The sequence below is a fragment of the Oryzias latipes genome, chromosome 9 (genome assembly GCF_053564925.1).
Source record: "Oryzias latipes strain Hd-rR chromosome 9, Olatipes_Hd-rR_3.1".
NCBI classification, from domain to species: domain Eukaryota; kingdom Metazoa; phylum Chordata; class Actinopteri; order Beloniformes; family Adrianichthyidae; genus Oryzias; species Oryzias latipes.
Genome location: NC_136245.1, coordinates 20642713 through 20890658, shown reverse-complemented (window position 1 = coordinate 20890658; position 247946 = coordinate 20642713). Strand labels below are relative to the sequence as shown.

General features: G+C 38.8%; 14 protein-coding genes and 1 long non-coding RNA gene across 23 annotated transcripts; 9 read left to right on the top strand and 6 right to left on the bottom strand.

Moving 5' to 3' along the window:
- Nucleotides 1-6815: 6815 nt before the first annotated feature.
- Nucleotides 6816-9035, top strand: LOC111947897 (uncharacterized). The gene is made up of 4 exons (XR_002873856.2): nt 6816-7041; nt 7477-7528; nt 7681-7755; nt 7931-9035. It is a non-coding gene; the product is annotated as an uncharacterized LOC111947897 (long non-coding RNA).
- A 1699-nt stretch (nt 9036-10734) lies between these two features.
- LOC111947898 (G2/M phase-specific E3 ubiquitin-protein ligase) lies at nt 10735-18091 on the bottom strand. Of its 2 annotated transcripts, none has more exons than XR_013657973.1 (11): nt 16569-18091; nt 16080-16131; nt 15853-15927; nt 14097-14837; nt 13796-13910; nt 13611-13700; nt 13227-13516; nt 12941-13096; nt 12520-12720; nt 12239-12428; nt 10735-11775 (listed from the first exon to the last, which is right to left on the bottom strand). XR_013657973.1 is itself a non-coding variant. In XM_023958523.2 (11 exons), the coding sequence occupies exons 4-11, from the start codon at nt 14203-14205 to the stop codon at nt 11468-11470; spliced, it is 1527 nt and encodes a 508-aa protein (XP_023814291.1). In that variant the 5' UTR covers nt 14206-14837; nt 15853-15927; nt 16080-16131; nt 16569-18091; the 3' UTR covers nt 10735-11467. The 2 variants fall into 2 exon arrangements, 1 of the variants encoding a protein (XP_023814291.1); XM_023958523.2 differs by having other exon boundaries at nt 12873-13096.
- A 9582-nt stretch (nt 18092-27673) lies between these two features.
- On the top strand, nt 27674-54588 carry sv2ca (synaptic vesicle glycoprotein 2Ca). The gene is made up of 13 exons (XM_004072433.5): nt 27674-27904; nt 32339-33093; nt 42242-42422; nt 43902-44053; nt 48793-48926; nt 49362-49451; nt 49841-49951; nt 50058-50146; nt 50484-50648; nt 50760-50893; nt 51318-51524; nt 51679-51838; nt 51937-54588. Exons 2-13 carry the CDS (start codon nt 32496-32498, stop codon nt 52118-52120), a joined length of 2205 nt encoding a protein of 734 aa, XP_004072481.1. The 5' UTR covers nt 27674-27904; nt 32339-32495; the 3' UTR covers nt 52121-54588.
- Nucleotides 54589-56016: 1428 nt separating this feature from the next.
- iqgap2 (IQ motif containing GTPase activating protein 2) lies at nt 56017-90171 on the top strand. The gene is made up of 38 exons (XM_011479251.4): nt 56017-56378; nt 60212-60311; nt 67605-67761; nt 68114-68191; nt 68808-68884; nt 70726-70793; nt 71200-71313; nt 71420-71598; nt 72857-72944; nt 73092-73255; nt 73948-74035; nt 74678-74841; nt 75010-75170; nt 75288-75412; nt 75494-75657; nt 78664-78754; nt 79375-79542; nt 80943-81085; nt 81237-81407; nt 81602-81685; nt 81780-81851; nt 81932-82001; nt 82265-82473; nt 82585-82737; nt 82831-82994; nt 83114-83338; nt 83459-83599; nt 84227-84311; nt 84404-84636; nt 86387-86519; nt 87343-87445; nt 87529-87670; nt 88243-88330; nt 88449-88661; nt 88751-88911; nt 89048-89191; nt 89390-89498; nt 89682-90171. Exons 1-38 carry the CDS (start codon nt 56333-56335, stop codon nt 89793-89795), a joined length of 4989 nt encoding a protein of 1662 aa, XP_011477553.1. The 5' UTR covers nt 56017-56332; the 3' UTR covers nt 89796-90171.
- f2rl2 (coagulation factor II (thrombin) receptor-like 2) lies at nt 75198-77789 on the bottom strand. Its single transcript, XM_011479250.4, has 2 exons — nt 77516-77789; nt 75198-77211 (listed from the first exon to the last, which is right to left on the bottom strand). The coding sequence occupies exons 1-2, from the start codon at nt 77577-77579 to the stop codon at nt 76160-76162; spliced, it is 1116 nt and encodes a 371-aa protein (XP_011477552.1). The 5' UTR covers nt 77580-77789; the 3' UTR covers nt 75198-76159.
- Nucleotides 90172-90237: 66 nt separating the features above from the next.
- On the top strand, nt 90238-93322 carry f2r (coagulation factor II (thrombin) receptor). The gene is made up of 2 exons (XM_004072633.5): nt 90238-90457; nt 91126-93322. Exons 1-2 carry the CDS (start codon nt 90367-90369, stop codon nt 92325-92327), a joined length of 1293 nt encoding a protein of 430 aa, XP_004072681.2. The 5' UTR covers nt 90238-90366; the 3' UTR covers nt 92328-93322.
- Nucleotides 92771-94152, bottom strand: LOC101158029 (uncharacterized). Its single transcript, XM_004072435.5, has 6 exons — nt 93892-94152; nt 93656-93801; nt 93508-93569; nt 93317-93427; nt 93141-93242; nt 92771-92929 (listed from the first exon to the last, which is right to left on the bottom strand). The coding sequence occupies exons 1-6, from the start codon at nt 94060-94062 to the stop codon at nt 92895-92897; spliced, it is 627 nt and encodes a 208-aa protein (XP_004072483.1). The 5' UTR covers nt 94063-94152; the 3' UTR covers nt 92771-92894.
- A 292-nt stretch (nt 94153-94444) lies between these two features.
- LOC101164899 (uncharacterized) lies at nt 94445-98497 on the bottom strand. Its single transcript, XM_023958525.2, has 6 exons — nt 98197-98497; nt 97196-97338; nt 95237-95304; nt 95031-95159; nt 94838-94933; nt 94445-94750 (listed from the first exon to the last, which is right to left on the bottom strand). The coding sequence occupies exons 1-6, from the start codon at nt 98305-98307 to the stop codon at nt 94677-94679; spliced, it is 621 nt and encodes a 206-aa protein (XP_023814293.1). The 5' UTR covers nt 98308-98497; the 3' UTR covers nt 94445-94676.
- Nucleotides 98498-100097: 1600 nt separating this feature from the next.
- LOC105354744 (uncharacterized) lies at nt 100098-101564 on the bottom strand. Its single transcript, XM_023958526.2, has 6 exons — nt 101375-101564; nt 101094-101236; nt 100943-101007; nt 100688-100822; nt 100482-100580; nt 100098-100391 (listed from the first exon to the last, which is right to left on the bottom strand). The coding sequence occupies exons 1-6, from the start codon at nt 101477-101479 to the stop codon at nt 100342-100344; spliced, it is 597 nt and encodes a 198-aa protein (XP_023814294.1). The 5' UTR covers nt 101480-101564; the 3' UTR covers nt 100098-100341.
- A 1294-nt stretch (nt 101565-102858) lies between these two features.
- Nucleotides 102859-153141, bottom strand: LOC101158283 (single-stranded DNA-binding protein 2). 3 transcript variants are annotated; one of them, XM_004072436.5, is made up of 17 exons: nt 152840-153141; nt 132592-132664; nt 127649-127710; nt 127413-127497; nt 110306-110395; nt 107975-108034; nt 107803-107866; nt 107205-107275; nt 107033-107100; nt 106641-106689; nt 106512-106547; nt 106377-106431; nt 106219-106289; nt 105435-105513; nt 105322-105350; nt 105145-105243; nt 102859-104842 (listed from the first exon to the last, which is right to left on the bottom strand). In XM_004072436.5, exons 1-17 carry the CDS (start codon nt 152893-152895, stop codon nt 104813-104815), a joined length of 1077 nt encoding a protein of 358 aa, XP_004072484.1. In that variant the 5' UTR covers nt 152896-153141; the 3' UTR covers nt 102859-104812. The 3 variants fall into 3 exon arrangements, with proteins under 3 accessions (XP_004072484.1, XP_011477555.1, XP_078808391.1); XM_011479253.4 differs by lacking the exon at nt 152840-153141 and adding an exon at nt 140710-140849; XM_078952265.1 differs by lacking the exon at nt 107975-108034.
- Nucleotides 153142-164828: 11687 nt separating this feature from the next.
- Nucleotides 164829-168952, top strand: LOC105354745 (arrestin domain-containing protein 3). Its single transcript, XM_078952266.1, has 6 exons — nt 164829-165222; nt 165302-165375; nt 165497-165644; nt 166797-166899; nt 166969-167234; nt 167497-168952. The coding sequence occupies exons 1-6, from the start codon at nt 164956-164958 to the stop codon at nt 167593-167595; spliced, it is 957 nt and encodes a 318-aa protein (XP_078808392.1). The 5' UTR covers nt 164829-164955; the 3' UTR covers nt 167596-168952.
- A 14108-nt stretch (nt 168953-183060) lies between these two features.
- On the top strand, nt 183061-189482 carry LOC101158533 (arrestin domain-containing protein 3). 4 transcript variants are annotated; one of them, XM_020705992.3, is made up of 8 exons: nt 183061-183219; nt 183574-183863; nt 184556-184594; nt 186405-186465; nt 186686-186836; nt 187066-187162; nt 187232-187488; nt 188285-189482. In XM_020705992.3, the coding sequence occupies exons 1-8, from the start codon at nt 183143-183145 to the stop codon at nt 188489-188491; spliced, it is 1179 nt and encodes a 392-aa protein (XP_020561651.1). In that variant the 5' UTR covers nt 183061-183142; the 3' UTR covers nt 188492-189482. The 4 variants fall into 4 exon arrangements, with proteins under 4 accessions (XP_020561651.1, XP_020561652.1, XP_020561653.1 ...); XM_020705993.3 differs by having other exon boundaries at nt 183064-183219; nt 183554-183863; XM_020705994.3 differs by having other exon boundaries at nt 183079-183219; nt 183596-183863.
- Nucleotides 189483-189839: 357 nt separating this feature from the next.
- On the top strand, nt 189840-196639 carry LOC110015622 (uncharacterized). 2 transcript variants are annotated; one of them, XM_078952264.1, is made up of 7 exons: nt 189840-189976; nt 191372-191470; nt 191553-191613; nt 191731-191872; nt 191969-192062; nt 192868-193124; nt 194486-196639. In XM_078952264.1, exons 4-7 carry the CDS (start codon nt 191735-191737, stop codon nt 195575-195577), a joined length of 1581 nt encoding a protein of 526 aa, XP_078808390.1. In that variant the 5' UTR covers nt 189840-189976; nt 191372-191470; nt 191553-191613; nt 191731-191734; the 3' UTR covers nt 195578-196639. The 2 variants fall into 2 exon arrangements, with proteins under 2 accessions (XP_078808390.1, XP_020561654.1); XM_020705995.3 differs by lacking the exon at nt 189840-189976 and having other exon boundaries at nt 190994-191470.
- A 26853-nt stretch (nt 196640-223492) lies between these two features.
- Nucleotides 223493-230814, top strand: LOC101165151 (arrestin domain-containing protein 3). Of its 2 annotated transcripts, none has more exons than XM_004072635.5 (7): nt 223493-224046; nt 225963-226004; nt 226523-226583; nt 226930-227080; nt 227425-227521; nt 227601-227857; nt 229337-230814. In XM_004072635.5, exons 1-7 carry the CDS (start codon nt 223785-223787, stop codon nt 229808-229810), a joined length of 1344 nt encoding a protein of 447 aa, XP_004072683.2. In that variant the 5' UTR covers nt 223493-223784; the 3' UTR covers nt 229811-230814. The 2 variants fall into 2 exon arrangements, with proteins under 2 accessions (XP_004072683.2, XP_011477558.1); XM_011479256.3 differs by having other exon boundaries at nt 223747-224046; nt 225944-226004.
- A 367-nt stretch (nt 230815-231181) lies between these two features.
- Nucleotides 231182-234767, top strand: LOC105354746 (arrestin domain-containing protein 3-like). Its single transcript, XM_078952263.1, has 6 exons — nt 231182-232277; nt 232355-232415; nt 232497-232668; nt 232761-232848; nt 232937-233190; nt 233458-234767. Exons 1-6 carry the CDS (start codon nt 232019-232021, stop codon nt 233596-233598), a joined length of 975 nt encoding a protein of 324 aa, XP_078808389.1. The 5' UTR covers nt 231182-232018; the 3' UTR covers nt 233599-234767.
- The last annotated feature ends 13179 nt before the right edge of the window (nt 234768-247946 follow it).

Here is a 247946-nt window from a genome sequence, read left to right as displayed (position 1 = left end):
CACTCCAAACTCCACTATGACCAAAGAGCTAAAGACACCAGAAACCAAATTGTTGACCTGCACCAGGCTGGGAAGACTGAATCTGCAATAGGTAAGCAGCTTGGTGTGAAGAAATCAACTCTGGGAGCAATTATTAGGAAATAGAAGACATACAAGACCACTGATAATCTCCCTTCATCTGCGGCTCTCCGCAAGATCTCACCCTGTGGGGTCAAAATGATCACAAGAACAGTGAGCAAAAATCCCAGAACCACATGGGGGGACCTAGTGAATGACCTGCCGAGAGCTGGAACCATAGTAATAAAGGCTACCATCAGCAACACACTACGCTGCCAGGGACTCAAATCCTGCAGCACCAGACATGTCCCCCTGCTAAAGCCAGTACATGTGTACAGCCCGTCTAAAGTTGGCTACAGAGCATTTGAATGATCCAGAAGAGGATTGGGAGAATTAAACCAAAATTACCAAAAACCTTTTGGTAAGAACTCTATTTGTCGAGTTTGGAGGAGAAAGAATGCTGAGTTGCATCTAAAGAACACCATAACTACTTTAAAGCATGGGGGTGGTGCTTTGGGGTTGTTTTTCAGCAAAGGGACCAGGACGACTGATCAGTGTAAAGAAAAGAATGAATGGGACCATGTATGGTCAGATTTTGAGGGAAAGCCACTTTCCATCAGCAAGGTCATTGAAGATAAGACATGGCTGGATCTTTCAGAATGACAACAACTCCAAACACACTACCCGGGTAATGAAGGAATCGGTTTGATAGAAGCATTTCAAGGTCCTGCAGTAGCCTAGCCAGTGTCCAGATCTCTCCCCATAGAAAATATTTGGAGGGAGTTGAGAGTCTGTGTTGCACAGCGACAGCCCCAAAACATCACTGCTCTAGAGGAGATCTGCATGGAGGAATGGGCCAAACTACCAGCAAAAGTTTGTGAAAACCTTCTGAAGACGTTTGACTGCTGTCATTGCCAACAAAAAATATATAACAAAGTATTAAGTTGAACTTTAGTTATTGACCAAACACTTATTTTCCACTTTAATTTATAAATAAAGTCTTTAAAAAATAAGACAATGTGATTTTTCTGGATTTTTTCTAATTTCTTAATCTAATTTATACCTATAATTAAATATACAGCCCTCTCTCAGCTTTTTAAGTGGGAGAACTTGCACAATTGGTGGTTGACCAAGTACTTTTTTATCCCACTGCATACAATAAAAAAAACAACTTGTGCAGAAAGTATTGAGGCTGCACGGTGGCGCAGTGGTTAGCGCTTTTCCCTCACAGCAAGGACCCCAGTTCAAGTTCTGGCTTGGGGACCTGAACCAGAACATCAATGGGGGACCTATCTGTGTGGAGTTTGCATGTGTGGGTTTTCTCCGGGGTCTCCGGCTTCCTCCCACCGTCCAAAAGCTTGCTTCATAGGCTATTTAGTAAATCTAAATTGCCCCTAGGTGTGAATGTGAGAGTGCGTGTGTGTGTGATTGTGGACATTCTACCCTGCGACAGACTGGCGACCTGTCCAGGGTGCCCCTGCCTTCGACCACAAGTGGCCGGGATAAGCTCCGGCAGCCCTGTAACTTCAAAACGGAAAAAGATGAATGAAAGATGAACTTGTGCAGAAAGCTAGGTAAGGTAAATTTATAGAAAGCTTTTTCAATGGAAATATGTTTGTCAGGAGAGAATAAAAAGGAAGTATTTTTGCCATGAAAGTTGTTGAATGACAGGGAGCAGTAACTTCTCCAGAATCCTCATTTGTACTTAAGAGAGTGTGAGTCTCATTTTACAAAATGATGCTCCCAATTCTTTATTCTGGTTGTTTTCTTGGCTACATATTATTCAAAGTATTTTGCTGTAATTTAGCCATAGTGTACGTCTTGTACGTCTTCTGTGTTGTTTTAATTAAAACAAAGCATGACATTTGCTTTGAATCTTCTGAGAAAATAGCTGCATTAAAAAAGAATTGCTGCAAAGATTGAAGTCTGAAATGGACATGCATTTGGTTTGGATTCACAAAGCGAATGTTTTCCTGAAGCTGCATTCAAAACAGTCAAATTGATTTTTAAACTTCTCCCTGTAGGCCAACATTTGTATCTCAAACGTTTCTATAGTGCCCTTTTATGATTGTGTAACATCAACCTTTCTCTCAGTTTTCCTACAGCACCTGAGTCTGGGTGAAATGGGATTCCACTCACATTTTTCCACTCACATCCAATTCATTCTGCTTCAGGACAATAATCTTCATTGAGTTTGCTCCCTCTGGTATTTTAATTCAGCCTTGGTAGAGTATGCAGGACGTTGGGACATTACACAGAGGAAAGTTGAAAGAGTGGAAAAGTTCTCTGCTCGTCTTAAGTTTTTTTCACATTCAGAATCTATGTAGACAGTACTCATTTGATTTCTTTTTAACAAATGCCTGTAGGTTTATTGGTTCTTTTGATTGTAGAGCTCCTATGTCGCGTCTTGCCTGTAAAAACAGTATAAGGTTGGTGTCAAATGGTACATGCCTGTGATTGATTTTCATTCAGACTTGCTTTGAGACTGCTATAACTCGTGAAGACAACAACTAATGTGCTATCATCAATCCTAATGCTATCAAGCCATGTTCTCACATATGAGACAATAATGACTCCTCACAAAACAGGCCATACCAGAACTCCTCCTAGAGTCACAGTCATTGCTACCTGCTGTTTTGTAGATTAGCTTTCATTACAGTTGATGTAGTAGGTCTTCCCCCTTGGGTCACATCAATCCATCACATCCTGCTGTCACTTTTTGTTTTACATCCTATAGGATTGAGCTCTGAACTCTCAAGATTCTGTCAGAAATTGTGCCCCCAATTTGCACCCTGTTAACACAGTATGTTCTTGTGTATCTATGCAGCCTGGTGGAAGCTTAGGCCAGCAAGAGATGCTCAGCTAGAAGAGTACTGGAGGTTGGTTTTTAGAGCCAAAACCAGTTTGCCTGACCTCCAGTCTCCACAATTTACACATAAATAGTACTTTATATTGTAAAATACCAAGTAATCGTGTGTAGCTTCTCCTCTCCATTGAGGTGTTTAGAATATCCACGAAACAATTTTAAAAGTAATAACTGTTACATGACTTGAAGTTAAATTAGGGAAATAAAAAATATGGGGCAGAACACTATCATAGACTGTGCACTGTTACATGTACAGTTCTGAATAAGTTCACAATACAGTGGAGAATAAACACAAGTTGAATAATTGCTGTGCAAATATCACAAAAATGAGGTGGGATAAACCACTTAAAAAAAATTCAAATTGCAAAGAAGCGGATCCAATTGTTAAAAATTTCTAGCCAGACATTTTTTTCTTCAAATGGAGGGGTGTTGGGTATCATTTAGAACTTGCTGTTCAAATATTGCATACATGTGTTTTGTTGGGGAGTTGCTTCTATCAGCAAAAGACATATTCATGTATTCTTCATCAGCAGTTGCCATGGAGCTAAGGATGTGAAAGTACTGAGTGGCCTGTTATATTTTGGAAGACGTATCTCACTGGCAGTGGGTTTTTAGGTCAACCTTCAACATTTCCTTTAAGGTGTGGACAGTGTTTACCAAATGGGAGCCATTATTCCAGGACAACTTCTAAGACCCCCCCCCCCCCCCCCCCCCACACACACACACACACACACTTTGGAGTTTCTTTTTAATGATCAAAGTTTCAAAGCTGCAGCCAGTCTTTAGTTTTGTAGAGGAAATTCCAACCCATTTAAAGTACACATCTATCAAAACCAAATACCCTTCTCCACCACTAGGGATGAGTTCTGAGAAAAACATCATTACTTGCAGCAAAAGAAGGGTTTCCATCAGGACCCATCCACACACTGTTGTTGTAGGTTGGGACACATTATAACCAAAGCTTATTTCAGTACGAGTGGAGAGAGAACACAGATTATTAAGAAATCAGTCTGAACAAAAATCTGCATGCAGCAACTTTGGAAGCGTGACATCCTTCTGAGAGAACAGGAATTAGTGTGAACTACAAACGTACTCACAACAATGTTTCTGGGAATCAAGTTGGTGTCCAAAGCTGGTATTAACTTTACTGTGATGTAAGATTGATTTACAATGTGATTTGAGGAAGTGTCCATGTTTCCACAGAGCACTAAAATCAAGAACAACGCCAAAGGTGTAACAGGAGTCTTTGTAAGTGGTCTAATCAGTAAATTGGGTGACTTTTCCTGGTTGCATCCAGTGTCAGGGTCACCAGAGGCAGAACTATCAGCAAAGTAAACAAAATCTCAACCTGATTTCATTTAGCAATCTGCACTCCCTGTTCAGACAGTTCTTTGAGTACAGATTACTAACTGAAGGGTTTGTAGAAGTTCAGGTTTAAAATACCTGCAATAGGAACACATGCCTGGAAAGGATAGACATTGGTTCTTAGGAGCATTAACAATAGCAGGAATATAATCAGACGAGAACGTTTTACCTTCGGTAGTCAAAACACGGCCAAAGACTGTGATATTTTTTGTTTTGCAAACTGTAGTTTAGAGATAGAAATGTTGTGTCCGCCCCAGCCATCCCCAACTCCATCAGCATGAAGCCCATGTGCTGCACTATTTAAACATGTAGTTGTAGAGTTAGAGAAGCTAATTCGTCTCTAAGGGTTCTGGTACATCGCCTGGGAGAGGATTCCTCCTTCATGTGGACACCCCTGAGGTTTCTAATTTTTTTGCGGAATCTCCTTACAGAGAAGGAGGGTCTAAGGGCAGGAATTCCCAGTTTAGTTTAGCCATTACCTAATAAATTCTATGACTTCATGTTCACTATGATTTCATGTTCATTATACAATTACTGATGCACACGCACACACACACACACACATTTGCACATCACTACATTAATGGATTCATTGTTTTCCTGATTTAAATGTAATAACTTTCCAGCTATTCATCTACAAGATTTCAGTTATGGAAGCCCAAGAACAAGAATCTCTGTGTTATGTTGAAAAGGCCACAGTGTCCTGCTTTTTTTCATGGGAGAACGTTTTACCCTCTAAGTGCTCCACATTTCTTCAGCTGTAGTAAATGGAGTCTTTTGGCCTTAGGTTGCTTTGCTTCCAAATAGAGGCGACCAGCATCAAAAGCAGAGAGAGTCCCCCGCCTCAGGTCACTGCTTCAGAACCATTCAAAAGAACCAAAAAGATTGGGTTTTTTTTTTCCACTTTCGGTCTGTGTGTGCAGTGGCCATGCTTTTGTGGGCCTTCGAACACCGTGTATGCATTTGCTTCTCAGTGCCCCGTGTGGTGAATATGGTTTTGTGAGAAATACGAAAAAGTGAGGCTGCTGCATTTGCTGCATCTTCTTGATACATGGTCTTTTAGAAGGAGGACATTGATTTTTAGTTCCTCTGAAAATGTTACTATAGTATGAGACGAAGCAGGTATAATTCACAACAGGGCTTAGAGATTTTCTGTAGCGGTTAGTGCAGCCCGTCTCCCTTTGTTGTGCTGTAGGCAAGCTTTAATGATGTGAATACTTGTGAGGCTAAATGTCCCTGTGTTTGCATCAGTCAGTCCTCTCCTTTCTTCTTCTGCTTCACTTTCTCCAAGAAGCACTTGTGGATTTCTAAGGCAGGATCTGACGACAAGGATCTAGGGACCGGCACACAGGCAGTAACTGTCTCACACTCCATCTAAAGACACTACTTATCTCTTCAGAGGAAGTTGGTTATGCAATTACTGTAAAAAGGTTGTGTAAGCTTTGTGAAACGATTGTCAAAAAGTATTGCTCTCTCTGTGCTCCTTTTAGTTTTATTATCATTCTGCCTGAGTACTAGGTGCTTTATTTACAGCAGAAGGTATTTAAAATGTCAAATAAAAACAGTCTGGCATCTACGAGAAAAAAACATCCAAACAAAAAGTTTGAGCCTTGCAGAAAATAGCTACCAAAAAGACATGGAATTATTGAAGGGAGGAGTGTATGGGGCGCCGAATGTAAAAATTAACCTCATGAAAATTTTGTGTCACTTTTACCACATTTAGACATTTCTTTCCATTTATGCTGCATTTATATCACATTTTGTCTATATTTATCACCAATAAAAAAACAATCTGTGACATGAGGATATGTACTTTTAGAGGTTAAAATTAAATCTAAATATTAATAATAAATAATAAATATTAATGTATATGTAAATAATAAATGTAAATGTTAAATCGAAACACATACCTAAATCCCAAACGTAAATATAAATGCTAAGTGTATATGTTATATCTAAATGTAAACCTAAATGTTAAATGTAAATGTTAAATATAAATATAAATATAAATGTAAATGTTAAAAATAAATGTTAAATATATATCTAAATGTAAATGTGAAATGTAAATGTTATATCTAAATATAAATATTAAATCAAAGACTAAATAGAAGTATAAATGTTAAATGTGATTATTAAATGTAAACCTAAATATTAAATGCAAATGAAAATCTAAATATTAAATGCTAAATTTAAATGTATATCTAAATGTTAAATCTAAATGGTAAATCTAAATCTAAGTCTAAATCTAAATATTAAATGTAAATGTTAACTCTAAATGTAAATGTTAAATACAAATTTTGTATCTAAATATAAATGTTAAATCTAAATCTAAATATAAATATAAATGTTAAATGTAAATGTTAAATGTAAATGCTAATATTAAAAGTAAATGTAGATCCAAATGTTAAATGTTAAATGTAAATGTAAATGTTAAATATAAATGTAAATGTTAAATGCAAATGTAAATCTAAATGTTCCGCCTAAATGTTAAATATAAATGTAAATGTTAAATGTAAATGTAAATCTAAATGTTCCGCCTAAATGTTAAATATAAATGTTGACTTTAAATGTTTGGGAAATATGCTAATGAGGCCACGCCCCTCACCGAATAGAGCGGTCCTTGTTCAGACGAAAGTTGAACCTTAATCATGGCAAACTCTTTGAGACCTGAGGATATTGAAAGGGCCGTTGTTTCAGGAGTGCGAGCTGCATTGCAAGGTGTCCTGGCACCTACACCTGCTGCTGCAAATCTGGTAAGTGGAAAAGTTAAATAAAATAAGATAAAATAGTTCTATAATACTATTATGTGGAAACGGATTTTTAGCTAGCTAAACAGCTAGTCTTTCCAAGCTAGTCTTAATTTTTTTTTAGCTAACAAATGGCTAACGTTATCAAGGCATCTTTTGACATTACAGTGTAATAATATAATGCTATTTTGTAATTTCCTTGACACATAATGATGAAAGATATCTCTGAGTAGGCCTGCTATGCATGTCTGTGGTATTTTTATGCCACTTTACATCACTGCAACTCTAAATGAAAAAAAGAACATTGGCGGGGGGGGGGGGGGGTCTTTTTATTTATTGCTTGTCTTCTTTCTCATTACAGATCTTTCTTATTTGCTAAAATCTGCTACAATCACTTATTTTCAATGTAAACTTTCTCTGTTACATGCTCCTACTCTACAGGTTAACACATCATCACCATCCACAAGTTCTGCCGCTTAGTTCACACAGACCGGTAAGAACATCATCAGTTGTTTTCTTCCATTGAGTACAGTGATTACATTTTTTACAACTGTTGTTTTTTATTTTTATAGTTTAGTGTTTAACTGATTTTTAAAATGTAACAAAACATCCATATGATTGTTCTTCTACCACCGCCCACCTCAGGTCAACACTCTGCCGCCACCCATAGCATCCACAAGTTCAACCACATCTGCAGGGGCTGGCACATCCCAGAGATTGGTAAGAACTGAATGACTTATTTGCTTTTAATGAGTAGAATTACCATCAACTTTGTTGTGAAAGTGTACCTTTTAAGATGTTTTTTTTATTTGTTCGCTGAATAGATTATATTTTGTTATATGTAGAAGTAATTCAATTTGTCTGTTTTTGTCCCTTTTTTCACCTATGGTGTTAGGTTGGAACAACCCTAATTTCCAAAGAGGACATTGAAAGATTAATATTCTTGGGGACAACACTCTCAGAAACGGCATCAATCTTGGAAATATCAAGACCAACGTTGTACAAGCTTATGAGAGAGTATGGCATAAAACACCAAAAATTCAGTGACATTTCCGATCAGGAACTGGATGAAGTAATTCGTGCAATAAAATCAAATCACCCTCATGTTGGAGAGGTTATGCTCAATGGACATTTGCGTGCCAGGAACATCATAGTTCAAAGACATCGTCTCAGAGACTCAGTGCAAAGGGTTGATTTTGCTGGAGCACAGTCTAGGAGAACATCAGCAGTGCAAAGAAGAACATACTCTGTCCCCTTTCCAAACTATATATGGCACATTGACGGCAACCATAAGCTCATAAGATGGAAATTAGTCATTCATACCGCAATTGATGGGTACAGCAGATTTTTGACTTTTCTGCATTGTTCTAACAACAATCGTGCTTCAACTGTCCTGGATCTATTTAGGAAAGGTGTGAACAAGTTTGGATGGCCTATGCACATAAGAACTGATCATGGAGGGGAAAATGTTTTGATTTGGGAGGACATGAGAGTGCACAAAGGAGTAAGTTCTGTGTTGACAGGGAGCTCTGTTCATAATCAACGTGTTGAGCGATTTAATCGTGATTTGAACTGTAACTGCCGAAACGTGTATGCGCCCATTTTCTATGAGCTAGAATCCCTGAACATGCTGGATGTAGACAACCCGACTGATTTATTTTGCCTCCATTATGTATACATTCCCAGAATCAACTGCACACTTGAGGAATTTCAGGCAGCATTCAACAGTCATTCCATCTCCTCTGAGGGAAACAAAACCCCTGTTCAGCTTTTCACCCAAAACACTTGTTTTCCAATGCCGAATTCTGCAACTTCTGCTTCGGTAACTGAGAGAAGCCCAGAATCATGACAAAGCTCAGATTACCTCTTCACACCACTTACTGATCAAGACTTGCAAGAACTGTCTGCAAACGTGAACCCACTAGAAAATGATGGAAACCAAGGAAAAACACTGTATCAGAAAGTGCAAGAATTTATAAATAATAAACTAGCTACTGGGTAGCACTGTTGAATGTTTTTGACATCAATGCAAGTTCACTGATATTGTGATTAAAAAAATATCACCAAATATTTGGTCTTTTATTTCCCTGCAGAGTTTTCAAAAATTCCTTATACAGACGTATCATTTTTTAACAACACACAGTGGTTGACAAAATTGTTGGTATCCTTAGTTAAAGAACGAAGGTCCACAATGCTCGCTGAAATTACTTGAAACGTTCAAAAGTAACAATAAATTAAAATTTATTGAAAATTAAATAATCCAAATCAGCCATTACTTTTGAGTTGTTGATTAACAGAATTATTTAAAAAAAAAAGAAAACTAATGAATTAGGGCTGGACAAAAATGATGGCACCCACAACCTTTTGAGGCAATCACTGCAATGAAACGGTTTCTGTATTTGTCAATGAGCCTTCTGCACCTGTCCACAGGTATTTTGTTCCACTCCTCATGAGCAAACTACTCCAGTTGTCTCAGGTTTGACGGGTGTCTTCTCCAAATGGCAGGTTTCAGCTCCTTCCACTGATGTTCAATGGGATTCAGATCTGGGCTCATAGAAGGCCACTTCAGAACAGTCCAACGCTTTTCTCTCAGCCATTCTTGAGGTTTTTGGCTGTGTGTTTTGGATCGATGTCCTGTTGGAAGACCCATGACCTGAGACTGAGACCAAGCTTTCTGACACTAGGCAGCACATTTCTACCCAGAATGCCTTGATAATCTGGAGATTTCATTTGACCTTCACAACTTCCAGACACCCTGTGCCAGATGCAGCAAAGCAGCCCCAAAACAGAACTGAGCCTCCTCCATGTTTCACAGTAGGGACAGTGTTCTTTTGGTTGTATGCTTCATTTTTTTAGTCTACCAACATGGAGCTGATGTGCCTTACTAGAAAGCTCCAGTTTGGTCTCATCTGTCCAAAGGACATTTTCCCAGAAGCTTTGTGGCTTGTCAACATGCATTTTTGCAAATTCCAGTCTTGCTTTTTCATGATTTCCTTTCAACAGTGGTGTCCTCCTTGGTCGTCTCCCATGAAGTCCACTCTGGCTCAAACAACGACGAATGGTGTGATCTGACACTGATGTACCTTGATCTAGGAGTTCACATTAAAGGTGAACTCTAGGAGTTCACTTTTAATGTCTTTGGAGGTTGTTCTGGGCTCTTTGGATACAGTCCAACTATCCGTCTCCTCAATTTGTCATCAGTTTTCCTCTTTCGGCCACGTCCAGGGAGGTTGGCTACTGTCTTACGGGTCTTCAACTTCTGAATAATATGTGCCACTGTCGTCACAGGAACTTCAAGCTGCTTAGAGATGGTTTTATAGCCTTTACCTTTACGATGTTTGTCTATAATTTTGTTTCTAATGTCCTGGGACAATTCTCTCCTTGGCTTTCTGTTGTCCATGTTCAGTGTGGTACACACTTTTTCACCAAACATTAGTTTGTTTTTTTAAATAAATCTGTTTATCAACAACTCAAAAGTAATGGGTGATTTTGATTATTTAAATTTCAATCCAATATAATTTATTCCTACTTTTGAACTTTTCAAGTCATTCCAGTGAGCATTGTGGAATTTCTTTCTTTAACTGAGGGGTACCAACTATTTTGTCCACCACTGCAGTTCATTGTAAGAGCAAGTCAGGGCACTAGAGGAAATACTGAAAAGAAGGACTTGGTCTACTCTAAAAGCAATGACACAACATCTAGTTTAATTGTTTGTTTAATGTTTCATCATTTGAGTTTGTAATTGAAACCTTTTCCATAAAGAATGAACATCCAATAGGCTTTACATGTGAGACAACGTATGCAAACACTTTCAACACACAACCATGTTGCTCTGCTAAACAAACATCTATTGACATTTCAAAAAATAACCTATTATTTGAAATGGATCAACATGAAATAATGGGTGTACTCTCTCTGGTGTTCAGAAAATGCATACTTTTCTACAGACAATACCAATTCCTTCCCATAGAAAATAAATAAATATAAGTTTCCCGAACAAAGAGATCCAAATCTATATTTTACCATTTTTCCTCTTTTGTAACTTTTCATATTTAACTGTTGTCTTGAGTGGCTTTACATGGAAACAGAAAAAAGAAAACCGTTCAACATTTCCTGTTTTTGTTTAATTAAATACAATTTGCTCATCAAACAGCAGAAACAGATCCTCAACAAAGACACAAGTAGCACATTTTCCTGCTTTTATGAATTAACTAAAATTATTAATAACATTTAAACATAGCAAAACTCCATACAAAGGCAAATTTTTTATATTTATTAATACAGAAGTAAAAAAAAACAGAAAAACATCACTGAGGTGTTTTGGATTAATACAAATAACGTATCCATTCTTCTACATTTCTTCTCTTCTCCACTTTATTTTCCCTTCTTACTCACCTGGACCCTTTTCCCTGGAATATATTTTCATGTTTATTTAAACTGCACTAAAATTTGCTCCATTCATAAGCGCTACTAGGAAGTTATATTCAAACTCATCATTGTCAGCTAGATTTTTGGAATTTACAAAGATTTCAAGCTCATTTGAGCACGTATGAGCGACTGGAAGGTACTTGTTTTCATTATGAACAAAGCTTAACTTTGGACTTGGTTGAAATCCAACTGCTGGAACTCTGCTACTTCCAGTCACAAAGGCGAGAATATGTCCAGGATTTAAAGTTCTGAGAAAGGTCTTCTCTGCTTCTGTCAGGGTTCTGCCATGAAGACATTCCTCAACTTCTCTTTCTGTCATTGTAAGATATTATTAGAAAAAAAAAATTAGAAAAAACAATATTCAGATTCACTTGTTCTTCATTGCAATAAACTGTTCTTTTAATACTGCAAAACTGGTTGTCTAAAATTTCTACAAAGTTTACATTTTCAATATGACGGGTAAATGTGCTAATGAATTTTTATATTTTAAACTCCACATTTTCCCTTACCTGAAATTTTTTAGACAAATTATTCACTTTATTTGGAACCATATAAAAAATGTTTTTTATTGAATTGAATATAATTCCATACCTTCGTAATTTTGTATACTAAAAAGAAAAATTAAAATTTCCACAATGATAATTAAATATGCCAGCAGTAGCTAAAATGTAATGCTTACTGAAAATCAGCATTTAAAAGAAAAAAAAATGTATAAGACTTTAGGTCTTAGTGCAAATTAGAGCAAATTATGGCTTGTCTGCTTTATTTATTTTACCTTGAACACTATTGAGGAAATCTCTGAACTTAACCACCATCAGCTCTTCTTTTGGTCGTTTGTTGCTTCCCAGAACGGAGTAGCTGGGCTTCAGAAGGGTAGCAACCACATCTGCTGTAAGATCACTGCGAACCTTGGGCATCTCTAAAAGAACCCGAAGGGGAAGGTTCTCTTTCAGAAGTGGTAAGAGCTGTAAAAACATAACATCTAGTTATTTTTATACATTTCTGATCAACTTTTACCTACAAACCAGACACTAATGAACGTCAGCCTAGACTTACCTCATAACATTCCAACCCCTCAGCTAACTGATCGTAGCAGCTCTTTCGTTGTAGTAGAACATGGAAAATTATAGCATTTTTAACAAATGCATCCTTGTTGTCCATGGTAACAGGGTTTGGAAGACCTTCAATCTGGTACCTCCATGACTCACAGGATTCTATTGCTCGTTGCAGATCATCATCAGTTGTTGCTTGATCAATCTTAAAATGTCAGAAGGAGAAAATATGTGTTTATGAAATGTCATCAATTTGTATTTTAATTGCCAACACCTTCCCTGACAATTTACATAGAAAAATAGTTAGAAAATGAATGATAAAATTATTACAGAGTTTAACCACTTTCATAAACATACTGTCTTGAGGCTGTCTCTAAGTTCCAAATCGGCAACATCCTCTGGAGAAACGCGGATGTCGAACATACGCCCAGTCAGCAGGTAGTCCAAGACAACAGACGAAAGGAGAGCAGGACATTCTCCACCTTGGACAATGATGGTAGACATCATCTGACCAATAGTGCGGTAGACTCGATTTTGGACATGCGAAACACTTAGTCTTGGAATGAAGCCATTGGGGGACTCTGCAGATCAAATAAAATATGTTCATGTCAGCTTTAAACAAACTTAATTTTATTAAACAAAAATTATCTATGCAGTCTGTTATTAACTTAAATTTCTCATTTAACTAATGAAAAATAAAAAAGAATTCACCCTCAAATGCCCCACTTTCTTGGAAAATTGCTTTAACAAGCAAGCGAAAGAATTCTCGACGGGGACCTCCAAGATCTTCTGCATCTTCTGTGCTGTTTTTATCACTGGCAAATGTTACATACAGCATATCGGTGCTTTCAACAAATCTTGGTCGCCTGAATTGTCGGATCGCAGATGTCCACACATTTCTTCGGCTGACAATGATTGACCTAAATCCTTCTGTAACAACCATTTCACTGTGAGCTTTTACAATTCCAGTTATTTCTTCTGTTGTCAACGTTTTAATAGACCTTGAAAAGATAAAACAGCAGATGTCATCGTTACAAAGATCAGGAAAATGAAAATATTGTCAATAATTAAATGTAATACTGAAATAATTAAAACCTCGACTCTTGTGGAACCTGGACAGTTTCTTCTTCCAAACTGCGTCTGATGGCTTCCTCGACTGCCTCCTCTTCTTCGAAATCAAGTGGTCTTGAAAAGAGATTCAAAAAGAAGAAGAAAAAGCTAAATTGGACGAAAAAAATGTAAATGAACTGGTTTTCTAACAAATCCAGTATAAAACATACATGAAATCAGAGAAACGAGTGCCTCCTTGTTCGGTCTCATGTTCTCGATTTGTGGCATCTGCCTCCATTGGTTCATATGGACCGTCAACATTAGATTGCTCCAATGTCTCAAGATCTAAATGGAACAGATTGAGCAGAAGACACATTATGAAATGATAGTTGGAAAAAAAAAGGAAGCAAACGACACTCTGGAAATGACCAATACGTTGATCAAAATCAATCAGGTAGTGTGGGATTGCTGATGTAACATGGGGGTTGGATGGAAACACAGGTTGATAATCTTAACCTTGAAACTACCCACCTCTACTCTGAAAAGTTGGACTTTCAAAGTCACTGTCATCCGTGTCAAAAACTCTGTGCTGAATGATAAGATGTGGAAATTTTGTGTAAGAAAGCAATTTTAAAAGCATATAAATTGTAATTTAGACATAACAAGCATGACTAAATGTTCAAAGTTAATTTGTGATTGCAAAAACAATTTACAACAATAAAAAGTGTCACATGTAAAGATGATGCTGTGCTTAGTTATGTTCATATCTAAATAATTTTAACAAAAATCGCATGCAAATAATATTACATGAAAAAGGTTTACCAGTACTTTCACTATCAAGCTCACCTGTTTTGGCATTTCCATTTCAGCCATAATGTAAAGACAGGTATTTGAGCAAACAGAAGAAACTTCTTTCCCCCCCCAGGGAAAGTTGAGTGTGACATTGGGCTTCATTAATTTTTTGCACCCTTTTATTGTGCTCAAGTACTGAAAAGGGAAAACATCATGCTCGGAGATGCCAAATGATCCTCTGAAGATAGCAGAAATTTCTTCTCTGAGCTGATCTTCAGACCACTCGGTGGTAAAGGAAATTTTTCCAATTAGACCAGCTTGAGCCAAGCGACTTCAGTTTTCTCCTCTAGGTATGACGAAAACTGATTCCCTTGGAGAAAATGGCAAACATACAACGTCTTTTGTAAACGTTTTCACGTTTTTTCTTTGCTGATATCCTGATCGACCTCTTCTTGATTGAAAATATGATGGAAAAGGAACCTGTTAAGAAGAGAGGACACAAGATTTATTCTTAAAAATTACCAAAACTAGATCAAAGTTAATGGAAAATGGCGTATACTTATATAGCGCTTTCTACCCTCTTTCGAAGGCCTAAAGCACTTTACAGTCACAGTTCCATTCACCCATGCACACACCCATGCACACACACATTCACGCACTGGTGGTGGCTCCACTGCCGAACACTGGCGCCAACCTCCCACCAGAGGCAAGGTGGGGTTCAGCGTCTTGCCCGAGGACACTTCGACAAATGGGCGAGAATCTAACCTTTAATCTTATGATCATGGGTCGACCGTCCTACCGCTGCCCCACAGCTGCCCAAATGGGTCCGCAGCAGTCATTACTAAGGTATAAACCAGTGGTGGGCAAACTTAGGCACGGTGGCCATATGCATCCCTAAAAACAATTAATCAAGCCTGCCAAATTGTAATTACTTATACTAATTATCCTTACTGTTTTATTTGCCCTGGTATCTACCCATATTAATTCATTGATCTTTTTGTAGGAGCAGAACGTTATTGGGCATTCATGTGGTGTTGGAAGATGTTGTTTTCAGACATTTGCGCATGTTTTCCAAGTCTTTTTTTTTTATCATCATAATTTCTCTAATTTTGCCTTTTTCTCTGACGGACATCCACCCTTGGGTGCAATTTGCACAAACATGAGAACAAAAGCCAAAGCTTTGAAATAAAACCTGTTTTAAAGATATAAAGTTTTAATCAAGGTTAAAGCATGTTTTCGTCCATATTCTAAGTTATTTCTTTCTATTATGATACAGATTCCCAAAACACTCCACACCATCTATGGCCCACGAGTTGAAAAGTTTGCCCATCTCTGATATAAACTTACAGAACTCATATAAACAGGAATATATATTCGGTAACAAAAAATAATCTATTCAGCGAACAAATAAAAAAACATCTTAAAAGGTACACTTTCACAACAAAGTTGATGGTAATTCTACTCATTAAAAGCAAATAAGTCATTCAGTTCTTACCAATCTCTGGGATGTGCCAGCCCCTGCAGATGTGGTTGAACTTGTGGATGCTATGGGTGGCGGCAGAGTGTTGACCTGAGGTGGGCGGTGGTAGAAGAACAATCATATGGATGTTTTGTTACATTTTAAAAATCAGTTAAACACTAAACTATAAAAATAAAAAACAACAGTTGTAAAAAATGTAATCACTGTACTCAATGGAAGAAAACAACTGATGATGTTCTTACCGGTCTGTGTGAACTAAGCGGCAGAACTTGTGGATGGTGATGATGTGTTAACCTGTAGAGTAGGAGCATGTAACAGAGAAAGTTTACATTGAAAATAAGTGATTGTAGCAGATTTTAGCAAATAAGAAAGATCTGTAATGAGAAAGAAGACCAGCAATAAATAAAAAGACCCCCCCCCCCCCCCCCGCCAATGTTCTTTTTTTCATTTAGAGTTGCAGTGATGTAAAGTGGCATAAAAATACCACAGACATGCATAGCAGGCCTACTCAGAGATATCTTTCATCATTATGTGTCAAGGAAATTACAAAATAGCATTATATTATTACACTGTAATGTCAAAAGATGCCTTGATAACGTTAGCCATTTGTTAGCTAAAAAAAAATTAAGACTAGCTTGGAAAGACTAGCTGTTTAGCTAGCTAAAAATCCGTTTCCACATAATAGTATTATAGAACTATTTTATCTTATTTTATTTAACTTTTCCACTTACCAGATTTGCAGCAGCAGGTGTAGGTGCCAGGACACCTTGCAATGCAGCTCGCACTCCTGAAACAACGGCCCTTTCAATATCCTCAGGTCTCAAAGAGTTTGCCATGATTAAGGTTCAACTTTCGTCTGAACAAGGACCGCTCTATTCGGTGAGGGGCGTGGCCTCATTAGCATATTTCCCAAACATTTAAAGTCAACATTTATATTTAACATTTAGGCGGAACATTTAGATTTACATTTACATTTAACATTTACATTTATATTTAACATTTAGGCGGAACATTTAGATTTACATTTACATTTAACATTTACATTTATATTTAACATTTACATTTACATTTAACATTTAACATTTGGATCTACATTTACTTTTAATATTAGCATTTACATTTAACATTTACATTTAACATTTATATTTATATTTAGATTTAGATTTAACATTTATATTTAGATACAAAATTTGTATTTAACATTTACATTTAGAGTTAACATTTACATTTAATATTTAGATTTAGACTTAGATTTAGATTTACCATTTAGATTTAACATTTAGATATACATTTAAATTTAGCATTTAACATTTAGATTTTCATTTGCATTTAATATTTAGGTTTACATTTAATAATCACATTTAACATTTATACTTCTATTTAGTCTTTGATTTAATATTTATATTTAGATATAACATTTACATTTCACATTTACATTTAAATGTAACATTTAGATATATATTTAACATTTATTTTTAACATTTACATTTATATTTATATTTATATTTAACATTTACATTTAACATTTAGGTTTACATTTAGATATAACATATACACTTAGCATTTATATTTACGTTTGGGATTTAGGTATGTGTTTCGATTTAACATTTACATTTATTATTTACATATACATTAATATTTATTATTTATTATTAATATTTAGATTTAATTTTAACCTCTAAAAGTACATATCCTCATGTCACAGATTGTTTTTTTATTGGTGATAAATATAGACAAAATGTGATATAAATGCAGCATAAATGGAAAGAAATGTCTAAATGTGGTAAAAGTGACACAAAATTTTCATGAGGTTAATTTTTACATTCGGCGCCCCATAGGAGTGCAGCCCTTCAAATTAAACTGTGCAAAAGCAAAAGAAAGATTTTATTTAACCAACTAATGCAAGAAATAGGCAATATGATATAACTCAAACAAGAAAACACAAGAAATTAACAATCAATTTGCAGCTTGCTAAAAAGATAAATTGCAACTTCAAAGACGGATCTTTTTTTTTTTTTTTTTACTTGTCCTGTCCAACAGCTAGGCAGGCAGATGAGAGCTGAGGGCCTCTTGTGTTGGACATATTTTACTTTAACAAGAGGGGTTATTAATCTTCAGACAAACCAAAGGTGTGACTGAACAAACCCCTTTTGTAATTGAGGCCAAACTTTATTCATTTCAACCATGATTGAAAATCTTTGGTGTTGGACCGGACGGAAAAGGAAAGAAGGGAAGAAGAGGGAGGGATGTCAGAGGGGGGGGGGGGTGATAGTGAGAGGGGGGGGGGGGGGGGTAAGACCATGAAGCAGCATAGAGCAGACAGGTTTACTGGTTGTTTATCATTACGGTACAGTTCAAATGTAGTACAAAAAGGGCGGGGCCTGTTCACACACACTCAAATATTATCAACACACCTGCTAGCTGCAAAAAATGTTCACATGTCAACATGTACACAAAACAGATAGTGTTCACGAACGCATACCTATGCCTTTAAACCAACTAGTGTGAAATCTTTCATTCATTCAATCATGCAAACTATTAGTGCAAGGGTGAGCTAACACCTGTGCTCAGGTGAGTGTTTATGTTCTTCTAAAATGGATGGTGGAATGTGAAAAGAAGGAGGAGGAGCGCCCAGCCACCACCACACCCAGACCCCCGCCGCAGCAGCAGCGGCAGCCGGAATTCCCCCAACGCCACACGGGAACAGGCAGGGAACAACCGCCCCCCGGGCGACCAAGACCGCCACCCAGGCCAGGGCCAGCAGGACCGCCGCGAGGCCCCCAGAGCCAGAGAGCAGGGAGGCGCGGAGGTAAAGAGAGCGCCGCCCCAGCCCAGCCAGGAAAGCAGCCCCCCCGCCGCGCCGGAAGAGCCCAACGCAGGGCCCCACCGGAGAAGGACGCCCACAGCCCCAGACGAGCACCCCACCACCACCCAGGAGTTCCGGGCATCCCCCCGCCCCAACCCCAGGTACGAGCCAGGACCCCCCAAGGGAGACCCGCTCCTCACTCCAGGCAGCCACCCACCCGGCCCACGGTTGGTCCAGGGAGGAGCAAGGCAGGGGCCCGCCGCCCCCGCCCAGGAGGGGGGAACCCCGGGGAAAAAAGGGTGGCCCACAAGGGGTGTTATAAATATGGCCCGATGTTATAAATATGGCCCTGCAAAGGCAGTCATGAGAGGGAAAATCATTTCTTATTCAACGCACAAAAAACGCAAAGAGAAAGCAGATTTATTAGAATTAGAAAATAAAATCAAAACCCTGGAGACTGCTTATGCTGCTTCTGCACAGGAACGCATTCTGGGAGATCTGAAAAATTTAAAGCTGCAGTTAAATGACATCATTAATAAACAAACACAATTTCAAATACAAAGGCTACGACTTGAAAGATTTGAAAACTCTAATAAATCTGGCAAATTTCTGGCTAATCAGCTTAAAATTAACAGAGAAAAATCATCAATCACCTCTATTATGGACCAAACAGGAAATGTCACCCATGACCCGGTCAAAATTAATAACGCATTTGAAAACTTTTATAAAAACCTGTACACACCGCAGATCAATCCGTCAGAGCAAAGTATTGACTCATTTCTTAATAATGTAAACCTACCCAGGCTAAATGAGGATCAAATCACAAACTTAGATTCTCCGCTCTCGCCGTCTGAACTTCATGAAGCTCTGTTACTTATGCCCAATGGTAAAGCACCAGGGCCTGACGGCTTTCCTGCTGAGTTTTATAAAGAATTCTGGGAACAACTGGCACCAACATTTTATAAAACTGTCACATCTATTAATGAGAGCCAATCAATGCCACCTAACATGAACTCAGCCAACATAATTCTTCTTCTAAAACCAGACAAAGATCCCACTAGTCCTTCAAGCTATCGCCCTATTTCTCTAATCAATGCAGATGTAAAAATTATCTGCAAAGCACTAGCACAGAGAATAGAAAAAATCACTCCTCACATAATTCACTTCGACCAGACTGGATTCATCAAAGGCAGACACTCGGATGATAATGTCCGTAGACTAGTTAATATAATAGACTTTGCCACCATTAAAAACCAGGAAATGACGGTACTATCGCTGGATGCTGAAAAAGCCTTTGACAGAGTTAATTGGAAGTTCCTTATTGCTGCCCTCCATAAGTTTGGTTTTGGAGAAGCATTCATCAATTGGATCAAAATATTATATCACAACCCCAATGCATCAGTTAGAACTAATAAACAGACTTCAAACAGGTTTTTTCTTGGAAGAGGAACCAGACAGGGCTGCCCACTCTCTCCTTCTCTTTTTGCTATATTCATTGAGCCTTTAGCTGCAGCAATAAGACAGAATGAGAGCATTATAGGAATAAAAACCAAACACAGCCATCATAAAATTAGTCTTTATGCGGATGACATATTACTGTTTTTAAGGAATTTACATTCTGTAAATGAAACAGCAATGATCATAAATGAATTCTCCTCCATATCAGACTATTCCATTAATTGGAATAAGTCTGTTTTATTACCACTCAACAGGAATATGGAACAAAGACTCACAATTCCAGTTAAAACAGGAAATATCAAATATCTGGGTATCTACTTTTCCCCCAAACTATCAGAACTGGTGCAGCTAAACCACACCCCATTACTGAAAAGCATACAGGACGATCTAACACGCTGGACCAACCTGCCTTTGTCCCTTATGGGCAAGGTAGCCACGGTTAAAATGAAAATCTTACCCAAGGTTAATTATCTCTTCTCAATGATTCCCACACAACCGCCATTAAAATGGTTCAAAACATTAGACTCATCCATATCAAGCTTTCTATGGAACAACAAACCTGCAAGAATTAGTCTAAAAACTTTAAAATCTGCAAAAAACTGTGGAGGATTAGAATTATCTAACTTCCACAAATACTTTCTTGCAAATAGATTACAATACATCTTAAAATGGTTAAAAAATAATCCAGAAACCAACTCATGGTTAGACTTGGAACAGGCGTTATGTGGAAAGATCAACCTGTCACAGCTACCATTTATTAGCCAAACAGTTAAAAAACAGGATTGTTTCAAAAGCATTAATATAAATGCCACCTTAACAGCCTGGTGGGAATTTCTCAAAATATCAAAATCATCAATTCAACCGTGCAAAATGACACCCATCTGGAACAACCCGGACATCCTTATTAACAAAAAAATGATTCACTTCCCAGCTTGGCAAGCAGGGGGCATAAAACAACTAGAGCACGTAATTATTGATAGAAGATTCATAACCCCCCAGGAACTTCAAGACAAACATGGAATAAATAACTTCTTGGAATATCAGCAACTTAAATCAAGTATTACTAAAAAGTATAAAATTAAAGACGACGATTTAAAGCTACCAGATGTAGTTACCACTCTGATTAATTTTTCAATGAATAGAACTCTCTCCAAAATATACAAACTTTTATGTAATTTAGATAACAATATTGCCCTTCCAACAAAAAAATGGGATGCAGATTTGAGCATCAGCACAGATGAAAGCTTCTGGTCAGAACTTTGTCTAAACACCTTTAAACTGACAAAAAGTCCAAATCTGCAGCTAATCCATCTCAAAACTCTTCACAGAATTTACTACACTGGACAGAGGATGTTCAAGATGGGTCTCAGTAACTCAGACATTTGCGAGCACTGTGATAATAATCTACCCGACAGCTACATGCACGCACTGTGGTTCTGCACTCCTGTCCAGGCTCTCTGGCAGCAGGTATGTGCCGATTTATCAGTCTGGCTTAAGGTTTCAATCACTGCCTCACCGTCACTTTGTGTGCTTGGTGACATGAGTGCCATCGATATAGAAGAAGGATTAGCATCTATCATTTTCATAACTCTTTGTATTGCCAAAAAAACTATTTTAATAAATTGGAAAAACAAGAAAAATATAAACATAAGTCAACACAGAAATCTGCTGTTTGATCATATCAGCTTGGAAAAAATGTCAGCCCAAAGCTCAAGTAACTTTGAAAGAATTCAGTCTCTCTGGTCTCCTGTGGTTGACTCCATGACTTAGGGGGTGGAGGGCTTGGTCGTCGCTGCTCCTTGCCCTTCTGCCGTGGTTTGGGGTGGGGGTCGGGGCTTCCGGTGCCTGGCGGGGGCGGTGGGGGGCTCCGTTGGTCGGGGGGTCGGGTCCGGTGCCTGGGTGGGGCGGGCTGGGGCGCTGCGTGGTCCTCTGGGCTTGGGTGTGGGGGTGCGTGGTGGGGGGGTGGGGTGGTGGTCTGGCTTGGCTTGGGGGGGTGGTCCCTTTGCCTGTGCTGGGGGGGGTTGGCGGGGGGCCCTGCTCGGGTGGGGGGGGCCCAGCGGCGCCGGATGGGCTGCCCATCTGCACCTGGGGCTGGGATCGGCCCTTCCCTGGCTCTGGGACGGGACGGGACAACACTCTCGGGGCCCCCGGTCGCTCTGGGTGTCACCCGCTTCGGCTGCGGGGTCTGGGGTGGGGTGGGGTGGGGGGCTTGTCGGCCCTGTCCTGTGGGGGGGCGTTCTGGGGGGGAGGGGGGGGCCATTATTAGTACGGGTCGGGGGGGCTAGCGGGTCGGGGTCTCCGCTGAGGCAATCAGTGGTTGCCTCGGCCGGTTGGCCTCCTCGGTCCCGTCGAGGCCTGACCAGAGCTCTTCTAGGGCCGACGTCTGGGGGTGGGGGCCTGGGCTTGCTCCGGGGGGGGGCGACGCTTTCTGGCTCCTCTCTCTCTGTGTGGGGTGGGTGGTGCCGGGCCTGGGGTGTCGGCGCCTCCGGGGGTGGGCCCCTGGGCTGGGTGGCCCTGGCCCCTTTGCTGGGGGTGGGCTGGGGGACGGCTGTTTGACCACCGGGGGACAGTCTACCAGCTGTCCCTAACTTACCCCCTTCCTTATATAACCTCATATTAGGGTGAGGGGGTGGGGGGTCTAGCCTGCGATGCGCCTTGGGGGGGGGCTACTTGGGAGTGGCCCCCCTCCTATGGTTGCCGTATGGAGTGGGCCCCCCCTCTTTCGGTTTTATTTGCACCTTAGACATGTAGGGTCCTTGGTAGGGGGGGTGCTTGGACATCACTGCAAGCAAGCAGCAGAGGTCCTCCTGGCACCCTACCCGCCAATTTTAACCGCACCTTAGACATTTAGGGCCCCTTGGTGTGGAGGGTGAGGGGACATCACTGTGAGTAATCAGGAGATGTCCCCTTAGTGCCCTACTCGCCAATTTTAACTGCACCCCCCTTAGTACACACACCCCTCCCCCTTCAATATATACATTCAAACATAAACACACACACATGCACACAAACACCCTCTCAAACACCCATACACGCACACACATTTTACAAGGAATGTGGGACCTGGGTCCATCTGTCCCCTACCCCTTCCCTGGTGGGGGGTGCGGGCCCCTTGGCGATGGCGGCCGTGTCCCTTGGGTGCCGGCTCCCTGGGCCCGGCGGTGCCCTCTCCGCGCGGTGGGGGGGTTCATATTACACCTGAGCCGGGGGTGTTCGTGTCCCTGGGGGGTGGGTCCTGGTCCTTGCCCCTGGGCGCTGGGCCCCGCCAAACTTCCAACATGGCCGAGCCTGGTCGGGCCATATTTATAACATCCCTTGTGGGCCGCCCTTTTTTCCCCGGGGTTCCCCCCTCCTGGGCGGGGGCGGCGGGCCCCTGCCTTGCTCCTACCTGGACCAACCGTGGGCCGGGTGGGTGGCTGCCTGGAGTGCGGAGCGGGTCTCCCTTGGGGGGTCCTGGCTCGTACCTGGGGTCGGGGCGGGGGGATGCCCGGAACTCCTGGGTGGTGGTGGGGTGCTCGTCTGGGGCTGTGGGCGTCCCTCTCCGGTGGGGCCCTGCGTTGGGCTCTTCCGGCGCGGCGGGGGGCTGCTTTCCTGGCTGGGCTGGGGCGGCGCTCTCTTTCCCTCTGCGCCTCCCTGCTCTCTGGCTCTGGGGGCCTCGCGGCGGTCCTGCTGGCCCTGGCCTGGGTGGCGGTCTTGGTCGCCCGGGGGGCGGTTGTTCCCTGCCTGTTCCCGTGTGGCGTTGGGGGAATTCCGGCTGCCGCTGCTGCTGCGGCGGGGGTATGGGTGTGGGGGTGGCTGGGCGCTCCTCCTCCTTCTTTTCACATTCCACCATCCATTTTAGAAGAACATAAACACTCACCTGAGCACAGGTGTTAGCTCACCTTTGCACTAATAGTTTGCATGATTGAATGAATGAAAGATTTCACACTAGTTGGTTTAAAGGCATAGGTATGCGTTCGTGAACACTATCTGTTTTGTGTGCATGTTGACATGTGGACATTTTTGCGGCTAGCAGGTGTGTTGATAATATTTGAGTGTGTGTGAACAGGCCCCGCCCTTTTTGTACTACATTTGAACCGTACCGTAACGATAAACAACCAGTAAACCTGTCTGCTCTATGCTGCTTCATGGTCTTACCCCCCTTCCCCTCCTATTATCACCCTCCTACCCCCCCCTCTCTCTAACGTCCCTCTCTCTTCTTCCCCTCTTTCCTTTTCCGTCCGGTCCAACACCAAAGATTTTCAAACATGATTGAAATTAATAAAGTTTGGCCTCAATTACAAAAGGGGTTTATTCAGACATACCTTTGGTTTGTCTGAAGATGAATAACCCCTCTTGTTAAAATAAAATATGTCCAACACAAGAGGCCCTCAGCTTTCATCTGTTTGCCTAGCTGTTGGACAGCTAGGCAAACAAAAAAAAAAAAAATAATAATAAATAAATAAATAAATAAATATGGCCCGACCAGGCTCGGCCATGTTGGAAGTTTGGCGGGGCCCAGCGCTCAGGGGCAAGGACCAGGACCCACCCCCCAGGGACACGAACACCCCCGGCTCAGGTGTAATATGAACCCCCCCACCGTGCGGAGAGAGCACCGCCGGGCCCAGGGAGCCGGCACCCAAGGGACACGGCCGCCATCGCCAAGGGGCCCGCACCCCCCACCAGGGAAGGGGTAGGGGACAGATGGACCCAGGTCCAAAGACGGATCTTTGAGTCTGCTGAGTGCATGATTTGCAACATGTCTTGATCCATGTAAAGCTAGAGATGGACATGATTGGGTGTTATTTGGTCATCCAGTGGAGGTTTTCTTCTTCTGCTCAAAGACAGAGCTTTATTTTTCTGGGTATCTGGAAGCTAATACAATTGAGCTTGTGATTTCCTCTGCTAAAACACGGAAAGAAGCTGGTAAGGTGATGCCATCATTTCTGTAATGCTCTTCATTTTAACACAGAAGAACCAGGCAGATAACACTACATGGAGATTTGAAATAGTTAATGGCATTTTTTCATATGGAAAGGGTCTGCGCTCTCTGCTTTACTAGATTTGCTGTTTTTGTACCAGCTGTCTCTGCTTTGCATGTTGCTTTGAAGTGCATGCTGTTGATTAGAGCCCTGTTTGTTCTGTCGGATGTGCAACGCTCAGACCGTCTCACAGTTTGCTCAGACTGTCCTCCTCTGATGTGTTTTTGCTTTCCCAGTGATAGATGTTGTGTGTTAAAGTGTTAAAATAGATCAATAAAAAGGGCTGCCGTCTAAGGCTACAATAAAATCATGTTTCCCTTTCAGGATCACTTTTGTTACACTGTTCTTTTTTTCTAAAGCTTGACTGATAATCCCTCACTCACTCATTTTACATACCCCCCCCCCCCTTCCCCCCTTATTACCATTGCGCAGCTCTCCAGTCCATTCTACAAATGTATTGGGACAATGAGCCACAGTCCTTTTTAAAGAAAAAAAAAATCAATTCTCATGTTTTAAATGTTGAGGTAAAGTAAATATACAACATTTTTGTTCCTTGATAGTGGAGCTCACACAGACTTTAAGCAAACCATACCAAACCAGATTTTAAATAAAGCCAAGCATTAGGACATCTCTTTCTCAGAAAATAAAGTCCTGGAGTCAACGAGTCTACAACAGTCAGAAGGCATTAAACCAGAGGTCTGCAACCTTTAACCCTAAAAGAACCATTTGGGCTAGTTTGCTGTTGACCCAGCGAGAGATGCAAAGTCCTATCTCAAAATAAAAAAAAAATAAAAAAAACTTAATTTATGTTTTGGTGGCTAATAAGCCCTTAATTTATAAAGTGTGGTGTTTAATGTTTGCAATAATTAAATTATAACAGTGTTATATTTTCTATATTTAACAATTTCACTTTTTTAGTTTTGAAAGCAACATATACATGTTCCCTTCAAAATAAAATACATCCTGTGTCAAGTTAGACCCTCCCGGTGCAACAGATTTACTTGCTATTATATTATTATGCAATTTTATACTTTAAGAGCATTGCCTCTGAACAGCAGCTAAACACTGATGTGCAGCAGAATTTTAGAATAAGAGCTTTGAACCTATTATAAAAATAATCAGCTATATGACAATAGATTAAACCATTTACCACCACTTTCCTTTGTTATTCTGACATATGCATTTTGGGGGAGTGGTAAAGCTTCTTGATTTGGCCCAATGTCAGTATTATGAAAAAAAAGACAGCTAAATTTAATTATTGTAGGATAAATGGTAAATGGCGTATACTTATATAGCGCCTTTCTTCCTACAAGGACAAAGCGCTTTACAGTCACAGACCCATTCACCCAGTCACACGCACATTCACTCACACATTCACACACTGGTGGCGGCTCCGCTGCCAAACACAGGCGCCCGCCTACCCCCAGAGGCAAGGTGGGGTTCAGTGTCTTGCCCAAGGACACTTCGACTCATGGGCGTGCAAGGCGGGAATCGAACCTGCAATCTTACGATCATGGGTCGACCGCCCTACCGCTGCACCACGGCCGCCCCTCAAAACAAAAGCATTTGGGTCGGATGTTGTAAGGGCATGCCCACAGTGCAGAGTAAAGTCTGCTTTTTATGTGCCAAACAAATACTGGGTAGATAACCTCATCTTGCAAATTTAAATGACAAAACCAATACAAACCTAATATTTATTCAGATTGTTCGCATTTTTCTTCAAATTTAAAGAGTGACATTGGAGGAATAAAAGGGCCACATGTGGCTTTGGAGCCATAGGTTGCAAACTCCTAGTAGGTTGCATAGCTCTGCATTGGCTCATCACAATCAACTACTGTATAAGTAAGAATTTTAATACAGAGGAATCATAAAGTGTTTAACATATACATATAAAAGTATTTCAGGCTTAAATTTGAGGACCCCCCCCCCCCCCCCTTTATAGAAAATGGCAGCCTGCTTTGAATTCTTTGGCTGAATTCTAATTAAAAAAAGACACATTTTCTTAACTATCTATTGCTTTACACAGCCGTTTGTCATTTTTTGTCAATAAAGTGTATTTCAACATTTTTTTTTTGTTTCATTTTTATCATTTTTACAAGGGAATGTTCTGTATGCTCAGTTGTTGAAACACAACCCTCAGTTTTCGCGCACTCAGCATGGAGAAAAACAAAGTTGGTCAGTCAGCACCATGGACAGAGCTCTTAAAAAGATATAAAGTGAACAGCGTGAATTCACGAAACATGTACAATTCATAGAACCCAAACAAAAATTTTACAGGAAACTGAGGGTAAAAGAGGCAAATACTTGCTGTTGTTTTTTTTTTTTTTTAGAAATGGTCATTTTGGCCAAACATTTTGACACATTTCCATAAGAGTAACAAAAAAGTGCTTTATGCAAACAGACGGGAATCCGTGACTTTTCCTGGCTGCTTAAACGAGCCCCGTCTCCACTGTTCAGCATTCAGCCGTCAATGCTTCACGTCAGTCACCTCTAACGAGATTGTTCCGTCGGACGGATCTGCCCGCATCACTCGGTCGGTGAAATACAATTATCGATTCCACTGCCCCTCTCTGGCTCGCGCGCAGCCGTCTCCTGCGTGCACCCTCTTGTCTCTTAAAGGGCTGCAACCGGAGAGGACGACGTCGAGAAAAAGAAAAAGGAAAGAAAGAGAAGAAGAAGAAGAAGAAGAAGAAGGAAAAACCGAGTCGTGCTCTGCCAGTTGCCTCTGGTGTTGATCTACATCCTAAAGCCCGGATATATTGTCTCTATTTTGCGCTGAAGAAAGGGTTTTCTGGTGTCATGGCTAAGTTTCAGCTGTCAGCCCTCAATGCCTCAAATTATGGTAAGTAATTACTTTCTATTTATAGATTTTTTTTCAAATGTTCTGAGTTAGAAACAATAATTTCTCAAACTAATTCCAAGTTTCAGGGAATTGACCAAAAGTAATTATTATGGTTGCCTTTTTAGACACTTAAGTGATGCGTTTTTACATGTTTATGACAAAGTAAGCAGAAAATACTTGTCAATTTTCTTAAAGTGGCTTCTGTGTTGGTTTCACTTTTATGCAGGTCACAATGTGTATTTTTTTTTTTTTAATCATAAATGAGTCATTTCCTGGAATTCCCCTCCTTGGTATGAGTTTTGTTGGCTGTAGAGCGCTCGTGCTCTGTTGAAATCCAGCCACCTGCCCTAGGGCGGTTAAAGCACTCTGCGCTGCAGCCAAAAAGAGGACAGGAAGCGGGAGCAGGCAACTGACTCATCCACGAATTGCACCTCAAGAAGCAGTGAGCGATTGACAGGCGCACAGCCGGTGAACTGGAAATCTGTAGCGAAGTGCTTTGTTTGCTGTCCAAAGGCTGCTGTAGTAATGCAGCTGGGTTAACAGGGAAGGAAGCACTCAGGGAAAACTTAAGGTAAAGCTATTAAGTTGAAACATTTTCTTTCATCTTTACTGACATTTCAAATCATTTTTATTCCAAGCTGCAAAAGTGACATTATTATCCAATTGCTTGCTGGATTATCTCAAGTTTCAGCTCATTGTGAGCCCTAACTGATGAGCCCAACATTAAAAGAAAATCCTTCCGAGAGACTCCTTTTTCGGCATTTACCTGCCTGCTTTAATTAATCTTATTTCAGTTAAACTGTTGCAAAGAAATATGGGAATAATAAAACCTTAACGTTTTTATTTTAAAAATCAGATTTATTTTTTTTGCTGTCACAAGTGTTTTTCCTTTTGGTCATCTCTTATTTTTCTTTAATTAACTACTTAATAAATAAATTGCTATTAGCCCACTCTGCGGTTATTTGGTTTGGATTTTCTTACCTCAGCAAAACCTGACAGAGAATTCAACAAGATTAATTTCTTCATTTTGGATCATGGCTCTATATGGATAGCCCTACCACAGTACACAGTACTATATGTGTATGATGTAACACATTTAACCCTGTCACATTGTATGTTGGAAAATTGCAACATAATCCAGTTCTTTAATTAATTTAGTGTCACCTTGAAAGGGAAAAAAAACACAATAATATTTTTTATACAATTGGAAATTAAGTCAGACATGTAGGATCTCATTTTACGTTTTTGTTCAAGTGATACTATTAATCTGCAAGGTGACACAATCCAACACAATCTAAATGCTTGCATCATGTAACTTTTTTTTTAACCGTTATTACATTTTATTTGTCTTTAACCACCATCCTCCCTATTTCTCCTCCTTCAGTCAGCAGCCTCGGCGATTGATGAAATCTTCTAATGTAAGATGTCCTAGGCTGCCTTCCAGATGAGGTCACAGGTTCTCTGTTTTGATGGGATTACTTTCCGCTCTGCCCACTTAGCGAATGGACCTGCTTTTTTTCTTATGCATATAAGGGAACCATCATGTCACAATGCTCACGTGTCTTTGCAAAGATAGGGCATCTACAAGTCAAATCTGACCAATGTTTAAGATGCATTTAATTTGAAATGTCATTTATTAATCATACAATGTATCGAAGCCCTACACTGGTTTGAAATACTTTTTTCCCCCAAGTTACAAAACTATGATTGATGAAAGCCATGACTCTAATCCTCCCATTCTTGCACGTATGATGCACTTGTACTAGTTGAAAACAACAACAACCTCACAGTCTTTGAATTTAATATGCATTTAAAGAAAATTTCTCAAATCCCAATTGATATTTTTAATCATTCTTTTTAAAAAATAATTGTACTTTAGTACTTTCAAAGCCCAAGTGCATGTTTTATTCATTAAGGAAGACAGAGAGCATTACCTTAAGATTTACATTAGGTCAAGCTTACATGACTCATTATGGCTTTGCACACTCTTGCTTCTGATTGGAGAAAGTACTTCTGGGACGAAGGAAAAAGGTTTTCCTCTTTCTGCTCGTTCTTGTGACTTTGTTAGCTCTTCATCAGTGGATTCAAATTAATTAAATTCTTTAAGTCTGTTGGTATTATTTCTTCAAGGGTTGTGTAAATATAGCAAATGTCATTGGATAAATGAGTTATAAATGTCAGTAAATAAATAAAGTAAATAAAGAACAAAAGGTTTGGCAAAAAGTACAATTAAAGTAATGTTTATGTACTAAAGTAAAATTTAGAATGGTGTTTGTAAAGATTAAATTAAAAGAGAAAACCAGCTGGAAAGACTGGTTTGTTTGGCAGTGTGGGGTTATTGAATTTTATTGTGATTGCTCCCAGTGCTCTGGCTGTCTTTGATGTCGGGCTCTCATCAGCTCAGGTCAGGTGGGGTTGGGTCACCTGAGAGCTGACAGCGTACCTCGCCATACACTCCATTGATTCTCTGACAGGCAGGCTCCAAAGTCACCAGATCACTTTTTGCCAGTGTGTACATGTCTATTTTAAGCAAAGCTGTGATCATGACTTCATCATTAAAGATTATGGGATTCAAGTTTTAATAGTCCCCTAATGGAAAAAAAATGCCTTGCTGAAACAGCTACAGAGATACATAGTACTGTAAAAAGGGCCAAAAATAACATATATATATATATATTTAAAAGGCAAATAGAGTTATGAAACATGGTTTGGTTTAGAATTGTGGTAAATGTGTGAAATTATTTAAAGAAGTCATGCTCTTATATTTGGATTCACAAAAGATGGTGTTACAAAGATATTAAGTCGGAAATCAATGTGCAAAGAATAATTTCGTGACACTTTTGTAAATTACTTTTAAAAACAAAAAAGATGTAGTCTGTGGTCATTGCAGGCAGTAAAAGTTAAACTTTTACAAAGAGGAGTGCTCTTACAACCCTAAAAGTTATGCAATGAGCCAAAAGAAATGAGGAGATTCACCTTGAATCAGCAGTGTCATTTTCCCCTGGAAAATTGCATTATGGGAACTGGGGCCGGCCCTGTGATTTGTGTCCTTCCGACAGGACTTCAGTGTTCATTAGAGGCTGAAGCAAGCAACTCTTGGATGTACGGGGACTGCACATGCTGGACAGTACTGACCATCTCCAGTCTGGTCATTCACTGGTGTGTTCTGTCTTCAACAGTAATTTCTCATGGGAATGCCACATTTCTTTTACTTGGACAATTGGTTTTGAAGAAATGAGGATTTTACATAGAGGCAGTGAGACATCAGTTTACTCCATGTGCAGTTTTTCTCTGTGTGAGGAAGACCTCACACAGAGAAAAACAATTTGAGAAAAAGTATTTGTCTATTAATTGATTATATGTTTTTTCCCTGTGATATTTTAAGAGTCTGCTAAAGATTTTAGCAAAACTCTCAAAAATCAGTAAAAAATAAAAACAAAACAATTGTGACTGTGACTAAAAGAATCGTAACTGAAAGCACAATGCTGTCACATTGCTCTTTTGATTTTCTTTTAAAATTACTTCATTGCTGTTTCTTCAGGTCAAAACAAAGATCATTGTTGGGGAGAAAGCAGTTTTGATGTAATCGTGTGCACAAATCTTTTGTTGGATAGGGTTTAGATTTGCAAAAGCTTCTTTGCAGCTATCTAATATCCGTAACACTTAGGTAAAGACACTATGCCATGCAAAACCAGTAACATCAGAGACAAGCTTGGGTCTTTATCTGTTCATGATCCCTCCACTTAAAGTTAAGCCTGACAGGCCCATTCCAGTCTTGTCATTTCTCTCAATTGAATTAAGTATTGTTTGGAAGAAAATGTTCAGAACATTTTTATAGAATCTTATTCCCTGCCAAACAATTTTTTTTCCTGATGATATTAATATTCTTAAGGCATTTCAACATTTATAATGGAAGTCTTTGATGGTAATCCAAATATGTAAAAGGCTAGGGAGAAATGTGACTTACTAAGAAAGTGGGTAAATAGTTGAGCTCAACACACAGAGGTACTCATCCCTGTTTAATTCCTCACAGAGACTGAAGGATTGTGGGTATTTAAACTACTTAGACAGGCTTGCACAATGTAGTCGTGAAGTCAAATATCCACCTTTCTCACAGAGACTGTTTATGGTTCACTGGCTCACAAGCTGAAACATTAATACTTGCAGTTGTTACCTGGTTTCTACACAAAAAATACTTTGCAATGATGAACGGGCAAAAGTGTGGTGTCACCACTGCAGAGCAGATCTTTGTCCCTTGATACTTGTGCTTTCCCCAGAGTAACTAACCAACATAAGGGTCTTGTTCAAGCAGTCCTCAGACATGTACATGTATGACAGAAGTAATCATATCTGACAAAAACTGAATTCCTCTTTTTCTCTGTTGTCTCTTTCCTTTTTATTTCTTTTCTACCACTTGGAATTCGACTGCTGCAGCCATTATGAGTTATCCGGTGTGGTGACTCCAGAACAAAGTTTCTCGTAATATCAACGGCCTCCGATCAAACTATTTCTACTGAGCTCCAAATATTTGCCTTGATCCTCTACCAATTAACTTGGTGAGTCACTCCAAAGACCTGCCTTGAGAACAAGAATGGAGGACACTTACAACCACAGGACTTCCCTGGTTAAAGGAGCCAAAGGCGTGGTCAAGGAGGCCAAGCGGCACGCCCAAAAAAAAGTCGGCAAAGTCGTGGACCGTGCCACAGATGAGTACTCATCTCATCAAAACTACAAACGTTTCCAGGATGATGAAGATGACGATGAGGATATCTACCGGAGTTCACAAGCGCAAGATGGGCAAAGCTACAACGAAAACGAGGGCGGTTCTAGTGATGCTACTGAGGGTCACGATGACGAGGATGAGATCTATGAGGGTGAATACCAGGGTATTCCATCAGCAGGAGACACGAAGCAAAAGAAGAGCCAGGTGGCACTGGGGCAACCAGTGTCAGACGCCACAAGGGATCGTAGTGATCTGGAGCAGGAGCGACAGGCAGATGAGGAGGAGCTGGCCCAGCAGTATGAGCTGATCATCCAGGAGTGTGGGCATGGGAGGTTCCAGTGGCAGCTGTTCCTGGTGCTCGGGTTGGCACTCATGTCAGACGGTGTCGAAGTGTTTGTGGTGGGATTTGTGCTACCCAGCGCTGAGACAGACATGTGTGTGCCCAACTCTAGCTCAGGATGGCTAGGTAAGACTCATGTTGTTTTGCATTTATGTTGAATACAAACAGACTCACATTCCATTATAAAACCTGTGTTGAGCACAATAACAATGTTTTCTGCAAATCTCTGCTTGATTGTAAAAGATGCTGAAATTTAACTCAAGAATTTGGTGTCTAAATGATACATGTGAAAACCAAAAGCTGGTGCACATCATATTTAAGTCCAAACATGATTAAGACATTCTTCTGTTGCCATGTCAGTGCACCCTAAAGCAATGTCTGGTTGAGTGAAAGGATTCTGTGTTTTTTTTCCAGTGGTCTTTGTTTTGGTCATGCTTTGAGTTGTTCCCCTATCAGTCACTCCATGTTCATGCTGACCATCCACAGCTTTTAGAATTTCTGTCCATTACCCTCAGTGTATTTAAGTATCTGGTTTTCAGTTTACCTTACCAGGTCATCTGCTCTGTTCTGCTTTGTCAGTCTTTTTTGTTGCTCCCAGGGTTTTGTTATGTTTCAGTTTTTGTAATAAATGTTTAAGTTTCTGTCATCAAGCCCGGTCTCCTGCATTATGGGTGGTTCACCACCAGTTTTTGACATTAAGTTTACAAACACTTTCACTGAATGGCCTTTTTCAAAAGTGCATTTTCACGGAGGCAAGTTTTACATATTATTTTGTCAAATAGTTGTGCATAGAAAAACCTAAGAAGCAAAAACAAGCAAACAAAAATTTCTCTACTAAATATTTAGACAATAATTTTTTCAGTTTGGTAAAATACATATAGTTCTGCATTTCAGACCTTGCACAAGATGTTTTTTTCAAATGTTTCTACTCATACATATACATACATTGTCAATACATTGTCATTTATTTTGAGAGCACTTATTTCTTTCAACCCCCCAAAAGAAATACCATTTTTTTGCATTCTTTTGTGAAACCGGGGATTACAACTTTTAACAAAGGCCTTAAGACAAGGGACAAGGGACCTGTTCATTATCCATATTCTGGACTTGATTTAAAAGAGCATAGAGGTTCTCGATGTCTCTAAGACCTGAAAAAATCCTACATTTCACAAATGTGTCCCTTGGCTCAATGCAGATCTTCAAATGTGGCTCTTGATATAAACAGCAACAATAAAAAACCAACAAAAAAAGAAAACCCATTAATTTCCGGTAAGTGTATTGCACCTAAAACTATAGACATTGTTGTAAACCTGACTTTTAAAATTGCTATTATTATCACACATTTTCTAGCAAAGTTTGTTAGTGCATTAGACAATGAATTATGGGTGTATTTTTTGCAGAAAACACAAACTTAAATATGAAATTCAAAAATATTAACATTTTTATGAACTTGTTGATTCGGGATTTTATTTTTTATTCTATTTTTTTTTAGTAAAATAATGTTAATCTGCTTTAGGCTTTGTATGTTGCAATAGACATTCGGTCTGCTGGTCTCAGTGCAAAGACTGAAAGTGGGAGGGGGGGGGGTTATGCCCTGTGATCTCTCTGTGTCAAAGTGAAGTTCTAGCAGACTTAATGGCTGCAGATTTGTTATCGATCACCAAAGAGCTGTGTACAGAAACAGACACAATATGACGGTACAGGCGTAAGGACATTTAACACTCTTTGGATAGTAACTGCCAGGAAGGTGACAAGGCATCAACTTAACAGCAAAGCTTGATGCAAATATGCTGTGATTGGGCCTCTTTAGAAAAGAGTTTGTTTACATTGAGTTAAAAATATCTGGATTTGATGAATGAACCCTGTCACTTGTTAAGAGTGCTTTTTAAAATGGGATATACAATTGAGGAGTCAAAGTGCAAATGTAACACCCCCCATTTTTTTCTCCAGCCTTTTTGTCTCATTCTGCTGCTGCTCTTTAGAATTGGCTGTCACACGGCTGAGACAACAGTTTTTAAAGGGGATGAAATGTAACCGAAATGAAGCCAGCTCTCCTCTTTTAATGAAGTGCCCCGAATATTTGAACTGTTAAACATTCTCTAATTTTGTTTAGCAGTTTTGATCTGTTACTTTGATCTAAACAAATCGGACATTCATAGCTCAAACAGCGTCTCATCCTTGTGCTATAGTTTTCTTTAAAAAGCCATTAGCCTATATATCCATTTTAAATATCTATTTTTTGCATTTAAACAGAACATGTGGACCCTAACTGATATATTGTACTTTAAATACTTACATTCTGGAAGCAGTGTTTCCATGTACCAGTATTTGTCTCTTTTTGAAAAAGCTTTTCTTTTTCTCTGTTGGAATCAAGGTTGTGTTTCATCTTGCTTGTAATTCCCGTTTTCTTTCCCTACCTGCCCCACCTCAATGTGCTTCTCCATCTTCTCTCACTCTGCCTCATTCTCTTCATACATCTCCCACCGATTGCCCGGCTCAACTTTGTTGGGCTGAACCCTATTGTTGGTCCGTGTGTCGGCGTACATGTCTGACTGTAGCCTAAATAGCATGTTATGTCTTGGTGCTGCTGCTGTTGCACTGCTCCCTTTTGCCCTGCTCTGTCATTCTGCTCACCTGGAAGGTGGTGCCAAAACCATGATCAGCACCTGCCTGGTATCTAAGTCAGAGCAGGCCTCAACCAGACGGCAGAGAGCAGAATGGCAGGCTGAGCAGGGCATGGAGGTGCTGTGCTGGTTGGTCTTTCTCCTTTTTCCTCTTTTGTCCTCAGAGAGCAGTCTCATCCGGCTGGGTTTGTTATATCGGTTTGGGGTTGGGGCTCTGTAGACTTAATTGGTGGGCTTTATTTCTTCATTTTGTGTTAGTTAGATTTAGTTAGGCAGCCCTAGCAGGGAGCTGCTGACTCATTCGGTCGACGTGGCTGGGTCAGCTGTTTCCCGACTTATTTTATGTTTGGCCAAATTTCCAATCCCTTTATTTTTGTCTGTTTTCAACCAGCACAGTGATTATTTTATTTTCCCTTACAGGACACAGAACTTATTTTCCTATTTCCTATACCTCATGTTTTATCGGCTCTTTGTGGTTGTTCCCTTGAGGGAAGTGTGCCCGTAGGGGCCATTACATAGCAACTGACCTCTTATTACCAGTTTGTCAATTGTAATTCTTAAGTAATGCTGTTTATAGTTATACATACACAAACCCAGATGTTAGTGTTGGTGTTCCTGTGCCGTCAACAGAAATAGCTTTCATATATATGTGGTTTGAAGTGTTAACCATCGTTGTTCTGGTCTCATCACCTAAAGCTTTGCTGCAACTAGATTGTGCAGCTGAGTTGATAGTGCTTTGTTTGGCCTAACAGTACATTTTGTTCCATTTCATTCAGTAACCTATCCTCCCAAACAATAGACCATGGGTTACTGTTAGCATTGGAGCTTTAAAAGAAAAGATAACCATTTGTATTTTGAGTTATTTCTTATGTCTTCTCAGTTTCAAATGTATTACAAAGTATTTTTTAACAGCATTTAGCCAACATTTATACATAAATTAATTAATTAACACTTATTTTCTGCCTTATTTTGTATGCTCTTTGTTCGAAATAAAAGATCGCTAATAGAAATGCAAAGACAAAAATAAATAAAAATCCTTACAAAACTAAAAAAGAACATGCTTGTATGTCTGTAGGAAATACGTGTTTAATATTGGAAGGAACAAATGTTACAATTAAAAACAACTTTTTTTTTAATTTACAACTTATATTTGGGGAGTTCATCTAGCCATTAGCTCACTGCTTGTTTTATTAAACATGAAATGTTATAACAGACCCTCTCCAATGAAAATACTGCTTTGGGTGTTTTTAACATGTTTTTGTTGCATTTTTCTCATGACTAAGCTTAAAATTGCATTTCTGAGTACTTCTTTATACAAATTACTGTGCATCAAGGGCAGACAAAAATGCTTTTGGAATAAGCTTGTAGTTATGTAAAATCCAAAACCAACAGGCCTCAATTGTCCTGCTCTGATCCATTCCAATGCATCCACTTGTAGAGCCATGTGTGTTTTCATTTTCCTCGTCTGAGCTGACATCTGGCTCAAAACTGTACGGCTGGATAACTTTGATAATGTTAGCTTGGGGTTGTAAGGTAGTGAGAGACATTGTAAACAAGTGTTGCCTGGCTTACAGAGCGCCAATTTTCCGCCCACAAATCAGAGGTCAGTTTGTAATGAACTCCTGCTGCTCTGCAGAAACTATGTCCCAGAAAACAAGAGTTTTTTTTAAATTTTGGTTCAAAACAGCAAAATCATGATCAGAAGATTGCTTAGAATGCTTTACAATAGTTCAAAAAATGACCGGAGTGGGACTGAAACAAGCAAAAATATGAAGTAGCTGACCAATAATTTCAACTGAACTGGCAACTTACTGTAGCTCCTTTAACCACAAACAGCCATACATTAAGTTCCTGACTGAGGGACCCTGTAACATGAAAACTTAATAATCTAGATAAGTTTAAATTTTAAGAGTACATTCATCTTGACATTTTGATCTTGCTCATATCTACTACTTTCCACTCTAATAAAGAGGGAGTAACAGGTCAAAAAGGATCTTACTCTATAGATAAGACCAAAAAAAAAAAGGGAGGGGGTGTGGATGTAATTTATAAAGACGTGTAGAAAAAAAGCAGATGATTGCAAACAGGAACGGTGTAGCTAAGCCTTTAAACACAAAGTGAATCACACTATAATAACTCATTTGCTGTTGATAGGTTTTATGAAGCTCCTTCCACTTTCCCCATCCTGCCCTCCTTGCTTCCCTTGAAAAGTTCTCGCCCTCTGTGCCATACCTCTTCATTTTTTAAATTTGAAACTTGCTTCACTGCCTTCTGATCCTTTGTTCTTTCTCTTCTCTTGGCCTTTGTGTTCTAACTTCACCCTCTGTCTCCTTTCAAGCAGCATCCTTTTAGTACTTTTCCCTGCTTGTCATACTTAATTTCCTATCATCCCTCTCTTAACCCCGCTCTTTTGGAGCCAGCTTGCCGGTTGTGCAGGATTGCATGGTCCAGGGGCAACTAAGCATTGCTGTAGTAATGTTACTCTGGAGATTAAACCACTTGATTAATGCAAGCGTTTTTAAATTCTGTCTATTTCTGTGGAGAAAAAAAAAACACAAATGAAAATCAATTTGTAAAGATTTCGATCAATCGTGTGATTGGTAGCCATATCTGCTGAAGAAAAAAAACCCTCTAACTTGCTGTAGTCATTTAAGCTGAAGAGATCAATATTTAAACTAAATACTACATTCATGAAGCCTTAATTGTGCAGACAAACAAACAACTTTAAATCCAGTTCTCATAATTCTGTCTTGACTACTTTAAACAGCTTTTCTGTGGAAAGCAATAAAAGGAAAAATGATCAAACTGACACAATATCATGAAAATATGCTTACTGTTTATTACACAAGATCTGCTTTTAATTGTTCAGGAAGGAAACTACTGCAACTAAAAAGAAAATTTGTATTAAAAGGGGGAAAAGTTGGAGAGAAAAGCAAAAAAAAATTAAAAGCAAAAAAGAGTCTAAAGTTGAGGAGAAAAAAATTGAGGAATTTTGACAGATCGACTAAAGGGCAACAGAAATTAGCTATAAATTTATAATTTAAAAGGCTAACAGAAAGAAAGGCGAGACAGAAATCCAGAAGCCTGGTTACTGGGTGCATCAGACATACTTTTGCACGATAGTATTATTACTACAAAACAGGGTGGGTGTTGTATGCAGTGCTACAGTTTGGACTACTGAGAGAGAGAAAGCATTAAAGCATGAAATCAGAGGAGGTCGTGATGCAGCTCAGCGCTTCCACGTCTCTCGGGGTGCTCCTCTGCATGTGACAAGGCTGAATCCTGCACCAGCGCCTTCCCTTCCCTTTTTCTCCTCACTGCCCGTCTCTTACCCTATCCAGCAATTACTGCACACTCCTCTCTCATTAACCGGCTCCCTCTTGACACTCTCGCTGCTGCTCTAACTTAGATTTTTAATTTGCTTGCATTTGTACTTAAAACTGCATTTTTTTTTTTTTTTTTAAAAAGTACCAGGAGAGATTGAGTACGTTTGTGAACTTAAAATCTCTTTAATGTACATTTAGTCGTCACAAAATGGATGATTGCAGCCCAAGAAAGCAGCTCTGTATAATTTTTTGAATCTCTTAAGTGAGCCTTGTAGTTTTGAGAAATCATGTTTTTAAGTTTTGACACCCCAATACAGCATCATGAAGGATGGAGTTTGCCTCTGTCATGCTTTAGTGGGGCTTATAGTCTGAGAGTCTTAAGGCCAATTTCAGGTGGGAATTTTTGGCTTCATAGAAAGTTTTAAGCAGTTGGGTTTCATACTCAAGATTAAGACATCAAATTCTGTCCAGAGATTTTCAGTTTTGCTGATCTCCTTTTGGAAAAAATCACAAACTTGGATCACTTTTTTTTGTTAGATAATGAAGTCTGTGGGTTTTGACAAATCTATGAAAATTAAAAGTAAAATTATAATCTGTTAAGGTTTGCATTTAGGTTAACAAAAAATAATACTTTTGCAGGAATTATACCTTAATTTGACTTAGAAAAAAAATCCATTAGCTCAAAAATGGTCTAGTTCCTTTAAAATTGGAGCAGAATTATTCTATAATTTGATATTCAATTGTTAATTAACTTTATAAAGATATACAAAATGACTGTGTATCTTTTCCGTAAAGTCATCATGTGAGGTATTGCACTCCCTACAATATTCTGATTTTTAAAGGGCATTTGGGGACATGAATTTTTGCACGTACAGTTTGTTCTTTTACCAGCATCTAAATATAGAAAGAAAGGCATGTTCAGGTTCAAACATGCTAAAGTTTATAGTGCTATGTAAAAATTGAGCATATAAACACCTCTCGTACAATAAAAAGAATAGGTAAAGAGGTGTATTTATCACATTTAATGATAACTCTTAATCAGATGACAGTTTGCTGAACAAATGGCTCCACCTTAAAAATTACTGAAAACATTGTGAAATGTGGTATTTTTCCCTAAAAAATGAAATAAGTTTTTTTGCTTGAAAACATTGCAGTGTGTAAAGTAATAATCACAATGGTGTATTATTAAGAAAACATTTGAATACATAATTACAGTAATATTTACATGGAGACAACAGTTGCAAAAACCTTATTTAACATTTAAAACAGTCAATGTCTCTGAGAGAAAGTTGCAAATCTGTAAAATATTTTTTAAGAAGACATTCTGTGGAAGAGAAACGTGAAAGTGCAGAAGCAGATTTAGTACTTCTTAACTTATACTGTATTTTAAAACATATGCTAATAGGATTGACTCATATGTCATGCAAAAATGAAACATATACACTTTGTCATGGTGTAATGTAGAAAGCATTCTGTCCATAAGAAGGTTTCAAAAATCCATTGTGATTTAAAGTTGTTTGATAATCATTTGGATTATTTGTTTTTGTGCTCCAATAAGTATGAAATAAAAATGCATTTTTCTTTGCTTGTAGACACACCTTGCCCTAAAGTTTATAATTTTCGTATTCATCGTATTTTCTAAAAAGAAAAAAAAAACTAAAAAGTTTTAGTTTTTTTAGGCTTTCTACTTTTCTTTAAATCAGATCTTTATTGACTCTAATGAACGGACATTGTTCTGTTAATGGACCTTATCGTTTTTAGCTTATCATTTAGTATACATCTATGCCAAAGAACTATTTGCTATACATTTGAAAAACAACAACAAAATGAAAAAAAAAAAACCCTGAACAAACAAAAAAGTGGCCGTGTAATCTTTTTCCTAGCAAAGTAAGGATGTTAGCTTGCAGTAGTGAGCTACTTCAAGCATCTGAAGGGGCTATATTTGCTCATTAGTCCTTTAAGTATCGCTTTTTATATATAATCAATTCTCCATTTATCAATTATGCAAACCCAAGGAACTCATTAAATTCACTATGTCCTCAAACAATACTGCAATAGACTTCCTATTACATTTTTTTAAGACTCTCAGCTTCAGGATCTACAAAAACCTTAAACCCTGCTAAAAAAAAAAAAAAAAAAAAGTGAAGACCACAACAAGTGTATCAAACAGAAACCAAACCCAGAAACGGACAGGTTTGGCACCCAGAAGAAAAAAAGAAGAGGGGAATAAAGGCCGGCAAACACACCAGCTCTAACAAGTGTCTGACGAGACTCAGCTGGAAACAATCAGGGCTGATTGGGGGAAAAGAGAAGTAAAATAAACCAGGAATCCCACACAGGGGGAACACTTGTTTGTCAATCAGAACCAGTAAACTGAACTGTCTAAAAAAGGATGGAGACAGTCAACATAAAAAGTCTCAGGGGATGAGACAAAAAGATTGCAGCAATAACTGACCATGACAAGGAAACTGCTACATTTTTAAACTTTTGAATAGCTCCTTTCAACATTACATTACTTCCATGAAGGGGCATTTGTAAAAGTTCACAGAATAATTCAGCAACTATTTTCCAGTCACTTTACTTCTTGAATGGATGATTAGCGCCTTTGTGAAAAACTCCAACATTGAAAAGTGGATGCTCCTCTGTTTGAGGCTGGGATTTCCTGTTGGGTTTTTCCAGATCGTCTGGAGGACCGCAGCATATAAACAGGAGCTAAATTTAGTAATAAACTGAAACAGCCAAACAATCCCTAATGTAACCAAAAAGTAAAATAAAAAAGGAACACGACTTAAAAAAAGGGTGAAGTTATGGGACATGATAATGACATACTGAATACTGAAAGTTGATTAAAAAGCCTTTTTCTGTGTAAGAATATAGATCTTTACAAACTGAAAGAGTTTACTAGTAAGAAAAAACACAGAACAATCTTTTTCATATAATTGGCAATAAATACAAGCAAGAAGTGGCTAAAAGTTTTTTTGTTGAGTGTTTAGTTTTCTTTATCTTTGCTACATTTAAACACATAGTATATTTTATAATGCGTACGTTTTGTGGTCTTTCAGCTGGACTTTTTTATTTTGCTTTAATTACTCATATCAACTTTAAAGTTTTTTCATATTTGATGAATATGTCAAGTCTGAAATATGCCATTCAGGAATTTGGGAAAATAAAAAGCATGATTTAAGTTAGCAAAGTCATTCTTAACAGCAGTTTTCACAGAACTTACTGGTAACTTGACCAAATAAAAAAGAAAATGCAAAAGACTGAAGAATTTTGTTTCATGGCAAACAAGTATTAAGCCAATGTTTTTTCTTTTTCCTTCAGGTAGCATTGTTTACCTAGGAATGATGATTGGAGCGTTCTTCTGGGGAGGGATGTCCGACAAACTGGGACGCAGGCAGTGCCTCCTTGTTTGCATGTCCACCAATGGCTTTTTTGCCTTCCTGTCATCTTTCGTCCAGGGATACGGCTTATTCCTCTTCTGCCGCCTCATTGCAGGTTTTGGGTAAGTAGATGAATAGATTTTTTTTCGATCGATGAGTCTAACATGGTATCAGAGTGGATCATTTTGCAGTGATAAAGTGACGCTGTTTAATAAGATGTTACAAATCATGAAAAGCATTGAAAAGAGCCACATTTTGAATCTATCGCTTTATCCTTAGAAACAATATAATATCATTTATCCTGATATTGATGCTAACTCACTGAAGACACAGTTTCAGCTTGGATATTATGAGACAAATTCAGGCAAGGCTCTGATTATTTATCGAATTTACCATAAAAAATGTCTTTCAACTAAAGTCAGAAAGGTTTTTCTTTAAAGAATTACACTGCCATTTCCTAATTCTTCAACTTGACATTTGACTAAGTTTCATTTGATCATACCATTTGACTATAAACAGTTTGATTTTGTAAAAGAAATGCATCAAAAATCTGAATGAACATGTGTAAACTATGAGTGGAAACATTTGGATTCTGCCATCTCTTGCAGAAATTTTCTGTCTTCCCTGTAAAATTCACAACACAGATGGTTTACATTTAATTCCTTTTAGATTCAAGTTACAATTAAATTTCTCTAAAAATGAAGAGCATAAATTAACTAGTATATTCTGAGACAATCTTCAAAAATGTAATCTAGGTCTGCCTCTCAAATCAGCTTTAATTCATCTGACACACAAAATTAAGGAATGTGAGCTATTTTTTTCCATCAGTAAAAACTGCCACAACAAACAGGCAAATGTGTGCAACAGACCTTTGTAAATTGAATTTTTGATACTCTAAGAAGAGGATTTCTTGACCAAAAGATCAACTTCTCAAAAAAGAAAAAAAAAGACTAATTTACAGTACTGGTAGTTGATTGAAAATCTTAACTTTGGTCTTGAGTCCCTCAAGCTATGTTATAAGGAGAGGTTTGCCTTAAAAAAAGCTAAAAAAAGGTCCCTTAAGCTATGTTTTAGCTAAACATCGACATGTACTTAATTTACTGTAACTTGTTAAAAAAGAACAACGGCTATAAAACCTAAGACTTATAATGAAGACATTTAGTTGATCATGCTTGTTTGCTCTGAATATTTTGTGAAAACAAGAGTGATGTGAAACAGTATAGGCTTGTCTTAAGGCTTGGATTCGTGGCATAGACAGTGATTTATTACTTCATCCTTGGCAGTGTAACTTCTCCTCTGAGAGCTAATTCAGTAATTGCACCTATATCATTCTAGGCTGAGTCACTCAGAGTTATTAAAAAACCCATCCAGTTGAGTGTTGTGGTTGCATCATTGAATCACAAGAAAAAAGCCTTAAAGAGGATGATTTGCCATTTTTAAATATTACAATTTTATCCAAGTTTGTTTTAACAATGGTCCATTTTTGCAGTTGATTTTTGACTAAAACTGTATAATAGGCTTCAAACTTCCATTTTCCAATTCAAAAAGCTGTTTTTTTTCCTCACATTTATACCACTTTCTCTTGTTTTTGGTTCTTGCAGGATCGGAGGTGCTGTACCCATAGTTTTTTCTTTCTTTGCTGAGGTGTTGTCCCGGGAAAAAAGAGGAGAGCACCTCAGCTGGCTGTGCATGTTCTGGATGATAGGGGAGATCTATGCATCGGCAATGGCCTGGGCCATTATCCCGCACTATGGTGAGTTCAAGGTCATTGATCCTGAATAGAAGTGTTAAACATGAGAGCAAATTTACGTTCCCTTATTATAATGTTCAAAAAAATGTAAAAGTCTTATTTGAGTTTGTTTTTTCTATTATTGTTTGAGTTTAACAAATTCTGCTTATCTTGGGGAAAGGCATTTTTGACAAAACATTTTTGACGATTGAGTTCAAACGTAATCAATCATTGCTAAGTGCTAAGAAGTTAAAGGCATTAAAAAAACAGTAAATCTCTCTGATGTTGAAGTTTTAGTGGTCATGAGAATGAATCCCTTAGCACTGAGTGACTGCAAGCAGAAACAGATCAATGTATGCAAAGGCACTAAAAAGCACAAAGAGATTAGAAAAAAAAGGTGTGATTTATTGCAAAGTTCTTGTAAAATTGTATTTAACAGAATTTACTCTACTGTAAATTCTCCCTTTTTTTCCTTTGGGATTTGTCATGACAGAAAATGGAAATTATACTTTAGATGTTATTCAATCATCATTCACCATAATTTTTAAATACATGAATCCAGAATTTTAGAATCGTGTTGCATTTTTTTCACTAATATTAGCCAATCTTGGGTATGACATTCATTCATGGGTATGATATTCTTTCTTACTTTCTACTTTGACACTCATTTTCCTCTTAAAAAACATGTGATCAACTTCCAATTAAGCTTTTCAAGACAGCTGAAAATTTGAACAGTGTTTATGTTCAATCTGAACCTCACACCTTTAGTTTTTCAGAAGAAATGCCTCTGATATTTAGACTGAAAGCCATGAAATTCAATTGCAAAGCTTTGTTACTGTCTGTTTGTCTGTCTGTTACTGCATGTCATGTCTTGAGCAGACTTTCACACAAAAAGTCTCAGATGGTGCTTGATGGGTGTCGTTTTTCTTACCTTCCTATATTTTTCATTTCCTCTCTGATGTTCAAATTACTCTTCCTCTCTTCTGTTCACTTGCTCCTCCTGTTTTGTGTCCTCTGCATTTGTCTGTCTAATCCTGCCCCTTCATTTTATAGCGTCCCCTCTCTGTCTCTGCAGAATGTTCTTCTTCATCAAGCATAATTAGGTTTTTCTCCTTGCTGTGATAGGACAAAGCTACAGAGGTGATTTATGGCCCGACTGTGCTTTAGCCAACCTGTGACGTCAGTGAGGAGGAGAGACTGTGCGTCTGTGGTTTACTGCGTCTGTGTGCATGTAATGAGCAGGACGCATGGACAATGTTGCAGATCAGCAGATACATATAGATTTGGTTTTTTAAAGAAAAATTGAAGACCGCGTCATCGGACACTGGGAAAGGTCACTTAAGTTTACATGAGCAAACAGAAAGAAGCTTTTTTAAGACTTTAAGGAGATGCTATTTTGTAATCTTCAGTGATCCCTTAAATAAAAAATAGAAAGTATGTTTATGAAGTATTCTCCAAACTCTGTAAATCTATAAATGCATTAGTCTTCTTCAGGAGAAAAGGTCACAGATTGTCAAACCCCATCCCAAGACTGGTAGCTAGATGATCAGCAGTTTTTTTTATTAGCAATTTTCCTTATAATATTTTACTTTAGCAAATCCCAGATACATATCAAATTGGTCAGGTTGAGCCTTTGCTAGTTTTAAGTTGTGTATTTAGGGTAATTCTTATTTTGTTTTGTATCAGACATTACTTCACCCCTCTTTTACATATCATGTTTATGTTATCATAGTATCTACATTATACATTTTATTTAGTAATATTTACTCCAAAAGAACCACATTCTTTGAAACTACATTTTCAAGAAAAATGAACTGCTAGGTGTTAGTAATGACTTTGGCCTTAAGTTTTGAGCTGCCTCAATGCAAAGGTAAAAAAAGGTTAAGGAAAAATTGGTGCCAATTAATCTTGGAATGATTTGGAGAGGATTTACCAAAAAATATAGAATAGTTAAATGTGGAAAACATTTTAAAGCAAGGCTTCGAACCACTACTCCCCATGTTCAGGATGTAACAAAAAGCAGGATGTTATCTTGTCTCTCTCTTGCCAGCACGGAGGTGCTAAGGCATGCTTTTATTTATAGAAGAATAGATTTTTGTCATGCCTTGCTCCCTGGTCTTCCCAGAAAGAGCCTATCAAGCCATAAGTCGCTGAGGTCCTCTGGTACAAGGCTTCTTTTTTCTATTCTTAAGTTAAAACCAAAACGTGAAGCAAATTTTCAGTCAGCCATTATAGTCCTTGTCTGTGGAACAGTCTCCCAGAGGGCCTTACAGACTGTTATTAATCTGTCTTTTAATTTGAAATTTAGGAATACATATATTTGATATTCATCATCTTATCGTAAATGAAATCTTTCGTAGTTTTGGTAACCAAAACCACCCAATCCTTGTAATCAGCAATGAGAAAAATAAAGATTGCTGGGTAAAGGTCAGGCAGCCCCCCTCAAAGATCAGGGTCAACCAGATTCCCAACTCTTACTGAAAGTCCCTCAACCCTGCGTTTATCCATCTGAGTCAGCCAGCCTTCTCAGTCCGGGATATCAGTTATGCATCATCCCCATAACTGAGATTTCAGTTGTCTGAGGGAAACTCAAACCCTCAGGGACAGGAAGTCATGCTACATTTCTGCAGAGAAGTCAGTCACTGCTGCACAACTTTAACCATTTCAATCTTTGTGCCCATTTTTTATCCCCTCCTCACTGTGGAGACGCATTTAAGTTCTAAACTAGACCAAATGATTCCCTAACATGACAAAAACTATCATCTTGAATATAACTTGTACTCTATGAAGATCAAGTTCTAACCATCAAAAAACAAATATGTTGGTTTTATTTGCTATGTTATCTATATGTAATTTAAAGATTTTTTTTTAACAAGTGATATTTAAATGATTTATTATTGCAGTGTTATATATTTTTTTATTTTTATGTCCCCCACAATTAGATATGTTTTCCTCATCATGGCCTCTCTTGGGATACAGTCATGCTACACACAACAGATGCCAACATCCTTGGATATTAAAATCCTGCTTTTAACAGCTTTCAAAGCAGGATTTTAATATACTGCAAGATTAATTCTAAGCAGTCTTTTTCTGGTAAAACTATTAGCATTAACTCCTCACCCTGTGGCTTCCCTCCTACGCCTGGTGATGGATAATGGGGCTACACTCCTTTTGGAGCAGTCTCTGCATGAGGCGGGATCTCGGAAGTCACAACAGAGACCCCAGCCGTTCTTTTTAATTCTTTTGCATCTTGTATAAAAACTTGTCTGAGAATCAGAGCAATCAAGACGGAAGTTATCATGAAGAGGAGACTTTATTGAAGTCCATCAAGATGCTTTAGAAACTTTTGGTTGTTCAAAGATGTGAGTACAATGAAGCACATATGACCATATTTGAATGAAAAAAAACAAATTTTTTGCCAAATATGTTTAAGTTTACTATATGTCTGGGATACAAACCTTTTTTTCTCTTGGATTTTTGCTTTCTTAAAGAAACTGTAGATGCCTTTTGCTACAGAACATGTTCACATTTTTTAAAAACCACTTGCCTTGGAAAAATATGTATTCATGATGTCTAAATATGTGTGAATATTTACATAATTCCTAGTGTTTTAGGATTTAGGAGTGTAACATGGCAGTGTAATTTGTCTGGATTCATAATACTAATTTCTGTACTGTTCCCTGTTTCATACACCAGCATATATTCCATGTGTGAGGTGTTGTGCTTCTCTTTTGGGCCTTTCTGCAAGTGTGTGTCTGTGTGCACGCAACAGTGATTAATGAGCCTGAAAGAGTGCCTGTGGGCTGCGATCAAGTGCAACAAGATTTCACATAACAGAAAACACTCAATTCAATCCCTACACTTTCAATTAACCCGTCCCTCTGCACCTCTTTCCCAGCAGAGTCACCGTTCCATGGAGCTTATGCATTACTACACTAAGGCTGTCAAGTGCTCCCATTTAAATGCCATCTATTCTTTTCATTCTATCTGTGTTTTCGGGGCCAGAGTTACACTTAACATTTAAATTCAACCTTTCAATTCGATCAGTCTAATCGCCCCTGGTAAACATACAGAGTAGTAATCTTTTCACAACATCTGATGTTATTAAGTCCTGGCTTCTTCAGGGAATAGTTTTGAGAGCTATTAACTAACTACAATTGCTTTTTTTATTCTCTTAAAACTGGAAATTCACCAGAGTAGCCATATTCTGACGTTAAACAGTTTTAGCATCTAAATCACTTAGAAAGCTAAATGGTAGCTGAACCAGTAACATGTACAAGGTCTTTTTACACAAAAATAGGAATTATTTCCCCAAATATGCTGTAATTCCGTAATAAAATTATCTTATAACTTGAAGCTTTGCCTATGAAGTTAATTTTTTTTGCTAATATGGTTAATGTGCTTTAAAAAAAAGAGCCTTATCTCTAATGTTTTATAAACACATAAAACAAAAACAAAAAAACTTTGAAAAAATACAGAAAAGAAACTAAAAGCAAGTAAAACAAATAAAAATTAAGCATTAGATAATTTATGAAAAAAACTTACAACGGAGTGAAATTATAAAGAACTTTATTTTTATGCTTGTTCCAATTTATTTGATTTGATTTCATGAAGCATTTCGGTGAAATACCTTATTTTCCTAAACTTTTAGATATCCAGTCCATATTTTGCCATAATTTTGTTGGTTGATGAATGTTCTTTCCTTCATGTGTTAACCACATTCAGCTTTTCTTTAGATGGTGACATTTTGCTCTTGTTTACAGGTTGGAGCTTCAGCATGGGTTCAGCGTATCAGTTTCACAGCTGGAGGGTGTTTGTGGTTGTGTGTGCCTTGCCTTGCGTTGGAGCCGTGGTCGCCCTTACCTTCATGCCAGAAAGTCCCAGATTCTACCTGGAGGTAAGCAGATCTCCTGAAGACATGTTTGGGTAAAAGCTGTCACGGTTTCTCCTCCTGAGTCGGAGCGTGTCATGGTGCCTTGCCTTTGACCACAGCTGTCAGGGCCCATCATCTTTACGTTCAGCACCTGTCAGACAAACCAAGAGCACTTTGACATTTTCCAGCAGATGACATCAGGTCTAAACAGTATGAGTCATGCAAAATAAAAATAAAAACCTGTTTGGAAAACAGAAGCATAAAGATCTGTGACAGTAGGTTGGCTGCTACCGGGAAAATTACCCTTTGAAGTGAAATGACTCACCATTGTTGTGACTCTCATCATGAAGAAATCAAAGGACTGCATTAATATACAGTAATTGTGCATGTCAAGCTAATGCTGTGTTTCATCCTCGTTTTTTTCTTTCTTTCTCCTGCACTTACTTTCCTTCCTGTCAGGTTGGGAAACACGATGAAGCCTGGATGATCCTCAAACAGATCCATGACACCAACATGAGAGCGCGTGGGCAGCCGGAGAAAGTCTTCTCTGTGAGTGTTTGTGCGTGCATTGCACCATCTTAGCTGGTTTTCCTGATGCTTAAGGAAGCAAAGAGGCTTTTCTGCCACTGCTTGGACAGGTTTAATGCTTTCAGCTATTCAGGATCATGCCTGAATTATGACTGGTCTGAAAGCTGTTTGTGTCATTCAGGCTTAATTGCTGCATGAGCTGTACTTTAAGAAAAGCTGCTTAGTTGAAATTTGTTTCTGGAATTGATCATCCACTACCTGCTGCTCACATTTGCCTTCATTGCTCATCTTTAATATCAGTTTTTATTTGCTTATATATGTTTTTGTCCTGGATAAAGCGTAAAAAATAAGGCTATGTGAGCAAATTCTAAAGTGAATTAATAATTGTGCTTCTTGTACTGATTTAAAAGGTAAACAGGATCAAAACTCCAAGACAGCTGGATGAGCTGGTGGAAATGAATTCTGAATCTGGAAATCCAGTTTCCAAGCTTTGCTTCAGGTTAAAGACTGAGATCCAGGGGGTAATATCTTTATTTTCTAACTTTTCTCAGTCTTCTTTTTTTTTTTTTTCCTTTTCAGTGTCAGTATCCACAGCCCTTCCTAACACATCTCTATACCCAATTTCAGATCTATCTAAACCTTAAGAAATGTTTTAACTACCCCATGCAAGAAAACATGATGCGGCTGGCCGTAGTGTGGTTCACGCTTTCATTTGGGTAAGAATATTAACCTGAAGAAGTGTTTTTGTTCAGTTAAAAGCTCTGGGGAATTGCCATTGCCTTTCTGTCATCTTGATCTCCACTGAGCATAAGTTGCACAATCTCAAAATCAATCAAAGACAGGCAATCGATACACTTCCATTGGTGGATACAGAGATAAGAGCAAGAGAGAGAAAGATAAAAGAAAAGTAATCTTTGGAGTCTCCTTACTTTCTGCTGCAAATGTCCTATCAGTGTTTACTCAGACATTGGTCTAAAAGTCAATAATCTCTGACTGATCAGCAGATCAATTTAGTCTTGATACCCTGATGTTATTTTGTCTCTGTGATTGCAGATATTACGGTCTGTCCGTCTGGTTTCCGGATGTCATCAAACACCTGCAGGCCGATGAATATGCATCCAAAGTGATGATCCACAACAATGAACGCATTGAGAGCTTTACCTTCAACTTCACGCTGGAGAACCAGATCCATAAAAACAGCCTCTTCATTAATGACCAGTAAGAGGAGTCAATAACGTCTAAAATGTTCATACACCTAAAACGTTTTTTCTAACAAATAGGCCAGATATTGCTGCTGTTAAAAATGGCATAATGAAATGGTTTTTCCAGATTCATCAATATGAAGCTGAAGTCGGTCACTTTTGTTGACTCCACCTTTCGTAACTGCTACTTTGATGACGTGACGTCAGTGGGCTCCTATTTCCGTAACTGTACGTTCATTGATGCATATTTCTACAACACAGGTAAGAAGTTGGCTTTCAGGATCCAACAAACTCCTACAACTTTGTTTGCAACTGAATCGGATGTGACCTGCATGGGCGGAGGAAAAAAAAAGTAGTCTGTGTGGGGATTTTTTTTTTCTCTTTTGCCCTGGATTTTGCATTTTAGTATTTATCTGACAGGTGACATTAAAATATTGGATTGTTAAAAAGTAGCAACATGTCATATTTTATACAACTGACAAAGAATATATATTTTTTACTCAAAAAATGTGAGCAAAAATATATTTCTAGATGTCGATTGATGTTCCTAATTTCTCAAAAAGTATTTGATCGATAATTTGCTGATGACAATTTATTTATTTAATGTCATAGAAATATATATTTATGTCACATTTTTCAATTTAACCATTCATCCGTTCTGCTTCTTCCTTTATGATGTGGGCAGATATTGATGATTCTAAGTTGATCGATGGCACAGAGGTGATCAACAGCACTTTCACTCACAACAAGATAGGATGTCAAATGACATTTGATGACGACTACAGTGCCTACTGGGTTTATTTCATCAATTTCCTGGGGACACTGGCTGTTCTGCCCGGCAACATCGTGTCTGCCCTTCTCATGGACAAAATTGGACGCCTGTCCATGTTGGGTAAGAAGCAAGAAGCCTTTTCAAGTTGTGATAATTGTTAGTTAAGTGAAGATTTATTTAGCCATGTTTCACAGAGGTAGATGTGGCATTGATTTACTGCAAAAAAAGAGATTTGACTGAGTTTTAACAACTTTTCCATGGACAAATCCATTAGGTGGTTCCATGATCCTTTCGGGCATCAGCTGTTTCTTCTTGTGGTTTGGCACCAGCGAGTCCATGATGATTTTCATGCTATGCCTTTACAATGGCCTGAGCATCTCAGCCTGGAACTCCCTGGATGTGGTCACTACAGAGTCCTTCCCTACTGTCAGGAGGTGAGAGGATGAGGCGTTTGTTTTTTTTAACAGGAAAAATAAATGTTATACTTTTCTTTTCTCCATATCTTCCTCCTAATTGTTACTTTTCTTAACAGGGGAACAGGTTTTGGGTTCTGCAATGCACTTTGCAAGCTGGCTGCTGTATTGGGGAACCTGATTTTTGGCTCTCTTGTTGGCATCACCAAAGCTATCCCTATCCTCATGGCTTCGTCAGTGCTCGTTGGTGGTGGCCTGGTTGCACTTCGACTGCCTGACACCCGGGCAAATGTCCTCATGTAACACAGCTGTTCTTTTTGTAAACAGAAGGTTCTGGATAAGCTTTGGAACATGTTCTGCAAGCGGCTCGGTTCATTCAAATCTTCTCACTAAAAATCCCATTTGGATGGAGCTATACAGATTGTAGCCTAGTCAAGCTACTGAAAGCTCAGCTTACAAGCTGGAAGAAAAGAATTTGTTTAGATCTTGATGCTCAAACTTTGATTGGAGTTTTCTTTAAATGATTTCCATCATAACCTTGCGCTGAGACCCCGCAGTTCTTGAGGCCTAAAGCTTTTTAATATTGATACAGTCTTATTAAGACAGGCCAGATGGAGAGAAAAGGGAAAAACAAGCTGTAATGAGCACAACCAGCCTGCTGTGTGACAACGCAGGGAATAGATGATCAGACGGAGCAGACTCATTGACAGCTGGCTTACCAACAGGGCCCATATGCAGAATACAGGACATGTTTGCTAAAGGTTATCCAAACAAAACAGCTGCCATACATTGACATGTATCCCTACCAGTGTCACCTTTGGATCATCTATACATGCTGCTGTTTCTGAGAGAAGACACTTACTTTACAAGCTTTTAGTCTAGATTTAAAACAGCATTACCCACACAACCATGAGTCAAAGGCTAAATATAAAAAATAAAAGTACTTCCCTGTAAAAGTAGTATGCAATATGATATCTGGGGATGCTCCCTTCATTTCCTCTTGTGTTATTGTGGACGTCTGTGGTGAACCATGTTGTCCCCATATCTGTCAACCTTCCAGCATTTGTTGTATCATTGGACAAATGTCCTGTGCTGAACTGCCCCTCTCTGGCTTAGCCTTGTATTGGATCCTGCTTTTGGTCACTCCTGCTTCCCTTTGATAATACTGAACAGCCTTTTTTTAATGTGCCTCTCCTTGACTGGAGCAGTCTGATGTTGGTTGTGTGCTGTACAAACAGGATTTAAACAGGGACTAGATAGACAGAAATATTTTTACCAGATTCATTTTTATTGTCTACATGATGTGTTTTAAATACTTTACTTCTATTGGTTTGATTTGGTTTAGCTCGTGCTGGTTTGCGGCACCTTCCGTCTGTGAAACCCAGGTTCGAATCGGGGCTGCTCCCTGTTCCCTTCTCTACTTCTGTGCCGGTCCCAAGCCTGGTTGCTTTGAGAAGGTTGCGTCAGGAAGGGCATCCGGCGTAAAACATTGCCAAGTTTGCCATGCGACTTGTTCGCTGTGGCAACCCCTGATGGGAAAAAGCCGAAAGAAAAACAACAACTTCTATTGGTTTGATTTATTGCAACCATATTTGAAAGGCAAATGTATAGCCAAAATAATCAACTTTAATTGTTGTTCAAAGATTTGTTTTTTTCCCCTTTACTTCAGAGTAAAAATTGTTATTCTTTGAGAGCAACAATTTTCTAAAGAGCCAAATTCTTTATCATTTGAAATTTGTGCGTGACCGTATTTTCACTGTACGTTGTTTTTTTCCAATTTTTATTTTATTTTAGTATTTCTGCTGTTATTGTAGCAATAGTTTGGCGCTGGTCTGCAGCTGGCTCACTCACAGCTAATCCAAAAGAGTAAAGGAAACTTATCTTTGTAACTTTGGCATGAAAACACATTGTGAAGCTTAGTGCAGCTAAATAGATAACTCTTTATTTTGGACCTTATAATTGTGAAAAAAAGAGTGCCAATGCTATAAAAAGATTTATTCCATGCCCTGCTCACAAGAGAAAACCTGAATAGATTTCAAGTTCAAGGAAATTATTTAAGAGAAAAACTCTTAACTACTCATGTGCTTTTGACATCTTTTGTGTAAATCTTTATTTATATACATATAGTATATAGTAAGAAGAAAAGTGCATCTGTGTGTGTTAAAGGCAATGAAAGAGTATTTTTTGTGGGGCCTCCATATGGATGCATGAATGTAAATATAATGTACATATCAAAGCCAATATCAGTAACACTCTGAGTTAAATGTGTAAACTTTATGACTGACTCGTATGTCATTTGCTTTGTCTGAGCGATAACTCCATGTACTGTAACTGTTTTACAACTCAATGTGTTCTTTGCACTCACCTGTTTTTGTGTGTGCATTTGCCAACTTGCATGTGGGTAACGAAGCCTTCATTTTTTTGTGCTTGATTTTACGTTCATACTACTTATCGTCCTAAAAAAAAAATATGGCAATAGTGGATTTTATGGTGAAGAAAAAATGTGAATGTATCATTCTTGTACTTTCTGTTTCTTTATATTTTGGAGGTAGTCCAATGTAAGTTAATAGTAAACTTGTGAATATCATTGTGAACGGCTTGCCAGCTGGATGACAACTGAGTGATGTGGTCAAAAAGGATCCATGAGTGTGAAAATCTGTGAAAAAAATTGCCAAACAACACCCTGTGAATGATGTTAAACACTGGAAAGACAGGGGTCGCAGGCTGTGCTGCTTTTGAACATAAACAATAAAAAAAGAACATATTCTAAATTTGTTTTCACCTGCTTTAATATCCATCCATACTCAAAGCCACTTGAATCCTTATGGGATCACGGTTCCTGGAGCGGACCTAGCTATTGGGCGAAGGCGGAGTCCATCTGTCACAGGGCCAATGTTTTAATACGTCAAACTTTTCCTTTTACTTAAGTCGACTTGATGCTGTTTAGCAAATGTTTATTTCTCAATAATTTGAAATGACTCGGCCAAATAAAAAAATAGAATGTATTAAGCTTTTGCAGTGCAAGTGATTGAGCATAAGTCTAAATATTGTATGAAAAATAGTTTTTGTTTTTTCTAGATACAAAAATCAATTGAAAGTAAATGACACAAAAAAGGCAAGGAATATTTCCAGATAATCTTGCAAAATTCGTAAAGCTTGATTGGCAAATGTGTCTCCTTGTGTAGCTATAGGTTTGTAAAAAGCTGCCACCTAGTGGCTAAAGGCAAGTATTGAAACAAGTAAAGTATGGGGCCAGGCTGAACTGGGCTAATAGTAAAGTGATCACTGACCAGGGTTTTTTGGATTTGTTTTGCCTCCCATTTATTTATATAAAGGTTAGACATATCTGCATTTGTGATGGTAGAAATATTCTAAAAGGACAAAAATATATTAGCTTCTGAAGATAGTTGTTATTTTGATTTTAATTTCAGACATTGTTAACTAGACATTTGTTGTTTATCTGAAAGCTTATACATGTCAGTAGGACTTGTTATTTTTCTTGTGGATAAGACTTGTCTAACAGACATTTGAACTCCACAACAAAGTCCGGTTGACATATAAGCTCACTAAAAACTCCACAACTGAGACTAGTTAAGTAAAGCTTTTGCTATTTCTAATTTATAATAGTTTAATAAATTATTAACAAAATCAGCAAATATGTTGATTGTGCTGTACCTAAGAAGTGTACAAAGGAACAAAAAAAGATGTGGGGTGATAATGAAGCAGAATCGGTTTTGTATGTTGTGAAATGTTTTTGATTTGTTTTTAGATTTTTAAAATTGTTCTCTACTCTGTTTTTTTTCTCGTGTTACACATCTAAAACACTAAAACACAACGTTATTTTGCTGCATCTTAATTTTAAATTGTAATGATTCCAATTTTATTGTTTTATTTCAAAAAGATTTTAAGTTTTGCGACCCTTGCAAAAGAGATCTTGATCTCTATAGGCTTGTTTTTACCGGGTTATAAATAAAGGTTATCACAACTATAACAAAACCAAAATAAATGACATAAACTAAATCTGATAAATAAAAAATCTTCAAGATCAATAAAGAATGTTAAAACTTAAACTGATCAAATTTTCTGCTTCAAAAATACAAATAGTGTTAGGTTGTGAAAGGTTCAGTTTGGAGACTTTATCAGCAGAAAGATAAAAGCACGCATTACCCCTTTTGACCAGCAGGGGGTGCAAAACACCTACCTTTTAGCAGCGCTGTCATCACAGAGCTGAAGCGAGATAACGCCAAGCAGGAGCTCTTCTGTCAGGAGGGAGGCAAGCAAGAGTCACACTCACCATGGGGGATGTCCGCTGCAAGCCACGACGCGCACTTTTATAAAACTTTAGAAACTGTTTATTTCCACAAAAACTTATTTTTTTTTAACCATACCGGTTATTTATTCATATAAGTTGATCCAGGGAGGCGCGGCTGGTGTCTTACTTTAACGTTAGCTTGTTGGCTGAAGTTGTTTCCAGTTCAGACGAGTTCACGACACGAGTGGAGGAAACGAGGCAGGATGTATCATGAAGAAACTACAGGGTTACAGAAGCCTCGCTATGGAAGTAAGTAAAAGCTTTGTAACGGTCACTGAAGCGAACAGCGGTCACTCCTGAGTTTGTGTGACTTACTTTGCGCGGTTTTCAATTGAACCAAGCTAGCGAGTGAAACAGTCACGCGCCCTTGTGATGAGCAGCAGGTGGTTCACCTGGATACTCTTAACATTTCAACACGAGCCTTTTTTTTATTTTAAAAGTATTACATAGTGGGATAAAGTGAGTATAAGGTGAACTCAAGTGAACAAATTAGACAAACTCGACAAAAGTTTCAGACAAAATCTGCTTTTTTCCATTTGAACTTTGGTCCTCAAATGCACCACATCGAGTTTAGTGTTTATTTCACGTTGGAAACCTGCATATCATCATGTTGACACATGAACTTTTTTTTTAACCTTATAGGTTAACCATTAACTTAGAAAATCCAGAGCTATTTGGAAATGTACCTTCTGACTGTGTCAGGAATCTAACAGTTAACTGATAAGACTGAAAGTACAAACACTAACATCTAAAATCTCTACAAAAATGACTCCAGGTCTGGCTGAGCTGAATCAATTTAGCTATAGATGATTTTTTTTTAGTTAGAAAGTTCCACATTCATGAAAAGTTTATTTTAAGGGGAACATATAGTGGAAAATTAATTAACGAAGTGTGATGTGCAGGAGGAGCCTACTTAAATCAGGATTTTTAAGTTGACCCCTTGGATGTGCAGAGGTCAATATCAACATCATTCCTCAGCCCTGATAAAGGCTGTCTAATGGATATGGATGACAAAAAGAATGATTCACAAGGACAGGCGGCGTAACTCCGGTCCAGTGATCCCGTGGCACATAAAGGCAACAAACCCATCCTGATGGTTAAATATAAAGCTCTGTGCATGAGTGCAGGCGGGCTTGTTCAGGAAGTGCACCAATGAGTCAGTAGAAGTTATGTGTAATGGCTGCACTGCAGCTGCCATAACCGCCTTGAAAGTGAGCTTTGATGCTCATTTTCAGTCGCTATACTGCTCCAGCTGTGCTCCACATTTGCGGTGCTGTTGCCTAATAATGCCTTTTACGCATTTAGATGTAAGACGTTTAAGCCAGATGGTGAGATGGGACTCCATGCCTTCAGTATATGGCATATATCAGGGCTCAAGCTAAAGAATCAGTCAAATGTGGTTATTTTGCTCAAAAGCTGAACTTTAATAATAGATACACAAAAAACATACATTAGCTATTAGATCACATGTTATAGTCCTCTAAACTCGCAGATGAAGACAAATTTATGAATGGAATAAAAACTTTTTTAACAATATTCATCTGACCTCTATTTTAACCATCTTAACTACCCTCTTTGAAGTAAGCACTAGACAAGTAAAATCATTTTTTTTCCTAGCACCATTGTTGATTAAAAGTTTATGCAAGTGCAGAAGAGCCTCAGCTATCAGCCTAAACTACCGGTAAGCTCTATTCCTGAACTCGGTGCAGCTTTCTCAGACGGTGCCTTGACTTGGCCAGAAATAAAGAGATTTAATTGGATTACAGTAAGTCGTGCTGTCCGTCAGAGTTTTCTGTTTACTGGTAACAATTTACAATTTGACACAAGTTCTTTGTAGGTTAGATTAGAATTCAGATGACATTTTTTCATTAAAAACCCACTCGGACGACAATTGTGTTTTTTCTGTTTTTGACTAGTTCTTGTTGCATTTTTTTGATGGAGGAAATGTACAGTTGGGCAAAAGAGTATTGAGTCGGCCACCAGTTGTGCAAGTTCTCCCGCTTAAAGGTGAGAGAGGCCTGTAATTTACATTATCGGTATACTTCAACTATGAGATTTAAATTGTGAAAAAAAATCCAGAAAATCACATTGTTTGATTTTTAAAGAATTTATTTGTAAATTATGGTGGGAAATAAATATTTGACAAAAGTTCAACTCAATTCGTTGTTTTATACCCTTTGTTGGCAATGACAGCAGTCAAATGTCTTCAAAAGGTTTACACAAACTGTTGCTGGAATTTTGGCCCATTCCTCCATGCAGATCTCCTCTAGAGCAGTGATGTTTTGGGGCTGTCCCTGTGCAACACAGACTTCCAACTCCCGCCAAAGATTTTCTATGGGGGTTAAGATGTGGAGACTGTCTAGGCCACTGCAGGACCTTGAAATACTTCTTACGTAGTGACTCCTTCATTACCCAGGCAGTGTGTTTAGGATTGTTGTCATGATGAGAGTTCTTACCAAATAGTTCTATTTTGGTTTTATCTGACCATAGGACACTCTCCCAATCCTCTTCTGGATCATCCAAATGCTCTCTAGCCAACTTTAGACGGGCTCTACACATGTACTGGCTTTAGCAGGGGGACACGTCTGACGCTGCAGGATTTGAATCCCTGGTGTCGTAGTGTGTTACTGATGGTAGCCTTTATTACTATGAGTTCCAGCTCTCTGCAGGTCATTCACTAGGTCCCCCCATGTGGTTCTGGGATTTTTGCTCACTGTTCTTGTGATCATTTTTACCCCACAGGGTGAGATCTTGCGGGGAGCCGCAGATGGAGGGAGATTATCAGTGGTCTTGTATGTCTTCCATTTCCTAATAATGGCTCCCACATTTCTCCACACCAAGCTGCTTACCTATTGCAGATTCAGTCTTCCCAGCCTGATGCAGGTCAATAATTTGGTTTCTGGTGTCTTTAGCTCTTTGGTCTTGGCCATGGTGGAGTTTGGAGTGTGACTGTTTGACGTTGTGGACAGGTGTCTTTTTATATAGAGTTCAAACAGATGTCATTGGTACAGGTAACGAGTGAAGGACAGAGGATCCTCTCACAGAAGTTGTTACAGGTCTGTGCAAGAAATCGTGCTTGTTTGTATGTGACCAAATACTTATTTTCCACCATAATTTATAAATAAATCCTTTAAAAATCAGAGGATGTGATTTTGTGAACTTTTTTTTCTCATTTTGTCTCTCATAGTTGAGGTATACCTATGGTGAAAATTACAGGCCTCTTCATCATTTCAAGTGGGAGAAGTTGTACACTTGAATACTTTTTTGCCCCACTGTATAGTGAAAATCAAGCTTGATAGGCATTTTTTATTCAAATTGTTGCAAATTATGAGCAGACAAAAAAAAAACGTTTTGAAAAAAGCATATTTGGGATGTAGAAAATACTACAAGCTTCTTGCTCCGCTCCATTCGGATGCATACACTTTCAGACAAATAGATCCATGTATGTCTTTGTTTTCCTCATCTGAGTTGATGTTATGTTGGGGTAAAGAGGGGCTGAAAGCTAGCGGGGAGAGAGTGTAAACAGATAACTCAGTTATTGTTGATGGAAACTACTGCTGCTCTGTAGAAGTTATGTCCTAGACCTAGAGACACGAGAAAACGAGACAGATTTTTTGATTTTTGCTAAAAACGTCATAATCATGACTAAAAGACCACTAGGAAGACTTTCATAATAGATGAAAAGATGATGGGAGTGGGACATTAAAGATTTTGTTGGTTTTACGTATTTCTACTTTGAAACTATCTTAACCTCTAACTTTCTTTACAGCCACAGGGAAAGGACAGTCATTTTCTCAAATATTTGAAAGCTTTGTTCTATTTTTTTGGGGTAGCTGTGGCGAGATCAAGAGATTAATTGGTGAAGCTTAAATCTGAAAGCTGCAGGTTCAATTCTGCTGTGCCTGCTTATGTCTCAAAGTGTCCCTAGGGAAGACATTGAACCCCACATTGCTCCTGGTGATCTGGCTAGCTTGCTTTTATGGCAGCTCTGCCACCATCAGTGTATGAATAAGGCTTCAATTATGCTAGAAAAGTAATATATGGGTAACTGTTCCAATTTTTAAAATTCCTCCTTTATCCAGCCATTCAGGACGACGAAAGGCTATCGGCAGAGGAGATGGATGAAAGGAGGCGACAGAACATTGCATACGAGTACCTGTGTCACCTGGAGGAAGCCAAACGGTAAGATGGGAGGGAAAAAAAAGGACGTTTTCTGGAACGTCGTCTCTAGAGTCCAGATGTTTCTGCTTTGTCACAGTCTCCGCTCATGTAGAACAAGACAGTTCAGGTAGTAGTTGATGCATAAAGCCATGCCTATTCAGTATTAATAATATACATGAAGGAATAAAGCAGTGTTTATCAGTTTGGATTTGAAAGTATTTTCCTAAGGTAGAATCATGACTTTACAATAAAGGAGGTCCGCTACTGACAGAAGTTAAACACGCAACTGTAAATCAAACTGTATATATATTTAAAAAAAATCTCTGCTACTTTCATTTTTACTAAAGCATTACATCTTGTGTCTGTAAAAGCTGCGTAAGTGAACATGAAACCAAACCACTTCCTGCCTTCTTCAATAAGACATCCAACTGTTCAGGAAGTGTTTGTGCGTCTCCTAACCCTCAATATCTGACACTAAAAAAGTCAAATCTCATCAAGATGTTTACAGGATTTGAGCTAAAGTTTGCAGCCTCCTTGCAGTTCAATGTCCGTGCTTGTAGATGCACTTCTGTTTTTTTGCTTTCCCCAGATTGTTGGTTGACAGCTGAATTTGTACTTTTGACTCAGTGAAGGATCTTTAACAAGGCTATAGTAGATATTTCTGTCACAGGATTCTGGGGGTTTACAAGGCCTAAATTGAGCTGTTTCTGATGTTTATCACAATCGCATTTTACTATGACATTTGAGCTACACAGTCATAGCATTGCAGTTTTTTCCTTATAAAATCAGTGTTGGCCAATGAACAATGAGGTAACTGTAACGTTTTCACCCTCTAGTGTCATGTTTCCTCAGCCCAAGTCTGCCGTATCTGTGTTACTCCAGTCAATTGTGGAATGGGAACTGTGTCCAGTTGGATTAGAATTAAAAAGACCTTTTTAATGAAGGATTAAACCACAGAGAGCACAGGATTAGGTTCTGGTTTTAGGAGTCAAATGCCAGTACTATGAAACAGGATTTAGAGTTGGCAAGGGAACATTTCCATAGAAACTTGTGGCGACCAATCAATTATCTTGGACAATGGGAGGAAAAGGAAAGCACAAACAGAATAAACACCTTAACTGTTTTTTTTCCCTCACAGGTTCAGCCATATAAAGGGTTAGGGTAAAAAGATCACATGTTTTCAATTCTACCAGATCTTAGAATTGTGCAAATGAAAAAACAGATCTATGTGAAAAAATGTACAAATTTATATAAAGAATTGCTTGAAGTTCAAATCACACCTTGATTTATTCTAACACTTACAAATTTAATGGTTGAGGCTTTCTTTTCTTTTCTTTTTTTTACATCATCAAGTAGTTTATCCAGACCTTTGGTTCGCATAGATCCCGTTTTCTCCACAGCTGTCAGGTTGAGGTCTGGACTTTGACTTGACCATTGCAACACCATGCTTCTTTAGTTTTCAGGCATTTTAGTTCAGTGTGTACTTAGTAATCACTTTAGTGTCTTGACTATTCTACTTCTAAATTTCTGTGTTAGCTACGTTTATTTTAAATTTAATTATTGTTAAATTTCGGGCTGCAGATTATGAGGAAAACTTGCAATGTGCGATACCGGTGATCAATATTGCAATGACAATATGACTTGCATGAGCAAATAGCGAAACATCATTTCCATTTCATTGCAACAGTTTTGAAGAAAGGCAACACAAAATATACAGCAAGTTATCTTAATAGGAAACGGGTCCCCGATTAGTCGCAGTGCTGCGTTGCTGCAACTTAGTGTGAAAATGTCCAACTGGTTGAACTGTCAGTGCGTGATCAATGACCACCCGATTTGTAACCTGTGTAGTGACGCACGATCACGGGACTTCTGGACGCGAAAGTCCGAAATTCTGGTCTGCGCCATTGACTGTAGACTGGGGAGGAGCCAGTGCACACCAGAGATGGCTGGAACACTGTCACAGAGCATCCTTAACGTGTTTCTAAAAGGAATGAGATCTCTGTCAGTGGTTGAAGAGGATGACATGATTTGGGGGGGGGGGGGGGGGGGGGGGGGGGGGTGCACCCTGCCTATCACCCAAGTAAATTTGGCAAACTAATGGACGAAAAATTATTGTAGAATATTTTGCTGACGAATTGCAGTAAAATAAAACCATGTTCATAAAAATATTTTTTGGTTTCCATTTCTTTGGAAAGTTTAGACAATGATTTAGTGCAGGGATCAGGAACCATATAACAATTATATCTTTTTTGTGCTAGTATATATTCCCTAATGTCCATGTTTTTTTGTTTGTTTTTTTCCCCACCCAAAACCTTTTTTCTGTTTGTCTTTCATGTTTTTTTTTTTTACGCTATGTACTACAATTGATTTACTCACAAAAATATAAGAGGAATGTCCTGCTCAAATTGTACATCTACCTTTTAGCTGATAACATTTGTGCTCATGCATTTCTGGATTATTCTGCCGTTTTTTTATGGTCAAACTTTTCCATTCAAACATGTTTTTCTTCACTCCGAAGCACTTCTTAAAACATAGGGATAATTTTTTTGAATGCTAATATTGCAAACATATTTCCTAATTATCTGCTAAAATAATCCCTTAAATTAGCAATCTATAATTCATCCTCGTTGGATCTTAAATTTTTCTGAAAACTATTTCAAATGGCCTCTTTCAAGTTTCTAGACCAAACATCCAAGCCATTGTATTACAGATGGTAGAAAACAAAAGCACGTGCGGCAAGTAATGCCGTGAATTATTTTTTTTTCAACCATGTATACTGTACCCATTATAATGCAAAATGGAAAAAAAGAAGAATAAATTGGAACTCTGATATTTTGTTTCCTTAAGGTAAAACACTCCTTTTTTTGGTCTGTTTTTCTGTTATCATTCTGAGATTTTATGTTGTTACTTTAGTTTTTCACTAATTTCCATCCAACATCGATTGTTTTATTGTGTAAAAAAATCCCTTTATCTCCAACTTTGTTTTTGTGAATCAATTGTTGTCGGTTAATGTCCGCGTTCTTCCAGACAGACCACACATGCTTTGTGGAAAATTGATCTCAGGATTGAGACTTTGTACTCCACTGATCTGTAAACAGATTGTAGCCTTCATTTGTTGCCTTTTTGGATGGGGAATCCCTTGGCTTTGCTTTAACAGAGATCTCGCCGTGAGCAGTGTTACACATGGTCAGCCCTTCTGCATGTGTCAAATTTTTTTAATTTCACACTCAGGCATGTAAACAATAGGGGTGTGTTTGGTTTAGTAGATTTGGCAGAGCCTATTGGGGAGGATTCACAGTCTTCAAATTATGCTTTGCTGTTCAACTTGATGAAAACAAAAGATGTAATTTGGTAGTTTTTGGATAAATACTGAAAAGAAGGAATAAAATGTTTATTTTTCTTGGAAGAGTTCTCTAAAGATATTGACCCACATAATTTTCTATCTTTTTTGTTTAAAAAAAAAGTATTTTTTAGCTAGGTAATGCATCCTGTGTGAGTATTCTTTCACATTTGTCACACCTCAATAACAGATTGTCTTTGTTGGAGCCGAGCACAATAACTCACACTGATGCTTTTTAATTGATGTTGTCTTCTTTTAATTCCATTTCCCATGGCATGTGAAGGCTGTCACTTGATAAAAGCTTGTCAGATTACTCGCCCTCAAGGCTAGCAAAAGCTTGTGACCATCACAGCATGACCGTATGACGCTAGCCATTGTACGACTCTGTTCAGACAGAAGTACTTGGTGCAGAAAGCAACACAGTTAAAAATGATCCTTTATATAAGGTGAGCTTATATAAACCACAAAGCAATATTTTGTTAATACTTTGATTTTACAATTAGAGGAAAGCCCTTTATTTTGGAAGGATGTAAACAGAACTATTTGGCTGTCTGGCTTCCCAAGCAGGTTTCCCCCATTGTTTTAAGCACAGGAAGTGAAAAATCACAGGAGAAGCGTGTAACCAATCCAGGATGTGTCTCGACTATGACTCTTGTTAACATTTGAGACCATAGGGGCCTTTTTTATGATGTGGAGACACTTTTAAGACCACAAAACTGCAAATTTTATCCTATTTGTTGAAGCAGAAATCATTCATTCATTCATTTTCTACCATTTTATCCCTTTCGGGGTCACGGGGCTGCCAGAGCCTATCCTGGCCACTGGAAAGCAGGGTACACCCTGGACTGTTCGCCAGTCTGTTGCAGGGCCACAATCCAATCCATGAAGCAGAATCATTGTGAAAAAATCATTGTGGTTTGATATTGCAGGATTGTTGTCTGTACACAAACCCAACAAAGGCATCTTGGCTGGGTCTAAGGGCTTTCCTGAAGGAGGGTCTAAGGACAGGGATGCCCAGCTTAGTTTTGTCTGTTTAGCTTAGTTTAGCAATCAGCTATTGAATTCTATGACTTTATGTTCTTTATGATTCATGTTTAGTACGCAATCACCGGCATGAAGCCCATTGAGATGACCATTGTTGTACATATTTGGCTAAATAAAATTGAATTGAATCTCTCTCATTCCAAAGCTTCTGCAAACAAACACAATTTAAATGGTGTAATGACTTGAGGAGGAACATTTTTTCAGATTTAGACTAAAAGACTGTTGTAAGGTTATTAAAATAGTTTAATTCTTAACCATATTAAGCCAGCCTGTGTAAAATAAGACATTCTTTACATGGTGAGCAAAGAATCCTCAAACATTTCATTTAAAATAACATCTCTTGTTCTGTTTTTAATGGATAAGAGTCTGCAAACTCTTCAGTGCATCACTGGTTTTGTGCCTCGTCTGTTTGTTAAGGTGCCTGACTTACACACTTCACTGACTTTGTTTTTCAAAGTGCAAGGCGTGTTTTAAATGTGCTGACAAATGTTGTGCCTCTGTAGCACCATCATATCCTTTATTAATCTAAACAGAGCTTAATCAGCATGCATGTGGGAGGGAAAGCATTGTTGCTTTTTCCAAAGCAAGTATCTAATAACCCAAGGCTTTAAGTAAATTACAGATTATATATATATATTTTAAGTTAAGGGAGCATAGTTTAGACGTCTGATCAGTCCATAGATTTCTATGTGAAATTTTAACAGTCAGGAGCTTACATGATGTCACTTCCAGTCAGACAGATAATGTGTAACAGACCTCATAGCACAGTGAATGACCATGCACACAAATGATTCACTAGCTCTTTGGAATAGATTTTGGTCGACCTCCGGGAATAGCCTGGCGGATGCTCTAGCAACAGCAGTTACAGCTGTTAAGAGGAATTCGCAGCTTTAAGAGGTCAACACAATTCTATCTCACTGAACATTATTAAGTATTTTTACCAAAAAATGGTTGTTCATAGTTGTTGTTTTTGAGCTCTGGAAACGTCACCACGTCCACCTGACAAGTACTGTAAGCTCCAGCGCTCTGATTCTTGACGTTCAACTAGTTTTAATATGAAGGTAAACGGTAATGTTGTTCATAAAAACATCCCTTCCCCTCACACCAACAGTCAGCCTCCGTGCTCCGTTTAACCTTGCGAGTGTAATGATCTAACGTTGTGTTTGGGTCTGGACAGCCCAGTGTTTCCTGTTAACAGTAAATAGATGCATCAAGGACTTTTTCCTTTAAAGACAAACTCTGATGAAAATTGTCTTTTGGGTGTTTTAACATATAATTGTGGGGATTTTCTGATGATGGGAGACATGTATTGAGAAAATTAAGTTTAAAATAGGATTTCTGAATATTGTATATAATATATTTCTGAAAATCAGGAGCAGACAAATCAAAATGCAGTTTCAGAAATATATTTTTTTAGGTAGAAAATACTCTAGGTGGTCTAAAAGCGCCCAGCTCCGTTCAATTCTGATGCATCCACTTGTAGACAAATAGATCCATGTATATCTTTGTTTTCCTTGTGTAATGCCCCTTTTTATGTCTAGGGGGATCTAGAGGAGCATAGCAGAAAAGTAAAGTTTTTGCTCTGACTTTAAATTAATAACAAAACGCCCCAAAATTGTCTCCCTACAAAATAACACATTTATTTACAAATTAATAAATACCAAACCAACAAAAACCTAAAAGGTGAAGCAAAAAGGCTACGGGGTGAACCAAGGCCAAAATAACAAAGAAAACGTTTGTGAAAGAAAATGGCAGTTCGCCCCTAAAGCTTCATCTAAACACAACTACAAACAAAAGACTACTCAGAGTGGGCCTGAACACAAAACTACAAAAACTACAAAGTGCAAAAAACTACAAAACAGGTGGAAAAGACCGCCAAGCTGCAGTGGAGACAGGTTGCACCTAAGCTCCCTTCTCGCAGGCTGGTGGTCCACGTGGTGCTTTTAAAGGCTGCCTCCATCAGCTTGGGTCCAATGGAAGCCACGCCCTTTCCAGCACCACACCTGATAATAGATAAACGCACACACAAAGATCCACAAAAACACAGAAGTCCCACTCTGATACTCAAAGAAAATATACAACACAGAACAAAAAGAAAAAATCAACACTAAATACGGCCACAGCTGTTACACCCCCCTACCCAAGATGACACTTTTTTCCCAAAGAAGCATTTATCCCAAGTGGAGCACCTACAAAAAGCAGTAGCTCTCACAGAACATGCCACAAAAACGCAAAATGCACCACTCAAGACCCACCACACAAGATGTGCCACATAAACTCCAGACACATGCCGCTCAAGACGTGCCCCTCAAACTTAGGACCTAACACTTGTCTGAACTGGCATCTGGCTCAAAACTGTGAGGGTGGATAGGATAGCTCTGATATTGCTCACCATTTTTACTGTAATGTTAGATTGGGGGTGTGAGGGGCTGTAAGCTAGGGGGAGAGCGTGTAAACATACAAGCTCAGTTATGGGTGACACGGGCTCTGCAGAATCTGTCCTAGAAAGCAACACAGGTCTTTCGATTTTAGCTAAACTAAAAATGACACAAACATAATGAAGACCACTGGCAACACTTTCAAAATAGATCAAGAGTTGATCAGAGTGGGACTTAAATGTGGTTCTGATGTCAACTATGTGATCTTTTATTTTGTCCGTTTTGCTCTGAGACTTTTTTTGTATTTAATGTCCTAATTAAGGGGTTCTTTATTGTATAAAAATACATAATTTTGCTTGGCTTGTATGCATCAGCAAATTCTGTATTTTACAGATATTTTGTTTTCATTTTTATGTTGACCTAAACTTTCTTTATGGCATTAACCCACTTGAAAGAATTTTTAATTAAATTCTTCAGCAGCTGGCTTTTATTGTGGCCCAAGGGTCACAGCTTAAAATACTTCTTTCAATGGTGTTTGATGTCTCCTGTCAGGTGGATGGAAGCATGTTTAGATGAAGAAATGCCCCCTACCACAGAACTGGAGGAAAGACTGAGGAATGGCGTGCATCTTGCCAAACTTGCCAATTTCTTTGCCCCTAAAATGGTGTCTGAGAAAAGGATTTATGACAGAGATCAGTGCCGCTATAAGGTAAATCTGCCGCGCCCCTTTGATTATTTGGACCACATCTTTGCTGATTGCATCACACGTGAGGAACTCTGTTTCCAGACCTGTCAGGCATTTCCTGACTGCTTCTAAAATTGTTTTATAAAGGAAAGGTGGTAAAGGTGGCAGGCCAGCTTTCCGTCATATTGTAATGTGCAGCTGTTGTGTTTATAAAGAGGAAGCACTAAAAATTGCACGGGGAAATGATATTTCATTTGGACACAATTCTGACATTCATGAATTTTCAAATCAATACTTAGTTTATTATAATTTTTTTCTCTTTTTGTGCTTTTCTAATTATGAGGCTGCATTTCACTGTGCTACGTCTGTTTTTCAGAATAAAGGCTTACACTTCAGACATACTGATAACACAGTGCAGTGGCTCAGAGCCATGGAGTTGGTGGGCCTCCCTAAGGTAAGAAGATGCTTAAGCAGATACTAGTTCCTGTTTCTAATATATGGACTTTGAGAGAGAGGAAGTGTGTAGGCCCACATTAGAATGCTTTTGCAATGATTCAGGTCTATGAAAGTTAAATTGTTTTACAAAAGTTAAGCCTTTGTAATGGATAAACACCGTTTAGCTTGATCAGACTTGATGGATTTAGGCCTAATTTAGACTAGAACCACTTTGTTTGGGCAACAAAACCAAACCCTATAGCATTATTTTTATGTTTTGGTATAAATATTAATTGAATTATCTTTTTAAAATGTAACTTAATTTATACAAAAAGTTATTATTTTAGACATTATTGCTAAGCTACACATATACAATAAGACACATAATTGAGGTTGCTATAAGTATTTATGTAACTTTTGGATGGTATTTTTTAAAATAATTTTACTAATCCAGAGGATACAAGCTGGTAAAAGAAACCGAAGGAACAGGCTGCTACTAAAGAAAGAAAAGATCATCATTCTGTTTATGCTTTTTTTGTGATTTAATGGAGCTAAAGTAGTCACTTGTTGGAAAATGTAACACCAGACAAAGGTCAGTCAAAGTGTCTCAGTCATGTGACATTTCTTTCATTCAGATATTCTATCCAGAAACCACAGATGTGTATGACCGCAAAAACATGCCCAAAGTGGTGTACTGCATTCATGCATTAAGGTGAGACTTCAGGTAAACAATTTCTTACTTTATGGACTTTTATATTCTCGGACTTCAGAGTTGCTCGTGTAATATTCCCTGCAGCATTTTGGTGAACCATGGATTTGCTGAAGTTGCCACGCCTTACTTCTTGGTGACATTTCTCCATGATGGGTATAAAGCGGTGCATTATGGTGATGCTGTCTGATCATCTACAGCCTTTGTGCTCAAAACTGGAACTTTGAACGAATCACTTTTTCCTGTACCCTTGGTTTATGGCTGACATTGTTGGACATTTCAGGCTGATATATTGTCAACTATCCAGAGAATTTTATGTTTGTGAGAACCCAAAGGAATGAAACTACAAACACACTTTATACTTAAATATAATGTCCAGTTTTATGTAAAGAGCTGAAAATGTTAGTGCTCTTAACAATGCAGCTTACATTAAAGACACATTTTTTTTCTGTTAAACTGTGTCTTTCTTGTATTTTGACAGTAAGAACCCAGGTGGTATTAGAACCAGGTTTCCACATGTGATGCTGACATGAAAATACCAGGTGTTGCAGTTCCTTAAATCACCACTTGAGGCTGGTTTCATAAAAATGCAAAAGCAATGTTTGGAATTTTGGGAAGTTGGTTGGAGTAAACTCCAGTTGACATTCCCAATTCCCTTCAGGTCTTATTTTCACTATTCAGAATGTTATCGATGACATCTGAGATGACCGGTTCAGAATTTGTCTACGAATAAAACATAAATCTTTTTAGCAAATTGTCCAATTTTTTAACATACTTCATATATATCTTAGAATTTAGAAATCACATTAAAAGTTTCAGTTGAAGTCCAGAGGTCAAACTAGAAAACGGAGGAGATTTGCTTAAAAAATGCTGTTGAAACTGCTCTGGGAGTGTTTTTTTTTTTTTTATCAGTCTTAGTCCAGCTGTCCTGCAGACACAGATTTAGAGTGTGGTGGTGTCATCTGCATGGATTGTTTTCACTGCCATGTTTTTCTCAGGTCCAGAGAGAATGGGTTTCCTCTCCTTACACACATCTGCATTTCCTTCCTGCTAGTCAAATCTCTCTCCTCAGCTCCTCAGTAGATCCGTTTTTTCCCTGGATAAAAGCACATAGTCCCACTGAGGTATAAATCAATCAGAAACTCTTCACAACAAACCAGATGAGAAAATAAAACTGTTAAACATTTCAGAATGAAAAAGCACAAAAAGACTCAGTAATGTGACCTCAGATTTAGTTAGCTTTTAAACTTTTGTTTGTTCTCAAACAAAAAAAACTAAAAATACAGTTTGGAAATATTTGTTGCTTGTGGATAAATGTAAAACGAAAGCCTTCATCAGTCTGAGTCAGCTGCTCCGATGCTGGTATCTAACAGAAAGTCAGCATGTTAATCTTTATACAAACATATTTTAGATGGTTGTTTGAGGCTCCATGTATCCCAAGGACAGACACATCTCATGTTTACTCACAGGCGGTGTGGCCAAAGGGCAGAGAATTCGCAAACCACAACTTTATCTGCTCCATTCGGAGCAGGCCTTTGCTTAAATATCTATTATTCATGACAGCTTATCAGGTACCTGTTGGAAGATGAATGTTTGATGAAGTTTCCAGCCACTCCATTGCTGCATTCATTGCTTTGTAATTGACAGTCTGTAAACTGCTGCGGTCTTGTAGTGCAAATGGTAATTTAAGCCAGTACCACCCCCCTGTGGAGAAATGGGGTGCACATTGAAGCAACCAAAACAAAGCAAACCACAAACTCAAACTACAAAGGACTTAAAAGTTATTGATGGCTTTTTATGACTTGACACCACTAATAATAAATGTCTTCTGTTGTTTCTTTCAGCTTGTATTTGTATAAACTAGGAATTGCACCACAGATTCAAGACCTGCTTGGTAAAGTGGCCTTTACTGGTAAATACTGATTTTTAAAAAACATTTAAAATTATTTTTCCAAAACGGCCCAGCTAAAAAAACAAAAAAACTGCCATCATAAATCAACATTGATGGGTTATAAAAATACCTATTGTCGTTATTTATTAATGTTGGAGGTTTGTTAAAGTTTTTGTGGTCTTGATGTGTAGCACTTTTGGTTATTACCTATATCTCACTGCTTGTGGGGTTACTTTGCATGAAAAATGGGAGTTTCGAGCCACACATGTTTAAAAAGGTTGCGAAAAGCTGCAAAAATGAACGATTTGACCTTTATTTTATAAACCAGTGACAATAGCTGGTTAAATAATTTCTTATTTAGGACTTTGATTATGAAAGCAACATTAGGAAGCATTTCATAATCGCTGTCATTATCGCTTTCTTCCAGAGGAAGAGATCAGTAACATGAGGAGCGAGCTAGAAAAGTATGGCATTCAGATGCCATCTTTCAGTAAAATTGGAGGCATCCTGGCCAATGAGCTCTCAGTGGATGAAGCTGCTTGTGAGTCCAGTTCTTGTTTATATATTTATTTTAATGCGCAAGACTTTTATAACATTGTCCTGTCCTGGTTATCCCAAACTTGTTTAACCGTACTCTTTATTTTTAGTGCACGCTGCAGTGATTGCCGTAAATGAGGCTATCGACAAAGGTCAGGCATCTGTGACGCTGGCGGCTCTGAAAAACCCTAACGCCATGCTGAGGAACATCCAGGACGCCATATCTCACGACTACCAGGTGGCTTTGAGTCGAGCAAAGGCTCGGAAGCAGCATCAGTCCCTGGGAAGGGTAAGACGTCGTCTCTGCGTGCCCTTTTGTCGTCTTTCTTTGCTTTCTAGTTTTTCCCACAAAACTGCAAACCTTCCTATTCAGACGGGCAGCTTGGCTACAAGAATATGCTAAAGAGTGTAAGCACACTTTCATGAAAAAACTGAATTGTTAGTATCAATTTGGTTCAGTGCTAAAAAGATGGTTCCTCAGTTTTCTTGGTGCTCAGTGCAAGAATTTGTTTTTCCATCAGAAATGTATTTCTAATTTTGATCAAAAACGTGTCAGTTGTTGTAAGAATAATTATATAATGCGTTGCAAACATTCCATATCATTCCAGCATTCATAATTTGTGGGGGGTCATATACACCTTTACATTATGAAAAATATCTATTTCTTAGGCCTTATTGGATAAACACAAACACGTCTTTCTAGTTTTAGACCTTTGAAAATTACCAACGTTTTAGGATCTCTTAAAATATTATGCAAAATCATCTGGACATGACAGCCAGGGTGACCGTTTGCATCATATGCTGTTTCTTCTGATTGATGCAAGAATAAGGGACGGTCTCATAACAGCAGGGAGAGCTGGGCGGGTGGTACCAGCGCTCACCCTTTTAAACAACATTTCATCCATTTGCACAGTCCGAGATTATCCTGAAGAGAGGAAGACCGAGTGTTCTAGAGGTTTCCGTTTCGTAGTCCAACAGAGAACCGGTTCCCAAGACAGCTTGTTGATGGAACAACTTTGAAAATGAATCGATGTTTTGTTTGGTTTGTCAAAATAGCCCCGCGTGTTTGGACAAGTCTTTTATTAGCAACGACATGTCAAATTAAGTAACCCCTTTGTTACTATTGACAGAGTTCCGTTTAGCTTTGGATGCCACTAAAAATATAGTGGACAACGGAGTAATGCTCATCTTTTTAAAGCAGATCTGAGTCCTTGTGCAACCAAAGGAAAGGAACTTTCTGAGAAAGGGCTGTTGTAGCTGCTCCAAAGGCCTCCACACTCTCAAGTGGGGGGTGCCTCCCCCACCTCCCTTGTCCGCCTCTGCCAGCACATTCCAGCTGCTGCAGCGTCAGCTGGATTTACCAGACACTGGACCTCCACATTGTCTGCCATCTCTCGTCCATTTTTTTATATCAATACTATACAAACAGGAACCTTTCATTTCCACCACATGGCAGAGATTTGTAATGCAGGAGGCAGTGATATGTTTTAATTGTGGTTTCAAACTCTATAAAATCTTACTAAATGTTCTCTGTCTCCTTGCATTAGCGAGCCTCTGTAGCTAAAGAAGAAAGAGATGTTTACGAGGAGTTTCTTACGCAACAGGAAATCCAAAGCTGCCTTGACTCTGTTAATGGTAAGAACGTTACTCCATGATGCTGTCACACACTGGGATCTGCCCTAAATGCCACCACACATGATCAATTCATAAGCAGAAAAACCTCCTCCAGTGTCATATCTGTATCAGCCAGGTGTTTTCTGCCTCTTTCCTCTTTGCCTTCAGCTCAGGATGCAGTTCAGCAGGTGAATCAGGCCGTATCAACCCAGGATGAGGCTGCTCTCTTGGCTGCTCTTAGACTTGATGCTTTAGCTTTGCTGGGAATTCAAGAGGCAAACTGTCATCATTATATGGAACATTTTACCACCTACTGCCAACATAAATCCAAGGTAAAGTCGATTAGAACCCCGTGCTCATTAGATTTTAGTAGACTGGATCAAGAGCCATAGTTTTCATGTTTGATGGCGACAGTGTTGAAAACAAACTGGTTTAGAAATGCAACATAAAGGTTACTTTGCCAAGAGGCTCAGCAGACGGTATTTTCCCTAAGGAAAACATAGTTTGTGGCAAGAGAGATTGTGGAACAAAGTTCATTTATAAATGTGGACAACATCAAAATCAAAGACGTGATTTAAACAAAAAAAATCTGTTATAGAATTTAACCAGAAGTCTAGGTAAAACTAGTTACTATTGTTTTTCAAATTGTGGTAGTAATTTATTTCTTCTTTGAAATAAATAATACGAATGGACAAATAAATATATAACAGTTGAATCCAGATTTGTAAACTCTGCAAAACGGATAAATATTGTATCGCCCAAATAATTTAAATGTCAAAGTGCCAAGCTTTAACCTCTTTCCAGCTTTAACCTTTTCATTTTTTATAGAAAAACATTGTGCTGCTATTTCATTAAAAAAGAAACGAGTACATATGTAAGTGTCTTGGAACTCTAATTTGAAGCAAAAGAATTGACTGATGATAAACGACTCAACTTGTTTAAAAGAATAACAGTAAAGCTACCTTAGTTTACTTCTATTAAAGAAACTAGTGATAATGTTGTTCTGTATTTTTTTATTCCACAGGATGGAGTGAGGGCTGTGATGCTGGACAAAGAGGAAATTCACAAAGTTGTCAGCACTTGCAATGACTTTGCTGAGGCAGAAAAACGGAGTAAGCAGTGTTTGTAACTTTTCGACTAATAGTAACTATAACTTGTTCCCTTTAAGGCTCTTTTGCACTATTCAGATTGCTGTTATTATAATTGTTATTTTATAAGCTGCTTGCACTGTGGGGCGAGAGGAAAGTAATTTTATCTGTGCTGCATGTCATGTGTATGCAGAATATTTGACAATAAAGCTGACTGACTTCAAAAACAACAAAGACTGTTACTGTTTTAATATTCCAGGATTTAAAAAATGTGGGGGAAAAAATGCAGCCAAAAAAATGTATTATTTTTTTGATATTCTTACTGAATATTTCTAAGATTTTCTACATGTATTTGAGATGAAACATTTTTGATTTTTAAAAAAATCAACTTGCATTTCTTTGAGGAAAAATGTTTAAAATGGTCTACTTTTTCTTATAACTTTATCTACTATGGCTCAAGTTTCAAACTTTAGTCATTACATGTATTTACTCTAGAATTTTTGGTAATTCTGATTTTTCCATCTGTCTACAGTTCAGCTTTATTCAAATATTTATTAGTAAAAACTCATGATTATAGGAATCCCAAGTAAACATGTTTTATTCAATTTGTAAATATTAAATATAAATATTCTTTTTTTGGATTCAGTGTGATTTATTCATTTTCAGAGCTTGAAGCAGTTGGAAGGATCAATAAGGCAATTCGACTTGGCTTTGCGGCACAGACTGTAGAAGAACTGATGAACCCTGAAGCTCAGCTGCCAATCGTCTATCAAACTGCTGCCAATCTCTACCAAACAGAGCTTTTCAGTCTGCAGCTACAAGGAGGACGGGTGAGAATTCAGGTTTCTGTTGGAAACCTGTTGTTGTGATATCAGTAACATCACAACAAGTTGTCGTTGTGATGTTACTGATATTACAACCATGTACTATCATGTTAAAAAAAAAAATACTACTACAGTTAAATATCCCATCAGGCTTCTAATCTAGTTCTTTGTTAGTCTGGTCTGAGTCACGAGGAGCTTAACGTAGCTGTGGAGATGCTGTCGGCTGTCGCTGTGCTGAATGAGGTGCTGGACACCAAAGACCCACAGGCTGTCGTCGAGCAGCTGACAGACTCCCCCCTGGGCTTCACTAACATAGACCACGACAACTTAAACAGGTAGAACCACAACTTCAAACAAGCAAATTATTACCAGGATTTTTATTTCACCAATTTATAGGTTAATATATTATTTTTGTTTACATACATACATTGCTTCATTACTCTGTTCTTCAGGTATGCTGACATGCTTATCAGAGAGCGCGCTGACGCTCTTGCCAAGGACCAAGAGTTTCTGTCGTGGAATGATATTCAGAAGTGCATTGACACGGTCAACATTCAGGTCCAAGAAGAGCACGAGCGTAAGGAAGTCTTTCAGATTTCTTGCTGATGTTTTGTGTGTTTGTGTGTTTGTTCATTGTGCCCTTATTTTTCCTTTCTAGGCATCATAGCTATAGCTGAGATCAATGAGGCGCTCAGCTCAGGTGATCATCAACAGACTCTTGCAGCCCTCCTTCTACCAACTGCAAAGCTGTCAGGCGTGAACCCAGAGACAGCCAAACACTACCACGATATCCTCCAAAATACTAAACAACTTCTCTGCCAGGTGAGGTGGTATTTGTGTTGCCTCATCATTTCTTTTTTATTTTTCCCATAAATGTTTTCTCTCATTTGACTGATTATCCAGTTGTTCTTTGCATTGTTCTTCTCACATGTTTTATTACTGTTGAACATTCATATAACGTTCATATATTGCATTCTAAATAATAATATGCATTGCTTAAGGACATTTTTAAAGAAACAGGTTTTCAAAAAGAGAGAAACTTTCAGTGGTTGACAGTAGACATCCTTACAGTACTACACATGTGCATGAGTGTGCCATTTTAAACGCTCTATTATTCAGTCAGTGGTTTCACTTGTGGTTAAATATAAACCATTAAAGTTCTTATTTGCCGTCTTTTCCGCTTTTTTTTTTTCAAACACCATAGGATTTTTATTTTGATTGCAGTATAAACTGCCGTCTTAGCTGCTCAGTGCAAAGGCTCTTGTCTCTCAGTGGTCTTCCACCAGTTCACAGGAAGTGATCCATTTGGGCTTAACACTCAGGTTCATGTCTTGACTGCTCGGCTCTTGGGTATCCCTCGAAACGAGATGAACTGTAACTCTGCTCCTGCCGTCTTGGAAAAGAGCATGCATAGGAAAGGATCCAGACAGCTGTGAAAGCAGCAGAGGCACACAGCCAGTTTGTAGTATCCGTACAGTCGGTCGTCCTCCCCCGAAAGCAGGCGGATGTAGTGTGCCATGTGCAGGATGCCACTGGGAGAGAAGCACATCACAAAGATGAAAAAGACCAGAGTGCTGACCCTTATGAACGGTTTCCAGTCGCATGAACTTTGTCCTAGGTGGTACACCACGGCCATGTGGGAATAGACACAAACCATGAAGGGCAGGAGGAAGCCCAGACAAATCAGCATCAGCCTGTATGCAATTAAGGAGGAATGGGATTCTTCTTCTAGTGGAAGTATGTCATGACAAGTGGTGATCCCCATCCTGGCCACCACGTAGCTCTGTCTGATCAGGAGCTCGGGCACAATCGCAGCTCCGAACAGAAACCACACAGCCAAGCAGGTCAATATCGCCATGGAGCTTTTACAGATTCTTCTGTACAAAAACGGTTTGACCACGGCCAGGTATCGCTTCAAACTAAGGCACGCTATCGTCTGAGCAGAGCAGTAAACATTTCCATAGAAGAGAGCTGTGACGAACCGGCAGGAAACCTCCCCAAATATCCAGTTGTTTCCACTGAAGTGATAATGAATCCGGAGTGCAAGAGAAAGCAGGAGCAGTAAGTCACAGAAAGCCAAGTTCAGATACAGAACCACCGTAGACCAGGACTTGGTTCGAAGTTTGACTTTGAGAAAGGCCAGAATGTAGGCGTTAGAGGGGATGCCCACGAGCATTGCGAGGATGTACGATGAGGGTATGACCCAGGTGCTGAGAACCCCTGATGTATAGGCAGTGAATTGACTGTCTGACTCCACATAGATCCAGAGATCCGTGCTGTTCGGATGCTTTGTGTGATTCGATGTGCGTATTGACCCTTTGAAGGTTTTTGGTTGAAATCCTGGTTCAGTTCCCGTTTGGTTCCTTGTTCTTTTCCCTGTAAAGCAAAAGATCAACTTTAAACAAAACCAAAGGGCTTTCTGGGGAGAACCAGCATTTTTCCTTTTTGTTTATTCATCGTCTGAAAACCTTGAGCAAAAAGCAACAAATCTAAACAAAAATTAGACGATCTTTGTTTTTGTGGAGCTCTCCCACAATAATTTAGCTTTATCCTTAGTTCTACTAATTAAACAAAGTGTTACGCTTCTGTTTTTATCTAAAACAGACACATGCCCAGGAAAATATTAAAAATAACAAAGTAGTAGTTCTGTGGGTACTCCCCCTTCTCAAAGTTTGCTTACCGTCTTGCTGGGTGGTGTGCACCGCCATCAGACAGATGAGTAGTCCCTGCACCAGGTCAGCCATTTCCCTCTGGGGTCTGAACCACAGCGTTCTGAAACGTTGTTTTCAACCCTCTTGATGTGGCTGCCTTTTAGGAACTTGGCATCGCTGAAATGTGCTGTTGTGCATGTTTGAAGCTCCGAAGTAGAACTGCTAATGAGCGCTCCAGCTCGGCTCCCAGCTCGTCTGCTGGAAGCTTATCCTGATACGCTACACTGAGCCCATTTCCTGCTCTTGTTGGGAAAAAGAATTCCCTTGTCAGTGCGTCATTAACCTCCCTGTGACTCACTGGGGTGTGGGTCGGCTGTGCTCACTGAACAAATTACAACTCTGGGCAGTTTTTTATTTTTGTGTTTAAGGGTAGCCTCGTCTTTGCAAGCCGAATAGGTTCAGTTGAAAAATTGTATGTTTTTCTAAAAACAACTACCATAAACTATTTCCTGGGCTGGTTCGTTTCTACTTAAAACCATTCAAAAATAAAATGAACGGGGATCAATTTTTCTTTTTTATTTTCCTGTTATTCCTACAGTAATGTGCCACATTATGAGAGTAAAAACTGCTTCACACAAATATTTCTACAATAGGATCAGCTGAAGAACAGATGTCTCTTTCTGCTTTTATCATATTTGCTTGTTGGATAGAAAACGGAAGAAACTAAATTAGACGTCTCTTTTTATTTGATAGACTTCCTTCCTGGTGGCTCTGAAGTCAGAACCCCTCAGAGGTCTCCAAAATTAGCCTGAGAACAAGCATAATGCTCAAGCTGTGTAAACAGTTTGTGTCCGTGGGGTCAACATGGACATACTTTCCCCCTTTTCCTTGTGTCTTAACTTTTAACACAGAAATCAAACGGCATCTGTTATTTTTAGATGCTTTGTTGCTTTTAGCTTGACCAGTACAATATGTTTTGATATTACAGAATCTGCCGGCGGACGCCAAACTTCCTTCTTCTAATTTAAAGCATTTACAAATGCTCCAATTTAGAAAAAAAAGTTTTCTAACTTCTGACAAAATGTTTAGAATTCTAACCAAAAGAATGTAGTTTTAAGGTTTAGTGTTTTAATATGCATGTCGGTGAAATGGTTTTTGCACTTTTATCCATTTGTAGACCTCTGGTGATGAGTCAGCGGTGTTATGGCTGGATCAGATCCAACAGGCCATCCTAACGGCAAACCAGGATGAAGAAGAAGCTCTGACACGTATGTATCTGACGTTATGGGTAACTTCTGTGTACCTTCAGGAATGAGGAGAACATGACATGGTTCATTTGAAGGGAAAAATGACTTTTCCTTTGTGTCAGATGTGGTTAATATTTCCAATAAATTATAGAGGCAAATATTTTCATTTCTAAAGTATTCTAGATATTTTCGTGAGGTCCTATTTGTTTTGGCACTTTATACATTTTAAGTTAATTTTTTTCTTTTTCTTTTTTGACCTAGTTTCTTTTTGTTAAAGACCTCCTCTGATCATATTTTAAAGACCTTCCCAGTGGTCTTTTATTAATGATTATGGTGTTTTAGCCAAAATCAAAAACCTGTGTTGTTTTCTAGGACATGGTTTCAAACAGCGTTTTGTCTGTTCCTGATTTACAACAATTAGAATAAAGAAATACTGCAGTTTTAAGCTTGATTTTTTTTTTTTTTTTTTTTTTTTTTAATTTTATATCCATCCTCCATCATGGGAAAAAGGCCACATGAACATGTTAAAATCACCAAAAACGCTCTTTTCATCTGAATGAGTCTTTAACCTTGGTAGCCTTTGTCATGTTACTTTCTAAAAATCTTTTCCTGTTGCCGTTTTTTTCCTGTTTTCTTTATAGTGGCTGCAGCAGTTGCTCATATCAACAGCGTGGTGGCCGAGGGGAACTCCCAGAACACCCTGCAGGCTTTGCAGGCTCCCGATGCTGGGCTGAGAGCAGTGCTCCCTGAATGTGCTGACACATATCAGAGTGAACTGGCAAAGAGGCAAGAAAGCAACGCCACTGAAGGTAAAAGCACTTCAAGTACGCCCCCCCATGACTTTTACTGTTTAACTTAGGCTGGGGATCTGTTAGTTGGCCTGAGTTCAGCAGCACAAATTGCAGCAAATAGTGTCACAATTCTGATCTTAAATTGAATTAATAATTTTGTGCTGGGGGCTGCTGCAAACATTTCCTTCATTGGTGTTGACATTTTATTGTAAGAAATATTTCTATTTACATTTGTTATAACTGAAAAAGCAGCATCAAGGCATCTGCTTTAGTCCGTTGCATATTCAGATGTAAATGTCTGTTGTTTTTTTACAGACATTTTTTCCCTTGGTTGTATCCCATATAGTTTACTTCATTTTTTGAATTTGTTATGATTTGTCATCATACCAACTTGCACATTGTAAACACAAGAGACAGTTGTAAAAACATGGAGGGAAGGAATGCAGTGCTTAACCAACGGTGTCATGTGGGCACATAATTCAAACACTAGAACAACACAAGTTGCAGCAGCATCAGTCAGAGGAACCTGGACTGAATGTGAATCTGAAACCTTAAAATAAAACATGTATAGTAAAGACCATTATGTAAGATTCATTACAGAATGGAGAACCCTGCATGAGCTCTAAATGACAAACTGATGCAGCAGAACAGCATCTTCAGTAACTGAAATCAACGCTGACTTCAACTTCAAACTTCTCTGCAGCAACTTTTTAAATGACAGGCAAAACCAACTGGAATGATTTCATCTTTAAAAGATGTTTAAATATTTGGAGCTAGACTTTTCAGCTGTTAGACGGGACCATCATGTAACAATTGGAGCAGGAAACCACCTGTGTCTGCAATTTTTCAGTTTTTTAATTCTTTAAACTGTGACCGTTTGTTTGCTTTAAGACATCTCCACAGTAAAGTGACTTTATAAACCTTTTTTATGAAACTTTTTATAATAAAGAAAAAACATACACTTCAGGTTAGTTTCAGATTCATTTGGGCTAAAGCTAAATAGAGGCTAAATAAAAATCCGAACTGGCAATAGTGAAAGCTCAAAGCTTGCAGGAAATATAAAATAATATAATATCAAAATTCAAAAACCTAGAGGAATAAGAAATGTCAAAAAGGGTTCTGATCTGAATAAAAGGATCTTTTTTCAAGCCATATTACAAGGGATATAACAGAGCCTGGGATTTTGCATGGAGTCAGTGTTTTTGGTGTGATTTCAAACCATAAACTTAAAGATAACCCGCACTTTTTGCACTGAAAAGGAACTTGTTCGTGTAAATACGCATGAACGTTTTGCCTGACCCCTTTAGGAGGATCTTTAATTCCACATGTTTATAACATATGGAAATCCGAATGCTATAAAATAAGGCAAATGTGATCGTGCCAAATCATGAGTATGAAAGTTCTTTTTTCTTTTCCAGGCAGCAGTGATGTGTTGTGGGTAAAGCACTGCATCAAGGACAAATATGACTTCTACTATAACCTGCAGACAAGACAGGGCACCTGGGAAAAACCTGAAGAATATAAAGACAGCTGGAGCCAGCTCAGTAAAGAGGATATCCAGGTACAACTCCATGTTGAGATTTTCCTTTAAGACATTGAACGTCTTGAGGTTCATTTCTACAGCCTGCTCATGCATACTGAGTTTATATTTCTGCCTTTGATACGACTGTGCAGTAATTATCGTTGAATCAGATTTTTACTGTGTGTCCCAGAACGTGGTTAACTGTGTGACAGCGGAGTACAACAGAGAACAGCTGTGGCTGGCAAATGAGTCTTTAGTGACGCGGCTGCAGGCCAGAATCCGAGGTTACCTTGTTAGAAAAAAGCATTCCCAAAGAATGGAATATCTTCACCTACAAGAACCCTACGTCGTCAAACTGCAGGTATAAAAAAGCAGCTCTACTTTCTGATCAAAGGGGTTAACAATGGTTCTCTGCTTCCTTATAGGTTCTTTGTTCTAAAGAAAATATGTTTAGCACCGATACAACGGCCTCCACTGCCATGGTTTTCAGGCATAAAACCCACATCGAGCATTTCCTGTTTTCATCCAAGATTTTTCTTTCTTCCTGTTTTTCAGGCTTGTTGGAAAGGTTACAAACAAAGGAAAGTGTACAAAGAGAGGATGAACCTGCTTCAGAAAAATGTTGACTCTGTCATTAAGGTTTTTATATCTATTTATTTTACTTTGGCTAAACCATACATCCGTCAGTATTGCTGCTGCATCCGAAAATTGACTGAGTTACCTTTCCATTCAGATCCAGTCTCTGGCTAAAATGTGGAGAGCAAAACATAAATACAACCAGAGGCTGAAGTTCTTTAAAGATCATGTAAGTGATGTAAATATTATTACCCTTTAAAATATTTTTTTCTTTTGCTTTTTAAAAAGGTGTTTTTATGTTTTTTTTAGGAAAAAGAAATTGTGAAAATCCAGGCTTTCCTTAAGGCCAACAAAGCCAGAGATGACTATAAAACCTTAAGTGAGTCAATAAAACCTCTTCAGTGTATTGCAGTGACACTACAGCTAAAATCTCCAGCTGGTATTGAAAAGTTAAAGTCATTTTGCTATTATACATAACTAAACAAAACCTCCTTTACATTTTTTCACTTGATCATAAATGGATTTCAAACTAAAACCCAAAACATTTTACATAAAAAACATCAGAAGACAGAAACACCAGGAATTGTTTTTATAACATTAAAAAAAGTTTTTTGGTTGTTTTTTTTCAAAACCAAATCTCAGCTGGAGCCAAAGATCCTCCCCTCTCAGTGGTGCGCAAGTTTGTCCACCTGCTGGAACAGAGTCCCCGGGATCTGCAGGAAGAGCAGGAGATGACGGGCCTCAGAGAAGAAGTGGTCACAAAGATCCGCTCCAATCAACAGATGGAGAAGGACCTGAATCTGATGGACATAAAGATTGGACTTCTGGTGAAGAACCGAATCACTTTGCAGGTTGGAAACACCTCAACATAAGAAAAAATGGTTCACATTGTTCACAATATTGGGAAAATGTCACCTTTTTTCCTGTCTAATTGAGCTTTTGTTTATTTATTCTTTCAAAAGGATGTTGTGTCACATAGTAAGAAAATGAAGAACAAGAAAAGCAAAACGAGTAAAGAGGACCTAACTGGAGGAGAAAAACTGGGTATAAAGGGTCTTAGTAAAGGCAAAAGAAGAAAACTGGAGGCTTATCAACACCTCTTTTACCTCCTTCAGGTGATTAACTTAATATTTTCCGGCCTTTATGCATCTTTAAACTACGTATATTCAAAATTATTTTCATTTTGTTCTGTCTTATTCTCTCTTTAGACCAATCCATCTTACCTGGCTAAGCTGATCTTCCAGATGCCCCAAAACAAGTCAACAAAGTTTATGGACACAGTCATTTTCACTCTTTACAATTATGCTTCCAACCAAAGAGAGGAATACCTGCTGCTCAAACTCTTCAGAACCGCTTTAGCAGAGGAGATCAAGTAAGAAGTGTAGCTCCGTTCCTACAGTAACATTTCTCATGTTGTAGTAAACTGTACTGCAGTGATTTTCATCAAGAGCATCTTCAGGTGTACCTAAACCATCTCTTCACCTGTCTCAGCTCTAAGGTGGATCAGATTCAGGAAATAGTGACAGGAAACCCCACAGTCATCAAAATGGTGGTGAGCTTCAACCGGGGCGCACGTGGTCATAACGCCCTCAGGCAACTGCTGAGTCCGGTGGTCAAAGACATCATTGACGATAACAGCTTGGGCATCAACACCAACCCAGTGGATGTGTACAAAGCCTGGGTAAACCAGGTGGAGTCGGCCACTGGAGAAGCCAGGTACTGCCGCTGATAGCCGTCAGTTCTGCTCTGATGGAACTGGACAAAGCAGCTGAAACAATAACAAAGAGGAAGTGTTTAAGCATGCATCCGCACGTCTTCTCTCCTACTGTCCCTCAGCAAGCTGCCTTATGAGGTGACTCCAGAGCAGGCCATGTCATATGCAGAAGTGCGCAACCGGCTGCAGGCGTCCAGTGAGGCGCTGCGCTCTGCAACTGATAAGGTCCTGAACTCCATTGTCTGTTCTCTGGATAACATCCCGTAAGTTTCAGGCCTGTTGTGTGTCACTGTGCTGTTGCTTTGAGTTCAAACTAACACCCAGTGACTGATCCAATCAAATCCAACTTTATTTAGAAATAAAGCGCTTCTCATGACTTGCGCAACTCGAAGTGCTTTGACATTTAAAAGACAAAACAAGCACAGTATTACATAAGAACCCAACCCACCCTTCACCCTTCCCAATCCCTGCCGTTAATACATACGACACATTACCCCACTTATAAAAATATTTATAAAAGAAACTTAACATAAACGTGCATCTTCTCTATATATCGTTTGTTTTTTGTTCTTTTAAGGAAATAGCATTTAAAAAAAATTTAACTTTCTGTTATTGGAAAATGAATTCTACCTATATCAGATTTTGTTTATACTCATCCTAACTTATATATTTTTGTTTATATAAAACGTTCTGGTGATCTTTTTGCATTTTTACTAAATGTGGAGGACTCACCACTAGGTGGTGCTGCTTGACTTCTAGCTCACAAATACATGAAAATAGGAATGCAGTTACTGTGTACATAAGCTGTTTCCTTTTCAAATATTATTGATATTGCATGTCTGAGGATGATGCCTGTTTTGATGTATGATAACTTTCTGTCACTTCTGCAGTTATGCCATGAGATACATTGCAAAAGTTCTGAAGAACAGCCTCCATGAAAAGTTCCCAGAAGCCTCAGAGGATGATGTGTTGAAGGTAGACGCCCGAAACATTTTTTTTATGAATACAATATGCTAAGTAATATCATAACTCATCTTTTCCTAATGCAGTCCATTTGCCTTTTCTAGATAGTCGGAAACCTGTTGTATTACCGCTACATGAACCCGGCCATTGTGGCCCCCGATGGCTTTGACATCATCGACCTATCCGCAGGGGGGCAACTGCATCAGGACCAGCGGCGCAACTTGGGATCTGTGGCAAAGATGCTCCAACATGCTGCTGCAAACAAGCTGTTTGAGGGCGAGAATGCACACATGACGCCAATGAACAAGTACATTTCTCAGACGTATGAGAAGTTCAGGTACGAAAGAGGAGATTACAGACAATCCTAACTGTGTGTGTGTGTGTGTTGACATGTCCTTAGCACTAGCAAGGTTGTCCCGGGTCACTTGGTGAGATCATAGGAAAAAATCTTTAGAGGACTGTGAGGAGTATAGAGGAAACAAACAATATTTTGTGTTTTGTGCTGTCACAGAAGAGCCTTTCTGTCCAGAGAGAATGTGCCCGTATCTACAGAGCCAACGCTGTGATTCATTTACAGTTTTTTCCAATTTCTAAAATACATTTTCTGAAACCAATTGAACCAAACACAATTTTCAATATATAGACTAATTCTGCCAAATCCTTCTCTCTTGAGTCAAAAGCTCACTTTGAGGTCACAATGACTACTCTGTCATCAAAAACTACACAAGACATGTGACACTGTTCACAAAATGGTTTCTAAAGAATGTGACCCCCCTACCCCATTAAATAGTGTAAAGATAGGATTCTGATTTTTTACATTTTGAATGTAAGCCCAGGTTGACAATTATTGCACTTCACAGTCTTATCCCTGTGCGGCTCAGGCCAGAGGGCTTCATCCACACAACAGGAAGAAAAGCCTGATGCAGCCTTGAGAAGACTCAATTGAAATGTCATCACAATTTGTGTCCATGGCCGGCAACGGGTTTTGTCGACTGTATGTTGTCTCTCATAAACCAATGCCAAGCAGAAAAATTCTTCAACGGGGTTAAGGAATGGACAAGGTGGAAGAAAACCAATACAAACTGGGGATTTGTGTTGAAATACTGTCTGATGAGCAAACTTTTGTGAAAACTGACATTGTCCCAGAAAATGGAACCTTCACTGTCCTTTTCTTGTTGAATGTTCACATGAGTGATGCCGATTAATAACTTGAAGCTGCTGAGTTTAAGGTTGACCTTTTGACCTGCGCCCCTCATGGTCATTCCATAAATCAATAACTGTGGTCTGGATCTCATCAGAATTCTTGTCCTTGGCCTGGGTCCAGCTCTTAGTGTGGTTCTGGGTTGGGGCAGGTCTTGCTCTGTCCTCCATCTTTGAAAAGCTGCTCAGTTGTTCCAGAATTGTCCTTATATGTGCCGCATTTAACTGACAACAGCTGTCTTCAGTTTTGATCAGTTGTGTGTTGATGGTGACTGCTGTGTTGGAACAGAGTTTGAGTTTTGCTTCTTTGTGTTAACTTTTTACATCTTGTGTGTTGTGAATGAAAAGGGAGAATGTGTTCTGCAAAGAGTAGATTAGAGTTTTGCAAATTGTGTGATAACTGCAAACAGCGTTTTAGGTTTAGACCAAAGAGACATGTTTTGGAGAAAAGAGTTAAAGGAATTAGTCGACTGGTTTGGAGAATGAGACTAAGTGGAAATTGGAAAGAACTGTAATTAACTGACAAACCACTTCCTGAATCACACATCTGTGTAGACTCTCATCCATCCAGGATGGCTCCATAGCAGTAGCAAAGTTTTGAAGTTATTTGGTCTTGGCCGTTGTAGGTTGAAAATGTTTTTGCCTCCTATTGAACACGATTTCCCAACTCTCTAAGAAATACAGAATTGAATTTATTGGATAAGAGGAAAAAACACTTAGTCCAGTTGAAAAGTGACACAAAAGTGACAATAATTTCCAAAGATTAGCATTTTAATGAACCTGATGGAGCTTCTTTTTTTTTTTCCAATTACATATTTTAATATAACAGTCCTTTGGCAATTTAAAGCATAAAAAGTCACTGTTCTGTCATCACTTTTCCCCCTCAGGTTGTTTTTCCAGGCTGCATGTGATGTTCCTGAACCCGAAGAGAAGTTTAACATCGATGAATACTCTGACATGGTGACGTTGAGCAAACCCATCATCTACATCTCCATAGAGGAGATCATCAACACTCACTCGGTAAAGCCGTTTGATCACAGCGGGCGTTAGTACAGGGGGAAGCCGAGGCTCAGACAAAAAAGTCCAATGGTTGAGCAGCTCTGCTTTAGTGCCAAATGGAAATGGAAAATACTTGTGTAGCGCTTTTCTACCTTCCTTGAAGGCCCAAAGCACTTTACAGTCACATTCACACACTGATAGCGGCTCAGCTGCCACACACTCGCCCCAAAATCCCGCTAGAGGCAATGTGGGATTCAAACCTGCAATATTCCGATCAGAGGTCGACCGCCCTACGACTGCTGTGTCAATGTGTCACGTTATTGCCACTCCAAATATCTACTCAACCCATTTACAGCATATTAAACGCTGATTCCACAGATGACATGAAACTAGTTTAAAAACTGCCTAGCAACAGGCATATTTGTATTTAAAAAAGCCCATTTCTAACCTTAATACTTACATTTGCTGCATCTGCTGCTTCATCTGCTGTACCCTTCAAGTCGCTGTAAAAAACAATAAACCCCTAAAGCATCCGTCTTTTGCCAAGTTGCTTTGATCAGATTTACAGTTCTGTTTTATTTGCCTTTTCCCCTCTGCTTTTATGCATTTGACAAAAACTTGGCTATAAACATAGAAAAAAACTAAATTGTAAGATATATATATATATATATATAATGGTCCAGATTTCAGTTTATTCAAAAATCCTTTTACACAGTTTTATTTGAAAAAAGATTTAATTGATGAGTGTTTGGTTTTGCTAATAAATGATTTACATTTGGATGGTTTTGTAGTTACTAGCAGCAAATCTTCACATTAAGAGTTTGTGACTCTCACATCTGCACAGCTGCTTTTGGAACATCTGGACGCCATCTCTCCAGACCGCAATGACCTGCTCCACGAGCTGCTGCAGGACTTGGGAGACGTACCCGATGTTGAGGCTTTGCTCGGTATGACCCGATCAAATTCTGCTCAAGTCTGCTTCCATTTACCCACAAAAAGCTCCATTTCAAATGTTTTTTTCTGTTTACAGGAGAAGGAGCTGTAGACTCCAACGACCCAAACAGAGAGAACGCTCTCAGCCAGCTGGCCAAGACTGAGATCTCGCTCCACCTAACCAGCAAGTTCGAGCTTCTGGAGGGCGACGACAAAGACTTGAAGACTCTTATGACAAAGTAAGTTCTTGTTCTACGAGCAAACAGCTGGAGGTTGTTCTGTCGTAGTGGATTTCTGTGGAGCAAACTGACCTTTGAGCTGCACTTCATGCAGCTCCAGCTGTCATTCAGCTCCATATCTTTGTCTTTCCTGCTCTTCTGTCACATCCTTTCTAAAAACTAAAAAAAGGAAGAGCCTAAGCACTTTTTGTTATCTGGCTTATAAACACGCATCCGTCCGGACTGGAGAAACATTTGTAAGTTCAGCCTTTGAGTTTTACTGCCAGCCAGTAAAACATTTACCTAAAGAATGAGCACATGAACAGAGAAACTGATCATAACTATGGGCAACTTAAAGATATACTTATTGGTATTTTAGCAACTCACTACAAGTTGAAACCTAAAAATAGAGACGAAGCCAAATTTTGGAGAACAAAAACGTTACTACAGGAATTTTGAAAAGATGATGTCCTGTATTGGAGCATAGTGTCTTCATGTGATGCATTTGGCTATTTTATTATTTCCTAGAACTATTATTTGCATTAAATGTATCGCTGTTGATATTTGCTTTTTCTTTATTTTCATTATTTCAGAACAAAGAAGCTGATAGTCGATGTGATTCGGATTCAGCCCGGAGAGGCTTTGACTGAAATCCTGGAGACTCCAGCTTCTCCTCCACAGGTCAGGATCTTTTTTTTGTTTTTCCGCGTTTCAGAATCAGAAACCATTTTCCAGTTCTGACCCAGTTTGAGAGCAGCCGAGGAACATAAAAAGCATTTCCATCCCTGCATTCTTGAAGGAATTGGAGCACACCAAGATGTTGGAGCGCAGGGCCGCCCAGGACGCCCAGACTCCGGAGGGTCTGAAGAGTAGCCCGGCAGTTCTGGAGGACGGTCAGCTGCCGCTGGAGCAGAAAAAGAGGAAGATCCTCAGGAACCTTCGGAACCTGGAGCAGGCCGGCCTCGCCACGGCCAGCAACAACTACCAGGACCTCATTAACGATATCGCAAAGGTTGATTAGCATCTCTTCACCCCACTCTAAGTAGAAAAGCGTTCTGTGCTCTACTTTCTTGATGTGATGCTTCAACCTGTGATCCACAGGACATTCGCTACCAGAGGCGCTACAGACAGAGGAGGAAGACCGAGCTCACCAAGCTCCAGCAGACACTGACGGCTCTCAACTCCAAAACCGTATTTTACCAGGAACAGATGAACTACTATGACACCTACATCAAAACTTGCTTAGATAACCTCAACCGAAAGTGAGTCATTTCCTTCACCCAAATCAAATAAATCAAAAAAAAATCCTTTCCTATTTACCAGATCAATTCTTAAGAGTCGATGTAGAGAAAAAGATTGCTGACGACTTTATGTAATCCAAGATTGTTGTTTGTTCAGGAACTCCCGCAGATCCATAAAGCTGGACAGTAAATCAGAGGATCGGGGCAGTAAGAAGTGGAAGCCTCAGTCGTTGAAGTACACTGCAGCCAGGCTGCACGAGAAGGGGGTCGTCCTGGAGATAGAAGGCCTTCAGACAAACCAGTGAGTTTCCTCGTCCACTGATGTGAGGAGTTTCCGCTCCGATCCACCACTCAGACCTGCTTCAGTGCTGCTCAGATGAAACCTAATTCCAAATGTATTACCGTTAGTTCTGATCCTGTTTCATCTGCTTGGAAATGTTGTGTTTGTCTCTCCCATCTTTCCTGTGTTGTTACTTTCATTGTCTCTTTCTACTCCTAGGTTCAAAAACGTCATGTTTGACATTTCACCCACTGAGGAAGTTGGAGATTTTGAGGTGAAAGCCAAGTTTATGGGAGTTGAAATGGAAAAAGTTCAGCTCCATTTCCAGGTAAACATTTCCCCCAAAAATGTCAGAATTTACGCAAAGCCTGAGAGACATGCAGGCGTTACCCTGTTTTCCACTGCTGAGAGGGATGAAGAATTGTTTTAAAAATCTCTTTAACATGAAGTTTATTCCTTTGATCCATGCGTGAAAACCAGAATCTTTGTCTTACGGCTGCTTTATGTGCAGGACCTCCTTCAGCTGCAGTACGACGGCGTGGCCGTCATGAAGATGTTCGACAAAGCCAAAGTGAACGTCAACCTTCTCATCTTCCTCCTGAACAGGAAATTCTACGGAAAATAAAGAGCGGAGGAAAACGGAAACCCGACTGAAGAGGAAACTGTGCCTTTCACTGTGTGTGAAATGACACACGTCTTGTTGTGTTTTTTTCCATCCGTTCACAATACAATGCATCCCACAATGACTTGTGCGATCTTTTCCACTGTTGATTTGTAAATGTACTTCATAATAAACTAATAATATTCTTGTTTAGTATGTAAACACATTATTGAAACTTTAATACTAAAAAAAAACTCAAAGAAATGAATGGCCTCATCATAAACTACAGTTATGCCTTTTTAAACAAAGTTTTAACTTGACAAAGAAACTACTGCTGATGTATTTTTATATATAATTATCTTCTAATGCCTGAACAAGAAATAAATCTTCAGAAAGTTTCTATTGCTTCTATCTGACTCCTATTTTTGCACATCCATCCTGCTTCATTAGGAGGGAATATTGTGGCGTCGTGTTTGTGTGAAGGGGTGGGGGTGTGAAGAGCAGGGAGGTGGAGTTTCCTCTAACTGGCTTTTGGGCTCAAATATTTCAAACTCCTTTGACAAAGTTTTTATTTCTTTTAAAAACTCTGTAAAGGATGTGGACGGCGTGCAGCACGGCCATGCTTCGCCTGCTCAAAGGCGTCCTGTTGTTTTCTTGTCTTAGTTCAGCTCTTCCCTCTAAAAATGGTAAGGAGCTTTTTTTTAATCTTTGGTCTAATTGAATCCACTTATAAATTTCAAATGAAGTTACCTTTTAGAAAGCTTGTGTAGCACAAATTCAGAGGATTTATAGAACTACTATTTTTATCATCGATAAAAGTATTTAACTGAATTAAATGGGAAATCATTTATTTGGATTTAGTTTACCCCCCTCTGACATAAAGGACATATCCAAAGTAGAATCTTATCATTTATATTGTTAAACTCTAACAAGGAAATAAAGATTCTACCGGTGGTTCCTGTTGACCCATTTGTAGTCTACAATAGTTTTTTGACTGAATTCATACATTTATTTAAGATGAACTAACATTTTTCATTTTATTTAAGATCTGTTTTATTTGACACCAAAATGTTTTTTGGTGCCTTGAATTTGAGTAATTATGTACCCCCTAAACCACAATTCACTTTTTTCAATTTCAATTTTTCAGAATTGATTAAAACCAGAAGATTGTTTGACTAAACAAAATTTCCTGTGGTTTTACTGGTTCCTGTCCACTTCTGTTTTTTGTTGCAGTTAAGTAAATTAAAAGTGTTTTTATTGCTTCATATAACAAGTGCAGTTTTAAAGCGGCTCTGCATGTGTGAATTAATTACTAAAAAACAGATGATTAAACCCATTTTGTTCATCTCCAAAGATTCCACGCCTCTCCTGCGAACGTTTTCGGGTCACTTTGTAACGGGGAAGGATCCGTCGGCAGAGGATATCGACCTGGACGTCCTGGGTGGAAGTGGAGGTTCAGGCATGGAGGTGGAGGAGGAGGCTGGAAAATGGCACGGCCATCACAGCCAGCGCCGCCATCCTCAGGAGCAGTTCTTTGTCTCAGAGGAAGCCAAAGGGTTTCTCCAGGGTCGCCTAGCAACAACCTTTGTCCCAACCGTTTACACCCTGGTCTTCATCATCAGTGTACCTCTCAACCTTGTTGCCGTGGGGATGTTTGTGCGTTACATCCATCCCAGGAAGGCAGCAGTGATCTACATGCTGAACTTGGCCTGTGCTGATCTGCTTTTTGGCCTGTTTCTCCCCTTCAAAATAGCCTACCATTACCATGGTAACAACTGGATCTATGGCTCCTTCATGTGCAGACTAGTCACAGCATCCTTCCACTGCAACATGTACTGCTCCGTCCTGCTGGTCACATGCATCAGCATCGACCGTTTCCTGGCCGTGGTCTACCCCATGGACTCTCTGAAGTGGCGCAGCCCTCAGACCGCTGCAGCTGTGTGTGCCGCCATGTGGCTCGTATCCCTGGGTGGTGTCTTCCCCCTCCTCATGTCAACACAGACCGTACGTTTGTCAGATCTGGGAATCACCACCTGTCATGATGTGCAGGGTGTGGAAAAGCTGCAAGGTTTCTACCTCTACTTCTTTCCCGTCTACTCCGCTGTCTTCTTCTTCCTGCCTCTCATCTTCACTGCGGTTTGTTACACACGCATCCTTCAGACTCTGGCAGAAGGTAGCGCGGAGAACCGCTCCAAGAGGACCCGCGCCATGGTCATGGCTGGGATGGTGCTGCTGGTGTTTGTGGTCTGTTTCACTCCCACCAACATCATCCTGATGGTTCATTACGTCCAGCTGGCCCACAGCTCCGGTGACGGCTCCTACCAGGCCTACCTGCTCTCCGTGTGCATGGGCAGCATCAGCTGTTGTCTGGACCCACTCCTCTATTACTTTGGCTCATCTCAGTGTCGGAAGCAGGTGATGACACTGTTCGGATGTAGACGACCAGCGCAGAGCAGCTTGGAGGCGCAAAGCACCAGAGCGGACGGATCAACCAACAGCAAGATGGAGAGCAGTCAGACCGGTCCGGGCAGCCATTACAGCAGGCTGGAGGCCTGAAGAAAGCTGCAGGATGTTCCATGGTCGAATTTTGTTTTTTAGTCTGCATGTTGACCACTTGAAAAATTGTAGTCATTGGTTTTGCACTGAGGTTATGTGTGTTGGCCTGACTAGTGTTATAAATATTTTAATATAATTCACTGAATAATTCTTTTCATGGTTTTCTTTATTCTATAAGGAGGAGAAATCTTTAGCGTCTTTCTTTAAATCTGTAAATAATTTATAACACAAATGTTACACTCCTCTTTGTTAAAGAACTGTAAAAAGTGTTTACATTATGTCTTTATTCATGTGATGTACAGGCAGAAAAAGCGTTTGACTTTTTCTCACTTGATGGATCTCAATAGTGAAACTACATCCAAATAGAAAAATATGTTTATTTTATGAGTTTACAACTTAGCCTAAAAATGATCAAATGTGGCTATTTCTCTGCAGAATCTGAGTTTTTGGGGGGGGGGTTAAGGGGAGATACATTTTTTTTTGTCAAAACAGAATAAAGGGAATATACTGTTTATTTACTTCTATCATTTATTCTCTCTTTAATAAATGTTTTAATCTATTTGTTGTTCATTCTGTCTTGTCCTTGTCATCAGGGCAAAGCTCTGAAAGACAAGAAAATAAATATTAGCAACTTAAAAAATATTTTTACTTGCAGCAAAAATGAATGTTTTGCTCTTTATTAAAAGTTGTTTTGTACATTTTTGCTGTAAAAAAAAGAAACACTTTCAAATGTTAATTTCACAAATTTCACAAAAGAAGATCGCCATCTTGTGGCGGCTTTTGCATTGCAAGCATTTTCACTAAGTCACTGACCTGCAGAGGCATCGGCTCTGTGGAAGTTCACAGGGAAATTCAGACATTCTGCTTGTTTCTTCAAAATGTCAACATGTTCAGGGTCTATTTTTCCTGTCCTTGCTTTAAAAAAAAACATGTTAAAATGAAAAGTTGTCATGTAAACATGCACTTCAGGCATTAAAACATGAACTTACAGAAAAGCAGGATGTATCTGCCGGTGACGTCTCTGTTTCTGAATGTGTCTGTCCACAGCAGACAGTCAGGGCAGGTCTGCAGAATGTGTCCTTTATGATCTGACAAGTTCTCTTCAAAACAACCAAATGTTAAAAACCGCTTTTTTTACATCGTAACTTTATAAAACTTTTGTTTCCAAGGGTTGACATACTTTGAAAAGTGGTGGCAATTCCAGTGACAGTTGCGTTTACCTCCCCAAAGATGCACCGGTTACTAAAAAAAAAAAAAAAAAAGTGGCACAAGATTTGAAATCTGTCAAATCAGCATTTATGGGTATTAATTCTTCCTATTGGACTCACAAACAGTAGTCGCCCCAACGCAGTATCACAACTTGATCGTTGGAAGTGGGAGACAAGTCGATCCAGGAGTTTCTCAGGGACCCCAGTGCATCATGGTAGTGTAAGGGGTCACCTGCTCCCATGACATAAACCCATTTCCCAAAAACCTTCAATGGAAAATTCAGAAAATATTCCCAGTAAACATTTGTACAAAAAAATGTATATTTATATATAATTTTAAATGTTGACCCTCTTACCAGTTTGGAATCTTCTGGCATGAAAGGTTTGACCAGCTCGTCACAGTCGGGAGCAGAGGCAGCACAGAGAGGAACCACAGCCAGCAGAAGCACAGCAACCAGGAGAGCCATGGTCGGTCGAAGCGAAGACGCTGCTCGACCTTCAACGGAAACTTTCTGCCGCTGATTCATTGCACCTCCGGGCTTTCAAACCAAACGAGTTGTGTAAGAGCGAACGCTCAGGAGGAGGGAGGGTTTATTCCCAAATGATCCACAAAAGGCCCCTTTCTCACCGGCCACTTGGGGACATGCAGATTTGTTTTGTGCAGAACTGAAAGGCGACTTTAACGATCCTCTGTGGCTCAGACTGAATGAGTCCTGACAAAAGCGCTGTGGCCTTCTTGGACCACCGAGGAATTTAAAAAGGCTTGGATGCAGCTTTTCTCTTAAAGGTTGTTTCCATGTGATCATTTAGTGAGACGTACAATAAGAGTTTGAGAAAAACTGTTGTTCAATCGACAAAATAAAAAGATACCCGCATTTTTCTGAATCAAAATGAGTAAAAAGAGGACAGTTAAGGGTTAGAATGAGTTTATTTACCACACACAACCAGAAGAAAACAATTTCAACTTTGATGTTTTACTAATATATCAGATATATCAGAATTAAGACTCTGACTTTTGACTTCAAACATGACATTTATTTTGTTGTACAAGTTAGCTACATAACATCTAAAGTTATTCTGCTGAGCACTTTCACATCCTAGTTAATGCGTGCAGCTGGATTTCAGGGGAGCATGCAGACGTTTATGCCTCCCCTTCTTCATTCTCCGTTTTCTCAGCAGCAGGTGTGGTAGTTTCTCGGTCATCTGGACACAGATCTTAAACAAAGAAAAAAGAAGAGAAACAGTTGATTATATAAAAACATGTGAATTTTATTGAGTTCTGACAGTCGGAATGAGTCTGACCTGTGCTCATGAAATGTAATTCTGGGGAAAATCTGAGACATTCTGCTTGGTTTTTGAACTTCTCCAACTCCGATGACTCTAGAGTGGTATTCCGTGCTATGAAAGAGAAGCCACAAGAATATGCACAGCTGTAGTCCAAATGTTTGTGTAGGTATGGATAAGAAGTTGGAATAAAAACAAAGAAAAGCCTTACTATAGAGGAAAAGGTAACGTCCCTTTGTTTTTCCATCAGGAAGGAGGGTGGTGTCTTCAGATAGGAGGCAATCTTCACAAGTTTCATAATATTTCCCATCATGATAAGAGGTGTGACCATTGATGACAACTAGAATACAAAAAAAAACCCCTCCAACATTGACCATTGAGGTGTTAAAACCAAGTTTTGAGTGTCTGAGCACTTACAGGTGGCGTGGGTGGTAATCCCTGAGACTGTGGCAGTTGCTAATCCTTGTAGGCACTTGTCTTCATTTCTGCAGTCAATAAAAGGAGTAAGAATCAACAGCACTCAATTTTGACATGCATTATTTACATCCATCTTCTCGTTCTTATCTGCAGCCAGGTTACAAGGGCATCACCCTAAACAGGAAAACCCAGACCTCTCTATCCACAGAAACGTCCTCCAGTTCTGTTGGGGGAACCCCAAAGTGGCCAGCTGAAAGACATGGTCCCTCCTGCATGTCCTTGGTCCTCCCCTGGGCCTTCTCCCATCAGTACATGCCTGGGATACCTCCCCAGGAGGGATCCAGAAGAGATGCCCGAGCCACCTCAATAATTATTATTAAAAGACTCCCTGTCCGAGTCCACCATTCCCTTAGAAAAGGCTTCACTGTAGGCAATGTGAAACAAGGTTGGAAGGAAACCAGGTGGTCCTTAGGAGGAGACCCTTGATCTCAAATTCCCAGAGTCTCTTCCACCGAACAGCATGAGGGACAAGATCAACTGCTTTCTCTAAAGTACCGGTAGACTGGATGGGCAAACTTCCGAAAGCAAAATCTGCACTAAGAGTTTCAATATCGCCCAAATCCTCCTCTCCTAAATCTTAAAGTAGAGTTCCCCAGGAAGGCTGAGTAGCCTCTTTGGTTGGAGCACACCCTGTGGTCCAACTTTTTAAAAAAAAGAAGGACCACCACCCCTGGACTGCCAGTCCAGAGGGCCTGTCCCCGACTGCCATGCAGTATTACTAAGTCCCCCGAGACTTGAAATACTAAGAGGGGACCTTATGTACCTCTGGACTATTACCACTGAGGAGCTTTTTGACTACCTTTGACTGCCCATACCTGCATCTTCAGCCTCTGCTTCCTTAATGGAAGATCAAATGGCAACTCAGACACAAATCCTCAAAGAATTCCGTCCAACTCTTGACAATATCATCGAGATAAAAGGTTCACCACACGCACTGTGGCAGGATTTGCACAAAACTCCTTCTCCCTCCTGGAACATTGAATAGTTTGCCTATTCCTTTTTTAGACTGACTGATATTTCTTCTCCAAGACCTCCTTATCCCTTGTGCTATCCTAGGCACTTTAACTTTGGGAGTTGGGTCATCTAGACCCACTATACAGTGACCGGAACCTTTTTTCTTCAATGATTTGTGATCTTCACTGGTTTCCATGGATTACATGAAATCTTTCCACCTTTATCCACCTTTGTCATGGTAGGAATAACACGTCAATGCAAGGGTAGGGTCATCTAAGATAGCACAAGGTTTAAACTCCTCTAAGACCTGAGTTTTTGCCTCGGAAACTGCCTGTACTCCATGTTGCTCAGACTGCCAATACCTGTTAGCTGCTTGAGCCAATCTTGACAGAACTCTGTCATTAGCTTGACAGCATCCATTACTTCATCCCCTACATTTTTGATTAGCTCCATTGATTATGAAGGTGGGGAACAGAGTCTACTCTGACTCAATCTCTCCAGCCTTCCTCGGTACCTGGTGAAAGCCCTACTGGTTGTGAAAGTTAAAGACCCTGCCAACAGTGAGCTCAGCCTGGTGTTCCCAACAGACTCTCAGTACATTTGCTTTTGCTGTCTGTCTGTTCTCCTCTGCCAACTCATCACCTCTGCCTCTCTCTTCACCCAAGCGTCCAAGACACAGGACAAAGGTCAAATGGCGCAACTACAAAGACAAGTATTGACTTCTTGCCATGTGCACTGATGACACCTTTGTGCTGAAACATGGTGCTCATGATGGAAAAACTCTGGCTCCGGTTCCGACCAGAAATGGTCTGATAGAGTTTGATTTTTAAATCTTGTGGAGTATGTGGGTAAAAGTGCAATTTAAAAAGCGAAAGTGATTGTCGGTATCAGGACAGTAAATGTTTTACATTGTGCAAATAGAAATGAGATACAGCGGAGTATTACAGGCGGTCAGCCCAGTAGACATTGATGACCTCGGCGTGTGAGGATGGGTACAGTTCCAACCAGGAGCTTTTCACGGAGCCCAGGTCACTCTTCAGGTCTGGCTCGTCCCACGTTCCAAAGTGAAGCACCCACTTTCCATAGATCTACGCAGAGATACAAACCAACTTTACTATAAATGTTGCCGATAGATGATCGCAGTCTGTCAAACATTTAGTGTTGAAGTTACTTTGAGACAAAGTACTTGAATAGGACAAGTCTGTTCAGTGGCTCACCTACTAAAGCAATACCATCAGCAAGAAGTAGTACACTGGAAGTTTGCTTTGTTAATTACAGAGCATAAGTATGGCACATATACTATAGACAATGCACATGTAGTATAGATGGTATAGTAACTGAAAACTTCTTCAGACTAAATAGGAAAATTTTAGGTTTACAAGATATAGATAGTATATAAAAAGTAAACTTTAAGTATACTACCTCACTTTTACTATAGACTAAATGTACTTGTAGCAAGTACATTCCTTTGTGATAAAGCTATTTAAAAAAAATCACAAATAATGTCATTTGAATGGAACCAGAACCAAATAGCTAGTGTGTGACATTATGGGATGAGGAACTAACTGGCAACTGGAACAGCCTTAGGTTTAAGTACATTTTGGTATGTATGCAAAAAATACTCTGATGTGTAATTATGAATGTTCTGAGAATAATCGGCTTTAAAAAAAGCTCTTTTAGTATCACACATCACATATTTCTAATTATTTGATCACATTTGTGACATTTTTGTTCTGAAAACTTAAATGATTAAAATTGAAGTGTATTCGTTAAAACTCTGAATAACACAGCAGTTTTGTTTTAGCTGTAGTCAATGGCCCATCAGTGAACCTTAAGAAAAGGGAACCAAATGCAGCTGTGGAAGCCACACAAACCCCCAAAGTGTTAGATTTTTCTGCTTGTGTGTGTATGCAAGCCCCTAAAAAGAACGGGTCTCTGGTACTCACAGGGCTGTGGCTGTCCAGCACCAGAGGTTTAACCAGCTCCGTGCAGTTCGGTTCAGATGCTGCACCCAGGGAGACGAGAGCCAGCAGAGCGACAACCAGCTGTGCAGCCATGACTCAAGACAGCAGGCAGCCGGAGAGCAACTCTAATGTCAGGGACCCCGCCGCCTGCTAAAGCCTCCTCAAAGAAATGGGGCGGGCTCTGGCAGTGGGCTGAGTCGCTCGCACAAACACTGATGTCTGTGCTCTGCAAAACAAGTGCTTCACTTTTTGCCTCCAGTCAGCAGGGGCCTGTGTCCCGTGTGTTACATAACAATCAGCTGGCAGAGTCTGAATAGTGGGACACCCCTCTCTCTCCATGGGTGAACACATCTTTGCACAAAGACTCACACACCAACACAAGGACACAAAATAGAGAAAAACAAAAAACAAAATGCACACAATAAAACGTCTAGCATGATTTTAAACCCTTTTTTTTATTTTACCATTGGATTGTTTTCCATTGAAATTTTTTTTATTTTAGTTGTATTTGCCTATAAAAAGCCACACCGGTGCTGAAAGAATATGCAGCATTATTTTAAAATATTTAAAAAATAAATCTAAAAACTTTTACAAGAAAAAAACAGTCTAAGTCACTTAAGGAAACCCATGTTCAATTTTAAAATATTTCCTGCTAAATAAAAACTTTCTGTTCGGCAAAAATCAATATAACCGATCTTTGACATCAAGTTAAATTGCAAAACGTTTAATTTGTTCCAGAACAGTTGTAATCAAACTCTCTTTTTGCTTTTGACAGCACAAATAATTCATCGTTGAATTTAAATGCATAAAGCTTTAATGTTTAATGTTTTTGTTTGTATTTGTCAGGTCAGCTGCTCTCTCCTATTATAAGCTCCAGCAGCCCTCATGATTAGAAAAAGCAATGAATGTGTTGGTTAACATAAAGCTTTAGGGCCCAAATCCATGCATTTTTTTCACAGTTTGCCTCAAAAATGGAGAGGCAACTGTGAAAGTATTGCACCCAAAATAAATGTCCAAAGTTTGACCAAGGTTTAGGACACTTGTAATTCCTGAAACTCTATTGTGAACACTTTTACATAACATCATGAGTACTATCCAAGGCACTTTAACATTGGGAGTGGGGTCATCTGGACCCTACAAGACAGCGCGTTAAACCTCGCTTCTTCAATGATTTGTGATTTTCACTGGTGTCCATGGATTACATGAAATCCCCTTCACCTTCTTTGTCATGGTAGGGAGAACACGTCAATGTAAGGGTGGGGTCATTTGGACCCCATAAGATAGCACAAGGGTTAAATGTGCTAGATATTCCTTAAACACAATAAGGATCATTTCATCCCACAATAACTAATAAAACTCAACAAACATTTATTTCAATTAGTCTCATTAATGGTTTCATACCCCTTTATTTTTATGTATTGTCTAAAGTATCGTTTTATGTGACCTTTTTTCTTCATAATTGCATATTTTCATAACTGGAATCCTTTGAGCGTGGGGATCCGGTGAGGTTTTTGCATTTGCATCTTTCTTTAATTGTTTCCAGAAAAAAACACAAATACTTTGTGAAAACTTGAGCATTACTTATTTATAAGACCTAAACAATATTAGAGCTGACTAAATCTATATATTTTGATATTTCCAATTTGATGTATGAAATTAGTTGATATAAGTATGTTGTTTTCATATCTTTTTTCTTTATTTTTTTCAAAGAAATATTGATTTTACACATCATCTTTAAATGCAATGAGCTAATACTGGGACTATACACTAATATATTTGTATGTTTATGTTTTACTCATTATTAAAGTGTTTCAGTTACATCCTAAGGAGGATCTGCTTTAAAAAAAACATCAGAATTGCCTTCAATTAAGTACACAATGGAATTATTTGCAAGTCATCTTTATTGGCATGAAAGAAAAGAGGACATTTCAGCTGAGATATGACAGAAAATGAGACATCTGCTTGATACTTTCTACTTCACCGCAGACTTGTTAAAATGAACAGCTGAGGAGCAGGTTTCTACGCTCTAAGTCATTGTTGTACGGGAAACGCTGGGAGCTGGCTTGTTGCAACATACTATAGTCATGGATGCTGGTTCCTTCACCGTTTGGGTCAGTTCGGATGTGTTCATTGATCATCGGCCTTTTCCTCTGAGTCCTTTTCTTCAGGACACAGGTCTGAAAGAGGAAGAACAGCAAGCCTCATTGCACTCTTAGACACCTGCTGCAAAATAATCGGATGTGGATAAAGTGAAAAACTGATCTTACGAGTTGTTTCAGGAAAGTAAAAGTCTGTTGAAAAGTGGAGGCATTCAGCCTGCTTCTTGAAAACCTCTAGATTTTTGTCATCCAGCTTTCCGGTTTTTGCTGCAGCGGAAGGAGAAGGCAGGAAACATCATGACAAAAAACATGGATCCTTTTGTGCTTGTAAGTGGAGAGAAACTTTAGACCCAACAGGTAACCCATGAACTCACTGAACAGGTAAAGGTTTCTGTGTTTTTTGGTTTTCCCGTTTTCCTCTGTCAGTTTGTAGTCTGACCAGACGGCGCAGTCGGGACACGACTCCAGAAGCTTCCCAAACACCTCTTGTGAGGTGGAATTGTAGTAAACTAGACAGGAAAACAAAACAGCTCTATTGCTTTGCTGTGAATTTTAACAGTCAAATTCATACATAGATATTTATATATATATATATATATATATATATATATATATATTTTACTACATACATGTCACTCTGGTGGAGTTTCCTGAAACAGAGGAGTTAGCTGTTCCATACATACATTTTCCATCACTTGAAGCAGAAACAAAGGGGATCAAATCAGAAACAACATATTTGTGGATCAATGTGCACTTTTGGTTTCAAAGGTCATCACTTACATTCTGTCTCCAAAGTGAAGGTTTAAGTCTTCACCTTTAGGGGAAGTTTGGATTTCCATCCAAGAGCTGTTGATTGATTTGAGGAATTCCATTTGCTCTTCGGTGTCAGAAATTCCAACCTGAAATATCCAGCGGCCGGATACCTGGAATTAAAAGAAATGCATGAGAATGCGTTTGTGTTTATCAACATTTACTTCATTATGACAGCAGGACTGAGATTAGTGGAGCTACTCATAAAAGAATCGATGGGCTCATCCGTCGTCAGGACAACGCTGCTGTACCTTGCTTCGATTCTCTGAAGGTTTGAGGAACTCATCGCAGTCCAGATCAGACGCAGCGGTCAGCGAGGACAGAGCCAGCAGAGACAGACAGAGCAGAGTGGACATGCTGAGGAGGAGTCAGGCGGCAGGCGAGTGGAGGTGACAACAGGAGGACGAGTGAGCTCTTGCAGGAGGGCTGAGATTTAAACTGTGGGGAATATGTTACATAACGCAGGGAGGTGGAGGCCCTCTAGGCATACTAATCAAATTAGTCCTTTTGATCCACATCTACTTTCATTTCTACCCTTTTTCAGGTTCGTTTGAAAACAAATTAGGAAACAATTGGTTATGTATGTGAATATAAGTTTGGTCACTAAGAATAAATAATGTCAAATAAAATAAACAAGTAATAAAATAATAAATAATAAATAAGTTGTTGGAAAACTAAAGGCTCTTTTCAAATATTTAATTTTTTCTTTAGGATTGTGTTGAGATAACTAGTGACCAAAGTAAAGTCAGTAAAAAACCTTCTGGTTTGTCCGACCTGACCTCTGACCACATGACCAACGGGTTCTACTTTGTGCTTCACTCCTCCCTACAGCTGGACAAATCTTGCCTTTTTTTCTGACCGTGGGGCATTTGAGGACACATAAACGTACCACGCAGCGATTAGTGATCATGTAAGTGAGGTTTTAGGTAACAGAAACAAAATAAATTGAGGTCTCTTTTAACCCTTGTGCTATCCCAGGCACTTTAACATTGGGAATGGGGTCATCTAGACCCACTAGACAGTGCGCTGAACCTTTTTTCTTCAATGATTTGTGAATCTCACTGGTTACCGGTAAATTAATAAATGGGAAATGTCTTATTTCTTTCATCTTAAGTCCAGTTCTGTGTTCAGCTCTTAATGTTTAAATGCAAAGTTCTGAGCTCTGATTTGAATAAGAAAGAAGTAAGAAAAATCCAAATTTAACAAATGTTTTAAAGCTGTCAGTGTTCACCGGAACACTGAAAATACAGAGAATACCAAAAATCAGAGCAATTGTATACTTGTCCTTAGCCTGGGAGATGTTGCAGTCTTGCATTTATTGTTTTACAATACATTTCAGTGCATTGTAATAATAAGGTTCTTACTCCAACAGAAGTCAGAATAATTGCAGGAATCTTTGCTCTTTCGTTTCATTTAGCTGTTTATGCTTCTGGGATGTTACTTTTTTTTTTTAAATACATTTTTGCTTTAAGACATTATTTTTAAAAATGAATAAAATACTATACTATAGTCTGTAAGTAACAGCTTGATCTTTGAATTCTCTTATTTCTACCAAATAGAAGAAACCCTGAGATGTAGAGATTAGGAGGATAAAGATATCTGTACTTACTGTAGAAAATATGAAAAATGCTATGTTTCTGTCTCCAAATTCAACTTTAGGTTTATCCTAAACAATTTAAGAAATCTGACATTTGTCTGTAAAGCATCATTTATCAAAAATGAATAAAACCCAAACTGTCAGGGAAGAGAAGCTTTATACCAGCATTTTCAAAATCCATGAAACTTCTCTAAGTATTTACAAATCATAAAACAAGATTAAAAAGAGAAAATGAACACATCACAAACAGAGCTCCACGTACTGTCACGAAACAGAAACATGGTCAACTTTACAAATACATCCTCTTGCTCCCGATTATGGCTTCATCTATTAACCTGTCACTGTTCTGCTGTAGGGGGGCGGACGGGCGGGACCCCAGCTGGAAGGGGTTCACCTGGGCGGGTCGTCAGGCTGTCAGAACAATGAAGAACTCCCAACTGGACTGTAAGGGGAAGCCGGAGCCCCCAAACACAGAAGCACAGGAAGACCATGCAAACCCTATCACGGGCCCCAGCCGGGATTCAAACCTCAAACCTTTTCATGGAGTCACCCCACCACCACTGCCTTACATAAACCAAATGTCTTTGCTCCACCGTGAGGGCGATTCATGAGTCCATAGCTCCCACATTTTCCCCAGATTTATGTTCAAGTAATAATATCAAATACACGTAGGAGATAAAAGAGCTACATTTCTGAGCTGTACACTTTGGGAAAAGGAGAGAAGAAAGTCCACTGAATTATCAAACTTTGTACATGATGATGATGATGATGATGGAATGTAGCTGAGAAAAAGATTCCAAACGATAAATATCTCAACAAATCAACTCTTCAAATCATATTAAGATCACAGTTTTGCCGGATGTCGATAAAGTACGAGTGACTGAAGTGGCTTTTCCCGTCTGGTTTCTCTCCAATGTGAATATTTTACTAAACTAACCTTTTATTATTTTTAAGATCGTTTTAGAATTTCGGTTCAATTAAGTGCAAAGTTGGCAAACTGGGACATTCCCAAACTACTGGCCTCATTCATTTTAAAAATGCTTCAAATCTGAATGTTCTTTTAAAAATGTTAGAATGCAAAGTAAACAAAAACACATCAGTCGTATTTAACCCCCCCAAAAATAGCCTTGATAAATAAAATTTCAAAGTAAAAGTCTGATGAACTTTTTCTTCACTGCTTTGGGATTATTACACCCAGAGATTAGCTTTGACTTCAGCCGTCAACAAGCTTTAGATGAAACTACACGGCTTCAGTAACAATATGAATGTTGCTCTATTGCTTTGTTAGATTTAACAAGAGCAATTTATTATCATAAAGCAAAAATGTTTGTTTTATTTGTGACACATTGGCAGCTGCTGGGGTAAAGTTCAATAGACTCTCTTTTAAAGTAACACCTAGATGATATTTCCAAATGAAGATGTACAGGAACTTTTCGGCTCTAAAGTATTCTTTTTTGGAAATCCAGATAAATGCTGACTCTGCCATATTTGGGGAAAAGTTTAGAAAAAGCTATAAAAAGTTTATTCATAGTAGAAATCAGACAAACACAATGTTGGAGGTCTACATGGTCTAGACAACCACAAATAGAAAGACATCTTTAATATTTGCACAAGCGTCAAATAAATCTTTATGGCAAATACCTTTTTTTCCCCCCAACTTCTCCAAAAACAGACAACATTTACACTTTTCCTAATTTTTTTGGGGAAATTGTCTACGCAGGTTGGATTTGCTCCAACTCCTCAGGGAACAGCCGTTTTCACTTTTCCGTGACTTGATAGAAAGATCAGAATTATTCAGGTGTGTGCACCGTTTCATACACAAAAGCTTCTCCTCCAGCGCGATTGAATCGATTCCTTTGTACAGTTTGGTGATCGCTGAGGAGAAGCCGACGGACGGAGCAGGGCGGTCAGGAGAGAGGAAGCATGGAGGGCCGTGGGATGCAGATGAGCTGTGGAAAGTTTGTGCCTGTGGGACCGCGCCCCCCCTCCCCTTCTCACTGGGAGGAGTCACTGGCCTGGGTGACATCACATGGCGTCTTTCTCTGTCTGCTCTCGCTGCGATTTCACCCGCGAGCACAAGTCTCCAGAGTCTTTAAACGCTCATCGTCATGTTTGGAGAATACTGCAGAGAGAAGGCAGAGGGGGGGGGGGGGGGGGGATTTTGCAGTGAGTGTACACCAGGGTCTACAAAAATAACAACCCTAAAAATGTGCATAAAATGAGTATTTTTTTCTTCTTAAAACTGAAACGATCTGCTAGTTGGTACAAACATGTGAAACATGAAAAAGGTGCACAAATCGACGTATAGGGTTGTTCTGCAGCCATGAACACTTCAGAAGGCCAGATTTGTCACCAGGCTGTTATTCTGTCCTGCAAAAACCCCATTGAGCTCCCTCTAACCGCCTCAGACAGAAGACGACTCACACTTTCGTTCTGAAAAGGATTGAGGAAGTTTCCTCCCATCTCTCCGTCTTCCCTGGGCGTCCCGGGCTGGTTACTCATACTTAAGTTGCCAGGAGAGTTCTGTTCGGAGAAAACAAAACAAGATCAATGGATTTCTTCTGCTTCTCTACCCAGAAGCAGAAGATCGGCTTCCCTAACCTTCGGCAGAGTGTCCATGTCACCTGACCCTGTGTGAGAGAGTCAATATCACAACCAAACCTTTAAGCATTAATTTGATTCAATCTGATTACAGTGGAGAACAATTTTTATACCTAAAGATCCATTCATATGGTGGGGCTCCATTCCAGCCATCCCCCCCAATGGACCATCACTTCCGGCTCCCATGGGAAACTGAGGAGAACACACAAAGGGGACAATTCATCCAAGGAACCAGAATTCACAAAACCATAGATTCTTTAGCCCGTTTGACCAGCTAAACTAGTAAAGTATTAAATAACTTATTTGTGGACACAAAATGCAAATGTTTCCCTTAAAAATAAAAAATTGCGCCTCAAAGAATGCAATTTTATGCCTTAAATAATGCTAATTTGTGCCCACAAAAAAAAACCCGAATTTGTGAACACAATGCTAATTTAGTCTGATGTGTGTTGACACAATCCTAATTTGTTAACACAAAATTAAAAAAAATACTAATATTTGATCACAAAATACTGTGTATTTACATTTGTGAGCACATAATGCTAATTGTGCTCACAAAATGCCAATTTGTGGACACAAAATGCTCATTTGTGGACACAAAGAGCTAATTTAGTCTCACATTTGTGTGGACACAATCTCAATTTGTTAACACAAAATTTAAAAAATTTAAAAAACACTAATACTTGATCACAAAATACTAATGTGTGCTTACATTTGTGAGCACATAATGCTAATTTGTGCCCACAAAACACTTATTTGGGCCCAAAAATGCTAATTTATGCTTACATTTGTGTGTCTCAGTCATTTCAGAAAACAAATTTGTACATTAATTTATTTTATGAATGCCGTGTCCAGGGTTTGGTATACATTAAATTACACATAGAGAAAATGTCTCACATTTTGTCGACTTCCACCTGCAGGGACTGTGTTTATCATGGTGTACATGTTGTCCCCAGAGTTGGTTGAATCTGACAGGAAAAAAGTGCAATAAATAACTAAAAAATGTCTCTAATTTGCAGTAGAAACACACACACACATGAAGGCTGGGAACTCACCTGCTGGACTTGGCATTATGGGCGTTCCAGGTGGTCCTCCTCCTCCTGGAGGTCCCTGAAATCAAAGTAGAGAAACCCTTACATAAGCTAAAAAGACAAACATGTGAAAAGAAGAACCCACAGCACAGAAAATACCACATAGCTCCCAGGAGATGTAGAGGAGTACGGGGTCTACAAAAAAGAAGCAGAAAAGCAGAAAAACTGTAAAAAAGATCAAACTTTTTTTTGTTAGGTAATCCTCTGGTCAGAATAAAAAAAACGTACAGAGTTGGAGTTCGGGGGATTTGGCCAGGGTCTTCCTCCTCCAGGTCCCCTGGAAGGTACAAACAGGAACATCAGTTTCCTGCTGTTGGCAACAACACGCTTTTCTGTTGCCAGAAAAAGTCCAGAGCACAACAGGCACAGCAAAAAGAAAACAAAAAGCCACCTCAAAGTTTCACCCCGTGTGGAAAAAAGACCCAAAAGGAAACACACAAAGAAAGGATTTTTGTGTCTTTGGGAGATTTAGAACAAGTTTGTTCTCCACTAAAGGGAACTAAAGAGCTAATAAAACCTCTTCAGCTAAAGAAATAAAAAAAACACATTTGTCTTCCGTGGTTGTTGGTGTATTTGTGCATTTGGATGCATACAAATATCCAGATGTGTAATAGACTCACATGCTCATTCCAGACATCCCAGGACCCACCAGCGCATTTAGTGGAGGTCTCATTCCCCCTCCATAATTCTAAAGAAAAACAAAGCAAACTCTAAAGACAGCAGTTTTTATGAAAAAAAAAAAAAAGATGAAAAAGGTTGCATAAGGACACTAACTATAAATTTGCATCATACCTGAGGCCCTAAAGGTACCATGCCTCTGGGGGGAGTCATTCTCTGCATCGGTCCTCCCATACTGGGATGCCCTGGAAAGGAGAGAAAATGCTCACAAACTCAGTTTGATGAGAAATGTACTCTAAGTATTTACCATTTAGAGAAAATGAACATTTATTTTCAGATTTGCAGTGATTTTTATTTTACATTGAATACATTAAGACTATGTTTTAAATATCAAACAGTTTTAAGTGAATTTAGAAAACTGAAATGTTCCTGGCTCAAACTCTGCGCTGTAACATTGACTCTAGTGAAAAACAAACATTCAGCTGTTCGAGTCACGCCTGTGGAACACTGCTGACCTTTGAAGCGTTTGATTTCAGAAGGATGTAAAGGTGATATGACTCAACTCAACTGGGATTTGGTTGCTTTGCTGCTATGTCTTGTTTTCATGATCCCTGAGAAACTCTACAATCTATATGTCATATTAACCCTGACTCCAATTCTTTAATCTCTTGACAAACATTCAGAGTTCAGACTTTCATGGCGACAGCTCTAGAAAGCTGTGGTAAAGTCCTGTGTCCCTTGTGTTGTGGTACACCTCTGTTTCCGTGTGTACCTTGCTGTCTTGTGGGATCCATTCCACTGGGTAACATTGGCTGGCTACCAGGAACTCCAAGTCCCTACAGAGAACATTAAATCCATCAGCATCATTATCACCACTGTCACACAAACAGCACTTCTTTTAATTAAGCGCGCTGTCTTGACGGTAGCCTTAGCCTGACTCCCACCTGGTTTGGTAATCTCAGGGGTGGTCTGGGTCCTCCGGGGTATCGAGGGGACATGAATGGCTAAAAAAACCCAACAACATGATATTAATTAAAAGAATTGTGAATATTTTACTATCGGAACAACTGCATTATGTTTAAGAGTAGTTTAGATGAGCAAAGAGCAATAATGATATAAAATGAAGCAGAGGGAAAACATTTTTTCTTCACCACAGACTTCAGGTTTAACTTGAGTTCATTTAGAAATGACAGTCTGACAACTGGCTTCAAATTTATTGGACCAAGAATTGGAATAAGACTGGAAGAATAAAGGATGGTGTTTGCTGATGGCGTTAGCTCCAGTGCATGTGGTACCTGTGGAACATGTGTTGTACATTTTGTGTTCTGCAGCCGTTTTAGATGCTGCTAAACGTGTCAGGTAAGTTTGTAATGCTTTAAAGCTCCGCTAGAGGGCGATGGCGCTCTTCATTAGATCTGGGTTGCTCCTAGAGGCTTTTTGAAGTGTACAATGCTGGCAACAGTATAAGCTACATCTGTTACACCTTCACAAAAATAGGTAATTATTCAATCACTCGTAGATCACGATGACCTGCTGAGGTTTAAATTTGGCAGAAGAATATTAAAGGTGCCTGAGATGACTTGGCTGTTGGAACACAGCAGGATGGATCTATGCTTTCATCTTGATTAGACCCTACGTCTTGGTTGGTGTGGCTCATCTGTTAGTTCAGACTTAATCTGCTGCATTTGCTGGTTGTAACACTTTGTCACTGGAGGTACTGTGGGTCTCCTGTCTTCTCAAAGCATTCTAGCTCCTTACATTCAGATTCATGTAAAAAAAAAGATTCACAATTCACAAGAAAATGTGAGATGGTGATTGAATAAATTGCAATAAATATAATAATATAAACACATGTGCTCATTTAAGGCATAAATAGCAAACAATTAATGGTAATTGTGAGTTTTTTAATTGATGCAATTATTGACAAATGTTGAAACTTTGTCCCAAAGACAGGATGACATCCTAGTTTTTAAAAGAAGAAAGGCCGTTTTTTTAAAGGTTGTCAACCTGCCTGTCAGAAGCTGATATCTAAATTTGATTGATAAGGACGGAAAATCAATGAGCAGGGTCCGTTTGAGATGATATGGGGCAGGTGAGTAGTTTTTCTTTTTTCCCTTATTATATTTTTCCCCAACATTTTTTTCCAAGTAGCTGGTTCACAGAAAAATGACGGCTGTACGTTGACGGTTTAGAAAGTTTCATCATCAATTTTTTTGCCTAAATTCTGCGCATTTAACACTTTCTAAAGCAGAAATGCTCAACAACAGAGTATTATAAGGATATTGATAAAATCCTTTTCCTGATCCAAGTCATATTTAAAAAAAGCAAAGTTCTGTTATTTTTTAAATAAATCTAACAATCAACATAACATGTGGAGTTCCTCAGGGTTCAAAACCTGTTCCACTGCTATTGATGCTACAAGGGCCCCTTAGGCTCAGATCACACAAACTAGCATTTCTTATTTGACTTGTATGTTATCTTTGTAACTAGGTTACTATGGTTTGCTATAATCAATCTGCCACTGCTCTAAGAAAAGACAACTCCAGGCTTCAAGAGCTAGTGTTCCATGTGTTTCATATCCTGATATTTTTGCTTTAACCACTGATTACCCAGATAAGGTGTGTTCAGGCAATCAGGGGCTACTAGGGGGATGGGAGGTGGGCTGGAATGTGACCCTCAAGGCTATAAGTTGTTCAACAGAATAATCAATTCCTGGGTGCAATCAAATTTACGAACTGAAAAAGTAAAGACAACACTGAAATGGTTGTTTTTGAAAGCAACAGAGAAAGTTAAAAGTTACTAAAAGGCTTGGGTTTGAAGGAAAAAACAACAAAAAATGCAACAAAAATAACCTACAACTAAACTAACTTTTCATAGTCTTAATTAAATAGCAGCCTTCAGAGGATTTATCCAGACAGCATTTAGAGAGCTAATCTGATCTTTCATCTGGGTTATGGGCTAGCACCCCAGTTACGTACAAAATTTATTAAAAATGCTTGTACTAATTTTTTCTGTGTATTATTCTGCAGGAAGAAGAATAAACTGGTTAAACAGTGAGTTGAAATCAAACATGGAATTTTTAATTTATTTTATTTTAACGCTTGTCAGTGTTTTCTATTTCTCTGATAAGTAATTTGAATTCGGACTTAAATGCTCCAAATTACCCCCCAACAAAGTAAAATTCTACATATTTAGTTTAGCATGTCAGGCAAAAACAAAACCAAACTAAAAAATAAATAAAAATGCGTGTACGTCTGTGCATAAAATGTGCATACCTGAAAGAACCCGGGAGGAACAGGCCCCACCGGCATGCCCTCTCCTGGGGGGAGGTTCCCGAGGATGGGGCTGGGAGCTGCTGCTGCACTCTGAAGGAAGCAGATAAAATCCAAACATTAACACGCATTTACAGCTCGTTAAAAATCCAAAACACGGATGCACATCTGCAGGGAAGAGCAGATCAATTCAGAGACTTTGTCCAATATTTCCTAATTTAAATCTAGTTTAAATGTTACTGACAGCTATACTATGTCACACATTGAGGTTTATTCAGGAGGATTTTTTTTTTTATTCCTTAAATGTGAAACAGTATGAAAAAGTGCAGAAATAATGCTGGATTCGAACCACAGGTCTGAGAGAAGATTTATTTCCAACTATATAAGAACTTTTACTGAAAGTCATACATGCTGCACTTTCAAAAGCAGCCCAACATGGTACCTGCCACAACACGTACTAAAGCCACAAAAACAATTTAAAAGTAGTAACATTCCTAATCCCACGAGTCTTCCTCCACCAGTACAGTCTGAGGCCTTGCCTCGTTACTTTCCATCCATTTTTCCTTCAATGAGATATTTCCTGTTTCGTCTGATGCATGGCCGTAGTGCGCAGGTTTATTTTTACATTTTCGTGTTTTCTGTTGTGCTTGTCCCAGACGGGCGGCGCTGGATCATTTCAGCAGGACCCGTGTTTGTTTCCTGTGGTATTGTGCTACCAGCCGTGCCTCACCACCCAGCATCAGCCCCTCCCTGATCTTCCTCAGGAAGATCGAAGCAAACAGACAACACTGACCGTGTGGATTGAGACAGAACCCAGAATGCAAATAGGGTCAAACTTTCATCTGCTTGTGAAGAAAAAATGTAATCAAAATATCTTTCTTGAAAAAGTTCATCACATCAAATGTACTTGATGCTTTAATGAAATGTGTTTTTTGGGGAGAAGCCTTTTTCAGAGCTTTTAAGGAAGCAGCAGGATTCTTGATGCTTCCTCAAACTATTTCTCCGTGGCTTCAAGTTACATCATTCTTGGGTTTGGGTGGTAGAAAGGCTTCCTTCAAACCCCTGAAGAAAAGTTTAGAGAATTCAAGTCAGTTGACTTTGAAAGCTTCACAGACAGCCTTCTGAGACTAAACCCTATAGCGAGTTCTAGAAAAAAGGATTGTTTTCCTGCTGGAAGTTTCTGTGAAGTTTGGCTTCCATACAGACGTGATGGTGTTTTCTTCCCGAGCTTCTTCATTATTGACTAAACCTCTTTGTCCTCCACAGGAACCAGTGTCAGTGGATTATGAGAAACGTGTCCGCTCTGAGACTTGGAGATTGTTGGATCAACTCTACAGTGGAGTTATATCGAAGAGTAAATCCTTCTTTGCTCGGAACTCAGCATCAAGGGTTGGACTGGGGTTTAAATCACCATATGGTTCATAAGTGGAACTGCTGCTCACAACTCGGGGTCAAATGAGGAAATCAAAAAATAAACTTAACGCATGCTTTAGGTTTCAGCAGCAAAGTAGTTTTCCACAAAAAAACAAACCACCCTTAGTGTAACAGAGGGCAGGCTGATCTTTTTAATCTTTCTTCAATTGGTTCATCTTTTCCTCCTCTCCGTTTGGCAATATGACTCCCATTTGATTAATAAATCTAAAGCTATGTACACACCAGGCATTAGCCCGTGGTGTTCACACTGGACAAGAAGGAAGTGGCATCTTTTTCTTTTTCTACCGTTTACTAGCGCATGTACGCCACCAACAGTTGGGAGAGGCTTAGTGCAAAATGTGGAAGCACGTGATTTAAGCGCGTTTTGTACGTAGAGCCCAAGAAGAGTATGCTACGCAGAATTCCGAAACACACATTTAAGCAGATTTAAATAGACTTTTCATAAAAAGTGACTGCTTGAACGCCCATTGCCAACGGAACCCTGTGGAGAGTTTTGTGTCATTATTCCAAAGGCAACACTCACTGTTTTGAGCATAAAACTTTAAAACATTTTGTGTGTTCAAAAAATTATTTTGCACTTGAAACACAAAAATATGTGCAAACAAAACAATTTTACCCTTGAAACTGTAAAATACGTGCCATCGAAACTATTTTCACTCTAGATAAATTCACTTTTTTCTGCTCTTAAAGCGGAAATCAGCTTGTAGACTGGATCAGGTTTGTGTGCGAGGAATTTCTGACCAATCAGCATGAACTTTCACGTCCGTGTGTGATTGGGCGGCTTTTGTTGCACATTTGCAACTCGGTTCAATATTGTTTTTCGAGGGCAGAAGAGAGAAAATTCAAGTGAAAATTGCTTTGATTGTATTCATTATTCCATTTCAAAGGCATTATTTCTTTATTTTTTTCGTTTTTTAAACTTGTCCTGTCCAACAGCTGAGAAGGCAGATGAAAGCTGAAGGCGTCTTGTGTTGGACATATTTTACTTTAACAACAGGGGTTATGAATCTTCTGACAAGTATGTCTGAATAAACCCCTTTTGTAATCGAGGCCAAACTTTATTCATTTTAATTATATTTGAAAATCTTTTGTGTTGGACCGGACGGAAAAGGAAAGGAAGGAAGAAAAGCGAGGGATGTTGGGGGGGGGGGGGGGGGGGGGTGATTATAGAAGGGGGGGGTAAAATCATGAAGCAGCATAAAGCAACTAGTTGCTGGATGTTTATAATCATTACAGTTAGGTTCAGATGTAATACAGGCCTATAAGGGCGGGGCCTGTCCACACACACACTCAAATGTTATAAACATACCCGTTGGCTCCAAAAAATGTTCATCTGCTCATCAACATGTACACAATACAAATATTGTTCCCACACGCATACCTATGCCCTCAAACCAAATATTTCATTCAATCACACAAACTATTTGTGCAAAGGTGAGCTAACACCTGTGGTCCAGTGAGTGTTAATGTTCTTCTAAAATGGATGATGGAATGTAAAAAGAAGGAGGGAGAGTGCCCAGCAATCCCCACACCAAGACCCCCGCCATAGCAGCAGCAGCAGCCAGATCCCCCCAACACCCACACGGTAGCAGATAGAGAACAACAGCGCTCTGGGCAATCTCATCTGCCACCCAGGCCAGGGCCAGCAGGACCGCCACGGGGGCCCCCAAAGCCAGACAGCAGGGAGGCATAGGGGTAGAGAGAGTGCAAGCTCCAGCCCAACCAGGATAGCAGCCAACGCGGAGCCCCGTCTTAGAAGAGCGCCCACAGCCACAGACGAGCACCCCCCCACCACAGAGGAGTTCTGGGCATCCCCCCACCCAAGCCCCAGGCACGAGCCAGGACCCCCAAGGGAGACCCGCGTTCCAGGCAGCCACCCAACCGGCCCACGGTTGGTCCAGGAGAGAGCAAGGCAGGGGCCGGCCAGCCCCCGCCCAGGAGGAGGACACCCAGGAGAAGAGGGGATCCACAAGGAGTGTTGGAAACATGGCCCAACTAGGCTCGGCCACAGTTGGCACAATTTTGGCGAGGCACAGCTCTCAGGGGCAAGGACCAGAACTCACACCACAGGGACACGGACACCCCCAGGCTCAGATGTGATGTTATCCCCGGCTCTTGGCCTTGCCAGAGAACTCGGGGATCTCTCTCCCTGCGTGGAGAGAGGGCTGCTGGGCCCAGGAAGCCAGCACCCGAGGGAGTCGAGGGCATGGTACCCCCCTCCAGGGATGGGGTTAGGGACAGATGGTTTGAGGTCCCAAAGGCATGTTTCTGTTTCAAGTGCAAAATAATGTTTAATCACACAAAATCTTTAAAGTTTTACGCCCAAAACATTGAGTGTTACATTCGGAATCACTCCATAGAACGTAGCTTCAGACTAGGTACTTATTGTGTCTTTGGGGAAGACATTGACGGCATTTGTAAAATTTGTAAGTCTCTTGTAAATGTAGTTGGATGTAACTTTACTTGGATAAATACACAAATTCCCACTTTTAATTTGCTTTTATTTTTTTTTGTTAAGATTTTACGAGTATAAAAACACCAACTTTCACTAGACAACAGATCACATCCTTTGAAATGTTTATCTTTTGACATTTTACTGACATTTCTGAGAAGTGCCTCAGAGTATTTGGTCATTTGTGTGATTGTGGAACAACATAAGTCAAAGCTGAGTAATACTTTAGTGTAAAATTTGATGAAAAAATGTGATTTGTTGCAAATGACCGGGTTGAATCCATTTGCTTGTGACATCTCATGTGTGACGATGAGTGACTATAGCCTGAACAAGTCTTTTTCCAGGTCTTTCCTCTTTATCTTTGTTGTCTTTTGGACCTTTTTTGTCTGAAAATGTCAGCTGGCTGAAAAAAGCTCCACTGAAACTCACTGGCAGCCTCAGTAATTTACGCCAGCTGACTTTTTAGGTCAAACAGGGTCGTGTTTTAATCAGCGCAGAGATAAAAGCAGACTGACGACACTCCCGTATCCTCTGCTGCTCCACCCAGCCACCCCCAGTGTTTCCTCAGCTGCCCCTCCGTCTCCTTCATATCTTCTCATCATTTATGTACAGGAACAGGGATCCGGGTTTCACCGCAGCTTTTAGGCGCTGTGCTCTGCTGCTAACATAGCCGGTCTCTGTGTCAGCAGATGAATGAACAGATGGACGCAGATGGAATCTGTGTCTCCACGGTTCAGCGGCGGTAGACTACATGTCTGCATGATTTTGAGAGTCTGCGTATCAGTGGAGCGTATAACAACATGTCCGGTGTCAAGTGTGCGTAGAGATTTTCAGTCACAAAAAAAAAAAAATGTTCCCTTTCCGTTCCTTTCTCACAACCTGGATTACCCAGAATGCCTGTAGTCCCTGGCAGCCTGAAGGTCTGCTGAGTTTGCTTTCATGCACAGAGAGAAAGGGAGGAGGGGAAAGAAAAAGGAGGACAAGCAGAGATTTTGAATGTTTAAGTGTCTGTTGGAGAGCAGAAAATGTGCTGAAGGAAAGTAAATTAAAAAAAATCGTCTACCTGACCTGCTGACAAAGCAGCATTTTTTAAATGCAGCGGCGTGAAATAAACAAATAAATGAAAAAAAAAAATTAACAAGGCAGAATGTATTTCGTTCCTAAAACCAAGCACAGAATTCGTGTGCAGAAACAATAATGAGGCTGCTTGGACTGCAATTCAAAATGGACACTAAATCTGTCAGAAAACACAGATAAAAAAACAATTATTTACTGTGGGTCCATGCACCAAGAACACACTAAAATCTCCAAATAAAGGTTATTTTAACGCATCTATATTTCAAATCTATGAAGTACATCTCTGTTTGGTTGTCAAAATACAGCCATAATCACCAAAAATGATTGCCCAGCGTCTTCCATGAGAACACTTCGACATATTTAAAAAACTAAGAACTGTTCTCACTCTTAATGTTTTATGAATTCTCACAACTTCTAATCTGTGCCAGGTTGGGTTTTCTTTATCCAACAATTTATAAAATGCAATGAATGTCAGTGTTTCCTGCAGGGATTGCTCCGTTTTCAAAAACGGTACACTACCTGAAGTTACTGGTGTGAATCTTTAAGTTCAAGAAGCCCAAAATAGTTTGTAGGATTTGTAGAAAATGTATTTGCCTCAAAGTTTTTCTTTATTTTACAGTTTTGATCAGTACTGAGATCTTTTTCCTCCTATTGGGGGACTCAAGTCTATCCTCACATCGTCATCGATACTTCACACAGCTTCAGTGAGCCGTTTGGTCGAGAACTTGGATGTTTTTCCATCTTATCCGAAACCAATGCCGTGTGTGGTGGCTGTTGATTACTGCAGGGAGATTACATGGCTCCACCTGCTGAGAGCGAAGTGTGACCGCATTACTGCAGAGCAATGACTGTAGTGACCTACATCAGTCCTGGAAGTCGCATTTCAACACCTCACCTTTGGTGACACCAATCATTTAGAGACTGGTAGTTTGGCACTGACACCAACATTGATCTGATGGTATTCCCTGCATTATCAATTTGTAGATAAAATGAAGCGAATATAATCAAAGGAAGTTAATAAATGTAAAAGAATCCCTCTGGGATTTGCTCTTTCTTCTTTACCTTCACCTTTTTTCTTTCACTAAACATTTAAAGAAAGATTTGCAAAAGCAAAATAACTGATTGATTTGTGTGGTTCCTTCTCATTTTTTTGGCAGCTCCTCAATAGTCCTCTGAATTTGTTTTCCTTTTTTTTACCCAAAAAGGTAATGAAATCTGAGGCACAGGGATCCACTGGTCCTGGGTGTAAACCTGCGTCTCCTGTTGGGATTCTTTGTTTCATCAATTATTCAGAGTTCAACACTTAATAGCAGTCCCACTGGTCAAAACAAACACAACTCTGGAGTATTCAACAAAACTGCATTAAGCTCACAATAATGTGTAAAAACAGATAGAAATATAAAAAACTGGGAAAAGTTACTAAATGTGTTTTTTGGTTTGATATGTCAAAACGTATCTGAACTTGCCATCAAAGTTGTTATGAAACTTTTGTTAATGCAAACTAATGGTAACACACAAAAGAGTTACCTTTCTGTCATACAACCACAGAAAGTAAAATTGTTTACAGATGAAAATAATAAAACTTACGAAAATCTATTAGATCATTTTCAGCTTCTTAGGGTAATTAGCCTTTTTGCTCTTTGCATTCATGCTAATCATCGTACTCCAGGGATCGCTAACCTAATAAGATAACTAGCAAACTTTCATCTTCATCTATTTTCATCTATTTCGCTTTTCTGGCATCATGCTTTTTTGCGTTTGTGTGTGCAAAGGTGGGGAGTCATTTTCACTCAGTATTGCTGAGACAGAGAATGACACGTGCGTGGAATCTCAAAAGACCGTCTGTCTCAGCCTGTATTGGATGTTGTCTGCTCTCTCCACGTCTCTGACTCACAGTCACACAAACAAGCTCCGTCTCATTTCTTCTTTTCGTTTATGACCCCAGATAAGGTTTCAGATTTTTTGAGCTGCAACGTCTATACGGCACGTCACTGTTGACAAGAAACGCTTAGAAACCGACAGACGCGCCAAAAAATGAGCGACACAATTTATCTAATATCTACACAACCTTTGTAACAATAATATTTATATAATAACAATATATTTAATACAACTAGTTTACATTTATAAATAAATAAAAAAACTAGATAAATACATGCTTTTATATATTCATACATATAAATATTAAACAAGATAGAAACTTGTCATAAGATCAATAGTTTAGAAGCAAAAGTGGGTCACATACTGAGACTAAAATGAATTCTGGTTGAACAATTGTGACATTTCAAGCTTTTTCTTCTTTTTTAGGTGAAATTTCTAAAGTATGTTTGCGCTCAGCACTTCCAAAAAGACATGGTGAGCTATGAAAAAAAAGAAGCTTTTTGTCTTCTTTGTTGAAAAAAATAGTGCCGAATTTCAGTGGCAACATGTTAATACTTGCACTGCTCAAGAAGGATCAAAAATTAACATATTTTTCTCCTCACCAGGAGGTTTAAAATCTATATAGGACTTCCAATAAAAACCTGGTTTTTCTAGAACCTGAGTTTGACAGTCAAGTCAGTTTTGACAGTAAATAGCTTGAAGAGCAGTGGAGTGAAATATATAATTTTAGATTCAAACTGAAGCTAATTATTTTAGTTGTGAAAATTTGTTTTTTGAGTGTGAGAGGGTCCCTATGGAGCACCATGAGTGAAAAGAAACCGATAGGAGTGACTCTGAAGGCCACACTATGAACTACAAATGGTACACTCCACAGGAAGGAAGTCCATCCCTCCTCCCACTATTCCACTCCCTCCATCCTCTCAAACACCATTAGTCCACTTCCTGAAAGAGGAGAGGCGAAGCAGGCTGAAAAGAGGAGATGCTTTCCTTCTGTATGACATGCACTCTCTTACCTTAAGTAAAAAGAAAAAAAAGGTTATATATTCATAAATTCAAAAAATGCGACACACAAGACTAATGACTGAAATTGTACGATTTTTCCAAGAAAGGCATCTTTTCTAAAGTTGTAAAAATCTTAAAAATCAGTTTGATTAAAACAGAAGAACAATAAAAGCCAGTGGTCATTGCAGTGGTTATTCCGTTATTCCACACTCTTGTAGGTCAGACCTGTAACGCCAGAATGAACACATTCACTTTGTGATTTAAGCAGAGTTTCTTTCAATTTTGGGGAGAGGTCTTAATCTTTCATGATCTTTTGAAATAACACAAAAGCAGAAAATGAAAAATCTGCATCCAATCAGCTCAATCAGTGACTGTGAAGCCAAAATTGGTAGAGGGAATATTTCCACACATAGACTTTGCTACAAGATGAAGTATTTTTTACAGTATTACTCAAGTAATACTTAGTATTACAGTAAAAATACACATTGAGCTTTAGTTTAAACCACCATAAATTAAAATAAAGCAAACAAAACAAAACAAAGAAAGTACTTCTTTTCTGTGTCAGCAAGAAAAAAACCCCAATACTTTTTCACAAACTAACCAATTCATGAAAACCTTTTATAAACCAACAGAGCTTTAAATTTTACTAGAATCTGTTTTTTATTTCTAGACAAAAACTTGTAGATTAAAATACTTATGTACTAAAAACAGCTTTTGCAGCTCTAGTCAGTCAGGATTCTCTTTGTATTTATGTGTTCTTTTGATTTATTTTGGAAATGAATTTGGAGTTTTGAAAAAATTTGCTACATAAAATGTTTAGTATGACTTTTGTCTTCCATGGGACCATGGAGTGTGTATTGATGGAGTGATATAGACACCCCTAAAGCTGTGATCATGCCAGCCAGACAAACCCTGTGTGTTGTTGCTACGGTCATTTCTCCATCTATTTATAAACTAAAGTCACATGTGGAAATGAAAAACAACTAAATAAACGTGGATGACAACATATTTAATCTAAAGACAAATCTAGATCTTTCTAGGGAAGTGACAGAAAAAATATACGTTTTGTAAAGTGAATTTAAAAAAAAAGACAGAAAGAAGTCTATAGCTATAAAAAGCTGATATGAGTCATGAGATTAAAACATTTTGGTTTCTGTAGAACAAAAAAACATATTGGGTAATTTGGGTTTGGGGGTACAATGCTCAATCTGTGGCTAATTTCCCTGTTATTGTGTGTGTGTAGTTTGCAGTTTTCCATTTTAAATTTTGGATTAGAATAACTTCAGGAAGGGCAGTAGTTAAACAAAACACGTGATGAGAGCTAGAAATGTGCTGACATGAACAGAATTAATGCTGATATATTCACTTTAATGTTCTGTGGGTTCAAACTTCACAAACGTATGCCTCCAGTTTATAGATGTTTGCTCGGTATGTCTCAGAAACACTTCTGTTAAAGCTTTACGCTGAACGACCATATCTGATGGGCTTTTGCATACGTTTTTTTCTTCCTCTCAATTTCATTCCTGTCCTTAGTTAACCTCCCTCCTCCAGGCCATTTTTGCCTCCCCCCCTCTGCAGAGCAGCAGAGCGTGCATAGATCGGCCTCACATAAACATTCCACCTTGACATGTCTAAACGGGCGTTTGACATGACTCTACGTAATTCGCTGCTGGAAAACAGGTTCCTTTGAGAACGGAGAGTTGTTACTCGCTGCAAGAACAGAGGATGCATCGTGCAGAAAAGGGGGATTTGATAAGGAACTTTCTCTTTTCACTACTATACATGCAGGCAAACAAAACTGAGGGAAAGAAACAAAAAGGAGGAGGAATGAACTGTTTTCATTCTTCTATTTTTCTGCTTTTTCAACATTTCAGAGTAACAATGCTGTGTAACCATTTTTAAACCTAATTGAAAATTGACTATTTTTTTACCTGGGCAATTTCTCCGGTCAAACACAAACAACAGGACCCAGACAACCTCATTTTCTTTTAAACCTGTGGAAATTCCCCTTCTTTCACTACCCTGCTGCCTTTTTCCACTTGGCTCACTCTTCATTGCCATGGCAATGATGGTACAGTGAGTCACCTCTACATCTCCTCTCCTAAACATCGACGAAAAGGGATATGGAATTCAGCTAGAGACAGACAGACAGACAGACAGACAGGCAGACAGACAGACAGGGGCAGTATAGAGAGAAAAAGGAAAGCCTGGGGGGGTGCAGTTTCCCTGGAAACCGCACATAAGGGGTCTTCTTTAACCCTGCTGCTGCTTTTTGGCTCCAAACAGCCAGTTACCACAAGTAACTCTAGTTAATCAATTTTTTAGTTCTAGTACACCCACAACCTTTTTTTTCAGGAATCAACACAATAATTAAGTTTTATTTTCTCCAGTTGATTCCTTCATATCTACCTACGGTCAGTTTCCTCAAAAATAACTCCTAAACCATGATGCTTCCATAGAAATAACTAAATAAATAGGAGAATTTAAAACTAAAAACAAGCCACCTGTTGCACTTTACTGCAGTATCACAGGTTTAGACTTGTTGGAACTCTTTGTGAGCCAGCTCTGCCTAAAGGGGACAAACCTTGAGGGAAATTCTACTGATAACATTTTTTATCGGTGGAATTTTAATAAACCTAGAAAAGTCTCAACTGAATTGTTTAAATATATGAAAAAAAGAAGAAATTTAACCAAAGAATCATGAGCTGATTAAAGAAAGAAAGAGAAAGAAAATAATTCTACATATCGTTATTTCTAACAATATATTTTTCATTTTTCCACATCATTACTGCCTTATACAAAAAATACAGATTAGCAAAGCAAAAACAAAAAAACAACAATTCAAGTCTTTGCTTGTTAACTATCCAGAGTGTGTCAGCACATAAAGGAGCTACGCACGAGTGCACACTTACAAATCAGTTTAACCTTTATAGTCTAAATAATGACAGAAAGTGTGCAGCTGTTAAATTGAGTGTGAATGTGTGAGTGGGAGATTATACGTGTGAGATTTGTGAGCATGACGCTAAGAATTTTTATCTAATGGCTTGGCTTTTGGCACTCCTTCTAGTTCCTGTCTGTTATCTCCCACAGCGATGCCACACACCAACACGGTGCTGCGTTTACGGTAAAACCTCACGCTTGTCTGTCTGCTGCACATTTCATGTCTGCTACACTGACACCACACGTTTGCCTTTTACATTTTTAGAATGATGCTTTTGCAATCATAGCAACAATAACATTAGTTTGGCCGTTATTTTTCCAACTTTAAGACAACTTGAGGGTGTAAAACCCTTCTTTCAGTTGATTCATTTGTTCAATAAAATTGTTTAATAGAATACTTATTTATAAGCAGATTTTTCCAACAAATATGATTGTGGTTTGTGCAAGCGTCCCCTTTACTTTTCCTTGTTGCATGCTGAATGAAAACAATGTTTTAATTACGCTTCTGTTGCTTAGAAACTCTCCTCCCTATGGCTTCATTTAACGTGTCATTGATGATTGATTAGTATGGCCGCATGGTGACCTGCTGACCAGCCCAGCGTGTACAGAACCCCCACCAGCCTGGGTAAAGTCTGTCTCCTGAGCAGAGAAAAAAGAGATTTTAAAACATTCTGGGTTATGAATGTCTTCTCCGATTCTTTGTTCACAGTATTCTCTTTTTTCAAACTGCCTTTGTTTCAACTGGCTGTTCTTATCAGGAGGCAGCACGATGTGGTCAGAACAACTGCCAGAGGAGGAAACTTTGCTCAAATCAGAAGTGCAGGAAGAGCTGTCATTTTTCAATTCATCACTCCATCTTGCACCAGTGAGTAACTCTTACCACAACACATTGTTTATTTTTCTCCCTTTTAAATAATTCAGTGAGTTTGTTTAAGCTCCACACCGATGCACTCAACTAAAAAAATGTCAAAATCAACAATTATTTTTATTGACAGAATAAATCTAATGTTGCTCATAATGTCAAAAATGTTTTTAGCCATAGTTTGAAAATCTCTATATCTCTTTAAACTAGTAAGTCCCGCTGAAGTTAACAAACATCAGCTCAAACCCAAAACTATGTCAAAGGTAAATGTCTGCTTCCTGCAAAATGCAATAAAACTGCTCTATTGTAACCTTTGATGGTTAATTCAGTGTTTTAGTATTTCTGTACATTCATAAAACACATTATTTTAAAACCACAAATTAGGGGTGTAACAATTAATCGACTTAATGACTCGGTTTTCAGTCCTATGATCCAACCAGATCAATCGTGTCTAATTGATTCGACCGATTCCATTATAAAATGATTTCAAATTGAAAGAAAACACCATTTGGATTGAGACATAGGTTTCTTTTACCATAACGTAAAAACAACCAAGTGCATCGCATCAGACGGCAAAAAAATGACAGTCCAATGTGTGCAACACATTGAATTTTGCACAGATGTGACCATACAGTATTATGCTTTTCCATTGACAATGAAATTGTGCAAATTGGATTTGCGGTACTAAATCTGCCTGATGGAAACACAACAATTTCGAAAAAACTTGTATTTATTGTATAAACGTTTTTGCGTTGGAGGAGGTGGTTTTGAGGCGTATCGAAATTGACATATTTCGCAAAACTGCAACGGAAACACTCTTTTTGAATTAAATGAGTTACGTGACCAATAACCTGATGGCAATGCACTTCTTGGTAGGAACTGGCTGCCTTAGGTGCTGCACAGCAGGCGCTACAAGAGGTCCCACAGCATGACACAGCTCATTAAAAGCTGAGCGGGTCATGCAGAATTCTTGGATTTACAGATTTTCATAGATGATGATGAGCGCTATCTGCTGTGAATTAAAGTATTGTTCACATCCGTCGCCATGGTTTTTAATAACTTATCGCATGAGTTGGTTTGTGTTACTCGCATAATTATGATTCAATAGAAACAGTGTAATTGCGAAATTGTGTTTTTATTTTTGACAGTTCAATAATTTCTATGACGTTTTGTGCATATGTGTAATGGAAACGCAGCTACTGTGGTAGAATGTTCTACTGATGTTCCGTTTGGATTATTTTGATGTGGAAAAACAACAGTGAGCTGAACTTTATGACACTAAATAGTGAATGGATTTGCCATTAAATCTTGTTTACTTATTTGTTTGTACAGACATCTCATTTACACCTAATTATCTTGCAACAAATACAAGGAATGTGGAAAACTTTAGCTGCACAGATCAGTACCCAGATATTTATCTCTGAGTCACACTGGTTAAATTTTTGGCTAAAGATGTCCTGGATCCATTTTAGGTTAGTGAATCGGATCAAATGAACCGGAATTGACTATGAATCATATCATCAACCACAAATTATGATATGAATTGAATCGTTGTTAAAACGAATTGTTACCCCCCTACCAAAAACACTTATAAGAAAAGTTTGACATTTTCATTTAGTCTTAGTCTTTACATTAGCTTCTAATGCGGTCATTTTTTGGATGAGAATTTAAAAATAACTTATTTTTATGGCTCCGCGAGCCTAAGCAAATGGACACAGCTCATTTAGTATTGAGTACACAATTTACAAAGCACTTAACAGAACAGAAAATGGCCTTTCTGAAGCCCGAAGAGCCTCGGCTGAGAACGGAAATCAATAACCATGTGTCTCCTCGCTCTCTTTCAGCCTTCTCTCCTCACTTTCAGACATCAGGTTACTGTATTAATGCCCAAGAAAATTCAAATCTAGTTACTACCTAATGATCTGCATCTGAATTAACCGATGTTCCAAACTAAACGGAACATAAAAAAGGCAAATGAAAGTGTTCACCTAAATTGCATTCGCACAAAGCTAATTGCATGTATAGATCGTTAAATCTGGAAAAACCAAGCGAATTACGCCAAAAGTCTTGAAATGATGCTTTTCATTATCAGAGAAAGGGGACAAGAAGATGATATAAGAGAACCACTATATCCTATAAGTATTAATTAGGATTTCATTCAGCAATTAATTTTGTACAAATAATTACTTTAAAAACCTCCATCAGTCTCAAAGTCAAGAGACTGACAGAGAGATTAGGGCATTCTTTTACTGACAGCATCTCCTTATTTTTCTTTAATTGAGCTGCAGATCTGGGGCTCCTTCCTCTGATTGTGTGCAAAAAAAAAACAAAAAATAGTGCATCATTGAAGCGGTTGATTGAAAGTGACCTTGGTCTAATTATAGCAGGTTTAATTATAATGCCCTGATTACATCTCAGCTTGAAATATATTAACAAGGCACTACTGGTGGCCTTTTCTAATATCAAATATAATTTGTGGATTTGATTTCTGAATTGAACTGATACTGATAATAAAATAAAATAAAATAAAATAGGTGTGAGCGCAACTGTCCTTTTTTTGGTCTTCCATCCATCCATCCATCCATCCATCCATCCATCCATCCATCCATCCATCCATCCATCCATCCATCCATCCATCCATCCATCCATCCACCCACCCACCCATCCATCCATCCATCCATCCATCCATCTTGCTGGACAGACTTTGTGCACTCCCTTGCCTCTTCTGCCTGTTGTTTGTTTCGCAAGATTGAGGTCGTGCTGCCCTGCAGCTTTCTTCCCCGAGCCAGGATGACATCACCACGGCTACCTCTTCTAGTGCCTATTCATCACTGATCATCATCACCAGCATCAGCAACATCACCTGCAAATGCAGCCAGGCGATCACACACTCTCGCACGCACGCACGCACACACACACACACACACACACTCGTCGCTGCAAGAAAAGAAAGGAGAAATCCTGCCAGCTTGATGAGACTACATTTTTAAAGATGAGGCAAAGAGAAGATTCCTGCAGGGCCAAGCAAAAACTCCTGACCTGTACACCTCCAACAATACGTCTTAATAAACCTCAGTACAGGCTAATCTGATGAGTCAGACTTCTGGCTACAGAGGGAGAGCAACAACACAAAAAATGGGACAGAGAAGACCTCCCCTCCCGCTCCCACTGCAAAAGCACAAAACTCCCAGATGGAAGAGGCACACTCACCCTCTCCTAGTAATCTGAAGCTTTGACGCTGCAGACTGTGTTTCATTTAACTGTATCGGAAATGAGCGAAGCAGGCCAACACAAGACATGCGGGAAGCATTTCAGTGACGTGGAGTCATAAAAACACAGGATTACTTGTTGTCTCCATCAGATTAGCCCTAGTCCTCCTCTCAGGTCTGCTCTTCAGTGTAACTTGCCAACAGTCAGTGTGGTCAGTGTGTGTGCTCTGCATGGACGGCATCTTTCCATCTCAAAGCAGCCCAACATGCGTACACAGTTTGAGAGATGCAGCGTTTTACTTGATGAAACCAGTCACACCTGATTTGTAGATGTGCAGCACCCAATTTCTGTTTCTGGAAACACGTCCCTGTTTGCTGCTGTGCTGAAAAATGGATCTCTAGTCTACTTTGCTACTAAGGCTGTTTTTTTTTTCCCGTTCTCATTAACAAGAGCAGACAGAAAGTCTCCGACAACCGGGGAGAGAAAACAACCTTCAAAGTAAAACACATTGTACATACGCATAAATCACATTACCTTCAAATAGTACCAGTGGGATCTGCTAAATTATGGTGCTTATCAGGAAAAATACTGCTTCCACACAGTGTTCTAAATTAACTCCAAAAAGTCAATCACCAATCTCACATTGCATTTTTTTTACAAGTCAGAATTTTTATTCTCTGTTTTTCTATCTTCTATCACTCTCTGTACTGAGTCACATAAAAAACAAACAGCAATGAAAAAAGACAATTCTGAAACAATATATAGACAAAAAAATTCAGCATATGATATATTTATTGACATACAAACATGCTGCTAATAAAAGCTGGAAGTTTAAACAACATAAAGACAAACCCACCATCTTCTGTCCCTTTGTTTTCATTGTCCTCTATTTGAGCAATTAAAAAATAAAAGCAAGCAAATGTAATATTGCTGCACAATGCAAGGGCTTTTATGTTATTAAAAGCTATTATTACTTCTTAACCTGAATCTGAGGAATGGAAAAAAACAGTTTTTTCTAAAAGTATTGTAATCCACCATTTATATATGTGGAAAACCTATCATTGTACTTTAATATGTTTAATACTTCGATATAATAATTCTTTTAATTCTATTAATGTCCAAATGACCAAAGTATAGTCTTTTAGAAAGATGCCTTTATTGTTCTTTAAGCAGCAGATCTGAAGCATCAATGAAAAATATAAATCCCTGTAAGTAATTCACAGACTAATTGCTATGCTAATAATCGTCTGTAAATGGATTTTGTACGTATTCTAAAGAGTACTTATATACATATAAAAACACATTAATACTTAGATTAAATTTCAATTATCAGGCATGGCTTCATGTTATCTTGATTAGAATAAAGGGAACAAAAACTGCTGACTGCTGGAGTTTCTAGTCAACAAGCTGCATGCAGATGTAACATTGAAGGTCCAGACTATGTTTGATGTTGGAATTCACTGTCAGAACGTCCATCAATTTAGAGACGTGTCATAAAACCTACATGTAATCAAAATCTTTATTTTTTTTAAATCTATTTTTGAAATGAAGTTGCATTTCATAAAATCAAATCCACACTATCCAGATTTTAGAAAAAAGTAATATAAAAATATATGATGTTACTGATGTTACTTCATAACAAGAGATTTGAATTTCATCATGAGAATTTGGACAAAATGGCTTTAATGTGTAATGACAAACCCCCCCAATATTTTTTTACCCCTCTTACTGTATAGATAGATTTATATAGATAGATAGAGAGAGAGAGAGAGAGAGAGAGAGTAGCTTGCAAGTTTGTGCACCCCTGCCTTAAATACTACATAAACATCATTAAAGTGTTTTTCTTCCCCCATCAAAATGGGTCTTTTTGGCTATCGGTAAGTTGGTCAGTAAGAAATAAGCTGAAATGGCTCTTTTAGCATCAAAGGTTGCAGACCCCTGCCCTTTACTACTTTGGACTGGTGCTTCCAATATCTTTTTTTTTCATAAACGTATTCAATTACAATGACAAACAGATGCTCCTTTTTTAGGTTCCAAATGCTAAATGTTAAGAATTATGTGCATGGATAACTGCTTTAATAACACACAAAAGCATAGAAATAATTTAGAAGCACCTATTTTATTAATATGCATCCAATAAAATGGTTTTATCTATTCTAAAGCTTGTCTTTGTTCTCTAAACTGCTCTTTAGAATGTTTGTAAAAGCATTTCAAAAGATCTGTAGGCAGAAAAGGCAAATATCCAGACTCACATAGTCATGGAAGGCCTTGGCTTCACTGGAGTGCTCACATGTGTCTCTTCTCTCTGGAGCAGCACAGTACAGGTCCCAGAAAACACTGCCACACAACATTAAAACAAGTCAAAGATCAACTCTTAAAGTCTTTGTAATGACTAATACAATCAAAAGCTTTTATTGTGACGGTTTTTAAAAACAGGAAATAAGGAGGATGATTTAGAAAAAAGTACTGAAAAAAGGAAGAGACTCACCACCACCAAGAATGAAGGAACCCCGGAGGTTCTCCCAACGTAATGTTCTTCTCCCATCGGATCTGAACAGACAGAAAAAAGAGCAAAGTGATTAAAAAGGCCTAATCTGCATTTAATGCCTTTTGGTAATTATCTGCGGTTCTCTTGAAATTATAAAAGGAGAAGAGGTCTTACTGTAAGTATGTCAGCATCTGAATGAAAATATGTATAAAAAGTCAAAGTTGTGTAAAATATGAAGTTGTAACATGATGGTTTTGAAGACTGGCATTTTGTTTATTTCTTAATACAACCGTAATAAATGCATTAGTTTAATGTTTTTATCTTTTTGTGTAAAGACAACCCTGGCTCTAAACCAGTTCTTTTAAATGGAAAGAATTTAATAAATTAATGTTGTATTCTGAATTTGGTCTTAAAAACCCAGATGAAGGTTGGGTGGTGTGTAAATTAAGCTAGTTTCCTTATTTTTGCACGTCCAGCTTCAAACGTCAAAAGGCAGCTCATGTTATGTGTGGCATACTGCAGGTAAAAGTATTTCAAATGTAGGATTCAAACATGTATGTGCGCATTGATGCTGTGGTGACTAAAATCTGCCAGCCGGACGCGCCGCTCATGCTAAGCAGTGAAAACACAGCACAACAGGTCCAACGCTGCATTTGGACATTCACACAAAAGAAGAAAATTCTAACACCGTTTCTGAAATAAAAAATAAATCAGCAAAAGCTTAAAGAGATATAAAAAAAAGACTAAAAACTAGGTTAATTACTAATTGCTAGTTAAATTTGCACAAACAAGAAAAAGATAAATAGACTAAATATCTATTTAGATTTCAAGCCTTATTAAACTGACATTAAATTAGCCAAAGTCAACAAAGCTCAAAAACAATTAGAGAATGTGCTTTAGAATTCATTAATAAACGTCTATAATTCTATCAGTTTGTAAATAAAAGCTTTGATGAAATTGCAGATGCATTAGAGCCTGAGCGGAAGAGACCGTATTCAACTGTCAAATATATACCAGACATTTTTTTAAAGCAATATTGTTAAAAATAAGGTCTAGGAACTTTTTACTTGTAATACTAAAATATGGATATCAAATGTTATGTTTAGAACAAATAAATTTTAATCAGCAATGTAAAACTGACAGATTTAATGAATACAGATGCATTCAACAAAATTAGATCAACTCAGTTAAAATGATTCCTACAACCTTAAAATAATATAGCACAGCGCTTGTCTATAGGAGTTGTAGTTTTAAAAATAGAAAAAACACAAGCACATGGGCCCTTTTTGTTTTTAACATCATAAAGAACTAAGACTGCTTTGATTTGTGTCATCCAAGCAAATAAATACCACCCAGTTATGAGACAAATGATGGTGCCATCTTTTAAATTTGGCTGCACACAAAAATTCAACTCAATTCAATTAAATTAAATTTTATTTATATGGCCCAAATTCACACCAACAGTCGTCTCTGTGGCCTTCGTACCGGTAATCATAAAATAAACATACAATCAAAAAGGATTATAAATGCATAGAATTCAATAGGATAATACTAAATTTTAACTAAACAGACTAAACTAAACTGGCATCCCTGCCCTTAGACCCCGCGGTGAGGAAAAACTCCTAAAAAAAACGGAATCTGGAAAAAAACGAAGAAACTTCAGGGATGCCCACATGATGGAGGGATCCTCCCCCAGGACGGACAGGCGATGTACCAGAACTCTTAGAGAGTGGGAAAGAGGGACAGTACATGGATCGCACTGCACCAAACAGAGGCACGGAGAACTAAATGATAAATAATGATCAAGAATTGAGGAGAGAATGAGAGTAGAAGTAGAAGTAGAAGTTTCAGGTTTTCATCTTAAGGTTTTCCTGCATGAGTGGAAGCATGACACTATTGTACAAGTGTTCTAATAGCCGAGAAAAAAATCAGCAAAATAACAGGAAAAGCTGAATCACTGCAATTTCAATCAGACCGTCCTGACCTCAGCTGCAGATCAGACACAGTGACTTTCAGAAGGAATGCAAAGCTTTGATGTTTTTTTTCTTCTCTTTTTTAGGAGGGTGGGAGTTCAGGAACTGCTTCCAATCGTTTCACTCACATTCTTTTAGTTTAGACGGGAAGTTTTTGTAATTTAGAGGGGTGATGTTTAATTCAGTATTTTCTACATCAGCTATGATGAACAATGATTTTTATCTGTATTATTAGAAAAAATGGAAATGGCCGTCACATCGCTCATTTTTGTGATTTCATCGGCTTTATCAGTCCAAACAGAGTTCATGTCAGGACGCTCTGTGACGTGCTCTTGTATTCCCTCGTCATCTAGAAAACACTGATCATGAAAGCTCACATTATGCCTGCATATCCTGTCCAGTTGTGGTTTTCAGTGTATGGGGGTTCTTTCATTTACCTTCATTTACCATGAAAGCCCCTCCTCATCATCCCTGACAGGAGTAATGGAGGCTCCGTTTCCAGCGAGAACCATTTAAAACCAACTTGCACTTTTAATATTTATAACTAGGATCTGTTTTGAGGTGGTTTCATCTCTTGTTCAGTCTGTGAGTCAGTGGTCGTAGATGCAGGTACCTGTTTTTCTTTTTTCTGTGATTCACCATCATGACCTTTTCTTTAGTGAGCATACAACACAAAAGGGTGCAGAAAAAAGAAAAAAAAACATCTCGACAGCCTTGTTGTGCTCCACCCCACATCAGGGAGAACTGCATCTCGGTTGAATGTTTACCCAGTGCTTGTCTGTGAATTGTACATAAAACTGGCTGTGTTTACATGTGTTGCACTCGTAGCTAATGAGATCCCACATTTGAATGTAACACCGCCTATCCTTTTTATCTCCTGCATCTGTGCAGCGGAGAAAATCAGAGATGGCAGAAAGAAAATGGTTAGAAAGACAGTGAGATGTTTTTGTGTTACGTTAAAGTCCCCCTCTGATGAAAATCAGGTTTTTTGGAGGCTTTGATATGTACGTGTGGCAGTTTTTTTTTTTTTAAAGAACAATAGGAATTAGAAATCCTTTCAGTTTCGTATTTCTGAGTATTTATCCTTTTAAACCGTTGTCGCTAAGACGCTCGGCTTGAATTAATGAGTCGTGGTGATGTCACAACAGCCCAGCATTGTGCAAGCTCCCTGATCTGCCCCATCCAGCGTGCACAAGCTCAGGTGCAAGAGATGAGAAGGATGGCACATTGCTGCATTGCCAGCACGCAGTGCGACCAAGGCTGGATTTTGTTGTTAGCCGCACATATTTAAACTTAAAGTTAAAATCCCAAATGTGTCAAGTCAAGGGACCTTTTTAATTATTGCCTCAATGAAGAAAAGAAAAATAGCATAAAGTTCAGGCGGTCCAAGCAGGCTGGCTCCCCATCCGGCGGCAGGTCTCCTGGCCCCCAGCTCAACTCCTGGGGACCAGTGATCGTGATCGCTCCAGCTCCATCGGCCCTGCAACAGACTGTCCAGGGTGTACCCGCCTTTGCCCAACACTAGGTACTGCTGGGTGGTTTGAGTTAGACGGTTCAGACGGGTATTAAATTACACAACGCAGCTGAAATCGTGCTGCTGCCAGACCTTTGCTCTGCACCCGTCACTCACATCATGCCGCTGGACCTCAGATAAAGTCAGTACCATTGACTTAACATTAAAACTGCCCACCTCTGCCACGCGAATCGTGTTTACAGCCGAACCGTGTTTACAGCCGAACCGTAACTTGTAATTCTAAACTAACTCTTCCTCTGGGTCTGTGCGGGCAAGAGAAAGGTTCAGCGCTGGTTGCACGTATTTGGAAAATAAGGTGGGAATATTCACTTTCTTTATGGCATTTTATTTTATTTGCTGTCCCAAGTTCATCCATCAGTCTGCATGTGCTAGCATCAAATCAGTTCTGAGCTCAGCCAGTGCTGCTTTCTGCTCCAATGGAGCCTAAATTATGTCATTCAAAGCATTTTTCATGGACTTATCAAAGTTCTTTTTGATGTGTAATTTTATTAAACAGCAGGGTCTGGTACACACATTCATTTTGTCATTTCACACATTGTTCAAAAAGTCCTGATTTGGAACCAAAAATTTGTCACTTTTCACAGATATTTATGCTAAAGATAAACTTTTGAGAATAGAGAGTGTCAGTCTGTGTTTTTCGTGCCCCCACTCCTCTTGTGATATCATCATCAGGAGGGAGGAGGGATCAAGGGCGGGGCTACTCAGGTCAGCACCAGTTGCTACACCCAAATAGAGGAGATTTTGGTAACAGAAGCTTGAGAAAAACATGAAACGTTGCTTTTTAAGAAATTTAGGTTGTGGGATTTTGATTTAAAAACTTCACAAGAATAATTAAAACAACACTGGGAACGATTGTATAAAAAAATGTCATGGGGGACTTTAAGGTGATGAAAATAAGCACCAGCTGATGAGGTAACCTTTTCCATCCCCCTCCCTCTTTGTTCTCTTTTTACTCTTCTGGCTGATGTACAACAAGCCTCTAGCTGCTATCTCCTGCACTGTAATTTGCCATCATTTACAGTCAAGCCCAATAATAATAGGCTGGCATCATTTTTAGCCTTCGCCCTTTTTACCTTTGGAAGATTTTTGCGAGAAAATGTATCTTCATTTTGTGTTTGAAATAAAAAAATATAAAAATAAAAACGAAGAAGCGAGCAGGGCATGAGACAAACTTGAGGGAAACGATCATGGATTCTAGGCTTTATCCACGACATCAGGTAATTATCGTGACTTGTCATTTGCTCCTTGTTTTAGTCCCAATAACTCCTTCACTAATGACAAAATGCCCCACTGCAGCATTAACCCGTTGGCTCAGCACCAGCACAGGAGGATAATTCAATTAGATTAAACACTTTGTGGACATATTGTATCGAAGGACCTTTCGGGGATGGACACATGAAACGTGACACACACAGGAGGCACTTTTTGTGGCTTACCTCTGACAGGAAGGTCTGTGCGGATTTCTGTGCCCCTACATGCAGCAGGTACTCATACACGTAAAGAGCCAATCTGCAGGAATAAACACAAACATCAGAAATCAGGGCAGAGTCAAACAAAAACAGATATTTCAGAAAATGGAGCAGGTCTGTGTTTTTCTGTTTTAAGTGCAACAATTACCTATTCCACGAATCAACTGTTATTTCAAACACATACCCACAAATCTAAAATCCATTTGCATAATACAAACAGGACACGTTGATAGGACTGTGCTGGCTGAGACCACACTGTGAACCACCCCAGTTCCATGCCCAGGGCTCTCCATGAACTTCTCCCCACAGCTTTGATCATAGTTAGAATTAATTACAGGCTTGATTTGTTAATCAATGCTCCTCCCAGTGGGTCTTTGTTGGTACTAGTAAAAAAAAAGAAGATGGGATGATACAGTGGTCTATAAATACAAGATAAAAATTGATCTGCTAAAGATCAACAACAGGTCGTACTCCTGTCGATTTAGAGATTTAGGCAGGATATCAGCATTAGTATCAGCATAGTGACTCTTCAGATTAAGAGTCATGTCTTATTTACATGCACCCATGTGATACAGTGGTTGACCCGTATGGTAGAGGAGCACAGGTGTGTCTTGCAGTTCCTTTGAGTCTTAAGGGACACCTTAAGGGACATCATCAAATGGAACGTACCATAGTCGTGCGTGTAGTAAGTGTATTGTGAAGTATTTGTAAGGCTAATATACTTTATGTACTTAATCTTTAATTTGATGAGGAAAAAAATAGATAAGTACTTCTAGAATTTAGTAAACCACACAAAATAGGTGATATGATGAAAATGCTTATGTTTGAGAAGTTGTGATCCAGCAGGGAAACCTTGATGCGTCTGCATGCAGCTGTACAGAGTCATGAGAAACGGTCACAGAGACAGCATCTGTCCTTGAACCCCCCCCTCCATGAAACACACCAGCAGCTTGATCCAGCCCCTGTTTCTATCTATCCCGCATTGTCTTCATATAGCAGTGTTCTTTAAATAATGAAATGGCTTTCTGTTTTCCCTCCCTGGCGTCTTCATAGCAAATGTTTAGCTGAAGAGATAGCAACAGGACGTTTCTCTGAGACAAGGTTAACAGAACAATGGGAGGCTTGACAAAACTCTTGACACCTCAACAACTGAACATTAAAAAAATAAAAGCACGGCATAACTCTGAACACTTTTAGGAACAGCGGTGCTCTAATGTTCTGTCCTGCATCGTTTTCCTGTCAACCTGCCAAAATCTCTGTCTTTCTCCCTCAAAATCCCCATCACCGGCTCAGATTGCATCAGCATACAACGACTTATTAACACCGAAAGACTTCATGCGTCTGCGGTTAATGACGGGGTGCCGGACGGGGTTGCGTGAATAAACGCATTGTGTCGCCGGAGATAAAACAAAGCTTATCCACAGGACACGTTTGTCTGTGTGCAGTCAGCTTTACTACCGCCCATTAACAAGACGAATCGCATTGAAAGGTTTGACCTCCAACTGACTCCAACGTGTGACCTTTGGCTCAAAGAACACACGGTTCAGGTACGCTAAAGCAGCTAAGCTATTAGGTCAATCGGCACAATACAGTAAATGTGGGAAGCAGAGAAGAGAAGCTTGAAAGTTTGATTAAAAACAAAGGAAGACTTTAAATTCTTTCTTATTTGTGATCAAAAACAAAACGTTCACCAACAACAGGTATAAACTGAATAAGGACTATTTACCAACACTTTATAGTTTGAAGACTGCATCGACCTTCAACCCAGAACTCTTAATTTTCTGGCAGACAGAAAGGCAGTAAAACAGTGGAGTGCTTCGTGCATACAGTCTGTCTGTATACAGACAGCTTCACTTTAAGATTCACATCGAATTCACTTATCCCCTTAAATTCTGCAGGTTTTGTTTCTGAGTCATGGAAATTCCTGTTTTGAACGGAGTCAGCCACAGCAGTTGTGTTCAACCACAGGCTTAATGTTAGGTAGAAGAAATCAATGTTCACCAGCTTCTGTGCTGTTTTAAGAGAGATGTTAGATGGCTTTCTATCAAAAGCGCTTTTTTCCAACCAGAAAAAATGGATTGATGTAAGACACGTATTTGCACATATGTTTTTCGCATTCGAATGTAAATATACTGAAATAATAACAAAATGTCCTGTTTTACATCCACAGCAACCTTATTCCTGGAAAAGCGTCCTGAGGTCACATTGCAGCTTTTTTTTTTCTGTTACTAAGCTGTTGTGTGAAGAAAGGATCAGGGAGAACAGAGGTAATATGAAGCTCAACCACAACTTCAGCTAAAGGCATAAAGATATGAACCTCTTTTACCAGGATCAGCATTCCCAGAGACCGAGTAGATCACTGCTAATCAATTTACTGCAGAAGCAATCAAAGTCTGGCAGCGTTTCAAATCACAACAGGCATTTGCTTTGGTGATTGGATTCTCTTTTTATAGATTAGCTCCAGATTATTTCACCCTTGTTAGAGATGAAATGGAAAGGCAATGATCTGAATCGACATATTAAGTGACATATTTACAGAATGTGCCACTATGCTGACAAAGCCTAATAACAGGTTTGACCAGAAAAATCCAATTAAATGTTACATAAGTGAAAATAGAAGCAATCAAGTCGTGATTAAATTCTTGCCAGTAAACATGCCATCTCCATTAGTGCGGTACAAAATTACCTTTTCAGCAGTCGGTATTCCCAGCACTACATTATTGGAATTTTCTTTTCTTTTTTTGGACTGATAAAAAACACTTGCTACAAACTGAAAGCACATGAAATAGTCTGATCTAAAAAGGAGCCAATCATCTTCCAGAAAAGTGATGAGACACCAGGAGACTAAAAACATTTCCCAGAGCTGCATTAGAACAAAAAATAGACATAGAACATTTAAATATAAAGCTTGTATTTGTTTCTAACAATATTCAAGTCACATTAAAATACATTATTATGAAAGAGAGTAGCAAGGATGAGTCTGTTTATACAGGTAAACAAAATTCTATGAAAATGTGCTTTAACACCAAAGACTCAATTCTTACCAAAGTAAAAAATAAATAAATAATTAGAGCATTTAAACTAAATTTGGAGTTTACTTCGAGATTATCTATGCAACGAGCAAATTCCAAAGGGTTTGACACTTCCGAAGCTCTCATCTTTGATTAAACATAAAAGATCTCTGGTTTTAACAAAACCCTTTATTAAATATGAACAGACACTGCAGTAATTGACCAAAGATTTGGGGTCTTAAAAAGGGTTTAAATTAAAACAATAAAAAGACCAGAAATAAGTAATCACTTCATTTGACCACATTTACTCAAACCCTTGTATATTAAGCATATTTGGAATAAATGATCCAGAAGTATGTCAGTTCATTTGCATAATATTTTGTTTATATCTAAGCAACTGTTTAAAGTTTTAGTTGATGATTACTGATTAAATGGTTAAATTAAATCAATTCAAAAGAGACACCTCAGAAAAAAAAACATAAAGTTGAAAATTGGAATCACAATTACAAAATTGAAGATAGTCCTAAAAGTATAATCTTCTTATTTACCAAGTAAAAAACAACCTTTTTTTATTAAATCAAGAAATATAACCATTTTTTTCAATTTTTCCATTTCATATCATCCATTTTCTTTCTCTAACACCATCTTTCAGGCAGAGAGAAATCTGACCTCTGCTTCACAAACACACAATTTACACAGCACTGTACCAGTAATTATATAGTTGACTCCGACCATTGAACAGTCTTTTTAATTTGAACTTATTGCCAACCTCACCACATCCATTATGGCACACTATGTTGGATTATAAGTATGGACAAGACCAAATGAACTTGATCAAAAAACTTTTCATAAATTACTGGGTATTTTCATCTTTCCCTTCCATTTTTCTCTTAATGTTGTTCTTTTACATAAAAATGTTAATTGAAATAAATGTAAACTAAAGACTTAGTAGTCTAGTGGGCCTCTCTGGAAATGTTCTTAAGTGGTTTTACTCTTACCTTACAGATCGACACTTTTATGTAAGTATGGATACGTGCTCTTCAAGAATCCACGAAATAAGTTGTGGGGTTCCCCAGGGGTCGATTTTAGGGCCAATACTTTTTAATTTATATATGTTGCCTCTTGGGGATGTCATCAGGAGACACGGCGTTGACTTTCACAGCTATGCTGATGATACACAGCTTTACATCGCCGTGTCTCCTGATGACCTTGAACCTGTCAACACTCTTTTAAACTGCATTTTAGATATAAAGCTGTGGATGGCAGAAAACTTTTTACAGCTCAACCAGGACAAAACTGAAGTATTAATCATCGGTCCTGAAGACAAGAGAGAGATGATTTTACCACATCTTCATAATTTTAAACCTTCTCAATGTGTGAGAAACCTGGGCGTACTTTTTGACTCTGAGCTAGATTTTATCCCACACATTAAAAATGTCGTTAAGACAGGATTTTATCATCTTAAAAACATTGCCAGAGTCCGCCCGTTCCTCTCTCTTGCCAGCACAGAAGTGCTAATGCATGCTTTTATTTTCAGTCGTTTAGATTACTGTAATGCCCTGCTCTCTGGTTTACCCAAAAAGTCTATTTCAAATCTACAGCTATTGCAGAACTCAGCAGCACGAGTTCTGACGAGAACCAGAGGGCGGGAACACATTACACCGATTTTAAAATCGCTGCATTGGCTCCCTGTGCGTTTTAGGATTGATTTTAAAATTCTTTTAATGGTTTATAAGTGTTTTTATGGTCTTGGGCCTTCTTATTTGAATGATATTCTTTTAAAATATGAGCCCTCGCGGACCCTGAGGTCCTCCGGTGCTGGCCTCTTAGTTGTTCCCAAGGTGAGGACCAAAACTTATGGTGAGGCTTCGTTCTGCCATTACGGTCCTCGCCTGTGGAACGGCCTGCCAGAGGGCCTCAGGGCCGCAGAGACTGTAGAGGTTTTTAAGAAGAGGCTCAAGACCCACCTTTATAATTTAGCTTTCAGTTGATTTTAACTGCTAAATTATTCTATTAGTTTTAATATAGGCTATATTCTATACTATACTTCATTTCATTTTATGCATCTTATTCTCAGTTTTTTATTTTATTTTATTTATTTATTTATTTATTTTTTTAATAAATCTTATAATTTTAGTATCTTATTGTGATTTTAGCCCCAGTGTTTCTTGTGGGAGTCTTTTCTGCCAGGGTTGCCGGCTTGCCCGGTGGCTGTTGTTGCAGTTCTTGCCCTTGCTGGGGCGGCTGGGGTTTAATTTTGCAGCCTCACGGCTGTGAAGTGGACCCTGGTGTTGTCCCGGTCTGGGTTGGCGCTGTGGCCATGCTCCCGTGGGCGGGCTGGCTCCTGGTATGAAGAGATTCCCAAATGCCGTTTCCTCACAGCAGAGCCAAGCCTTGTTTGTTTGTTTGTTTGTTTGCTTGCTTTTTTATTTATTTATTCATTTATTTATTTATTTATTTATTTATTTTAACTTGTATTGGTAGTCAACATTCATTGTCGTGGGTCATGTGCTTTAATGGAGAGGAGTGGGAAGGGTGTAGGGTGGGTTGGGTTTTTACTGTAATGTTGTGTGTTTTTTTTTGTTTTTTAATGTTTAAGCGCTTCGAGCTGCACGAAATGCATGATAAGCGCTATTTTATAAATAAAGTTTGATTTGATTTGATTTAAAACACACCCATCTGTAACATACTAACTGTATGTAGCCAGGAACTAACCTGAGACTTCATCTATATATATCTAAAGACTCTATACAGGTCTTATAGAGGTTTAGGATCAAAGCACTTTAAGAGCACGAGTACAGCAGTTGTCAAATCTAATAATACTTAACAAGAACATTTTAATTTGTATCTTTATAGATGAATGAACAGAGGAAAATAAGGCTGAACAAAAGCAGCCTGACTGAAGCTGACTTCTCTTGTCATAAAAATTATAGAGGAAAATTTGAGAGCAGGAGGGCGATTCTGTGGTAGGAGCACAACAGCAGTAAGATGAAAGGCTCTGAAAGAGGGGAACGGGGATTAGAGAAATGGAGAAACAGATCCAAAGGAGGTGATGGGTGATAGCGCACGGGCCCCAAGACGAATCCTCGGGAGATCTGCTAACTTTCATATTCAAATGTTGGGGATTCTCAGTGAGCAGCATCTCCGTTCGCCCAGCACCCCTGCCCCCTGCTGTGACCCCCTTCTTGTATATTAACACAAAAGTCTGGAACAAAAAAAAAACATCCAGAACATTCCACAAACCATCTCGACCATTTTCTAAAGGAAAATATTTGGAACACAGAAAAAGGGTGCAAGAAAACTGAAACTTTGCTGTATAAATGAAAATTTAAGGGATCAACCTTGATATTCCAAGTGATCACAGAAAGATCACAAGATTTCTTCACAAAACACACGTCTGTTAAAGTGGTCCTGTTAAGTTTGACCTCAGCGCTGAAATTTCTGAAGGGGAAACTTTTTTTTGTTTTAACTGTAGATTTTGTCATCACTTCCAGCTTAGTGAAAGTCCCAAAGAACAGATAGGTCAGCCCTGTCAGTGACAGCCAAACACTTTCCCTGATTAATCAAGCCTCACTGCGCGGCTTTATGCGCCATTAGGAGCCCTGGTAAATGACTTCACTTCATTCATTAAAGTGGAGCATCCTCTGCGCGTACAGCTAGCCAAACAGACAAACGAGCAAATGTTGGACAAGACGTTGTGATCGGGCAGCAGCAAGGAAGATGGGTTTTTTGGGGTGGGGTGGGGGCACCGAAGCAAGATAAACAACGACAAATATAGACCCATTATGATGCTGAATAATTCATTCCATACGCAGAGCTTCAGGAAAACAACAGACGAAAGAGCTCGAACAGCCATGGGGATTATTATGAAGCCTGAAGTGCTTCTTTCAAAACAAAGTCATGTCTGCACACAGGCCTGTCTGGAAGATAGCAACGTTACTTCGTATGAAGTCAAGTTACAATGGTCAAAATCTAGAGTCATTTTTTGTTCGACATGTAAATCTGATAGGTTTGTTTAAGGGAGGCAAAAAGGAGGGAAGACCGCAAACATAGAGGAGGAAAAGGAAGGAGGGATGTGCAGAGTAAATGATTAATGAAAGAATCAGTATACAGAGGTCAGAACGAAGTGGGACCGAAAGGATGCTGCAGCTTTTGAGCAAACTGAAATGGATAAAGCGCCTTGCTATCAGGCACCTTCACTTTATTTAAGATTGCAGTTTCTCCTACCTTAAGCTATTTATTCACTTTACTTTCAAGTGATCATGTCATAAATCAACAAGACTGTATGAGCTTAACAGTATCTAAAGTGAAAATCTGTGTATTATTTGCATATTGTCCAAAGAAAAGGGTGAAAAACACTAACTGGCAGTGTGCTGGAGCTTTGTCTCGGCCTAAACTCTCTGATGTATCTCTAATTGACATTTTTGCTGATGGTCACAACTTCTATATCCTCCATTACTTTTCCATGGAATCTCCCGGGATCCCACTAATGGCTTTGTCTATAGGCAGAACTCTTGAATGAGACATATTCATACAGAGCAAATGTCTAATGCTGGCAGCTCTCTGACTTCAGTTACTTGCACGCTGTTTACTAAGCGATACAAGACAAGTTCATTGCAGCTTTGAAGAAATACAAAGAATAGAGAAAATAAATAGACACCTGGATTAATTTATGTGCTTCCAACCATGCGCTACCTCAGCAGAAATGATCTCTCGTGCTTCTTTCCTGTTTATCTTACTTTTTAACCACCTTTTACATATCACAATAAAGCCCTAAGAAGAGGTTTAGAAGAGTGACCTCAATGCTCAACAAAGAAAAATAGCTCACATCCTCAAATGAAGCCTTCATGCTTGACTGCCAACAATAAAAAATCTTAATAATGACAAAAGTTTTTTTTTAGTTGACACATATAGATGCATGGAACATGAGGTGATTCTTAGCTAAAATATCAGAAGAATTTGCTGAGGGTGAAATGTCATTTTTCAAAGTACAAGTCAAAAAGAATGAAACTCATATCCTGATGGACGGAGAAGAGCATTCTTAGGATCACCTCCATGCAGAAACAGTGTTTACCTTTCATTAAGTGGAGATCCCAGAGTCATGTCCTCCTCTAGCCCTCAGGGCTGTCTAATACAAAGTGTAAATAAATGCAGTAAAACGACCACTTCAAACTGAAACGTCCCAGGTACTTAAGGGGGAATCTTATTCAGAACAAATTTGAAAAGAAGCGCATGTCAATCAAGACAGCTTCCAGCAAATTTACCCTTCTGTCAGTGAACTCTGATCGGTTGCAGAGCAAAGCAGCAAAGTGGATTATCAGTATGGAAAGGAGCATGACAGCGTTGATGTTCAGCTACTGTCCAAACTGATAGCAGGCGACTTATCAGGACTCAAACCACAAGTCCAACTGTAAATGAAGACCATCATTCTGGCCCCTAATAAGCAGTAAGGTTACACCCAAGCCTCAAAGATAACTCAACATAAGTTAAACAGACATTAAGTAGTCAGTGTCATGCAACATAATTTTAAGGACTATTATGTTTTGACAAACAAGAGTTTTGTTACACAACTTTACCAAGTCTCATTTAAGACCACACATACTGAAATTTAGATCAGGGCTGCACAGAAAAGGTCCTGGTTCAATTCCCTGGGAGATCTTTTCTCAGGCTTCCTCCCACAGTCCAAAACACATGCTTCTTAGGTCAATTGGTACCATTCAGTTGTCCCTAAGTGTGCATGTGAGTGTGTGGCTCTGCAACAGACTGGCAACTTGTTGAGGGTGACTCCGCCTTAACCCAACAGTTGCTGGGTTGACTCCAGCAACTCCATGACCTCAAAAGGGATTTAATGGGTTTTGAAGATGAATGAATGGCTGGACAATTAACGTGAAATTTTTTACCTCAACAAACCTTTAACCCAAATCTCCATAAGGTCACATCGTTGACCTCTAATCTGAAGATCCCAAGTTTGGTTCCCGCCCTGCGCACCCATATGTCAAAGAGTCCTTTGACAAGACACTGAATCCCACATTGCTGCTGGTGGTTATAGGTTGGCAGCAAAGCCACCATCAATATGTGAATGTGTGAGTGTGGGTGAATGGGACTGTGAGTGTAAAGGCCTTCTAAGAAGGAAGTAAAATGCTGTACTAATTTACAGCATTTACCATCTTTTCGTGATATGGTCGTCATGTTGGAACCAGACAGTGTCAGTCAGTACTGATTGGTCCTAATAAACATTTCTATGGTGACCACTCTCGCCAATCAGAAGTGAGCTTGTTGGAACTTCACACCCCTACCACTTGAACGCAAGCACAGGAGAACTGTCAATCAAATATATTGAACGTTCGTTGCAAGACCACATACTTTCATTGAGGCATTTGACTGATCAGTTTATAACTTGAAAAACTTGCAATAAAGAAAAAATATAAAAGAAGGGATTAGTAAGAAAATGGTAAAAAAGTAGCAGAGTAAGAATTGTTATTCTGTCAAATACAATAACAGAGTTTATGTCTCAATAGAAGTCTGAGATTTTGGTTTCTTGGAACCGGCCGGTACTTCCTATTAGGAACGTGAGGGGGGAGGGGTCACACAGTCCAGTTTTCATATACAATCAATGGGTCACATGACATGAACTGCTGTCACTTTCAAACTGCAGTATCACGCATTTCTTTAACTTGCTTAGATTTACAAAATAACATTTTAGGTGTACAAACTTCTAATATTAACAAATGATTATTGGGTAGCAGCTTATCTGCTTGTCAGTAAGCTTAAATGCATTAACAGCCTAAAAGCAAACTGGCACTTTAAATTGGACCAAATATTAAATTAAGTTGTGTTTTGAATTACAATTTTGTTTTTTTGTTGATCAATATTAGCCAATTTTCTTAAGATTAGCTAAATTGCCTAGTAGGTTGTGAGCTGTTAAATGGTTTAAACAGAAAGAAATGTCTATTTTAACGTTAATCAACAAAAAAATTCACTCAGGTTTTGGTAAAAGGTTTCCATGAAGAAAATGTGTTGTTGTATTTACATGTAGGGTTCTACAGTCAGCTTTACACACAAATGAAATCCATAGCTCTGTGTATCAGAGGAAACCGTATGCACAGAATGCTTTCACAGGGAGAAAAAAACTAACTGGAGCGGCTGCAATTATGGCTTGAGCAGACAATACCTTAAAAAGAAATTGCCACGCTGACCTCAGACAGACTCAATCAGACAAAGTGAAACGGCTCTCCTTCTGTCAGCGGTGGTCAGGGACTCAGGAGCAGACAACAATGCCCAGAGCCAAGATAACAGGAAATGCCAGCTTATCCCAGAAACAGAGGGAGATGATGAGAGGGTGCGATGGGTCAGCTCACTGTTTTACAACAGTCTGGACTAAACACAGATTTTGGCTGTAAACTGTCTCCAAAAATGAGAAGAAAAAAAACAGAAGACGTAATACAAAATTTAATTTAAAACTAAGCTTTAGCTGAGAGGATTTGAAGATAGCATTTCTTTTCAGCCATCAAAACAAGCAAATCTACAAACTTTCTTAATTCGAGTTGCATTTCATTGGCTTTGATTTGCTTAGATTGAGTCACCATTTGTAGGGACTATGTTTAATTTCACAGCTGAGAGAGCAGCAATGATTTTCAGGAATGTTTTCATTGTTCAACTTTCACTACAAGCAATTACAGTAAATTCTGCATGCACTACAGCCATAAAGCCAGGAATATTAAACATCTGTTTGCAAAGGAAACTCAAGATGGTAACACTTAGAGTAGCAGCCAGTAAAGGTTAATAACTGCGTTCTTTCATAATTACTATTACATTTTGGTTGTTTGAAAACATTGAGCTGGTCACAGGTGTCACATAAATATCTAAAACTTTGTGAGTTAGCACACGATAAGCAGGAGTCAGAGGAGATGTTCAGAGGGATCCCTTCAGTTTGCACCAGTTTGACATTTACCATATTCTCCCACTCTATAAGGCACACTTGAAAGCCTCATTTTTTTTTCAAAAAACAACAGTGCACCACATAACTCAGAGCGTCATATGGATAAATTCTGCTCCAAACAAGGTTGGGGGTTATTGTGAATACACTAACGTTTTGTTCTCTCGAACTGTTTATTTTTTACGTCTTACTAACAAGGTTAGGAGTTAACGTAGTCACAGTAACATTTGTTTTAGCTATGTCAGTCTTTTTTTTTTTTTTTACGTGTTACAAGCAACGTTGGGAGTTACAGGTATTATGAATACACTAAAGGAGCTAACGCTTCGAACGTGTGCAAACGTGTTAGGGTTGATGCGATTGCAGTCAATAAAGTCCAACTGACGGGCTTATCTCTGACTACTTTGTCTCGCTTAATGCACCTTGTAGTTCAGTACATCTTATATATGCCAAAAGTTCAAAAATAGATCAGTCATTGACAGTGCGCCTTATAATCTGGTGCACTCTTTAGTACAGAAAATACTCTAAGATAAAACAAATCCAAAAATTTTACTAAAATAACAACATATAACAACAAATATCTTGTAGTATTTTACACTCCTGGTTTTAGTATGACTTTAAAAAGCATGAATTGCATGTCTTTTTTTAAAGATATTGTTATGTAGCTACGCGCTAACGTAGATGACAGGCAACTATTATTGACGTCTTCAAGCAGTAGTAATGTAAGAATTTGAAGACACTACTTGGACGGCTAAATGTAATGGTAGGGAAAAGTCGTAGGGGAAGCAATTCGGATTCGGCCGCAGACTTTTTGTGTCCCGTTATAAAAATCTTCAGATATTCTTTACAATATTTTGTGTGACCTATTTCAAGTTCAGTCTGTCTAAGATTTACTGAATCCAACTGTAAACTCAAAGAAAACTTTAAAAAATAGCGGTTGCTTTGTCCAACAATTTGCATCCCTTTATTTCAACAGCCATCAAAAAACGGCATTAAAGACACAAAGGAATTGAGACGTCCTCAGTATGGGGAAATACGCCCTTGGATCCACTGTTGAAAGAGTGGGACTGTCGATTAAAGAGGAATTGGTGTGAAGATGACCTTTTGTTTGAGGGCGGCGTACAGAGAATTCAAGTGAGCAACTTTAACTTCATGAACAGAGCAAAGAAGAAAAAGTAAAATACAGTCTTTTTTTTTGTCTGGAGTTAGAAATGAAAGGAAGCAAACAGAGAAAAGGAGAGTCTGAAGCAGTTGGTATAAGCCTGGTCGTCACGCATGCTTAACCTTGCGCTAGCGTCTGTGAGATGCTGCTTGCATATCAATGATGGAGGAATATCAGCAGAGAGGTCTCTAATCAACCTCCAACATACTCATTGTGCGCAGAAGCTTGGCGACCGCAAGAGGTGCAGTCAAATTGAGGCGTTTGTAAGAGAAACATTGAGCAGAAAGAAGTTTAAACTGAACTGGTATGGCAGACATGCGACAAAAATCACTATTAGCCAAAAGTGCTAATTAACCTTAAATGTGCAGCTTCAGATGAGACGCTTTGACTGAGTCTGCATGTTCCCCAGCAGGACTCACTTATTGCAGGAGTTCTCAGGTTACAGGAAGCCCTTTGAGGGAGAGCATCCCATCCTCTGCTGCGGTAGAAAGCAAAGCTAAGCATGTTTGCTGTCACCAGGGGCAACAAAAGGAAAACTTCCTGATAAAACCACAAGAGCTGCTGCAAGGAACGTGAACAAAGCCCAACAGCACAGATAGTACTTTTCTGTCATGGTGAGCAAAGCAAAAAAAAAAAAGAAGAAATGTCATCTGCCTTTTTCCACACTGTTCTTAGTATTTTAATGACAAAGCTTGATTCGCTAACAGTAATGCTGAAAAAAATTGTTTAAGAATAATAAAGAAAAGAACAAATGGGACGATAAAGAGAGAACAAAGATTTGACGGTGAGCTTCTAATTAAAATTGAAGCATTCAGGGAAACCTGTGGGGGTCCTTGGGGACCAGCCCCGTGTGATAAACTCATTCATCCATACCCTCCACTTTTCAGGGAAGTGATAAAACACTTTGAGGAAGCTGTGCCCCCACATGTTATCTGATGCCGACAGGCGCCTTTTTTCTCGTCAATTCTTCTTAAGGGCCCGGGCGTCCTGCGAGGGGATCTTTAAACGGCATCCTATTCACTGACTGACACCCCACTTCTCCACACACGTCGATCAGAAGCCGTCTCCCATCAACTCATCCAGCTCAGAGGGAGACCTGTGCTTTGATAGCAGTTCTGTGACATGTTACATCTGGGGATAAGAGAGAGACGAGGAGGAATGGCAGCAGATAAAAGAGGGCTTTAAACAGCTTCCATGCCTTCTGCAGGTTAAAAAAGTGTTTTCTTTCAGAGCCTTGTCAGACTGTCATCTTCGCTTTTGTTACAAAGCAACTCTGTAAAACAAGAAAGCCAAAAAAAAAAAGAGCTTTTTCTTTTCTGGTTTTCTTCTAATCACAGATTAATGCTAATCTGATGTAGGATTACACAGACAGGCTGCAGATTCAACTTCACATCACTCCCTGACCCTCTGTATTAGAGAGTCAACAACAGAGTCTGGTGACAGTTCTCTGTACTCTCACTGTTGTTCACAAGCATCCCCTGAGAGCTGGAAAGGCTATTAGCTGTGTAATGATCTCTGGATGTTGTTTGCATTCGTACAGGCAGACTGACGGAGGTTGATTTTGAGAGATTAAATATATGGAAAAAAACTCAATGGGATTACAGACGGGCTTTATATTTACCCAAAGCACAACAGAGTGAATACAGATACGCAGTCACAAAATGCCATATTTCCATGCTGACGGGAAGCAGCTTTAAGGTATTTGGATTAAATCAGCGCAGCCACGTCTGATTTGAATTCATCTAAGAGACCATTGAAATGCAGATTTTAAAGTGAAACTTGCCTCAACAGACAATGTGGATTCTTGTTTAATCCGATTTAATCCGATCAGAACAAACTAGTCCTCTGTTTATTCTGATTACTAAATGGCTTTAAAAAAAAGAGAAAGAAAAAGAAGCAGGTCTATTAGATGCATCAGGTGAGAACAGCGATGGAAAAAAAACACATTACCTGCACAGCTGATGCGGTGCATTGTGCAAGGTGTGTGTCGTTGTGCCGGAGATAGTTCTCGATTTTTATTGAGGTTCCTGCTGTAATGCAACTCTGTCAGACTCAGACTGGCTGCCTGAATTGCTTCTGTTTGGGTAAACACTCCCAGCATGCACTGCTTTGCCTCAGTCTGTGCAATGCTGCATTGGCAGTCCTCTGGTAGGATTCTGAAGCGATTCAGCTTGGAATTAACTGTGTGTGGGTGTGTGTGTGTGTGTGTGTGTGTGTGTGTGTGTGTGTGTGTGTGTGTGTGGGTGTGTGTGTGTGTGTGTGTGTGGGTGTGTGTGTGTGTGGGGGGGGGGGGGGTGTGTGTGTGTGTGTGTATGAACCTGTACAAGCTTGGGTGTGGAATGATCATGCTCACAAGATCAAAAAAGCTTCAGACTGCATGATTGATGATTGGCAGACGAAAAACAATCTGAAGAAAAGGACTCCTGCTGATGGACAGTGGCCACATTTTCTAACAGGGTTATTAATACTGTCAAATAACACAAGAAAAATACAGTTTATTTCCACACTTGTGGTGTAATAAAAATACATCTTCTGCAAAGTTTGTTTCATGATTCATGAGACAAAAGAGGTGACGAGAATGAGTGAGAAGTGGATCCAATGTTCCTCAATGGGGGCCAGAATCCCAGAGCTCTGTGAAATGTGTCCTCTGACTGCACTGACTGAAACCCACACTCATTGAACAACTGCAGTACACAGTCAGTGCTCCTTTCCTGTCAGTCCTAATCTAAATCAAACCAAAGCAAGAGAGGAGAGAAACGAGACCTGAGCTGGGATTCTACAGAAAAGAATAAATAACTGTAAAGTAATGGTATGTTATTGTTTTCCGTTCCTCTCTAGTACTGGAACATAGAATATAGCATTGGTCGACATTATTGTTTGAAAAAAAATATCAAATAGAGAAATATGTGAAAATGTGGCAAAGATATTGAATTGCATCAAAACATGCTCCTGTAATGATGATGACAGGGACTGCCTCTTTCCAAATCAACATGTTTTGGGATAAACTACTCCAATTCACGTGCTGAATTATTAAAAGGCTGTAATGTGTACAGGAGGTAAAAGTCAAGTATCATTCAAGCAGAACACTTATTGATTTTTTTCATCTGTTTTCAATATAACTTCTCTTTAATAAAAGAATGCAAGAGTGCATTAATGCGTAATGAGTTTCATGTACAAAGTTTCATGTTTGTTGTTATACAAATAGAAATGATGCATCCTTGACTTCATTTGATTTGTTGGTATTTTACAGTCCAGAGCGGGTTAGTTTTTAGTAAAGAACAAAGTTAGAACTGTAATGATAATTAAAAGCTTCTGAAAAGTTAAAGAACATCATAAACCAGTAGATTTCAACCCATTTGTCACAGTTTAGTTTTGCCCTTTTACTATGTTTGCTGTTATTTAACTAACTATGGTTTTGCAACCAAGTCATTTCTTTGAGTTTTCCAAGAGAAAACTGCAACAAGAACCTCCCTTAATGCTGTTGTATACCCTTTATTATACATTTATTGACCTGTATTAATCAAATCAAACTTTATTTAGCAATTTTTCTATAAAAACATAACACAAAGTGCTTTACATTAAAACAAAACAAAATAAAAAATATAAAATCAAGCACGAAAGTTAAAATAGAGCCTCCTCCACAGACCTACATACCCCCCCCCCCCCACCCCCTAACTGAATGGGCTAGACAATGGGAAATAGGCTGAGCACGAAAACTAAAGGTTTGTTATTGGAAACGCTAATAATTGGAACTTCCGCATCACAGACGGGGACCAGCCTCACCGCAGCCAAATGGCAATGCAGTTCTCCAACTAGAGCAGCAGCTGCAGCTGGACAGTCACCTGTTTCTACTGGATAAAAGACACCTATTCACATCCTTAAGCAGTCAGACTACAAGCTGACCAAAGAGCTATCTGAGAACACCAGGGACAAGATTTTTCACCTGAACAAGACTGGGATGAGCAAGTCTACAATAAAGCAAGCCCGTCTGAAGTTTTCCAGAGACCGTTTGGATAAACCAGAGGAGGATTGGGACAACATCCTGTGGTCAGATGAGACCAAAACAAAACCCTTTAGGCAATGAAGGAGTATCTACGTTAAATGAACTTCGAGGTTCTGAGTGTTGTAGGCAGTCTCTGGACCTCAGTCTAACAGAGAATCTTTGGAGAGAGTTGAAAGTCTCTGTTTCACAGAAAAAGCCCCAAAACATCACAGCTCTTGAGAAGATCTGCATGGAAGAATGGACCAAAATAGCTACAGTGCAAACCTGGAGAAGACATTTGACCTCTATCATTGGCATCCAGGGATGCATTACAAAGTATTGACGTGAACTTTTGTTATTGACTCAATACTTATTTTCTACTAAATTAAACAAATAAATTATTTAAACATAACACGATGTGATTTCCTGGGTTTTCTTTTTAATTCCATCTCTTACAGTTGAAATGAGCAAATGTCTCTTTTGCATAGTTGTTATACAGATGGTAAATTGAATTTATTAGGAAGAAAAACTGTAAATAAGTAAATACACGATATAAGGTGTTGTAAAAGGGGTTGGGAAGATACAAAATTTTTTTGTTCCACCCACTCATTTTCAAGGACATTGCTAAGGTTTATTTGTCTATTTTTTAATTCTTGTGTTTATTTTCATTTTGTGTTTAAAATAAAAAAGTGTACCTATGGTAAACATCATTTTTAAGTGGTCTTGTATGCCTCATTGTCTGTTGTGCGACAACAGACAATTTTTCAGATCTTTGCTTTCAAGACATAGTATACGTCTATACTACGTCTAAAGCATCGGCATTAGCTATATCTGCTCAAGTCTCCCATGTTGCAGTTATTTTTCAGAATTATGGCAAACATATTTCTGTGATCACTGTAATCACTGTAAACAGATGTATTTTTACAAAAGGAAGAGAGTTCAGATAAAAGACTTATTAGATACTAATACTCTATTTTTAGGAAAACATCTTTTCCAGATTTTGTGAGCATTGAATAGAGGCTGAACTTGTTGTAATTGAATATTCAAAAATTTTTGAACAAAAAAAAAACAAGCTGAACCACATATTGTTGCAAGAACATTTTCCCATTAGTGCCTAAAACAGTTGAATGAAAGTAAATAAAATTTTTAAAAATGAAGTCAGGACATTTGTTCTACCATGTACCACAAACAAACGCCAAAAGAACCACTGAGCAGAGACCCTTAGAGGCCGGTTGCTTTTAAAGCTCATCTGCACCTACATAGGCGAGATGCCAAAGCCTCGTGTCTACAGGGGTCTGTTCAGAAGTCAATACTGCAACAGTGTAAACTAATGATCCAGCAAATTCCCTTCAGTCCTGTTTTCTCCCCTCCTCCTTTTTCTTCAATCTGTTGTTGCCCTCCATCTCTCCCGCTCTGTGATCCCCTGCTACGCCACAGAAATGAGAAGCAACTGAAGGCTCAGCAGCGCTGGGCCTCCTCTGCTGCTCTGATACTGATAAACAACACCGCTTGTTAAAAGACAACAAAACTTTGGCCTGCTTGCTTTTTTTTTTCTTTTCTCTTTATGTAGACTTGTTTTTTCTTTTCTTCCTTTCTTCAGTCGCAGCTTTAGTCGCAAGAAACCCAATAAATCGTTTTCCTTGTGGTGAAATGTAAACACAGATAATAAGAAGATCTGAAACAACATGGTTTAAATCAAGCAACTGTAAAAAAAAAAAAAGTATGTCCAGTTAGTGGGAAACATTTCATCTCCTCTCACGTTCAGAGACACAGTATGAAAAACGAGAAAAGACATCGGTAAACATGTCCCAAAAAATGACCATAAATAATAAAAAGACAAACAGCTCATTTGCAACAATTAACTATTGTGGGGGCTGAAAGGTTTAAACCTAACATGTAATGTCATCACTTCATCAATACAGTTTGATTTTGAAGCTGCAGAAAAACTGTCTCTTTCTTTGTAAACAAATGTTAGGTGATCATTTCCTAAAGAACCACCATTCCTAAGGGTTAAATCATCTAAGATCTAAATAATCATGTCCACTTCTGCCCGTAAAGGTGGTACTGGAGTCCCTCCGAGGCTCTGCACCCTGGCCTGCCGCCAGCTTTCTATCCCTTTTTCTATCTATGCATTAAGGCAGCAAATAGCAGAACTCCTCTGCTAGGCTCCTTTCAGATGGCCTTGAATTAATGGGACAAAGATAAAGCGCTGCTTGTTAACAAACAGAGAAACAACTTCTAAAAGACATAAGTGAATGTCTAGGCTGAGACGAGGAGATGAATCTAGTCTTTCATGGATATCTCTCCTATTTAGAAACAATACATTACAGGTAAATCACATGTTTGAAATGTGTGACTTTTAGGTCAAACTCATATCCAGTTTTCCTGGCTGAATAGGGAAAGAAGAATTTAACTGAGGATTGACCTGACCTCCATGGGTTTCAGAACCAAAGTCTTCTGCTAAATGTCTCCAGAATAAAACACAAAGTAAAAAACTGACCGAATCCCAAAGAACACACTTTTGGTAAAGTTTGCTGATAACATTACTGGGATTAAAACACAATTGGACTTCATATCAAAAGGAAATCAATAAGGTTCATGGTGTAAGTAGAATAATCTGTTGCAGCATTTGGTGTAGAGTTCAAAGCAGGAGAAAGGATTTAGCATGTAGAGATTTTTACGAAAAGCACTTTAATGTTGTCACCCTTCACAATGGTACTTTCTCAAAAGTCAACATCTTTTCTAAAACGCAGCTTTCTCCATCACCAGATGTACACAGGCTGCATATTTACCCTCAGAAATAAGCTCGCCAGCATGCTGACAGTCAGCAAATGTGCACACAGTTAGGTAGACTCTGACTTAGTGGCCCTGTAAAAAAGTCTGCCGATTTCCCTTTAAAATAAGCTATCAGACCTTTGATTTTTAAAGAACACAAATTCAGGATATGTAAGCTTGATGGGCCCAAAATGCAAAACAATACAAAAAAAAAAAAAAAAATTACGAGGAAACTGTTTTACAAGGAAAAAATACAAATATATAAATCTACAGATTCTAGCCACACAATTGCCTAAATATTTGATAAAAAACTTTTTTTTTAGCATTGGAAACGTTTCAGTCTGAAACGGAACATCTTCTGTAATGTTGTTATTCAGGGAGTAGCCCCCACAAAAAATATAGACAAAACATGTGTGAGAATGAGCAGTAAAAGACTCCTGTCCCACATTGAAACTGTACACTGTAATTTGACTTTCAAGTTATTTTAAGTATACATGTTAAAAGCTTCAAATACTCAAAATTTGCATAATTTAAACTTTGACTATTTTCTTCATCATGATTAGATGATCAAAACAAAAACAGAAAGCGTACCACTAAAGGAAAATAAGTCCCCATAAAGGCTATTTAGTATAACTTGAGGAATTAGAAATATACATTGCAATGGATCTAATTTTATATAAAACTATAGAGTGAGTAATGAAGGATGAAAAATAGATTAATTCACTTAAAATAGTGAAAACCAGCATCCTTCATAGATTGCACAGAAAACACATCTCCGTAAATGGAGCCAGGATGACGGGCTGCTGACACATTTCTCGTGTTCCGTGGCGGTGATCAGACCCGCAGAGGATTTGGCGAGTGAAGCAGCCTCGTGCGTGAGAAGACCAGCGCGCGTGGACTCATCGGTGATGAGGATGGCAAACGCCACGGCACACTCGTTCTGCGTGTTTTTGTTTGTTACCAAAACGAAACCTGAACGCTGCGCACGCGTCAACCAGTGTGAAACAACCGCGAATACTTAAAGCAAAAAAGCTGACAATCCGAAGAAAATCAACTGTTGTTCAAATAAGCTAATTTTAACTGTTTAAGCTAACTAAGATCGCCTTTTCCTAAACGTTAGCATCTGAAGCCAGCAAATAAGGAGCGCTGCTTATATTTTCTTTAAATAAAAGAAGCGGTGCACTTTTTAAAATGTTGAGGAAAGCTGTGCAGAAAGCTTCCGAGTGCACTGCTGAGTGTCCTCTGGTGCCGCAGCTCTGTGTGTGTGTGTTTTATTCCGCCCCCCTTCCTCCTGTCCGCTCACTAACTTCCAGTGAAACCACAGCTTCCTCCCCCAGAAAAATAAAACTTACTTTTCTCTGGCTTGACTGTCGGATGGCACGTTGCTACTCTTGCCTTTGGCGTACATGCTTGCAGACAACTCCGACTGTCACGCACCTGTCAACCCATCACAACCTCCCTGGGCACAGCCCCGTCACCATGGTGACACAAGCAGCGTCGTATTCCATTGGATACCCCGCTGTTCGAAACCGCCCGCTTACCACGGCAACCGCCAGTGAGTGACAGTGGCGAAGCCACGCCCCATCCAGGGGGGTAACTCCGCACTTTCTTCCCTCTCTCCTCCTGCTTTCCGCTCCTGCCCATATGACGTCTGTTTGTTAATGTGGCGTCTATCTGTCAGCTTGACTATCTGGATCGGAAAGATTTCCTGACTTATGCACAAATGCATACACACGCACACAAACGCACGCGCACGCACACACAAACCCAGTACAGTGTGTATTTTTTTCAACCTCCATGAGGGCAATGTAGGGATTTTAATAACATCGGAAATCCTGTTTTTGGTGTTCTGTAGCATTTTCTAAGGATGATGAGGACATATATAAAGAAAGTTAAGCATAAAAATGGCAAAGAATTGGGAATCGCCATTTTTGTTGCATCAATAATGTGTGCTGTGCTGTAAACTGGCAGGAGAATGTGTAAACAAAGGGATGATGGGAAGTGAGGACAGACTTACTACGTAATCAAAAGTCCTGCCCTCAACTCAGAGGCCAATTAACTCCTGTCGTTCTACAGAAATTGTGTCCTGGAAACAACACAGGCTCTTTTTTTTAAATTTTGGCAAAAAACAGCATAATCATAACTAAAAGAACTGGGAACACTTTTACAATAAATCAAAAGATAAATAGAGTGGGACTTTAACTTGATTTCTTTTTAAACAGCTGTTTTAGGACATATGAGACATGAGCCACGCAAATTCTCTTTGACTTGTGCTTATTTACTTAGGTGCGGAGACATCAAAACACGGGGGGGGGGGGGGGGGGTGTGCATGTGTGGAAGATGCAAGGATTGCTAAAAGGCCTGTAAACAACACACCCAGCATGCACAGACAGGGTGAGGGTGAAAGGATGTGGCCACAGTTAACCTTTGAAGCACTGCTGTGCTGCTCCTAGAAGGACATGAGGTAATCCAGGGACATATGATTAATGCAGCATGGAAGAAATCTCAGGAAAATCCATGGGATAAACTCAGGCTCTGTGGTGAATGCATACATCGCTTTGGAAATCTCTAAATGGGGGGGGGGGGGGGGGGGGAGTGCTATGTCATGTTGCTGTCCATCTTGGCAGCTAGCTGAAGAGAGCACTGTCACAACATTAACATCAGGAATCCACTGAGAGGAAAGGCACACGAGGGGCTCAATGAACTGTGGTGGGTACTATTTTTGTGTCTATGCATGTGCATGCATGTGTGCACTGAGGGCATAGCACAGGGGCAGCAGTGTTTATGCTTACGCAATGCTCCTGTGATGTGACCCAGTTGGAATGGATGTGTGCTGCCTCATTCCCTCCTGTTTTTCTTCCTTTCTCTCCCCAACTGTCTTATCTCTTGACTGAGGCATCTCTCATGCTCTCCATCTCCCCCCCCCTGCCTCCTTTTGCACATGCAAAATGAACCCTCACTTTTCCCCGGTGGTAGCGGGTAAGGTTCTGATTCAGACGAGCAGAACTTTTAGTTTTGGGATTATCCCTTCTGGGTCGATCACCATGACAACTGCTCCCCTGGTGACAAGCTTTTTTTTTACCCCTGGAGAATGAAAGGCTGGTAAAGAGGAGAACAGGAAACAGATAACTAGAGTATGAATGCAATTGGTCATACCAGGGAGAAAAGAAAGAAAGATAGACAGACAGACAGACAGACAGACAGACAGACAGACAGACAGACAGACAGACAGACAGACAGACAGACAGACAGACAGACAGACAGACAGACAGACAGACAGACAGACAGACAGACAGACAGACAGACAGACAGACAGACAGACAGACAGACAGACAGACAGACAGATAGATAGATAGATAGATAGATAGATAGATAGATAGATAGATAGATAGATAGATACCTTGTCAACTTGAATTGAGGAGTTACATATTGTGTTTCACCATTGAAATAAAAAAAGAATTCTAATAAAATAGAGTTAGTTACTTATTTGACCAAAATTCCCCAAATAAAATAAGTGGTTTGATAGTACAAAAATGGCAGTCATTGTCCTGAGCTAACTAAGTGTATGTATTGATGGAGTATTGGCTGGAATTCTAAAATATATATAGCTGCACTCAGTTCCTCTTCCATTGACTTCACTAGGGTTGAGTGAGTGCTGACAATTAAACTGGAGACTCAGCATGTCTGCTATATATCACTAGAATTATGTTGACTGACAGTTAGATAAGGAGCAGCAGAGGAGACAAGAGTTCTGGTTTCATTAACTGTTGCAGCCATATTTGATCATGTTACATCAGCTCATAAGGGCAATCCACTGTTTTTCTCAGTGAACTTGGAGCTTTTTTTCCACAATGGGACAGTGAAAAAAAATTCAATTCACACAGGCAATGGATATTAAATTCATGTCAAAGTATGCTGGGTTAAGAATGCAGTGAAGTTTTATCAATCATGTTCACCTTTCATAAAAGACATGTCATTTGAATTTAGCTTTAGTATTTTGAGAAACAATTACAAACTAACAATCTTGTGTTTTTGGTAACATCTTTATCCATCATTGTAACAGAAATCGAATGCTAAGTACTTTTTACTGTTCCCACAACCTTGATGTGATGCTATTCCAACACTTTTTCAAAAACTGATCATCAGCAGGTGCGCTGGCTGCTATAAAATCAGTCAATTTCAGAACTCTACTTTAAATTTTTCAGGCGTGTGTATACACAGAAATCCAGATGGTGAGACATAGAGTGATGTTTTTATGCCGTTTTTTCACTTTTTCACTGTCATCTTGCCTTCACTTAACCTAAAGACTTACAGTCCCACTTCTATCATCTTTTGATCTATTGTGAAAGTGCTCCTAGAGGTCTTTTAATTATAATTTTGTTTCTTAGGAAAAGAAACTGTCATTTTCTAGGACATATAGTTTCTGCAGAGCGACAAGAGTAAATTAGAAAAGTAATTCTGAGTTGTGGTTGGGTCCTTTGGCATGGAGTAAGCCCGCCCCTACGTCCCATCATCTATCTTTTAACACTATCTCCTGCTAGCTTACAGCCTCTCACAACCCAAATCTAACATTACTGGTGCAACAAAAATGGGGAGCAATATTGAAGCTATCCAGCCATTCAGTTTAGAGCCAGATACCAGCTCAGACAAGGAAAACAAAGACATACAAGGATCTATTTCTCTGCAATGCATCTGAAGAAATACAAATATATTCATTCCATAAGAAAAGATGCAAATGTGTTTCCATTTTTAAATATTGCCATGATATTGTGCTACTTTTTGCTGCAGAAGGAAAGGCTTTTTCGGTGACCACATGGAATTACCTTTTACCGTTTTAGCCCCACTTTTAAGAAACGTTTCAAATTGTATGGACTTCTTAGGTTTGAAATGCATGGTCATGAAATGATGGACATGTAAGACTGTTTCCTTTAGACATAGAAACCCCTTTAACCCGAATGAAACACAGAGCATGGTCCGGAAATGCAAAATAATTATTTGGTGGCAGCAGTTTTTAGGACCCTAGACATGTTTGCTAGTACCGTAATTTAGAGTCTTACTACAGATCAGAGGTGGCAGGTGTCACAGCCTGAACAGCCAACATTGACCCAAGCAAAGTCACTTTAGCTGCATAAAGTCTTTTGTTGACTCAGCTCACCTGACACCACCCAGCATTTAAATTAAACTCCCAGTACTGGAAGGCAATTCACTCTACCCGTATAAACACATAATGAGCTAAACCTGCAAATAAAATTAAAATACACCCACAAATAATTGTTAAATAATATGACCTTAACAAAAAAAAAAAAAAAAGAAAAAAAAGCCTGGCACACCACACCAGTAAAAAAAACAACGTATAGTAAAGTTCACTAATTCACTTCTGCTGTCTCTTCTCCTGATGGTTTGGTCCAAAAATATTGAAAATGGTTCAACATTTTTAGCAGGTCCTCCTTTGAGTCGTCTCCTTGTGTGCATCCAAATGCACTTCCTCCAGAGGTCAGCCTCGAACAAAAGAGAACAGGTGGCAGGAAACACACAATAAAAAAAACACAACAATAAAAAAAACGCCACTGTACAAAAAAGTAGCCTGTTACGCCACTCCTATGAGGGTGACTGGACAATATTCTTTTACAATAGGCAATCGCTCAGAGGTGAGCGACCTCGGGAGCATTTCGGTAAGACAACTCAGGCAGGCTTTACTTAGGCCACTCCCCTAGGGCGGGTCAGTTAATCAACTCACTTGTGCAGCATCCTATTTAAGTCCAGGTGTGTAAGTTGTTCATCCTTCTTTACTGCAGTACTGCGTTCTTTGCCCCACCCTCCTCCCCGGCTTCCACCTGTGAGCTCCGTTAGGGGTAGTTATTACCCAAAAGTATATGGAAATTTCTCTCTCTTGGAATTGCACGGAGTTTTATGCCAAACCAAAGGAAAGTGAAATGCAAAGTTAAAGGAAAGTGAAATGCAAAGTTAAAGGAAAGTGAAATGCTTACTTGGAGGAAAGTGAAATGCTTAATTGGAGGAATATGAAATGCTCACTTGGAGGAATGCGAAATGCTTACTCAGAGGAAAGTGAATGCTAACTAAGGAAAGTGAATGTCAAAGAATGTGAAAGCAACAAGTATGTGGAAGCAAACTAAAGATGTGAAAATAAATATTATTACTACTGCATGAGTTGTCTGACTGAAATGGATACTGTGAACTCAGACAAGGGTTTTACTTTTTGATACCCTGCACCATACATTTTTGAGTTTGTCTGTGGTCCCCCCGTAGTCCGAGCTGCAGCATGCACCTTATCAGCAGTGAACCTTGTTTTTTCAGTTAAACGACAACTAATCCAACAGTAATCAACAAGATTATGTGAGCCAAACTTGCAAAATAATTTAAACATTTAACTTTCAAGACCAAAATAATTCTTTTGGAATCTGATGCAACAGCAATGCAACATATGAAAAACATGCGAGCAAGTATGATTCCACATCTCATCAGTTTCATAACATCAGGAGAATGAAAACCAGTTAGACTCTAACATTTTATTTTTGACTTGAATGCATGTAGCCCTAGACTTTTGCTTTACGTGTTGAGAGTTTAGAGTTTATCTAACAGACATAATAACAGCAAACATTATTAAAGCATAGGATCTCCTGTATTATTATTTTTGCGTGTGCATATTTTGGAATTCTTTTTTGCAGTTTAATGGCTAAAATAGTTGATAACTCAAACGCCCTTAGGCGTTTCTACTGAACAGATGTTCAAAAATCAGAAAAGGCATCACTTCATTCAAATTTGTAGTAGACAGAAAGATATTTTTTTTAATTTTGTTTTTTATTTATTTTGGTTGGAATGAAAGATTATCTCATTTTTAAGACTAAGTTTAGAAAAAGAGCAGTTGGCTTGAGGCAGAAAATTCCATCTCAATCAAATGTATGCAGAGCCATTTTTGGAATTCTGAGCAGGTTTTCCATCGGTGAAATTCCCGATGATCTGAGCAGGCTGAGCGTGTGCTGTGTGCTGATGTGACTGACAGAAATGCAGTGAGGTGCTTGCTACTGCAGCAGAGAACTATGGGTAATAAGGGCTACAGAAAAAAGTTACAGAACATTCTGCCAGCAGAAACTGATTTAGGAAGATAACATGATTAAATACACAGAATGAATAATATAAAAGGACTATGGAGTTTAAATCAGGTAAATATTTGTTAATATGCCTGTAAAAACAAAATTTCAATTTTTACATTAATCTTGTAGTCTGCATGGAAAACATTGGGTCAGGTAAAAAATACTTTCAACTTTCCCTCACAGAATTCTGAAAATGTGAATTCGTATGAAGACTGCCATTTTTAGAGTTTTATTTCACTTTCCAAAAAAAAGAACACAATATTTGACATGTAGGGATTCCTGAAGACGTTTTTTCGAATGGATTCAATTCATTTCACCTAGTGTGTGAAAGTTTGATGTGACAATAACCCAATTATTTGGTCTATGCTCAGAGGAAGTGTCTTTTTTCTAGGTAAAGTAATTATTTTATGACCTTAAGATGGAATGTGATAGGTTGCGGTTGCATTTTTCAAAGCTTTAAGACAGTGAAGTGTCAAATTGTTGCCTCCCAAGCAGCCACTGTTTGGTGATTGGACACTTCAGTCTGAAAAATCTCCCACCTGCAGTTATGTTTTGTTCTACTTGTGCTTCAAGATTTAGCTCAGGTTTTTTTGCAAAGGTTTAAGACCTTGTTTTTAGATATTCAACATCTTTGACCAACATCTTTGCTCTAATCAGCACAGTTGACAATTATATGTCTCATTGAAAGCTAGGAATTAGGAAAATATAGTTAAAATGAGTCAAAATCCTTTTGTTTCAAACTCTTGACAACCGAAAAAGTTGTTTTTTATGACTCCAAAAAACTAAGATGGCTTGAATTAAGAAATTATCCTAAGACGTCTAAATGCATTTTATTAAACAGCACCACTTCATAATATGGAGAAGCCACATTAAATCTCTTTGACAGCTTTTAACATCCAAATCAATTGTTTTGAAGATCAAGAAAAGCTCATGAAATGCAAGATTCAAGTGTTTACATTTTAAAAGGATTTATTAAGATGGGCCAACTTGCACTAAGACCATATGCTCATTTTGTTTTAAAATGACTGTTTTCTGTCACTGTAATCAAAATGAACTGTAATTAGATACATAAAAGCTCAAAAAGTACAAACCGTTTCCTTAGAACTGGCAAATAAACATGTTATTGGGCTGTGTAACATTCAACTCTATGTAATTCTATGTAGCTTCTTCAGCTTATGTTTCCTTTTTTGAATGCTTGCGTGGAACAGCTTGTTTCTAGATGCTGATTTAAGATTTCTTGTCAAGTAAAAATTACATGATGCATGGACAGATTATTTTACTACTTTCTAGTGATTTATTTCTCAAGATTACAGTTCTTTTCCTAGTTTTAGGCCATCTCTTTTGCAGTTTTGAGTGAATTAAAATGCACTTAAATATTCACGGTGTAGTTTAGCATGCAGGTCATATCAGCTCATGTCATGTGACAGAACTGTCACATGTTTGGACAGAACCTGAAGATAATTTGACAGATTACTGCTTAGAAGTAGGAGAATGCTCACAGTAAAATGTATTTGGAAGGAATTCAAATGCATTTGAAGAACTTTATACATTTTATGGGATCAATTCTATGATGTTGACCTAAATGGTTGTAACAAACTCTCTCCAATATTGGGGTTAGTTGTGAAAGACATTCAAGCTTCTGCATGAACCAAAAGGCAAAATGTAAGATGAAGAGCACCGCTCTTTATTTTGTAAATCCTTTTTAGATTTTGGTGCTGTATGAACCTTTAAAACAAAAAAAGATTGAGATAATTCCAATATTTTTTTGTAACATTTTTACCTGCAGTCACCTAGTATGAATTTGCCTTTGGAGCGCCGGTCCTCATGTTCTGCTGCCTGCTTTAAAAGAAAGTGTTCCTCTGTTCCTCGCTGAGGTCTTTGGAAGGTGAACTGTAATTGCTAAGGGAGGATTTAGAGTGACGATAGAACAAAGCACCTCTTTTGTCTTATGTGGTAGCGCTTACACTCTGTGATGGAGCAAAGCCTTCGACACAAAATCCAGACATGAGAACATGTTGGGAAGCAGTTTTTTATTTCTTGTCAGAGCGCTGGCTTGTGGGTTAACCACAAGGAGAACAGCAGGAGCAGACTGAGGCTGAGTTGTGGATGGCTCTGCATTCTTTGTTGCACATTTTCTGTCGTACTGGCTGTGTGGTAAATGACATCATGGTGGCAGTAACTCTTAAAGCGTGACCACGGAAAGACAGAGACCACAAACACTGTGTGTGACTTCATCATGAAAACTTCTTAAGAAAAATTGTGGAAGGTCCACTCCCCTGTCCGATTCCTGAGTCACACCAATAAATAAAATTATTGAGGGAAAACTTGCTTTATTAGACACATGTTCAAAAAGAATGTGTTACATGCACAAATGAAATGTATGGAGTCTGCTAATTTTGTCATGCTCCTTCCATTATGACATCAAAGCATTCTATTCTATTCTATTCTATTCTATTCTATTCTATTCTATTCTATTCTATTCTATTCTATTCTAAATTCCCATGAACTGTGGTATGAAAGGAAAAAAAAACATACAATACATACTAGTGTGCACAACAGTGTTCATTTAAATCACAGTGTTGTTGTTTTTTTAAATAAAGTTTTTTTCCCTATGTTTGCAATAGACTTGTCTGAGGGTTGATCATCCAGAAAACTAACAACCAGCACGGCTCTGCCTGGTTGTTGAGTCTTTCAGCGATCTACAGGATTCCCCTCAATCCTGGCTGGCATTGTTTGCAAAGAAGAAAGCTATCAGAGGATCTACACAAGATTAGAGCTACCAACTGTTCCCTCTGTGGCTTCCTGTTTTGCCGCAGGAATTCTTTTGGTGTGTGCAAAGAAAAAAAAAAAAGGGGAAAAAGCACATTCTGCATAAATTCAACATATTAACCCGCTCCTCTCTGAACAAACCCAGTTAAAAGCACAGGTAACTGGATATCTGTGACATGTTTAATTATACATGTAAAACATGCTTCCGTTAGTTACTGAAATAGGGGTTTGATTGTTAAAAAAAATTCCTTGATCCTCTTGAGACCTGGTGTCCAGATTCGAGGACATCACATTGTGGGTTTTATCACCACTGTATTAAACTCTGTTTACCTGGGGCCCTTTGACTGTGAAATAAAAAAAAGCATATCAAACAAGAGTTCGGGTCTCAAGAGCTTAAATCCACTTCATGTAAGCGTGCTGCTTATTCGATTTTTACATATTAGTGTGAAATATTTTGTAAGTCAAGGTTCATAAATAAATATGCACATTTAGAGACAAATTTGAATGTTAAAATTACAATTTTATGCTCAACTTTCGCTAAATTAGGTTTGCAATAAAAGCTTTTCTGTCTACCCAAATCTTTGTTTTTTTCAGTTGTACTGCCAATTATTTCTCCTCCATCTTCTCCCTTCAGTTTCTCTCTGTCACATTCTCTAGAAACCCTTCACTTCTCTTTCTCTTACAGTTCTAACACACCTCCTCCTCCTCCTCCTCTTCTTCCTCCTTCCCATCTAAATTGCAAATGGAAATTGACTGCCAGGGGAGCTCCTCAATGTCATTAAAGCTGGCCCCATGGATTAACCAGAAAAGGGGAGGTGGTGTGTAGAAACTGCAGATCAATAACAGTGCTTATCCACTAGGTTCCTTTAACTCACTTTGGATTAAGATCAGACTAACTCAAATGTCCATTCTTGAACTACAAGCAGCAAGGTTGTTAAAAGTGACAAGAGGGGCTGAAACAGAGCAGAACATGGGCACAAAACTGAAGAAAAAACTACAGTCTCAATGAAAATGAATAACACACAATTTAATAAATAAACATGCATTCTGATCCTTTTAGCTCAAATTAAAGACCTACCACTTTTAGTTTAATCTAAAAAACAATTTGTCTTAGACATTTTTGGGGAACATGCTAAATGTGATTACTTTGTAACGTACTCATATTTTATAAACTTACATTTAATTTGTTAGTACATGTTTTCATATTGATAATTCTATTGTTTGCCCTTTAAACCCCTGTTTTGTCCATCCTTTGAAACATCAACATCTAAAGTTAGAAAGTGGGGTTTAATTTCCACATAGTATTCTGTTTTCTTGTTTTCTCATTCAACAGAGCTTCCAGTTCTTCAGCAAGCTAATAACTGTCAACACACAAAAACATTTTAAGCCAAACGAATTCATCTGTCAGACTATGACACCAAACTTGGGTTTATGAGTGAAAATTGCTAAAAGAGTAGTTTACATATACCGTACAAAGAAGACCCAACAAACAGTTGCAGTTCTGTGTCACAGAATAATTCTCTAGTGATCAGGTAAAACCTTCTTTTTTTTGCATTTAATCTTTTTTATCACATAAGGAGCATGTTGAATGTGCTAACGGACAAAGCTTGTAAGTCATGATCTGGATGCATGTTAGGGCTGGTTGCCCTCCACATAAACAAAAATTATCTGATGGCTACATCAGCCAACAGGTAGAAAAAGAATTAGATGCTTGTATTGATAGTTTTAATAAGCCATTATCAACATTTTATAGCTGTGTTGTGTACTTTAAATCTGTCAAAGGGACAATAAAACACTCACAGTGTAACACATGTTTATGACTAAAATGCTCCTGTTCAGCATTTCAGAAATGATTGATTTAGAATGTAATGCAACATGACATTTATGGTTTCTCATTACAGGAAATCTACAAATAAGCCTATAGTGCCATCTAGTGGTGCAAAGATCACTCCTAGATTTTATTCATATTTATTACTATAATCTGTACTGGAACTCATAAATTATAAATTATTCTACATATATATCATGTCTTGTACTCTGGCAACTATGAACATAAATTAAGCACAACATAAAATGGGAGGGAGTAGATTAAATAATTTGACTTCTTCCCATATCCTCTCAAGCACTAAATCTAAAAACTAGTTAAAACTGTATGTTTTGAAAACCAATTGTATGTTATTAGGTACAAAACATTTTGTCAAAGCCACAGAATCAGTCAATTAAGTTAAAGAGGTTAAGCTGTTAGGTATAACACAAAATAAAAAAATGTTATGTACCACACAGTTGAAGAACATTGTTAATAAGATGAGAAGGAACACTTTGTATGCAATGCTATGTCAACAGAAACAGGAAGATTGGTTCTGCAGTCTTTAGATGTGTGTTACTTGGACCATTTTCCTGTTGTTTGATCAAAAGCAGCCAAAAAACTTTCACGAAGGTGCAGAACAGGGGCGCAAGACTTTTGTCTTTTTTAAGACTAATATCAACTGGATGCATCAACGTTTGTCATGGACGAAAGTCAATGGCAGATTTGTTCTCACAGTCACTGCCCACATGGTTTTAACACAAGAAGAGCTCCTTTTACTCCTCTGCACTCGAAAAAACAGCAACATGTATGGCGATTTCTTACTGGAATATGTTGCCTCTAGAAATATTAGTATAAAGCAGTCATGGTAAGATTAAAATATTCTTAAGAAGTGAAAAATCCATAATGAAATTCCATTACATAACTGATTTATCTCTTTTAATTTAAGAGTTTCATCCATTGTACTGTTTTGCCTCTTCTGTTTCTTTGAATATTTGGAACTTTGTATTACTGTGAAAGTATCAATGCCATCGTCATTCAAAAATCTTGTAATAATGTATGTATTTTTAACAGTGGACCCCAGGGAGAATAGTCTTTACATAGGCATCCTTATATAAACAAAATACATTTCAACATGGAATTTCATATTAAATAAGACCAAATGTGCTGATCATACATAAAAAATGCCACAGAAAAATTGGATTTATTTTAAATGCATCGCACATAAATAAAAGTCATGTTCAGTCATTTTCCTTTGAAAAAATTGCTAATATTTAAACTGTAACAACAGTTTTCCTCTTTCTAGCTAAAGAAGCCAAATATGTTTTATAATAAAAAGGGAGATAGCTAGTTTAAATAATGAACAAATCATAAAGTCATGTAGAAAAATTCCTATAACTAAGAAAACAAATCACATTTTTGATTTGATTTAAATAAAACAACAAAACAAAGTACTTTTATTTTGAAGAGATCAGCAAAGCCAGTCTGATCAACCAATTCTAGGTGTTGTTAGCCTTCTCGTCATTGTTGTTGTTATTGTTGTTCCTGTTCAAGCATTTTTTTAAATGTAAAGGTAATATCAGTTTGAAGCGTTGATTTAAAGTAAATAAGGTGTGACGGTCTGCAGAAGGGTGTGTCCTCCTCCCGTATGTAGTGCGCATGCGCAGTGACGACCCCCTTTGTTGTGGCCCGATAACTAGAAGCGTTGGACTCATCTTTTATTTTCTTCTTCCTCCCTCATAATTCGTTTTTGCTTTTGAGCGTACAAACTCCACACGTTAGCATGTTTAAACACGCTATTCAGAATTTTAGCATTAGTTTTGACAGCCGCGTGGTTAACGGGAAACCCACCTTTTCCAAAGGCGACATGGTGACGGGACACATCTCCTTTGACCTCAGCAAGGACACCAGCGTCACGTCTCTCACGATAAAGCTGAAAGGAGGCGCCAGCGTCCACTGGTCCAGCGGGTCCAGAAAACACCGGCGGTACCACAGCGCCAAAGTGGACTTCTTCAGTTCAGAAAGCGCCATCCTACAGGAGAAACAAGGGAAATTTTGTTTTGTTTTCTTTTGTTTCTTCTTTTTGTTCTTTTAAATAAAGTTTTTGAACATGTGTTTACGTTGCAGGGGCCATCAGCACCGGACAAGAAAAACTACAGGCCGGCAGGCATGTTTTTCCGTTTTCCTGTCAGCTTCCTCAAGGGTGCGTTTGAGCATTTTCAAATTCTTCAGCTTATTTTTGTTTCCAAACCTCTATGAGTCTGCAGAGCTTCATCACAGCCTCTCTCTCTCCTCTGTGTTCCTGCTTGTTTGCATGAATGCAGAGATTTCCCATCATCCTTCCACGGAGTTCATGGGCAGATAGAATACACGCTGACCGTGAGCATCCACAGACCGTGGCATTTGTCCAAGGACTTTGTGACTGAGCTGAACTTTGTGAACCACGTTGACACCAACAAGCCAGACTTATGGGTAAGAGATGGAGAACGTCCCACTCTTCAAATCTTAGATCTGCACACATCTAGCATAGATAGATCCTTCTCCAGAACCAATTAAACGTCTGCATTTGCACATTGAAAAATGTTATTTTTTTATTATGGTCTTGCAGCATTTTCTGAGGACATGTATGAAGAAAATGTAGCTAATAAAAACATTTCTGTTGTGTGTTTTTTTTTATTATCTTTCTTTTTTATCATGAATCAGGAGCAGACAAAAAATGTAGTTGGAAAAAGATTATAGCAGTGATGTAGAAGCTACAGTCTGCAGCCCACAAGCTTCCACCGGTACAGTTTTGAGCCAGGAAAAAGGAGGAAAAGAAGACGTTAAGGGATGTATTTGTCTGCTAGTGGATGCATCGGAATGCAGCAGAGCAGTACGCTTGTGGCCTGCCGATCGTAGTTTGTAGCAACTAAAAGCTTTTTCCAAGGGCATTTTAATCTGGTCCTGATTCGCCACATTTTGAATAAAGAAATACTCAGAATTGTCATTTTAAGCTTTATTTATAAAACATAACAAAAAATGCTACAAGAACATGTTAAAACACCAAAAACATGATTTTCTTTGGAGTGGGTCTTTAAATAAAGGCTCTGTTCAAAACATACAGCAGTGTATTTATGATCTGCTCAAAGAACCATCTTGTATGAGGGAAAATGAATTTTTCAAAGTCCCCTTTTTCTAAATTTTTAAACCTGAGATTAGTGTTTTATGGGGGAAAAACAGTTTTTTTTTCTGATAGTTTGGGTTTCAATCAATGTTGCTTTGTTGATTGTAACATTAACAGTAGCACCTCTCCATCTAACACATTACTCCTTTAGTAAAGATGAGGAGTAAGAAACTTTCTGTCACAATTGTAATAAAGAGCTATAAATATAAATATTACTCCATCACTGGGCGGAGGCCCCAGTCGCTGGTCTGGGAGCGCTTTGGGGTCCCCCCCAGAGGAGCTGGAGGAAGTGACTGGGGAGAGGGAAGTCCAGGCATATTTGCTTAGATTGCTGCCCCCGCGACCCATATGAGTGGAAGAACTCCATAAATAATTGTCCACTGATACGATTGCTCATGTAAAGAGAGACTTTGGAAGAATGCAGTGCAAATATTAAGTATGTGTGTGTCATGTTTACACAGGCTCCCCTTATAGGCTCAAACAGCAAGACCTTGTGCTGTCTGTGGTGTGCTTCAGGTCCAATCACGATGACCGTCAAGGCAGAGAAGACAGTCTTCAGTCCAGGTAGACCAGTCTGCACGATGAAAAAATATGAAAGCGTCCACATCCGAATCTTTTTCCTTCACCCAACAGGAGAAACTGCCAAAATCACCTGTGAGTTCAGCAATGCTTCATCCAGGACAGTTACTCCACGGCTGAAGCTACAACAGAAGCAGGCTTTCTTTTCCCACGAGCGGACCACTGCAAAGGTTGTCTGCCTGCATCTGGCGTCTGTGACCGGAGAATCTGTCGGGCCAAACACGTCCGACGTGCACTCAGAGATCAAGCTCCATATTCCTTCATCTGCATCCTGCACCATCTCGCATTGCAGCATCCTTGAAGTCCACTACAATATAGAGGTTAGTGTTAGTGACGGACGGCACAAAAGCACAATCCTCTAACATGCATGAACGTTTCATTTATTTGTAAACTTGTCAGAAAGTGAAATCGTAGACATTCCCAAAAGAGTCATTCTAATGGCATCATTTATAAGTGGATGTGGACGTATGAATACGTTTCTTCTACTCGTTTTCTTTAGGATTTTTGTTTTGATTTCTTGAAAGAGACCACATCCAATAATCTTGTTATGAACTGTTCTTTTGTGTTTTCTTTTTCTTACAGGTGAGCCTCTGTATAAAAGGTTCCCATGACCTGACAGTGCTGTTTCCCATCATACTGTGCGACACACCCACACACAATCCTCCCTCTTTTTTATCATGAGCATATTTATTAAATGTAGACATACTGGAATAAGGTAGAGATTAAGCCTTCACAAAATACCAACCGGAAGTGTACTTTAACTTTGCTATTCTTTCAAAAAAAAGTTCAAACATGACTTGTTTTGAGTTTCATTGTGTTTGATACCACTGAACTGATTTAATGTTACAATTTAAAAAAACATTTATGTCTTAACTTGTTTTTTTTTCTGGTTTTTATTCATCAGCTTTTTGTCAGCTGTTGGTTTAGATTTGTTTTTTTCTACATTTTATGTCTGAACATTTTTGGTTTTATCACAGCAGATTTACCTTAAAGTGCTATGGGAACCTATCAGGGCTCTTCTACAGATCTACCTCTCCAGGTTTTAGTTTTACCTCTATGTTACAGGTAGAGGTTTGCTTTATTAGAAAAGTGTTTGTAAGAAATCATCCATGAGAAGTAAGACGTTACCATTTGAAATGACCTTTTTCCCATTCTATCATCTCTCTCCTGCAAATGAGCTTTTAAAAGTTTCTGAAATATAAGTATTGAAATTATTCAATGAGACGTTCTATTACACTCGTATTGATATGGGATTTTCAGATTCAAATCAGAAGTTGTGTGCCAGTAGCCTTTGAATGATCTGAAACTTCTGTTCCAGTTTCCTCCAGAAATTGTAATTAATAATTTTACCAGCAGGGGGGGCTAGAAATTACCTAATTAATGTCTTAGTTTTTAGAACCAATTAGAAGCTTTAGAAAATGGATCTACATCTTATTGTCTTTGAAAAAGGTTGGAGTATAAAGTTTTGCCAACTTCAGAACTTATTGTATTGTTTCTTTTCAAGTAAGTTCCAGTGTAATTCTGATTCTGATAGGACATTTTTTAACACCAGTCATTAAAAAAAAACTACCTAGAAAAATATTAGTCCTGGAAATTATTCCAGATGTAATAAAGTTTGACAGTGCTTGAAATGATGTACTTTTTATACTTAGATAATATCTTAAGGTGTCAGACAACTTTGAAGTCTAGAGTTGTGACTGGACTGGCGTGTGTCTAAAGCTTTTTTCAGTCAGTGTGGCTACCTCCATTAAAGTCACAAGTGCTCACATGTTGAGTGAGGTCAAAGTTAATGTCATTCTATCTTTAGTATACAATTTGTTTTTCTACCTTAAGTAAATCTCAACTCTGTTATTCTCGTGGGTTTTCCACTGTTTCCTACAAAAATGAAACTGTACTTTGTGTGTTTATTTTTATAGGAAATGTTTTATTTGTCAGTTCGCAGACTGTGCAAAATGCAATTTTTTAACTTATGTTTATATATTTGTTTTTTTCTGTAAAATCTTTCTTAAACAACTTACTAATAAAAATCTGAAACTGACTTCTTCTATTTCAGAGAGTTTTTGTACTGTGCTTAAAATCTTTCTTTTGCTATTGAGTATTTGCACTAAATACTAATAAATACAAATGCTGTTGGAATGGGACTGGAGATTTTATGTTTGGAAAAAAGAAATAATAAAAGTGGTATAGAGCAGTACCAAAAAAGGAACATTTATTTAAGAAGTTGACAGAATCAAACCACTGAAGAATTTTAAAACAAATAAAATGGTTTTAAGACAATGACAGAGGCTGAAAGGAATAAAAGCTGACTTTCAAAGTGCTACATCTATCTTTATGACATTGTAATAAAATAAACCTCTCCTGGAAATTCGTCATGTGAGGATAAGGTTCCATGTGTGCATGGAACAGTCCAAGATTGTTCCATTGGAACATTTGCTATCTGGAATGGGGAATTTTTATTTTATATGTCTCAAATCAAACATTAGTTTCTTTAGAGCTAGAAACTTCTCTCAAATCCGGTCAAAACTTAGAGTCCTGACTCGAGCAGTAAAGCAGTGAAAGAAGTGAATTGGAGGAAGGCATCTGTGAGGCTGATTGCTGATTAGATGACAGATTTTGGAAAATACATCACATTTTATGTTTATTCTACACTAAGTGAGGTTGATCTTTACATCTAAATGCACAATAGTTCCTCCCTGTACTCAGTGGTTGTGGCACACAAGTGTTTACTGTAACATGTTCCAAGATACTGCATATCTAACAGGATTATGACATATATTTACTAAAAACCCTTTGCAAATGGTGCTTTTAGCACCATTTTACGTTTAGTTATTTTTAGCCCAACTCTGGTTAAAATGGAGAAAAAAGTAAATATGAAATTGCATTAGTTTGGCAGTATTCTATTGTCTAAAGCTTTCAATTGATAAGGGCTTAACTAAAATTACCCATCCATCCATTCATCTTCTAAACTTGCTTAGTTCTGTTTGGGTTCACACACGGTTGCTGAGGCTTACACTGCCCCTAGAAATAAGTCAGAAGTAATCCAAATTTGAATTTATTTTTAAGCAAACGAATATGCCAACGTGGTAAAAAAGAAAATAAAAGGTATTCTTATACTAAGACAGGTGTTCTTAAACTAAGATTAAAACTAAGTTTAAAACTTTCTTGATAAGATCTGTTTTTTTGCAAAGCAGAGAATAAGACTTTTTTTTTCTTGAAACGAGAGTGTTTGACTTTAAGGTTCCATTTTTTGCTGTGCAGCTTTTGTTTGGGGAAAAGTGGGGTACATCGTAAACAAGATGCCAGTCCATTGCAGGGCCACAACCACAAATAACCACAAACACACAGACACACTCACATCTAAAGGACAATTTTAAAGTCACCAACTGTCCTATAAAGCAGGTCTTTTAACTGTAGGAAGAAACCGAACAAAAAAAAATGCAAGAGGGGAACATGCAAAGTCCACAGAGAAAGGACCCAGCCTTGATTTGAGCCAAAGCATTCAGTGCTAACCACCATGGAGCCCCTTAAGTTACACCCCATTTTTAACATAGATGAATTTCAATAATAATCAATAATTAGGATACTAAAATGACATTAACTTTGACCTCACTCAACATGTGAGCACTTGTGACTTTAATGGAGGTAGCCACACTGACTGAAAAAAGCTTTAGACACACGCCAATCCAGTCACAACTCTAGACTTTAAAGTCGTCTGACACCTTAAGATATTATCGAAATATAAAAAGTACATCATTTCAAGCACTGTCAAAGTTTACATGCAGTAAAAATTGAGTATTTGCATTAAATACTAATAAATACAAATGCTGTTGGTATGGGACTGATATTTTATGTTTGGAAAATAGAAATAATAAAAGTGGTATAGATCAGTGCCAAAAAAAGAACATTTATTTAAGAAGTTGACAGAATCAAACCAATGAAGAATTTTAAAACAAATAAAATGGTTTTAAAACAATGACAGAGGCTGAAAGGAATAAAAGCTGACTTTCAAAGTGCTACATCTATCTTTATGACATTGTAATAAAATAAACCTCTCCTGGAAATTCGTCATGTGAGGATAAGGTTCCATGTGTGCATGGAACAGTCCAAGATTGTTCCATTGGAACATTTGCTATCTGGAATGGGGAATTTTTATTTTATATGTCTCAAATCAAACATTAGTTTCTTTAGAGCTAGAAACTTCTCTCAAATCCGGTCAAAACTTAGAGTCCTGACTCGAGCAGTAAAGCAGTGAAAGAAGTGAATTGGAGGAAGGCATCTGTGAGGCTGATTGCTGATTAGATGACAGATTTTGGAAAATACATCACATTTTATGTTTATTCTACACTAAGTGAGGTTGATCTTTACATCTAAATGCACAATAGTTCCTCCCTGTACTCAGTGGTTGTGGCACACAAGTGTTTACTGTAACATGTTCCAAGATACTGCATATCTAACAGGATTATGACATATATTTACTAAAAACCCTTTGCAAGTGGTGCTTTTAGCACCATTTTACCTTTCTTTACATCTGTGCTGATAAGTTATCAGCACAGATGTTATTTTTAGCCCAACTCTGGTTAAAATGGAGAAAAAAGTAAACATGAAATTGCATTAGTTTGGCAGTATTCTATTGTCTAAAGCTTTCAATTGATAAGGGCTAAACTAAAATTACCCATCCATCCATTCATCTTCTAAACTTGCTTAGTTCTGTTTGGGGTCACACACGGTTGCTGAGGCTTACACTGCCCCTAGAAATAAGTCAGAAGTAATCCAAATTTGAATTTATTTTTAAATAAGCAAAAAAATATGCCAACGGGGTAAAAAATTTTTTAAAGAAAAACACTGTAGTCACTAAGACAGGTGTTCTTAAACTAAGATTAAAACTAAGTTTAAAACTTTCTTGATAAGATCTTTTTTTTTTAGCAAAGCAGAGAATAAGACTTTTTTCTTGAAACGAGTGTCTTTTACTTTAAGTTCCATTTTTTGCTATGCAGTTTTTGTTTGGGTGAAAGTGGGGTACATCTTAATCAAGATGCCAGTCCATTGCAGGGCCACAACCACAAATAACCACAAACACACAGACACACTCACATCTAAAGGACAATTTTAAAGTCACCAACTGTCCTATAAAGCAGGTCTTTTAACTGTAGGAAGAAACCGAACAAAAAAAAATGCAAGAGGGGAACATGCAAAGTCCACAGAGAAAGGACCCAGCCTTGATTTGAGCCAAAGCATTCAGTGCTAACCACCATGGAGCCCCTTAAGTTACACCCCATTTTTAACATACATGAATTTGAAAAAGTTTTGTGAAAATGGTTCCAGTGGCTAAAATAAAGAGAAGGCAGACAGATTTTGGCCAAGTAGAAAAAAGTATTTAGTAATATTGCTTCTCTCTGGCTTATTCTCTAGAGGTTCTTTATGAACAAGCAAATCTTTTATAGAAGGCAATAATTAGGATATTAAAATTGGGAATCTTGTCTTAGGTGACTTAAATAGCATTGAAATGAGACCAAAAGCATTTTTAAACAGGTAAATAGGATGCTTGACAACCAAGTTAAGCCAAAAAAAACAAACAACCTCTCATGCTTTTGAAAATTCATCCATCCATCTTCTTCCACTCATCTGGGTCATGTGGGTCCAACGGCAAAAGTCTGAGTAGAGATGCCCAGACTTCCCTCTCCCCAGCCACTTCCTCCAGCTCCTCCGGGGGGGACCCCAAAACGTTCCCAGACCAACGAAGAGAAGTTATCTCTCCAGCTTCTTCTTCTTTGAATTTTTATGTTTCTTTCTCTAAAAAAGAAAAACACAATGACATAATTCTATAGCATTTTTAGTAAAACATACAACAATGACTTTTAAAATGACATATTTTCTCAGGTGCAGCTGCTAAATTTTGAGACCAGCAGCACCATTTAAGGATGAGTGACAGTGGACCCACAATGAGCAAATATTAATGTAGATCACTTTTATTCATAGCCTACAGGGAAATTAAATTCATGAGACCAACTTTATTTTTTAAAAGCAATATTTTAAATGTTTGAATATTTTTTTCAGTTTCCCAGACAAAAAAGAAATGGCCAAGGTGCCAAATTGATGAAGGCTGGTTCTACTTGCTGATTATCTTTACAGCATCCTGAGGTTATAGACTCTCCTGTTGCAGGTGAATCCAGTGAGGGTTCAAAGTCTATTTGCTAATGGAAGGTTGTTATTCTTTGACGATGAGATAACAGCAAATTAAACACAAAGCTGCATTAAATGCAAGGATAGTGGAAAAATTAAGAACTTATCTTTAAAATGTTAGGAATTTGGAGACACTGGAAGACAAAAGAGTTGCATCCCTTTTAAACTCCTTTTACATAAAAGGAACTTGGATTCATTGACCATTTGAGTGTAATTTGTCCTGCTTGATTCAAACTATGGTTCCAATCTCAGTGTCAGTTTCACTGAATTGGATTTTTTTATGTCATTAATTAAATCAGTGCTGTAGGCCTATCGTAAAATCAGCTTTAAAAAGAGAAACTGTTTACAGAATTCTCATGTAAATGCCCTCCATTGGTACAACATGACAGTGTACTCTGAAGTATGCATCATGTAAGGGATAATGGCTGATGAAGTGTGCACTGTGAGAAATTATACCATCATCCGGGTGAATTCTCGATTTGATTGGTTGCTGGGTGTGCATTAAAAAGTTACATTATTATTTTTAACTAGTTGGAGAAACAAAAAACTGATAAATGTTTTGACTAATAGTGTACGGCGATATGCATTACTGTAAAACCTATTGGGAACATGCACAATGATTAAAATCCGTATTCTCTGAATACTTTTTTTCATTTTAGATTTCTAGACTAGAAATTATTCATATTAGATATATGAAAAAGGAAAACACAAACACAAACTAATTCTATTGTGACTTGACTTTATAGCACTACTGCTAGTTTTTACATCACTTCATAGTGTTTGACCCAAATGCACATCAGGTCTGTTGGTGATTCACGAACGCAGCCTAGAAAATAATAAACTTAACAACATTTTTCATTTATTTTTAAAGAACTATTTAGAGTCTGAATGCAGCAAAGCTTCTCAGGTCAAAGCTCTGGTCAAAGGCTGCAGCTAATTTCATTATCAACAATTATTTAGTTCAATAACTGTTTTTAACTGTGTATCTCTGTCAGACATTCTCAACTCCAGTTGACAGTAGGATCTGGCGCTCGTGCGAACAACTACCTTCCCTACGTGGGTCCCACAGTGGATGGAAGGATCTCAGTGTCTGGGGAAAGGCTTCAGGGCGTTGGAGCCTGGCTCAAGGTCAACGGAGAGGTCATCTATGCCTCCAAACCCTGGAATTTCCAGATGGTGAACTGTCCCCATCTGGTAAGAAAAACAATCCTGACACTCTAGTATACTTGCTGTACTTATACTAACTTATACCCAAGTATTTCTAATAAAATAAACTTAAAGTTTTCCACTGTTTATCATTATGTCAAATAGATACATAAATGTATTGTAATGCCTAAATGTAGCTATTGCTTTTATGATATGTTTTAAATAAATAAACTGCACTAAACTTTTTGTTAAGGTTCTTATACATGTCCTACAAAACTCATCCAAACCACAGCTCCTCTCTGTACTCTTTCATAGCTCTATAAAGACCCAATGCAGCTTTCTCTGACCTCAGTATTTCTCCAAAATCAGGGGAGGCTGGTCTGGAGGCCATCAACGGCACTCTCTGCCCTGGAGGAGGTACCACCAGACCATGTTAACAGGTAACTAACTAATTAAGATAAGTTTTAAAGTTTTCATTTTAACAAAATGATTAAGATTGTGCATTTCTTATCTCATGTTTATGCAGTTATAGATAATCTTCACGCAGTATCCATCGACAGCCAGCCCTGCAAATCCTGTTGATGGCCGATGCAGTGTGAAGCCGCATCCTGAAACTCTCTCAGCAGACCACCCTGCAAGACGTAACAATCATCAACTAAGAAGTTCCAGCCCTGGGTCTCAGTTGCCTATGTCGACCAACTTTGTGAATATAGTTGTAAATAAAAGTGTGAATTCATAACAATTACTGTTTTTGAGTTATTCCTTTATTTGCATTCAGACAACCTCAAATGTTTTTAATATATCAAATATGAACTTCATTTATTAATTTATTTTTTCTCAGCAATCATTGGTAGGTTATTTTTCATTTATTGACCTTTTTTTTCTCCAAAAGACTTAAAAGTCGATGAAAAGTCTCCCTCCTATCTTGTGCTCTCTGCTTTTCTGTCTCTCTCTGCAGTCTTGTGTCCTCCCTTTTTAGATCTAGAAGCTCATCACTGTTCGTTCCTCTTTTTCTTACAGCAGGTGGCTGACTCCTTCCTTCCTCACTTTCTTCAAGCCCCTCTCTTTCACCCATTGTTGTAGGTGTCGCTGGACTTTCCTCATGGATAGAAGAAATTAGGACAGGGGGACTAGTGGAAGGTCTCTGTCCCTCTGTCCAAGTACACACAAAATCATAAATGACATGGGGAAAGTCATAAATGAGTGGGAGAAACCTTCTCCTGTAGCTTCATTTTTTTTAGGATTGTCCTGAAAAACAAATACAAAAAGGGGGAGAGATGAAAGATTTAATTCCTCTAGAAAATATGTTTAACATCAAAACACTAGAGGGTCTAACTTTGTGACGAAGAGGTGTAAAAATGCATGGTTTTACCTCCAAGCCCCAGCAGCCGAAAATTTGGTGCAAATGATCATTCTCTTCCCAGAGCTTTATAAAAGCTGTTGTCTGCTCTTTGGTCCACAAAAAGACATAAAACAAAAAAAAAGCCTTTACGAAAGGGTTAATGGCTGACAAAGTGTGCATTATCAGAAATTAGCGCACACCATGGAAGCCTGAACCATCCGACGCGAAGCGGAGGATGATTGCTTCCGCAAAGTGTTTTAATCCATTGACAAAGCATTTAATGGGAATACTTTTTTTTGAATTTAAAAAAAAACTAGCAAGAAAATTGAGAATCCCAACAAATGTTTGGAATTTTATTTCCTTTGCACTTTCCTTTTTTAAAACAGCTTTTTAAATTAAGTTTTCATTTGTTTGTTTTATATCAAAACAAGTATCCATAAACCATGACTCTCACGGTTTAATTATTAACCTACCTGTATTTGTACACGCCCTCCATCACATAAAGCCTCTGCCCCCATTATCTCATATAGCTCTTTGTTTATTTTTCTGCATCATGGTCAGTAATGTTAAAAGTTTTTCCATGGCGTATACTACCATCAACCAAAGCAATATTTTAACCAGAGGGGATGCCATCTCTTGACAATTTACATTAGAATTGAATTGGTTAGTTCAAAAGGGTCCCCAGTCCACAATTTTTCAAAATAAAGACATTATATGGTCTATGGTCTTCAAGGGAAAAGCTATCTAATTATGTGCAAAATATTCCCAAGTCCGTTGTAATGTATTGACCATGCTTGACATTTAAAATGCATTAAGTGCAAAATTCCTGGACTTGGGCCTCTCTTGCATGGGTTTTGCTTTATCCCATAGATGGCAGCACTAGTTATCCAATATGGCAGCGCCCCTGTGTAATTCAAGAAAGGCCCAAGTCCAGAGACCTTAGTTTGCTAGTTTGCTGAAATTATAAAAGTGAGGTGCTTCATATTATAGCATTTGTAAGCTATGAATTTGTGCTAAATCTGGGTAAAGTATTAATCATTTGGTGTAGCCTCCCTTTAAGCTATGCAATTAAAATCATTTCCTGGAAAAACAAACCTCTTGGACTTGGGCCCCTTTTGAACTAACCGATTCAATTAGCAAAGGAGGACAAAGTAGAGTCGCTCTGTGTAAAACTGAAGGGGAAAGCTGAAGTGAAATGGACAAAAGTTTATGGATAGATAATTATGGCTTATCACAGCAAGGATAAATACTTCACTATTAAGCAGTTTATTATTGAAGAGAATCAAGGTTAGTAAAAAGCAGATGCTTTACATGCTTTAAATGCTTTACATTTAATTTGGGCTCAATATGCTGGATCAGTGTGTGCAATCCCAACATTTTAATGCGGTTTATTTGCGCATATTTTACAGATGAAAATTGGTCATGTGTAAATATATTTGGAAAGAGTGTGAAAAGTTGTGGTCTTTGTTTGAAATTTTCAACAGTGTATCACAAACGAACCAGGTTAACACCAGTGAAGCAGTACAAATAACCCATGCAAAGAATATATAAATTAACGTGGAACATGAACCGTATGTGATTATTGCGCTGTTTTTATGCAATTCATACTGTTTTGTGCGTCATTTACGCAATGTAAAAGTTATCCACAGGTGGTACATGCTTGTTGAACAGTCCATTAGACATACGTGGAACAGTCCTGGAATGCCACAAATATGCGTATGCATTTAGCAAAAATCTAGCAAAATTGCCTAAGATTTTCATAATAATTGCGTATGAACTACGTAAAATACGTATAAACTGCATAGTTCTCAACCGACCAAAAATTTTGATCAGTTAAAAACAAAATTTGCGCAAATGATCTGTGCACATCGAAGTATGACGAATGCAAGAATCACTTATGAATTACGTATATCATGAATGTATCATGAAAAACCTAAATTTCAGTCGTGGAAAAGGGGCAATAGCGTAGTGGCTGTGTGGCTGTGTGTTTGGCCTTTATATAAGACAAAAATATGTTTTCAGGAAACCAATTTTCCTGGGGGGAAATAAACATTCTGTAACTTTCTCTGTTAGTGTCCTCAACAGAGTATGTTGAGTATGTTCACAGAGCTGTAACCATGGATGTAAACATTCCAAGGACTGGCTTTTACCAAGGGTGCTTTCTACGTCATTTTCCACCAACACAGATTATCTTTTTTATACTGTGATGAACATAGACGTCCCTTTTGCAGGTAAATAATGTGGGCTTGGAACTTTGTTATTCTCTTAGATTAAGATAGTAGCAGATGTGAAAGAAAATGTGTTCCAGTTTAATCTTTGTTAAGCCCTAGTTGTCTTCAGTGAAATAAATCTAAAGCCAGGAGCACTTCATTCCAGATGGTGTTTTCCCTTCTTCCTTTTTAGATTGCAAGCATACATTTTTTCTGCCATTTCAGCATCTTTACTGTTTTGTACTTTCAGTCTTAAAATATCTTGAGTCACATGGCATTCTGCTTTTCAGGACTCAAAATATAAATCTAGAAGACATTAAACTTCAAGTTAGAGCCAGCTAAGACCTCTTTAAAGTTAAATGACTGGATGTCTGTTGATCAAGCTAGTATTAGAATGGCCGGCTACTGTCCCACTTCTTGGTGGGGCTCAGACATGGTGGCAGTCACATGTAGCAGGTGTGAATGGGCCCATGGTCTAAGATCTTCAAACAGGTTGTACATGGGAGACGAGAAATTCCTCAGACTCTCACCTCATCGATGATTTTACAGCTCATCTTTCAGACCATCTGTCCTCTCTGTTCAGAATGTGCACTATGTTGTCTATAAAGGAGTGTCCTCTGTTTTTCATTAAGCAAGGAAAGACTCTTATTAGTGATATAAAAAATAAACTAATGTGCTTGGGTCTAAGAGGCATAGCAGTAAATTTGGTGCAGTATTGAAACAAATAAGAGGTTATAACTAAAGCTCAAAGTTAATGCCTCATGGTCTTTCTGCTTCAATCAGTCTGACATCATACACAAGGTATGGAAAATGTTATCAGTAAAATACTCTGTTATCTATCTGTACTGCATTCTTTATGCGATGACTCACAAACAGTGGCTGTGATGTTCTGATTCCTCGTGGTTGAGGCTCATGGTGATGGGAGTCAGACATGAAATACTTGAATAAGTTGGTGGGTTTCCTTCACAGCTCAGTGTTCAGAAATCTGTCGTCTTTGATATGTACAAAGCAAATCCGAGAAGGGTCCTTGGCATGTTCATGATTGAATTATTTGTAGTTGTCCACCACCCTAATGTTACAAGTAGGGGTGGCCATGGTGCAGTGGTAGGGCAGTCGACCTCTGATCAGAATATTGCAGGTTCGATTCCTGCCGAGCCCGTCAAAGTGTCCTTGGGGAACCCCACCTTGACTCTGGTGGAAGGTTGGCGGCAGTGTCTGGCAGCAGAGCTGCCATCAGTGTGTGAATAGGTTTGTGACTGTACTTTCAAAGAAGGTAGAAAAGTATACGCTATTTAACATTTACAGGTCAATTCTTCCACTTTCCGGGTGTCATGTGTAATCCACATATGTAAGCCAGTGTGTGGTTCCAAGGAAGGATCCAACATTTGTTTTCTACTCCCTCCTTAGGCACTAGGGGTGCCACAGCTGGGGTTCTGCCTGTAGGATTTCCCTTGATACTTGATATAGTTGGTGCTCAGGCAGATGTCCAGCAAATCCTTGTGTTTCTGGTGTCTTTTAAACAAGACTCATCCTTACCATGTGACTTACGACTAATGTGACTTCCATGTTGGGAATACAGGTTAAAAAAAAGAAACCTACAACAAGGAAGTGTCCATTCCCTGATGCAGTTATTACAGGTGTACACCTGCAACTACTGCAACTAGATGTCCTCTTTATTTGTTGAATCAGAAAGGATTATTGAAACCGGTATTTCTCCTGTTTTTCATAACAAATCTTCCCGCAATGTTACGCCCAAATACTGTCTATCCAAGAAGTGCAGCAAAAGGGAAGAGAAAATGAGAAACAAATACTATTCTCAAGGAGGAGGGGGAAGTCATCCCTCCCTCTACAGGTAAGACTGTCAGTAGGACCATCAACATCCCACCCATGACAGGTCTTTCCATCTTAAACTGTAACATTGTCAAGGTGGAGTACAGGCTCAAGCACGTCTTCTTAAGCTGATGTTGGTGCATTTTTGTGTAAACAAGGCATATTGGAAAACAAATCCTTTTCCATTTACAGTTCTATCTGGATGTCAAGTTTGGGGGTGGCCCAGAGTCCAAGTTCAACATTGTCGTCCTGCCTGCGGTGTCTGAGGAGGAGCAGACGAGGTCTTACAACGGATCAGACATGTTTTCCGCTTCTTTCATGTCAGGAGGGGGAAATCAATTCCAATAAACATCTAAATATTTTGGCGTCATGCCCTCTTAAGGTGGTTCAATGCAAACTTGTGAACATTTTTTAAGTTTGAAAAGCACAGATTTTTTTTTTTATCATAGGCACCATGATGTTTGTGAGTTTGCTCTTAGGTTGATAGACAGAGCCTGTAATCTACTACTAGGGAGGAATCAATGTAAAGCGGACTGATTATCTATGATGCACTCAAATTTTGTTTGTACGCTATTGACATTTGTAGTTTTTACATAGAAAGTTTCCAAATCACCGACTTTGTTTATTTTCTTTATTTTTTTCATATATCCCTTTTTCTTTCTTTGACAGACAAAAAACAAACAAACAAAAAACCCACTCCTTAAACAATTAAATGTAAAAGAACATATACACAAAAAATATTAGCTTATGTTGAAGAGTGAGAAACTGTCTAGAATTTTTCCATGTAAATCCCATTATCAGTTTTTTATACTAAGATAACTAATGCGCTCTGTGAAATATACTGCAAGAAGACAAGTCTTTATTTACTTAACATTAACAGAACCATTTTTTAATCTCTTTTGGAATCTAAAAAATGATTATTATGTTAAAATCCATTATAAATAAATAAACAAAGATTTCACAGGACCTTTGGGTGATCCCAAAGCAAATGTTAATGTTTCTGTTTCAACATTTTTTTTTTCAGTACGGTGAGTTAATGTGTAACAATCCTATTGGTTAATTTATGAGCTCTGTTTAAAAAATCATACAACCAATCTTTAAATTCTCAAAGTTTTCATGTTTTTGTCAACATACCTCCGGCAAATCCCGTCAGCTTTCACTGATTTGCACAGGTGGTCGGCAGAGAGTTTTTTTGCGCCGGATGCCCTTCCTGACACAACCCTGAATTTCATCCGGGCTGGGGAGCGGCACAGGGAGATCCAGTCTTGGGTCCCCTTGTGACTACACAGTTCAGGCAGCAGGGTGAAGGGTCCTGCCTAAGGACCTACACTGGATTAAACACATTGCAGGGCAGGTTGCAAAAAAAATAATTTTATAAGTCCTACCAGCTCTGACTCGCAACACATTTTTTATTCTGTGTGTGTTCATCAATGAAAAAGATAAAACAGGGACTCTTTCCTATTCAGGTCTATTCAAAAGAAAAAATACAGACATTCTTTTCTTCCTTTAAGTCTATAATAAAAGCCCAAAGATTCCGTGACCTCATCTTACAGGCGGCTAACAACTCTTCAGGTCATGTGAGTCTGGTGCCCCTCCTTTTGCGACCTTTGCCCTTTGCTCCAGCACTACCTTGAGATATAGGACCTGACCTGGCACAAAGCAGAGTTGTCTCCAAATAATGATTGTTCCTCTGTGTTTGTGTTTTGTGATGCGAAGTTGTCTGTTTATGAGCTGCATTCATGTACACTTAAAACAACAGAGAATCTGTTTTGTGGTGTTTTAAAATGAATATTGTTTTTTTAGCCAGACTAAACCCAGACACTGCTACCATGCAGGTGCAACCAAAGACTGATGACTGAATGTTTTTGGTGTTTTTAAATGTTCTTGTGGCATTTTTCTTATGATGGATCATATTTATTAAGAGAATTAAGCTTAAAGTTGCATTTCTGAGTATGTATTTATTCAAATTACTGTAATCTAGGAGCAGACGACAAAATATAGTTGGAAATAAACTTTCAAGAGTGACACACAAGTTAAAACGGCAAGTCACTACCTCCCTGCTCTGCTCAATTCTGATGCATCCACTTCTAGACGAATCGATCAATATGTGTTTTTGTTTTCTTCGTCTGAGCTGGTATTTGGCTCAAATCCAAATGTATGGCTGGATAGATCATTTTTCTTGCAACGGTAATTTTAGGTTGGGGTTACAAGGGGCTGTAAGATAGCAACAGAGCACAGTAACAGATGGATGATAGGAAGTGTGGGTGGGGTTGCTTTGGGCCAACGATTCCAACTCAGAGGGGAATTTCTTTTGAACTACTCACGCTCTGCATAAACTATGAAAAATGGAAAATTATACTTTTTTTAAATTTTTGGTTAGAAACAACATAGTCATATTTAAAAGACCATTAACGCTTTTACAACAAATCAAAAGATGATTGGAGTGGGACTTTAAACCTCAATATAAACTCTAATAACACAATGTAAAATAAAATTCCTGTCATGGAAACTTTTTTACCGGTTTCTCAGAATGCAATGGCAAACCAAAATACTTTTTTTTTTTTTTGGTTTAAGTGCATTGGCACAAGTCGATGCTGCTGTTTGAATTTCTTTTTTAAATTTTTTTTATTTCATGTCTTGCATTTTAGCTTCGAATACAATCTCCAGTCTAAGTTGACTGTAAGAATAAACAGTCAAAGGTGTCAGTAAAAGTGATTTTCAAACCACCCAGCTCTTACATTGTCACATGAAGTACTAGTTGTGCTCCTGATCTGAAAATGTAGAGGAATATCATAACAGAAAAAAATATTGGCATGTTACACCGAATTTTTTTCTAAGATAACCTGGATACTTGGAAAAGATTTAGCCTACAACGATGTTTTTTATCAGATCAATTCAATTAGTAGGATACTTGTTAACTATTATCATTTGGATGACAATTTGGTGTTTCATAGTCTCTGCCCTGAGACCTGGAAGGTTCAATTCCATGGTTGAGTCATACCAAAGACGGTATGCAATACCTCTCTGCTTGACACTCAACATTAACGGATTTGATTGGGGGGGTGTCGTGGGTCCCGTCAGGAAATAAGGGCAGAGGTGCCAAGGTGAAAGTATTCTTGACTTTATTCAAGAATAGAGCACACCACTTACACCACTTGCTCCACAAAGGCCAACCAACATAGCCTTCCTCGCAGCCTCTCCGACTTCTCCTCTCAGACTCCCACACTGACACCTGTGGCAGGTTCTCTTGTGAATGGTAAGCCCCTCCTCCTGGGCGTTGCTCTCCATCAGTCCAAAGAAAGAGGAAAAGAATTCACAAAGTTCAAGAACAGAAATAAACATACAACAATAAACTGGTTCATACAAAGAAACATTCTGTGTTCTTTACAGAGCTTCCAAGAATCATCAATAAAAATAAATACAAACAATGAAAGATGCGTCACATGACCCGGTATCGGTGACCACTTCCGGGTAAACAAACCAACGCTAATGTTGGCGTCGTGTGTCTACGTGTGAATGTATGCGCGAGGATGATGAGTCGGCAACCCAGCGTGCACTCAGGGCTACCTGCAGGGGGATAGGGACGGAATGGAAAGGGTAAGTGGATGTAAATGACGTGGTTACGAATCCGTGTGTGCGTGTGAATGCGCACGTGACGTGGGTGTGTGCGAGCGTGAACGCCAGAAGAACTGTGTAACCCAGTCATACCAAAGTTAAATACTTTTTGGGTTAAAATTATGTGTTTTTTGTAACTTAATTCCCTAAATGTTTAAAGTATTTTCAGAGAATAAACTATTAAATCACACAGATTTGGTCAGAATAGAAAAAAAGGGTTAAACTGACTGATTTTATGGTGCACTTCAGTTATCTGCTGTACTTTTCCATGGGGTGGGGCTATGAGGTGAATATAAATCGACTAGTTTCATCACAGACACACCTGTGTGTGCTAAGAGCTCGACCTGTTGGACTGCAGCAAACCATGGAGTCCACAGTGAAAAAGCTAGAGGTTACCTACAACCCCATCAATGAAAGGAACACCTTCACAAATGGAGACTTCATGACAGGACAAGTCACCCTGGAAATGGGTAAAGACTGCCAGATCGAGTCCCTGTTTGTTAAGTTCAAGGCAAAGGCTGATGTTACGTGGTCAGAGACGTACGGTAAGACTACCGTTGTGTACCACTCCAAGGAGAAATTCTTCACCATGAAGCAGTACTTCATACAAAGCAAAGACTCTAAGGGTGAGTTTAGTTTTTCTATTCGCTGGTTTTATAGAATTTGTAAGATCCATAAACATATAATTAAAAATGAAAACCAATATGGTTTTAGAGAAAACAGACCAACCTCATTGGCTATCATTGATGCTGTGGAGGAAATCCCAAATGCTCTGGACAAAAAGAAATATACTGCTCGAATTTTCATTGACTTAAAAAACATTTGACACTCTCAATCATGACATCCTACTTGACAAACAGGTGTATGGGATAAGAGGACTAGCGCTAATTTACATAAATAATATGTTCAATGTTTCAAAACTTTTAAAACTCATATTATTTGCTGATGACGCAAATATATTCCATTCTACAGACAATCATAGGGAACTCAACAATGTGGTGAATGAAATTGTATTCTGATTATAATCAATGAGTATTACATATCTGTTACATGGTGTGTTTCATGCTACTGTTTACTGAAATCATGAATGAACGTTTTCTGAAGACAAGCAATAATCAATAAGCACTTGATTTGAGTCTTCACTCCTTGCTTGTTGCTTTTTAAAGGATGTACATTTATGTTAGAATTTCCTTTTTATTTTTTGAAAATTAGTATACTGTTTATGGGGAAAAAATGTATCATTAAAATCGATGCGTGACAAACAAACACAGACCTTGTTTTTGTACCTACAATAAAAAAAACTTGGTTTTCTTTTAAGATGGTGAATACGTCCAGCTGGTAAACCGAAGCTCAGAATGTAAGTATTGGGATGTGTGTTTGATGAGTGTTTTCTGTTTATTTTCAGTCTATTGGGTCAATTGTGTTTTTTCAAAGTAAAGTTCAGAAGCTGCCAATAGCCCTCAGGTTAATTATTATCATATGAGTGAGTAAGTTTATAGCACTCCAGGTAACGACTTTCCTTCTACTGCTTATTTAGTAAATTAAGGGTAAACCACAATAAGCTTTAAGTTTTGCAGGATATATTCTGCTTCAACATTTCAATCTTCATTTATTCTTCAATTCTTCATAGATTTTTTATCAGTTTCCAATTAGAAGATATTGATTTTATGTTTGCTGTTAAATACCACAACAGTGCACAATTGTACCTTCAAAGCGTTATAAGAGTATATTTTTAGCTCAGCTTTCAATCAAGACTTTTTGTGAAGAAATACTGTTGTTATGTCATTGTGTCTTTATACAAGGACGGATATAGGCACGGGCAAAGGGGGGGAAATGCCCCTTTAAAAGCAGTGACTGCCCCCCCCCCCCCCCCCTCCAAAAATGTGCTGGCTCACAAAAATCCACAAATAAAAATTTAAAAAAGCAATAGAAAAAACACGTACACAAAACAACAAAAAAAACAAAAAATAAAACTAGAAACGTTGCATTACCTGCGATAATGCTAGTGTGAATGCTTCTTGTTTAATGTGGTCACTGAAGATGCTAAAGCTGTCTGCTAAACATACTGATGCAAATTACTTTAATTGCTGAAGGGATTTGCTGAAAAGGCTAAAGTAATTTGCATAATGCTAAAGTTGCTAAATGACTTAAAATTCTTGAAAATAGTCACGAAGATAGCAGGTTGCTAAAATATTAGCAAATTGCGTTAAATTTTATTAGGCGTAAAAGACAAGAATACCAAAATTACAAGCAGGAATGTCTTGAACATGCTGACCGTTTTGATACCAATATTGCACAGGTTTTGCAGTGCATTTCTATGGAATGGAAAAATCGCCAAAAATACATTTAAAAAAAAAAAGCTTAATTGATAAGAATATCAAAAAGTACAAGCAGTAATGTCATGAACCTCATAAAAATTTAGATACCAGTATTGCATAGGTTTGCATTTCTATAGAGCTGAAAATTGGTATTAATTGCAAAATACATTAAAATGCATAGAAGATATAAATACCAAAATGTACATGTGTGAATGTCCTTAACGTGTTGAACATTTTGATACCAATATTGCATAGTTTGCATGGTAATTGAAGAATAATTCATTGCAATGGGGCTGAAAATTCACAAAAATTGCGCGGGGGGGGGGGGGGGGGGTAAAATATACAAATACCTTAAATAAAACCAAGAATGACCCGAATGTGCTGAACGTTTTGACATCAAAAGTGCATACGTTTCTGAAGTGCACAAAGACTTTTACACAATAAAGGACAAATAAACATTAGAATGGACGGACAGATCAATAGACTGACTTAAATAAAAAGATGAATGCAGCCTCAATGGGGCACAAACCAGTGTCCTGCTTGTGCCGGTCACAAGCCTGGGAAAGGCAGAGGGTAGTGTCAGGAAAAGCCTTCAACATAAAACTTGTGAGACTGATCAAATAGATCAAAGGAGAAGATTGATGAACTGATATGATGCTAGCGTGCTTTTTTATGCATTTTAGGGACTCTCTACACACCCAGACTTAGCTGCACCCCATAGTGGGTCTGACGAAATCCAGGCCCTAATGTTTTATGCTTCTCTGATTTCATTTGAATCAAAAGTAAGATTTTCAATCACTGTTTCCAATTAATGAGCATGTTCATGTGTTTTTTTTGTGTGTATTTAAGATTCCAGTGTTGTGGCCCCAGGAGTCCATGTCTATCCATTCACCTTTCAGTTTCCTGCCCAGTAAGAAAAATCTCTTCTATGGTCTTAAATTAGAAAAATGAAACTTAGACTTTTAGATTGTTTGCAGATGTTTCATGTCTTATGTCTTTAAATGTTTTATGACTATGTTTTTTAAAAAAATTCAAAAAATATTGCCTTTAATGAAATTTCTTGAAATAATCTTGAAAAAGTATCATGAAAGTAACTGTTTCTCATTGGTGATCTCTTTCCTGCTCATTAGGAATGTTCCATCGTCTTTCAAAGGTCCTCATGGTAAAATTGTATATTCATTGGAGGCCTGTTTGAGCAGATCCATGAGGCCTGACAAGAAAGAATCCACAACTGTCAACTTTCTGTCAAAAGCTGACCTCAGTGACATCTCTGCGTTACAGGTAGGTACTACAGGAAATAGTACTGGATCAGGGGGTAACTTTATTTGAATTTTAACATTGCACACTAAGAGATTGACCTGCTAAATGTTATGGGCTACTTTATCTTCTTTATTTGAGCATTTTCACAAAAGCCAAGGTTCAATTAAGGTGTGTCCTGCTGTTTTGTTATTTAGCTTTCTACTGTTATCTTTTAATGCTTTTTTGTGTTTGTTTACTTGTCTTTTTTTAGACACCACAACGCATGTCTATGGACAAGAAAATGAAGGTCTTCACCTCAGGGTCTTTGGCTATGGAAGTAAATCTTGAAAAATCTGGCTTCCTTCAAGGTAAGGGCGCTGAAATGGTGGTTTGATTTCAAGTTTTGGTTTGACATGCACGTTTGCTCTTTCTTACAGGTGAAGGAATAAAGGTGGTGTCATTCATCAAAAACGGCTCCTCTCGTGAGATCAAGCCCAAGTACTGCATTTACAGAAAGCAGAGTTTTTTTGCAAAAGGGAGAAGAAAAGTCCACACTAAAGAGCTCATTAAAGAGGAAGGATCTCCCATTCCACAGAAGGTATCCCAAACAGTGACACAGGTCATTGCCATCCCCCATGATGCTGAGCCATCCATCCTCAACTGCAACATCATCAAAGCAGAGTACAGACTCAAGGTGAGCAACGATTGGACAAGGTCAACAACACAGATCTTGAAGTAACACTCATATTTACTGAAAAAGTCAGGGGTTCAAAGGGATAAGAATTTTGTGAGTTTACTGTAAATTTATTTAAAAAAATGTTTTCTCTCAACTGCATCTCTAAAGTCAAAGAACCACATAAAGTTCATTAAAATCAATTACGTTGAGGAACATTCAATCATATTCTGAAAGCTAATGATATAGCTCAAACGTGGAGTTAATCCCACAAGGCAGTTCTGCAGTAACTCTAGGATAGAACTCATTGAAAATTAGACATAAGCTGAAATGAAAAGATGCTTAGGCTTACAAAAATATGACATGTGAATAAAAAAGTTGATCCCTGAAGCATTTTTGTAAATTTGTCCTGTTTTTGATAAACTGAATAGTTACTTGGACTACAAAGTGGAGTAGTGGTTTAACACTCTCACCTTTCTCTGTGAAGCTTTTATGTTCTCTCAGTGCATGTGTGGGTTTTTCACTGGGCATTCCAGCTTTCTACCACGGTAGAAAAACGCGCTTAATTCATTGATGGATTAGGTGTGTGTAGCCCATGAAAAACTGGTGACTTGTCCAGGGTGTACTTTGCCTTTGCCCAACAGTGGCTGGGACAGGCTGGAGCACTTTTTATGTTTCTTTACTTTGCTACCTGATCATTTACTGTTATATTTTTATTTGGATAAATTACTTTAGATTGTGATAAGATCTTAAATTCATAGCCTTAAATGTGGCTATAAAACAAGACAACACTGACAAACATTGGTGTTTTCCACAGGTTTACCTTGACATCAAGTATGCTTCAGATCCAGAGGTCAAGTTTGACATAGTCATTCTGCCAGCTTCTCAAATGCTTCCAGATGCATCATCATCATCATCATCATCATATGCTCAGTTTGACGCTGAACCTTTTGGGAACCCAGCTGCTTCTATCTGGAGCTTTGGATCATCAGCACCAACTCAAGCTTCTGCTCCTCCTTCCTAAGATTTTAATGGAATGTACCCTTCTTGAAATGATTTTTCTTAGAAACATCAGTATTAGGGTTTAGAGTTTTAGTGAGTTTTTTATTCAAAATGTTCATACATCTTTAAAACATTTTTGGCCACTTTTAAAATTTGTTCCCGAAATAAACATCAGTTCTTGTGAATCTGGAGGCTAAGAAGTTCTTTGGCATACAGTGAATAAATAATTTAAACTTGTTAACATGATGCAATATCCTAATGGAAGTGGCAATCAGACAGTAGACGAACTATAATAATAAAGGAGTGGACTTGGTCTGCATCAACGACATTGTTGTAGGATGTTCAGTTGTTTGCTAAAAATAACCCTCCCCACATGATTACACAACCACCACCAATATAAACCAGGATGAAACCCTGCTTTCATGTAAAAAAAAAAAATATATATTTATATATATATATATATATAAATTCCTCTTTCACCCTTCCGCGGGTGGTTTCTCACTCAAACTCAGGTCCTCTACCAGAGGCCTGGGAGCTTGAGGGTCCTGCGCAGTATCTTAGCTGTTCCTAGCACTGCGCTTTTCTGGACTGAGAGGTCTGACGTCTTTCCAGGTATCTGTTGTAGCCACTCTTCCAGCTTGGGGGTTACTGCCCCGAGTGCTCCAAATACCACAGGCACCACTGTCACCTTCACTTTCCAGGCTTTCTCCAGTTCTTTTCGGAGTCCCTGGTATTTCTCCAGTTTCTCATGTTCCTTCTTCCTTATGTTCCCATCGCTTGGCACTGCCACATCCACCACAACGGCTTTCCTCTGTTGACAATTCCAAAATTAATTCAGAATGTTCAACAATACACAAGTACCTGGATTCATAAGAGCAACACCATAAATGGGCCAATAGGTGTATTTTAAGTTTAAATGTTTTGGAATGCCGCAACATTGTACTGGGCTTTAATATAATCAATTATGAAATGTATTAATTTTATAATTAATAATAAAACTTGGTCAAAAATAATTTGTGAGGTGTTTCCTTCTACTTTTTTTTGTCTGAACATTTTGAGATTGAGTGAAGATGACCAAAGAAAGACATCCTACACTCTTTAGCTTTGCTTTAACAAAAATTTTTAATTAATTTTTAATCTAGTTTTTTATCAGTTTATCAATTTTAAACACAATTTTTCAACTTCATTAAACATAAACGAAGCAGAGCAGTGATGTAATGAGACCGAATTCAAGCCCTGGTTTTATGCTGGGATGAAAAGGCCAAACCACGACACCAGTAACATTTGCAGATTGCTTGCACACACATTTTTACACAGACACACATTCCTGTGCAGATTCTTGTTCTGACAGCAGAGATAACATTCCATGCCTGCCGAACCAGCTGTCTCATGGGAAGCCTTGCACAATGGAAGTGTTTCATGTCTATCCTTGAGGAAAGAACAGGCCGTCAAGTGTCCAGTCTTTGAAGATAAAACACACCGGAGGAGGAGTCTGATGGAAGCTGCTGTAAGTAGCTCAAAATCCACCATAAAATCCCAGGGTCAGCGTAAGGGAGTAGTCGTTGCTCGGTGAAGGGCTTGTTACTTCATCCCGATGGCGCAACCAAGAATTGGAGTGGAAGGAGGGATGAGAATTGCACATCTTTAGTATAAAACTAATGTGACTTTGTATTTTATACATTTCTGTAAAACTTTATAATAGGGGTTCCTTTATAAATGTTAGTAAATGCATAATTAAGCATTATTTAACTATTAAATAATGTGTTAACAGACACTTTCATGCATTAATTTGCATTAATAATTGTATCATTTAATGAATTAGCTAGCAATTATGAGATTTTCCAGCATTTATAGGTCAGGCTAAAAAACGTCAAATGAAACCTTTCTTACCTTTTGCATCCTAATGCTGAGCAAACAATCATAGGAAATGGTTACTTCAGACATTATTAAGGCTTTACATATACTAACATTGTTGTTCATGTATACAAAGCGCTAAGAAAGCATTATGACTACATAACCCTATCAAATGCATGGAGAAACTTTTATTATTGCTTATAAACATCAGTTAACTACTAAATAATGCACTAAATCAAAAAAGTTTCTCTACGCAATAACTTGGCCTTATATATCCATAGTGCTTGCTTAGCATGATCTATGCATGAACAACAGTGTTAATAAAGCCTTAATAATGTCTGAATTAATCATTTCCTATGGTTGTTGTTGAGAGTTATGAAGCATGAGGTAAAAAAAGGTTTTCTTTAATGTTTTTAGCCTGACTTAACCCTTTATAAATGTTGGAAACCCTAATAAGCAGTACCTGCTAAATAATTCCTTAAATAATACACTTAGAAATGCAAAGCAGTTCTTAATTATGTGTTTTCTAACATTAATAAAGGGACCCTTGTTTTTAAAGTGTTACTTATATTTCTTGATGGTTCTTGGCATATTAAGAACTTTCTGACTGCAATTTTCTGAACTGGACCACTCCTTGTGCAAACCTGCAAACTCTACAGTGTCAAGGAAACAACACTAAAGAGCAAAGAAATCATTCATCTTGTTTAAAATAGCAAACCTGCAGTCTTACAGCTTTGGGGGCCACAGGCCTCACTGTTTCCGCATTGTGTGAAACTAGAAAAACTAGTTGTTCAGGATTTACAGGTGGAAATGACACAGGAAGGCAGCTGTCTAAGTGAACTTCAGTTGTTTAGCTTCTCTTCTGGCTTGCATTGTCTTGTTTTTTTGTTTTTTTCTCGGCTCAAAATGACGATTAAAACTTTTGAAATTCATTACAACGCTATAAACATCCAAAAGACCTTTACCAATGGAGACACCATGACTGGGAAAGTGGTTTTAGAGACGACAAAGGGACTCAAAATCAAATCGCTTGTTTTCGTTGGTAAAGGAAGAGCTCGGGTTTGCTGGCGGGAGAACCAGGGAGACAAACATCATGTATACTGGGCGAATGAGAAATTCTACAGCGTCAAACATCATGTATTGGCAGGTGAGACAAGATGGTGACATATGAAATCTTTGTCATTATGCTCAATTTTGACAGATTTGACTTTTTTTTATTTTCATGTCAGGCACTGTATTCATAGGAAAAGGAAGACACGAGTTTCTATTTAGCTTCAAGATACCTGAGAGGTATTTTGTATTTACTGTATATACTTATCCTAAAACAACACACAAAAAAAGATACTGATAAAATTTTAAATTATTCTTTTCTTTCTTACCCTCAGAATTATGTTGTTTATTTTGCAGAGACATGCCATCAACTTTCAACTCACCTGTTGGCAAAGTCATCCATAAAGTGAAAGCAGAGCTGAAACAATCCTTAAAATTGACCAAAAAAGCCAAAGCGCACTTCACCTTTGTGTCCAAATCAAACATGGACGGATTGCAGGTTAGGAGGAGCGGAAGTCTGACTGAGTGTGACTGAAGCCGTGGAAGTAAAGGAACCTTTCAATAGTCTGGTTTAATGTGGGGATTTGCTTTTTAGGAACCTCAAAGTGGGTGTAAGGATAAAGGCCTTTCTTCTGGGTCTGGAAATGTTTCTCTGGATGTTCACACCCCAAAGAGGGGTTACATGCAAGGTGAGTCTTTACTTAACAAACCTTGCATCCATCCTTTTTCTAAACTTCCGGAAATAAAGCTTCACAAAAGGCTCCACATATTTCATCTTCTAGCTAGCCTCCGATAAACAGAAAACTTTTGTGATTTTTCCTTGTTAATCTTTGACTTTTTTCTTGTAAATTTACGAGATTTTAAATTGTAAATTTATGAGATAAAAACGTGTAAATTTCCGAGTTTTTTTCTCGTAAATTTATGACTTAAAAATCGTAATTTAAAAAAAAAAAGACAAAGAGCGTTAGATGCAGATGTCACTGTGTTTTAGACAAACGTACATTTGTAAGCAATTACGTTATCTAGAAAGAAAACACCCTAAACTTGTCCAAATATCATGCAGCCCTCAGGAACGCAGAATAGTTTGAAACTGAATTGTTTTTTTTCCACCGGTAGGCAAAAAAAGTCCTCATTTCTGTTGTGCTGCGGTTTATGCTGTTGCTGCGGTTATGTCGTTGTGTTGCGGGTAATTTCCTTGTGCTTCGGGTAATGCCGTTGCGTTGTTTCTTTTGTATGTAGTGTGAGCCCTGTCAGCCACCGTAGATTTGGGCTAAAAACAGCATCATCATAATTAAAAGACCACTGGGTACTTTTTAAAAATAGATCAACAGATGACTAAAGTGGAACTTAACACCTTTGAGTCAACATTTCACTCTCTCCTCTGACTGACTTGTATTAGTTCCTCATATTTTATTTGAAAAAGAACATTTAATTTAGTAGAAAGTAATTTTTATGTGTGTTAAATAAATAAAATATGAAGTCTTTATTTTACAGGTGAGGCCCTGAGCTTTAAAGTTGAAATCAACAATTGCTCATCTTCTTCAGTGAAACCAAAGTTTGAACTGTACGAGAAGAGGAGTTACTTCGCCCAGGGCCACAAAAAACAGGAAACAAATAAAATTCTTAATGGCAGAATCGATGATGGCTCCTCTCAGGAATCAGGACATTTATCCAAGACCATCACCATCCCTGCACAGCTGGCCCCCTCCATTCTGAACTGCTCCATCATAAAGCTGGAATACAGGCTAAGGGTAAGTGTGGAAGCAATTCTATAGCATAATTAAAAATAAAAGTCAAAATCAGAAATGCTTTTTCATTTTCAAAATGTAACTGCATCAAATTCAAATGAAAAATCAATGTTTCAAAATGCTTTTTCATTTTCTTCTTCAACACTTTTTCTTCTTATTCTGTCACTTAATTAAATTGATAAAGAAAATGGTATTTGACATTTCATTTACGAGAAGTTCTCTGGTAAATATGTAACAAAATTCATTTAGAAATGTCTAATTTCAAAATTAAAATGGATTAACAGAAATGCTTTTTCATTTTCTGCTACACATTAACCAGATATCTTTTTAAAAAAGAAATGTCAAATACCATTTTCTTTATCATTTTAATTAAGTGACAGAATAAGCAGTGTTGAAGACTAAAATGAGAAAGCATTTTGGCGTATTGCTTTTTCATTTTAATTTTGAGTCAAAAAATGCATTTCTGGTTTTGACGCTACACAAGCGCTTCAATAGGTAAGAACTGCTCTGTAGTTTAGAAATCATACCACATTGATAGAAGGACTTCTTGTAACTAACTAAAAGTCTTTTTTTTTTAAAGTTATATTACTTTTTAATTTAAAAAGAACAACACCCAAGTAAAGACTGAGAAAGCAAATAATAAAAAAACAATAACTTATTTTCCTTTTCCCTCAGATTTCATTTATTCACCCTATAGAACACTTTCGCTATAAAAGGTTACACCATCACTTTTGCCGGGTAATCTTTACCCAACATAATATACCAAACATTGACTTTTTGTTATAAAAAAAATAGATCAAAACATTACAATTCATTATGAATTAGAGGGGTTTTCTTTTATTTTCAACTGGGGTACATGTAACAACAAAAACATAGGAAATTCCTAAAAACATGCTTAAAATTTACTGAAAAGTGAGGAATTTGAGAGCAACAAGAAAAAGCAATAAAATGATACTAGACACTTGGTCTTTGGTCCACCCATTCCTGGGACATGTGAGACTTTACTGTTAAAATGGTTTTTCAGCTGCACCTTTAAAAAGAACACAAATTAATAAGTCTTTTATACATCTATGAGAAATAATTAAATTTTCAGCAGCTGTCTGCCATTGCTGAAAGGTTTTGCCATCTTTTTACTGTTTTTTAACCCTGATTTTCTTGATTAGACAAAAAAGTTAAACTTATCACTCTATCGTAATAAAAAAGTTAATTCAACATCAGGAAAACCTTTCATTGCAAGTGAGCTCTGTTGCATTTTTTAATCAAATAGACTCAAACCGATAATATGCATAATCACTGTCAATATAATAAGTTTTGTTATGAAAAAACCCCATTAACATAAAAAAAACATTTTCTTTTCTTTTCAGATCTATCTGGACATTGAATTTGCAAAAGATCCTGAAGTTAAACTCCCTATTGTTGTCTTACCCATGTTTCAACCTGAAGTAATACCACCTGCAAACACTGCCAATGCAATTGGAAATCCACAACAACCAGGCTCATGCTTTACATGGCAACTAAACTCGGGTTTTGTACAGCAACCAGGTTCGGGCTTTATACAGGTACCAGCCTCGGGTCTTCCACGTCAATTAAGCTTGAGCTATCCATCACAACCAGGCATGGGCTTTGCACAGCAACCAGGCTCAGGCTTTGCACAGCAACCAGGCTCTGGCTTTGCACAGCAACCAGGCTCTGGCTTTGCACAGCAACCAGGCTCTGGCTTTGCACAGCAACCAGGCTCAGGCTTTGCACAGCAACCAGGCTCAGGCTTTGCACAGCAACCAGGCTCAGGCTTTGCACAGCAACCAGGCTCTGGCTTTGCACAGCAACCAGGCTCAGGCTTTGCACAGCAACCAGGCTCAGGCTTTGCACAGCAACCAGGCTCAGGCTTTGCACAGCAACTAGGCTCAGGCTTTGCACAGCAACCAGGCTCAGGCTTTGCACAGCAACCAGGCTCAGGCTTTGCACAGCAACCAGGCTCAGGCTTTGCACAGCAACCAGGCTCAGGCTTTCCACAGCAACCAGGCTCAGGCTTTCCACAGCAACCAGGCTCAGGCTTTGCACAGCAACCAGGCTCAGGCTTTGCACAGCAACCAGGCTCGGGCTTTGCACGGCAACTGAGCTCTGGCTTTACATCACAACCAGGCTCAGGCTTTGCACGGCAACTAAGCTCTAGCTTTACATCAAAACCAGGCATGGACTTTGCACAACAAACAGGCTCCAACTCTCCACAGCAACCAGGCTCAGGCTTTCCACAGCAACCAGGCTCAGACTTTGCACAGCAACCAGGCTCAGGCTTTCCACAGCAACCAGGGTCAGTCTTTCCACAACAACTAAGCTCCGACTTTCCAAATCAACCAGGCTCAGGCTTTGCACTGCCACCTCTGGATCCTCCCCCTGATTATGAAGAATGTGAAATAGACCCCCCTCCATCCTATAGAGAAATAGAAAAACAATAATTCTTTAAATATTTAAAATTTAGGATGACCATTTTCTGATGTAACAGGTAAACCTTGGTGAAAACCATAACATAAAAACTTTGTGTTTGTCTTGAAAGTGTATAGTAATGAATGCATACATTGATATTTAATATAAACGAGGAACTTCAATGTGTAGTATGGATAGTATTTAAATAAATTGTTGTTTAAAAGCAAAATAAATTGTTCAAATGTTTTTTTCTTTTTTTGTGTGTGAAAAAGTGTCTCAATGAAGTTCCGCATTCCTTTGATTCAACAAAGTGAAAACATAATGCATTCATTTTGGGTTTTTCATGTATTTTGTTTATAAAAGAATTTAAAATATTAATTTAAAGTATTTAGACTCCCAAATTTTCTGCTGGACTATTTGCCAGTATGAAAATCCAACTTTATCATCTGACCGTTTTTTTAACCAAAGGTTTAATGTCTTTTGAAATCAGTAGAGATTTGAGGATGCAGCATTTCGTTTTTAGGTTTGCTTTGAGTCTGAATCCCTTTTCTGCGACCATTTGTTTGGGTATTTGCAATTATACTGTGCCAGCGCAAAATCTTTGTAGTTTTTAAATTGAACAGATTTTGAAAAATAAGCAGCATTTTTATGCTGTTTTACTGAATAATTCCCACTTTGTTTGACTGACAGGGCCTATAGACAGCAGACAGAAGGCATGTTCAATTGTCCTCCAATATACTGTAGGTTTTGCACGGTAAAAATGTCAAAATAATAATACTTTTTTTTCAAATATATAAAATGTAACATTGCATATTTCTTACAAATTAATTTCAAATTTAATTTTAAAAGCATTAATTTCTGTTATAGCTTTTGAATGTCTTTACTTGTGTGAGAATTAAAACATTTTGATATACTGTGAATGTATTTCAGTTACTGTACATATATTTTTTATCAGTGTTAACATAATTTGTTTTCATTGTATGCAATTATATGTGAATAATTCACCAATAATTTTGGTAAACAAATATTTTTTCTTTCTATGAATATTATCTAAATGAACATTGTCAAACAAGAATAAAAAATATCACAATTGAGTTTACTACTATTTACTATTCCATTACCCCATCTTGACATCCAAATTAAAGAAAAAACTGAACAAATAAGAACTTCTACAGCCTATTTCAGCATTATGACTGCTTTTAGAGTTGTCAAAATCTGAATTTTAAAAAACATCAACTAAAATGTTCCCTCATCAGAAAAGTGTGGAGCCCCAGCTGCCATCTAGTGATGAAATGCTGAAAGGAGAAGTAGTGGCCCCACAGAGATGAAGAAGAATTCAACAGGACAAAATATATCAGTTTGAAGCAAATACAATGTGTATTAATGAATTTATTGAACACTTAAGATACTAAAGATCAATGGATTAAATACCATTGCTTTCACACCTATAAGTCTACAGTGAAAAAATAAACTGCCTGCTAACAATGACTTTGGTTTTGATGCATTTAGAAAGGCCTGAGCCTTACACCCAATCTACAGATTTCTCGTCTTCCTTCTGTGATGTACATTTTTTATTTTTGTGGCAAATATTACATGAGCATTGCCCAGATATAACATATAAAAGCAATCCTACAATACTGTTATGTGTATGCTCTCACACCAGCAGACACCTTTACTGTATGATGTCTGCTCCGATTTAACAAATTCTAAAGTATAACCTATTTTGCTATAAATGAAGTTATTGACATAAGATCTAATTTTTCTACCATTTTATTTGACACTCTTGTAAAACAGTAGACCATGTGTGGTTGTCTGTATAAGGAAAATCATTTAAACAATTGAAAATCTTTTCAATTTCAAGGATTTAAAGTAGTTATAGTCATCTAGTTAAATGTGCTCCAAGGTACTTTGTGTGATCTGCTATAGTCTGTCATGACCTTATTGTTGCACCATTTAAAAACGACTTTTTTTAGTACACAAACACTGAGGAGTGGGATTGTTAACCTTTTTTTTTTTTTTACTTATTTTTATAGATTGAGGATGATAAATTACCCAGGAGGTAACTTGTCATTCTAAGGAATAATAAGTTTTAGAATTTTCTTGAAAATGGTGAAAATTGGTAAGGGGTGTATACTATACTCACCTTTTACAATGCTATACTGGAAAGTCTGCTGAGATACGCAATGGCAGCATGGTTTGGGGCAAACCATGCTGCAAAAGCAAAAAACAAACTTTACAAGCTACTCAACATAGGGGAGCCGGTTTAGCTTGTGCTGGTTATTGGCGCCTTCCATCAGTGAAATCAGGGTTTGAATCCGGGCTGCTCCCTGTTTCCTTCTCTACTTCTGTGCCAGTCCCAAGCCCGGTTGCTTAGAGAGGGCTGCGTCAGGAAGGGCATCCGGCGTAAAACATTGCCAAGTTTACCATGCGACCCCTGATGGGAAAAGCCGAAAGAGAAACAAACAAACAAGCTACTCAACGTAGCCCTCAAAATCTGTGGTTGTAGGAACCATCAAACATTGCAAGTCACATATGAGGAAACAACACTTAGGCTAGCAAAGATAATAATAAATGGCCCAGGTCACTTTCTGTTCCCGCAACTTGAGCTTTTACCTTTAAGGCCCGTACACACCGGGACGAATATTCGCCAGGCGTTATTCGCCAGCGTTTTTCGCCACGTTTTTTGTGTTCACACCCAGGCGATTTTCGCTGACGGTGAGCCGAGCGAACATGCAATTTCATTCCCTGACATTAGATGGCGCTTAATGTAAACAGAAATACTCCTGTACACAAGGTGGCGCTGCGCAACTTTACGATTCTTAAAGTCGCTTTTCACTCAGAAGAAGAGAGCAAGTATTTACGCGCTTGTTGGAATCAAACAAAGAAAACATGAATATTTCAAGCATCAGTAGCTCCAACTGGTGCTTGGTTCGGGGATATTTTAGAATGTCCGTCAATATTTCTTCGCGGCAGTGTAGACGCTACTTGGCGTCTATCTTCTTCGCTGGTATGTGTGCTCAGCAAGGCAGTTTTGTGTTTGAGCGCCCCCAAGTTGTGTTTTACTGTAACTTCAGAAGCTCCAGACACGTGTGCAAAAGCGCCATTCTCATTGGTTGAATACATTTCGACGCGACGCGTCGAAAAAAAAAAAACGAACCCGAGGCGTTTTTTTTTTTTGACGCTTTGGCGCGTGGTGTTTTTTCGCGTCGGTGTGCACACTCTCATTGGTGCCCTTTGTTTAGTCACGAGGCGTTAAACGTCGGCGAAAATCGCCGGTGAAATTCGTCCCGGTGTGAACAGGCCTTCAGGCAGACGATTTACAGCAGTCAAATATAAAACTAATCAATTCAGATCTTTATTTATTCCAGCATTGGTCACCCTGCTGAACAAGAACTGTTTAGTTCTATTTGCAGAAGGAAATCTTTGTAGAGCAGTTGTCGTAGAAATAACAAAATCGGTGTTCTTCTTACTTGTTTAATAGAACTTGGTATGTGTATGTATTTATTATTTTGGGCACCAGTCCGTAGTTTTATTAGGTGTTGTAGATTAATGGAAAGTGTTTGTTTATTTTCTTGTCAATTGATAATCCATTTTATTGAAATTACTCTTAGCAATGTGGTTTTAAAGGTTTCAATTAGATATTTTGCTATTTTTTACTATTTTACTATTCGTGTTCTTGACTGTGAAGGTCAGGTCGACAAATCTGTATACTCTGTTTTTTCAATTATTTATGATGTAGTTGTTTTTTGTACTTTTATGACTCTCACTACCTGTATGTGATGTGTGTATGATGTTGATGAATGATGTTATAGAGTTTGCAGCTCTGTGGGCCACAACAAATTTCCTCTCTCTGCCTTTGCTCAAAGGCCCAAAGTGCTATACAGTCACAGTCCCATTCACCCGGCCACACACACTGATGGCGGCTCCGCTGCCAAACACTGGTGCCAACGTTCAGCCAGAGGCAAGGTGAGGTTCAGTGTCTTCCCCAAAGAGACTTCAACACATGGGCGTGTGAGGCGGGAATCAAAAAAGCAATCTTACGAACATAGGTCGACTAACATACCGCTGCACCACTGTCGCCCCACAATCCTATTTTTTTTTTTGTTTAAAACATGAGATAGACAAGCAAACTGTCCATAGTGCACCCCATCTTCATTCTCTAGTTGGTATAGGTTCTAGCAACCCTGTAGGCCAATAGACCTACAGTAGTTATGGGGTTAAACCTTTGCATTTTAGAATATCATAAGGACGCACACAAAACTTTTATAATATTATATTATGTCATATTATATTGTATTATATTGTGAGAGATCTTTTATTCATGTGCTCAAGTTGTGAATTTATTTAATGTTTCTTTAATTAAGCAGCTTTTGATCCCCCCCCCCCCCCCCCCCCCCCCACACACACACACCACCACCAGGAGGTGCAAGTTTTTCGAACGAACACAACATCTTGTGGTACAGACATGTAGATCTCGTGGCCAGTTCTAATGAGTTGACTAAAATTGACTAAAAGTGCCTCCTCCCTTCTTTGCTTTGAGTTCAGCGCAGTTATGCTGCAATAATCAAACAGGTTATGGGCCCAGGAGCAATTCGAAGAGGTTAGATCAGGGGTGTCCAAACTATGGCCCGCGGGCAAACTGCGGCCCGCGGGTCTGTTTTTATTGGCCCGCAGCAAATTTTGAAAATATGATTGAATATGGCCCACACGTGCCGCTTGAGCTCAACTCTGTTGCACTTCTCAGTTTCAACACTAGATGGAGTCGGTCACAGAAAAGTGCTTCTCCACTAAAAGAAAAAAATGCAAAGAAGAATATTTACGAGTCACCAGAAATGGCAGCACCGAAGAAATGCAAGATAGCAAGTGAATGTAGAAGATTTCAAACACGGTGGGAAAATGAATATTTCTTTAAGGCAGTGCTTCTCAAATAGTGGGGCGCGCCCGAAGCAATGCCAGGGGGGGCGGTGGTGGCGGTTTTAGGCACAGGTAATACGGGCACATGTCCGGTGCGCAAATTTAATGTGGGGGCGGCTATGGAGAGAAATTAGACTCAGTCGGATTTGTGCGTGCGTAATTTTTGATTTGTGCGTAAAGTAGGATTTGTGTATGCATATTCTTGCTTTGTGCGTGCGTAAATTAGGATTTGTGCATAAATTTGGATTTGTGCATGATTTGTTACTCACATAATACGTTTTGTGTATAAGTTAAAAAAATATAAAATGAAAAAATACAAAATGCAATTTACGTATGCACAAATTAAGATTACAACAGCTTGAAACTACTTACACACACACATCTTTAAAAAACACGCACGAACCCCTTGTTACGCACACACGAAGCCAAAGTTACGCACGGATCTACCGTGAGACTGTTTTCACGTCTCACAAATTCGTCCGTAAGTGCTGCGTTTAAATACCAGTGGAATGCTCGGTCATTAGAATTTTTCTATCAGCCTTCCATTCTAAACGTATTTCCTTCAGTGGGTGTACCAGGGCTTAAAAAAACTTTAAAGGAAAATAAAAATTATTATCTGAGAATATGACGTTCACTTTTAAACGCTAATGTATATATTTAAAGTATATTATTCTCCGAGACACCGAATTGATACAAAATGCGTAACAGGAACGACCAGTAGGGGGCACTGTTTTTTTTCTTCCGGAAAAATCAAAGGCAGTCAGACAGAGAGTCACGGGAAGAATGGCGGCCCATCTCGGTGGTCAGCGCCCCGAAGTAAGTAGCCTCTATGTTCAACACTAACATCTACTGTCTTCATGTATTGATTGAGTCATTGTCTGGATACGTTTAGAATGGAAGGCTGATAGGAAAATTCTAATGACCGAGCATTCCACCGGTATTTAAACGCAGCACTTACGGACGAGTTTGTGAGACGTGAAAACAGTCTCACGGTAGATCTGTGCGTAACTTTGGCTTTGTGTGTGTGTAACAAGGGGTTCGTGCGTGTTTTTTAAAGATGTGTGTGTGTAAGTAGTTTCAAGCTATTGTAATCTTAATTTGAGCATACATAAATTACATTTTGTATTTTTTTCATTTTATAAATTTTTAACTTATACACAAAACGTTTTATGTGAGTAACAAATCACGCACAAATCCAAATTTATGCACAAATCAAGAATTACGCACGCACAAATCCGACTGAGTCTAATTTCTCTCCATAGGCGGCGGTGGTGACAGCGGCTCAGTGCTTGGAAAAATATCTGGTCCACTATTGGGTTTCTATTAGAGTTTGTAACAGCCTGAAGCCTTTGAATTCCCGTTGTGGGTACCGGATGTTCTCGGGTTGCCGGATGTTCTCGGGGTCCTTCGGGGTCCTTCGACCAATGATGACGTCACACTATTTGATTGGCTGTAAGTTGCCACGACCAATGAGTTAACGTCGCTAAGTTTTTTTAAAAACTTTATTGACAATTGCGGTATCATACATTAACCATGACATAAACGTTAACAACGAACAATAACGATGTAATCAATATTGCCTCGAAGATCAGTCACCATTGCCAAATATAACATATTGACATAGAAAATAAAGAATAAAGGGGAAAAAAAGAAACAATGAACATAACACACAAATAAATAAAAACATAAGTAAAATAAAATAAAGGAACATAGAAAAAATCTAAGTAGTCTAATACTAGTTAAGTTAGGGGTACTCGTGAAGTTTTTATTTCTGAACAAAACTAAGCAATTTCAAGCCATTCTTCTTTTTCATATAATGAAGTGATTGAAAGCAAAAACAGAGCTCTTTATTAAATGTTATAAAAGTGGTTTGGTCTTCAAAACTTGACCTCACCAAGATGGCGGTGCTCTCCTCCCATGAGGAACCACGTGATGTCTCCTCTAGTGATATAACTCATTGGAAGGACCCTGAAGGACCCCGAGAACATCCGGCAACCCGAGAACATCCGGTACCTACACCGTCCGTGCAGCTGCTCCCGTCTGTGTCACACGCGGCTGCGTGAGTGAGAACGAAAGGGGAGGGGTGGTGTGGGCTTTGTCTGCCAGGTGAATCGGGAACGCGGAGGAAAGCTGCCTGTTGCCCAACACCAGGATCACCTCGTGCCTTTAGATTCCTCAGCTCATGCTAATAATGTCAATCTTTCTGAACTATTGTAGACATTTTAATGACGTCTTTATTTTCCATCTAGAGATAGACAGAGATAGAGTGAACTTAAAAGGTGAAGAAAATGCATTATGAACTGTGAAAAAGTATTCCCTTTATGTAAAAAAGAACTTGTTTTGTTTTTGGAATTTTTTTTGTTCATAGCTGCATATTTTGTCACAGACTAATTTTAAAATAATGATTTTTAAATTGTGTGCGTTAAATGTTAAAATCGTCCTCGTTGGTCACCCATAAGACCCTTTTTTTTGGTCTACTTTTCTGAGAAAACAGACTTTTTATAAACTACAAAATTTTGCACTCTGCCAGTCAACCACACCAACGGCTACGTATGTAAAGATCTGCTGGCTTCAGCTGCTCAATAAACCCGTTCTGAACTGCCTGCTTGGAATTAGGTTTCATTGTCTGAGTGAATGTTTCATTTTGACGTGCGCTTGTTTTATGTGGCACAGATCAGCATCACTGCTCCCACTGAGAGCAATGTTCTTCACATTATAGGTGAGTTAGAAATACACAGTAATCATGTGTCAATATGTCACCTCTTGTGTGCGGCCCTGACCTTTGCTCATTTTTCTTTATTTGGCCCTCACCAAAAAAACTCTGGACACCCATGGGTTAGATGTTTTATTGCCGATAGAAAGTCATGAAGGACAGCGTGCTAACGGCAGACTAGCATCATGGATCAACGATGGACAAGTAGGTTACCTCAACTTTTGTTTAACGGAGATGAAAGCAAGAATGAGTTTTACGAAACTAAAGTGCTTGGACATTTGCAGCTGTTAGGGTTGATGGACACTGTTTTGAAAGAACCGATGGGTGAGACCGCGATAGCAGCCGATGCCAAGAAAAATTCTGAAACATATGCTAAGATGATTTAGCTGTTGGACGACAAAAGCCTGTCATTAATGTTGGGAGATGCGTCCGATAATGAAAGAGCTGCACTAAAAACTTTGAGAGGCTACGATGCAGAAAGATGAAAGCCCTGCATTATCAGCCTGTACACCACACTGACATCACTTCAGAGGAGAAGGTTACAGATTACGTAACCATTGCAGGAGCAGCACACACAATGATACCACCTTCAGTTTTATGGGTCAGAACTGCTCCAAGTCCAACGTCTGAGGCATCCACCTGCACCAAAAAACGTTTCTGGAAGTGTGGACTGCACAAAACTGGAGAAGAACACATGGCATTCTTCAAGACATCAAAAGATCTTTCACAATCAACTGACCATCGTATAGGATTTTGTGACTATTTGCGGGTGAGATTCGTAAGAGGTGTTGCCATGGTTGCAAAATGTGGGATGAGTCTGCTGTACCAACCAACAAGTCCAAGAAAAGATCTCAGCTGTTTCATGGTGCAAGGTCGTTCAGTCCTCTGTATTGCCTCCACCTTCGTCAACCATGGGACGAATGTTGCCACCGCCCAGTTGAAATCCAAGGTATTGGGTTTCCATCCTCGCCCACTCGCATTTCTGAGGATTGAGTGTTAGTCGTGCCTTCTCAATGTTTGTGAGAAAATTTTTGAGATGTCTCTTGTGATCTTCCCATGAATGGCTAAAAACCATCACATCATCCAGATAGGCAGAACAGTAACTTTCACAACCCCTCAGAAGTGTATCCATTAGTCTCTGAAACATGGCAGGTGCTCCATGGAGCCCAAATGGCATCACTGTGAATTGATACAAACCCGCTGGTGTTCGAAAAGCTGTGTATTGCCTGGAGGCCCCTTCCAATGGAATCTACCAATAGCCCTTACATAGGTCTAACGTGATCAGATAGTGGGCTTTTCCAATACGCTGCACCAGGTCATCAACACGAGGCATGGGGTATGCATCAAAGCGGGACACAGCATTAACTTTTCTAAAATCAATGCAAAAACGCTGGGATCCATCCTTCCCCTGGTCCATCCTTAAACAGGCCAGGTACTTGTGCCAGTGGATCCAACATCTCCTGTTTCTGCTGAAGTAAAAAATGATCCAATCGAGGCTGCATAGAAGAAACATCTGGCATACAGGTAATAGGGTTATCACCATCGTCGTGTATTTTGCACACCATTAATGTCTGTTGAGATGGTAGTTGCTCACGGTCTTTCCACTCTTTCAGCAAATTGATGTGATATATTTGACTGTGCTTTCCTTTGTCTGGGTGTGCTATTTTATATGTCACTGGACCAACCTGTCTAATCACTTTATATGGACCCTGCCATTTAGCCAAAAGTTTGTTTGCTGTCAGCGGTAAAAGTATCAAAACTTTTTTACCTGGTTCCAACTCACGCTGACGAGGTTTCTTGTCATACCAAGATTTTTGGTCTCTTTGGGCTCTGGTAAGGTTCTCTTGTGCCAGGTCCCTGTACTTTTCCAAACGATTCCTCATCTGAAGCACATAGGACAGGATTCCCTCAGCCACTGGTTTCTTACTTGCCTCCCATTCTCTTCTCAGCAAATCCAAGGGTCCCTGGACTGGCCACCCGGACAGGAGCTCAAATGGGGAGAAACCTGTGGAAGCCTGGGGAACTTCTCTGTATGCAAACAGGAGAAAAGGCAACCATTTATCCCAGTCACGTCCAGTTTCTGAAACAAATTTACGCAACATCTGATGAGACTCTGATTATATCTCTCCACCAGGCCATCAGTTTGTGGATGATATGGCGTTTTCCGGATTCCTTTGATGCCCAGTTCTTTATGCAGTAGTAACATCAGGCTGGAGGTGAAGTTGGTACCTTGATCAGTCAGGATTTCGCTCGGCACTCCTACACGAGGAAAAAAACTGAACAAGAGCATTTATTATTGCCTTCGTTTTGATGGTACGTAAAGGGAAAGCTTCTGGAAAGCGGGTTGCATAATCACAGATGACCAGAATATATTTGTTTCCAGAACTGCTTTTCTCCAGTGGTCCTACAATATCCATGGCAATGCGCTGGAAAGGGGTACTAATAACTGGCAGAGGATGTAGTGGTGCTTGTTTAACCTTAATTAAATTGGTCAGCTGGCACTGAGGGCATGAAGCACAAAACTGTCTTAAATCTTTAAACATACCTGGCCAGTAAAAGCGCTTTGCTACTCTTGCATATGTTTTTAGATGGCCCAGGTGTCCTGCCCATGGAACTGTGTGAGCTAGGTGCAAAACTATAGATCTGCATCCAGAAGGCACTACCAACCGCTTACCCGTTTCTCCCCTGACTACACAAAATATTGTTATCTAACACACATTTTGTATCTGTAGAGACATTGTCAGTTTCAGTTTCAACTTGATTATACAGAAAAGCCAAAGTAGTGTCAGTCAACTGCAAATGTCTAATGTCATTTGGTATATCCCAAACAAAATTCTGACATTGAGGTTTCTGTTCAAGATATTCAAAAGACCCTCTATGATTTTCTTGACGGTGTTGACGCTGTGATTCCTTTTGGCCTTTGTAGCCGCCCTCAAAAAGATCACCATGACGACCTGGAAGAGGTTCCAGCCCAGCCTTAACCTGTGACCTTGTGACTACAGCAACAACATTGGTTTGTCATTTGTCCCCAAGTAAGTCCAACAAAAGAGGACAATCCCTCCCAATAACACAATCAACTGGCATATTGTCCAACACTGCAACTTACAAAAGAAATGCTTGATCATCCAGATCCAAAGTAACTTCAGCAGTGGGATATACTTTGCCATCTCCATGGATACACTCAATAACAGTTTTGTTCTGATTATTGAGAACATGGTCTGGTAAATAACATTTCTTGACCAAAGACTTGGAACTGCCACTGTCTAATAAAGCAGTTAAATGAACACCATTAACAGTCACTGGGTAGAAAGAAGGAGGGTCTGAACATGGATGTTGCAACTTAGTAACAGTCATTTGTGGCACACAACAATAAACAGACATTTTGGGCTTTTTAAGAGGACACACAGAAGCTTTATGTCCAGACTGCTGACAATAATAGAAGATTAAAGTCTGTCCCGCATTGTCACCACGAGGTGTAGTCTTACTCACGCCACTGCTGGTTCTCTGAGCCTCTGGTCTTTTGTCAACCGGCCGCCGCCCATCTCCAAGGGTGTGATGAAAGACCCGCTGCTGTGTCCTTGGGCCAGTTGTTCTGTGAGCATTAATGTACTGTGTTGCAAGTTTAGCTGCTTCCATCCCAGTTGGTGGTTCATGCTCCTTCACCCACGTGCGTAAAGCAGGGGGTAAGGTCCGAAAAAACTGTTCCAAGATGATGATTTCTCCAATATCTTCTACACCACGTTGGTCAGGCCTTATCCATTGATGATATAAACCCCTAAGACGATGATAGGTCTCTGTAGGAAACTCCCCTTGTGGGACATTAGTGTCTCTGAAACGTTGTCTATAGGTCTCAGCTGAAAAATTAAATTTGGCCAATAAAGCCTCCTTGATATCAGGATAGGAGTCTGAGAGGTCCTCATCCATCGCTGAGTAGGCTGCTAGAGCCTTTCCTGTTAACAAAGGTACAAGTCTGTATGCCCATCCAGTGTACACCCAACCCCAAGTCTTTGCAATCCTCTCAAAACGGAGTAAAAAATTTTCAATATCTTCCTCAGGCTGATATGGTAGCATCTTGGGGTCCTTCCGATGGAAGGGTGGTGGTTGCATCATGGAGGATACCGCTGTCGCAATCTTCTCGACGATGTGGGGGCGCTGGTGTTGGGAGTGGCAATAAGGAGGCCTCACTCCTAACTGAGCGTGGAGAGTCACTTACATCTGATGCAGGTTGTCTCTGGGATTGGAGAACCACCCTCGGGTTCTTCAGTTCAGCCAACAAACCCTCTTCTCTGGTCCTCTGTGCGCCAAGGAACTGCTGGAGCATTTCCACCATCTTAGGCTGCTCCACATCTCCACTCGGGCCGGGACGCTGTGCTGATGGCCCATCGTCATCGGTTTCCCAGTCTGGTTCCACTTCTTCATCCTTCACCACTTGACTTCTGGTTCGCATTGTGGGACGTGCGTAGCTCCTCTTTGGGCCTTTGCGGCTTGCCATATTTGGCCTCCTTCCAAGACACTGATCCCACTTCTGACACCATATGTCAGAATAACAAACTACTGTACACACAAAGAGTCAAGGTGCTCTCAGCCTTTATGTAGTTGTAAGGCAAAATGTGGGGAAAAATGCCCCCATTGAAAATAATGTGGCAGTGCAGCAGCATGGCAGCCAGACATCACCAGAGAGCCTCCATCTTGAAAAGAGGTCCTCTTTTATAGGTGGTTGGCTCCACCCCTTACCAAACAAACACAATTAACAATCAAAATCAAGCATATCCTAAAAACAAAAGAACAATTACATGCATTTTCCTAATTACAAAAGCAATAATTAGACAAAGATGTCCAAACTTTAACAACATTCTTTAAACAAAAATGCAAAATAAAAAGAAATCATTTTGAATTTAAAACAGGCCTGTCAAAGGAAACCAAAACAATAGGTGGGTCCACTGGACATTCAGGATACAGGAAGTACTCCTATGAAATCAGGAAGTAAACAAATAAGACTTAGAAAACAACCAAAAACAGAAAATAAATAAAGTGAATTGCAAGAACTGTTGGAAGTTTACAGCTATACAGTCTGTGCACCCACTGATGCTGTCAGAAGCAAATACACTTAATTAACACTCAAATCGTGACAGACTTGTGCTCTGTCACATAGCCCCAAGACATTTTCCCAGTGAAGTCGGGTACAACATCAGGAGCTAAAGTCACTTTCAAACAAGGACAGTATGTGTTAACCCACAAAGACAGAATTAGCCTCAACAGTCATGCATGTCAAGTTGTATTATTTGCATACTGATAAGATAATAAATCTAACATCTGTCACGATATGCAGACACGGCACAAGATATTAGCTCACTGCAACTATGAGGATATACTAAGGTTGCAAAATGTGGTAGATGGGATGACTAAGTGCAGAACAGACAAGCCTAACCACGAATGTGAGGTGTGTATTCAGGATAAATTTACACAAAGACAAAATAGGAATCCTGATAAGAAAGCAACACCCCCCCTGCAGATGGTACACTCAGACTTAGCAGGACCGATACAAATGAGTCTGTTGCTGAGGATAAATATGTACCATCATTCACTGATGACTACTCCAACACAGTATTTGTATATTTTTTGAAAGCAAAAAGTCATGCATTGCACGCAACAGAGAAATTTTTAGCTGATATTACTCCTGTTGGGAAAGGAAATTGCATCCGATCTGAAAACGGCACAGTTTACATGCAGCGACTTTCAAACTTGTTTAGAAAAAAATGTATTAAGCATAAAACATTAGCACCATAATTACCTAATCAGAATGGCACTTCTGAAAGAGGCTGGGGTACTTTTTTTGAGAAGGGAAGACGTATGTTAAACAAAAGTCCGTTACCCAAATGCCTGTGGAACTATGCTGTTCAAACTTTAATAGGTGAACAGGAAAGACTTTTCCAAATGCTAACAGGAAGAAAGCCAGACCTGTTAAAAATGCAAAATATTGGATCTGCATGTTATACATAGAAACAGGACAGGGGAAAGCTTGATTCAAAGTGTGAACAAGGATTCTTTGTTGGTTATGACAAAGACAGTCCAGCCTTTTTGATTTATAATCCTGAGAAAGAAAAAGTTCAGAAACATCGACTTTTCAAATTTGTGAATAAGGTGAGCGCAGAAAGACAAACACAGACAGGCGAAGTTGAACCAAATGATTATGACAGAGTAAATCTACTTATTTCTGACAGTAACTTACACAAAGTTGACATAGATGTTAAATAAGTTCAGGAGCAAGCGGTAAGACCAAAAGATGAGTATGACCAAAAAGAGCCAGGTGTAACAGGTGATGCATGTGTCAGTGAAAGATACCCTATGAGGGAGAGGAGAAAACCCAGTCACCCAGTCACCCAAAGGATTTTGTAACTGGCACAACTGAGGTTTATAGTAACATAGATTACTGTTACAGAGCAGTATGTGGTATCCCACAAATATTCAAAGAAGCTGTAGAGTCAGATAATGCAAAATACTGGATTAAAGCCAGTATTTTGAAGAGGAAATCCAGTCATTGAGAGAGAACAAGACATTTACTAACACTCGTCTGCCAAAGGGCAAGAAAACAGTGGGGGGTAAATGGGTTTATTCTGTGAAAAGTGAAATTGATGGTAAAGACAAGTACAAAGCCAGTCAAGATTGTGTGTGGACAAAATAGTCAAGAAACTGGAAAATCCAGAATCAAAAGTTATTTTTATTAGGAAAAAACTGGAAATGAAGGTAAGATGGCGCATAATAGCACAAAACAATCTGGCAACGAATGCAAGGGAGACGCAGTCTATAAATAGGAGGAAGGATTACACAATTACACACAGATGCGCACATCAGGGAGGACAGGTGATAACACTGAGTGAGAATTACACTGGGAAGGAGTAGTCCAGACTTCTGAAACAAGAGCACAACAGGAAGTAAAAAAATTAGCCAAAACAATAGTATAAAAAAATGTCCTTGCCCCCAATACCTCACAAAGCCAGATTTGTAGCTAAGGGCTACAGCCAGGAGAAAGAAATAGAATTGTAGAGGTTTGCTACAAAAAGCAGTTCAAGGGAACTTGTTACTTCGTCAAAAGGATGTAACAACAGTTTACTTATACGCTCCCATAGATTATGAGATCTACACTGACCAGCCACAAGATAATGAAGAAGGGAAAGATTGGGTTTGTAAGGTAGAAAAATGTCCTGGTCTGAAACAGTCTGTTCGGAACTTGAATAGAGTTTTACATGACTATCTGACTGAAAATGTTACACATAACCCAGCAGACCACTGTGTTTACACCAAAGAAACAGGCCATGAACAAGAATGATCATCTGGGTTGATGACGTGATAATTTCAGCAAGCAATGAAAAGGTCATGAGAGATGTGATAGAGATGTTTTCAGCCAAGTTTAGGATGAAGGATTTGGGCAGACTTACCAGTATGCATGTTCTTGGAATTAATTTTGCAAGAAGAGTGAAGTGTTTTGCCCAAGGACACAATGACAGATGACTGACAGTAGTGGGGATCGAACCGCCAACCCTTCAGTCATTGAATGACCTGCTCAACCACCTTAGCCACTGCCAACCATGTGTCTGAAAATGTCACAAGAAACATATGAGTCGGTGAATTCAATAAGGGCCCAAGTCAAAGAAGTTTATTTTTCCAGGAAATGATTTTAATTGCCTATAGCTTAAAGGTAGGCTACATCAAATAATTAATACTTTACCCAGATTTAGCACCAGTTCATAGCTTACAAATGCTATAATATGAATCACTTCACTTTTATAATTTCAGAGGACTTGCAAACTAAAGTCTCTGGACTTGGGCCCTTCTTAAATTAAACAGAAGTAACATCTGAAAAGGATGGACAAACTACATATTTATCATCTACATGAATCTTTATTTTTCAAATTGTCACATTCTTAACACTTCTTATGATCAGTTTATATCCAAACCCTTTTTCTGCTGATAACTGCAAGCCAGATTTGTTTTCTTCCTAAAATGGAACAGGTAATCAAAAAGGTACATCTAATCTTCAAAGTCAGACTCGTCATTGCGCCTAGTATCACAAACTCCTAAGTCATGCTGAGCCTCTGGTGAAAGATATTTTGCCAACTCTTGAACATTCATTACCTTTGCTGCCTTTACACCAAGTTGCCCAGTGTAGAGTGGCTACTCTGGGTATGTAATAACCATTAACGTGGGCTTTACAAGGTGGAATCTGGTTGTGACCTGAGAAGACATATTTTCAGAAACCTCTAGATCATTTTTGAAGTCTGCACTGAATCTGAACACCTTGTATTTGCTAACTGTGTATTTTTCACCATGTGCTGCCATCTATTGGATAAAGCTAAACCCATGCAAGAGAGACCCAAGTCCAATAATTGGGCCCCTCTTGCACTTAATGCATTTTAAATCCCATGCATAAAAAAAATAAAAAAATAAATAAAATAAAATAAAATTAAATTAAATTAAAAAAAAAAAAAAATCCCATGCATAGCCAATACATTATAATGGACTTAGGACGTTTTTGCACATAATCAGATAGCTTTTTCCTTGAAGACCATAAAACATATAATATCTCTATTTTGAAAAATTGCGGACTTGGGCCCCTTTTGAATTCACCAATTTATATGTCAACAAGATTCTTACAATGTTCAATATGCAAAATTGCAAAGCCAGGGAAACTTCCTGTGACCAGATGCTATGCTATATAGAAAATTATGTTAAGATGAAAGATGTACAGAGAGGCTGTAGGCCGCCTGATATATCTTACAACATGTACGTGTCCAGACCTATATTTCGCTGTAAGGAAGTTATCCCAACATTATTGTGAACCAACGGAGGAACAATGGGTTACAGTGAAACATGTTTTCTGATATATAAAGGGAATTACAAACAAGGAGCTGTGTTTCAGGAGAAACAACACTGTAAGCTTGGGCATAGTGGCCTATAGTGATGCTGACTGGGTAGGTGAAAACTGCAGACAGGCGGAGCACTACAGGTTACTATGTAAGTCTGAGTAAAAACAGTTCTTTAGTTTCGTGGAAAACCAAGAAACAACCTACAGTAGCGCTTTCTAACTGTGAGGCAGAAAATATGTCTCTAGCCTCTACAATGCAAGAATGCAAATGTTAAGAGCAGTTATTAGAAGGTATTGACAATTACAAATACACACAATTTTCAATATGCAATGCAAAGCTTGTTTCTGCATTGTAAAATGGTTAATAAGGGGTTGAGTGGTTCAGATGTAGCACTGTTGAAGGCCCAGGTGTGTAATGCACGGTCTGCCACTGAATTTGGTATTATTTTTGTTTTGAATTTGAGCCACCTGAGTCAAGTGGGGGGTTGAGAAATCTTTTATTTATTTACTCAAGTTGTGAATTTATTTCATGCATCTTTAGTTAAGTAGCATTTGATCCCTGCCACCAGGAGGTGCATGTTTTTTCTTCTTCTCATGCTTGAATGGTAAATGGCATATGCTTGAATGAAGACAAGGTGTTGTGGTAAGGACATGTAGATCTTGTGGCCGGTTCTAATAAACCTGTTCAAGTTAATTAAGCTTAATTGCCTCCGAAAATGTCTTTGCTTTGAGTTCAGCAGAGTGATGCTGCTGGCCAAAAGGAAACTCCTTAGTTGGGCGGTTGTCAAACAGCTCTGTATAGTACTTCTGTTTCAGAACAAGTACAGCACGAGCAAAATGGCAAAGCTAGCATTTCTATAATGTTCACCTAACACACAGTACACAGGTCGACCCTGCCCCCTCCATCCCACCCCAGTCACCAGCCCACCGCTGATTGACATACGCTGTGGTCCAAATCAAATCAAACTTTATTCATAAAGCACTTTTCATATAAAAGAATAACACAAAGTGCTTTACAATAAAAAAATTATATAAAAACAAGCATGAAAATTAAAATAATATAATGAATAATAAAATAAATAATAAAGCACAAAAATTAAAAAATAGGGCCCCCCTCCCCGTACCTACACCCAACCCCCCACTCCTTTGACACCTCCCACCCCCTAACTGATGTGGAAAGACAATGACAAATAGGGTGAGCACGAAAGCAAGATGTTAGAAATCCTAATAATTTGAACCTCCCTCTCTGTGAATAGCTGCATAACCAGCCAAATCCAGCATCACAGGCAAGGACCGCATCATCACAGCTAAGCAGTGATCCCCATCTAGAGCTGCAGCGACTGAACAGCAGCCGACCCAGAAGGAGAGGTCCCAACTGAGGATCGAAGCACCGGAAATAAAAATGAGAATGAAAAAGTAAACATATTGATAAAAGCAATAAACAATAAAACATTGAAATAAGGTAAGTTAACATAAAAATCTAGAGTAAGTTCACCAAACAAGATAAATGAATACTAGACAGTGCGCTGAACCTTTTTTCTTCAATGATTTGTGAACCTCACTGGTGTCCATGGATTACATGAAATCTTTCCACCTTTATCCACCTTTGTCATGGTAGGGAGAAGATGTCAATGTAAGGGTGGGGTCATCTAAGATAGCACAAGGGTTAATGAAAGTTCTTTTAACTTCAGTAACTGTTTCTCTCTCTTAGCTTCAGGACCGATAACTAAAATCTCAGTTTTTTCCTGGTTGAGCTCCAGAAAATTATTTGCCATCCATAATTTCACATCTAAAATACAGTTAAAAAGTGCTTCTATTGGTATTGTGTCATCAGGAAACATATGTACAGCTGGGTATCATCAGCACAGCTATGAAAGCTAATGTTGTGGCTTCTGATGGCATTCCCTAGTGGAAGCATGTAAATGTTAAAAAGCAAGGAGCCAAGGATGGAACCTTGAGGCACACCACAACAAGGCTGTCTCCGTATTCTGGTTCATTCTGAAGCCAGATTGGATTATCTCAAAAATGTTGTTTTGTAAGAGAAACTCATTAAGCTGAATAAAAACAAGTTTTTCTAAAACCCTGCTTTAAAATGGCAAGTTGGACACAGGGCTGTAGTTATTAAAAACTGAAGGGTCTAAATTGGTTTTCTTAAGTAACAGTTTCACCACTGCAGTTTTAAAGGCAGCAGGAGAAATGCCAGACTGTGGAGAGGAGTTCATGATATTTGAAACCTCACTCTCAAAAGACCCGAAAAATTATTTAAAATGAGATGTAGGGATGGGATTTAAAAAACAGGTCGTGGAGATTAACTTGGGAGAAGGAGGCAGAGGCTGGCATTGTGTTTTTCTTCACATTTGAGTTGATCAAGGATTCAAAATTATATTATATTATATTATATTACATTATATTATATTATATTATATTATATTATATTATATTATATTATATTATATTATATTATATTATATTATATTATATTACATTATATTATATTGTATTATATTACATTATATTATATTATATTACATTACATTACATTATATTATATTATATTATATACAGTATGTCATTTGTTGGACATATTTAAAAATGTCTGAGCTTTTATAGATTCATTAATCTATAAAATCTAAAAAAAAATTTGCCTAGAAGTGACAGACCTTGTATGAAATTATGTTGATTTATTTACTAAACACTAGCACCTCTCGAGCTGAGATAAGTTTTAAACTAAACCTTCTCTTTATTTTCGATTTTCTTCTTTTTTTCCTGTCTTTTTAGTTTTTAGTTATGTAAAAATCAGAGTAACATTTGTATTCAGCGTAATTTGTGCTGTTATATACGATGCATATGGAGTCGAGTGTTCAGTCTACCGTCTGTTTATTCAGTTGCCTTTTACAACACAACAATAGCACAACTCAAATCCCACAGCGACACCTGTGGATACAAAGAGTAAAACACCCCCAATACACTACATCTTCTTTTCTTTCAGTTTTTTTTACTTCTTTACAAGAAAACGTTGTCAACACTCATGAAAAACGGGTGACATACTGTCTTAGTCATGTTTATCAGACACTGAAACCTGCCATAGTCCTGAATAGACTTGACTAACTAACCAAATGCTAACGGGTATTACGTAACCTGATGTAACCTTACATGGACACTGAAATATAAAACCACTTGGTACTCAACCTTTCAATATGTACATAACTTTTTTTTCTTCCTTTTCTGTCCTGATAACACTGCAGCATTCTTACAGGCCGACCACAGCGTGTTGTTTTCACAGGACTGTTTATACATCTAGTGTTGTCAGTCATTAGTTCTTGACTCTGTGGTCCAGTGAAACCATCTTGAGCAGAGTAGGGTGAGTCAACACTTGGAACTGTCTCTGGTTCCACCTCACAGGTGTTCTCTGACGTAGTATCCTGTGATGTCCTTGAAAATGAAGTCTCTTTGGTTTGAAGCAAGTGTCTGTTTCTCCTGTACACTTGTCCACTTGGGGTTTTGACTATGTAGGATCTTGGCAGATTGTGTTTATTAATCACAGTGGCTGGTTCCCACTTGCTGCCTTGTCTAATCCTCACATCTTCCCCAAGCAAGGTGAAATACCAACCCCACCTAGTGGCGTATTCCGGTATTCTAGGAGGGCTAAGCATGGGTCACCACCACTGTCATGTGGTTTTTAACAGGTTTTTTACTGTCTGGACCGCCCTCTTAGCCTGTACATTCGGTTGTGGGAAAGTGGGACTGGAGGTGGTGTGTTTGAAGCCCCATGTAGTGCTGAAATCTTCCATCTCCTGGCTCACCAGCTGTCTGCCATTGTCTGAGAAAAACTCATCTGGCACCCCAAGTCTTGCAAAATTAGACTTGAGTGCAATGATAATGTGTTTGCTTGTGGTTCCACTCAGTTTGATGATTTCTGGAAACTATCATTGAAGTGGAAAAAATCCACACCTACTTTTTCCCATGCTCTCTCAGGAACTGGATGTGGCATGAGTGGCTCTTTGGGATATTTGTTTCTGTGTGTGTTACATACGGCACAATGACCCACAACTTCCTCTATCTGTTTAACCATGCCTGGCCAGTACAGTTCATCTCGGGCTCTCTTCTTACATTTAACTATTCCCAAGTGTTAATCAATTTTCTGAGCATTTCACTTCTCATTTTGTGTGTTACTACCAACCTTGAGTTCTTGAATATGAGTCCATCCTCATGAGCTAATTCTTCTCTGTATGTCCAGTATTGCTTGATTTTCTCTGGAAGTTGTCTCTGCTTTTCTGGCCACCCACTCTGAATTTCCTTTGCGACCAATCTCAACTCAGCATCTTCTGCTGTTGCATTTCTAAACTCCTGCAACTTTTCCTCTGAGACTGAGAGTTGGTGGTTGATGCAGTTAACTTCCATCTCTTCATCTAGGAATGTTTCTTTGTGTTCTTTCAGACATGCTCTGCTTAGTGTATCCGCAACATGCATCTCCTTGCCTGGTCTGTATTTGACCTCCAGACTGTACTTTCGTAAACTCATGAGCATTCTTTGTAGTCTAGCTGGAGCACCGAGGAGTATTTTTTTTGAATATCACTTCCAGTGGTTTATGATTGCTTTCTACATGGACATGTCTTCCATGTAGGTTTTGATGGAACTTCTCGCAGCTAAAAACTATAGCAAGCAACTCTTTCTTAATTTGGGCATCGCGTTTTTGACAGTTAGTAAGTGCCCTGGAGCCATATGCTAATGGCTGTCCTTCCTGAAGTAGCACAGCTCCCAACCTCTGACCCTCTGAACTTGCATCCACAGACAACGTAACTGGTTTGTTCACATCATAGTACTTCAGTACTGGTGCATGGCTGACTAGTGCGTTTAGTTTGTCAAAACTCTGTTGCTGATCTGTTCTCCAATACTATTCCATGTTTCATTCCAACTTCCTCAGAGGGGCACTAATGTCTGAAAGGTTAGGGATGAATTTAGAGAGGCATTGAAATAACCCTGTGAACCTCTGGAGTGCAGCTTTATCCTTTGGTGCAGGCATGTTTTGAATGGCTTGGACCTTTTCTGGATCTGGTTTGAGTGCCTGCTCACTGCTCATCTTACACTAACTTTTTATTCAGTTTCAGATTGATGTTTCAATGTGTTCTAGCAGTTGCCTCTATCGACAGTCATACTCCTCAATGCTCTCTTCCCCAAACATGATGTCATCTATTATGTTGACCACACCCTCTTGCCCAGCGGTCCGCAACCTTTATCAAGGATCATCAAGGACAGCTCACACCCCGGCTCAGACCTGTTCGACCTGCTGCCCTCTGGGAAGCACTACAGAGGCATAGGAAGCAAAACAAACAGACTCAAAAACAGTTTTTTCCCCAAGGCAATAACCATCCTCAATTCCAAAATGCAGAGATAAAATATGCAAGAATACATTCATTTGTACATGCTATATACTGTATATATGTATATATCAGTGCTTCTCAAATAGTGGGGCGCCCAGTAGTGGCGGTTTTAGGCAAAGGTACTACGGGCTATTGTCCGGGGCTCAAATTTAACGGGGGAGGGTGGTGACAGGGGCTCAGTGCTTGGAAAACAATCTGCGCCTCTATCGGTTTCCTATTATCTGTTATATGACAGAATTTGTAACAGCCTGAAACCTATGAATTCCCGTCCCTGCAGCTGCTCCTATCTCCTGTCACACGCGGCTGCATGTGTGAGAACGAAAGGGAACGGGTAGAGGGATCAGGCTGCAGGTGGAACGCAAGCAGCCTTTGTTGCGCAACACCAAGATCATCGTGTGCCTTTAGATGACTCGGCTCATTCTAATAATGTCAATCTTTATGAACTATTGTAGACATTTTAATGACGTGTCTTTATTTTCCATAAATGTATTCTTTGTCTGCCTGCCGTTTAGTTGGTGTCAGTATTTGACATAAAGACAGCAGGTAATGCAGGAAAACAGCTGCATTTTATGAGATCACAAATAAACAATCCATCATTTAGAAAAATAATTAATAAATAATTTATTAAAATAATAAATAGTCTGCGTCGTGCCACACCACTGCTGCAGTCAAAATTCGGCGATATAAAGCAATATATATATATGCTGATCTTTCCCATGGGTTGAATAAAGCATCAGTTCAGAGAGAAAGTTCACCTCTTACTGCTTGTTTTTGTCCAAATGATGAAGCAAAAGGTGGTTTTAAAGTAGCCGGCGCAGTGATACAAACCATTTAAGCTAGGTGTTAGGAACTTTTTCTTTCACTGTGCGGTTATCATGTGGTATATCCCTTTTTAACGCAGCCAATTAGAATCGAGTATTCACCCCGACCATGGTATAAAGCGCTAATATCTCACAGATTTTACAGTTACCCATTATCAAATAACATGTATTGTGCTCAGAAATCTTATTGCAAGCCATATATTGCGTGTCTCTCAATTCTATGATAAACTACCAGACTCCAAAGTGAGCTTTAAAACTGACAAGAGTGTTTTGTTGAGCATGGAATGGAATGGAATCAAACAGAAATGAAGATCCACCACGTAAAAGGGCACATCTGGTCATGCCATGTCAAATCTTTCTAAAGTTGCCTCATTCTAAGGTGACACAAAGCTTTCACTGGATTATTGTTGGTAATGATGTTCACCAACGTCACAGCAAGTTTGAAGAAAAATGAATTTAGAAAATGAGAGAAATTAAAGTTATAGTTCACCTAAGCATCCTGCCTTTATAGTTGAAGTAAAACATGTGAACCATCAAAAATCAAAAGTCAAAGTCAAAGTCAAAAAATGCTACTTTTTTTCTAAGGTGAAGAAAAACTTTCACTGGATTATTGTTGGTAATGATGTTCACTAACATCACAGTAGGTTTGAGGAAAAATGACTGGAGAAAATTAGAGACATTGACATTATAGTCCAATTCAGGATCCCTCCTTTATTATCAAACAATAATATGTGAACCATAAAATGCCACTATACTGCCAGTATACAACATACGCTATAAGCCAATATACTGCCAGTATACAGCTTAAAGCCAATGTAACGTCAATTCAAAATAAAGAGGGTTTTTGCCTGCCTTACTGGCTAGTGTGTTTTACTCTACTTGTCAAATGAAGTTTTAAGCTTATTTGGAGGGTTGGCGCGTTTTAATTTATTTTCATTTTTTAAGAGCTATGCTACCCAAGAACTGAACGCTGCGCATTTATTTACCATCAACACACTCCTTAAGTAGGAGAGGGAAACCCGTGATCATAAGTACCTGTTTCCTCTCAGATGAGCTTCAGTGCAAAAACTGCTGGCACAATAGCTGTTGTTGGGTAATGTCCGGCCTTTGTTGACACTTGTGAAATTATAAGGGAGGTTTTTATCCTCAAAGTTAGTTCGGTAAAGTTAGATTAGAAAGATCTTCACAGATTTGGACTTCCGGCATCATTAACTCTTCTGATTAACGCTCATGTGTCAGCAAGTATCACAATCATTTTGTATTATCACAGAGAGTGAACTACAAATGCATTTCAAAAGGAAAAAGATCGTTTGTTTTGCCTTTTGATAAAAATCGTTCTCTTCGAGGTTTAAATGCAGACATGCAGCGAGCCGGGTGCCAAGGGACCGTCAACAAAGTGCAACCTCTGTGAAACACCTTTCTATAAAAATCAATCTTTTAAAAAGCGAATAAATGTCCACATTTATATGAAATGGTAATGAAGACAAGCATATTCATGCTACAATAAATATTTATAAGAAAGTCCATCTTTATTTTATTTTATTGCTTTTATTGGATTTCTTTAAATAGAAATATGGATCATATTTGGTCAAAAATGAATAATAACGGGACCTTGGATGTTTGGCGGGTCGGGGTCTTCGCTGAGGCAATCGGCGGTCATCCAGGCTGGTTTGCTGCCTTGGTCCTGTCAAGACCTGGCCAGAGCTCTCCCAGGGGCGGTGCCTGGGGGCGGGGGCCTGGACTTGCCCCAGGGAGGGGGCGGCGCTTTCTGGTTCCTCTCTCTCTGTGTGGGGTGGGGCGTGTGGGGCCTGGGGTGTCAACGCCTCGGGGGATGGGACCCCTGGGCTGAGGGGACCTGGGCCCTATGCTTGGGGGGGCTCGGGGACGGCTGTTTGACCACCAGGGGACAGTCTACCGACTGTCACCCGACTTACCCCCTTCCTCATATAATCTTATATTAGGGTGAGGGGGCGGGGGTTTAGCCTGCGATGCAGCTTGGGGGGAGGAGCTACTTGGCAGTGGTCCCCCCTCCCAGGGTTGCCGTATGGAATGGGCCCCCCTCTCTCTGCTTTATTTGCACCTTAGACATGTAGGGCCCTTGGTAGGGGGGGTGCTTGGACATCACTGCCAGCAAGCAGCAGATGTCCTCTTAGCGTCCTACCCACCAATTTTAAATGCACCTCAGACATTTAGGCCCCCTTGGTGGGGAGGGGGATGGGACATCACTGTGAGTAATCTGCAGCCCCTTAGTACACACCCCCTTTACTCCTCCAAATATACACTCCAACACTCTTACATGCACACACCCCCTCACAAACACACACACACGCATTTCACAAGGAAGGTGGGACCTCGGACCATCTGTCATCTGTCCCTACCCTATTCCTGGTAGGGGGTACTGGGCCCTTGGCAACAGCGGCCGTGTCCCATGGGTGCTGGTTTCCTGGGGCCTCATTTATAAACGTTGCATACGCACAAAAGAAGGCGTACGCCACTCTCTACGCAATAGTTGAGATTTATAAAAAGCAAACTTGACGGGAAAATGTGCGGTCCTTCACGCAAGCTCTGACCCAGGCGTACGCACAAAAACGGGTGAAATGAGAAACGGCCACACCGTCGGCAGATGGAAGAAACACGTGAAAATGAAAATGACAATACTGCCTCTCATAAATAACATGAAGATTTCACAAAGCAAGTCTTACAATTAACAGCCTACACCAACACCCGTCTGATCGATCAGCAGTGAAACAAACAGAAAAAATCAAACGGAAATTACAACAGAAATTCAAATGAACACTTATTTGCAAAAAGAAAAGTTATATATGTTCTGCAATATTGGCATGTTGTGTAATTCATCCTCATAAATAATATAGTTAACAGAACAAAATTATGTACAAAACTGATATTCTCGTCAGTGTGTCCGTCTGGCGGAGCAGATATAGGTGCGGGCGGGACCAGGCTCAACTGTGGCTGAGCCTGGTCGGGCCATGTTTACAACACCCCTTGTGGGCCCCCTTCTCTCCTGGTTGCCCTCCTCCTGGGCGGGGACGGCCGGCCCCTGCCTTGCTCCATCCTGGACCAACCTTGGGCCGGGTGGGTGGCTGCCTTGAGCGGGTCTCCCTTGGGGGTCCTGGCTCGTACCTGGGGTTGAGGCGGGGGGATGCCCAGAACTCCTGGGTGGTGATGGGGTGCTCGTCTGGGGCTGTGGGCACTCTTTTCGAGTGGGGGTCTGCGTTATGCCCTCCCGGGGCGGGAGAGGCGTGGCTGCAAGTTCATGTCCCCCGGCTATTGCTGTGAGGCAATAGCGCTAACCACTATGCCACCGTACAGGTACAGCCTCTCTCTTCTTATTCTTCTTATAAAGTTCTGACCACACTTGTGAAGAATATGTGGCCTGCGTTATGGAATCTTTAGCTTTCTTGAAGGCATTTAATAAAGCTGTCATGCCACCTGCCTTGTCTATCATGTGTTGTCTTCTTTTCTTTTTCCCCATCTTGATTTGTCCCATTTTGCTCTTGTAATCCTTTAAAAGAATTTTCAAATTGTTGTTACTCTTATTTCTCCTAATTTGCAATTCACTTGTTTTTCAAAGGATAAGTCAATTGAAAATGTTACTATTTCCATTTTCTAAAACACTAAATGCCATTCTCTAAAACATCCAAATAGGGCTGCACGGTCTGTGGAAAAATTGCAATTTGCAAAAAATTGTAATGACGATATATATTTATGAACATTTGAAGACTTTGAGTGTCCTTGACACTAGCAGTTGACAGCTCGCAACAGGCGACATTAGTTTGAAAGAAAAATCCAATGTTAAGTAGAAATCAACTTTGAAAGGATCCAGTGGCTGAACTTTCAAAAATTAATGAAAAAGAAGGCGATATTTACTTTCAAGTTTATAAAAACACTTCCATAAATTCCCAAAAAATGAAATTATGTTTCTTTTATGTCATAAACAGAAACATGAAAGAGTCTGTGGCATGAACAGTTGTTCCTCATGAAAGAGTTGGTTCATTTTACAGCATCTCCGACAACATTTTTAATTGTCATCTACTTCTGTTGAGAAAAGTGGTGTTCATCTGTTTGTGAATACTTGCTGGATGTATGCACCCGTTTCTCTGTGCAAAAGGTTATATTTTTTTGTATTTACAAAATTGCCACTGTTTTGAAAATGTAGAGAGAAAATGCAGATTTAAGTAAAGGTGTATTTTTCTAACTGTAACTGTGCCTTTCCCCTGTGTCTTGGTCATTAGGTGTAACCTATGTTTCTTTATGAAAACTATTAACTACATTCTACTACATATGGCCCTCCTGTGTTTAGAAGCCGGGACCATCATGTGAGTTTGGTTGTTAATTTCAAGTGGACATATTAGATGTTTTTTTAATAGTAAATTAAGTTTCAATGGAACATCAGACACTTCAATCATTATGTTTTTTTCTTCCTTGTGAAGACTTGGCCTTGTTGATGGCCAATCAGTAGGCACACCTCCTGACAGAGCAGGTTTTTACAATATTTCAATGTGAAAAATTCCTCAAAATAAACAACTGCATTTCTGATAAAATCTTTGTTGTAGTTGGACAATAAGGTCATGATTAGTCAGTACAGGATGTTTGGTGCCAGAAGCTTCAGTATTTTGAGAGCTATTGAGGAATTCTGACCAAATCTGATCCATATTTTAAAATGAAAACATCCTACAAATCAACAAAGTGAATTTCTGACCAAATATCTGTTGTAGGCGGACAATAAGGACATGATTAGTCAGTACATGAAGTTTGGTGACAATAGTTTCAGGATCTTCACAGCTATTGATCACTTTAATTATGATTCATACCTCTATTAACGTGTGAAAAATGCATGCAATAAAATAAAGATGGACTTTCTCATAAAATATTTATTGTAACATGAATATGCTGGTCTTCATTACCAGTTCATATAAATGTAGAAATGTATTCGTTTTTAAAAGATTGATTTTTAGAGAAAGGTGTTTCACAGAGGTTGCACTTTGTTGATGGTCCCTTGGCAGCGAGCTTGCTGCATGTCTGCATTTACACCTCGGAGAGAACAATTCTTATCAAAAGGCAAAACAACGATCTTTTTTCTTTTGAAATGCATTTGTAGTTCACTCTCTGTGTTAATACAGAATGATTGAGATACTCGCTGACACATTTGAGCGTTTATCAGAAAAGTTATTGAGGCCGGAAGTCCGAATCTGTGAATATCTTTCTAACTTTACCGAACTCTCAAAGTTTCCTTCACAGAAACCCACACTCTAAACTACACTGGTTTAGCCACCATCACTGGTGGCTAAACGATCATTATGACTAAACATCTTGTTTTTTTCCCGATCACTTTTAATCGACCTCTCGTATTTCAACATTGGAGTCTGTTCTTTTCCTGTGTTTCATTTTCCTGTCAAAGCTAGCAGAGCCGTTTGAATCATCATGTAATTTGAGCGTTTCCTCTCTGAGCGCGCCTCCTCCTCTTCAGGGAGGGGATTTAAGCCAAGTTAGATGTTTGTCTAATTCGGGTTTCCTGGCAGAGCAATCATGAACTCCACGGTGAAGAAGATAGAAATTGCCTACAACTCCATCAACGAAAGGAACACCTTCACCAATGGAGACTTCATTACAGGACAAGTCACTGTGGAAATGGGCAAAGACTCCCAGATCGAGTCCCTGTTTGTTAAGTTCAAGGCGAAGGCTGAGGTGATGTGGACAGAGACGCACGGGGATCATACTGTCGTGTACCACTCCAAAGACAAATACTTCACTCAGAAACAGTACTTCATACGAAATAAGAATGTCAAAGGTAAGTGTCGTTTTTTTTCTGCACTACTTTTTATTTTTAGAAAACTCTTTTTTTGTAACAGAAAAAAGCACTGACTGATCACATTTAGGCTATTTTCTAAAAAAAACAAAAAACCTTAGCAAATAGTGGTCTATTCAAGTGTACTACAGGTATGTTAAAAACTGAGGCAGTGTGCTTGCAATGTCTATATGCAATGTGCAATGTCCATATACTTTCTTTATATTGTAAGCTGAAATGTTCCAATTTAGTCTGACCTGGTCATATAGTACGTATACTAAAGTTTATTTATTTATTTATTTATTTATTCCTAACTTGTTCTGTCCAACAACTGAGCTTCTGTCCAACGGCTGAGCAAACAGATTAGAGCTGAAGGCCTTTTGTGTTGGACAGGTTTTACTATCACAAAAACAGGTTATATAATTTTGAAAAACCAGAGTGTAAATTTGTATTAACCCCTTTTTGTTACTTTATTATTTTTTATTTATTTGTTACATTTAGTGTGTTTGGGGAGGGAGAGGGGAAAAATGTGTGTGTGTGGGGGTGGATGGGGGGGGGGGGGAGTGAATGAAAGGAAGAGAGGTGGAGAAAGTGGGGGATACAAGCACTGATTTGAATAAGTTAATATTTTAAGATGTAACAATTATGCCAGATCTGCTGGAAAGACAAATATTACATCCAAAGGTGAAATTCTGACACGAAGATCGGAGCGGAAGACATCTGTCCATCAATACACTGTGGGTTAGGAGGGATGAAGCAGACAAGGAGCAGTGTGCATGTGCACGTGCACGTGGGTGTGGAGATACATGCATGCTGCCGAGGTTAACCGTGTGTTAATAAGGGGAACCAAATCCTACCCAGCCAGACCAGCCAGACCAGGAGGGGGGGAGCACACTACTGTCTTTGTCCACTTTCTGTCGTCATTATAGCCATCAATGTTCCATAACAATAACTCCATCTATTGTTATACAAAGCTCTTTCTAATTGTGCGTGCCTTGAGTTCTCCAAAATTATTTTTTCCCCTCAAACTATTACGACCCAATCTGTCATAAAACATAGATTGTAAATGTACTGGTAGTAAATTATGTCTTGATTTGTAAATCAGTTCTAGTATCATGTGTTCTATTAGATTAAAAAGTTTAAGAATCTTGAAATTTTTAAATAACTAATGTTTTACTGGTGATAAATGGTGGTGTGCAGTTTTTTATAAAATGCACAACGGTTTTAAAGTGGTTTGTATACTTCCCCAAATTTTGAAGCAATAATTGTTAAGTATGGCAACACAAGAGAATTATACAGTATGTGTGGCATGCAATTTGGTTTGTGTGTAAAGCCTAGTCTTTGTCATTTTGATTCTATGAAAACAAATTCTGCTGAAAGTCTGTTGACCTTTATGTAAGAAATAATGTTTAAGAAGAATTAGGCTCAAAACTTTGTATTATTTTTTAAACATTTAAGAAGAATGTTCGTATTGTACTTTTTGGTGAGATAAGATTCCTTAACTGATGCAAATACGCAGTCAGGTCAACAAGTCACAATTTTATATACTACAATACTACATTCAATACTTGGTGTTGAATCAACAGCCATACTCTGCAATTTCAGCAAAAGATAAAACAAAAGCTGCTGTAGGTATTTGGTCCTGAGTCTTGCAGCAATTGTGCAGACTCTTACCTGTATGCCTTAAAACAGAGAAACGCTGAGAGGTGGGGACTTTTAGGTCACAGGACCTGCTATTCCTCTCAGTAAAAAATTCACAACAGACCCAGAAAAAAAAAAAAGACAATATGGATATAACCTGTCCATCTTTTGGGTATACATTAGTCTAAGTGTTAATAATAATTATTTTTGTCAACAAGACCACTTTATAATGTTGTTTCATGTTTGTGTCTGGTTAAAGAGTCAGCCTTTCTTTTCAGAGAAGCAGCATGTCCAGCTGACAAACCAGAATACTACATCATGTAAGTGAGACATTTCAAAGTTTATTTGCTGTTAATTCTACTTTTACAGCACTTCAAATGTTTGTTTGTTTTTTAATTTAAAAAAAGGTACTTTAGTAATTTTAAACAAGTTAGTGTTGTGAAAGAGAGAGGTTTTAATTTGTAATGGATACAATTTGAAGATATTAGCATAATTAGGACTTAATTTAGAGAAATTTAGAATTGTATCCACTTAAAAAAAAACAGGTAAAAAAATGTTCCAATGAGAAAGCTTATTTGTGGTGCGTGTTGAAGACTCTGTTGAGAAAATCCAAACCACAGAAGTCCGGCTAGTGTGCTTTTCATTTAGGCTTTGAACAGTTTTTAAAGATCCTATGGGAGAATTGTGTGAATGTATCAGGATTTTCCGTATTTTGTTTTTGTGCCCAATTTCAAATGAAAATCCCTATTATATCTTTAATGCATATGCATTTCTACATATTAGTGCTTTTTTTTTCTCCTTACAGTATAACTGTACTAACTGTTTGTTTTTTATTTAGACCCCAGCGTTCTGGCCCCAGGAGTTCATGTCTACCCATTCTGCTTTCAGATCCCTTTACAGTAGGAATCATATTTGACAAAAAAATACGTTTGTTGATTTTAGCAAAAAAAAAAAAAAACAAGCAGCAAGAGTGATATTCACACACAAACTGATTGTTTATGTTAAACATGGGTCAAGATGTCAAGAGGTTAAATGCCCCCAGTTTTTTCTAGGATGTCTTAACGCTCACATTTGAACCTACATTAACATAAGTGAAAAAAAATGTCTAAGGTGAACTGATGGAGCTGTTTACACATGTTTTAAAATGTATTAAGTTCTAAAATATTTACAGATTAATCCTATTTATAATTGGTTTTTATTATTTTTTGTACCAGTTGCTCACACATCTCGCTTTGTGGTCAACAGGGGTATCCCTTCCTCCTTCAAAGGGAGTGATGGTAAAATTGTGTTCTCGCTGGAAGCAGAGTTGAGCAGGTCAATGAGGATCAACAAGAAATCTTCCACCACTATCAACTTTGTGGCAAAACCGGACCCAAACACCCTCCCTGGGCTGATGGTATCCACTGAATTTATTATGTTTTTCTTTTTTCTCCCAAAAATAGAGTAATAAACATGTGTAGGCTGCTGAAAGAAGTCGACAGGAAGCAATTCTTTGCTCACTGTCATTTATATTTGCTCAGAATTAAATAGGCACCATTCAGTGTCTGCCCACACAAGAGTTTGCAGTTAGCTTTTGAATTGCAGGAGATTATTATTAACAGAATTTTTACTAGTTTGACTTTTCAATTTGTTTAGAATTTTTCTATTTCTATATCACTTTGCAAGGATTTAACAGATTATTTTCTTTCTTTTATTAGTTAATTGATATGATTCAGTTATTATCATCAATATTTTTTTCAGACCCCTGTGCGTAATTCAAAGGATAAGAAAATGCATGTCTTCACCTCTGGGTCTGTAGCGATGGAGGTTAATCTTGAAAAATCTGGTTTCTTCCAAGGTAATATCCCCCAGAATCCCACCGACACTTCCTGGTTTAACATTTAAGCTTGCTCTAACACGAATGCCCTTTCTCACAGGGGAAGGAATAAAGGTGGTGTCGTCCATCCAGAACAATTCCTCTCGGGAGGTCAAGCCCAAGTACTGCTTATACAGAAAGCACAGCTTCTATGCACAAGGGAATAAAAGATACCATACTAAAGATCTCGTAAAAGAGGTTGGAGCATCCATCCCTAAAAAAACATCAGAAACGGTCAAACAGGTTATTACCATCCCCCATGATGCTGAGCCATCCATCCTCAACTGCAACATCATCAAAGCAGAGTACAGACTCAAGGTGAGCAACGATTGGATAAGGTCAACAACACAGATCTTTGTTTCAAAAATCATATTTTGAAATAACAAAAAGCTACAACCAGAATTAGAATTGGGGACTTAACTGTTGTTTTAGTAGTTTAAATATTAAATCTAAATGGCACAAAAGGTTTGTTGATGAGGATTTTCATTCATCCTGGTGACGTTTTCTTGTAGTTATGGCATCTGGATTTCATCTCTACTTAAAAAATGTTCTTAGACGAGTGGCAGAACGAGCTAAACAGTCAGTCCTCTAGACACGCCTATAATTGCAAAATGGAAAGCAGACCATCTTGCTGCGGTGTGTCATGCATGACATAACAAGACACAAGGCTTTTGTAGAAAAACACGCAAAGAGATCATTATATCTAGGTGAAAGGTTTTCACGTAAATTGGAAACATATTTGCAATCAAATAATAACTAGCATGTCCTAAAAGAATTCTGTTTCAGATGCCATCTACAGCTTCTTTCCAAAAAAGAGAAAATGAAAAAGGGTATTCATTTCCATAATTCCATTCAAAAAAATTAAACTTTCATAGAAAATAGATTCAGGTTCACTTTTTAAATGATTTCAAGTGGTTCCAGTTCATGAAACTTACAAAAACAGATGATTAAAATACTGTGGAGAAATCATCATTTACTTCTCAGATTTTTCAAAAAGATAAACGATTAAATCAAATCAATCAATATGAAGTATTTTCTAAATGATATCTCCATCTTCAATTCTTCAGTAGTATGGGCTGGGGCCAGGTGCTGCTGTAAGTGTGGTGTTTTTTTGAAGCTTTTCCTGCAGCTCCTTCCACTCTTTCTGGATGTCTGCTGCTTCTTGAATCTTGTCCCTTTGACAATCTGCTGAAGTTTACAGTCAGTTTTTTTTTTGCTGGTGCATATTCTCCTGCCAAATTCTGGCCTTCCATTAGACTTCCCATTGGTCTGCTTGGACACAGCGCTCTGTGGAAAAACCAGCTTCCTTAGCTATGAACTGAACCATTTTGATGACATGTGGGGAACCTGTGCAGCTGCTTTGCATTTACTGGACGATTAGTTGGTGAAACTCAGTTTAAACATACATGCTCTGCCACATTTGGGCAGATTTCTCCACAGTATTGTAATTTTGTGAAATCCTATTTTTGTGGATTTTATGAGCTGGAACCACAATTAAAAAAAAATAATAATAAACTGTGGGCCTTGAATCTATGTTCAATGAAAACAGCATTTTTGAATGGAATAAAAGAAATGAAAACACTGTTCCATCTTATTCTAATTTTATAGAAAAAGGGTCTGTACATTTATTCTATTGAATATATTAGCATTCTTGCGGGTTAGTAGCATCAACAGGTGTTATTTAGCTGCACAAATTAAATGATAAAACTTGAATAAGTGGTGAATAAGTGGCAAGTTCTATCAATAATCAAATGTTGTTGGTATAAAACTGTAAAGTAACAGAATTGTTGTCCATAGGTGTACCTTGATATCAAGTTTGCTTCAGATCCAGCAATCAAATTTGATATCGTCATCCTGCGGGGGTCCCAGGGGTCTGCTGGCTTACCACCATCATATTCTGCTGCTGCTGGCCTTGGACCGGAAGCCTTTGGGAATTCAGCCCCTGCACCATGGAACCCAGCCCCTCCATCAGGGAACCCAGCCCCTCCTGCATGGAACCCAGCCCCCCCTGCATGGAACCCAGCTCCTCCATCAGGGAACCCAGCCCCTCCAGCATGGAATCCAGCTCCTCCGGCATGGAATCCAGCTCCTCCGGCATGGAATCCAGCTCCTCCGGCATGGAACCCAGCTCCAACACCAGGGAATCCAGCCCCTCCACCAGGGAACCAAGCCCCCCTACAACCATCATCAGTATCTTCACCTTTACCTCCTTCTTATGGCACACATCAACTATACCCTTCTCCAAACGATTTTTCTCAGAAAAAGTTTTAACAAAGCTTGGTCAGTCCTCACAGAATGGACTCTGGTGTTCAAACATGAAGTTACGAAGAGGTCTTTACGGAGACGTCATGTGCTTTCAATCATATTTGACATGGTTTGACTTACTTGCTTTTTTTTTTAAATACAACTTTAAACAACTATACTTTTAGTAATAAAAATGAAAGATTTTATTCAAGAGTATATATTTTTAATGCTTAACAGTATGTATTTTTAATGCATGCTTAAACTAATCAGCTAACTAGACTAGGAGCATGTGGCTGTGTCTTTCACTCTACTAAACTGCCAAATTCAGGGAGATCCTGTACCAAAACAGTTTTCAAATCTATAGAATTATTATTTTATGGATTAGCTCTTCTAATCAGGATGTGCTGAAACGTCGCTGAAAAGTCAAGTTGATCCAAAAGACTGCAGTCGGTCATGCTTTTAATCAAAGCTGCCCTTAATCAGCTGCATGGTAACACCTTTTTAAATAGCTCCCTGCTAAAGACATCATAGGTTCATGTGTTTGCAGAGCAGCATTTACCTCACATGGTTTGATTGTTTCCACAATGAGAAGCAGAGTCTTCTGCCATCATGTTAAGCTTGAGAAGAAGACTGCCTCATTGCGTCAGCCTTTTCATTGTTCTGGATTCCTACAAAGAGGCTCATTCTTGGATGCTGGACCTTCACAGCTCCCCTCTTTTTCTGCGTTTTGGTGTTTCTTTTGGTGCTTTTAGGGTGGTAAAATGATGGTTAATCTGACTATGAGTTCCTTGTTCTCTACCTCACACACAGATGCTGTGAATTTCCCTCAAGTTTCTCCTTTCAGCATGCTTGCTAATAATCTAAATTCATTTTTTCTATTGTATCAGAGGAACAAATATGCAATTAACAATACTGCATCATTTTGATAGGAGAAATGGCTAATTTTTGACAGCATTGTTACATAGTTTATTCTAAAGACAAATTTTCTTTACTGTTTTCTGTATATAATCATAAAATATGATTCAATCTGTCCTGTGTTTTTTGTATTTGTGCCTGTTTGTAATTTTAGATTCACCTTCCCAGTTTCAGATACCTCAACTTTCTTAAAGGAAAAACCTGTTTTAGCAAATTTATTTCCAACATAATGTGTCAGTAGCCTTGATTGGGGGCTGTGTTGATGGTGCTGCATACAATTCCTATTGATGTTGTCAGTTTTGCAAAATAGGCTAATATTGGGAGAAGCTGGTCCTGGAAAAGGGAACGGCGATGCGACAGTTGTGCAGAAAAAGGAAAAAATCTTATAAAAAAAGATTTTTAATATTTTTTATTTTATTAGCACAGAAATTGTAATCAGAAGCTGAAATCTTCAAATTCCTCAAAATTAAACATAAAAAGTATGACACTGTCAGCATCTCTCCATCTTTTTTCTGAATCCTTGGAATCCCAGCTACTGTTGGCTGACCATGAACAGATCACCTGACTGGACCAAGGTCACACACTGACGTTAACACCTTGGCACCAATTAGAATCACCAATTAATCTTTGAAGCATTTTGGGCTGTGGGAAGACGCCAGAGTCCCCAAGAAAATGGATGCATGCACAAGAACAACATGCAAACTCAACACAGAAAGGAGTCAGCCTGGATTTAAACCAGGGCCTTCTCGTTATAGGCAAGAGTCCTACTCACACAGTGCAGCCCATCAGCATCCCTCCTGGAGTGAAATTTACCAATTTCTAAATATCTTCTTTGCTTTAAGGTGCCTGAGTTACCGATTATGTATTCTTGCCATATGAACATGATTTATAGCTCTTCTTAGTGTTGAGACATACCTTTGTTCTTGATATTCACAAATGAATGGCGACAGGAGAACGTTATGATTAAAACTCATTTTTTGCATAATATCTCAGAAAAAACACACACATGCACAACTGTGCTTTTTTTATTGCTATCAGTACCATTTAAAGCGGGGTCCACGAATTACAAAAAATCACACGTTCCTGTAACTTAATTTGTCAAACTGCTGGTTAGAGTTACTTCTGTGAAAGCAATACCTGCAGGCCTTATCATGTGATCACTTGTGGCATGATTCCAGAGGAATCCATGACACAGCATGCATCTCTGCTCAACAAAGGGAAGCCAGGTATGCCTGCGTAGGTTGATTCACACCTGTTGGGTGAGTTTTGTCTCATTCTTTCACGTCTGACGCTTCGGAAACTTTCAGGTGTTGCCTCATCATGGCTGTCAAACATTTCTCTGTGGAGTACGACAAGCTGAGCGAACGAGGCGCCCACTCTCCCGGAGACGTCCTTTCCGGAAAAGTAACTGTGGTGACAAGTAGGAAAATCAAAGTGCAATGTTTTTATGTCAAAGCAAAAGGAAAGGCCAAGGTCGCCTGGTATGAAGAGGAAGGACAAACAAAAGTGCTCCACAGCAACAAGAAGAAATACTTTGAATTTGAACATATTGTTATTCAGGATAAAAACAAAGGCGATGGTTAGTAACTTTCAGAGGACTTCAGGAAAGCTATGTTTTAGTGCATGTAAGAATTTGCTTCTTTTTTGTTTTTAAAGGTTCTGAAATAATGCCACCAGGGAAAAATGTGTATCCATTCAGCTTTGTAATTCCTAATATGTAAGTTTACATTTTCACATTGGATTTATATTTAGCATCTCCCACACAATCTTCTAAATAACACGATTTTCTTTAATGCAGAGACATGCCTTCCTCTTTTAAAGGGAAATGGGGGAAGATCACATACAGTTTGCGAGCTAAGCTCACTCAGTCCATTTGGCTTTTTCACAAAACCAAAACCGAATTTCCTTTTTTCACCAACTCGGAGTTTCCGTTTGGCTCTAAATCGGAGGCAATGATCATTGAACTCAAGGTACCAAGGCTATTTTTTGTGTTATTTCTTTTTTTCCCACCACTGTGATCCTCTTGTTTCCATGAAAGTCATTTATTTTTATTTTTTTTCAGGAGCAACAATTTGCCTCCAGGGTTACATTTTTTGGCTCTGGAAAGGTCACCATGAATGTCAGCTCTGAAAAAGTGGGGCTAGAGCAAGGTAAACAGATGCTGGATATAATATCTGCCTCTGCATCATTCTGTCATCATTCAGATGTAAACTGTTCATTTCTCCCACATACAAACAGGTCAGGCGGTGGGAGTATTTTGTGAAGTGCTCAATGATTCAACGTGCCTGGTAACTCCCAAGTTCTACCTGTGCGAGAAACAGACATTTGTTGCTCAGTCAAAGCGGAGAATTCACACAAATGAGATTCTGTTTGGGACAGGAGATCTGGTTCCTGTAAGCAGCTGCATCACCACCAAAGTTCTAAGTATCCCTCCACAGAGCTACCCCACCTTTTTCAACTGCTGCATGATGAAGCTTGAGTACAGAATCAAGGTACCTTTGTCTTATACTAAGCATTACCCGCAATTCATGATGAATTATGCAAATGTGAGACATTGAAGTGTCATGTTACAGTTGTTCTATGACGCCACTTGTTACAAAAACAAACGGGAAAAACAAAAAGTGCAAATAATCTACCCATTGAAATCTAATGTCAAGCAAAATTCACTTATCTAGATCCAAAGTATCCCAATAATCTAGGCTTTGGGTTTAAACTTTGTTTGAGTTTGTGGATTTTTTTTCTTTTCTTGTCTTTAACAGGTTTCCCTTGATGTCCATTCAGCAACAAACCCAGAAATCAAACTCCCTCTTGTCGTCCTGCGAGGTTTTCCAAAACCTCCCACACAAAAACCAAAGAGATCCATCTGGTTTAAGAAGTTTCCTGCTTCAAAAAATGCATAAACTTAAAAAAGACAAAGAAAACAAATGTATAAAATATTGAATTTTCCTTTTGATAACAAATTAAAATTAAAATCAGTAGATATCTTTCTGCTTATTGGTACATTGTGTGAATGAACATTTTCTTTTCTCATACTGTTTCAGGCTCAGCTGATCTCTTTTTACATTTGTCCACTAGGGGGAGATGTTACTCTCAAATCAATTCCACATGCTTCTGAAGATTTTATTCAACGTCTGAGTTCTTGTAACAAAAGAAAATGGTATCATTAGTTTTTAACAAAGTCAACAGTTTACGCCAAAAAAAAAGAGATGAATACCTTTTCTGCATAAATTAGTCCAGTGTTTTTCAACAAGTGTGCCGCAGCACACTTAGTGTGCCGTGGGAGATGGTCAGGTGTGCCGTGGGAAATTGCCCTTATTCACTGATCTAAAAACATTTACCATCTCCAGGTTATCAACTCTTTGTTCATCCAAACAGGCCCTAATAAAACACTGAGTAGTTAAGAATATGATAGATCGTAAAATACTTTTTTCTTTGTGTTTATTTGATTCTATTAAAGACATTTTGATAAGAATGACGGTACCGCGATTTAGCCGCAGCTTCAGCTGTTTGTGGAAAAGTCCCGCCCCTTTAACTGTCTCCAACAATCATCAGTCTGGCCAATCAGAAGTGGTTAAAGTCTTCACTTCCTTGTTCCGATTTAGTTCATAAAGTCTCTCAGTTCCAACAGAACAAGTGAACAAAACCATGAAGCTTAGAGACGCGAGTCTTTCTGCCTTTTTGTGGCAGTTTTCACACTTCATCTTCCGTGATGCATTGGTTTAAAGTGACAGTGTCTAGCACATGAAAATATGCCAATAAAAAAATTATTTTATGTTTTTCAGAAAGAAATGGTACTGTATGTAAACAGTATAAAATCCTCCACTAACAAAAAAGCTGTCAGAACAATTGAAACATGGTCTCTTTTGAAACTTTAACAGATTCCTTAGCCTTTATTATTGTTGTTTTATGTATGCTTAACCTGTTTTACATTGTTATTATTATGGTTTTTTGATTTTTGTGTTCATTTTCCTGGCGAATGTGAAAATTGTATTTTGCACACAGTGTGGAGTTTTGTGTTTGGTATTTTGTATGTGCAATATTTGTTAATAAAGTTTTATTTAAAAAAGGAGTCTTTCTTGTTAAACGTCTTGAAACCACTAGCAAACAGTTTTTAAATCATCTAACTTTTAGTACATCTTTTAGAAAAAACAGCTGCAACTTCCAACTTTTTCTGCCACAATAATTTTCACAAAAATGCATCTGAGATTGCGGAGGTGCTGTAGATCAATGCAGACTATTATTTTATTTTTTTGGATGCTGGTGTGCAGCGGGATTTTTGTCAAGGTTAAAGTGTGCCGTGGCTCAAAAAAGGTTGAAAAACACTGAATTAGTCGATGCTGCCCATAAAATAGACTCAGTCCCACTCCGATCAGCTTTTGATCTATTGTAAAAGCATTTCCAGGGGTCTTTTAATCATAATTATGCCAGTTTTGGCCAAAATGAAAAAGCCATTGTCGTTTTCTAGGACATAGTTTCTGCAGAGCGCCAGGAGTTCACAGAAATTTGCCTCTGAGTTGTGGGCGGGACTATTGGCACCGAAGTAAGCCTCTGCTGATATCCCACCATCCCTTGGTTTACACCCTCTCCCACTAGCTTACAAGCTCGTGCAACCCCAAGCTAACATTAACAATGCAACAAAAATGTTGAGCAATTCTGGAGCTATCCAGTCGTTACAATTTTGAGCCAGACCCCAGCTCAGACGACGTAAAGGAAGACATTCATGGATCTATTTGTCTGCAAGTCTGTATCAGAATATAGCAGAGCAGAGAGCTTTGGCCTGTCCATTTCACTTGCTGCATCATAAAAGACAACTTTTCAAAAGGCATTTTTTCATCTGCTCCTGATTCATCCCGATACGAATAAAGAATATTCAAAAATGCAGTTTAATTCTTAAATGTTTTCATATAAGTTCTCCATTACGCGTAAAATGCTACAAAAACATGTTAAAATCACCAAAAACGCAATTTTCTTTGGAGTGGGTCTTTAAGACACCTTGATGCTGAATGCTGGAAATTGCACATTCTGTGGTTACAATGCATTTTTGAAATAAATAATCTAGATATTCTGGCTTCAAGCAAGTGTTGTTAATTTGTAATTTTAAAAATATCTCCATAATGTGACTGTTTGGCTGTTTTGCCATTAATTTTAGTCAAAACTTTTTTGATATTACTTTACACAGCTCAGATTCTGCTTCGTCCAGTGAAATGGCTATACCAACAAAGTATTAGTTTAGTATTATACGGATGTGATTGTAACATAAAGCAGCTCCTGTAATTCCAGCAGCACCTAAATGAAGATGTCCACAAAGCAAAGCAGCACTTTTGTTCAGTTTCAACAGCAACTGTGGTTTTATCGGAGGAGCAGCAGAGCCTGCCTGGTAACCAGTCTGGCTCTGAGTGGGGTGTAGAGGCTGCCAGCCAGCCCAGCTCCTTCCACACTCACACATGCACACACTCACACACCGCACTACAGCCCTCCCTAGTTTTTGGAGAGGGGAGTCGGAAGGTGTGGCATCTGGCACCTCCCATCTCCGCAGCCAGAGCCACTACCATGACAACCATGCGGGCCTGCTGGCGACTCCCTGTCTTCATCGGCCGCTGTTGCCATGGCAACTCCCCACGGGGGCTGCCGCTGATCAGCAGGAAGGGCGTCCAGTTGACTAACCCTTTCCCAGCTGGGGAACGAGGGAACGGAGAGGCGGAGACTGTGTGTGTGTGTTTGAGGCAGAGCCGTGCCTCTGCTAGCAGAGACTAAAGGAGATGAGTCCTAAAGAAGGAGACGGGGAGTCTGACCTGCTGAATTGGCCTTTCTCTGACTGCATTGCCTCGTCAAGTGTTCAGAATGCCTTCAACTCATTCACAAGTCAAATAATTATTCCTAATTTAACTGTACTTTCTGTTGAGGCGTCAGAAACAGCTTTGTTCCTCATTTTACTAGCTATGTACTTGCTGTTTTATACTCTAAGTCAATGTGTTTCAACCGTTTTTGAGCCAAGATTCATTTTTTCCTTGATAAAAATAACAAGGCTCACCATCACATGAAAATGTAATAAAAATAATACTCTGTAATCTATACTAACAATATATGATGATTCTTATCTAAGTGTCGTGAATAAGAATCAAATAAACATTTAAAAAAAAGTATTTTATTATCCTTCATAAGTGTGAAACCTGGACCTGTTTGGATGAACACAGAGTTAAAATCCTGGTAAATGTTTAAGACCAATTAGATGAAATCAAATAAATTCCTCAAGGCCAGACCTGGCCATCTCTAACGGCACACTGTTTGAAAAAAACTGCTTCAGGTGGCCACCCTCCCCCCCTTCCAACTGGAACCCATAGCTCTAATTTACACCCAAAATGATCTTCTAGTCTGTATAAAAGGGTCATTTCTGGTTACAGTATTTTTTGGAATATAAGTCACTCCAAATAAGTATAAATCACAGCCGTTCAAACTTAAACAAAAAACATAATAAAGAAGAAAAACAAATGATAAATAAGTCGTATTTTTGGGAGAAACTTATTAGTAGAGGAAAGTAGAGGAACACGAACCGACATTTTATCTTGAAAGGAAAATCTAAATAACGGAATAGAAAACCATAATAAACTGAATATCTACACGCTTCACTGCTGTTGGTGCTTATTTAGCTTCAAGAAACATAGAAGGAATCTAGTATATCAGTGCAATAGATGAGCAATTATTAAGATAAGAATAACAAAGCAAGTCAACTAAACTCTTTGTATCACTTCAAATCAGTAAATCTGTTGAATTCCTCAGCATTTGTGTCGCTTCTGAAAAAAATTACCAAGCAAGGGGTAAGACTTCTTATTCTGTTGTTGTCAGAAACGAATACTGATGACACACCTTTAGTGGTTGTTGCTATTTATTTAGTTTTTTATAAAAATTACATATAAATTGCACCTGAGTTTATGTTGCATCCCCGGCCAAATTATTCAAAAAAATGTCTTACACTCTAAAAAATACGGTAAGTAAACGGGCCACAGACGGATCTGTGTCTATTGAGCTGCTAAACCGTAACCTGTGTTGAGACGGTTCCTGTATCCAGACCTACACGTCTGTGAACATACTGAGAAGAGCTCTCCATCAGATCTAATGAACGTTTTAATATCAACCACATCGGGTGTTCTCTATGTTTAAAAAATGGAGAATGTTCAAAATCTCAAAATGAATTCTTTATTAGAAAAAAAAGAAATAACCATCCAATCTTAAACATTTTCTGATCTATAGCAAGTGCAGAAACGTTTGTTTTTTTCTTTTCTTTATTTGTTTATATATAGAGAGATAAAAAAATTCATACGGTATCTTTAAGTATAAAAAGTGACACAAGGCAAATATGTCAGTGTTACAGAAGGCGAGTTCATAAACATTCTATGCTAATTCAAATAATCTGCAGCTTTTTGGATAATTTTCTCTATGCGTGCAATAATACATCTAACCTAAAAGTAGCTCTACATAAAGTGTGTGACTAGAATCTTAACTGGAGAAGAAACCTTTGGAATTAAATGTTTTTGTTCTTGACTTTGAAAAAAAAAAAAAACCTGACACAAAAAGGTATAAAACAACATTTTTGTCTCATTTATGAAACTCAGAGAAGCAGCCGCCCCTGCATAAGTGGACATTGCATATCTTGCAGCCGAACACGCTTTCATGTCGCAGCCCCTTGTTGGTGCAGTTCCTGCATCGCCTAGAGCGCTCGGACATGCGCTCCAGGCGATGTCCATACTCTATGGGCGAATCTGCGTGTCTCTTGCGTGCTGCCCGCTCCATGCCCCTGGCCCCTTGATAATCTCCAATCAGCTGCTGTGCCAGGCGCACACGGAAGTGCCGCTGAGTGAACTGTTTTCCGTTGAAGCCTGCAGGTGGCGCGCCCCCTCTGCTCTCCCTCATCACTATGTATGCGTTGACGATGCACAGGTTGACGTAGAACCACAAAAAGTAGCGCCACCACTTCTTACAGGGCCTGCCAACCTGATAGCATTCCCTCAGCTGGTCACAGAGGTCAACACCTCTCATGTTTTCCTGGTACAACAGCAAGGGCAAAGGTCTGGGAACGCCAAGACAGCCATCCATGCTGTCGCTCTCCCCCTCCTCCTCCTTATCGTGCTGCTGTCGACCAGGGCTGATTCCCACAATTCCTGGAGCGGAATTAGTTGAGAGGCAGTTAACCATCTTCACGTCTCGTGTCACTGTGGCAACCAAGTTGCCATGCTGGCACTGGTAGAACTCCCCCTGGCATAATTTTCCAACGTTACGCGGGCGCAGGACTTCGGGGTAGCCCCTGCGCCCGGGCTGGGTGGGCCCACATGCATACAGCCCGTCCCTCAGCAACCTCTGGAGGAGAGGCACAGAGGTGAAGAAGCTATCCATGAAAAGATGGTGGTACTGCCTCTCCAAGCCACGCACCAAAAAGGTCACCACCCTGTGGCCCAAGGAAGCCGCCCCCTCATCTTCGCTGGGCCTGCCCACATGGATTTTGGTTCGGTGGCAGTAGCCTGAGCGCGAGTCGCACAGCATCCACACGGTCAGCCCTTTCTTCACAGGCTTGGAGGACATGTACTGAGTAGGGGAGAAGCGTCCTTTGGTGGCGATGGAACATTTGTCTATGGTCAAGCAGCGGTTGGGCGTGTAGGTGTCCCACATGGTGTTCTCCACCACGTCCAGCAGAGGCCGGATCTTGTAGAGGCCGTCATAGCAGCGCTCCCCACGCACCGGCTCAGCCTCTCGGTCACACAGCTGCAGATACTGCGTGAGCTTCTCAAAGCGCCTGGCTGTCATGGTTTTCTTAAAGCCTGCATTCCCGATGAAAATGTCACTGGCCCAGTACATGCCGGTGTCGGGAAGCTGGTTGATGCCCATCAGAATATTCAGACCCACATAGGCCTTCATCTCTCTGACATCAGTTGGATGCCAGTGGGGGTCTGATTTCCCGCTTCTCCTTTGCCGATAGAGGGCGTAATTGTTTGTTTGTTCTACCATGTGTTCAAAAAGAGAATCTGGGAAGAGTAGCCGGAAATAGTCACGGGTGTCAGCATCGTCCCCCAGCGAGTGCTGAGGGCCACTGGCAGCGGAGAAAGGTTCGATTGAGATCACCTGGTCGGGCTCGCCCCAGAAGTCCGGAGACGCGCAGTCCTCGTCCAGGTCATCGTCAAAGCGGAAAAAGCCCCTGCGCTCCTCCTCCTCCTCCAAATCCGAGAAATCAATATCGGAATCGTTGGAGGTGGCGTCGGAGCAGTTAGTGGAGGTGGAATAATAGCAGTCCTCGGCGTAGTCCTCCTCGTCGTGCTTGATCCCGTTACTGCCGGTCACCAGAATTATGTTGCAGCCTCCTCCAGCGATGAAGCTGGCCGCGTCTGCAGCCTCCGCCGCGGCGGCTGCGGCTGTGATTCCATTCTCCCCCTCGCCGTCCTCCTCCACCTCCTCCTCCTCCTCCTCCCGTACTTCGTCTTCTTCTTCCTCGTCCGAATCCTGCTTTCTGTTGGGAATTTCCAACCACTTCACATCGGCTGAAAGATTAAGGGGAGACTCTTGGCTGTCGCACTCCGTGCTACTTTCTGGGTCCGCGCTAGTTTCCAAAATAGTAAAAAGCTCCCTCTCTGTTCTTGCCGTCGCCATGTCGGTGTATTAAAGTGCCCCTGCATGAGTCTTTTTGGGTATATTTCTCATCAATCGCTAGAACTGCTCATCTGAAAGGAGCTGATGCGCACTTAGAAGCTTGGAAACTTGCTGGTCGCGGGTCTATGCGACGTCTGGAAGCCCGGTTCTCATTGTTTCCGCTCCTGGGTTTTCTGGTCTTTGTAGCGCAGTGTGGCCGCAGACGTCAGAAGCTGCATGCATGTCCTGCTTTGTAGGGCGTTTTGCGACTGCAGCTGGTGGGGTTGCTAGTTCGCTAGGCTGGCAGATGGCCGCTTGCTGTTCTAATGCCCGCTGGCATTCACCGCCATCAAGACGCAGTATATACATAAATATATATATAAATATGTGAAGAAACACAGAGCAGAACCTCAAATCCTGACATCACTCCTGTCAACCAACTTTCAAAAATCTTAGCAAGATATAAGAAAGTTTGTAACTTTACACAGGGGACACACTTAGAAGTGATCAACACACATCTTTAATGTTTAAAGCTTTTGCGTTTGAAGGAAAATGCGTAAAAACGCACACACGCACCAAAACAAACACTTGGACTTATTTCCACACGAATGATTATCCCCCATCAGAGTGCATGCTACTGTCTGAAAGCAGTATGTTCATTCATAAACATGCTTCCTCCTTCTGACAGGTTCCTCCATGAATCTGAAGCCCTATAGGCTATTGTAGAATGAAGGACCTCCCTCTAGTTTATGAATGTGGGCAGATCCTGTTGAGTTTTACTCCAGGATTGAGGTTTGACATCTTCTTTTGGTGGATTGGTTGATCCTCTGTGATAGAGATGCTGAATCAAAGGAGGAAATCTCTTTCTATGGATAATCAGTCCATCACAGTGCCAATAATTGGAGTGTTTGAAGCATTAGCCCATTCCATTGACATTGTATATTGTAGCCTGTTGGAGTTGCTGGTTTTATTGGCAGAATAAACTCCACATCTTTAACTTTGGCACTTTCCTTTTTATTGTTTTTGTCAGCTCTGTCAGGCTTTACACAGAGTTAGTAATCTTGTATTAGTCTTTTCACATTACTATGATAAATAAAGATGTAAAGTCAAACTTTCACTGACATAAAATTAATCTTAGCGAGCTTGGCTGCTTGTGAGAAGGTTTCCTAAACCTTGTCTTTATGGGTGGGGTGGGGGTTGACTGCAGGAAGGCTCCTTTCCAAATTCTTTCAGCTGTGGCCTGAGTCTGCACGGCTGGCTGAACGCTGGGTTGCTGCCCCCCAGGCCCTGCAGCGGAGGCAGGATTTATGCGTCCTTCCTTTATTGCACAGATTCTCATTGTCTCTGTGGTTTCATATTGCCTCTGTGAGCTGCAGGCCTCACTGCTGTTTCTGTCTGCAGCAAGAGCAAAGGAGCGGCAAAAGCAGCCAACACTGGGAACCAGTATGCTTAAAAACAGTGGAAAATGAGGGAGGCTGAGAACCTTGGATACGCAGCCCAAAAATAGAAGTAAGAGGGGGGGAAAGGCTCGCTCCAGCGTTTCCAGGCCCCTGGAGCAGAGTGCTGCAGCAGACCCCTCAGAGACTCCTGTGGTGGGGTGGAGAGACGTCAACCAATGGGGGCGAGGCGTTCTGTGTGTGTGTCTGTGTGTGTGTGTCTGTGCGGCAAACTCAGCTCCTCCACAGCTCAGATCTTTTCCCGTGGATGAGCTCAGAGACGGCTTCAGTCGGCGTGCATCTGCCAGGATGTGAACGAGAGCAAATGGTGCAACCACTGCGCTCCCACATAAAGACAGACCAACTCTTGTCTCTGCAATCCCTGACAAGCTCCGTCTTCTGCTGTGTCTCCAACTCCCTCTCAGTGTGTTAGTGTGTTAGTGAGAGGGTTATTAATAATGATTCCTCCTGTTCCACTGCCAGCAGCACACAGAATCAGCTGATGTGATGGGAATTAGGAGAGCAAATCATACGCAGCTCTGTGGCTTTGAAGTAAGAAATTATCTGCCAACTTAATGAGACGAATTTACTCAGAATTAAGGGAAATAAGTTGCTGTTGGGGGATCCAATGAAAACAAATGTGCCCTGTCAGGACAACTTTGAATGTTTTTTTTTATAACTGCTTTCTCTAATAGGTTTGGATCACTTTAGACCACATCTGCATCATGTTTAGAAAGCCTCGTTACCTGTCCTGACATCAACCTGATCTGTAATGTTGACCTTGAAATACATTTACCTTATTGCCCCCTCCTTATAGTCAGTAGTGACATATCGCCCTCTTGTGGTGGTTCGGGAGTAGTAACTTAGTATTTTGACAAAGTTGGAGTGAATAATTTCAAATACATGAATACATATTGCAAACTAAAACCTACTTCAGCTGTAAATTAGTTTAACAAAAAGTGGAAAATTTTAAATTACAATCAGCATTAGAGATGATAACCTACATTTAGGAAAGCAACAGGTTTCCCTCCACAGACAGTGAAGCTTCTGGTTAACAACCGTTTTAACCTTTGTCCACTAGATGGAGGAAAAAGACAAAACAGAGACAAAGATCAAGTCCACCCAACCCAGTCCACTGTGGGTTCAGCATGCTCACATTTGTGAATACGACTCAGTGGAATCAAGAAGTCTGCATAACTTATCTCAGTTGGCTTTTTGCTTTTATTTGCTTAATATTTTCTTGACTTGAACAAATAAACATAACCAAAAAAGGCCTTGAGTCGGATTTTTGCAGATTGTTAGAATTTCTGAAGGATGCGCTTTTTCAAAAGAATTTTCGTGTAACTAACTGACTTTACTGACATTGTCTTTTACTCTTATTATTTTTTATCTGTCATAAGTAAATGTGCAAAAGAATTTGTAAAAATAACAAATTGATGGACCCCTTAACTTGATCCACAAGGCTTTTTTTTGCTCGTGTTTTATTTTTATTTTTTATTACTTTAACACTCTGTCCATAAGAAATTTCTAAAAACACTCAAATGACTATGGAAGTCCTTTTGACTGTGTGGACATTATTTGTATTTAATTTGGCATTTATTGAAAAGGGAGAATATGTAAAAGCACAACCGGACACTGAATGACACTTATAATAATTGAGAGTTTCACTGTCACCAACACATTATATCCTTTTATTTCATGGAATATTCATTTTATCAGGTGTTTCCCAATTCATGACAACCTCAGTTAACTGTCATTATTTATTTCTACTTGCTTGGGTTTAAAATGAAGCTATAACCAGATTTTTGCATCAAAGAGTATAAAAAACAAAAAGACAATACAGCAGAAGAAAGATCGGGAAATTGTAGCAAATACTGAAACATGACCCACCCCCTGTAAAAAGGATGGCATTAATTTGGGTGCTACGGTCATTCGAGGTAGAAATACTCAGATCTTTTTGGTGTTTTGAAATTTAAATGATAGAACAATCTGAGAATAAATTAAGCACACATTTAAGAAAAGGCAGGGTTTTATTGAATAGTTTTTAAGTTATGAGTGCTTCAGTAGTTCTAGTGTTAAAACTGCTTACAGCTGAGCAGGGGCGTGGTCAAAGAGAATTTAGACTTGATAACCATTAATCCGGAATTTCTTTTTAAAAATTCCACAAATGTAAACATTAATTTTCATGCATTTTTTTAAACAAGCGTTTAACCATTACAATGCATAAATAGAAGGACCATTGCAATTTACATCTGTCTTCAGTTTTTTAGTGTTGTCAAAGCTTAATTCTTAAATCAACAAATTGTTTGTCATAAACATAGTAGGTACACATTTTAGCAGATACTAAGAAGTGCAGTAGAAAAAAGGAGTTTGCAGATTTGCCACCTTGTTGCAATTTTTTTAAGTCCAGCTTTTGATTGGATTATTATTTGCGTAAAAGCGTTAAGTAAAGGCCTCTGTGAATTTATCGAACTATGTGGAAATCTTTTTTTTCCGATCACAACGGAACGTGTCGTACTGACATGTTGTACTGGGGGAATCCCACTTTGCCATCTTTCACTTGACTTCACTGTGGTAACAGATTCCCACAATGACGGAGAAAGGACCACAAAATATGGCACAACAGGGGATTGTGCAAAAGAGCTTCATCTGTTACACACTGACAATAACCAAAACCTTTTTTTTCATAGAAGTGAACAAGCAAAACATTTGTTTTGAACAACATGCCATTAATCCTCTTGCAAATATTGATCAGCAACCTTTACATGCATTTATGGGAAAAGGAAACTTATTACTGTGCATCTGGGATGTGGTTAATATTCTGTTAGGATGACGGCTGAGGCAAAAAGCTTCTTCTAGCAGTACTCTGCTATGATTCAATTTGCTGGCAGTAAATCATTCTTTTGCGTTGGAGACTCTCGGATTAAAAGAAATGCTTTTCTTCTTGTCTTTGATTAAATCCACACACCCTTGATGGGAAAACATCAAGAAATGCTTGGTTATTAAATGTTTTTCTCCATTTGAACAAAGATTTTGTTGTAAAGCAAGGATTTCTTAAGAGGCTTTTTAAAAACAATCTTATAGGATCAGTAAAAGTATAAAAAAACTCTTATTTTATGTGTTTATAGCAAATCTCTTCTTAAAGCTGCAATAATGGGCTTCAGAAAATTAGATTTAAGGTAGAAAATAAAGAAATAGAGACAAAACTGATTATTTTGACTGCTGCGGGGGCAGCAGTCTAAGCAAAGATGCCCAGACTTCCCTCTTCCCGGCCACTTCCTCCAGCTCCTCTGGGGGGACCCCAAGGTGTTCCCAGGCCAGCAAGGAGACGTAGTCTGTCCAGCGTGTCCTGGGTCTTCCCCGGGGCTTCCGCCCAGTGGGACATGCCCGAGCCACCTCAACTGGCTCTTCTCGATGTAGAGGAGAATAAGTTCTACACCGAGCTCTCCGCGGGTGACCGAGCTTCTCACCCTATCTCTAAGGGAGCGCCCATTTCAGCCGCTTATATTCGGGACCTCGTTCTTTTGGTCATGACCCATAGCTCATGACCATAGGTGAGTGTTGGAACGAAGATCGACTGATAAATTGAGAGCCTTGCTTTCTGGCTCAGCTCTCACCACAACGGGCCGGTACAGCAACAGCATAACTACGGATGCTGCTCCGATCCGCCTGTCAATCTCGCGCTCTTTCTTCCCTCACTCTGGAACAACACCCCAAGATATTTAAACTCCTCCACCTGGGGCAGGAGCACTCCACCCACAGAGAGATGGCAAACTATCTTTCTCCACTCAAGAAGCATACGCTCACATTTAATGGTGCTGACCTTTATCCCAGCCACTTCACACTCGGCCGCAAACCGCCCCAATGCACGCTGGAGGTCAACAGGACAACATCATCTGGATGTGAAGTAACCCTGCAGCAGCTGTTAAACTCACTAAAGAGCATACAACTTTAATATATTAAAGAGAATAAAGTTATGAACATTGGTTATTATAATGAAACACTGTAGCCCCGCTAAACAGGGCCCCCTCTGGAAAAGCAAAATGTCTTGTATTTTCCATTTTAAGGGGGAAAAAGATCCTCTGTTGTCCAAAATCGAAGTTTCCTTCTCTAAACTGTAATTAATATATGTTCCAAGTTTCATGAAATCCTCATTTTTTTGTCTAATCTAATTTTCTGAACAGAGAAAAACAAACTTCATTGATAGGGTTTATGTACCTCCACCCATTATTTCCATAGAAATGTGTAAACAGTTTATTCATCCCAATGACAACTTCATTTCTCACCACCGAGTCCGCATGGTGCAATCAATGTGCTGTGTGAGCGTTTGATTAAAATTATTTGAAACGAGGATTAACAACTTTTGCAAAAATTGTCCGAGCTTGTCCACTCTCTGCACTGGATTCTGCAGGATTGCCAGGGTTAAGCACATCAGTTGTAAACGTGACTTTTAGACACCATTTCATTTAGAAACTAAGGTAGGCTGTAGTTTAAATTAGCAATGGACATTTGATTTACTAATACTTTTTTTTCTTGACCCTGTTTGATGGTATCAATTGAATTCATCCTTCTTTAAAACTCATGAATTCAAACCAGCTACTTTTGGGCAAAGGTGGGATGCACTCTGAATAAGTTGCCAGTCAATTGCAGGGTCACATACTCACATGCACACATAGGGACAATATGGAGATACATACTAACTTACTAAGCATGTAAATGAGAGCACCCCCCTTTTGTTTAAACTGTTCTTCATGTTTTGAAAGTTATCAGTTGATCCTGTGGTCTTGTTAAGTCAAGCTCTTCACACTGGAGGAGAGTAGGGGAAGAAATAATCACACATGGACCTTGTTACGGGGGCCCTTGAAGCACAGCCGTGCTCTGGGTGACGCACATATGTGTAAGAGAAGGACCGTACAGTCTACACATGGTTGTAATCTTCATATACAAAGACGTGCTCATCTTGAGTTGTGTTTTTGGGTAGTTCTGCTTTTTCTGTGCTTTTAATTTCTAGAGCTGCAATAAAGAATCCCAGAAAAAAGTTTTGTCAATTGGGATTTTAGAGCTGGGTTCTAAAATATGTTTAACCACAATTTTACCTATAGAGTTGACTAAATAAGCTGTGATGAAAGGCATTTGTTAATTTTGATTTGTTTATTTTTAGAATTCTCCTTTTGAAAATAGACACTTATCTATGGTTTTAGGAAATGCAATACAACAGAAAATCATAGTTTGCAGACCATCACTACTACTACTACTGGTAATAATATTATTTTGTCATTTCTGTGGCTCAAAAGATAGTTCCCAACAACATTTTGTTATGTGTCCTTTAAAACTTTAAAACTATCAAGTTTGGAGCTTGTAAAGTAAAAAAACAAACAAACAAAAGAAAAACATATTTTCTTGAAAAAAAAACCCTAACAACAACATATTTCGTGTCATTTGACACCTTTTGGGTTGGTTCTATTATTTATCGACTGCTTGATTTGTGGTTACCAAGATACATCTGGCACACAACGAGATCACCCTTTTTTGATACACCCTTATTTGACTCATTCAGCAGTCTGAACTGCTTTATCACCAGCATGGGAAATACCAATCTGCACTGAAAAAGAGAAAAAAAAATCAGAGAAAGCTGATGTGAGGACTCCACAGAGCAGATTTAATACAGAAAAATAAGTGTTGCTAATAAATCTACTGAATTCCTTTCTTTATGTACTTTGCATCATGTGTTTACTTACAGAAACATATTAAAAATGCATGAAATAAAGATAAACATAGTTGATTAAAGTTGACAATTATGAGACCTGACTTCAGATCAGATTAAATTTTGGGTTGTATTTCAACATGTGCCAACTCACAAACATTTTACCTGGAATGAAGTCAGATTGATGTTGCATTACCGTATAGAAATTTTGGGCCAAAATTGTCCTTGTGGTGTACATAACTGTTATGCAAAGGTTTTTTAATATTATATAATAGTAGCAAACTGGTCAAAAAACACAACTCTGTAAGAAAATAAAATTGTGGAAATCTTTCTTTAACGTCTTTGAAATTCCCTGTGACTCATATAATCATTATAAGATGAGTTTTCATTTCTTGTAAATTGTTAAAAACACTTTTTTTTATTGATTACAATTGTAAAAGATCTATACACAAAAAAGTTGGGAAATGTGTCTCAAAAGTGTCTTTTAACCATTCTG

What these genes read in the sequence shown, in the direction of transcription:
- LOC111947898 (XM_023958523.2), bottom strand. Translation starts at nt 14,205, where the DNA reads ATGCTTTTAAAATTGCTTTCTTACACAAAATTTCCACATCTTATCATT. An exon ending in TCCAACTTTTCAGAGTAGAG is followed by an intron (nt 13,911 to 14,096) that starts GTGGGTAGTTTC and finishes TGTTCCATTTAG; the next exon opens with ATCTTGAGACATTGGAGCAA. An exon ending in AGGGGTTGGAATGTTATGAG is followed by an intron (nt 12,429 to 12,519) that starts GTAAGTCTAGGC and finishes ATGTTTTTACAG; the next exon opens with CTCTTACCACTTCTGAAAGA.
- sv2ca (XM_004072433.5), top strand. Translation starts at nt 32,496, where the DNA reads ATGGAGGACACTTACAACCACAGGACTTCCCTGGTTAAAGGAGCCAAA. An exon ending in CTCTAGCTCAGGATGGCTAG is followed by an intron (nt 33,094 to 42,241) that starts GTAAGACTCATG and finishes TTTTTCCTTCAG; the next exon opens with GTAGCATTGTTTACCTAGGA. An exon ending in TAAAGACTGAGATCCAGGGG is followed by an intron (nt 49,952 to 50,057) that starts GTAATATCTTTA and finishes ACCCAATTTCAG; the next exon opens with ATCTATCTAAACCTTAAGAA.
- iqgap2 (XM_011479251.4), top strand. Translation starts at nt 56,333, where the DNA reads ATGTATCATGAAGAAACTACAGGGTTACAGAAGCCTCGCTATGGAA. An exon ending in CTGCCTTGACTCTGTTAATG is followed by an intron (nt 72,945 to 73,091) that starts GTAAGAACGTTA and finishes CTTTGCCTTCAG; the next exon opens with CTCAGGATGCAGTTCAGCAG. An exon ending in CTCCAGCTTCTCCTCCACAG is followed by an intron (nt 88,331 to 88,448) that starts GTCAGGATCTTT and finishes GCATTCTTGAAG; the next exon opens with GAATTGGAGCACACCAAGAT.
- f2rl2 (XM_011479250.4), bottom strand. Translation starts at nt 77,579, where the DNA reads ATGGCTGACCTGGTGCAGGGACTACTCATCTGTCTGATGGCGGTGCAC. An exon ending in GCACACCACCCAGCAAGACG is followed by an intron (nt 77,212 to 77,515) that starts GTAAGCAAACTT and finishes TTTGCTTTACAG; the next exon opens with GGAAAAGAACAAGGAACCAA.
- f2r (XM_004072633.5), top strand. Translation starts at nt 90,367, where the DNA reads ATGTGGACGGCGTGCAGCACGGCCATGCTTCGCCTGCTCAAAGGCGTC. An exon ending in AGCTCTTCCCTCTAAAAATG is followed by an intron (nt 90,458 to 91,125) that starts GTAAGGAGCTTT and finishes TCATCTCCAAAG; the next exon opens with ATTCCACGCCTCTCCTGCGA.
- LOC101158029 (XM_004072435.5), bottom strand. Translation starts at nt 94,062, where the DNA reads ATGAATCAGCGGCAGAAAGTTTCCGTTGAAGGTCGAGCAGCGTCTTCG. An exon ending in CAGATACATCCTGCTTTTCT is followed by an intron (nt 93,243 to 93,316) that starts GTAAGTTCATGT and finishes TTTTTTTTAAAG; the next exon opens with CAAGGACAGGAAAAATAGAC. An exon ending in CAGAGCCGATGCCTCTGCAG is followed by an intron (nt 92,930 to 93,140) that starts GTCAGTGACTTA and finishes CTTGTCTTTCAG; the next exon opens with AGCTTTGCCCTGATGACAAG.
- LOC101164899 (XM_023958525.2), bottom strand. Translation starts at nt 98,307, where the DNA reads ATGGCTGCACAGCTGGTTGTCGCTCTGCTGGCTCTCGTCTCCCTGGGT. An exon ending in GTCTACTGGGCTGACCGCCT is followed by an intron (nt 95,305 to 97,195) that starts GTAATACTCCGC and finishes TATTGACTGCAG; the next exon opens with AAATGAAGACAAGTGCCTAC. An exon ending in ACGTTACCTTTTCCTCTATA is followed by an intron (nt 94,934 to 95,030) that starts GTAAGGCTTTTC and finishes TCTCTTTCATAG; the next exon opens with CACGGAATACCACTCTAGAG.
- LOC105354744 (XM_023958526.2), bottom strand. Translation starts at nt 101,479, where the DNA reads ATGTCCACTCTGCTCTGTCTGTCTCTGCTGGCTCTGTCCTCGCTGACC. An exon ending in CTTCAGAGAATCGAAGCAAG is followed by an intron (nt 101,237 to 101,374) that starts GTACAGCAGCGT and finishes TTTTAATTCCAG; the next exon opens with GTATCCGGCCGCTGGATATT. An exon ending in CTTCACTTTGGAGACAGAAT is followed by an intron (nt 101,008 to 101,093) that starts GTAAGTGATGAC and finishes TTCTGCTTCAAG; the next exon opens with TGATGGAAAATGTATGTATG.
- LOC101158283 (XM_004072436.5), bottom strand. Translation starts at nt 152,895, where the DNA reads ATGTACGCCAAAGGCAAGAGTAGCAACGTGCCATCCGACAGTCAAGCC. An exon ending in TTCCTCCCGGGTTCTTTCAG is followed by an intron (nt 108,035 to 110,305) that starts GTATGCACATTT and finishes GGGTTTTTTTAG; the next exon opens with CCATTCATGTCCCCTCGATA. An exon ending in CATCTCCTGGGAGCTATGTG is followed by an intron (nt 106,432 to 106,511) that starts GTATTTTCTGTG and finishes CTTTGATTTCAG; the next exon opens with GGACCTCCAGGAGGAGGAGG.
- LOC105354745 (XM_078952266.1), top strand. Translation starts at nt 164,956, where the DNA reads ATGTTTAAACACGCTATTCAGAATTTTAGCATTAGTTTTGACAGCCGC. An exon ending in TCCTACAGGAGAAACAAGGG is followed by an intron (nt 165,223 to 165,301) that starts AAATTTTGTTTT and finishes TACGTTGCAGGG; the next exon opens with GCCATCAGCACCGGACAAGA. An exon ending in GAAGACAGTCTTCAGTCCAG is followed by an intron (nt 166,900 to 166,968) that starts GTAGACCAGTCT and finishes TTCACCCAACAG; the next exon opens with GAGAAACTGCCAAAATCACC.
- LOC101158533 (XM_020705991.3), top strand. Translation starts at nt 183,473, where the DNA reads ATGGTGCACTTCAGTTATCTGCTGTACTTTTCCATGGGGTGGGGCTAT. An exon ending in ACAAAGCAAAGACTCTAAGG is followed by an intron (nt 183,864 to 184,555) that starts GTGAGTTTAGTT and finishes TTTTCTTTTAAG; the next exon opens with ATGGTGAATACGTCCAGCTG. An exon ending in GGTAAACCGAAGCTCAGAAT is followed by an intron (nt 184,595 to 186,404) that starts GTAAGTATTGGG and finishes TGTGTATTTAAG; the next exon opens with ATTCCAGTGTTGTGGCCCCA.
- LOC110015622 (XM_020705995.3), top strand. Translation starts at nt 191,134, where the DNA reads ATGACACAGGAAGGCAGCTGTCTAAGTGAACTTCAGTTGTTTAGCTTC. An exon ending in AAAGAGGGGTTACATGCAAG is followed by an intron (nt 192,063 to 192,867) that starts GTGAGTCTTTAC and finishes TTTATTTTACAG; the next exon opens with GTGAGGCCCTGAGCTTTAAA. An exon ending in AGCTGGAATACAGGCTAAGG is followed by an intron (nt 193,125 to 194,485) that starts GTAAGTGTGGAA and finishes TTTTCTTTTCAG; the next exon opens with ATCTATCTGGACATTGAATT.
- LOC101165151 (XM_004072635.5), top strand. Translation starts at nt 223,785, where the DNA reads ATGAACTCCACGGTGAAGAAGATAGAAATTGCCTACAACTCCATCAAC. An exon ending in TGCTTTCAGATCCCTTTACA is followed by an intron (nt 226,584 to 226,929) that starts GTAGGAATCATA and finishes TGTGGTCAACAG; the next exon opens with GGGTATCCCTTCCTCCTTCA. An exon ending in AAAATCTGGTTTCTTCCAAG is followed by an intron (nt 227,522 to 227,600) that starts GTAATATCCCCC and finishes CCTTTCTCACAG; the next exon opens with GGGAAGGAATAAAGGTGGTG.
- LOC105354746 (XM_078952263.1), top strand. Translation starts at nt 232,019, where the DNA reads ATGGCTGTCAAACATTTCTCTGTGGAGTACGACAAGCTGAGCGAACGA. An exon ending in GGATAAAAACAAAGGCGATG is followed by an intron (nt 232,278 to 232,354) that starts GTTAGTAACTTT and finishes TTGTTTTTAAAG; the next exon opens with GTTCTGAAATAATGCCACCA. An exon ending in AGCTTGAGTACAGAATCAAG is followed by an intron (nt 233,191 to 233,457) that starts GTACCTTTGTCT and finishes TGTCTTTAACAG; the next exon opens with GTTTCCCTTGATGTCCATTC.